General features: G+C 40.6%; 1 protein-coding gene and 1 non-coding gene across 2 annotated transcripts; both read right to left on the bottom strand.

Annotated features, from left to right (window-relative positions):
* Positions 1-28,229: 28,229 nt before the first annotated feature.
* LOC148775444 (U6 spliceosomal RNA) lies at positions 28,230-28,334 on the bottom strand. The gene has a single exon (XR_016039256.1). It is a non-coding gene; the product is annotated as a U6 spliceosomal RNA (small nuclear RNA).
* A 52,902-nt stretch (positions 28,335-81,236) lies between these two features.
* Positions 81,237-284,694, bottom strand: ITGA8 (integrin subunit alpha 8). Its single transcript, XM_055429258.2, has 30 exons — positions 284,355-284,694; positions 283,612-283,745; positions 258,451-258,551; positions 253,484-253,607; positions 247,111-247,172; positions 245,842-245,887; positions 242,044-242,169; positions 240,593-240,637; positions 238,183-238,226; positions 236,562-236,618; positions 233,564-233,616; positions 228,306-228,511; positions 225,850-226,041; positions 192,536-192,581; positions 188,440-188,547; positions 181,990-182,045; positions 181,211-181,365; positions 178,612-178,749; positions 178,054-178,121; positions 174,281-174,428; positions 165,512-165,604; positions 159,996-160,075; positions 155,992-156,072; positions 142,508-142,613; positions 139,470-139,628; positions 116,666-116,794; positions 111,613-111,726; positions 100,455-100,556; positions 86,286-86,408; positions 81,237-84,058 (listed from the first exon to the last, which is right to left on the bottom strand). The coding sequence occupies exons 1-30, from the start codon at positions 284,558-284,560 to the stop codon at positions 83,972-83,974; spliced, it is 3,189 nt and encodes a 1,062-aa protein (XP_055285233.2). The 5' UTR covers positions 284,561-284,694; the 3' UTR covers positions 81,237-83,971.
* Positions 284,695-288,358: the final 3,664 nt, after the last annotated feature.

Below are 288,358 nucleotides of genomic sequence, written 5' to 3'. Positions count from 1 at the left end.
CTCTGAGTACTGCAGTTGTCGATTAGACAATTGAATAGGCTCAATTATCATTACTTAACTGAGACACACATTACATATTTGAAGCAGTTACTGCTTCTTATTTTTCAATGAGGATGAATATTTTATTTCCCCAAAACATTTCTTTTGGAACACAACTGACAAGTCAATAAGAAGTGGAGAGATTGTTTGGAGAACTGGGCTTCCAGACTGGGCTGGAAGTATGAGTAGGTACACCTTTAAATGTGTACTTGTTTTTTAACAATCCCTCTTTCAAAGGGTGTATGTTGTGGCTTCCTAAATGTGGATCCATTCTTGGTGGACACGCATTATCTTTGTTAATTTTTTGGTATATTAATTAAGTCATATCTTTTTTTGTCTCTGTCTCATCATTTCTCTGTCTCTTTCTCAAGATTTGTACAAACTAAAGAAGCCTGGAGAGAAATAAGTGCTGTGCCTTAGATGTGTGTGTGTGTGTATGGGTGTGTGCTCAGTCGTATCCAACTCTTTGCGACCCCATGGTCTGTAGTCCTCCAGGCTCCTCTGTCCATGAAATTTTCCAGGCAAGAATACTGGAGTGGGTAGCCATTTCTTACTCCAAGGGATATTCCCACCCCAGGGACTGAATCTGTATCACTTGTATCTCCTGCATTGGCAGACAGATTCTTTACCACTGAGCCACCTGGGAAGCCCCGCCTTAGATGTAGGACAGAGAAAACTGTTTAAGGAAAATTTGCCTGTAATGGGTGTGCTCTCTTAGCTCTTAAAAGGAAGACACCTTTAATTAGAATTGATCTTGGGATGAGGTCCTTTTATAGAGCGTGAACTCCTGTAGGTCAGAGGGTAGTTAAACATAAGATTGGAGATTTCAGTGGCTTTGGGAAAGACTTTAGTGGAGTGGCTTTATTCCTTCTTCCTTTGCTACACTGTATGCTGAAGGGATCCTGTGAGATTGGATTTCTGATTTTTTTTTTTTGGTTTATCAAAAGGGAACAGAGAAATTTCGAAGTGGGAGATTCACACCAGTCTTTTAGTAATTTTCCAGCAGGCTACACTGAGCTCTGGTCATAAATCTCAATAGAAGATGGTTTCCTTCCCTCTGCTGGCAACCAGCCTTGTTTCCTCAGACCATTAATCAGTGGAGAGCACCCCCAAACCTTCGCTTCCCCCTCTCCTCTGAATCTCAAGGTCTCTCAGAGTGGGAGAAAGTACAGCTGACAATCGCTGTTTTCTCTTGCGTAGGATGAACCTCCCTTTGATCTCGACTCTTGACTTTATGGCAGCCAACCACATCCCGGAAGGAAGAAGCAGGACAAGAGTTGGGGCAAGTCATATTTATTTTAGAGGACCCCAAACAGGCAGGGAGAACATTAAAATATGAACAGCTATACATACCATGGAGCAGAGCAGTGCAGAAACCTGCAAAATGTGATTCAAAAAAAGACATTCTTGAAAGGTTTGAAAATCCTAGAATGTCATCTTTCAAGGGACCAGAAACATCAGGAAGAATGCACGACCCAAGATCAGTTGCTTTTATGAGATCATGTGATGGCTAGGGGAAGGGTGGACGGAAATCAAAGGATTTGCCTTTCCTATTGGCATGGTTTCCAGTCCCCGATTTCCCTGCTTGTTGTGATAACTGGACTGGACTCATGTCTTACTCCTTGCAGAGCCAACACCAACACTGGGATTAGGAATGCATGTTAGACAGTGCCTTCTCCCAAGCAGCTGCCTCATGTCTTGTTTAGAGAGCATCACCTTATATAAATCAACAGGAAAATATCTCTGCCTGTCTCCTGGAGCAAAGGGTAGCCCAGTAACCTCCTTCCCATGAAGTGGAACTGAAATTCTGCACACGTGCACCAAAGGGCCTGGCTCCTGGCCCGCAGCTGGCTGTCTGTTTGCTGGAAAACAGGACCACCTTCTCTCGGGGCGGGGTGGGGGGGCACAGATGGGTAGGCATTTTGCTTTTAGATCAGGCCAGGGCTGTATGTTTGTTTTCTGTGGGACAGTACTTAAATTGCAAACACCCTATTCTAGTTAAGGAAGTCTATCCTTGGAAAATATTTGCTATCCTGGGAAGGTGATGTGCAGGTTCTATGGCTCCCATCATTCGCCTTTGAGTTAAAATTTGGAGTTGTTGTTCAGTCATTCAGTTGTGTCCAACTCTTTGCAACCCCATGGACTGCAGCATGCCAGGCTTCCCTGTCCTTCACCATCTCCCGGAGCTTGCTCAAACTCATGTCCATTGAGTTGGTGATGCCATTCAACCATCTCTTCCTCTGTCATCCCCTTCTCCTCCTGCCTTCAATCTTTCCCAGCAGGGTCTTTTCTAATGAGTCAGCTCTTTGCATCAGGTGGCCAAAGTATTGGAACTTCAGCTTCAGCATCAGTCCTTCCCATAAATATTCAGGACTGATCTCCTTTAGGATTGACTGGTTTGATCTCCTTGCAGTGCAAGGGACTCTCAAGAATCTTCTCCAACACCACAGTTCAAAAGCATCAATTCTTCAGCACTCAGTGTTTTTTATGGTCCAACTCTCACATCCATATGACTACTGGGTTTGGAGAACCTTCAAAAATCTTGGAAAGTATAAGCTCTCTTTTATCTAGTTTGGTTGAGTGATCCTTTTTCTGTATCTGGACCAGCTAACACTGTGAACAGAGCTAAAGGATTTTCCTTCTGTGGCTCTCTGATGAGCAAATTGATGAATCTGGAGTAAGGTGGCTTGAGTTGGAATTGAAGGTAAGTAATTCACCTTCATCACTGACTCTGTGGACATGAGTTTGAGTGAACTCTGGGAGTTGGTGATGGGCAGGGAGGCCTGGCGTTCTGTGATTCATGGGGTCGTGGAGAGTCGGACACGACTGAGCGACTGAACTGAACTGAACTGAATTCACCTTCAATGACTTATGGAAGTGAATGATTTCTAAAGGGAAGCTCCTTTAAGTGATACCAAAGAATTATTGATAAATAGGATTATTGTTGTATAGTTTTAAATAATCTCTATGATGTAAATTACCCTAACATTTCATTTTTCTTTGAGTACTATACAGAAATGTATCTCTATAAGTACATCTAATATCTAACTTAATAAATAATATTTAGGTGAAGCATCAAGGTGTCCCTTTTCCTTAATCCTTGGTAAACAGAAAGAAAAAGTCTTATGAACCTGATATTCATTGCATCTTCACTGCAAGCAATTTCTTTGCTTTCAATAAAACTATCTGAATATGAAGAAATCACTGTACACAAACACTGGAAAGTTAGATAGATTGCAGGATAAAAGATCATTAGCTTTATAAATTTATTGAATGTGAGGTTAAATATAGTAGCAAGAACCACAAGTTTATTTTCTTTTTTATACTGCTATTATACTTATATGTATTTATTCTATCAGTATGTATTCTCTAGATCATTTTAAAAATTCAGAAAATAACAAGAAAAGAATAAATATCCTGGGACTCGCCTGGTGGTTCAGTGGCTGAGACTTTGTACTCCCTGTTTAGGGGACCCAAGTTTGACCCCTGGTTTCATGAAACTAGATCCCACATGCCACAGCTAAGAGTCCACCTTCTACAATGAAAGATCTCACGTGCTGCAATGAAGATTATCATGTGTGCTGCAACTAACATCTGTCTCAACCAAATAAATAAATATTTTTAAAGTGAATTTATGAAGAAAAGAATAAATATCCCTAACAATCAAAATTTCCAGAGATAAAACACTACTAAAATGTTGGTATACTCCCTTCCAGTCTTACTATATAGTTTATATGTGTATCATAAATATTATATATTCTATGATATGCATATATGTATTGTACATATATAATACATATGTGTTGTTGCTGTTCAGTCTCTAAGTCATGTCTGACTCTTTGCGACTCCATGGTCTGTAACTTGCCAGGTTCCTCTGTCTTCCACTGTCTCCTGGAGTTTGCTCAAACTCATGTCCATTGAGTCAGTAATGCTATCTAACCATCTCATCCTCTGCTGCCCCCTTCTTTTGCCTTCAGCCTTTCCTCAAATCAGGGTGTTGTCCAGTGAGTCAACTCTTCGGATCAGGTGGCCAAACTATTGCAGTTCTAGCAGCAGTCTTTCCAATGAATATTCAGGTTTAATTTTCGTTAGGATTAACTGATTTGATCTCCCTGCTGTCCAAGGGACTGTCAATAATCTTGTCCAGCACCACAATTAGAAAGCATTAATTCTTTGGCTCAGCTTTCTTTACGGTCCAAGTCTCACTTCCATACATGACTACTGGAAAAATCATAGCTTTGACAATATGGACTTTTGTTGGCAAAGAGTTTGTTTTGCTTTTTAATATGCTGTCTAGGTTTGCTATAGCTTTCCTTCCAAGGAGCAAGTGTCTTTTAATTTCAAGGCTGCAGTCACAATCCGCAGTGGAGCCCAAGAAAAGAAAATTTGTCACTGTTTCCACTTTTTCCCCTTCTATTTGCCATGAAGTGATGGGACTTAGTTTTTTTTTTTTTTTAATGCTACGTTTCAAGCCAGTTTTTTCACTCTCCTCTTTCACCCTCATCAAGAGGCTCTTTAGTTCCTGTTCACTTTCTGCCATTAGAGTGGTATCATCTGCATATCTGAGATTATTGATATTTCTCCTGGCAATCTTGATTCCAAATTGTGATTCATTCAGCTGGCATTTCACACGATGTACTGGGCTGGAAGAAGCAGAAGCTGGAATCAAGATTGCCGGGAGAAATATCAATAACCTCAGATATGCAGATGACACCACCCTTATGGCAGAAAGTGAAGAGGAACTCAAAAGCCTCTTGATGAAAGTAAAAGAGGACAGTGAAAAGGTTGGCTTGAAGCTCAACATTCAGAAAACAAAGATCATGGCATCTGGTCCCATCACTTCATGGGAAATAGATGGGAAAACAGTGGAAACAGTGTCAGGCTTTATTTTTTTGGGCTCCAAAATCACTGCAGATGCTGATTGCAGCCAGGAAATTAAAAGACGCTTACTCCTTGGAAGGAAAGTTATGATCAACCTTGATAATATATTAAAAAGCAGAGACATTACTTTGACAACCAAGGTCCGTCTAGTCAAGGCTATGGTTTTTCCTGTGGTCATGTATGGATGTGAAAGTTGGACTGTGAAGAAAGCTGATCACCAAAGAATTGATGCTTTTGAACTGTGGTGCTGGAGAAGACTCTTGAGAGTCCCTTGGACTGCAAGGAGATCCAACCAGTCCATTCTAAAGGAGATCAATCCTGGGTGTTCATTGGAAGGACTGATGCTAAAGCTGAAGCTGCAATACTTTGGCCACCTCATGTGACGAGTTGACTCACTGGAAAAGAGTCTGATGCTGGGAAGGGTTGGGGGCGGGAGGAGAAGGGGACGACCGAGAGTGAGATGGCTGGATGGCATCACCGACTCTGTGGACATGAGTTTGAGTGAACTTCGGAAGTTGGTGATGGACAGGGAGGCCTGGCGTGCTGTGATTCATGGGGTCGCGGAGAGTCGGACACGACTGAGCGACTGAACTGAACTGAACTGAACTCTGCCTATGAATTAAATCAGTAGAGTGACAATATACAGCCTTGTTGTACTCCTTTCCCAATTTCGAACCAGTCTGTTGTTCCATGTCTGGTTCTAACTTTTGCTTTGACTTGCATATAGGTTTCTCAGGAGACGGGAAAGATGGTCTGGTACTCCCATCTCTCTAAGAATTTTCCTCAGTTTGTTGTAATCCACATAGTCAAAGGCTTTAGTGTAGTTAATGAAGCAGAAGTAGATGTTTTTTCTGGAATCTTCTTGCTTTCTCTATGATCTAATGAATTTTGGCAATTTGGTCTCTGGTTCCTCTGCCTTTTTTGTACCCAGATTGTACATCTGAAAGTTTTCAGTTTGCGTACTGCTGAAGCCTAACTTTTGAAGGCTTTTGTGCATAATCTAGCTATCATGTGAAATGAGTACAATTGTATAGTAGTTTGAACATTCTTTGGCATTGTGTTTCTTTGGGATTGAAATTAAAACTGACTTTTTCCAGTGGCCACTGTGGCTACTTCTGAATTTTCCAAATTTGCTGGCATATTGAGTGCAGCACTTTAACAGCATCACTTTTAAGGATTTTAAATAGCTCAGCTGGAATTCCATCACCTCCACTAGCTTTGTTCATAATAATGCTTACTAAGACCCACTTGACTTCAGACTCCAGGATGTCCAGCTCTAGATGAATGACCACACCATTGTGGTTATTTGGGTTATTAGATCTTTTTTGTATAGTTCTTCCATGTTTATACATATAATTACAAAATTTAGCCTATACCTTATATATAATTTTGTGTCCTATTATTTTCATAACCTTGTAGTGCTTTTCAATTATTATTTAATTTTCAAGAACATTTTGGTAATTATGAGTTGCATAAAGTCATGTGATGGAATACCTATGTTCTAGTTCAGTTCAGTTCAGTCGCTCAGTCGTGTCTGACTCTCTGCAACCCCATGAATCACAGCACGCCAGGCCTCCCTGTCCATCACCAACTTCCGAAGTTCACTCAAACTCATATCCACAGAGTCGGTGATGCCATCCAGCCATCTCACTCTCGGTCGTCCCCTTCTCCTCCCGCCCCCAACCTTTCCCAGCATCAGAGTCTTTTCCAGTGAGTCAACTCGTCACATGAGGTGGCCAAAGTATTGCAGTTTCAGCTTCAGCATCAGTCCCTCCAATGAACACCCAGGATCAATCTCCCTTAGAATGGACTGGTTGGATCTCCTTGCAGTACAAGGGACTCTCAAGAGTCTTCTCCAACACCACAGTTCAAAAGCATCAATTCTTTGGTGATCAGCTTTCTTCACAGTCCAACTTTCACATCCATACATGACCACAGGAAAAACCATAGCCTTGACTAGACAGACCTTTGTTGTCAAAGTAATGTCTCTGCTTTTTAATATATTATCAAGGTTGATCATAACTTTCCTTCCAAGGAGTAAGCGTCTTTTAATTTCATGGCTGCAATCAGCATCTGCAGTGTTCTAGTAGATTGGTCTATATTCCCTTCTATTGCTTTATTGTGTATTATTTAAAGTTAAACTGTGTTTTCCCATCAACTAATCATGCATGTGTGTCAAGATTTCTTCCACCAATGCTATTATTTACTAATCTTTATTCTCCTGGTTCTTGACTCTATAAACTATGGGCTGTATCAACCGCTTTCCAATCCTTAGTAATCTCCAGAAAATCTAGTAAGTGTTTCGAGAGTTCAGTCATTAGTTACTTTATCTTACTCATATGAACAACGTGGTATTTAGCCTCTGGGTGGTTTGTTTCAGTGCAGTGGAATAGTTTGTAGCTTATTCTGTTATCAGAGCTGTCACCTCTCTAAAATGTTCCCCAGCTGGGAAAAATCTTCTTTGTCTTTTTTCCTCTAAAAAGACAGCAGAAAATGAAACATTTTATCAAGCTGTATTATACATTAAACAATTTTTTATATATACATCTCCCTTTTTAGATTGCTTTATTTTAAACAAAGTTAAATTATCTGGATGAAAAATAGAAATTCACTCTATAGATTTGGCGCTTTAAAAAGAAATTTTCCAGAAATTTCAAGGTATTTGTGAAATTTGTCTGAATAATTTAAAGAAATAAAAGAGCTGAAGTTTCCATACTTTCTCCCAGTGCACTATCATTGTATTGATGTAATTGTTTTCCTTTGTTTTCTTTGTCTTTCATTTTTTAAAAGATATTTTATTGCCATGGAACTTTTGTGGTTACAAAACAGGGATGCTCAAAGAGCATCATTTTCCAGGGTCCAAAGTAATCTATGCTCCCCTCTCTCACCACTGAGCTCCTGTCTGCTGGCTGGAGCTCTTCAGGGCCTTTTGATTTCAGGTTGAATTGTATATTGGATGTTTTAAGGGAATTTGACTATAGATAGAATGAAGCAGTTATTCTGCCATCTGTGGTGTATGAGTCTAACCATGGCCACTTTCTTGACCAGCCAATCTGGGAATGGCCAGATTGAATGCTTCATGGAGACAGCTCATCGAAATGAGGTCTGGCTGGAGCCTTGCCAAACGACTGTCTAAAGGTTAGGAAACTAAACTTACAGTCATGGGTCTGCCATTTGGCAGTGTGACCTTGGGCAAAACACTGTAACTTCCCTGAGATTTACTTTTTTCCTCTGTAAAATGGGAAGATTGATACTGTTGTGCCTGCTTTCTAGAGTTATGATGAGAATTCAGTGGGAAGATGAGTGGAAAGGCACTTTGTAAAGCACACAGTCCTAGACAATTCTGGGGTTAAAGTTATTGTTGTATGAAGTGTGATAAGGTGAAAGTGGCTGTAAGGACATGTTCACAATCAACTAGATCCAATTATGATTCAACTAGACTTCTATTGTACAAGTTACAATTTACATTCAGTAAGTTATATTTATGTCATGCGAGTACATGCTTTTGAATTGCCTGAATGGTAGTTGTTCATCCAGGTAGACTAAGATATATTGAGATCTGCCTGGGTTTGTAAAGACTTATTTCATTTGCAATGAATGCTTTCAGAAGAAAAACATCTAGAATCCTACTATTGTTCTGAGTATGAACACTTTATTGGTGATGAATCTCGGTTGGAAGATAGACTCAGAAGTCAGGTGGATGTATAGGAAATAATTCCCCTTTGCTGTGGGGGGAGAATTATTGGGAGAAGGTAGCTTGGGGTCTGTAGCCTAATGGGATTGCTAAATTTTCTTCTGAAATTTGGGGTACTTTCCGGGGTACTGGCACAACTCCAAAACCATAGACCTCCCTCACAAGGTAGACTGCTTCCTCTTAGCAGAGAGCAGGTCAGAACATAAGTCTTTAGGAAGAAAATGAAGGACCTGTGGTGGAATGTCGAGCTCCTTCTTCGAAACACACTGGTAAGATATGTCATGCAGGTGAGAAGAGTGAGGGGTGAGAGAAGAAAAGAGATAGGATCCTACGTGTTTATGTTCTCTGCCTAGTTGGGAAATGTGGACCAATATTTGTCACACATAACTATGCACCCTTGTCCTCTGGAAAAGAATGAACATAATATGCAGCGAGACCAGGAGTGTTCCCCTGATGGAGGAAACGTGTAGAGTAGGAAAGAAGAGTTCCATTTAACATAGGGCTCAGCTGGTGCCTCATATCAAAACAAGGGTTTGGAATACTCCTTAGGTTATAATCACAGGCTCGAGGGCAAGCCCCAGAGAACCACACACTATTAGGGATGGAAGAACATTTTGAGATTAACTGAATTTTTCCTTAGTTCCTTTCCACTCCAGTTATAAAGTTTGTGATTGACCTCATTAAGGGTGACATTTCCTTATGTTCATTTAACTAAAAATAATTTTCTTTATCATTTCATAACATACTTTTTATGTCACTTTCCATGTTAGCACTGAACAATCCTTCATTTTGTGAGAGATCCTAATGTCAACAGAAGTAAGTCGTGTGAGATAAGATGATAGATTATGTCTGGAGTCCACAAGGCCACTTAGTTTATATTTGTTAAAATTAAGGAAGTTCATAATTCTGTATTTTATAAAGGAAGCCTCCCTAACTGTAATTTCCTTCATCAAGCAATGGTTATATGAAAAGCCAATGCCTTTTCTGTGATTTTATTTTATTTTATTTTCCCTAAAAGTCACCTAACCTTGAAGTTCTTAAGAGACTCACTTGAATCTGATGAACTCCTTGCTCCTCTTCTGAAAGATGTACTATTGGGTTAGCCAAAAATTTGTGCAGGTTTTTATATAAGATGGGAAAACCCAAACGAGATTTTTGGCCAACCCAATATTTAAAATGGTGTCTATGAAATCATGAACTGATGTCTGAAGTTTCCACACAGTGGTCTGGCCAAAGCTCTGCAATCCTGGTTACCCCTGATTGAAGGAAGACCTCTCCAAGGGCTTCAGGAGCTCATGAAAACTATTTGAGGGAAAGGCCGTGTCTCATAAGACTTCCCCGATGGCTCAGCAGCAAAGATGATGGGTTTGATCCCTGGGTTGGGAAGATCCCCTGGAGGAGGAAATGGCAACCCACTCCACTATTCTTGCCTAGAGCATCCCATGGACAGAGGAGCCTGGTAGGCCACAGTCCAAAGGGTCACAAAAAGTCAGACGTGACTGAGCATGCAGGAATGTGCATAGAATGATTGAATAGTTTGTTTGGCTAATGGAAGTTAAGGGAATCCTCTGGAGGAAAGGAAGGAGAGGGGGAAATGAACAGAGAAATCAAAGAGAGGAAGATGTAGAAAAGAGAAATGAAACAAAAAGAAGTTGGGGTGGTTTTGAAACATATCCGTGTTCTGTGACACTCTTCCCATTGAGGAGCTAAGACACTGCCTCTCCCCAGGTTCAGCCTTTTCTGTTTCAGGCTGATCATTTGCAGTTAATGTCTGATGTCTCCTCTTTATGTCTCCTGTAGAGGGGACCAGACTTAGTTTTCCTAAAGCACAACTCTAATTATTCCCTGACCCAAACATTCACCCTCTCTCATTATTTCCTGGACCCAGCGAGGGTGGTGCCTTGTAAGCCCAATTCTTTTGGCATCCATTGCTCTCACAGCAGCAATCATGCTACAGCTAAAGGCATGGCTGGGTGAGATATGAATTTAGTTCCCAGATTATAATTGGTGCCACATAACCCAGACAAGTTCTCATGGGCAAATCATCCTGGGCATTAGAAGAGGGTGACAGTGGATATGGGTGAAGCAGTCTCAGCCCCAGTAAATGTCTGATGAAACCCATGTCCTCCTAAGAGTGAATTGGCATTTCATTGTACTGAGGTCAGGACAGTTTGTGTGTGTCAAAGCCATTTTCCCCAGTGAGTCACCTGGATGGTCAGCCAGGGGCAATGCAGCTTAATTGAGACAGGGCATTGCATTATGCTAACATCATAGGTTGGTCAAGGTGGCCTTACCTGAGGCTTAAAGGATGGACTCAGAGACTATAAGCTAGTGATTCTAAGACAGCGACTCTGTGACCTTGAAGAAAGGAAGATTTCCTGTTAAGCCAGGACTCTGGGCCAAAGCTGACCACCCACTGTCATCAAACTTCCCCGGGGAGAAAAGCAACGTCACCGCCTCCCAGCCCTCTGAGCAGCAGCCTGGCCTCCTTGGCCTCTGAGCTTTTCTGCCTCCTGCTCTCAGAATGCTTGCGGAGGAAACAGTTGCCCTGAACTTTGAATGTAGGCTAATAGCATTCTCATGACTTGCTCACCAGAGGCCGGCCCATCACCCACCCTGATTAGTGCTGGAAGTTGGGAGTCTGGATGCTGGCTTCCTGCAGGCGAGGCTGGGAGGCTGAGTTACAGCCAGCAATTCATGGAGGTCACTAGGTTGGCGTCCTCCTCTGTGTTTTCCTGTCCCCTGAAGCAGCACTTTGAATAAACAGCTCTTTCTTCTCACAAAACAAGACATGAAAAACTCTTCTGGGGTCCTACTCACTGCTTGCCAGATTCTGTTTTCTGCACCCCTTTCTTGCATTCTCTCAGATTTCTGCCTTTTGGAGGAGCGTATCATTGAGACTAACAGGAGTTGGGCAAATAGGCCACAAACTTCGTTTGATTCCATTTGAGAATGGTCTTACTTACAGGGATCTCATCTGTGTTTGGAAAAATTGTTTTCTTAAAGGACTTTCCCTTGCAGCAATCAAGATTTAAAAAATTCCACAGAGAAATATTTCCATTCCTGGTCATGCTTGATACCATGCATCACTTAGAACTGAATGAACATAATTAAAACAAGCAGGAGATTCAAATACACGTGGAAATATCAAGACTTTTGAGCGCCAGCACAGGGATATAAAATTGGCATCTCTCATTTGCCTCTGTTCTTTTTTCCCAGTTTTACTGACTCCATCAAGGATTCTACACGTCCATGCGAGCAACAGGCATACGTGTATTCCTCAAACATGCAATTCCCTAACTATAGACAAACCCCCCAGATTTTTGATGATGGTGATTTCTTTAGGACAAACAAACATAAAACACTTGGAGGAAAAAAATTCCTGAAACATAAATAACGTTTTGAATACCAGTCTGGCTGCTGCATGATTAGAAATCATTCTGTTTTCTTGTTTACTCCATGTTCATCACTTAGAAACCACTGAGTAAGTCATACACTCACCCAGCTTTCTCTTTGAAGGTGATTTAGGTGAACTTTGCTTTTTCACTGTATGTGTGCGTCTGGAGGTAAGGGAAATCTGGTATTTTTTCATCCTCTGGTCTCCTGGTTCATGCTTTCTGAACTAAACAGCAATAATTCCATTTTCTTGAGTGTAAAATTTATTCGGATATCCCCACTGCTGTCATCCTCATCTAAACAAGCATTGTTTCTTGCCTGAATGAGTAGGAGTCCATACAACTGGTCTCATTCTGATTCTCCTATTGTCCATTGTTCACATAGTAGCAAGAGAAATAAACCAAAACAAATATAAAAACTAACTCACAAAAACCCCAAGAAATTAAATTATGGAGTTCTTTCTTGAAACTGCCCCATGGCTCCCCACCAAACTCCAATTCAAATTCCTTACCGTGGCTAACAAGGTTTTACCTGAGTTGACCCCTGCTTTTCCCTCTGATTTACCTGTAAAGAGTTTTTTTAAAAATATTTTGAATTTTAATAAATATTATATTTGTGGGCCTCACAGGTGGTGCTGGTGGTAAAGAACCTGCATGCCAATGCAGGAGATGTAAGAGACCTGGGTTCCATCCCTGGGTCGGGAAGATTCCCCTGGAGGAGGGCATGACAACTCACTCCAGTATTCTTGCCTGAAGAATCTCATGGACAGAGGAGCCTGGTGGGCTACAGTTTACAGGGTTCTAAAGAGTCGGACATGACTGAAGTGACTCAGCACGCACACATTATATTTGCAACTCTCATCATAATCCATTTTTAGAACATTTTTGTCATGTCAAAAAATTATCATGAGACCATGTACTTTCCTCCAGTAAAGCACAGAGTCTACTTTCTAGCTCTATAAATTTAACTATTCTGGATAGTTTGTATAAATGGAATCATTAACTATGTAATCTTTTGCATCTGGCTTCTTTAATTTAGCATCATGTTTCTGAGCTTCATCCATGTTATGACATACATTACTATTTCGTTTGTTTTATTGCTGAATAATATCCCTTTGTATGGATGTACCACTTTTTGTTTATCCATTCACCTCTTGTTGGGTACAAAGATTGCTTCCAGTTTCTATTATGAATAATGCTGGTATGAACAGTTACATACAAGTCTTTCTGTGGATGCATGTTTTCATTTTTCTTGGTTACATCCCTAAGAGTGTTTCTATGGGAAGCTATTAACTTTTAAAGAAACTCCCAAGCTGATTTCCTAAGTGGATGTACCATTTTACATTCCTGTCAGCAATGCTCCTTTTGCTCCATGTCCTTGTCAGTATTTTGTCTATGATTATATCCTGGGTGTTCATTGGAAGGACTGATGCTAAAGCTGAAACTGCAATACTTTGGCCACCTCATGTGACAAGTTGACTCACTGGAAAAGACTCTGATGCTGGAAAAGGTTGGGGGCGGGAGGAGAAGGGGACAACAGAGAATGAGATGGCTGGATGGCATCACCGACTCTGTGGACATGAGTTTGAGTGAACTCCGGGAGTTGGTGATGGACAGGGAGGCCTGGTGTGCTGTGATTCATGGGGTCGCAGAGAGTCGGACACGACTGAGCGACTGAACTGAACTGATAGTCATTTTAGTGCTTTTTCTGCACCTCTTAAGAGGATCATGTGAATTTTCTCTTTTGTTAATAATATTATATATTTTGTTATTTTTGTGTTAAACAAACTTTGCATTCCTGGGGTAAATCTCATTTGGTCATGGTGTATAATTCTTCGTATATATAGCTGGGTTCACTTTGCTAATATTTTGTTAAGGATTTTAGTGTCTCTATTCTTTAAGGATTTTTTTCCTTGTGGTATATTTTTTGTGACTTTGGTATCAGGGTAATGCTGACCTTGGGGCTTCCTAAGTGGTTAAGCAGTAAAGAATCTACCTGCCAACGCAGGAGGCACAGGAGTCGAATATTCGATCCCTGGGTCAGGACAATTCCCTAGAGAAGGGAATAGCAACCCACTCCTGTATTCTTACCTGAGAAATCCAATGGACAGAGGAGGCTGGCGGGCTACAGTCCATGGTGTTGCAGAGTCAGACACGTCTGAGTGACTTAGCACACACATTGTAGCAACTATCAAGTCTGACTTTCTTTCCTTCTAAAAGTTTTGTTTTTTCCTTCCTTTAGTAACTCACCTGGATTGAATCTGTGAATTCTATCTTTCTTGTTCTGTGTGGACACTAATTTTTTTCTTGCTTTTATCTTTAAGTCTCATTTCTGTGGAATTGCTGCCGTGTGTTTGCGTTCATCTGAAGATACATCAGGGGTTGTGCTCTAATCCCACCAGGTCGTAAGGCTTCTACTCTCTGCTGATATCTATAGAGGAAGGGGGCTGTGGACAAAATTCAAACTTCAGGCCACTTTCAAGTTGGTATGGGTTGTTTTTTTTTTTTTTTTCCCTTTCAGGCTCCTTATGTCTTCTTTGTGCTTAGACACAGGATCTGTTGGCCAGGAGTGTGTGGATGAGTTGGTCTTGTTCTGGACTCTGCTGTGTATACAAACAGATTCCAGTCAACCTGGGATGCTGGAAAATTTACCAAGCCCCCAGAGCTGTGTTTCCTCTTGGAACTGCCTTTTAAATTCCTAGCTCATCTGCCAGTCTTTGCTTCATCCAAACAGGACAACAGTCTTAGTCTACTGGAATGGCTTTCTCTTCCTTTCTCTTGCTGTTGCAATGACCACTTTAGCTGGTAATGTTCCAGGTCAAGTAAGCCCCCTATGTTGGCAAGAATAAAGCTGTTGGTTTCCATGGTCTACTCTGCCCTGATTGTATCTGAGGAGTTTAGGGATTGGGAAATGAGGAGAGATAGAAACAGCCTCAGTGAAGAACTGTTTGCTTTGAGCACATAGTGACCAAGCATGAGGGAAGGAGGCCTCCAGATAGGCTACATGGTGAGTTAAGTCAGTTTATGTTAAAAAAATGTTCATAGATAATATTCTAAAGGAGCAATTCCTAGGGATAGCTGAATGATGCTTGCACTGACATTTTCTTATGAGATTTCTATGAAGCATACCTTTGCAGAGATGACTTCTCTAAAATTTCCTACACAAATACTGTATATTTTGCTTTTGTTTTGCTTGTCCTAACAAATTGTTATATGTTTAGTCTATTCATTTAGATGAGATTTTACTCACACAGTTAACTTTTAAGATAAGTAATAAAAATAAGGAGTTTAGGGAAGTGTGTTCAGAATAGTTTGGTGAGCTCTGATTAAATGAAAAATTATACTCCAAGAGAGCTTGGAAGCATTGCAAAATAGCCTTAAGCAGGGACTAAGAGTTAGGGGAAATCTGCACTGCCACTGTCTTCCAGTAATTGCTTCTTCTCCATCTCTGTTAGTCATCTGACTGCAGTTAGAATAACATTTATTGCTTTCTGGTTAATGTTCTAGAACAAATGATCAGGAAGTCATGAAAACAGAGACAAAGGGTAATCTTGAAATCAGTGAGGTGTCCTAACCAGCCTTCCCCTCGACTTACTGTAATTGGTTACAGGCAGAGAAGATAGAGCATTAACTACTTCACCCTTACCCAGAATGTGTGAGTGAAGTGGAAGCATAAGATAGAAAGTTAGGACTCTGAAAGTGTCTCCTGCATAGAAAGGTATGGGCATGGTATGAGTGCGTGTGTGCTAAGTCACTTCAGTTGTGTCTGACTCTTTGTGACCCTATAAACTGTAACCCATCAGGCTCCTCTGTCCCTGGGATTTTCTAGGCATGAATACTGGAGAGGGTTGGCATGCCCTCCTCCAGGGGATTTTCCCAACGCAGAGATCAAACCCACATCTCCTGTGGCTCCTGTATTGCAGGTGGATTCTTTACTGCTGAGCCAGTGGGCAAGCTACATGAGTGGTATGGATTGAGACTATTAGGGGAGAGGGTGTCATTGTAAATACCAGAGCCTGAGATTCCAGTGAATTTGGGTATAAGAGCTGAATTGGGGAAGGGTAGGAGTATGATAGGACCAGCCATCCTTCTTACCTATGTAACCATTTTTTCCCCTTGATAAAGGGGCTCTATCACCAATTTGTCTCATTGCCTTCTCCTTAGGAACCAGTGGTGTTGCTGATGGGGGAAACCTCAGTTTAGACATTTCGAGGCTTCTGGCTCATATAACAAGCTATGCTGTGCCTCATTCCATCTTCTTTTTAATATGTGGTCTTAAGGTTTAAGTGGTCTTCTTTTTAGCAACATGTACTGTTGTCTTTATTGGCTCAGACAGTAAAGCATCTGCCTATAATGCGGGAGACCCGGGTTCGATCCCTGAGTTGGGAAGATCCCCTGGAGAAGGAAACGGCAACCCACTCCAGAACTCTTGCCTAGAAAATTCCATGGATGGAGGAGCCTGGTGGGCTACAGTCCATGGGGTTGCAAAGAGTCAGGCACAACTGAGTGGCTTCACTTTCACTTTCACTGTGGTCTTTATTCCAAATACTCAGACATTGCCTTTTGAGTTGACAGAGTCCAGGTTCTTCTCTGCATCTACCATCTTCAAGGAACATTTTGGGAAAATGAGTTACACTTGGTGTCCTCTGATGACTCAGTAGACCCTTGGTGGCAGGCACTCCAGGGGTTGCCTCCCTGGGGATCTGGGTTAGATAGTTAGACACAATGTCCTCAGGAATGGGCCTTTGAACTGTCTCTCTCATTTTTCCCCCTTTGGAATATTTTTCTTCTCTGGACCCCTATGTTGCCATAAACACCATGTTTTTATCTAGACTGTAATTACCCAAGCTTGGACTTTGGCCTGAGTCTTATTAGCAAGTCAGCCTCAATCCCTGTTTGGAAACTAAGAGGCTCTCTATTTTCTTATTATGAAGTGCACATACCCCTGCCTTGGTCTAAGCTCCCTCCTCATCTGAGCTCACACAAGCCCTTCAAAGATGTGTCATATTTTGTCTGCACTCCATCACAGACTCCTTGTTCTTTGCTGTCCCCAAAGCATTTTCTCTGAAACTTGCTTGCTGTTGTATTTTATTTTACTTTTATATTTTATTTAAATTTCATTATTTTATTTTATGGAGTGTACTTTTTCTTTAAAGTCATGCTTAAAATTCTCCAAGCCAGGCTTCGGCAGTATGTAAACCGTGAACTCCCAGATGTTCAAGCAGGTTTTAGAAAAGGCAGAGACACCAGAGATCAAATTGCCAACATCCGCTGGATCATGGAGAAAGCAAGAGAGTTCCAGAAAAACATCTATTTCTGCTTCATTGACTATGCCAAAGCCTTTGACTGTGTGGATCACAATAAACTGTGGAACATTCTGAAAGAGATGGGAATCCCAGACCACCTGACCTGCCTCTTGAGAAACCTGTATGCAGGTCAGGAAGCTACAGTTAGAACTGGACATGGAACAACAGACTGGTTCCAAATAGGAAAAGGTGTACGTCAAGGTTGTATATTGTCACCTTGCTTATTTAACTTCTATGCAGAGTACATCATGAGGAACGCTGGGCTGGAAGAAGCACAAGCTGGAATCAAGATTGCTGGGAGAAATATCAATAACCTCAGATATGCAGATGACACTACCCTTATGGCAGAAAGTGAAGAGGAACTCAAAAGCCTCTTGATGAAAGTGAAAGAAGAGAGTGAAAAGGTTGGCTTGAAGCGCAACATTCAGAAAACAAAGATCATGGCATCTGGTCCCATCACTTCATGGGAAATAGATGGAAAAACAGTGGAAACAGTGTCAGACTTTATTTTTTTGAGCTCCAAAATCACTGCAGATGCTGATTGCAGCCAGGAAATTAAAAGACGCTTGCTCCTTGGAAGGAAAGTTATGACCAACCTTGATAGTATATTAAAAAGCAGAGACATTACTTTGCCAACCAAGGTCCGTCTAGTCGAGGCTATGGTTTTTCCCGTGGTCATGTATGGATGTGAGAGTTGGACTGTGAAGAAAGCTGATCGCTGAAGAATCGATGCTTTTGAACTGTGGTGTTGGAGAAGACTCTTGAGAGTCCCTTGGACTGCAAGGAGATCCAACCAGTCCATTCTAAACAAGATCAATCCTGGATGTTCATTGGAAGGACTGATGCTAAAGCTGAAACTGCAATACTTTGGCCACCTCATGCGACGAGTTGACTCACTGGAGAAGACTCTGATGCTGGGAAAGGTTGGGGGCAGGAGGAGAAGGGGACGACGGAGAATGAGATGGCTGGATGGCATCACCGACTCTGTGGACATGAGTTTGAGTGAACTCCGGGAGTTGGTGATGGACAGGGAGGCCTGGCGTGCTGTGGTTCATGGGGTTGCGGAGAGTCGGACACGACTGAGCGACTGAACTGAACTGAACTGACTTTTTCTTTGGGCTTCTCTGCTGGCTCAGATGGTAAAGAATCTGCCTGCATTGAAGGAGATGTGGATTTGATCCCTGGGTTGGGAAGATCCTCTGGAGAATAGAATGGGTACCCAGTCCAGTATTCTTACCTGGAAAATTCTGTGGACAGAGAAGCCTGGAGAGCTACAGTCCATGGGGTCACAAAGAGTCAGACACAACTCAGTGACTAACACTTTATCTTCTCTTCTGCCTGTGCTGTGCTTAGTTGTGTGCAACTCTGTGCAGCCCCATGGACTATAGTCCACCAGGCTCCTCTATCCATGGGGATTCTCCAGGTAAGAATACTGGACTGAGTTACAATGCTCTCCTACCAACCCAGGGATCGAACCCAGGTCTCCTGCATTTCAGGCAGGTTCTTTACCATCTGAGCCACCAGGGAAGCCCAAGAATATTGGAGTGAGTAACCTATCCCTTCTCCAGGGGATCTTCCTGCCCCAGGAATCAAACAAGGGTCTCCTGCTTTGCAGGCAGATTCTTTACCAGCTGAACTACCAGGGAATCTTCAGGACCATATCCTCCAGGAAGCCTTCATGGATGTTTCTGTGTTTACTCTCCTATGAATTTCTCTTGAGCTTCATGACTAACTCTCTAATAACTCAGAGAGTTTTGTATTGACTTCTGTTACCCACTAATTGTTTCCCAATCTTGATTAAAAAAAATTGTGTTTAAATGATAATTCTATTACATATTTCTCCAGTGTGTTTAACATGTTCCCAGCAGTCCTAGGACTATAATAATTCCAAATAAGTAATCTTTGCTTGATTGATTCTGCACTGTCACTAATGTAGATGATGGTCAGTTCCACAAACATAGCACTTGTTCTTTTCTTCACAGTTACTCCAAGATAATTTTAACATCCTTAGGAGACTGTCTGTTTTGGCATTAAAGGTGCAGCATAAAATGGGTTAAGGTACTCCCCTGGAAACCTTTTTTCATAACACAGTCACTCATGTGAGCAGGGTTCTTATGTTTCCTTTAAATGGCACTAAAATATCTCTCTTACCTATTCCCTGACTGTTAGGAGTGCTAAGACCTCTCATGTAACAATTTCCACTTTCACTCCATTCTTCCCCACTGCTGTTTCAGGCAAAGCATGTTCATTGAGTTTTTAAAAAAAATTTCCCTTAGATCATTGTCATTATGTGTGGATTCAAGCTAACCATATAAATGTAATACAAACATTGTGGACTTTGAACCATAAGCACAGCATTCTGGTATCATAGGGGTTATCATCCCTAAGGCTAGTGAGAATCTTGGTCCCAACACCCATCATAGTAAATACAGCCCAAACTTCTATTGTCCTCAGGTCACTGGAATTTAGTTATTCTGTTCTATAGAATTGGAAGTGAAAATTAATCAACTTTTAGGGAGTAGGTTAGTCATCTTTTCTTGTAGGGAATGGTGTCATTGATCCCTAAAGAACACTGGCCTTTGGTTTCCCTATTACACAGCAGGAATTCAGTGATGGGTTTCCAACAGCCTCCTCAGATTTCTTTACTCTGCTCCATTCTCACCCTTGTTTTCAGGGGTCTGCATTTTGAGTGATTTTCTGCTGGAAGTAGAATTTGTCTTGAGTTAAACCTCACATCTGAAGCTCCATTTTGTTTCTCTCCAGGTTTCCTTTACATTTTGTTTATTTTCTCCACTCTTCAACATCCAGGTTATTAACAAAGATGCCCAATGATCAAAAACGTCCTCAGATGAGTTTACTATTTATGTGTTACCTACCCAATGTCTCGAGAAAATTGTATGATGTATTTTCTGACCCATTTTTTAATTTATCTTCAGTTAAGATTTTTTTTTTAAGTTTGAGCTGTTGACACAATAATTTCATACTAACTTATAGCACAGGATCATCCCATTTTATTGTATTATCCAGGTTAAAAATTTAGCTTCACATTAATTTCTCAGGGATGAGTATTGTTTTTTTGTTCACCTGTAAAACAACAAATCATTTCTGAAATATTCTCCAGAGATGTACATGATTGAGGTAAGTGTAGTTAAAGATAGTTCCTTTGGAGACAGCATCCATAATATAGAATGTATTCTAAATCCCCAGACTTGGCTAGGAGTGTCTTCTCTTTCTTTCATCATTCTTTTGCTGAATCCAGGACATTTTCATAGTCCCCAAAGCCTGGACTGTTTCATTATGTTTTTAGCTGCTAACTCTAGAATTTCCCTCCACTGACACCCACTGCTTGATTTCTTCCATGTTAGGAGATTTGCAGTAGAGTTTAGATTTAGAAAGAATACTTTTGGAAGAAGGAGAATTGCACCCATACCAATGGGGATAGAATTCCTTCCTTTTTAGTGAGATTATTTGTAACATGGGATTAAACTTGATCAACAATAAGTATTAAAGTTTCAGTCTAAGTTCGTTAAGAAAATCCCAGATCTTGTCTGAATGGTGTGTAGGGAATGTCAGTATTAGCAGGAGATTTATGTCCAGAAATCAGAGTTTCTCTGTTGCAAAGTGGTCTTTTACAAGGGGGAAGAGAGGGAGCTGGTCTGTGTTGTTGAAATCCTCACGGGTGACTGGAGAAACTGAACAGGGTTCAAGAGGTTGACGAGATGGCCTCCAGGGTTCCGCAGGCAGGCATCCTCCCTGCTACCTATGACCACTAATCTCATATCCCAGAGCCTCTCTATCCAAGACTGGGTTTCAGTTGTCCAGTTGTTTGTTTTGGAAATGTCACAATAAATAACCGAAGAGAGGATGTTAGGAAAAGTCTCCTCGGGAAAGGCTATGAATTCTTTGGGGACATAAAGCCTCATGCATGTGGCCTTTAAGAAGAGGAAATTGCTTTAGATAATATTTGCTTTTTCTACATTCCCTGAGGACGATAAAACAGAAACAGGAACACAAAGGAGGAAAAAATCTTTTATTGGTTCGCTGAGTCAGCCTTCTCCTTGGGTCATTTTGGTCAAACAAGAGAATAGGGACATTTGGTGCTGAGCTGATTGAGTGCTCTGGGACCCTGGAGTTAGATACGCGGTTTGTGAGACCCACGCCCACCTCCAAGACTGGACCAGCTCTTTCTCTGTGTTACTGGTGGGGCTGTCCCGTATTGACTATGTGTCTGTTCCATTTCATCTGCTGCAATGCAAGGTTTCTGGTGCAGTATGAGTTTGGAGACAGCTTTGTCATCCTGCCTAAGGGAGAGAAAGGGTCAAAACCAAATCACCTTTTGTGACAAAGGTACAATCTTGTCTGTGCACATGCACGGCACTTTCTCCTCCCTACTCTCTTTGAGTACCAGTTCTGTAAGGGTTTTGGCACAGGGACAACAGCTACAAGAATCCATGAATCAGAGCCAAAGCTTACATCACCCAGAAGAGGAAATGCTCCTTATGCAAGGTCCACAGACGCGGGACCCTTGCTCAGGGAACAGAAGAGGGCACTGGTTGCATCCTAGATGGTGGCACTCCCTTCGCCCTCAGTCAGAGGAGGAAATGTCTCCCAAGGAGTCCCTGAATTACTCAGAGCTCATCAAAGAAAGGACAGTACTCTCCTGCAGAGTTGCTTATTTTTCCTCCTAATTACCAAAGCATGAGGGTGTCTTTTCTGCAATGTTGGTTTGGAGATTCTGAATTTAAAGCTGTGCCTCATTTAGCTTGTGAAAGAGATTCTAAACAGCTCGGCAGGAATTCAAAGGATTCCTTGACCTGGGAGAGGTGAGCAGAAGGATGGGGATACTGACTTGCTGACATTTTCAAAGGAGTGGTTTAGCGGGATAAAGACTGACAAACAACCATGGGAGGCGGAAGCCACTGTATTGAAAATAAAGGACTTTAGGGAGAAAAGTTCCCTTAGCCATCTGAAGGGGGTCACAGTGTATGAAAGTGATTAATTATGCTCTAAATCTCAGAGGAAGATTCCTCTAATGTTGTGGATGACAGAAATGAAGAATGAACCTTATTATCTGATCTGAAATAGGGAGTTAGAAGTTGCTGAAGAGATACATATGGCTGATAGGGCTGAAGAAACAAGAGTGACTTTAAAATAAACCCAGGAAAGGCTTATTGAAATAGAATTTTTTCTTTTTTTTTTTGCTCTACAAGCAATAGAATAATGCTCTTTTGGGACTATAGTTGACATTTGTTTTAAAAAGGGAGAAAATGACAATGACAACAAGAAACGAAAGCACAAATCCAGGTGTGCAGTCTGATGAGGAATTGTGCCATTCTGGCAGTCTCCTGTTCAGTCTTTCTATGCACGAGTGTAGTTTGTGGGTCTACCAGTAGGCTGGACTAGTCTGGGTCCTCTGAGTGGTAAATGCCAAGATTAGATTAAAGTGCAAAGATGTCTATAGAGGAAATACCTGTGTGAGAAAAAAATTAGAAAGCCAGGAAGGAATGGAGAACCATCAGACCACAACGCAAGCCTGACCCTGAGCGAAGGAGACAAGGAAGAAACTTTGGATGGAAATGTGCAAAATAGCTATGCCATTTGAGGAAGTTTCAACAAGGCTGTTGGGGAATCCTTGAGCCAAAGACAAGCCCCATGTCTGAAAGGAGTCCCATGTCTCCCAGGTGTGCCCAGCTGTGCTCAGTCATTGGTTGGGAGCAACCGATGGGAAGCATGACCTTGATGCGAACATGAAGATTTCAGAGCATGCAGCTGGACGGTTAGGTCAATTACACTTCCTGTAGTTGGAAGTTTTCACCATGAATTCCCATGGCCATCACTCTTACTCAATGGAGTATTCGTAATAGCAGTATGATCTTATGTGGAAATAAAGGGAACCTTGAAGGTCATTGTTCAACCCTCTTGTTTTGCCCAGGACTTGGGTACATGGAGCTGGATGACTTTCAGTATGGGGCACCTAGGAAAGTGGAGCTGATTTTCTTAGAATGTTCTAGATTTTTTTACTCTCATATTCTCATTCTCATGTTCTTTCCACTGAGTTAGTGTCACTTAAACGTTGTGGGCTGGATCACAGTTCTTTTTTAAATAATTTAATTTATTTATTTTTGGCTGTGCTGGGTCTTCATTACTGTGTGGGCTTTTCTCTTGTTGCAGTGAGAGGGGGCTACTCTCTAGTTGTGGTACATGGGCTTCTGATTGCAGTGGCTTCTCTTGTTGCAGAGCACGGACTCTAGGACATGCAGGCTTCAGTAGTTTCCGCTCCCAGGCCCTAGAGCACAGGCTCAGTAGTTGTGGTGCTTGGGCTTAGTTGCGCCACTGCACGTGGGATCTTCCCAGATCAAGGATTGAACCTATGTCTCCTGCATTGGCAGGCGGATTCTTTACCACTGAGCCACCAGGGAAGAGCCTCTAGATCACAGTTCTTAATAATGTATTTCTGATGATAAAATTGTATATATTCTAGAAAATTTGGAAAATAAACAGAAATAACAAGAACCATATTACTCATAACTTGCCTAACCAAGCCCCCAAATTCTTAACCTTTTTGTGTATTACTTCCTTATAGTTTTCCTATGAATGTTTTAATATATTGAAGGTCAGACGGTAGAAAATTTGTATCTTGGTTTTTCCATATGGCATCATGATGCAGGCATTTCCTATGCTATAAAAACTTCTTTAACTTAAGTAACTCATCTTTGATTCAATTATGAACTATGTGAGAAAACAAAGGAAAATTTAAGAACATTTAGGTTGAATATTAACCTTTCAAAGAAACATTTCTGAATCATATTATTTCAATGTGGGATTTTTATCAAACGGGCAAAATTTACAGTAGTCCTAGTTCACTTCTTAGAATATCCTTTCTCTGATGTTTAAAGAAAACATTCCGTCTGACTTTCTAAACTTCAGAATACTACATTATGATAAGAAGGACATTTTTCCTGTTCTCTGCTATTTTGAGGTATTTGCTACCTATTCATGCTTTGGAATTTTTGCTTTATTTTGTTTCATTAGCATTTTGAAAGTTGAAAATTGGTTTGCAAATTTTCAGACAAATTGACCTGGGATAAGAGCACAGAAGAATTGATGCTTTTGAACTGTAGTGTTGGAGAAGACTCTTGAGAGTCCCTTGGACTGCAAGGAGATCCAACCAGTCCATCGTAAAGGAGATTAGTCCTGGGTGTTCATTGGAAGGACTGATGTTGAAGCTGAAACTCCAATACTTTGGCCACCTAATGTGAAGAGCTGACTCATTTTAAAAAGACCCTGATGCTGGGAAAGATTGAGGGCAGGAGAAGGGGACGACAGAGGACAACAGTTGGATGGCATCACCAACTCAATGGACATGGGTTTGGGTGGACTCTGGGAGTTGGTTGTGGACAGGGAGGCCTGGCGTGCTGTGGTTCCTGGGGTCGCAAAGAGTCAGACTTGACTGAGCAACTGAACTGAACTGAACTGATGCTGGGAAAGACTGAGGGCGGGAGGAGACTGAGTGACTGAACTGAACTGAACTGAAGAGAATCTTCCTAGCCAGCCTTTCCTGGTGATTGTAAATATCAGAAGAGGATGAGCAAAATGTGGTTAAAAACACAAACTTTGGAATGAGACAGATCGGGGTGTGAACCTCAGCTTGGTCCTGGTTGTACAACTGTGTAGACATTCTCTAATTTCTGTGAGCTTCTGTTCAACGATCCATGCACTGGAAAAAACAACATATATCTCACTTAGTTTATGTGACGATCACAAGGATTAATGCAAAGAAAATCCTTCACAGAGATCTTGTATGTGGATGAAGACTAAAAATCACCACTATCATTGTCTTAGGCTTCATTTGTTAGTGTTTTATTTATTATTAATTTTTAATCTATTGATGATTTAACCAGAATATTGTATCTCATTCAGCCAATAAAGCCAGACATTTCTTTTCCCTGTCAATGACATTGACAAAGTAGTTTTGCCAGGACCCATCTCCACTTGAAAGGTTCATTATCAATCAACTGGATATGGTTTATTACTGTAAATACACAGAAATCTTACAGTAAAGCACCAAGCATCCAGTCTATGGCTTATCAATACTTGAATTATTAACTGTGACCAGGAGAATCCCAGGGATGGTGGAGCCTGGTCGGCTGCTGTCTATGGGGTCGCACAGAGTCGGACACGACTGAAGCGGCTTAGCAGCAGCAGCAGCAGCAGCAGTGTCTCCTGTAACCAGGGAGCAGTTGTTTCTAGCTTTATGTATAAAATAGTATGCCTCAATCTCAAAGTTGGATTATCAAGCTCCCAGTACAGGTAACAGCAGAAGCCCTGCTGGTGCTGCTGCTAAGTCGCTTCAGTCGTGTCCAACTCTGTGCAACCCCATAGACGGCAGACACCAGGCTCCACCGTCCCTGGGATTCTCCAGGCAGGCACGCTGGAGTGGGCTGCCATTTCCTTCTCCAATGCATGAAAGTGAAAAGTGAAAGCGAAGTTGCTCAGTCGTGTCCGACTCTTGGCGACCCCATGGACTGCAGCCTACCAGGCTGCTCCGTCCATGGGATTTTCCAGGCAAGAGTACTGGAGTGGGGTGCCACTGCCTTCTCCTTTATGGGATCTAACTCACTTCTTTTCACATGTGTAGAAATGCTGGTGTGTTCACTGGACTCTAGTGACACACTGAAAAGTACTGTCCCGTCCAATTCTATCTCAGTGTTAGGAAGTCACCACTGGGCAGAGGCTGGCCTTAGCCTATGCTATTAAATCATAGTAGCTTTGGTGCATTGCTCCAGCAGCTAGCATGGCTGTGAGTGGGGCATCCTGTCCCAGCTGTAGTGAGGTAAGGGGCATGCCTCAGTGACATATTCAGTGAAAAGTACTTCCATTCAAAGTGGCAGGGCTCCATGGCTATACTCTTCTGTTGGTTCATTCATAACTTCCATGTGGCATGAGGTTGGTGCCACAGCTCAAGCACTTTTTCTGTTTTGTTTTTTTACATTTATTTGTCAGTGTCAGATCTTAGTGGTGTTATTGGATTATGTGGGGTCTTCTGTTGTGGAGCATGGCCTCTAGAGCTTGTGGACTCAGTTATTGCATCACATGGGCTTAGTTGCTCTGAGGCATGTAGGATCCTAGTTTCCTGACCAGAGATCGAACCTGCATCCCCTGCATTGCAAGAAAGATTCATAACCACTGGACCACCAGGGAAGTCCCTCTAGCATTGTTGGTAGGGCCTGCCTCTCCTTTTGTTTAGCTGGACCATGTCTTACAGATGTTTTTTTTTTTTTTTAAATCACACAGACTGAAGAATGTCTTTCAGGTGTAAGAATATATTTATATTGATTGGATATAAAATTCTTGGGTCACAACTTTCTCCCACTCAAAACTCAATGGACTGTGGGTTTTTTTTTTGTTATCTGGTATTTAATGTTGCAGAGTCATTGAAGGCCACACTAGTTTTAATTCCATTTTTGATAAAACTTTTCCTGCCTGTGTGCTAATAGAATTTTTTCTTAATCCACCTGATTAAGAAAATTTCCTCCAATCCCTTAACCCCTTCACAAAGAATTTACTCTACCCTTAGTCCAGGTGGAGCAGCTCTGATTAGTCTATGACCCTGCCCTTAGAGGCACAGATAATTGGCTCATGGGTGACAACTATCCAAAGCTGGGTTGGTTATAGCTTGACTCTCATTGGTATTGTTGTTAGGTTCATTGACTGTCAATAATCTTATCCAGAAACTTGTAAGTGGAGAGCAGAGACTGAGTTTGTTACCTGTAGGCAGTTAAAGAAAATGCTGACTCCAGTTCTGAGGTTTCATTTGGAGGCAGCCATTATGAGCCATGTATAAACGAAGATATGAGCAAAGAAGCCAGTTTGTTGAAAAATTTGGATGAAAAAGTTATGGAATAAGAGCGAGATGGGGAGAGCAGAAGAAGAGGGGGAACAAATACCTGATGGTTACGTTTTCCCACTAAGCCCAGCTATTCCACCATCAGTTGATTTCTACAGATCCTCCTGCATCCTCCCCATAGCTACGCAGTTAACCTACTTGTAGAGATTGTTCAATGACTCTGCAACATTAAATACCAGATAATAAAAAAAAACACAGTCCATTGAGTTTTGAGTGGGAGAAAGTTGTGACCCAAGAATTTTATATCCATAGCTACGCAGTTAACCTACAATGACTGAGACATTATTATAATCCACTTCCTCCAAAGGATATCTAATTGTGGATTTGTTTTAAGTGATTTTGTTTGGAATGTTCTTTTGATCTACAGGCTTGGTTCCCTAGCTCCTGGAAATTTGCTTACATTATTGCTTCTATCTCAAACATTCTGGTCTCTTTTTGAAAAATCTACTCTCATTCTTAGGCTGGAACACTGTCACATCTGTCATTATCTCTCCTTTTCAACTTGACTCTGCATTCTGTGATATTATTTTAATTTTCTTAGTTTACTATATTATTTTTTGAGATGTTATTTCTGAAACAATTTCCTTCCCATAGTTCCACTGATTTTCAGGGCTTCTTTTGCCTTTTCTTTGTTTTCTATTCTAGAATGATAGCTGTAGAGAATGAAGATTGCTCTTGGCTACATTTACTGTCCACTTGAATGCTGGTTATGGTATATCCTGAGATTTATAGCTGAAGGACTGCTTAATATGTATAACTCTCAGCTCTGTTTCCAGGGTTAGGGAGGTACCTATTCATTTATTAGTGTGTGTGTGTGTGTGTGTGTGTGTGTGTGTGTATGTATATATATTTGGCTGTACTGGTCTTAGTTGCAGCATGTGGAATCTAGTTCCCCGACCAGGGATTAAGCCCTGCTTTGGGAGCATGGTGTCTTAGCCACTGGACCACCAGAGAAGTCCCTATATATAGTACATTTTTGTGGTTGAAATAAAATTCACCTAGCATAAAAATTTTAATTATGCTTCAGGAATTCATGTGTCCTCCTTGTCCAGGTACTATGCTAATTGTTTCTGTACTGTCAGTTTTGAAGTGAGCACAGTACATACTTGTGATTCTGATGAGCTGAGGTGAAGTTATCTCTTGCTTTACTGCCCCATCTTCTGAAAACTAACACAGGGAAGACTGTGCACTGTGGCACCTCCCTTGCCTTCACCCTGATCTGCAGGAGAACCACATCCGCTCCCCACTTCCTGCCCCACTGTTTCTGGGAATTATGTTTGGTATCTGAATGGGCAGAAAGATGGGAAGGCTAAAAGTTAGGGAGAGAATGGGAGGGAATGAAGAGGGAAGGGAGAATTTATGATGACCCACCCCACCCCCCAAAGCAGAATCTACATGTGTAAGAAATGATTGTTCCAGATGCTACGCACCCTGAGTCTCTGAGCCCAGAGGCAGACAGAATGAGTTCCAGCTCTTCTCTCCTGGGAGGTCTAGGTGTCTCTCTTTCCGTAGCACACATGAGCAGCTGACTGTTTTTCTGCATTTGGTTCTGTACGACTTACAGTTAAATTCCTCTAGGTTCCGGCATTTGACTGTTGTCTGTCTTCGTTTTACTTTCCCTTTCCTTTCTTTTCTCTTCTTGTCTCTCTTTTTCTTTCTTTTTATCTTTCAGTTTTCTTTCTTTTAAAGGCAGTTTGGGGGGGGATATAGCTTGACTTTCTTTGGTATTGTTATTTGACTCATTCACTAAAAATTATTTAATCAACACTAGATATGCCAGATACTTGCTGAACTGTGGAGCTACCAGTTCAGTTCAGTTCAGTTGCTCAGTCGTGTCCGACTTTTTGCGGCCCCATGGACTACAGCATGCCAGGCTTACCTGTCCATCACAACTCCCAAAGCCTGCTCAAACTCATGTCCTTAAAATTGGTGATGCCATCCAACCATCTCATCCTCTGTCTTCCCCTTCTCCTCTTGCCTTCAGTCTTGCCCAGCATTGGGGTCTTTTCCAATGAATCAGTTCTTTGCATCAGGTGGCCAAAGTATTGGAGTTTCAGCTTCAGCATCAGTCCTTCCAATGAACATTCAGGACTGGGATTTCCTTTAGGATTGACTGGTTTGATATAAAGATAAGTAATTTTTGCCTGCAAGATCAGAGTCTGATGGGGAAATTTATATAAAAACAGATGATTATAAAAACAAATAGAAATTAGCATTAAGTATGTAAGCAAGATGGGCTTCCCTGGTGGCTTAGATGTTAAAGAATCCACTTGCAATGTAGATCTGAGTTTGATCTGAGTTTGATCCCTGGGTCTGGACGATCCCCTGGAGAAGGGAATGACTACCCACTCCAGTATTCTTGCCTAGAGAATTCTATGGACAGAGGAGCCTGGCAGGCTACAGTCCATGAGGTTGTGAAGAGTCAGATACAACTGAGCAACTAACACTTTCACTTTCTCATATAAGCAAGATATACAAGATACAGAGTCTATGGGGCCTGCATAGCCTAAAGTATTTGCTCTTTGGACCTTTACAGATAAAATTTCTAGACTCCTGGCCTAGTGTACAGGAACTACAAAGAGTTCAGAATTTCCAGGACAAGCATGTGAGCTTGGGCTTGAGAGTGAGGCAGGGGCCAGATGACTGAGGCCATGCTTGTCAGGTAAGGAACCACTGAGTGACTCTTCAGGTGGTTCACTCCTCAGTGACTCTTCAAGCAGCCTCTTCAGGTAAGGAACCAGAGCATGAGACTAGTTCCTTGGTGTCTACTCATCATTCTGAGGAATTTTCCAGCATTAAGTACAAGCCAGATAATTCAGTCATGTGACTGTAATCCACGAGGAGCACTGCTGTCTGAGACACAGAAAGGGATTTTGGGGTTAGTAAGTGTCTTCTCTGTAGCTCCCTTACTTACTACCCTTGCAACTCCTGCCAGGCCAGGCCAGGCCAGGTGCCCTGTTCCATCGTGCATAGTTCCCACGGGTGCAAGCCTGCTGCTTCCTCTTGGAACTCAAGGCTATCAGCCTCTTTCAGCAGAGGGAGCTTTAGAGGGTAAGAAAGTGCCCTTGTCATTCTTCCCCAGCCAGAGGGGAGAGGCCCAGCCTTCGCAGTCTCTGCCGAAGACAGAAGGGCTGGTGATCAGAATTTGGATAAAAATGCCTCTTAGACCAGGAGGGCCTGAGAGTATTGGGTGAAGTTCAAGGTGAGCTGGGGCTGATGGGCAAAGGATGGAAAGCGAGGCTCTCCTACACCTTTCAGGCAGTGTCTTTCCCCACAACCTGCCCCCTAACTTTGCTCCTTCTTAGAAACCTCTGACCCTGAGAGGTGACTGATCTGTAGGACTTGGACGCTGGGACAGCAGAGCCCATGGCTGACATTGGCGGATCAGGAGCATAGTTGGAAGGAGAACCAGGGCTCAGAGGGTCCATGCTCTCACCAACCCCTTCCAGTCCATTCACCCTCCTTCCACATTAAGCAGAAAATATGATGCGTGATGGCATGTGTTAAAAGGCTTGAGGAAAGGATGAGGCTCAGTGAAATCGGAGCCAAGGGATCATTCCCTTCCCACTGCGGCTGACGAGCAGATGAGGAGGAACAAAGTCTCCTTGTGGAATGAATCGTCTCCTGGGTTGAGTTAATAAAATGGCACCATGGGAGGCAGGCCCACTGACTCCCCGCCAGGACCAGAAGCTCAGCTGGAGTTTCTGAGTCTGAGAAACCCCAGGGATAAGCCTTTGGTTACTGTGGGTGGATATCCCACCTCCACAGAGAGATGCCCTAACCTCTCCAGAGAGTGTTTGAACAATTGCAAACAGAATAGGAAAAGTAAATGGTGGGGCTTGGTGAATGCTCCACTTACTGTGAAACACTGAGCGTGCTGATGGGAGCTATCTGCCTGGTTATTCAGTTTATTATAAAAACGATCTCATAACTGAGGACTCTCAAAGTCATGATAATTATTAACTCTTTATCCCAAGTGACTGGCATATTTGTTTTTTAAACTTTTTATTTTAAATTGGAGTATAGTCAATTAATAATGTTGTGATAGTTTCAGGGGACAGCAGAGTGACTCAGCCACTCATATACATGTGTCCATTCACCCCCAAACTCCCCTCTCCTCCAGGCTGCCACATAACATTGAGCAGAGTTCCCTGTACAATACAGGTCCTTGTTATCCATTTTAAATTTGGCAGGTCTTACATGTCCATCCCAAACTCCATAACTATCCTTTCTCCCCATCCTTCCGCCACCCTGGCAACCATAAGTTCATTCTCTAAGTCTGTGAGTCTCAAGTGACTGAGAGGAGACTGAAAAGGCATTCACTGTCTTGGGAAATTCAATCAGAGTTAAAAATTAAGCCCAGAATAGGCTTTCAGCAACAAGGTAATGATGTCTGTAAATTGTATTTACTATTGAGAATACTACTTTGGGTTAAATGCCAGTTAGGCTACTGTCCAAGTGATACATGAACTATTCAGCTGATCTAGTGTTCTTGCCTGGAGAATCCCAGGGACGGGGGAGCCTGGTGGGCTTCCGTCTGTGGGGTCACACAGAGTCGGACACGACTGAAGTGACTTAGCAGCAGCAGCAGCAGCAGACATAGCTTTGGTTTCTTGTCAAGTCACAGAAAATCTATGATGTAGTTCCTCTTGCTTTAATAAAATGGGAGAGGATCAATGGGTTAGTGTTGAAACTACAACAATAACTTGCATTAATGTTGTTGCGGTGTTGATTTTTTTTCCCCCAAAGAGTTGGATCAAATGGTTTCTGCCTGTATGGTTTTCATTATTTAAGGTTAAATTGAGAATAATTTGAACAGTAAGACCAGATCTGAGAAAAACAAAATATCCTTAGCTATTTAAATCACCCTACGAAGGTGGCCATGTCCCCACAGACCCAGTCTCCTGCCTGCCCTGCAGATAATGAGATGTGGTGCATAGTGTCTTCAGGGGCTCCCCTGGTGGTACAGAGGTAAAGAATCCACCCTGCAATGAAGGAGACGCAGGTTTGATCCCTGGGTCAGGAACATCCTCTGAAGAAGGGAATGATAACCCATTCCAGTATTCTTGCCTGGGAAATCCCATGGACAGAGGAGCTTGGTGGGCTATAGTCCATGGGTCACAAGAATGGGATAGGACTAAGTGATTAAACAAAAACAACAACATCACCCTTTCACCTCTGTGTAAAGGGTGGTAAAGAAAGTAAATTAAATACAAATTAAAAGTGTTTAGGGATTTCTCTGGTGGCTCAGATAGTAAAGACTCTGCCTGCAATGTGGGAGACCTGGGTTCAATCATTGGGTTGGGAAGAACCTTTGGAGGAGGGCATGGCCACCCACTTTAGTAATTCTTGCCTGGAGAATCCCCATGGATAGAGGAGCCTAGTGGGCTACAGTCTATGGGGTTGCAAAGAGTCAGACATGACTGAGTGACTAAGCTCAAACTAGAGCCCAGGGGCTAAGACTTTGTGTGCCCAATGCAGGGGGCCCAGCCAGGGGCCCCTGGTTGCGAAACTAGATCCCACATGCCACAACTGAAAGTCCTACATGCTGCAATTAAAAAAGATTCCACATGTTACAGCTAAAAGATCCTGCAAAGACCCAGTTCAGTTCAGTTCAGTCGCTCAGTTATGTTCGACTCTCTGCGACCCCATGAATCACAGCACGCCAGGCCTCCCTGTCCATCACCAACTCCCGGAGTCACTCAAACTCATCTCCATCAAGTCGGTGATGCCATCCAGCCATCTCATTCTCTGTCGTCCCCTTCTCCTCCCGCCCCCAACCTTTCCCAGCATCAGACTCTTTTCCAGTGAGAAAACTCGTCGCATGAGGTGGCCAAAGTATTGCAGTTTCAGCTTTAGCATCAGTGCTTCCAATGAACACCCAGGATTGATCTCCTTTAGAATGGACTGGTTGGATCTCCTTGCAGTCCAAGGGACTCTCAAGAGTCTTCTCCAGCACCACAGTTCAAAAGCATCAATTCTTCGGTGATCAGCTTTCTTCACAGTCCAACTCTCACATCCATACATGACCACGGGAAAAACCATAGCCTTGACTAGATGGACCTTGGTAGGCAAAGTAATGTCTCTGCTTTTTAATATGCTATCTAGGTTGGTCATAACTCTCCTTCCAAGGAGTAAGCGTCTTTTAATTTCATGACTGCAATCAGCATCTGCAGTGATTTTGGAGCTCAAAAAAATAAAGTCTGACACGGTTTCCACTGTTTTTCCATTTCCCACGAAGTAATGGGACCAGATGCCATGATCTTTGTTTTCTGAATGTTGAGCTTCAAGCCAACCTTTTCACTCTCCTCTTTCACTTTCATCAAGAGGATTTTGAGTTCCTCTTCACTTTCTGCCATAAGGGTGGTGTCATCTGCATATCTGAGGTTATTGATATTTCTCCCAGCAATCTTGATTCCAGCTTGTGCTTCTTCCAGCCCAGCATTCCTCATGATGTACTCTGCATATAAGTTAAATAAGCAAGGTGACAATATACAGCTTTGATGTACTCCTTTTCCTATTTGGAACCAGTCTGTTGTCCCATGTCTAGTTCTGACTGTTGCTTCCTGACCTGAATACAGATTTCTCAAGAGGTAGGTCAGGTGGTCTGGTATTCCCATCTCTTTCAGTATTTTCCACAGTTTATTGTGATCCACACAGTCAAAGGCTTTGGCATAGTCAATAAAGCAGAAATAGATGTCCTTCTGGAGCGCTCTTGCTTTTTCCATGATCCAGCAGATGTTGGCTATTTGATCTCTGGTGCTTCTGCCTTTTCTAAAACCTGCTTGAACATCTGGGAGTTCTCAGGTCACATATTGCTGAAGCCTGGCTTGGAGAATTTTGAGCATGACTTTACTAGCGTGTGAGATGAGTGCAATTGTGCAGTAGTTTGAGCATTCTTTGGCATTGCCTTTCTTTGGGATTGGAATGAAGACTGACCTTTTCCAGTCCTGTGGCCACTGCTGAGTTTTCCAAATTTGCTGGCATATTGAGTGCAGCACTTTCACAGCATCATCTTTCAAGATTTGAAGTAGCTCAACTGGAATTCCATCACCTCCACTAGCTTTGTTCATAGTGATGCTTTCTAAGGCCCACTTGACTTCACATTCCAAGATGTCTGGCTTTAGGTCAGTGATCATGTTATCATGACTATCTTGGTCATGAAGATCTTTTTTGTACAGTTCTGTGTATTCTTGCCACCTCTTCTTAATATCTTCTGCTTCTGTTAGGTCCATACCATTTCTGTCCTTTAGCGAGCCCATCTTTGCATGAAATGTTCCCTTGGAATCTCTAATTTTCTTGAAGAGATCTCTTGTTTTTCTTATTCTGTTGTTTTCCTCTATTTCTTTGCATTGATCACTGAGGAAGGCTTTCTTATCTCTCCTTGCTGTTCTTTGGAACTCTGCATTCAGATGCTTATATCTTTCCTTTTCTCCTTTGCTTTTTGCTTCTCTTCTTTTCACAGCTATTTGTAAGGCCTCCTCAGACAGCCATTTTGCTTTTTTGCATTTCTTTTCCATGGGGATGGTCTTGGTCCCTGTCTCCTGTACAATGTCACGAACCTCCGTTCAGAGTTCATCAGGCACTCTATCTATCAGATCTAGTCCTTTAAATTTATTTCTCACTTCCACTGTATAATCATAAGGGATTTGATTTAGGTCATATCTGAATGGTCTAGTGGTTTTTCCTACTTTCTTCAATTTCAGTCTGAATTTGGCAATAAGGAATTCATGATCTGACCCACAGTCAGCTCCCGGTCTTGTTTTTGCTAACTGTATAGAGCTTCTCCATCTTTGGCTGCAAAGAATATAATCAATCTGATCTTGGTGTTGACCATCTGGTGATGTCCATGTGTAGAGTATTCTCTTGTGTTGTTGGAAGAGGGTGTTTGCTATGACCAGTGCATTCTCTTGGCAAAATTCTATTAGCCTTTGCCCTGCTTCATTTCGTGCTCCAAGGCCAAATTTGCCTGTTACTCCAGGTGTTTCTTGACTTCCTACTTTTGCATTCCAGTCCCCTATGATGAAAAGGACATCCTTTTTGGGTGTTAGTTCTAAAAGGTCTTGTAGGTCTTCATAGAACCGTTCAACTTCAGCTTCTTCAGTGTTACTGGTTGGGGCATAGGCTTGGATTACTGTAATATTGAATGATTTGCCTTGGAAACAAACAGAAATCATTCTGTCATTTTTAAGATTGCATCCAAGAACTGCATTTCGGACTCTTTCGTTGACCATGATGGCCACTCCATTTCTTCTAAGGGATTCCTGCCCACAGTAGTAAATATAATGGTCATCTGAGTTAAATTCACCCATTCCAGTCCATTTCTCAGTGCTGTCAAAAAAAGAAAAGTGCTTAGTACAACACATGAGGAGATGTAATACATGCATGACCTCATGTGTGCATGTTCTTTTAGTTTAAAAGTGAATCATTCACCTATTATGCTCCAGACATACAGTGTGTTCACCACTGGGTAGGGGTTGAAATAGGGAACAAATCTAAGTTTCTGTCCTCCTGAAACTTACATGGAAGGACACGAACAAAGAGTTCATTTAAGGTGAACTCTCATCAAGGCCAGCGTGGCCTCATGGAGATGGCCTTGGTGGGAAATTAAGAAACATGATTTACATTTCCCCTAAAGTCAGGAACAAGACAAGGATGCCCACTCTCACCACTATTCAACATAGTTTTGGAGGTTTTAGCCACAGCAATCAGAGAAGAAAAAGAAATAAAAGGAATCCAGATTGGAAAAGAAGAAGTAAAACTCTCACTGTTTGCAGATGACATGATCCTCTACATAGAAAAGCCTAAAGACTCCACCAGAAAATTGCTAGGGCTAATCAATGAATATAGTAAAGTTGCAGGATATAAAATTAACACACAGAAATCCCTTGCATTCCTATACAAACAATGAGAAAATGGAAAGAGAAATTAAGGTAACTATTCCATTCACCATTGCAATGAAACAAATAAAATACTTAGGAATAAATTTACCTAAAGAAACAAAAGACCTATATATAGGAAACTCTAAAACACTGATGAAAGAAATCAAAGAGGACACAAATAGATGGAGAAATATACCATGTTCATGGATTGGAAGAATCAATATAGTGAAAATGAGTACACTACCCAAAGCAATCTATAGATTCAATGCAACCCCTGTCAAGCTACCATCAGTATTTTTCAGAGAACTAGAACAAATAATTTCACAATTTGTATAGAAATACAAGAAACCTCAAATAGTCAAAGCAATCTTGAGAAAGAAAAATGGAACAGGAAGAATCAACCTACCTGACTTCAGGCTACCTACAAAGCCACAGTCATCAAGACATTATGGTACTGGCACAAAGACAGAAATATAGATCAATGGAACAAAATAGAAAGCCCAGAGATAAGTTCACACACCTATGGACACCTTATCTTCAACAAAGGAGGCGAGAATATACAATGGAGAAAAGATAATCACTTTAACAACTACTACTGGGAAAACTGGTCAACCACTTCTAAAAGAATGAAACTAGAACACTTTCTAACACCATACACAAAAATAAACTCAAAATGGATTAAAGATCTAAATGTAAGACCAGAAACTATAAAACTCCTAGAGGAAAACATAGGCAAAACACTCTCTGATGTAAATCATAGCAGGATCCTCTATGACCCACCTCCCAGAGTAATGGAAATAAAAGCAACAATAAACAAATGAGACCTAATTAAACTTAAAAGCTTTTGCACAATGAAGGAAACTGAAGCAAGGTGAAAAGACAACCTTCAGAATGGGAGAAAATAATAGCAAATGAAGCAACTGACAAAGAATTAATCTCAAAAATATACAAGCAACTCCTGCAGCTCAATTCCAGAAAAATAAACGACCCAATCAAAAAATGGGCCAAAGAATTAACAGACATTTCTCCAAAGAAGACATACAGATGGCTAACAAACACATGAGAAGATGCTCAACATCACTCATAATCAGAGAAATGCAAATCAAAACCACAATGAGGTACCATTTCACACTGGTCAGAATGGCTGCTATAAAAAAGTCTACAAACAATAAATGCTGGAGAGGGTGTGGAGAAAAAAAACCCTCTTACACTGTTGGTGGGAACGCAAACTAGTACAGCCACTATGGAGAACAGTGTGGAGATTTCTTAAAAAACTGGAAATAGAACTGCCATACGACCCAGCAATCCCACTTCTGGGCATACACACCGAGGAAACTAGAATTGAAAGAGACACGTGTACCCCAATGTTCATTGCAGCACCGTTTACAATAGCTAGGACATGGAAGCAACCTAGATGTCCATCGGCAGATGACTGGATAAGAAAGCTGTGGTTCATATACACAATGGAGTATTTTTCAGCCACTAAAAAGAATGCATTTGAATCAGTTCTAATGAGGTGGATGAAACTGGAGTCTATTATACAGAGTGAAGTAAGTCAGAAAGAAAAACACCAATATAGTATACTAATGCATATATGTGGAATTAAGAAAGATGGTAACAATGACCCTATATGCGAGACAGCAAAAGAGACACAGATGTATAGAACAGTCTTTTGGACTCTGTGGGAGAAGGCGAGGGTGGGATGATTTGAGAGACTAGCATTGAAACATATATATTTTCATATATGAAATAGATCAACAGTCCAGGTCCAATGCATAAGACAGAGTGCTCAGGGCTGGTTTACTGGGATGACCCAGAGGGGTGGGATGGGGATGGAGGTGGGAGGGAGGGTCAGGATGGGGAACACATGTACACCCATGGCTAATTCATGTGAATGTATGGCACCTTTATTTGTTGGTCCACTGACCGAGGTCATCCAGCACTCCTCTGCTTGGCACTCTGACCCCAGTAGTCCAGGTTATCTCCCTGACACAAAGAGCCCTTGTAGACAGTGAGTGCTGTGCTTAGTCACTCAGTCGTGTCTGACTCTTTGCAACCCCATGGACTATAGCCTGCCAGGTTCCTCTCTCCATGGAATTCTCCAGGCCAGAATACTAGAGTGGGTAGCTATTCCTTTCTCCAGGGGATCTTCCCAACCCAGGGATTGAACCCAGGTCTCGGGCATTGCAGGCAGATTCTTTACTGTCTGAGCCACGAGGGAAGCCCAGACAGTAAGTAAGTCCACTGCAAATTTAAAATCCCACATGATAAGTAAAAAGATTTTTCCTGGATGGCAGTAAGATGAAAGAGGTGTGTGACCAGTAGGTCTTAAGCCAATGAAGGTATCCAAATTACATGGCAATGTTTCTCCTCTCTCCTGACTGCTTCTTTACTGGCCCAACTGACCTCAGAACACAGGGTAGTATTTTTAGCACATTGCCTGCAGGTCCAAGGGCAAACCCATTGGCTGAACAGATGAATGAATGCATTCAGCCACTGTCTTAGCTTGGGCTGCTAAAACAAATGATCACAAACTGAGTGGATTAAACAGTAAATTTGGATCTTGCCTGGTGATCCAGTGGTAAAGACTTTGCCTTCTAATGCAGGGGGTGTGGATTCAATTCCTAGTTGGGAAGCTAAGATTCCCACATGCCTCAAGGCCAAAAAACCCAAACACAAAACAGAAGCAATATTGGAACAAATTCACTAGAGACTTTAAAAATGGTCCATAACAAAAAGTACACCCCTCCCCGCCCCCACCAGCAAACTTATTTCTCACAGTTATGGAGGCTGAAGTTCAAGGTGCTGGCAGGTCTGCTGTCTGGTGAGGTCCTGATACATGGTTTCTAGTTGGTTGATTTCTTGCTGTATCCTGACATGGTTAGGGGTGGGGAGAGAGAGAGAGAAAGCTTTTTCCTTTTTTTGGAAGAGAAGCTATGATAAATCTAGACAGCATATTGAAAAGTAGAGATATTACTTTGCCAACAAAGGTCTGTATAGTCAAACTATGGTTTTTCCAGTAGTCATGTATAGATGTGAGAGTTGGACCATAAGGAAGGCTGAGCGCTGAAGAATTGATGCTTTTGAACTGTGGTGTTGGAAAAGACTCTTGAGAGTCCTTTGGGCTGCAAGGAGATTAAACCAGTCAATCCTAAAGGAAATCAGTCCTGAATATTCACTGGAAGGACTGATGCTGAAGCTGAAGTTCTGATACTTTGGCCCCCTGATGCAAACAGCTAACTCATTAGAAAAGACCCTGATACTGGGAAAGATTGAAGGCAGGAAGAGAAGGGGACAACAGAGGATAAGATGGTTGGACGGCATCACTGACTCAATGGACATGAGTTTGAGCAAGCTCTGGGAGATGATGAAGGACAGGGAAACCTGGTGTGCTGCTGTCCATGGGGTCACAAAGAGTCGGACACGACTGAGTGCCTGAACAACAACAACAATCATATCTCGAGGGCTCCATTTCCATATCCTATTTATCTTCCAGAAACCCCATTCCCTAACACGTTCGCGTTGAGGGGTTAGGATTTCAGCATTATGAGTTTTTGGAGACACAAACATTCAGTTCATAACAGGCTCAGTCTCTTTCTGGGATTCCTCTTTCCTCTTCTCACATTTCTCCATGAACTGTTCATTAGTCATAACTCTTGGGTTTGTAATTATCACCTTGTGAAACTTTGAGGTAATTTCATGTTAAATTTTGGTATAATTTAAATATCAGTATCTACATGTATATTTAAAACTAAATGGAGTTCAAATCTCTACCCAAACAAGGCAAGCATATTGCAATTATCTCTAAAGAAATAATTAAAAGACACCTTTGGATTCCTCATATATGAATCCAAAGTGAAAATGAAAGTTGCTCAGTCGTGTTTGACTCTTTGAGACCCCATCGACTATACAGTCCATGGAATTCTCCAGTCCAGAATACTGGAATGCGTAGCCTATCCCTTCTCCAGTGGATCTTCCCGACCCAGGAATTGAACCATGGTCTCCTACATTGCAGGTGGATTCTTTACCAACTGAGCTACCAGGGAAGCCCTTATGGATCCAAAGGTGTCTTTTAAATATGAATCCAAAGGTGTCTTTTAATTAATTCTTTAGGGGATGATTTCAACCTATTTGCAGGGCAGGAATAGAGATGCAGACAGAATGGATGTGTGGACACAGTGGAAAAGAGGGATGAGGATGAATTGGGAGAGTTGGATTGACATATGTACCTATGTATATGAACATGTGTAAAATAGGTAGCTAGTATAGGGAAGCTGCTGGATAGCACAGGGAGCTTAACCCAGTGCTCTGGGATGACCTAGAGAGGTAGGAAGGAGATCCAAGAGGGAGGGGATATGTGTGTACATATAGCTGACTCACATTGTTGTACAACAGAAACTAACACAATATTTTAAAGCAACTATATGCTTAGTTGCTCAGTCATGTCCAACTCTTTGTGACCTTTTAGACTATAGCCCGCCAGGCTCCTCTGTCCATGGGGATTCTCCAGGCAAGAATGCTGGAGTGGGTTGCCATGTCCTCCTCCAGGGACTCTTCCCAACCCAGGAATTGAACCCAGGTCACCAGTATTGCAAGTGGATTCTTTACCATCTCAGCCACTAGGGAAGCCCCTATACCCTAATTTGAAAAAAGACACAATTGGAACATTTGTGGAAACTTGAATATGTAGATATGATTAGATAATAAAAAATTATCAATAATTTTCTTAGGAGTAATAATATTGTGATTATGTAAAAACTGTCTTTATTTTTAGGAGTTCCATGATAATATATTTAGTGGTAAAATGTCATGATATCTGTAACTTACTTTCAAATGACTTGCAGTATTATCTAGTAGATAAAACAAATATGGCAAAATGTTAAAATTTTTGGATTCTAGATGACAGTTCTATGTATGATTGTCCTTCTATTCTCCTCTATGTTGGAGGATTTTCATAAAAAGCATTGGAAAAAGTGACAGAGTAGATGTGTATGATCTTGGGGATAATTGTGACCTCAAAGTGTTGTCTGTTTCAGGCTTGCCTCCCACTAAAACTGCACTTGAACCATAAGTGTTGGAGACTAATCTTCCCTCCAAGAAAGCGTTCCTCCACTTTCTTTGGCAGCCTACCCCGTGTTTTCAAAATCTTTGCTGTCGAGAAGTTCTTCCTTATGTCTGTCTCAAATGGTCTTCATGAAATCAATGACACTCTTGGTTATTTTGGTCTTTTCCGATTTCAAAACTTAGCTGGAGGTTTGGAGCAGGTACTGGATTTCTACTTTTCTTTAGGATTCAGATTCCCAGAGACATTTTGGAATGGCTGGTGAGACAAGTGTCTTCCCAGTGTGTTCTGATATCTACCTGGAAACTCTGAAGGGAAATGGGATGCAGGGTCCGGATGTGGAGTCAGCCATGCCATCCTGTCCTCTCGCTTCATTCACGGCTCAGAACGGATGTCTTCCTTTCCTGATTGCCTGAGTGAAACAGTACCCCACCACTCTATCCTTGTTCCCTTGATTTTCTTTTTTAAGGAGCGTTGATCACTGCCTGACATTATATCACACATTGTTATTTATTTATGGCTCTTCTCCAGGAGAAGGCATGCTCTGAGAGAGTGGGGTCTGGTCCACACCAGCAGTCCTCCAACTTGATGTGCATCGGAACCTCCTGGAGGGCTTGTTAAAACATAGAGTCCTGGGGCCGCCCCCAGAGCTTGTAGTTGAGTAGATCTGAGATGGAGCCTCAGTAAATTTGAATTTCTAACAAGATCCCATGTGATCCTGATGCTCCTGGCTCTGGTACCCCATCTTGGGAACCAAGGGTCTGTTTTTCGCTAACGTGTCCCAGCATATGGAATAGTGAGTACTCCGTGAGTACTTGTTGGATGGATGGATGAATGAATGAGTGAATGGGAGAGTGAGAGCTAGTTGGCAGATAGGATCACTGGGCTGTGGAAATGGGAGAACTTTGAAAACCAAGCAGCTAGCCACCGAGGAAACCAAAATGGTTCCCACACTGAAGGCCTTTGACTTGTGGCCCGTGTCCAGATGTGGTTTGCTAAGAAGAGAACTTGTGCACACAAAGTCATTGCTTTAAATCACTCTTCGAACACTTACCAGGGAATTCAGGGATGTTTGCTGCTGCTGCTGCTGCTAGGGACATTTTAAACATTTGAGGATGATGTCATAGAGGGTAAATTCTGTCTAATTCCCTTTAGTACCTTTATCAGAGATAACAGTAGGAGACAACCCAGTGGTTTTTATTGGAACAATCCAGTGGTCTGCATTTGCACGACCTTTCTTCTGTTTTGGCTCTAGTGTCTTCCTAGCCTGCTTTTCCTTTGTTAGGGATGTTTCCTCCTAGTCAGTTGCATTCTACATGAAAGACCATTATAAGAGATACTTCATTGAATTTGCACGCTTTGGGCTACCTGGGTGGCCACAAACAGAACATTTGAATTTGATCTCTACAATCTCACAGAACCATTCAGCGCCCCAAAGACTTTTCCACAAGCTCTATTTGATTGTTATTTTTCTGCTGTTAGAAACGAAACACGCTCTCAGCCAAGTGGAGAACTGGGTTAGTGAACAAAGTGCTGGAGAATAAGAAGAGAACAGTCTTGGACTTCCTTGGTGGTCCAGGGATTGGGAGTCTGCCTGTCAGTGCAGGAGACATGGGTTCAATCCCTGGTCCAGGAGAATCCCATATGCTGTGGAGCAGCTAGGCCTATGTGCCACAACTACTGAAGCCTGTGGGCCTTGAGCCTGTGCTCACAACAACAGATGCCACCGTAATGAGAAGGCCTTGCACTGAAACCAGAGAGTGGTCCCCACTCGCCACAACAGAGAAAGTCTGTGCTCAGCAACAAGGACCCAGCACAGCACTCTCCCACCAAAAAAAAAAAACAAAACAGAACAGTCTTGAAAGTGAAAGTCACTCAGTCATGTCCGACTCTTTGTGACCCCACGGACTATACAATCCATGGAATTCTCTGGGCCAGAATACTGGAATGGGTAGCCTTTCCCTTCTCCAGGGGATCTTCCCAAGCCAAGGATCGAGCCCAGATCTCCCACACTGAGGGAGGATTCTTTACCAGCTGAGCCACAAGAGAAAGCCTGTGCGCAGTAACAAAGACCCAGCACAGCACCCCTCTCCCCCTCAAAACGAACAGAACAGTCTTAGGTATTAGTATTAGCAGTATTTTCTATTTGCCTAAAACAATTGTTTCTAAACAACACAGATGATCTCATCTCCTTGAAGCTATTCTGTGGCAGACAAGTTGGTGTTTAAGGAAATTTGGTCCAGTGGAGTTCTTGAAGATATACATTCGTTGCCAAGCTTGTGTACCCATGCCCTACAGTGAAGATGAGTTCTAGCCTGAAAATGCATGTGTGTGTATACACACACACACACAAACACACACACACTAACTAAATGCATGAATCTGCACACTGGAATCCAAACTGAAGAAGTAGAACTGCCCCCCTGTGCTCCAACGGTTGGGGGAGTAGGGGTCTGGTACATTTTCAAGGCTCTGTTTTGGTGTCAGATTGAGTGGAGATAGAGCACCCATTAATTTTGCAGAGCATCTAGGATCTTTAAAGCCAGAAAGAGCCACACAATTTATCAATCTTAATTTGCTCACACTGCAGTTGGACGGAGGAGATCTCTGGGAAACGCTGACAGGACCCAGATGTTCCTTGTCTGGTTGTCACATTCACCCGCAGAGCCCCACACCCCCGACTTCCTCAGCCTGAAAGCCTAGTCTCACTCACTTGGCCCACTGACCTAATGCCTGCATGGTGTTAAGTCCCCAAAACACACCAAGTTGGTTAGGTATCCTGTGGGCAACTCTTCTTGTAATTAGGAAATTCCAAATTGTCAGCTGTCAACCCTGGGACTGGGGTAAAACTTTCTATCTGATAAACATTTGAGTTCTTATTAGTGGATTGAGAGGGAATTGGCGAACCCACATATACAGGATATTCTCAAATCTCAGAAATTCTCTCCCATGTCAGCTGTGTTTGAAGTCCAATGAAAGAGTACGATGATCATGTCATTATTTTAGGTTCCTTGAAGATAGGAATCAAATCTTCTATGTCTTTTATTTTCCTACAGTTTCTCCTATAATGCCATGCTCAATTAATATATAATATATATAATGCAATACATATGTAATAATTATATATAATATATAATGCAGTGCTCAATTAATATTGTATTTGCCTGAATGGGACCATTCACAAAGAGTCAGACATGACTGAGCGACTGAACTGAACTGAACTGAATGGGACCATTGGATTTCCACTAACTAACCCATTTTCATATACTCATCTTCTCCTTTAAATTTCTTCTTTAAAATGTAGGTTTTTGTTCCACTGAGTTAAAAACAATCATATTTCTCTACATTTGAGTTTCTGATTTCCTATAGACCCTATCTTGGACCAGACTCTGGGCAAACAGAAGGAATAAGACAGATAACATTTTTGCCTCCACATGCATTAAAATCTGGTTTGAGGCAGAGAAATAAACAACTCTTTCAGAGTGATAAATCCTATAGGGTCAAGGGTAGGGGAGGTACTGGGTTTTAAATAGATGGGGAAAAAGTGGAAACAGTGACAGGTTTTATTTTCTTGGGCTCCAAAATCACTGTGGACAGTGACTGCAGCCGTGAAATTAAAAGACACTTGCTCCTTGGAATGAAAGATATGACAAACCTAGATAGCATATTAAAAAGCAGAGACATCACTTTGCTGACAAAGATCCATACAGTGAAAGCTATGGCTTTTCCAGTAGTCATGTATAGATGTGAGAGTTGGACCATAAAGAAGGTTGAGCACCAAAGAATTGATGCTTTTGAATTATGGTGCTGGAGAGGACTCTTGAGAGTCCCTTGGACAGCAAGAAGATCAAACCAGTCAATCCTGAAGAAAATCAGTCCTGAATATTCATTGGAAGGGCTGCTGCTGAAGCTGAAATTTCAGTACTCTGGACACCTGATGTGAAGAGTCAACTCACTGGAAAAAACCGTGACACTGGGAAAGATTCAGGGCTGGAGGAGAAGGGGACAACAGAGGATGAGATGGTTGGATGGCATCACCGACTCAATGGACATAAGTTTGAGCAAACTCTGGAAGATGGTGAAGGACAGAGAAGTTTGGTGTGCTGCAGTCCATGGAGCTGCAAAGAGTCAGACATGACCTACTGACTGAACAATAACAACAGTAGCCCATTTTGTATCCTAGCTCAGGGGTCAGGAAGGAGGAAGTAATTCTGATTTGATTCCTAAACCAGAAGAAGGAGTTAGCCAGGTAAAGATGAGGGGTGAAGGACTTCCCTGGTGGTCCATTGACTGGGACTCCCCACTCCCAATTCAGAGGGACTGAGTCTGATTCCTGGTCAGGGAACTAGATCCTGCATGCCTCAACTAAGACCCAGCACAGTCAAATAAATTAATTTTAAAAAATATTAAAAAATAGATGAGAAGTGAATCTTAGCACATGATTCACAAAGGAGTGGTGCCTGATATTTGTCATTGCCACAGTTGATTTGATGACTGGGAGAGAAGGAGTCATTTCCTTGCACTTTCCCAGTGGCACCTTTGCTCATGGAAAGAACAGGCAACTTTTCTTCTATGACATACAGGCGTGAGAGTTTTGGCATTTGCACTGTTCCTTTGAATTTAGCCATTATTTCAGAAGGCCTCAGTAAAAATGTAAATGCTCCCTGGGTGTGTGCTTTGTGGCTCCATGGACTGTAACCCTCCAGTCTCCTTTTTCCATGGGATTATTCCAAAGAGAATAGTGGAGTGCGTTGCCATTTCCTATTCCAGGGTATCTTCCTGACCCAGGAATCAAACCCAAGTCTCTGGCATCTTCTGCACTGGCAGGCAGATTCTTTACTACTAGTACCACCTGGGAAGCCAGGGAGACATGATTAAAAAATCATTACCCATTAGCAACTTTAGGTGAAATAAATCCTCTCTTCATGTTTTCTCGTCAGCACTCTGGGTTCTGTGGAAATGAGCAAGAAAATTGTTGAAATTTGAAGGGAGGAGGTGAGGTTCAGAAGAAGGAAAACCAGAGATGGGAAGGTCTTGAGGTTCCCAACTGGTTTGGGGGACATTATTTCCACCTGGGGTTAATAGTCCTAATTTTACTTCACTCAGAAGGTCCCAGGATCAAGTCAGTTGGGAAAACGCATATATAAAGTGAAAGTTTCTTTATAATAGGACTGTTTAGAGTCTCTGTGATGCCAAGATGCACTGTGATTCTCTGAGACATGTTGTAACGTTAAACATTTCACAACTATATTTGACCATGGAACCCCCTTGGTGGAAGATTTTCTGGGATTAGTGTTTCAGACAACACACTTTGGGAAATTCTGGTTTTGAGGATGGAGTGAGCAGTGAAAGGAAATGCAACTCCAGGAGGGACCCCATTATATCACTGTGACGATGAAAGCATGACATTGTAGAGCATATTGGATTGATTCCTTTTTAACCAAGGATCAGGTTTCTTTCTTGCATGAATATCTGTTTAAGCCTCACCTATGGACTATTTTAGTTCTGTAAAGAATCATCCATTCCTTCACTCATTCATTCATCTGTACTTTTTTTATGAGATTAAAGTTTTGCGCTGTACTCTCCAAAATGAGGCAGGCCCATATAGAGTGTCTTTGCTTGCTCACTTGCTTCCCAGCAAAATGAGCAAATTTCGTCTATAAATGTCTCTTGCAATCCATCTTGTCCACTTGACCTCTTTTATCTCATGTCACTTATCAGTTCGTCTTGGAAACACACACTTTCACCAAGCTGACCATGACTATTTATATACATTTGGAAGACATTCCACTGAAAATTACTCTCCAAACGTCCTGTTCAGTAAAGTAAGGAAGTGGTAATAGGACCCTCCTGTTTCATCACTGTGTTTTCCTTATGATAATTTCCTGCAGTGTTATCAGCCAGTTTAGGATTAGGAAAATCTCCTGCAGGCATTCCAAAACTTCCTTCCAACTCTTTCGGTTTCTTCTGGAGCAAGAAACATTTAAGCTCTTTCTTTGCTAAAAGCTGAGAAGGCAAAAACTAGGAGAGGAAAGTGGGAGAGCTGTTTGTTTTCTTGATTTCAACTATTTAAATGTCTACCACACACAAGTCTGCTGTTCTCTGCAAAAAGAATGTGGAAGGGGGTATGTGATGTGGCCATGTGGCCCTTGCCGTCAGGAGGCTGATAAGTGAGGAAAACAAGAAACATGCATAAATTATTAACTATCAGGCAGGCAAATAAAGGCAGATAACAAGATGCCCCAGACTCACACTCCAAGTGGGGTGAAGGGAGTTTTCTGCGATGATTTCATGAGAAAGGAGGTAGCCTTGGATACAGGCTTTGAGGGATGGTTGAGATTTCACCCTGAAGACCTTCTGGGAATACTGTTTTGTGGGAAGGGAAGAATGAGAGCACAGGAGTGAAAATGAGGTATGTTCAAGATGCAGTAGGCAATGGTGCTTGGTGATGACCTAGAGTGGTGGGGTGGGGGAGGGTAAGAGGGAAGCACAAGAGGGAGGGGGTATATATATATATATATACACACACACACACATATATATAGCTGATTCACTTCATTGTACAGCAGAAACTAACACAACATTATAAGGCAACTATACCTCAATTAAAAAATTAAAAAAAAATGCAGTAAGCAATTGTCTGGATGTTAGCACTTACCTGTATTGTCAGGTAGAAGTCAGGAGTCATTCTTGACTCTTGCTCTGCCTCCCATCACCTTTTACTTGATTGGTCCCAGTTGTGGATTTTTTCTCCTGAATATCTTCCAATGCCCTCACCTCCATTCCTAGCTCATCCTTTACAGCAGCTGAGCCCTGTTTGGTTTCCCTTTTTCCTTCTGGGCTGCCTCCCATCTCTCTTCACATTGCCTCCAGAACAGAATTCCTGAAAAGCAGACCTAACTCTCCTGCTGAGCTATTTCGAATCCTAAAAGATGATGCTGTTAAAGTGTTGCAGTCAATAGGCCAGCAAATTTGGAAAACTCAGCAAGCAGCAGCCACAGAACTGGAAAAGGTCAGTTTTCATTCCAATTCCAAAGAAACACAATTCCAAAGAATGTTCAAACTACCATACAATTGCACTCATTTCACATGCTAGTGAGGTAATGCTCAAAATCTTTCAAGCTAGACTTTAGCAGAATCTGAACTGAGAACTTCTAGATATACAAGCTGGATTCAGAAAATGTAGAGGAGCCAGAGAGCAAATTGCCAATGTATGTTGGATCACAGAAAAAGCAAGGAAACTCCAAAAAAACATCTACTTCTGCATCGATGACTATGCTAAAGCCTTTGACTGTGTGAATCACAACAAACTGTGGAAAATTCTTAGAGATAGGAATACCAGACCATCTTATCTGTCTCCTAGGAAACATGTATGTAGAATAAGAGGCAACAGTTAGAACCAGACATGGAACAACAGACTGGAACAGCAACAACAAAACTAGGAGAGGAGCACATCAAGGTTGTATATTGTCACCCTGCTTATGTAACTTCTATGCAGAGTACATCATGTGAAATGCTGGGCTGCATGACCCACGCACTGGAATCAAGATTGCAGTGAGAAATATCAATAACCTCAGATGTGCAGATGATACCACTCTAACAGCGGTAAGTGAAGAGGAACTAAAGAGTCTCTTGATGAAGGTGAAAGAGGAGAATGAAAACTCAGCATTCAAATAACTAAGATCATGGCGTCTGGTCCCATCACTTTATGGCAAATAGTTGGGGGAAGGTAGACAAATGAGAGATTTTATTTTCTTGGTTTCCAAAATCACTGCAGACGGTGACTGCAGCCACAAAATTAAAAGATGCTTATTCCTTGGAAGAAAAGCTATAACAAACCTAGACAGGGTATTAAAAAGCAGAGACATCATTTTGCTGACAAACGTCCATATAGTGGAAGCTATGGTTTTTCCAGTAGTCATGCACAGATGTGAGTAAGTGAAGTTCCTCTTCACTTACCGCTGTTAGAGTGATATCATCTGCACATCTGAGGTTATTGATATTTCTCACTGCAATCTTGATTCCAGTGCATGGGTCATCCAGCCCAGCATTTCACATGATGTACCACAACCCACTCCAGTGTTCTTGCCTGGAGAATCCCAGGGACGGGGGACCCTGGTGGGCTTCTGTCTATGGGGTCACACAGAGTCGGACACGACTGAAGTGACGCAGCAGCAGCAGCAGCACTCTGCATAGAAGTTACATAAGCAGGGTGACAATATACAACCTTGTGCTCCTCTCCCAATTTTGTTGTTGTTCCATGTCTGGTTCTAACTGTTGCCTTTTGTTCTACATACATGTTTCCTAGGAGACAGATAAGATGGTCTGGTATTCCTATCTCTTTAAGAATTTGCCACAGTTTGTTGGACCATAAAGAAGACTAAGTGCCAAAGAATTGATTCTTTCGAACTGTGGTGTTAGAGAGGACTCTTGAGAGTCCCTTGGATAGCAAGGAGATCAAACCAGTCAATCCTAAAGGAAATCAACTCCGAATATTCACTGAAAGGACTGATGCTGCAGCTGAAGCTCCAATACTTTGGTCACCCGATACAAAGAGCCAACTCATTGGAAAAGACCCTGGTGCTGGGAAAGATTGAGAGCAGGAGGAAAAGGGGGCAACAGAGGATGAGATGGTTGGATTGCATCACTAACTCAATGGACATGAATTTGAGCAACTTTTGGATGATAATAGAGGACAGAGGAGCCTGGCGTGCTGCAGTCCACAGGGTGGCAAAGAGTCGGACATGACTTAGTGAATGAACAACAAAAACTCTCCCACATGCATTCCTCAAAGGCCCATGGCCATGGAGATAGAGTCCAAATTCCTGACCATGACCTACGCTCCATGGTCACATAAACGTGGGCTCCAATTCTTGCTCTGTCTTTACAAGTTTTGGACCAGCTGTGTTCACCTGAGATGTTGCAACCAAACCTTAGTGTTCTCATTTGCAAAGCAACACCATTAGCAAACCGTCATTGCATTCTTGTTAGGGTTGTCCCTCTTGCCAACCTGCATCCTGAGCCCAGCTTCCAGGCACTGCTGTTGTTCCCAACCGCAAGATGTTCTCTCTCAACCTCAGCTCTGTCTTCTCTTCCTCTTTTGTGCCTCCTTCCACCTTGTCCTTCAAGAGTCACCTCCAGCATCCCCTTCTCTTGGAAACCTGCCCCAATCCTCCCCGGTCCTGAGGGCTTACTGTGCATCCCTTTTCTGTGTTCTCATCTCTCCCAGCACTAACCTTCCAGGCTGTGTCCCTATCTCTTCCCATACCTAGCTAACTGTTTCTCAGGATAGATTTTCCAAAGTGGGATCACAGGTCAAATGATACTTGTATTTTGAATTTAGATACCAAGGGCCAGATTGTGCTGATGAAAGGAGTATCAATTTCCACTCCCGTAAGGACTGGATAAAATGACCTTATTTCCCTCAGCCTCACTAACCCTGGGTAGGACCACTCTTTTTAGTCTTTGCTAGTCTGATAGGTGAAATTTGATATACCATTGTTGTTTAATTAGACTTTCTTTGATTGCTAACACTTCCTGGTGTCGCGAACACTTCGTGGTATCTGTAGTTCTACCTTTGTGAATTGTTTCTTTGTTTTTTGCTCATTTTTCAAGTGGAAAATTCCTCTTTCCCTTGTTGATTTGTAAAATGAGTTTCTACATTTACCTTTATACAGATGTATTGCAACTATTTCCCCTCATTTATTATTTACCTATAAACTTACATTGTATGTCTTTTTTTTTCCTTACCATGAGAAAGTTTAAGACCTATCAATCTTTTCCTTTGCATTTCTGAGGTTTATTTGTTTTATACTTAGAAAGACATCCCTCACTGTAGGACTTTAAAAAATATTGTATCCAATTTTCTTAGAATATTTTTATGGAATTTTTTTACAGTCAATCCTTGGCCTATTCACAATTGATTTGGATAGAGGATATAAGATAGGGATCAATCTTTATTTTTCTGAAAAACACATAGTATGTTATTTCAACAGTGTTGGGTCTTTTCTCTATGAATTACCAACTTAAGATATTTATATCATGTAACAAATTCATGTGTGTGTGTGTGTTCACATCTAGTTCCTGAACTTTTCATTCTTACCTGTTGGTCTTTCTGTTTCTTTATGAGATTTATACTCTTTCAGTTAATGTGGCCTGATAATATATTTTGACATCTGACAAGTCGACCCTAAACCAGCTTATTTTCTGTAATTTTCCTATGACCTTATCATCCTAGAGCGAGGAAAGGACTCCTAACCCTTTTCAGTCCCAGAAGTTGATTGGGACACTGGCAACCTCCATAGATCCATGTCCTGGATCAGTGAGTTCTTTTATAAATCCTCATCACTGGGAGATGGCCTCAGACTTGAGGCCCGAACCTCCAGGAGGGCCTGTGCATGTTTAGGCTATTTCTGTAACAGTGGAGGTTCTAGAAACTAGGTGTGTATCTTCTGGAGATTGATGACTATAGAAGGTAAGGATAGAGGTAAAGGAGGGCCAGAAAAAGAATGATCTGATTTTGAACTGTGTTATCATTCTGATTTATACTTAGTAACAATGTGATCTCTAGAAAAGATTATTTTCTATATTCAGATATTTGGGACACTGAAGTGGATCTATTACTCTTCAAATAAGAATGTGGGAGAGGATGGATTGCAAACGTGAACACTGGGGACTAGAACATTGTGTGAAATGTTCATTCATGGAAGGAATGAAGTGTTGTTTATTCATACCATGAAGTTCTTTTAATATTTTTAGAGCCAAGAGTGAGGAGAGTTTAACCCGCTGCCTTAAATGGGTTCTGTTCTAACCTTTCCTGAAAGAGGAATTCACTTGAATTTAACATGCCTTCATTCACATAATCACGCTTCTGGCCACTGAAACTGTCTTGCTATCTTAACTCAGTCCAGTCCTGCAAAATGCCATCTGCCAGAAACAGCAGGGAAAGCAGCAGGCCAGGTTTGTATTAAGCCTGCCAAGAAGCTCTGCTGTAGAGCAGTTACGTGAGGAAGGGAAAGGGTTACACAGGTCAAATTCCACTGAAGCAAGGCTTGGGTTCAATCTTCCGTGGTCTGTGCTCTCCCAGTGATCAATAATTTTCCTTTAAGTAGATTATCCCCTTGGGGTATAACAATCTTTTGTTACCACGCATTTTTGTGGTGACTAGATTTAACGTACAAATAGAAATTGCATGGATATGTTCTTCTGAGAATGAGGAGCAAATCAGCCTTAAGCTCCACCTTCAGAGGTGACTTGTAAGATTGTGGATGGAGTGTGGTTTCTCTTTCGTTAGAAAACGACACATTTCGTTGACGTGGTGTCATCAGGAAATGTACGATACATGGGATTTCTCCAAAATGTTGCTAGAATGTCAGGATATCTTCAGGCATCTTATTTCTGCTCTGAGTTTGCAAAATGAAACCCAGACTTTCCTTTTAGAGATACAGACAGAATTATTCCCATGTACAAGCCTGGCCAGGATGGATAAAAATGACTACTTCCTTAACTCTCAATTGTGTTATATGATTTTCCTTTGTCTGCATTCTTGAATCCAATCAGCCCTCAGAGAGAAAAGAAAAGAAAAAGAAGATACTTTCAGTTTAATGTTTCTAGTAAAGGAAAATATTTTGCTTGACAATTAATAGTCCAAAAAAAACCATTCTTCCCAAATTGAAATGCAACTGAATATGCAATGGAGCCATCAATGTACAACTGGGGTTTGCTGATTTGGTTTCAGTTTTTGACTGGCAGCTTGTTCTTATTAACTATCTCTGGAAGAAAGGGTACCTCCTTCATGGTGGTACCAGTAACAAGAGGTTACTGAGGGTTTAGGCCTGCCAGACACAAAGATGGGCTCTGGTGGTCCACAGGCAAAGGCAGAATTCCTGAGTAAGTGGGTAGGTAGAGAGATGAAGACAGAATGACCTTCTGGGATGCTGTGAGAAAACACAGGATTACGGATGAGGATGCAGTTATGTCTGCACTGACTCAACAGAGAAGTGGGTTTGGGCCAAGGGAAGGAGGGGGTCAAGAAAGGTGCTCCAGGCAGGAGGAAGCACCTCACAAAGTCATGGAGACACGATCAGGAACCCAGCGTGGGGAGAAAGTTGGTGCTTGTGTGAAGTAGGCATGCTGGTGTCATGAAGGACCTCATGTCCCATTTTCTTGAGGAGTAAGCAGAGCCTTTAAGAAGCAGGCAATGAAGTTGGGGTGACAGGCAGGAGACTCATGATCAGACTGATACTTTGGAATGAACAGTTTGGCCAAAGGGTGGAAGAAGGACAGAAAGGGATTGAAGGTGGTGAAGGTGATTAGCAGGCTATTGTAGTGATGAATGTGAAAACTAAAGCAGGCCTCGACCAGATACTGACAGACGGTGTAGAGGATGCTTTTGACTCGGCAGGCTTCACTGATGGTGAGGATGGAGAGAGAGAAGGGTCTAGACTGACTTCTTGGGTGTTTGGGCGGTTCGCGTGAAAGCAGAATTGTTGGTTGAGACAGAGAAGAGGGAGTAGGGTAGAGTGGGTCTACCTTGGGTGCACGGGGTCTAAGTATAAACAACTTCTTTTGTATTTGTGTCTGTAGCTTAGGAATGAGCTCTGAGCTAGAGAACTCCTCCCTCCCTCCTGCCCCCAGGAACCACTGTTCCACTTTCTGTCTCTATGGATTTGACTACTTTAGATATTTCATATTAGTGGAAGCACACAATATTTGTCCTTTTGTCATGTGGCACATATCAGAATTTCCTTCCTTTTTAAGGCAGGCTATTTCATTGTATGGATGTATCATTATGTTTCTCCATCCCGTAGTTGATGGACATGAAGGTTTTCTCCTTTTGATTCTTGTGAACACTGCTGCTATGAACCTTCATGTGCAAGTGTCTGTTTGATCTCCTGCTTTCAATTCTTCTGGGTCTATGTTTAACTGTTTGTGGAACTGCCATACTGTTTTCCAGAGTGACCACACTATTTTAGAGTCCCATCAACTGTGCACAAAGGTTCTAATTTCTCCACATCCTCACCAATACTTATTTTTTGGTTTTTGATTTGATAATAGTTTGGCAACTCTTGGGGTTCCCTAGTGACTCAGATGGTAAAGAATCTGCCTACAATGCAGGAGACCCTAGTTTGATCCCGGGTTGGGGAGATCCCTTGGAGAATGGAATGGCTATCCACTCCAGTGTTCTTGCCTGGAGAATTTCCATGGACAGAGGAGCCTGTGGGGCTACAGTTCCCATCCCATAGACTCACAAAGAGTTGGACACAACTGAATGATTTTTTTGGCAACTGTTATTTTATAAATAACATAAAGAAGAATGAGCACTGAAGAACTGATGATTTTGAATTGTGGTGCTGGAGAAGACTCTTGACAGAAAGCAGATCAAAGAAGTCAATCCTAAAGGAAATCAATGCTGTAGCTGAAGCTCCAATACTTTGGCCACCTGATGTGAAGAACCAACTCATTGGAAAAGACCCTGATGATGGGAAAGATTGAAGGCAAAAGGAGAAGAGGGCGGCAGAGGATGAGATGGTTAGATGGTATCACTGACTCCATGGACATGAATTTGGGCAAATTCTGGCAGATAGTGGAGGACAGAGGAGCCAGGCATGCTGCAGTCCATGGGATCACAGAGTTGGAAGCAACTGAGCGACTGAATAACAACGAATTTTAACTTTTCTCTCTTTGGAGCTTGTGGCAGAGATTGTTGGATTTCACCAAACTATTTCCACCTTCCCTTTTTCTTTGGGTACACAGCTAGATGACATTTCCAAGCAACACTTGTTGTAAGCAGGACCTTGTGGTTGACTTCTGGCCAACAGAGTATATCTGCTGCTCCTAGGCCTGGCTCATAAAAATTTCTTACTTTTCGTATACCATCCATTAGCTAAATGGAAAAGACTCCAAGGACCCATGGGAGGGCAGAGCCACAAAAGAAAAGGAATCTGGTACAGACCAAGAAATCCCATGGCAGACTTTGTATCAGCAGGAAAGAAAATTCTATCAAGTCACTAAAATGTGGGGATATTTGTTATAGTTGTTACCAGACTCTAATGCAGGGCTACACGATCTCTCAATTTTGTTTTTCTCGGCTCGGCTGCTTCATTTCCTTGGAGGATTAGCTTTCTTAGCTTCTGCATACCTGAGGCAGAAGACAGCCATCTCTTGGATTTCCCTGGTTGTCCAGTAGCTAAGAATTCACCTGCCAATGCAGGGAACACGGGTTCAGTCCCTGCTATGGAAAGATTCCACATGCCTCGGGGCAACTAAGCCCCTTCGCCACAACTGCTGCTGCAACTACTGAGCCCAAATTCTAGGGCCCAGGAATTGCAACTACATGCCACAAATACCAAAGCCCTCACACCCAGAGCCTGTGCTCCACAACAAGAGAAACTTCCACAGTGAGAAATCCATACACAGCAACGAAGAGTAGCCCCCACTCGCTGCAACTAGAGAAAGCCCACATGCAACAACAAAGACCCAGAGAAGCCAAAAACAAACAAATAAATAATTTTATAAAAAGAGAGAAGACAGCAACCTCTAAGTTTGCATGTCCCTTCATTGCTTCCAGTTTTGTAATTAGTGGAGATTATCAGTATGGCTGAATTCCACGACCAAGCTCTGGAGACAGAGAATCTGAGAAGTCCCACTTGAGGCAGATACCCTCCCCTATGCCAGTCTGCTAGGACCACTCATCAGGACCACTGTCTACAAGCTGGGGGCTGCTGTGGGTCCCCCAGCAGAAAAGGGAGTTGTGGGCCTCACATGCACGTCTAACAGTATCTACCACAACTCTGTTTCTTAAATTTGGTCAAATGATTCCCTGATTTAGTGTCACCTAAGGAATCAGACCAGAGAAGGCAATGGCAAGCCACTCCAGTGTTCTTGCCTGGAGAATCCCAGGGACAGGGGAGCCTGGTGGGCTTCCATCTATGGGGTCACACAGAGTCAGACACGACTGAAGTGACTTAGCAGTAGCAGCGGCAAGGAATCAGACTCTCAAGGCTGGAGGGGGTGAGGTGACTCCAGAAATCTGCATGTTTAACAACATGCCAGGTGATGCTGATGCTCTCTGAATTTGGAGAACCACTGTATTCTAACACTCTCAATGGTGTTTTAATGCCTGATCTTGATGAACATTTATACAAAGATCTTTGTCTCAAGTTAGAAATCCTCCTGTGAAAGGTCACCAGAAATGGGGCCTGCAAAAGCTCTCTTTAATTTAAAACTGTATACTGTTTCTTCATATTTAACCAAAATTTCTTGAAGTGCTTTCAGTTCCTTTGTGGTTATGTTCTAAGGATTTAGTTGGGCATTGCAAGCTCCAGTGGTTTGAGGGACTGGGCAGATATCATAAGCAAAAGCCGCAGACAGATTTAATCAATTAGAAATGATGGGATCCATGAGAAAATGGGGCATGTGTGCTCAGGTAAAGGCTTCCATACTTATAGCTGTGGTCACTGCTGTGGCCAGACAAAAGAACGTGTCTCAAGGCCATATTTAACAATAGAGGCTGTGAGTTTGGAACCTTTGATAAGTAATCTCTTCTTCCATCCAGATAAAATGATTCCAGTTCTTTTCCTCTTTATTCACATGACCTCTTCACTAGGAGTTGTTTTGCTACTTGTTTTCAGATCCTTTTGTTTCTTAAAGAAGGTAGAGAAGGAAGTTCTCCCGAAGTTCATCTTATAACATGAAAACCATTAGTGCTGTGAAAAGGTCTTTCTTTTTTCTTTTTAAAGATTTTTTTTTATGTTGACCATTTTAAAAATCTCTACTGAATGTGTTACAATATTGTTTCTACTTCATGTTTTGTTTTTTTGACCATGAGGCATGTCCGGGTGGTTCAGTGGAAAGAATCTGCCTGCAATGCAGTAGACATGGGTTCGATCCCTGGGTCAGAAAGATCCTCTGGAGAAGGGAATGTCAACCCACTCCAGTATTCTTGTCTAGAAAATCCCATGGACAGAGGAGCCTGGCCGATTGCAGTCTATGCGGTCACAGTCAGACATGACTGAGTGACTGAGCATGCATGCACAAGTCATGTGAGATCCAAGCCACCTGACCAGGGATCGAACCCACATCACCTTCACTGGAAGAAGAAGTCCTAATCACTGGACCACCAGGAAAGCCCCTCTTTCTTTTTTTCTTTTCAATTGAAGTATAATTGATTGACTCTTTGTTTTTAAATATCATCATTTCCATTAATATAGATTATCAATGTGTTTGTTTAGAACCACGAATACTTAAGTATTTTTATTAAGGTAATATATAAGCCTGAAGGAAAATTTGGGAAGAGAAAGAAAAAATAGGCAAAATTAATAAATCATTTCTCCATCCAAAAGTTATCACTGTGAACATTTTGATGTATTTTCTTCCAGTTTTTTTTTTTTCCCATAGAGAGTTTGAAAAATAATTTACTTTTTAAACTCCATCTTTTTCCAAAAAGGATTAAAGAAGACTAAAAAAATCATTTATAAGTGATTGTTTCATTCATCTGTATTTATGCAGATATATATATTTATATAATTGCAATCATACTGTATATATACATGAGCACATGTATATGTGCTTTTTTAAAGCCACATGTCTAAGATATCTTTCGATGTTGTTACTTGTAACAGCAACAGGAACATGGACAGATCCCTTGCTATGTATCAGATGCTGCTGTTCTGAGAACTTTACATGGACCATGGTATTCAGTTCTCATGATGAAGTGAGTGCTGTTATGAAGTCCCATTTTCAAAGACTTTGGGGCACAGAGAAGTTCAGGGCTTGCTGTTCACACAAAGAGGTGTGATTGGAACCAGGTATTTGCCAATCTGAATCCAGACTCTGCAAGCTTCACACCATGTGGTTCTGCTTTCCAGGCTTCTAAACTTGGGTAGTGTTACATAGTCTGTAATACATTTTTTTTTCTTTTCTTTTAAGCTAACAATACTAATTGATATTTAGGTACTTTCCAACATTTTACTATTACAGATAATATTACAGAGATATCTCAGTAGACACACAAATATTTCTCTAAAAATGATATCAAACCATGTACATTGCTGAATCATCAATTAATGCACCTTTAGTGTACTGCCACAAAAGCTCTGCCAATTTGTATTCCAACCTGTCCTCTTGAGAATACCTGTTTTCTTGCCAAGGTATATCAACAACCTTTCAACTTTTACTTAACATAATGGGTGAAAAAAAGCTCATTAAAAGTTTGCATTTGCTTTATTATTAGTACAGGTATGTTTGTTGGTCACTTTAATTTTCTCTTCTGTGAATCGCCTATTAATAGTCTTTTCACAGTTTTCTATGCAGTTTTTTATTTTTTCTCTAATTGATCTCAGGATTCCTTTATGTATTTTGGGTAGAAATTTATCATTCATTTCAGGGAGCATTAAAAAGAATGAGCTAGGGTACAAGTTAAGAACTTGGGCTCTGAAGCTAGGCCGGCTGCGTTCACAATTTAGATCTGAAACCAGGCTGGCTGCATTCATAATTTGGATCTACCACTTACTAGCTGTGTGATCGCGGCCAAGTTACCTGACCTCTTTGAGCTGTTTCTTTGTTTGAAAAATGGGAAAGATAATAGTGCCTATCTCATATTGCCATAGGATTCAACAAATTAGGACATAGTAGAATAGTTATATCTGGCACCTAACAAAAAGCTCCATATGAAGCAGCTGTTATGCTTATTTGCTGCAAATATTCTCCTACCTGCTGCTCTTCTTTAACTTTGTGCTGTCTTTCGTGACGAGCAAATTAAACATTTTTGAATAAAACTCTTCCATCTCTGCAGAGCTTGCATTTCATGTCTTTTCTGAAGGAAGTTTCTCTAGCCTAAGGTTATGAACAAATTCTGTTTATTTTAACATTGATAGGGCATATATTTTCTCACGAATCCATCTGGAGTTTATGTTTGTGTCTAGTACAAGATAGAAATCTACCCATTGTGTGGAAGAGGCAGTTCACGTGGATTGTCTGCCCTCAGGATGGCCAGTCCCCTTTTTGGGGACTGACCTGGGTCTCTGCTGTGGGCTGGGGGGGCACCCTGAGTGGTAGATGAGGGAAAATCAATCTTGGGCCACAGATCATCTCAGGGCCAACAGTCAATGGCACATGTCCTGTCTGTGTTCCAGGATGCTGCTGTCTAAGATTTTCATGGCCCCAGGCTGCTTGCCCTTTTGGCTTCCGTCTGGGGCTGGCCAATGAGAAATATTGTTGAGAGATCAAAAGATAGATTAAAGAGAGATTGGATTATTTATTTATTCCTCTTCTTCTTCCCCTGTCAAGTCACAGATCTGCCTTCTGTAAGTAATTCTTCATCGACTGTTCCTCAGTTCAATCCTTTGAAAGTTCTGTACGTGTCCTGCTGGAACTTTGATTAATATAGCGATAGAAATGAAATGAGTGAAAATGTGAAACCACAAAAGAGGAAGGCTTTAAGGCTGACACAGGCAATAGAACTGGTTAGCAAGCCCCTCAAAAATCTGAGCACCATCATTGAGCCCAAAGCCATCCAGCTAGTTAATTGCCAAGCCTGGACTTAAACTGTGTCCTTCCAGCTTCCAAATGATGTTCTTTCTCCTCTACGTGGTTGCCTCATTTCTGCACCCGACTCCACTTATTCCCTTGAAAATGGGCCTTGTCTTTGTGGGAAAAGAGCTTACAGAATAGAAGCTATCATATGATGATTTTCATATATAAATTATATATAATTTTGTATAATGTGTGTCTGTGTGTACTGGTATGAATGCACAGATACTCATTCACATCTGAAGTTATTTTTCTAAATATTAAAGATGATTATTTTTGGCTGATGGAATTTTTACTCCCTTATAATTCTGTGTATTACATTTGAAATATTTTAGCAAAAATGCACTGTCTTATAATATTAAAAATAAAAGCAAGATGTGAATCCTCATGCTGGGAGGGGGAATCTGAGCACTGTAAGGAAATACACTGAATAAACTCTACAGCTTATGGCCACTCTTATGATGATGGTCATTCTGGGCAAAGGTTAACTAACTGTTTCAACAATATGAGGTGCTCAGTTGAAATTTAAAATTTGTGGTCTTGTGTCCTAGCATAAAACTATCTTTCAGGGTGAATATTTGTGTTATTTTTGTTGGGGAAGGAAAGTGAACTAAAAAGGGAGGGAGTAGATAGTGCAGTTGTCAACACATAATTAAAAGGATTTTTTCAAGGTCATGTTTTTTAGGGACCTATGATTCTCATGAGATAACAAGGATGAAATGCAGCTTGAGCTATGGAGGCATAGAAAGAATTTTTAGTGATTGTATACAAAATCCTCTGACTTGTGCACTGAGACTTTCTCTGAGCTTTAAAATTCCTTTAAAAATAACCTCATTATAACTGTGTGAAGACACGACTGAGCGACTGAACTGAACTGAACTGAACTGTGTGAAGGATTGCCCCAACTTTACCCACTTCTTATAAATAAGGACAGTATGGCAGGGACTTGGTCACAACGATACAGCAAAAAGATTAAGCTAAAAACTTAAAGCTCCCTTAAATAAGGAAGTTTAATTTAAAATACTTTCCTCAATACATTCATTATATTCTAATGGAATTAAACGCATCAGAATATAGCAAGGAGCAAAGGAGACAGCAAGGAGATCCAACCAGTCTATCCTAAAGGAAATCAGTCCTGAATATTCATTGGAAGGACTGATGCTGAAGCTGAAACTCCAATACTTTGGCCACCTGATGCAAAGAACTGAGTCACTGGAAAAGATGCTGATGTTGAGAAAGATTGAAGGCAGGAGGAGAAGAGGATAACAAAGGATGAGATAGTTGGATGGCATCACTGACTCAATAGAGTTGGTTTGAATAAGCTCTGGGAGTTGATGATGGACAGGGAAGCCTGGAGTCCTGCAGTCCATGGAGTGGCAAAGAGTCGGACACAACTGAGCGACTGAACTATTAAACCCCAAATACTATGTTAAAATATCCTACAGTTTTCACATGTAATTTACTATGTATACTTATTCATATATATATTCAAGTACACACTGGTATATTTAAAATGGATAACCAACAAGGACCTACTGTATAGCACAGGGAAATCTGTTCAATATTATGTGGCAGCCTGGATGAGAGGGGAGTTTGGGGGAGAATGGATACATGTACAGAGATGGCTGAGTCCCTTCAATGTTCACTTGAAACTGTCACAACATTGGTTAATCAGCCATATCTCATTACAAAATAAAAAGTTAAAATAATAAAATCAAAACCAACAAAAAATGATAAAGATATTTATTTTGTATAATTACTAAATAATCTCACATGCAGGTCTAAAATGTATCAAAGCATGTATGTCTTGGTTTATTTTGAGATGACAATAAAGCTTAGCTTTATCTATTAATAAAAAAACTTGAAAGTTCCTGATGTGATGGTATATTAAGTATTGGCAGACAATATTTAAAGAGTGGGAATCCATCCTGCCTAATTCTGATTATCTCCTTATTGCTCATTAACTTGATTTATGAAAACTGTCCTCTTTCTTCCCTTTAATTTGTTCTACGTACTTCCTACTTACTTAACTAACATGATGTCAGACGTCAAGTGACTGAAATGTAACTAACCCTTGAATTGCTAGTCTGGCAGAGATGGGAAGCATGGGTTGGGGAAGTGTTGTCATTTAAAGATGTTATATGGAAACCCATGCATATGGCCAATTAATCTATGATAAAGGAGACAAGAATATACAATGGAGAAAAGACAGTCTCTTCAATAAGTAGTGCTGGGAAAACTGGACGGCTCCATGGAAAAGAATAAAATTAGAACATTTCCTCACACCTCATACAAAAATAAACTAAAAATGGATTAAAGACCTAAGTATAAGACCTGAAACCATAAAATTCCTAAAAGAGAACATAGGCAGAACAGTCTTTGACATAAATCATAGCAATAATTTTGGGGATCTGTCTCTTAAGGCAAAAGAAATAAAAGCATAAATAAACAAATGGGATCTAATAAAACTTAAAAGCTTTCACACAGCAAAGGAAACCATTGACAAAACAAAAAGACAGCCTACTGAATGGGAGAAAATATTTGCCAATGATATAATGACTAAGGGGCTAATAAGAGTCTAGTTAGAAAAACAGAGCAGTAGAATCTCTGACATAGCCAATATTTTCCAAACCACTTTGGAGATTTAAAAAGCCCCCATAGAAATAGATGTATAATAACTATTTAAATATTATTTGTTGGTGTATTTGTGGTCTGTTCATCTGTGAGACTCATACTCCATGAAGGGAGGAAATATTTTGTTTATTATTGTATGGTGGTGGTGGTTTTGTCGCTAATTCATGACCCACTCTTGTGACCCCATGGACTGTAGCCTACCAGCCTCCTCTGTACATGGAGTTCTCCAGGCAAAAATATTGCATTGGGTTGCCATTTCCTTCTCCAGGGCATCTTCCCTACCCAAGGATCAGATTTGTATCTTATCACTATATATTCAGTGCCTAAACAATGCTTTGCTTATGGTAGCTACTCAATGCCTGTTTGTTAATTGAATGAGTGAATGAATTCACCAACAGTGTCTTAGCAAAAAGGACTCTGAAGAATGAAGAAATCCTGAGCAGATAGTGTGGAGTTAGATCACCTTGAGATCGCCACAGATAATTCAGTTTGAACTTCAGGATAGATAAAATATCCCCCTCCCCGCAAAGATGGCCATGTTCAAATCTGTGGAAGCTATGAATATACCATGTTACATGCCAATGGATAATAAGGTTGCAGATGGGACTAAGGATGCTAATTAAGTGATTTTTTTTAAAACAGTAATTACATTTTAACTTTAGTCTTCATTTCCTTGTTCAATTGGCCGTGGGATAATGAAATCACTATTTTAAACAGTCAGATACAAAGTAAAGAGATAATATTTGCTGTGGGTTTGTCATATATAGCTTTTATTATGTTGAGATATGTCCCTTCTATTCCCACTTTCTGGAGGGTTTTTATCATAAATGGATGTTGAATTTTGTTGAAGGCATTCTCTGCATCTATTGAGATAATCATATGATTTTTATTTTTCAGTTTGTTAAAGCTGAAACTCCAATACTTTGGCCACCTCATGCAACGAGTTGACTCCCTGGAAAAGAGTCTGATGCTAGGAGGGATTGTGGGTAGGAGGAGACAGGGACGGCAGAGAATGAGATGGCTGGATGGCATCACCGACTTGATGGACATGAGTTTGAGTGAACTCCGGGAGTTGGTGATGGACAGGGAGGCCTGGCGTGGTGTGGTTCATGGGGTCGCAAAGAGTCGGACACAACTAAGTGACTGAACTGAACTGAACTGAACTGAACGTGGTGTATTACGTTGATTGATTTGCAGATATTGAAGAATCCTTGCATTCCTGGGATAAAGCCCACTTGGTCATGATGTATGATCTTCTTAATGTGTTGTTGGATTTTGATTGCTAGAATTTTGTTAAGGATTTTTGCATCTATGTTCATCAGTGATATTGGCCTGTAGTTTTCTTTTTTTGTGGGGTCTTTACCAGGTTTTGGGATTAGGGTAATGGTGGCCTCATAGAATGAGTTTGGAAGTTTCCCTTCCTCAGCAATATCCTCAATGGTGAAAAACTGAAAGCATTTCCCCTAAGGTCAGGAACAAGACAAGGGTGCTCACTCTCACCACTACTACTCAACATAGTTCTGGAAGTTTTGGCTACAGCAATCAGAGCAGAAAAAGACATAAAAGGAATACAAATTGGAAAAGAAGTAAAACTTTCACTGTTCGCTGATGACATGATCCTCTACACAGAAAACCCTAAAGACTCTACCAGAAAACTACTAGAGCTAATCAATGAATACAGTAAAGTTGCAGGATATAAAATCAACACACAGAAATCCCTTGCATTCCTATACACTAATAATGAGAAAATAGAAAGAGAAATTAAGGAAACTATTCCATTCACTGTTGCAACGAAAAGAATTAAATACTTAGGAATATATCTACCTAAGGAAACAAAAGACTTGTACATAGAAAACTATAAAACACTAGTGAAAGTAATCAAAGAGGACACTAATAGATGGAGAAATATACCGTGTTCGTGGATTGGAAGAATAAATATGGTAAAAATGAGTATACTACCCAAAGTAATTTATACATTCAATGCAATCCCTATCAAGCTACCAACGATATTTTTCACAGAACTAGAACAAATAATCTCACAATTTGTATGGAAATACAAAAAGTTTCAAATAGCCAAAGCAATTTTGAGGAAGAAGAATGGAACTGGGGGAATTAACCTGCCGGACTTCAGGCTCTACTACAAAGCCACAGTCATCAAGACAGTATGGTACTGGCATAAAGACAGAAATATAGATCAATGGAACAAAATAGAAAGCCTGGAGATAAACCCACACACCTATGGACACCTCATCTTTGACAAAGGAGGCAAGAATATAAAATGGAGAAAAGACAGTCTCTTTAACAAGTGGTGCTGGGAAAACTGGTCAGCCACTTGTAAAAGAATGAAACTAGATCACTTCCTAACACCATACACAAAAATAAACCCAAAATGGATTAAAGATCTAAATGTAAGACCAGAAACTATAAAACTTCTAGAGGAGAACATAGGCAAAACACTCTCCGACATAAATCACAGCAGGATCCTCCATGATCCACCTCCCAGAATATTGGAAATAAAAGCAAAAATAAACAAATGGGACCTAATTAAAATCAAAAGCTTCTGCACAGCAAAGGAAACTATAAGCAAGGTGAAAAGGCAGCCTTCAGAATGGGAGAAATTAATAGCAAATGAAACAACTGACAAAGAATTAATCTCCAAAATATACAAGCAGCTCCTGCAGCTCAATTCCAGAAAAATAAATGACCCAATCAAAAAATGGGCCAAAGAACTAAACAGACATTTCTCCAAAGAAGACATAAAGATGGCTAACAAACACATGAAAAAATGCTCAACATCCCTCATAATCAGAGAAATGCAAATCAAAACCACAATGAGATACCATTTCACACCAGTCAGAATGGCTGCTATCCAAAAGTCTACATGCAATAAATGCTGGAGAGGGTGTGGAGAAAAGGGAACCGTCTTACACTGTTGGTGGGAATGCAAACTAGTACAGCCACTATGGAGAACAGTGTGGAGATTCCTCAAAAAACTGGAAATAGAACTGCCATATGATCCAGCAATCGCACTCCTGGGCGTACACACCGAGGAAACCAGAATTGAAAGAAACATATGTACTCCAATGTTCATTGCAGCACTGTTTATAATAGCCAGGACATGGAAGCAACCTAGATATCCATCTGCAGATGAATGGATAAGAAAGCTTTGGTACATATACACAATGGGGTATTTTTCAGCCATCAAAAAGAATGCATTTGAGTCAGTTCTAATGAGGTGGATGAAATTGGAGCCTATTATACAGCGTGAAGTCAGCCTGAAAGAAAAACATCAATGCAGCATACTAACTCATATATATGGAATTTAGAAAGATGGTAACCTTAACCCTGTATACGAGACAGCAAAAGAGACATAGGTGTATATAACAGTCCTTGGGACTCTGTGGGAGAGGGTGAAGGTGGGATGATTTGAGAGAATGGCACTGTAGCATGTATATTATCATATGTGAAATGAATCACCAGTCCAGGTTCGACGCATGATACAGGATGCTTGGGGCTGGTGCATGGGGATGACCTGGAGGGAGGATATGGGGAAGAGGGAGGTGGGAGGGGGGTTCAAGAAGGGGAACACATGTACACCTGGGGTGGATTCGTGTCAATGCATGGCAAAACCAACCAATATATTAATGTAATTTGCCTCCAATAAAACAAAAAAACAAAGTAAAGAGATAATCCTGTGTTTTCTGAATGGACCCAGTGTAATCACAAGTGTCCTTTAAAGTGACAAAGGGAGGCAGAAGAGGAGGTCATAGTCAGAGAGATTTGAATATGCTGTGTTGCTGACTTTAAAGATGAAGAAAGGGGCCATGGTTCAAGGAGCACAGGCCACCTCCAGCAGCTGGAAAGTACAGGGTAACAGGTTTTCCTGTGGAGCTTCCAGAGAAACACAACCCTTCTAACACTGATTTTAACCCAGTGAGACCCCTTTCAGACTTCTGACCTGCAGAACTTGGAGATTTTTTCCTTTATATCAGATATGAGCATGTGATTCAGACCTGGCCAACTAGACCATTGCATTTGTCTGGTCATCATTGTTAGTGAAGGGTGGGACTTATCTGAGTCAATTAAAAGGAAAAGACTTTTTCTGGAACCTTTGGGAGAGAGGCTTATGGGCTTGAACCCTAGAGATGTGGGGAGCCATCTTATCACCATGGAGAGCCCGAAACTGAAGGCAACATGAGGAGCTCAGAGCCAAGAAAGGGAGACAGATTGAATATCCAGGTCAAGCTGCTCCTGACTTTTTCCATGACAAGAGCTAAGAAATATTTTTTGCATAAGCCAGAATTGGGTTCCGGCTTTAAACTGGGTTTTCCAATTCTGTTAGTGAGTTTTTAGTGAAGAGGCATAGCAAAGTGAGAGAAACAAATTCTAAGTCTTTTATAGTTTTTATATATACATGCATATATTCTCATCATAGAGTGTATGTTCAGTCTGTCCCAACCAGTCACTTTTTCATTTTTATAAAGATCTGAGCTTTTTTGTTGTTGTTTTTGTTCAGTTGCTAAGTCATATCTGACTCTTTGTGACCCCGTGGACTACAGTGTGCCAAGCTCCCCTGTCCTTCACAATCTCCCAGAGTTTGCTCAGATGCATGTCCACTGAATTGGCGATGCTATCTAACCATCTCATCCTCTGCTGTCCCCTTATCCTTTTGCCTTAAATCTTTCCTAGCATCAGGGCCTTTTCCAATGGATCAGCTCTTTGCATCAGATGGCCAAAGTATTGGAGTTTCAGCTTCATCATCGGTCCTTCCAATGAATATTCAAGGTTGACTTCCTTTAGAATTGACTGGTTTGACTTAAAGCACCCCTTTTCCAAATACCACTGGTTGTAGCTCTTTGTAGATAGGTAGTCAACCTGAATCTGTGTGACCCTTAGTGTCAAGATTGTATCAGGAAGGCAGGACTCTATCATGGAATTTTGCTGTAACAAATCTTCCATCTTTGTGTGTTCCTCATGATGCTATTGATTAGCATAATTAAACTCTTCATTTTTTGAAAACATTAGCTAATAAACATTTTAAATATTACCAGGAGGTCATTTTTAAAGTGCAATACTTTTTAAAAAATTACTTGTCTTCACTAAGTAATTTGGCTTGGTTTTCTTATGGTTCATCCATATTTAACTAACATATTTTCTTAAAAACTCATGAACATGATCTTATACATTGTTGTTAAGTCACTAAGTCGTGTCCAACTCTGCGAGCCCTTGGTGTCTGAAGGGGCCCTGCTGCTAAAGACCAGCTGCTTGTTACTGCAGGATGTAGACCCAGTTGCTGATCTTCTAGCTTTTCAAGAGGCCATAAATCTGGATATTTTTGTGCAGCTCCAAAGCTTTGCATATAGGAATCAAGTAAAATGTAAAAAAAATACTTTGTGGGCTGAATCAATCCCCAACAAGAGAAGTCAAGTCCATAGGCTACACTGTGTCTCCCAGACCACAAACTCGTCCTTCCAGAATACACTGATTAGTCTCCTGCATCAAGAGATGGCATCGGCTTCAGTTTGATCATCAATCCAATTGTGTTCACTTTGCTGGTGTTTCATTTTCACACGCTTTGGGACATTACTAACCCTGACATGGCCATTAAGTACAAAGGTTGTGACACTTTTAAAAACACTAGTATTTGCTGAAACCCTGGGTAATCATTGTTGTTGTTGTTCAGTCCCTAAGCTGTGTCCAACTCTTTGCAACTCCACGGACTATAGTATGCCAGGCTTCCCTGTCCCTCACCATCTCTCAGAATTCTCCCAAGTTCATGTCCATTAAATCAGTGATGCCATCCAACCATCTCATCCTCTGCCACCTTCTTCTGCTTTTGCCTTCAAACTTTCCCAGCACCAGTCTTTTCCAATGAGTCAGCTCTTTGCATCTGGTGGCCAAGCATAGGAGTTTCAGCTTCAGCTTTAGTACTTTCAGTGAATATTCAGTTTATTTTCCTTAGGATTGATTGATCTCCTTGCTGTCCAAGGGACTCTCAAGAATCTTCTCCAGCACCACAATTCAAAAGCATCAGCTATTCAGCATTCAGCCTTCTTTATGGTCCAACTCTCACATCTGTACATGACTACTGGAAAAACCATAGATTTGACTATACGGACCTTTGTCAGTAAAGTGATGTCTTTGATTTTTAATACACTGTCTAGGTTTGTCATATCTTTCCTTCCAAGAAACAAGCATCTTCTAAATTCACAGCTGCAGTCACCATCTACAGTGATTTTGGAGCCCAAGAAGAGAAAAATCTGTAACTGCTTCCACTTTTTCCCTATTTATTTGCCAGGAAGTGATGAGACCAGATGCCATGGTCTTGGTTTTTTGAATGTGGAGTTTTAAGCCAGCTTTTTCACTCTCCTCCTTCACCTTCATCAAGAGGCTCTTTAGTTCCTCTTCACTTTCTGTCAGTGTAGTGGTGTCATCTGCATATCGGAGATTGTTGATATTTCCCAGGCAGCCTTGATTTCAGCTTGTATCTTATCCAGCCTGGTATTTCACACTATGTACTCTGGATATAAGTTAAATAATCTGGGTGACAATATACAACCTTGTCATACTTTCCTGATTTTGAACCAGTCAGTTGTTCAATGTAAGGTTCTAACTGTTGCTTCTTGACCTGCACATACATTTCTCAGGAGATGGGTAAGATGGTCTGGTATTCCCATGTCTTTAAGAATTTCCCACAATTTGTTGTGATCCACACAGTCAAACGCTTTTGAGTAGTCAATGAAACAGAAGTAGATGTTTTCCTGGAATTCCCATGCTTTCGCTATGATTCAATGAATGTTGGCAGTTTGATCTCTGGTTCCTCTGCCTTTTCTAAACCTAGGTTGTACATCTGGAAGTTCTTGATTCAAGTACTCCTGAAGCCTAACTTGAAGGATTTTGAGCATAACCTTCCTAACAAGGGAAGTGAGTGCAATTGTCCGGTATTTTGAACATTCTTTAGCACAGATAATTGTTAGTCAAATCCATTTCACCTACCTCCAATAATCAAGGTCGTTTAAGATTCCCATGTCCTCCAAGCAGCATGTAGCCTATACAATAGGTGTTTGCCTGAGGTGTTGTCTAGAAACTTGGAGTCAGCTGCATATCGTTGGAGCTGAGCTGGTTAATACTGATTGGGACCACTAACCCTCCACCTGGGCCTGTGTGAGCATCCTTTTGTCCTCAGAGGGCTGAAAACTCCACCCTCAGATCATGGTAAGCACCTCCATTTTTAAAATTCCAAGTATAGTTGATTTACAGTGTTGTGTTGATTTCTGCCGTACAACAAAGTGATTCAGTTATATGCATATACACATTCTTTTTCATATTCTTTTCCATTATGGTTTGTCACAGCATATAAAATATAGTTCCCTGTGCTATTTAGTAGGATTTTGTTGTTTATCCATTCTGTATATAATAGTTCGCATTTCAGTTCAGTTCATTTCAGTTCAGTCACTCAGTCATGTCCGACTCTCCGCGACCCCATGAATCACAGCACGCCAGGCCTCCCTGTCCATCACCAACTCCCGGAGTTCACTCAAACTCATGTCCACAGAGTCGGTGATGCCCCAGCCATCTCATTCTCTGTCGTCCCCTTCTCCTCCCGCCCCCAATCTTTCCCAGCATCAGAGTCTTTTCCAGTGAGTCAACTCGTTGCATGAGGTGGCCAAAGTATTGCAGTTTCAGCTTTAGCATCAGTCCTTCCAATGAACACCCAGGATTGATCTCCTTTAGAATGGACTGGTTGGATCTCCTTGCAGTAAAAGGGACTCTCAAGAGTCTCTCCAACACCACAGTTCAAAAGCATCAATTCTTCGGCGATCAGCTTTCTTCACAGTCCAACTCTCACATCCATACGTGACCATGGGAAAAACCATAGCCTTGACTAGACGGACCTTTGTTGTTCCAGTTTTGAACGTGCAGAGCCCTGTAGCTTCGTTACACCTGCACAGAACCACGATGGGGACAACACCTTCTCCCAGTCACCTTTCCCCACATTTCCCACACCTCAGACTTCTCTGCTGCCTTATCTGAAGATACCCTGAGCCTCTGGTCTTCGGGGAGGTAGATCTGAGACCTGTTGTTTCTTGACTCCCTTATGAACAAACCCTCAGTGCAAACCTTAGCATCTCAGCATTTTGCTCACTGCACACCTAGCTGAATGAACCTGGTCTGGTAGTGTTTTTTTTTTTTAATTAATTTATTTATTTTAATTGGAGGATAATTATTTTACAGAGTGAAGTAAGTCAGAAAGACAAATACTGTGTATGAACGCGTATAAATGGCATTTAGAAAGATGGTACCAACAATCCTACGTGCAGGGCAGCAAAGGAGACACAGATGTAAAGAACAGACTTTTACTCAGGGAGAAGGTGAGGGTGGAATGATTTGAGAGAATAGCATTGAAACATATACATTACTACATGTAAAATAGATGACCAGTGTGAGTTCAATGCATGAAGCAGAACACCCAAAGCTGGTAATGTTGTGATGGGAGGATACTGAGAAAAGACAACACAAGGAAATGGGAAGAAAAGAACAAAAATCGCACCTATGTTGTGGATGAATTATTTGGGAGTAAATATGATTCTGAAGGAGAAAGACTCCTAAAACATGTGAAAAGTCTATGATATACAACCTTCAACATTAGCAAAATTAAAAAAAAATAGATAAAATAGGAAAAGTTTTGAGTGTTGGCTGTAGGATTCAACCTACAAAATAGATGTCTATTAACCTAAAACTTTCCAGGAGAAGGCTAGCAATTTGTTGAACTTAAAGATTATACATAGTAAAAGTCCATTTGTTTTCCTCTAAGCAACCTGGGCAGTAAATTGGATAGTAGATCATGTTTTAGCCCAGTTAAGATACTGTTTTATACTCAAGTTGAAACTTTCCCATTTCAAAATGACTTTACGTGCCAGAATAATTCTTCATCATTAATCAAACAGTGCAGGTAGACAGACAAGAGAGAAAGAGAAGGGATGACAAATCCTCTGATGATTTCAGCAAAGGTACGGCTATTTGAGGAGCATTAATGCTGGCCACACTCACAGCCATGAGCCACCATCCCTGGATGACCTCAGCTTGGATTATCAGGCTGCTGGTCCCTGAAGTTATTAAAGCGAGAGCAGCACAGGCATCAAAGAGGAGCAGACAAAAAGACCTGATGTTTTTGAACCATTTAAAAAAGGCACTCCACAAAATCTTATCAGAAGCTCTAATAGTGTCCAATAGTTAACTGCTGTGCAAGATTTAGTGTCCCCAAGATCTTCCAATTTTAGTTAACAGCATCTTCCTGGTCAATAAATTTAGGGCAAAAAGTTTTAAGAGCATGAATCAGCCGTTGAATTTCCTCTCTGAAAACACCCGGGATTCTTTCTTTCCAAATAAAACCCACACCATCCGAAAACCCACGCATTTTCAAACAGCACAATGGCTGCACGATGGAAGCGGCTATGTTACATAGTCCCAGCTGCTTCTCCAGCCATGGAACTTAACTCTCTCCAGATGTAACCCTTCACTCCTTCTCCCTCCTCATAATTTTTGTCTCGACTAGAACACAACTAAAGAGAATTTTTTTTTCCCTCATATGACCTCAGAAGCAGGAGACACTGAATTACAGCTGCAGGGATAGCACACTTGTTGAGTGTAGTTTCTTTTCTGCTCCTTGGATAGATACATAAGGGGGCAAAAGAAGTATTATGAGGGAAAAAGAAGACTTGAAGTCCTCAAAAACACTAGATCCAAAAAACTTGTAATAACTCTTATCACGGGAAAATCTTGGTCAAAACAAAACACAAGATGGCATTGTGTCTCTTTGTGGAATGTATCTTATAAATAGATATGTTTATTTGACTGGAGGAGGGTCTGAAGTCCAAAGGAGGAGTTTCTTTTACAATTAACAGAGCAACTTCAGTCTTGTAATACTGTGGTTATAGTAACAGTTACAGCAACAGTTCTGAAAGAAAGGTCCTCTGAAGATAACGTTTTAAAGAATGTGAAAGGTTACTTTTATGGTGAAGGTGAAAATGAAAGTTGCTTAGTCATGTCCGACTTTTTGTGACCCTATTGTCTATACAGTCTTTGGAATTATCTAGGCCAGAATACTGGAATGGGTAGCTTTTCCCTTCTCCAGGGGATCTTCCCAAGACAGGGATCAAACCCAGTCTCCCGCATTGCAGGTGGATTCTTTACCAACTGAGCTATCAAGGAACCCCACTTTTATGCTAGCTTCCTTGTTTATAGTCCTATTCATATATATTCCTGATACTTGCCCATATAAATTTCAAAAAAATGCTTAATACATTTATGTGCGTATGTGTATATTCGTGCATGCTCAGTTGCTTCAGTTGTGTCCGACTCTTTGTGACCTTATGGACTGTAGCCTGCCAGTCTCCTCTGTCCATTGGATTTTCTGGGCAAGAATACTGGGAAGGGTTGCCATACCCTTCTCCAGGGAATCTTCCCCACCCAGGGATTGAACCTGCACTTCCTGCAGCTCCTGCATTGAGGAAGGATTCTTTTACCACTGAGCTGCAGGGGAAGCCTGCGTGTGTGGGTGTGTGTGCGCTTGTATATGTATATATTATACGTAATACTTCATTATACTTAAGTCATATTGTGTAGCCCGACAGGTATTTTTCCCTCTTCTGCCTGGAACCCTTCTCTAGTATATATGTATATTATGGAGAATTATCCTAGGATTTTCTCCAGACCTGGCACATAACCGGCAGTGGGGGGCGGGGGGCGGGCAGGGAATGAAGAGAATCTCTTCCCTGCTCTGCCTCCAGGTGACTGCGGCCCCTCCTACCCCAGGGGATTCCTGGCCAGGCCCCCTCCGTGGAACACTGCTCCTTTCTCACAAGCTGTAGTGGGGCTGGGTGTCAGGGCATGTCCCGCCTCTCTTTTTTGGCCCTACACCTTCATCCTCCACGGGAACTGCATAGAATCGAGGTTGAGAGTGGACTTTGGTTTCCTGCAAGCTTGTCCTGCTCTCAGATGAGCTACTTACATTATTATATATATTACTGGCTTGGCCAAAAATTTCATTTGAGTCTTTCCATAAGATGTTATGGGAAACATCTTATGGAAAAATACTGGTCAACCCAGTATTTCTCATGAATCTACAGGTTGGCAGGAGATAAGTTGATTCACATTGGACTTGGGTGGGGGTGGTCCACTCATCTCTCCCCTCCTCCTGGGATGGGGAGGTTAACCCTGGCATGTCCTTCTCATGGGAATGGCTGAGTTAATGGAGAGCAAGTCTTATTATGCATGGGGTATTTTTCAGGCTTCTGCTACCTGCCCATCTGGTAACATCCCAGGGACCAAGGCATGTCACATGGTGAATTCAGAATCACACATAGAGAAGGATAGGAGGCCTTAAAGCTACATGTCAAAGAGCACAGGTAGAGGGCAGAGTGAAGAACTGGGACCATTCGTGCAGTCTGTCATTGAAGGGCAGGTTAAGTGGATTAAGACAAGTTTCTTATAGGGATTCCTGTTTCCTTCCTCACTCCCTTGTCCTCAGTTCTATCCCAACACAAAGCTTCCCTGTTCTAATCTTCATGTTGCCAGTCTCAGCTATGTCACTGGAACCTTTCTCAGTCACTGGATCTCCCCACAGTGCCCATCCTGCTCCAGAGCACATTTCTCAAGTCTGAGCATCCACACTGGAAGAATGCACCTCAGGATGCTGTGCAGTACCTTCTGGGTCTCCACGTGCGGTTCCCTTCCATGTTGTCTACCAGCATTCGTTGTAGACTCTCCTCTGTACACACACACACACACACACACACACATCCCTTCCTACTCCTAAGGATAGATATGAATTCTTAAGACAGTGTGATCCAAACACTCAAGGAGGAAGTAAAATACCTTCTGTATCTATTTCTTCTGCAAGAGACGTGGATTTGATCCTTGAATCGGGAAGATCCCCTGGAAGAGGGCATGGCAACCCACTCCAGTATTCTTGCCTGGATAATCCCATGGATAGAGGAGCCTGGTGGGCTACAGTCCATGGAGCCGCAAGAATTGGTCATGACAGCACCTAAACCTTCACCACCACCAGTCCTTCATTAGCTCTGGTTTCCAAAAGATGAAGAAAAAATATCAGATTAGTCTCCCAAGTAGTGAGATTGGTAGACAGCTATCGTTTGAAGCCTTGGGAGAATATTATATGAGGTCACAGTTTTCTGAAATAAAACCAAAAAATCTATTTTTTTGATCTGGAAAATTAAGTGTCATTTAGGTTTCTAACCAATAGCTTTTTGGTGTGAAGAGAACTATTTAAGATACACTGTTTTCAAACTCTGAAATCCCTTAGACTTTGCAAGTTAGCTTCAATCTTGGAAAATGACCTAAAGAATGAGTTTCTCTATCAACTTATTCTAATAATTAAAATCAGTTAGTCACTCATTAAAACTAGTCACTAGTCATTAAAACTAGTCATTCAGTTTTGTCCGACTCTTTGTGACCCCATGGGCTGCAGCACACCAGGCCTCCCTGACCATCACCAACTCCTGGAACTTGCTCAAATTCATGTCCATCAAGTCAGTGGTGCCGTCCAGCCATCTCATCCTCTGTTGTCAAATAGCCTGTATATAACTGTAGGGGTTGAAAAATGTTGAGACTATTTTATCACGTTCATGAATCTAAATAGAATTCAGGAAGTAAAGGGGGACAAAAGTTCTGTGGTTCTTATTCCTGTCTCTCTGTAAACTAGATGAATGATTCCGCTTTGTACTTTTATACTAGAAGCCCTCATATTTTAAATTTTCTGGCTCTGGGAGAATCTGAAAGGGATCATCAAGCTTATGGAAAACTATTTTAACCCCATTTTCTTAAATGGTTCCTTCTCTACATTCAACATGGAATGGCATGTTACTTTCAACTTTCAACTTCTTGAAAATGGCAGGTTGTACAGTCCTGGCCTCTAGAATCAGGCAGACCTTGGTTTGAATGTCAGTTCTGCCATCAGCTATGGTGTAAACAATCAAACCATTTACTCTGTTGACCTCAATTCATCTATAAAACAGGGATAATCCTAGAATCTGCTCTCATACAGTGGTTGTGAGGATTAAATGAAAACTGCATGTAAAGCACTTAGCTGAGGACTAACACAGTGAATGCTTTAATACATTTCATTTTTATTATGATTATTTATATTATTCCATCCTCAACTCCTTCTACTTCGTCTTCCTCATAATAATCCTTCAGATAGTTACAGTCGGGTAATATGCACCCCCCAGACATTGTGTTCTCTTCCTCACACAGAAAGCTGGAGGCACCTATTCTTGTGGGTTTTCTTTCAGTAATGAGATACAGACAGTGCAGCTGATGCCTGGAGGTTGTCAGCTTGGATAAACTCCTGAAGCTGAGTGGAGTGAAAGGCCACCGACCAAAAGGAAATATTCAATGTCCTCCATCCGGATCAGAAGTCATCCCACTTGTCAACGGGGGGGATTCCCGGATAAGGAGTGGGAAAGATGATGGTGGGAAGAGCAGATATGGTGGAGAGGAAGAAAGAAGGCTGGCTTCCTGGGCTGACTCTGCCATTGGCCAAGCCTGTGAGACCAATGTCCACTGTGAACACATCATCCACCTGTGCACTGAGGGGCCTTCTTTTGGGGGGTAAACTCCTTCCAACCAGCAAGTGTGTGGTCCAGGGTAGGCTAGTCACCCTTGTTTTATTTTCTTGGTTATGTCTTCCATTACGGTAGCTGTTTTTCTCAGCACTGGGTCACTGCAGATCTAAGCCACACTTTCCCTGTGCTGAGCAGTAGGGATGGGGAGCAAACCTTACAGCCCCAAGATAAGGACTTCCTTCAGCTCCCCAGTTACTCAGTGACCAGTGGCCCTTAATTTCCAACTGGTGAGGAATCTCCTCTCTCATATCACAGAATGCACATTTATCCATAGAATCCATGAGAATAAGATGGTTATTTCAAGGAAGAAGAAAAGAGAATGAGAATGTGGGTGCTGGCGGAAAGAAAGGGAAGAGTAGAGCAGATAAGTGAATTATGTAAAAATGCAGTTGTCAGACTTCCCTGAAGGTCCAATAGTTAAGAGTCTGCCTGCCAATCCAGGGACATGGGTTCAATCTCTGGTCTGAGATTGAACCCACAGCAACGAAGCCCATGGGTCACAACTACGGAGCCTGTGCTCTAAAGCCCATGCTCCGCAACAAGAGCCATCATAGTTAGAAGTTAGAAACCATCGTAGTTAGAAGCCCATGCACTGCAACTAGAGAGTAGCCCCCACTTGCTGCAACTAGAGAAAGCCCATGCATAACAATGAACACTCAGTGCAGCCAAAAATAAATAAATAAAAATTTTTTAAATGCAGTTGTCTTCATCTTCTAATACGTGTGTGAAGGCAGTAAGTGAGGGAAAGACATCCAAATATTTATGATTTTATTATATACTCAGCAATACTAGTACATTACCTGAGTGAGGAGAAATCAAAAGACTGATAGAAAGATACTCTCTGTAAACTCCTCAGTCTTTCCCTTAATTCAGATGTGCTTCGTCATCTTGGGTTCACTTGTCAAAGTGTTCTACGCAAGAGAAACTTTTGAAGGAGGATGTGATTGTATCCTCCTTTGAAGACATGATGAGGTTCTAACTTGACTCAGAATCTGACTGGATTGGAGATAGGGTCTTTACAGAGCTGAGCAAGTCAAATGAGGTCATTAGGTTGGACCCTAACCCGATATGCCTGATGTCCTTATAAGAAGGGGATACATGCACAGCAGGGAAAGGAGAGGGTGGGACGAACTGAGAGAGTTGCACTGACATATATACACTACCATGTGTAAAACAGATAGCTAGTGGGAAGCTGCTGTACAGCATAGGGAGCTCAGCTCGGTGCTCTGTGATGACCTAGAGGAGTGAGATGTGGGGGCAGGGGGGTGTGGTGACAGGGAGGGAGGTTCAACAGGGAGGGATATATATCTATATATGTATATAGATAGATATGTACATAGAGATATCCATCTATCTATATGTATATATACACTTGAGGCTGATTCACGTTGTTGTACAGAAGAAACTAACACAACATCGTTAAGCAATTATCCTCCAATTTAAAATAAAATAAAAACATATGCATAAAAAAGAATGCTAGGAAAAATAAAACTAATTTTTATAAAGAAAAAAAAGCATATCAAACTGGTACGGAATACTTGCCCTTATGATGTCTGCATTCTAGTTTGGGGAACATAAAATGTCATAGTGTTCACTATTCTCAAGAAGCATAAAAATCAGTTTTTTCATAAGAACAAAACATGAAAACAAGAAAAAAGTGGAGGGACACATGGACACAGATGCAGAGGGAAGATAACGTGAGACCGGCAGGGAGGGAGAAGGAATACCGGGTGAGGAGGGAGGAGTGGAGTGATGCCTTCACAAACCAAGGAGTGCTTGAAATTAGCAGAAGCTTCAGGAGAGGCATGAAAACAATCCCTTCCCTGTCTCCTTAGGAGGGAGCATGGCCCTGCTGACTGCCTGGCTTGGACTTCTGACCTGGAGAACTCTGTGACAACAAATTTCTATTGCTTTTAATCCACCCAATGTATGGTACTTTATAATGGCAGCCCTAGGAAACTAAGAATAGACATATATATCTTCAAAAATTAAAATTTCTTATAGAATAAAAGGGCTTCCCAGTGGCTCAGTGGGGAAGATACCCTAGAGGAGGGTATAGCAATCCACTCCAGTATTCTTGCTGGGAAAATCCCAGAGGAGCTTGGTGGGACAGAGGAGCTTGGTGGGCTGAGCCAAAAGTCAGACATGACTGACTGAAGTGACTATGCACATAGAAATAAAAATTGTTAAATCTGCTCATATCCTAAAGTTGACTCAGTGAATGAAAGTTGTAATCTAGAAACTGAAAACCAGGAAGGTTCATTGTCACTGCTTAAGAAAACTTCCGGCCTAAAAGTTGGACAGCAGGACAACCTGCTGAAGACTTGGTTGTTCCTGCAAAATAGTACACGGTCGAAATGAGCAGCAGCATGGCGATATTAAGAACATTCCTACTGTGTCATGTTGTGGCACATGTAGGAGTTAAGGTCAAGCCTTTTCAGTGTCAAGAGGCACTAGTATCAGGTTACATTTCCATGTGGATTTTGGCCAACAACCCTAAATAACAGAGAACTTATAAACAATTCTGAAAGGCAGAGTGTCAGGCAGATGGTATCTGTGGGGTGCACTGAAGGGGAGAGCTTAACGTGACAGTCAGAATCGTGCCTTATGTACTCTGGCCATTCTCATCTTGCCATTGACTTAAGCATCACTAGCAGGGAAGCCTTTGGATTTTACTTAGCTCCAAAATGAGTTTAGGGACTTCTCTGGTGGTTCAGAGATTAAGTTGCCTTCCAATGCAGGGGGTGCAGGTTCAATCCCTGGTCAGAGAACTAAGATCCCACGTGTCTTGGGGCAAATAAGCCCACACATCACAACTACTGAGTCAGCATACCACAGCAAAGACCCAGAACAGCCAAAAAAAAAAATGTCCAGAATTCTTAAAAAAATGTTTAAAAGCAATCAACCTTTTAGTGTCAACAGAGTTCTAAAGGAGAAAACCTGCTATACATGGGGAAAAGAACATTCAGTTCTAGAGAGGTGCTATCTTGGCATTCATGGGTAGCAGCAAAAGGTTTTCATGTTTGGGCTCTTCCTGAGGTCACCAAGATGCTGTGTCTAATAGAAGTAATCTAGGAATAGGGTGCAACTTTCACAGAGGAAGTATGCAACTCCAGAGGGACTTCTACTTTGTCTCAGAATTCTGTAAGGAGTGATCCTGATCTTATTTTGCCCACTCTAGGCACCCAAATGTCAACTCAACCTTTATAAAGTATTGATGCAGCTCAGTGTCTACATATAAAATGCTATCAACAGAATTTAGTGCAAAGACTGAGCTCTGGCTGCATACATCCAATTACAAAGCACTTTACTACTCTATAATACATGGTAAGTGTTCTTTTATTTACCCACTATGAGCATGCACAGGCTGTAACAGGTGGGCTTGCCCATTATAGGCCATTCTGAGTGTGTGCCAGGAGGTCTTGCCCCTCTCAGATAGCTTCTACTGGGAAGATGCATTGATCTTCAGCACCAATGTTCCTAAATCTTAGATTTGGTTTTGTATTTTCTTACCATGGACACATAAGTGCCTCTGGACCATCCTGAGCTTTTCGATATGTATCGGCTTTAAAGTGTGAGTAATATATAGTGTGAAGTGAGGGTTCATCTTACTTCTTGTTTTTGGCAATAAGAAAAGCATCCAGGCACTGGGATTTTTTTCACTGGAATTCATGAATACCAACCAGAGAAGTGGTAAGTATTTAAATATACAACCAATAAATTGGTCTATATTGAATATTCAATAGTATTAGAAATCAAAATTAAGTGTATACATTAAATGTACTGAATCTGACAGAGGACAAGATGGTTGGATGGCATCATTGACTCAATGTACATAAGTTTGAGCAAACTTCAAGAGATGGTGAAGGACAGGGAAGCCTGATGTGCTGCAGTCCATGGAGTTGCAAAGAGTTGGACTGAGTGACTGTGATCAACAATAACCAGTGAAACACAAATTAAAGTAATATTTGAAAATCATTACCAAAGTATTTTAGGATACTGACAGAGTTATGAAGGAAGTGGTGTATTTAATGCAAATTGACCTAGTCCTCTTAAGAAATAATATATTATCAAGAAGTACAAAAATATTCATCTACTTTAACCAAACTACCTCACTCTTGTGAAGTTCATTTATTGAAATAACCAAAAAGAAACCTCATGTATGAAAGTATTCAATTTCATGCTATTCTTAATAAATGAATTTATGAAGAAATATTTCCAATAAGAAGTAGTGTTAAATAAATGATGATCTGCTAATTGGATAAAAACATTGGGTAACTATTATAACAACATTATATGAACATTATACATAGGATATAAAAAGGCATGTACCTCCAGGCTTTGTAATAGGCGCAGAGATTACAAAAGTACTATCACATAATTATTACTGTGCACGTATGTTCATTCATTCACTTTAGAATGGTTTTCGAGCACAGACTATGTAACAAATGGTGGTGCTTAATGTAGGGAACACAAAGGTGAAAAGATATTCCTGCTTGCACAGAGGATTGGCACAGCTGGAAAACAGTCATGAGAACAACTGGAAAAGTGTAGTAATTCACAAAATGCCATTGGAGACTAGGAGCAACTTTTGAATTGGTCAAAGACCCAAAGGAAGGCTTCATTAAAACATGAAGTTTTCATATGGACACAATTTGGAAGACAATGTAGGGACTTTCCTGGTGGTCCAGTGGTTAAGATTTTGCCTTGCAATGCAGGGGACTTGGGTTTGATCCCTGGTTGGGGAACAAAGATCCCACATGCCACAGAACAACTAAGTCCATGTGTTGCAACTATTGAGCCTACATGCTCTAGATTACATGCCACACCTAGAGGGTCCTGACTGATGTGACAAAGATCCTGCATGCTGCAGCTAAGACTCGACATAGCCAAACAAGTAAATAAATATTTTAAAAAAGAAAGGAAAAGTAAAGAAAAAGATACCAGTTTTATGAAAGTGTATGTATCAGAAATGACTCACATTTTTAAACATATGTATTGAGATTTAATTCCCATAAAACTCATCCATTTAATGCATACAGTCCAGTCCTTCTTAGTGTATTCATGCAAACATCACAACAATCTAAATTTAGAACAGGTTCATTATTCCAAAGAAGTGTCATATCCTTGCTCTTTCAAATTTCTTTCAGTGTTAAATGTTTTTGTGGTAAAGAATCAAAGTGTGAAGACGCAAACCTTTGATGTCTGCCATCATAGGAAAGTTTTACATTGTTTGCGAAAAAACCCACAAATATGTCATCAGGTCTTTAGTTTTTAATTTTATTAGTGACAAGGTAAATAGATACATGAAAATTTTCACAGATTCTACACATATATTTAAATAAAACAAGAAAAGGGTTGAGTTCAAAGAAGTGGGGTTTCAGTGGGAAATTGGTCCATGTTGTTTATTTAGTGTATAAAAATCTCCAAGTTCATAAAACTTGATTTGTCCATTTTTTCCCATGTCTTGAAAATCAGCTGCAAGTATTTCAAAAGATATATCTGAAATATATAGATGGATTCTAAGAGAAGCAACAGCATATTATAAATGATGAAAGTGACTGGCTTTATATGATGAGAAGCAGATTTGCTCAGTGCATTTTTAGAATATTTTCCACATGGAGGGATACTCAAGAACTGAGGCATGGAGGGTTCACCTGACCTCAGTGTGCATTGATGGCCCTCTGCAAATTGTCTGTAGATAGCAGTGCCTGTCCTTCTAGATGGGGATCACTTTGGGCTGAGACTGTGAGGATGCTGTAGTTTGCCTTTGAAGTCCTCACACCTTGCTCTGTTCTGGATCCCAGCCTTGCTCCTGGCATCATGAGCTTCCTCCAGGTGTCTGTATGACCTGGCTTTGATGGTCCCAGCCCTAAGAGTTCCGAGTTCCTTTATGAAGGTTAGCTTAAAAGACAACAGGTGTGTTTTCTCAGGGCTCTTTTGTGACCCCAAATCTTGAGGAGCTATTCTCTCTTGGCCAAAAGTCAGGTATGATGACAAGAGTTGGGATGTCACTTTGGAGGCAGAGAGCCCTCCTTCCACTCATCTCAGAGACAGCCACTGCCTGTAGAACCACTTCCACCCAGTCAACAACCACCTAAGACCCCCCGAGGCTGACATGAGACCCTCAAACTCTTTGAAACATGTGCAGTTCTCACCCCCAAATCAGCCACACACGCTGGGAGCCAGACTTCAGTTCCTGACAGCCTTGAAACTGCTACCATGACAGGATTGAAGTCACGAGCAGACAGAGTATGAACTGTTCAGTGTATTCACCATGTGCCTTTGATTTGGTTTCCAAAGAAATTCTGCAGCTGGAGCCAGATGGCTTGTCTCCAGGTTAAGGCATGACCAAAAATTTAGTGTCTGTGAGTTTGGCTCATCTTTTGAATCAAGTGTGATTGTTGAAATTGGGACATAAATTTTCCAACTGCTTTGTAAACTGAAGGATTGGGGTCTGCTGGTTTTATCATACTTAATATTCAGGATATTAATTTTAAAAATAACTAGTGCCAGTGTAAACATGCTTTTTGATACATAGGTCTATAAAATATTGCACATAAATATAAAATTTGTTCAGCACTTCTTCATAATAATTTTTCATTATCATAAAAAGGATACAAAGTTGTGCAGACTATATGAATTTGTCTGGTCGATTTTACTTAAAACGATACTATTACATATGATTATGGATTATTTACAAGAGTTTTAAACATCAAGTTTCTGTGATGGTTAAATTCAAGATGCTGGGAAAATAGCTTTAGTAAAAATTATTTTCCAAAGTCACATACTATAACAATTAGCAGGAAAAATGAAAAGTAAAGTTGGAACAGGCAGTTCTAAATAAAATCCATAGGAATCTGTTTTCTAGGTTCATCACACATATGCCTAACTTTACGCTTCGTCCTATTTATGTTTAACGTGTCTTTTCTGTGAATGTAAGTTTGACGTATAGTAAAAAAAAAAGAAAAAAATAGGTATTTAATCCCAAATTAAAATACTGCTATTGCCTCTTATAGATATTAAAAATAATATGCCTGCCCAAATTATTGAATTGCTTTTTTGTGAATGGACTCTAGAAATTTTACCATTATTTTTAAGTACCACTCAGTGTTAAGAGTCCCTTGAAATTTGTATATTGCTAATTCAGTTAATGGAAAGATGATTTTTTTAAAGTAGATATCAATGCAACTTTCTGCAAGGCTAAATTAAGCAGATATGAGTCCCTGAAAGCGTGAATAAAAGAAATTTCATGTAGAAGTCATGAAAGTGAAACAGCCTTCTAATACCAATTCACTTTTCCTTAACCCTATCTAAATCCTAAGTCCTGTTAATTTACGTATTCTGCACAAAACAGACATCTTGGAGGGAAATTTGGTGAGTGATTTCAAAATCCAGCGAACCAAATCTTTAATTTCCAGATCCTCTAGAGTGATATCCTAGAGTCATGGAAAATAAATAAATAAATCATTATCCTCACTCACAAAGATGATCTCTGCCATTTCCAAGGTCCTTTTACAGTCCCAACAGCATAGGCTGGTCTCCCTGAGCTGTAACGTCACTAGAAATGTTTCTTTTCCAGAGGGAGGTGTCAAATATTCCATTGTATACAGTAGTGTTGGAAGGTTTGGTCCAAGTTCACCTTCTAAAGTCCATCCTAACTCAGACACTGCATTTTCGAGACATCAGATGGATTTACCTGGAAAGCAATCTCACATTCCCACACCCATTTCAAAGTATCTGCCAAATACAGAAGGACTCAAGCCAAAGACATCTTCCACGGCTGCCCAGCATTTCTGCAGTGTTGAGGAGGCTTCCTTTCCCCACAGGATCACCAGGATCCATGGAAACTTCCCCAGAGTACAGTGTAGATGAGGTGATGACATGGCCCTCCCATGTCTGAGGACACTGGCAGGTGCAGGACAACCCTCATGATCCTTCTTTGCTTTGAACTGGACTAGTATTGGAGTTGTTTTTGTCTTTGGCTTTCCTTTTCATGCCTCAGGGGTTTTCTCATTGGTCAGGTGTTCCCGGTCATTCATATCATCCTGGGGTGGTCTTGCTCGGTCAAAGAATCCGCACTAGGGAAGACAAAAATGGGCCAGCCAGTCAGGTCATCCTGAGAATTCATGAAACCCCTCATTCTAAGAGTTTTCTCTTTGTCAGGACTTCCCTAGTGGTCCAGTGGTAAGATTTCACCTTCCAATACAGGAGGTATGGGTTTGATCCCTGGTTGGGGAGCTGAGATTCCACATGCCTCATGGCCAGAAAAACAAAACATAAAACAGAGGCAACATTGTAACAAATTCAATAAAGATTTTTAAAATGGTCCACATTAAATATCTTAAAAAAATAAATTTCCCCCCCTTTATGTGTTGTCTAAGGAATCTGGTGCTCTGAGACTATAATCTGCCCAATTCTCCAAATTAGGAGGTGAGAGCAGTGTGTTGTTTACCTGCAGAGAGGAATTATTGCCTATGCAGTGTCCACGTCCTTCCTTCCCTGCCTGTGGTGGTGGGAGAATGTTCTTTCTCTTTGAAAGATTTTTTTTTTTTTAATGTAGACCATTATTTAAAGTCTTTTTGAAATTTATTACAATATTGTTTCTGTCTTATATTTTGCTTTTCTGGCTTCAAGGCATGTGAGATCTTAGCTCCCCGATCAGTGTTCCAGACTGCACCCGCTGCATTGAAAGAGGAAGTCTTAACCACTAGACCACCAGGGAAGTCCCGAGAACGTTCATTGAGTATAAACCACTTATGGACCTTGTATATTTTTCTGGGCTTATAGCAACCTGGCCCAAGGATTTTTTCTCTGCTTTTCTGCATGTTTCTGGAGCCTGCAGCAATATGAATTCCTGACCAGGGGAAGCAGATCCCTGAAGTGTACTATGGGCTACCTAAAGATGGACTAAAGGAGGAGGTGGAGAGATGCTTATCTCTCTCTCTGCACTTGGTGGAATATCTAGTACACGGAAGATAATTAGATGGGTCCTTTATTTCCATCTCAACAGCTTCGTGACTTTCCAGAGATCAATCAGCAACTCGGGGAAGAGGTGATTCTTGAATCTTCACTCTCCTGAGTTTCAAATGAGGATTTGGTCTTGGAGAGAACACTTCCCCTAGAAACCTAAAATGTTAATTCTTATTGTTTCTTAGGTTGGAAGCCCAATTCATTAGCTTTCACTTACAGCCATTGAGTCATCTTTTTCTCATAGGACTAGTGCATTACTCTATCAATTGCTACATACCATTGCATCATTTGTGGATATAAAGTTACTATGAATAACACAGAAGTCTATTTTTAAAGATAGACCATGCCTTAGACCTGTGTGGGCTCAGGATGGCACAAAACTGCTGATGAAGATCAGAAAAGCCATTACTTAACTCAAAAGGCAAGGTTTTCTCAGTTTGTTAAGCATGTCTCATGTTGTTTCAAAATAAAAATACATTATGATTTTGGAGAATGACAACAATAGTACTAAACTAAGATGTAAACTCCGGGAGTTGGTGATGGACAGGGAGGCCTGGTGTGCTGCAGTCCATGGGGTCGCAAAGAGTCGGACACGACTGAGCGGCTGAGCTGAACTGAACTGAAGATGTGACTGGATTAATTACTCTTATGGTCATGTCACTGTGACATTGTTTCTATTTTGGAATGGAAAGCCCTGTGAAACTTGGCAGTCCTGTTGGTTTGGGGACCAGAAATTAATTCCCATTGCAGCCTTTCAGCAGAAACTTCAGCAAAACACATGAAAGAGGAAGTTAAGGCTTCTTAATGGAGATGGACTAGTTGGCAAGATAAAAAAAAAAAAAGTCCAAGAATATTGGAACATGCATAATATATGTGGTGTCATTGAAAGCCCATGTATCAACTAATTACTATATTAATTGCATCTGTGTAGTGCTTACAAAACTCTCAAGTATTGCTGATAGGATTGTGTCAACAGAAAGCTTAAGATCCTGATTAATTAAACAAAAAAGAGAAGTCTTCATCATAACATGATCACTCTAAGCATATTGGAAAGAAGATCATAGGTCTTTGTTAATAAATTCTAACTCTATATTTATTTATAAGAAATTGCAAGATAAAAGCAGCATTAAACACCCTCAATCTTCTTTAATGTCAGTTACACAAGCATATTAAGTTTGCCAAAGCAAACAAGACCCAGCTTTCCCTTCAGGTCCCTGTGTTGGAAATTCCGAGATCATGCCTCTAGCTTTGGCTCTTTGAAATCCTCGGTATATCCTTTTAAATCCTCCCAGTAGCCTCTCTACTCAAAAAGGAAAAGAAAGCAAATACACTTACCTTCCATAAAGCCAAGGTTAAAATGGCCAGAACCAATAATCCAAGAAGTATTGCTAGTATTATTACCCATAATGGAATTGAGAAGGAAACATTTGGGGTGGCCCAAATAACTGATGTTTTAATCTGGAATGGAAAATAAAGGAAATGAGCTCAAATTTAAAAACTATTCAGTGAAATAAAGCAGTTCAGTTCAGTTCAGTTGCTCAGTCATGTCCGACTCTTTGCAACCCCATGAACCGCAGCACGCCAGGCCTCCCTGTCCATCACCAACTCCTGGAGTTCACTCAAACCCATGTCCATCGAGTCAGTGATGCCATCCAACCATCTCATCCTTTGTCGTCCCCTTCTCTTCCTGCCCTCAATCTTTCCCAGCATCCGGGTCTTTTCCAATGAGTCAGCTCTTCACATCAGGTGGCCAAAGTATTGGAGTTTCAGCTAGTATAATAAGTACTAGTATATATATAATATAGTATAATAAATAAAGCAGTAACTACCAATATAATATTGGAGGCAGTGGGTACTTCTGAAAGGATCCATACACTAGCTGAAGTCACCCTGGGGGAAGACTTGAGAGTTTACAGCACTTGAACTTGGAATCTTAACCATTAACACATTCTCAGGCTTCTCAAGTTGGATGCAAGTCCAACCACAGACACTTGGTGGGTGTTTGGTTTACACCATCCCAGAAAGCCTAGAATAGAATTGAGGTGGACCACGAAGCAACAAGGTGGAAAGGAATGACCTTGAATTGGGATGGACCTTTTATGGCAAAGTAAACCCAACAAAAAACCAAGTCCACTCACACATGTTTCTACACAGAACTGAGCTCACCTCACTGAGAAGTGAACTTGCAAACAACCTGCTGGACATGCAAGGGGGTAGACATCACCTAAGTCCCCATTTTACAGATGAGAAAATTGAGTCCCAGGGGGCTAAATGATCCACAGATCTAATCAGTGTAACCACCTCTTTAGCCCTAGGCTCTGTCTCTGTGCTCTATCAACAAAGAGCCCATTGTTGCTCTACTAATCCAGTCACGTAAGACCAACCATCTCCCATTTCATGAAAGTAACTGTAGTCATTGATGTGAGCATTAATTGTCTCAATGTGCTGGGGCTGCTTTTGGTCTTAAATCCCATTTTCAGTTGCTGTTGGACCTTACTGAATGCCCCACTGTTGCAAGGAAACTTGGAGGGGAAAAGAGACCTTTCCAGCAGGACTGCACACTCCTTTTGCGTGAACCACCCCTGCCTCCCATGTAGGCAGGAGAAGCTCTCCTATCACATGCAGGCACAGCCTCTGGAGACACCCAAACAAACAAACAAACAAACAAAAAACAAGCAGAGTCCCAGCCCTGCTACTCACACCCTCTGTCAAAGAAAAGAAAAAGAAAAATATTCTTGGATCTAAAATGTTATTCACCAAAGCAGGCTTATCTGGTTTTAGAAAGAAGTAACAACTGCAAGGAGATCCAACCAGTCCATTCTAAAGGAGATCAATCCTGGGTGTTCATTGGAAGGATTGATGCTAAAGCTGAAACTCCAATACTTTGGCCACCTCATGCGACAAGTTGACTCACTGGAAAAGACTCTGATGCTGGGAAAGGTTGGGGACGGGAGGAGAAGGGGACGACAGAGAATGAGATGGCTGGACGGCATCACTGACTCTGTGGACATGAGTTTGAGTGAACTCTGGGAGTTGGTGATGGACAGGGAGGCCTGGCGTGCTGTGATTCATGGGGTCACGGAGAGTTGGACACGGCTGAGCGACTGAACTGAACTGAACTGAAGCATGCGGTACAGACGCGAGAGATGCCGACTCCGGCGCAACCGACCAGGCAAACAGCCGCGGCCGAGAGGAGCTACCCCACGTCCAATAGGCGGTGGCTGCGCGGGTGCAGGAGGGCCGAGAGGAGCTACTCCACGTTCAAGGTCAGGAGGGGCGGCCTTGAGGAGATACCCCTCGTCCAAGGTAAGGTGCAGCGGCTGCGCTTTCTTGGAGCAGCTGTGAAGAGATATCCCACGCCCAAGGTAAGAGAAACCGAAATAAGAAGGTAGGTATTGCGAGGGGGCATCAGAGGGCAGACACACTGAAATCATAATCACAGAAAACTAGTCGATCTGATCACATGGACCACAGCCGAATGTGGTCCACTGGAGAAGGGAATGGCAAACCACTTCAGTATACTTGCCTTGAGAACCTCATGAACAGTATCAAAGGGAAAAATGATAGGATACTGAATGAGGAATTCCCCAGGTCGGTAGGTGCCCAGTATGCTACTGGAGATCAGTGGAGAAATAACTCTAGAAGGAATGAAGGGACAGAGCAAAAGCAAAACCAATACCCAGTTGTGGATGTGACCAGTGATAGAAGCAAGGTCTGGTGCTGTAAAGAGCAATAATGCATAGGAACCTGGAATGTTAGGTCCATGAATCAAGGCAAATTGGAAGTAGTCAAACAGGAGATGGAAAGAGTAAACATAGACATTCTAGGAATCAGTGAACTAAAATGGACTGGAATGGGTGAATTTAACTCAGATGACCATTATATCTACTACTGTGGGCAGGAATCCTTTAGAAGAAATGGAGTAGCCATCATGGTCAACAAAAGAGTCCGAAATGCAGTACTTGGATGCAATCTTAAAAATGACAGAATGATTTCTGTTCATTTCCAAGGCAAACCATTCAATATTACAGTAATCCAGGCCTATGCCCCAACCAGTAACGCTGAAGAAGCCGAAGTTGAACGGTTCTTTGAAGACCTACAAGACCTTTTAGAACTAACACCCAAAAAAGATGTCCTTTTCATTATAGGGGACTGGAATGCAAAAGTAGGAAGTCAAGAAACACCCAGAGTAACAGGCAGATTTGGCCTTGGAGCATGGAATGAAGCAGGGCAAAGGCTAATAGAGTTTCGCCAAGAGAACGCACTGGTCATAGCAAACACCCTCTTCCAACAAACACAAGAGAAGACTCTACACATGGACATCACCAGATGGTCAACACCGAAATCAGATTGATTATATTCTTTGCAGCCAAAGATGGAGAAGCTCTATACAGTTAGCAAAAACAAGACCAGGAGCTGACTGTGGCTCAGATCATGAACTCCTTATTGCCAAATTCAGACTTCAATTGAAGAAAGTAGGGAAAACCACTAGACCATTCAGATATGACCTAAATCAAACCCCTATGATTATACAGTGGAAGTGAGAAATAGATTTAAGGGACTAGATCTGATAGAGTGCCTGATGAACTCTGGTCGGAAGTTCGTGACATTGTACAGGAGACAGGGACCAAGACCATCCCCATGGAAAAGAAATGCAAAAAAGCAAAATGGCTGTCTGAGGAGGCCTTACAAATAGCTGTGAAAAGAAGAGAAGTGAAAAGGAAAGATATAAGCATCTGAATGCAGAGTTCCAAAGAATAGCAAGGAGAGATAAGAACGCCTTCCTCAGTGATCAATGCAAAGAAACAGGAAAACAACAGAATAGGAAAAACAAGAGATCTCTTCAAGAAAATTAGAGATTCCAAGGGAACATTTCATGCAGAGATGGGCTTGATAAAGGAGAGAAATTGTATGTACCTAACAGAAGCAGAGATATTAAGAAGAGGTGGCAAGAATACACAGAAGAACTGTACATAAAAGATCTTCACAACCAAGATAGTCACGATAACGTGATCAGTGACCTAGAGCTAGACATCTTGGAACGTGAAGTCAAGTGGGCCTTAGAAAGCATCACTACGAACAAAGCTAGTGGAGGTGATGGAATTCCAGTTGAGCTATTTCAAGTCTTGAAAGATGATGCTGTGAAAGTGTTGCACTCAATATGCCAGCAAATTTGGAAACTCAGCAGTGGCCACAGGACTGGAAAAGGTCAGTCTTCATTCCAATCCCAAAGAAAGGCAATGCTAAAGAATGCTCAAACTACCACACAATTGCACTCATCTCACATGCTAGTAAAGTCATGCTCAAAATTCTCCAAGCCAGGCTTCAGCAATATGTGAACCGTGAACTCCCATATGTTCAAGCAGGTTTTAGAAAAGGCACCAGAGATCAAATAGCCAACATCCGCTGGATCATGGAGAAAGCAAGAGAGTTCTAGAAAAACATCTATTTCTGCTTTATTGACTATGCCAAAGCCTTTGACTGTGTGGATCACAATAAACTGTGGAACATTCTGAAAGAGATGGGAATACCAGACCACCTGATCTGCCTCTTGAGAAACCTGTATGCAGGTCAGGAAGCAACAATCAGAATTGTACATGGAACAACAGACTGGTTCCAAATAGGAAAAGGAGTATGTCAAGGCTGTATATTGTCACCCTGCTTATTTAACTTATATGCAGAGTACATCATGAGGAACGCTGGGCTGGAAGAAGCACAAGCTGGAATCAAGATTGCTGGGAGAAATATCAATAACCTCAGATATGCAGATGACACCACCCTTATGGCAGAATGTGAAGAGGAACTCAAAAGCCTCTTGATGAAAGTGAAAGAGGAGAGTGAAAAGGTTGGCTTGAAGCTCAACATTCAGAAAACAAAGATCATGGCATCTGGTCCCATCACTTCATGGGAAATAGGTGGGGAAACAGTGGAGACAGTGTCAGACTTTATTTTTTTGGGCTCCAAAATCACTGCAGATGCTGATTGCAGCCATGAAATTAAAAGACGCTTACTCCTTGGAAGGAAAGTTATGACCAACCTAGATAGTATATTAAAAAGCAGAGACATTAGTTTGCCAACCAAGGTCCGTCTAGTCAAGGCTATGGTTTTTCCCGTGGTCATGTATGGATGTGAGAGTTGGACTGTGAAGAAAGCTGATCGCCGAAGAATTGATGCTTTTGAACTGTGGTGCTGGAGAAGACTCTTGAGAGTCCCTTGGACTGCAAGGAGATCCAACCAGTCCATTCTAGAGGAGATCAATCCTGGATGTTCATTGGAAGGACTGATGCTAAAGCTGAAACTGCAATACTTTGGCCACCTCATGCGATGAGTTGACTCACTGGAAAAGAGTCTGATGCTGGGAAGGATTGGGGGTGGTAGGAGAAGGGGACGACAGAGAATGAGATGGCTGGATGGCATCGCCAACTCTATGGACATGAGTTTGAGTGAACTCCGGGAGTTGGTGATGGACAGGGAGGCCTGGCGTGCTGTGATTCATGGGGTTGCAGAGAGTTGGACACGACTGAGCGACTGAACTGAACTGAACTAACTGAAGCATCACCCTTGGGCTTCCCTGGTGGCTCTGAGGTTAAAGCGTCTGCCCTCAATGCGGGAGACCTGGGTTTCATCCCTGGGTCGGGAAGATCCCCTGGAGAAGGAAATGGCAACCCACTCCACTACTCTTCCCTGGAAAATCCCATGGATGGAGAAGCCTGTAGGCTGCAGTCTATGGTAGGCTACAGTCTATGGGGTCGCATTGGACATGACTGAGTGGCTTCACTTTCCCTAACCATCACCCTTACTTCTGGGGGTTTCCCAGTGGCTCAGTGGGTAAAGAACCTGCCTTTAATGTATTAGATGCAGGAGATGCTGGTTTAATCCTGGGTTGGGAAGATCTCTGGAGGAGGGCACGGCAACTCACTCCAGTATTCTTGCTTGGGAAATCCCATGGACAGAGAAGCCTGACAGGATATAGTCCATAGGGCTGCAAAGAGTTGGACCCGACTGAAGAGATTGAGCATGTACACACGCAAGTATCACCTCAGTTAATCTGGTCCACGTGTTCCTTGTTTTAACTGTGCTGGTTGAAAGAATCCTGAGCCCATCCTGACTCCCATACAGAAACTCTGGGCCATGCTTCTCTAACCCACCAGGAGTTGAGGGTGAACTCAGGGTGGGTTGGTGGCTCTGGTGTTCCCCTGGCTGGAAACCTTGATGTTTTCACAGCCTGTGCCCTAGTGCTGGGTCCTGCCTCTGCTCACATTTTTCCTTCTGCCTTCTTAACTAGATCTGAGCATTCTGCCTGTACTGTTCTTAACCTGCCAAGGTTTTTATAACTCCTTCATTTTGGTCCACGTCCCCTGTGCAGCAGACATCCTGATGACTTAATTCACTTGATCCTCCAGCCCCAAATATCACTTATATCCAGGCTACACAATGACGTTGATGATAGTGAAGCTGTTAGTGGTTCCACGTGGTCAGGAATGCCAGGGACCTGACCGATGCTTTCAGTGAGAGAAAGGCTGGTGTAACCTATTTGCACTTTTACCTTCCTCCTTGCTTCCCTTGCCGGCACTGCCTGTATTCGTCCAACATATCGAAAAGAAGTGCAACGTTCCATGACCACGATGGGGTCACACTCTCTGTACTCGCCACAGTTTAAAAACAGAACACATGGAACATACACTGATGAAATGCATTGGGAAGACTCGAGGCATTATCATGCCAGTTGGATTCTGCCACCTAAGTAATTCCCTCTGAAGTGATCCTCTGCACAATATGGCTACATGAGTCAGTGGAGGACGAGATCACTTCTGGATCATTTCTCTTCACATCTCTCTTCCTTGGTGAATTAATTGGATAACGTGTGAAATCGGTGCTCAATCCTGCATCTTACAGTGCTCAGAGAAACAGCCTGAAGTGATCATTTAAAATTACCCAAGGGACTTCCCTGGTGGTCCAGTGACTAGGACTTTGTGCTACCAATGTAGGGGGCCTGGGTTTGATCCCTGGTCAGGGAACTAGCTCCCACATGCTGCAACTAAGAGCTCTCTTGCTGTAACAAAGGCTCGGCACAGCCAAATAAATGAAAATAAAATGATCCTAATATTATTGGAAGCAGACCAGTACAGTTTTAATAATGAGAATTTCAGAATTTTGGAACTACTAAGGGTAGTAGTGGTGGTGCACTCATGAGCCAGATAAAATGACCTAGAAAAGAGAAAATCTCAAGCCAGGGGCAATTCTGAGGTTTCTTGTAACTGTTTCTTCCCCTTCAGCTCTAAGTTCACTGAAGAAACAATATAGTTTTGGTCTGAATTTTGTGCATGTGTTCAGTTGAGTTCAGTTGCTCAGTCGTGTCCGACTCTTTGAGACCCCATGAATCGCAGCACGCCAGGCCTCCCTGTCCATCACCAACTCCTGAGTTCACTCAAACTCATATCCATCGAGTCGGTGATGCCATCCAGCCATCTCATTCTCTGTCGTCCCCTTCTCCTCCCGCCCCCAATCCCTCCCAGCATCAGAGTCTTTTCCAGTGAGTCAACTCGTCGCATGTGTTAGAGACCACCAAAACTGACTAATAGGTAATTTAGGAAGACAGACAATACTTTTCCACGTTCCCTCTTCTAGTTGGCCTAATTAATATCTGAAGTTACCTCCCTATGTTTTATTATAACATAGGAAACAGTTCTAGTTTTGTAAGTTAAAAATAGCTAAACTAAAGGAGTTGAAATAAGGGCCACAGACCATAGACTGTTCAAATTGTTGGTTTAATAAAAAGAAATGGAAGAACAGCTTCTGAGTTTTTCCTGGGTTTCTTTGCCACTTGGTTATTACAGGTTTAGTTTTTTTTTCCAAACAGGGACAGTTTTATATCTCCATTTCCAATGTGTGTGCCTTTTAAATCTTTTTTAAAAATGCCCGCTTCTTAATAAATGGATTGTAGGGGACAACTGATTTTTGGATATAGGAAGTGGGTGGAGAGTGGTATTGCAGGTTTTGATGTATCATCTATGAAACCAGTCCATCTGTAGAAACAAGCAGTGGAAGTCACTCACAAAGATCTAATAATGATATCTGAAGGATTTTTCACAGCAGTGATGGAAAAGTACCAATAAAACATGAAACTGGACAGGATATGCTTATTAGCGTCTCTAGAAGCAGAAAAGAGGTTTATCAGGTATAATTACAAAACCTACTGGCTTTTTGTCTGCAGTCACTTCCAAAGATTCTGACAAAAGTCTTTAAACAGTCTCAGAGTAGATAGATGACCACTGCTATCCTTATCCATTCCAAAATCTGAAATTCTCATCACCAAAACTATTGTCAGTTTGCTCCTGGCAACATTATTTTTGTTTGAAAAATACCATTTCGCATCCTTTCTGTGAGCACTTTCAGTGGAAGGATTAAGTATGTCATATACATTCACCGCCTGTAACTAAGAGGAAGGGACTTCAGTTTTAGAGGAAGACAAGCTCAGTGACTTTGCTCCCTCACCTGCATTCCACTCTCCTAACCTGCTGCCTTTAAGGCATCTACATGCCACGGAGGCGGCCCGTCTTCTTGATCTCAACCGGGGCTCCTCCGTTCATGGAGTTCTCCAGGCAAGAATACTGGAGTGGGTTGCCATTTCCTTCGCCAGGGGAATCTTCCCCACCAAGGGATCAAACTTGGGTCTCCTGCATTGCAGGCAGATTCTTTACCATGTGAACCACCAGGGAAGCCCCTAAACCAGGGAAGCTGCAGAGAACTTCCGTTGCCCCTGGTGGCTTCCAGGTTTTTCACTGCACAGTTGAGAAGCCGCTAGATTAGGGACAGTAAAAATACAAACAACAATGGTGCCCTGAAGCATTTCTTCAGATTTCCAGGCCTAAGGAGCTAGATGGCTGTTGCTAGAAAAGGGTAGATTTATCATATCATTGGAAGAGTCACCCAGGTCTTGAAAAGAGAGGTCTTTCTGAGAACACATTGGTTAGGAAGTCAGGAGACATGTTCAGGTCTGTAAATGGAAACAGAGCATTTCCTCTGCAAGTGGAAACAGATAAAGCCAAGCTTTTCCTGAAACTCAGTACTCTGTATGGGCAAGAAACTTGAACCCTACAGGCAAGTTTAGGAGAAAAGACTTAACTTTTATAGGACCAATGTTTATTTAAATTTGTTTTAGTCCTATAGAAACTCTAGGATGGTTTAGGGAAAGCTTGGCCAAGAGATAACATGTTGAAAAATACCAAAACTTAGTTATTTCTAATGTTTATACTTGTCTGGCAGCTCATTTTGACAAACCCACGAGAAGCTTATCTATTGAATAATAAATATGAGAAAAACAGGTCTTAATTTATACAATTTCTAATGACTAAACATTGATTTATAGTAAGAAATTTTCATTCATTTCAAATAAGATTTATTAAATACCCATATTCTCTGAAGTTCTATAGGTATTACCAACAGCTCCAAAACGGAACCTTCTATGACTCTGCTATAGATCAGTGCTGTCCAACAGAAATATAAGGCAGGTGATCATGTCATTTAAAGTTTTATCGTAGTCAAATTAAAAAGAGTAAAAAGAAACATGGGGCATAAATTTTAACAATATATTTTATTTAACACTAAACATCAAAATTATTATTCAAAGTATAACTGATATAAAAATATTATTCCTCTTTTCTTCGTACCAAGTCTCCAAAGTCCAGTGTTTCTTTTACACTTGTAGCAAGTGATAACCACGAGATTTTCATTGATTAAAGTGAAATGTTGTCTTACCCAAAAAATAAAGCTGCATTAAAGAAAAAAAAATACTTTTACTGCTATAGTTTTAAGTTTACATTTAAGTAAGTTAAATGGAGTAAAACAACTTCAGTTCTTCAGTCATGCCACCCACAGCTCAGGTCCTCACCATCCATGGTAATGTGGTGAGTGGGTACCATATTGAACTGCACAGCTTGACAACTTTTGTATAATTTCACACGGTAGTGTGATAAGCCAAATTACCCAAGACCCTCTTTATTAAATTCATTCATCAAGAAGGTGGTTCCAAGGCCAATGATGGGGTGTATTTAGGACTAAAGCTTTACTTTAAGAACTTGGGTTTTGACTACATATTTCAACTGCTTTGAGAAAGGTTCATATTGAGCAACTTAAGTACTTAAAACATTGGAAGAAAAATTAAATTACATGCAAACTAATCAACAAACTGTTTTTCATTTTTTAATGTACCAAGAACCTGCAGCTATTTTAAAAAATAATATAAAATTTTAACACTCCACTTACATAACTATCTGTAATTTTAGGAAGTAGGGTCCATGAATCGTAAGCAGTTCAGATGCTCTTAAAGTGATGCTAAGTAGGGAACATTTAATCTTACCTTCATCATGTCGTAAATCTCGTTGTTCTTTATTATGGTGGAAAGACCATAAATAAATCTTTAATATGCCTACATTTTATCGATGAAATTTATGATATGTTTTTGTATATTTTGACAAAATACCAAGGTAGAAGAAAAAACTCCCTTGGATTTGCAACGGTAATTAATGTTGACATCTGTATTTATGCATCTCAAAATCTTGTGTAAACATACTTCAATGGGGTCATGAGAATGTTTTATATAAATGTACCAAGACACTCTACCAACAGTGCCATTTAGAACAAAAGAATAACATGAAGTGGACCAGCTGAACACACATTTTAACAAAATTCAAATGAGCCCTTATGAGATAAGAAGTTCCTGTGATAGGTTTGAACTCCAGATAATTGTTTAATCTCACAGTTCCATTTTAAGATCCTGAAGTTTTGCTAACAATTCAAAAAAGTCAAACGGACTCCCAGTTTGCATGTGAGTTCTTAATTAAGGATTTCACTGAAATACTTTATAATAACTGTCTTTGTTGAACTGTGGTGTTAGAGAAGACTCTTGAGAGTCCCTTGGACTGGAAAGAGATCAAACCAGTCAATGAGTCGTGAATATTCATTGGAAGGACTGATGCTGAAGCTCCAATACTTTGGCCACCTGCTGAGAAGAACTGACTCAGTGGAAAAGATCCTGATGTTGGGAAAGATTGAAGGCAGGAGGAGAAGGAGACGATAGAGGATGAGATGGTTGGATGGTTGGATGGCATCACTAACTTGATGGACATGAGTTTGAGCAAGCTCTGGGAGTTGGTGATGGACAGGGAAGACTGGCGTGCTGCAGTCCACGGGGTCGCAAAGAGTCAGACACGATTGAACGACTGAACTGAACTGAACTTTGAGTTACATGAGACAATAATAAGCTCTTCTAGATGTAAATTATGGAATTTTGCTTTAGTCACACAATACAAACACCAAAGTTTATGAATAGGAAAAATAAGTGTTCCAGTAACTGAGTAATTTTTTCTGCTGTAATGATACTGCATTTAGTCATAGCCCCTCTCATCATGCAACCTTTCCCTTGCTTCTGAACATGGGCAAGTGTCACATGGCGCGGAGAGTTCATTTTTTGCAAACCCAGACACTATTCAAGTACCAGCTGGGGATTACTGTTTTTTTCAATATGGAAAACTTATCTAGGGCTCAAGAAATGGCTGCCTTATGATCATGCTGAAAAGGAAGCACAAGCAAACTGCTCATCACCTACAAGGAACTAGGAAAACAAGCAAATATTCTTGTCTTATTACCAAGGAAGGAACCGAGACCCTTTCCCCAATGGCAGACTGTGGACTGGAGCTCTGAAGATCTTCCAACCACCTAGTCCAACTGATTCTGCTATCTGAAAGTACTTCTCTCTTGCTGGTTCCTTTTCAAGATAAGGATGAGAACTCACTCTAAAACACATCTGCCAGTTCCAAGCACAATCCTCTCAAACCAAGCCTGTACGGCACAGCTGACTTCCTACTGGCCACATCTCCTTCAGGCAATCAGAGACTGGGAGACCTAAAAGGTTTTCCCATAACCTCTCCATAAATGATGCAGTAAATCATCTACATCAGATAACAAGACTTTTTCAAAGATGCAGGAACAAGAGTTGTGGGGAGGAGGGAAGCCTGTATCTCATCATCCGATGAATCTTTTGAGATGAGTTGAGAACAGCAGGCTGGCACCTGTGGCCAGGACAGAAAGACGCAATCCTGTGGATGCAACCAACTGTCACATATGTTTCTGTTATGGAGCATGTCCTCAGAGAAAACAAAGGACCCAAATTTATTTCCCTTGGAGTTACAAGCCTTTGAACCTCCTTGGATGAATATTCTATATTAAAAACCCAAAGCCTCTGTCTGCTAGGTTGAACATAAATTCAAACTCTGGCAGACATCTCGTGAGAGATAGAGAGGCATGCTAAGTGGAGAAATATGTGCAGTGCTTGCTTTAAACACCACCAAAGTCTACTGAAATATTTTGAATCTATGGATGCTTCTAATTGGGCTTACTGAACTTTGCCGGAGAAGGGAGGACATCTTGGGAAGGTTACTGTTATCGACACCTGAGACTTATCTCATTTTAGGTAAAATGCTGAAGCTTTTTGTATATAACGTAAATACTCTTTTTAACAATGCTTTCAGGTAAATGTGGTTAAGGGCATCAGCAAGGTACACAGAGTGATCTCCTGAAGGTTTCCACTTAGAGCCAAGTGGAGCCAGGGTGAAGCCCTCAATGAACCTGTTCTGGAATCTGCTGATTTTCTTTTACACTGCCTGCCTGTGTCAGAGATGCCCAATGCCAATTTCACTGTAGAGGCATCACTTGTAGAGCCTTTAAAGCACAGTGCAAGGGGCCTGTGCCAGACTCACTCAATCCTGATATTTTGGATAGGGTGTTAAACATGTACGGGGCTTGTTAGGTGGCTCAGTTGTAAAGAATACACTTGTCAATGCAGGAGACGCAGGAGATCCTCTGGAGGAGGAAATAGCAATCCACCTCCATATTCTTGCCTGGGAAATCCCATGGACAGAGGAGCCTGGTGGGCTAGTGTCCATGGGGTTGCAAAGAGTTGGACACAATTTAGCAACTGATCACATATCATGTATAAACCTTTAAAGTCATATGAATGGTGTTTCTTTGCATGCTCAGGGTTGGAAATCACTAATCAATGGATGAATTTCAATTACTAAAAGTAGATTAGGCTGGAAAGAGTAATAACTCCATTTTAAGACCTAGGCTGATGAGAAATTATGAGAATGGTGACCTCTACACAATCCAAAGCAATCCTCCTCAAAGATGACAGTGTACCTGCTGCCCTGATGATACTGACTCAGCAGGTCTGGGGTGAGGTCTGTTTCTGAATTTTGAAAAATTTCTTAGGTGATACTGATGCTGCTGGTCTGCAAAAACATATTTTGAGTAATAAGGACTTGGGGACCAGAATCCAAGTTGAGGTTGTAAATATCTATGAAGTGACCAAGAGATGAAGGTTGAAATCTCAGTATTTGAATCCTGACCCAGAGTTCTGGCTGTGGTCATATTCACTGTAAAAGCAGCATTTTGGTAATGGGGGCTGTTCGTCCCCTGTTACTCACCCTCCTCTCTGTTCTCCATGGCCTTGCCAGGTTCCTGAGGATGCCAGCAGTTGTGCTGTGACAGATATCTGGGTATCAGTAATGTTCCTTAGTGACTCAGTGGTACAGAATCTGCCTGCCAATGCAGGAGACATGGGTTTGATTCCTGGGTCTGGAAGATCTCCTGGAGAAGGAAATGGCAACCACTCCAGTACTCTTACCTGGGAAATCCCATGGATAGAGGAGCCTGGCAGGCTACAGTCCATGGGGTCTCAAGAGTCAGACACGACCTAGTGATTGATTTAATGTTTAACAGCTTCAATTCAGATGATGCTCCTAGTGTACTGTTCCTCCAGGTAATACTGGTCTTTGCTTGTGTGGGTACGGTTGTGTATGTGTGCATGTGTTAGTCGCTCAGTCATGTCCGACTCTGGCGACCCCTTGGACTGTGGGCCCACCAGACTGCTCTGTCCCCATGGATTTTTCCAGGCAAGAATACTGGAACAGATAGCCATTCCCTCTTCCAGGGGATCTTCCCAACCCAGGGAATGAACCCAGGTGTCCCGCATTGTAGGTAAATTCTTTACAGTCTGAGCCACCAGGGAAGCCTGGTCTTTGCTTAGAAAGGAAAAATGACTGTCCATACAGCTGGTCTGTGGCAACTGTCCCTAAGGAAGACAGTCTTCCCTTCTCACCTCACTCACCAGGTTGTCTTTAAAATTAACAATAAGTATGATTTCATTATGATCATAATTAGTATCTGAACTTCTTTAAAACAAAAGAGCCTAATTAAAAAATGGTATTAGTCCTGCCCTGTGATTTTTTTTTTAGTGGGGTGGAGTAGAAATTTACAATGAAGGCTTAAAAATCTGATCAAATGACACCAAAGAATTTCCAGACTGAGATAAGAAAACAGTAATCTTAAGAGGGAAACTTTTCTCAAGTCAGTGTAATAGGCACTTAAACCTAACACAAGCAAAACAGGGTTTTAAAAAATAATTTCAGTGAAATTATTTGTACCTATATATTTTAAGATACTTACTGCTATGTTGCCTTCTGGGAGTTTTGCTGGCTGATCTTTATAAGGCATCTTCTTAACTTCAAAGGACACCAGGGATGCAAGAGAATAGGGATCATTTTTCCTCTGAAATTAAAAATATTTATTTAAAATATATTCCATGTAAAACTTTTAAGTTATATTGACAGTCATCCAGTTGTTTTCAATGTTTTAAATTTCCAAAGAAAAATTCCCTCCTTCTTTCTTCCTTTTCTCTCTCTTTTACTTTTTTTGCTGTCCATTTATCCATTCACGATCCATTCACTTATTCATCCATCCATCCATCTGTTCATCATCCATTCATCATTCATCCATCCATCCAGTTATCTATCCATTATCCACTATCTATCCATCATTCATCCATCCATCCATAAATCATCCATCCATCCATCATCATCCATCTATCATCCATCATCCATTCATCCATCACCCATCCATTATCTGTCTAGACACCCATCCAACCATCCATCCAATCATTCATCTTCTTATTTCTAAACATAATATATTTTATTACCAAAAGACTTGGCACAATAAGGTTAAAATAAAAACAGAAAATCAGACATCCTTAAAGGAGTAAGCACAAATGCTCTTACTGAAGAACATAGTGGGGAGACATCGTGAGTACAAATTCTTGTTGTCTGATAGAACGAAATATTTCAGGAGAGAGACTGCTGCTAAGTTACAAGAAATTAATCATATTTCCTCTTATAGACAACAAAGGTCCATCTAGTCAAAGCTATGGTTTTTCCAGTAGTCATGTATGGATGTGAGAGTTGGTCTATAAAGAAAGCTGAGCACCGAAGAACTGAAGCTTTTGAACTGTGGTGCTGGAGAAGACTCTTAAGAGTCCCTTGGACTGCAAAGGGATCCAACCAGTCCATACTAAAGGAAATCAGTCCTGAGTATTCATTGGAAGGACTGATGCTGAAACTCCAATACTTTGGCCACCTGATGTGATGAAGAACTGAATCACTGGAAAAGATGGGAAATGGGAAATGCTGGGAAAGATTGAAGGCAGGAGGAGAAGGAGACGACAGAAGATGAGATGGTTGGATGGCATCACCAACTCGATGGACAAGAGTTTGAGTAAGCTCCAGGAATTGGCGATGAACAGGGAAGCCTGGCGTGCTGCAGTCCGTGGGGTTGCAAAGAGTCAGACATGACTGAGCAACTGAACTGAACTGAACTGAACTTCCTCTTGTACAGAAGACCCAGAGTAGGAGTAGGGTTGGTAAAGGAACTGTCCTGTGCATTGTAGGATGTTTAGCAGCATCCGTGGCATCTACCCACTATCTGCCGTAGCATCCCTCACACAGTTGTAACAATCAAAAATGTCTCCAATTAACTGCCAAGGTCTTCTGGGGAGCAAAATTCTCCTAGTTAAGAACCACTGACCTAGAGGTGTATGGTGTTTTTGATAGAACATTTCAGCAAGTTCTTTTGTTTAATTGAATTTTCTCATGTTAACTGTTGATTAAGGTCAATGCCGAAGAATGTTCAAACTACTGCACAATTGCACTCATCTCACACCCTAGCAAAGTAATGCTCAAAATTCTCCAAGCCAGGCTTCAACAGTATGTGAACCGTGAACTTCCAGATGTTCAAGCTGGATTTAGAAAAGGCAGAGGAACCAGAGATCAAATTACCAACATCCGTTGGACCATCGAAAAAACAAGAGACTTCCAGAAAAACATCTACTTCTGTTTTATTGACAATGCCAAAGCCTTTTACTGTGTGGATCACCACAAACTGTGGAAAATTCTGAAAGAGATGGGAATACCAGACCACCTGACTTGCCTCCTGAGAAATCTGTATGCAGTTCAAGAAGCAACAGTTAGAACCAGACATGGAACAAGAGACTACTTCCAAATTGGGAAAGGAGTATGTCAAGGCTGTATATTGTCATTCTGATTATTTAACTTATAGGCAGAGTACATCATGAGAAATGCTGGACTGGATGAAGCACAAGCTGGAATCAAGATGCTGGGAGAAATATAAATAACCTCAGACATGCAGATGACACCACCCTTATGGCAAAAAGCAAAGAACTAAAGAGCCTCTTGATGAAAGTGAAAGAGGAGTGTGAAAAAGTTGGCTTAAAACTCAACATTCAGAAAACTAAGATCACGGCATCTGGTCCCATCACTTCATGGCAAATAGAGAAACAGTGAAAACAGTGACAGATTTTATTTTGGGGGGCTCCAAAATCACTGCAGATGGTGACTGCAGCCATGAAATTAAAAGATGTTTGCTCCTTGGAAGAAAAGATATGATCAAATAGACAGCATATTAAAAAGCAGAGACATTACTTTGATAACAAACGTCTGTCTAGTCACAGCTATGGTTTTTCCAGTAGTCAGGTATGGATGTGAGAGTTGGACTATAAAGAAAGCTGAGCGCCAAAGAATTGATGCTTTTGAACTGTGGTGTTGGAGAAGACTCTTGAGAGTCCCTTGGACTGCAAGGAGATCCAACCAGTCCATCCTAAAGGAAATCAGTCCTGAATATTCACTGGAAGGACTGATGCTGAAGCTGAAACTCCAGTCCTTTGGCCACCTGTTGTGAAGAACTGACTCATCTGAAAAGACCCTGATGCTGGGAAAGATTGAAGACGGGAGGAGAAGGGGACAACAGAGGCTGAGATGGTTGGATGGCATCACCAACTCAATAGACATGAGTTTGAGTAAACTCTGGGAGTTGGTGATGGACAGGGAGGCCTGTCATGCTACAGTCCGTGGGGTCACAAAGAGTCAGACACGACTGAGTGGCTGAAGGTCAAAGGTTAGTATGTAAGAGTAAATCAAGGAAAACTACTCTGAGAACTTAAGCTTCTGTGATTTTCCTCCATTTAGCTTGAGACAGGGATGCGATCTAACCAGTGGTGGGATGTAGCTGGCTCACAGGGGCTCTTGTGAACACAACACTAAAATTTGAAGACCTTTGAGTACCCATTGTTAAACAGAGCCATTATTAAAACAAATTATATATACATGTAAACTTAAGTAAGTTGTATTTCTAAAAAGATAATAAACACTCAAACCTCAGTACTGAGTAATAATTTTATTGCATTTTATGCTCTTGATGGTCTTCCCAGGTGGCGCTAGTGCAGGAGACATATGAGATGCAGGTTCAGTCCCTGAGCCAGGAAGATCCCCTGGAAAAGGCCATGACAACCCACTCCAATATTCTTGCCTGGAAAATTCCATGGACAGAGGAGCCTGGAGGACTACAGTCATGGGGTCGCAAAGAGTTGGACACCACTGAAGCAACCTAGCACACACACACACACATGCTCCTGATATTATTCAGCTCTACTGTATCTGTAGGGGAAGCCATCTCTGGCCAACTCCGGACTCTGTGACATCATGTTGCAGCTTGAAGTTGACCATAATGGGGATAGTTACATTACAGGAAGCAGCAAGTGCTACATATCAAAGTTTTTTTCCTCCTAGAAAGTGGTTTATTAAACATTTACTAACATTTTCACCATCTAGAACCCAATGTTGGGTTTCTTGAGGCCAATTTGGCAGGTTGTATTGTAATAATTGACATATTTTTACAAGGTATTTTTGCCCCTGTGGTTGAATTTTTCCTCCCTTCAATAAACCTCATTTCTTTTATGTGATAAGAACATTTAACGTATGCAAAACTTTTATATATACTTAAAGTCACTACATCTTTGGCCTTTTTGTTTTCTTTTCCTATCCTGACATTCTAGGGTAAGGAACTTTGTTCATTTGGAAAAATTATTTTTCGGTTGTTATTTTTTCTATGTTCTCTTATCTCCTGGTGTTTCCATTTTAATTGAAAGCTGGATTTTTGTTTGCATGAGAAGTTTTAAAATTTAAAAATTCTTGCTCATAAAATCTTGTGTATACTTGGTGTTTTAAATCTACTTTTGTTACTACTCTGGCTGGTAGACACAAAAGAAACATGACAAACGACAGTAATGAGATTCTGTGCATAAGAGTTATCATCACATACTCCAATGTGAATCCAGGCTCCCAAATCTTCAAAGAGTAAATTTTCTTTTGTCTCCAAATTCAATATTAAAAAACAGTGATAGAAAATAATTCCCTTGCTCTTAAAGTAATATCTTTGGGAAACAAATCATGGGAGAACTTATCTCTGAATCAACTCTAGATGGAAAGTTTTTCTCCAACATGATTCTGTATTTATGAACATGGAAATTTCTTAATGAATAACAAATGTACTTATTAACAAAACAGAAATAGAGTCAAACATGTAGAAAACAAACATAGTTGTCAGGAAGTAAAGGGGTATTGTTGCCGTTGCTGTTTAGTTGTTAACTTTTAACAACAAATGTAAAGGGGTGGGCAAGGGATAAACTGGAATATTTGGACTGACATACACACATTCCGTTCTGTCACTCAGTCGTGTCCGACTCTTTGCGACCCCATGGACTGTAGCCTACCAGGCTTCTCCGTCCATGGGATTCTCCAGGCAAGAATACTGGAGTGGGTTACCGTTAACTAATAAGGACAAGGAACACTCCTCAATACTCTGTAATGACCGATATGGGAAAATAATCTGAAAAAGAGTAAATATATGTATTTGTATAACTGATTCACTTTGCTGTGCAGTAGAAACCAGCACATCATTACACATTGGCTATCCTCCAATAGAAATTTAAAAAGAGAGGTGGGACTTGAAGTCTAGAATGCGGGGAAACATGTTTCTCTGTGGCGGTCTTCTCTCCTCCCTAACTCTCTGCTCTTGACCAGCTTGACTCCTCCTCACATTTCCACTCATCACCACCATTTCTGATGGCTCACAAGCCACTGTGCTTTGTGCTTTGTTGAACCTCAGAAACATCTGGGATCAGGCCTAGAGATTGTGATTCAGTATGTCTGGAATGAGACTATAGATGCCCTACATTGTTTGGAATTTCCACACTGTTGTTTAACTTTTTATCTTTCTTGGTTACTTTCTCCCCACCAGGCTTATAGAAAACTAGAAGGCACAGAGCATGGAATATGAAGCTTAAACCTTCCATAGCACCTAGAACAGCAAGCCCGGCAGGGTTTCATCAATCCTCCTTGACTGACAGTGAATGGATAGTGAATGAACACATCCGATAGTTGGGTTATTCAGTGGTTATCCCATTTCCACCCATTTGATTACTGTCGTTGTTGTTCAGTCATAAGCCATGTCTGACTCCATGTGATCCACGGACTGCAGCACACCAGGCTTCCCTGTCCTTCACTATCTCTTGGAGTTTGCTCAGACTTATGTCCTTTGAGTTGACGAAGCTATTGAACTATCCCATCCTCCGTCACCAGCTTCTCCTCTTGCCTGCAATCTTCCCCAGAATCAGGGTCTTTTCCAATGAGTCGGCTTTTCACATCAGTGGCCAAACTATTGAAGCATCTGTATCAGTTCTTCCAATGAATATTCAGGGTTAATTTCCTTTAAGATTGATTGGTTTGATCTCCTTGCTGTCCAAGGGACTCTTGAGAGTCTTCTCCAGCATTACAATTTGAAAGCATTAATTCTTCAGCACTCAGCTTTTTTTATGGCCCAACTCTCACATCCATACACGACTACTGGAAAAACCATAGCTTTGACTATAAGGACCTTTGTCAGCAAAGTGATGTCTCTGCTTTTAATATGCTGTCTAGGTTTGTCATAACTTTTCTTTCAAGGAGCAAGCATCTTTTAATTTTCTGGCTGCAGTCACCATCCACAGTGATTCTGAAGCCCAAGAAAATAAAATCTGTCACCCATTTGATAGCACTTTATAAAAAGTTTAATTCTTTCAATGACTGAAATGGACCTCCGCTCCTATCGACAAGATTAGGAAGTTCAGGAAGTTGTAAGAGAAGGCTGTAACATAAGATGAAGGCTGTTGTTCATGACAAGGGGCTGTGGACATGCTTTCACCTCTGCTACCTAATTCATTGATGCAAAAGGGCACTGTCTGGGACCTGAACAGGCCTGGTGGTAGGCAACAACCTGTAAACAATGCAATTCTTTATTCATCTGTTCTTTATTTTAAATGATTCTCCAAAAGCAGCATTTCTTCCAGTTTCAGTAGAAAACTTTTTTCTCATTTTTCCAAGATGCTCTGGAGCCCTTGGAAAATGTGAAACATGAGTTATTATGCTGTGATTGGCGGGATTGGCACCAAAGGTACCGGAGTCCTCTGTCTGCAAGTCAAAAACCTGGCACAGGTAAGTATTTAATTTATGAAAAACAATCATGAGCAGAGTCCTTTTAATGATTTCATGTTCAAAGTTGAATGCTTTCAGCCATGTTCTTTACATAACAATGATATTATTCTTACGTTAAAAACTTGTCTCTTCTTTTTTTGTGGCAATCTACTCCTGTAAGAGCCATCATTGCCATAGTGTAGCCAAGTTAGGATTGAAAAAGCAGCTGGAATTAATATCCAGTGACGATATGTTGAACTTTTAACCTGCCCCAGGTAGCTACTAAACCTTAGAGAATGCCCTATCCTTCTGTCATAGCCATGTCATTAATTTTTTATATTTATTTTTATCTATATATTTATTTGTCTGCACTGGGTCTTAGTTGTGGCATGTGGGATTATCATTATTTTTTTTTTGGCTTAGGCATGAGAACTCTTAGTTGCATCATGTGTGATCTAACTCCTCGGCCAGGGATCGAATCCAGGCCTCCTGCATTAGGAGTGAGGAGTCTTAGCCACTGGGCCATCAGAGAATTGCTTGCCACATCATTAAAACTGTGGTTTGCAGCCTATCAGTTGCCTCAGTTATGTACTAGTGCACAATGATTGGCTTATGGTCACGGTACTAGCGAAAAATACAGAGTTGGGAACAAAGAGAGTGGGGAGTGAGGCTTTTGAGTTGAGTTGAGTGAGAGTGAGGGTGGCTAGGACCATCAAGAATTTCACCCACTCCCACCTTCCCTGATGCTTAATTCCTTCTGAAGAATTATTTTTAACCACACATCCATTTTATAAAGCCTTTGTTTAAATACTCAACATCTCCCAGAAACAAAGCCATGTGGGACAACAAAACCTAAATAATTATTGGTCAAACTTTAAGCTCTTAAAGAGGTTGCTCCTTCAAGTAACAATCACAGTATAGGGCATCATTTAGAAATGAAGAAAATATTTTTCTGACCAGTATGCAGTATTCTTGGGCTTCCCTAGTGGCTTAGTTGGTAAAGAATTTGTCTGTAATGCAGGAGACCTGGGTTCAGTCCCTGGGTTTGGAAAATCACCTGAAGAAGGGAATGGCAACCCACTCCAGTATTTTTGCCTGAAGAATCCCCATGGACAGAGGAGCCTGGTGGTCTAGAGTCCGTGGGGTCACAAAGAGTTGGACATGACTAAGTGACTAAGCACATGCATGTTTACCAGTGGGCAAAACCAAAATTAATGCAGCATGCGACGAGTTGACTCACTGGAAAAGACTCTGATGCTGGGAAAGGTTGGGGGCGGGAGGAGAAGGGGACGACCGAGAATGAGATGGCTGGATGGCATCACTGACTCTGTGCACATGAGTTTGAGTGAACTCCGGGAGGCCTGGCGTGCTGTGATTCACGGGGTCGCAGAGAGTCGGACACGACTGAGCGACTGAACTGAACTGAACTGAAATCATATCAGCTGAGAATTGTCAACTTTCTCCCCTGGGTTAGGAGGGCAGAAAATGTTTGCCTCCTTCTGAGTGGTGGGACAAAACTGTTAGACTTCCAGGATCTAGTATGTTCTTTGACCAGCAGGTGGGGGGCAGTTTGCAGTAATGCTCTCTTCTCTGGCCATCAGCCTCTGAGACTGGAATAAGCAGGAACTGTGGAAGTACAGAAGTGTGGGCTCCAGCTGTGAGTAGACATGAAGTGACTTGTGTCAGGCTCTCCAGGATCTTTGGAAGTGTTAACTTTGATCTGGCAAAACCTCAGAATGTCCCTGAAGGTTGTTCTGGTCTGACTCTACTCGTGCTAATAGTTATTGTTTAGAAAATCCCTCAGTTGCTATTGATTTCTTCCACATCCACTGGCTCTTGAACAGATAGATAAAGATGAAATTTTCTTTTATTTTTTAACTTCTGTGTATGGTGGGAGTACTTTGTATACAACTTTTTTATTATTTATTTTTGGCTGTGCTGGTTCTTCTTTGCTGTATGTGGGCTTTCTCCAGTTGCGGTGAGCGAGGTTTCCTCTTTATTTGCGGTATTAGGCTTCTCATTGCAGTGGCTTCAGTGGCTTCCCTTGCTGTCTAACACAGACTCTAGGGCATTCAGGCTTCAGTAGTTGAGGTGCATAGGCTTAGTGGCTCTACAGTATGTGGGATCTTCCTAGACCAGGGATCAAACCCATGTCCTGCATGGGCAGGTAGATTCATAACCACTGAACCATCGGGAAAGACCTTAAATTTTTTTCAAAGATTTATTTTATTGAAGTATAGTTGACTTACAATGTTGTGTTAATTTCTGCTGTACAGCAAAGTGATTCAGTTATGTGTATATATATGTGTGTGTGTTCTATTTTCATACTTTTTTTATTATCGTTTATCACAGGATATTGAATATAGTTCCCTGTGCTACACAGTAAGTGAAAGTGAAGTTGTTCAGTTGTGTCCAACTCTTTGTCACGCCATGGACTGTAGCCTACCAGGCTTCTCAGTCCATGGGATTTTTCAGGCAAGAGTACTGGAATGGGCTGCCATTTCCTTCTCCACCTTGTTGTTTATCCATCCTATATATACTAGTTTGCATCTGCTAAGCCCAAACTCCCAGTCTATCCCTCCCCCACCTCCTACTCCCCACTGGCAACCACCAGGATGTTCTCTATTTCTGTGAGTCTGTTTCTGTTTCGTAGATAAGTTCATTTGTGTCATATTTTAGATTCCACATGTACAGAACATATGGTATTTGTCTTCCTCAGAGAGGCAATTTTCACTCCGTAGGTCTTCTACTGGAATAGCATGTCATGCCCAGAACTGATGGATGTCATCTAGGATAGTCATTCCCCCCTTGACCATAGGGTCATAATGATTTTAGTCCTGCTTTATTAAAGAGTTATGCTTCTTCATTTCAGTAGGATGTGATGCCCAAAGTAATATGAGGGGTAGATGGTTATCATTCACATCATGTGGGCTTGGGAATTCAGTAACAGCCGTGTTTCCCAACTCTTAGATAAAAAGTAATGGCCAAAAAAGCAGAAAGGCAATGAGCAAATTGTTCACATCCAAGTGTACCTGAAGCAGTGCTTGGCACATAGTTGGCAGTCGACACTTCATAAATATTTGTTGAGTAAATGAATAAATAATGGTTTAACAACAACAGCAGAAAGACATTGTACACTGGTCTTTTCTTTAGGTCAGTTGTTCAAAGCTGGAGATGATTTTGCCCCCAGGGGACACTGGCAATGTCTGGAGACATTGTTTGTTGTCACAACTGAGCTGAAGGTTTTTACTGGCACGTAGAGGGCAGGGGCCTGGGATGCTGATAAACATCCTGCATTGCCCAGGACTACTCCTCACAACAAAGAATTATCTGAATCAGAATATTAATAGTGCCGAGTTTGAGTTTGAATAATCCTGCCTTAGGTCTTTTTTTTTTTTTTTAAAGAAAAAAGGTTTCATAAAAACATTTTAAAAAATACCTTTAATTTTCCTCCTGTTTATTATAGAAACAAAATATATAAGATTTGTAAGATTGTAGAAACATTCTGAATCATAGAAAACAAGAATCTGGAGCTACAAAATTCTGTATTTTTAACTAGATTCAAAAGGATTTACCATTGGATTTTTCTATGGCACAATGAGCCAAATGAATTTTTGAGTAGTTAAAATAGGGGCAAGAATGCATAGATTTGGTAGGGTTTTTAATTTAGCTTCCCCCCACCCCGCCGCCAGATCCTCCCCAAACAACAAGGTCACAACACAGTATCATTTAAATAAATAGCTCCTTCCACATGGGAAAAATTAATCTGCTTAGTGTAAAAGAGATTTTAAACCTTTAAAATGCACATAATCAATTAGTCGTCTCTAGAAGTGCAGGAAGCTATAGTCCAGAAAAGCCAAAACAGTGAGGAGTCTACAAACCAATGTACCTGACACTTTACTGAGAAGCTTGTCTAGCTGAAGCTCAGGATGTGGTATCACCAGACAAGAAAGACTTAGGACAGTATCTCTTTCCCCTTCTAAGTTGATTATATCTTAATTTTTCTGGGCATATGGTTTGAATTATATTCTTGTACTCACCATCATTTCATTAACTACTATCTATCAGGGAACTACTAGACAGTGGTGAGTTTAATCTGTTTAAATCTAAGTCACTATCTGAAGGACTCAGGGACTCAGGATATGTAAACTATCTTCACCCAACATACCACACATGCACACACACACACAATGGAGTATCATTTAGTCATAAAAATGAAAGAAATCTTGCCTTTTGCAACACCAAGGATGGACCCTGAGAACATTATGCTAAGTGAGAGAAGTCAGACAAAAAAAAATAGGGTATGATCCCACTTACGTGTGGAATCTAAAAAAAGCCAAACTTATAGAAATAGAGAACAATGGTTATCAGGGTCTGTGGCTCAGGGAAATGGAGAAATGATGTTTAAGGTACAAACTTGCAATTAGTGCATGGATTAGTCCTGGAGATCTAATGTGTAACATAGAAATTCTAGTCAACAACACTGTAATATAGACCAAAGCTGTTGAGAGATTAGATCATAAAAGTTCTCAACATACACACACACAAGGTAATAATGTGAGGGGACAGAGGTATTAGCTAACCTTACTGTGATAAACATTTCACAATATATAGGATCAACTCATCATGTTGTATACCTTAAGCTGACATAGTTCACATGTCAATAAGATCTCAATAAATCTGGGAAAATATCAGCTTCATGTAGTGGGAAAGATGACCAGCTTGTCCTTGGCTCAATTCCTGCACAGAAATTTCTTTAAAATTTTTTAAACATTAAAGAAGTAAATTTTTTAAAAAATTTAAAAATTAATCTAAAAATTAAAAAATAAAAAGTTTAATGGAAAAAAATTGAAAATTAAAACATTTTTAAAGTTAAAACATTTAAAAATCCTTTTAAAAAACACTTCCCTCTGGGCTTTTGAGAAAAGGTTTCCTGTGAGTGGCACATCAGTGCTTCAGGGTCTTCTTACCTGGAGAAATGTCTTGGCCCACAGCCGTGACCTGACTTTCAGGACGGCGCTTTCTCCTCCTCCGAGTCGTCCCACTGCACAGGAGATTTGTAAGCACTCAATGTTTGTACAATTCTGCAAAAAACAACAGCAGTGGAGGTGAACCAGTATCTTTAAATCTCGGTAGAGAATCAACACTAGACTCAGTTTATTTACATTCTGTTTCCTCAGAAGTCGTTGCTTAATCCATAAACTTTAAATAAAGAACAAATGCACTGAAACGATCAAGAAAAAACACGGTTTGGTAGGAAAGGTGCATCCACATTGGTGGTACTGTCGAGCTAAAACAGATCATAAAATACAATGTGAAATTTAAGCTCTGTTCGAAGGACTTCAAAACAATCTTTCCACAACAGCAACTGAACTGCTCCATTTCATTTTCTCAGAACTCAGGAAGATATTACTTATAGACAGTCACAGCACCTGACCCTGAACTAAGCAAATCCTGAAACAGCTTCAGAGGAAGGTCCATGAGTCCGTATTATCTCAGAGACCCAGTGATATTAACCCATTGACAAGTATTTGTTCCATAACATTCTTCTGGCTAAATTACTTTCTAGTTATAAAGCAGAATCTTCTGCAAGTTCCAGCCATTAAGCTGGTATTTATTTTTAATCATTTTTATTGGAGTATAGTTGACTTACAATGTTGTGTTAGTTTCTGCTGTACATTAAAGTGAATGGGGAATCGGTTCTTCTGTATAAGTTGTGTGCATGTTCAGAAGAGTGGAGAGAAGGCTGTTTGGGAGTGGGGTGAGCAGATGGAAAGGAGGTAAAGAATCGTCCTATTTGTGCTAAGAAGCTTCCATTTGATTCAGAAGGTCCTGAGGAAGCCTGTGAAGCATTTTAAGCAAGGGGTCTGATCGTGTGTGTATTTCAGGAAAGAGGTGGTAGGTGAGGAAGAATAGAAAGAGGAGGGTGGGATGCAGGGAGGTTGACAAAGGCCAAGTAAGAGATGATGGGACCCAGATACAATGGGAATGGAGAGAAGAAGATGAATTTTAGAGAAGTTTAGGAAGTAGATCCATGGGAGCCAACTTAAGTAAGACTGGGACAAGGGAGAGAGAGAAATAGGAGAGCTCTTTTGGCTTGGTGATAGAGTGGATAGGTACTGGCTTTACTAAGACTGGGAATTCTAATGGTGGGGGTTGGGGGTGGTTCATGGAGACAGAGAGTTGTGCGCACGTTGGGTCTGGTGTGTTGATCAGACATCCAGAAAGATGACACAGTTTAGAGCAGCAGTCCCCAAACTTTTTGGCATCTGGGACTGGTTTCATGGAAGACAGCTTTTCCATGGATGAGGGGTGTGTGTGTGTGTGTGTGTGTGTGTGTAGTGACGGTTTCCGGATGATTCAAGCACATCGCATTTATTGTGCACTTTATTTCTATTATTATTACATCAGCTCCACCTCAGATCATCAGGCATTAGATCCTGGAGTTGGGGACCCCTGGTCTAGAGTATAGCCAGGCTGGGGGCTGAGAGGGCAGGAGGCACTTAGGCATGACTGGAGTTAGGGTCAGGCAAGAATTTCTCTGACAGAGAAGACTCAATGTGAGAGAAGAGCAGGGGCTGAGGGTGGAATCCTGAGGTAAAGGAACATTTGGGGATGGGAAGAAAAGTCTGTGCAAAAGGCTAAGAAGGGGGAGTCCAAAAAGTAGGAAGAGAATCAGGAGAGAATGTTTTGGGGATGGCAAGGGATGTGATGATTTCAAGAAGTGATCAAGAGTATCACATGCCGAGGAGGGTTAGAAAGATAAGGTTTCTGTAAGCTGAGTAACAAAAGGGAGACAAGAGCTTAGGGAGATGGGATGATAACTATTATACAAAACCAGCAAGATGAGAAAGGCTAGGATGTTCTCAGGCAGAGGAGAAATTATAGCTCCGTGTTAACAGATATAAATTTTTTCCTATGCAAACTGGAAAGTATGATCCCAATACAGGATGCTGGCACTCTGCACTTTCAAATTCCTAATCAGAAACGGGATTCAGTAAGTTGTTTTTAACTAAACAAAAACTGTAGGAGGTCTTATTTAGCTTTTGATTTCAGAATAAACTTTGCATAATCACTCCCTATCCAGAACTGCTTTGACTCGAGGACATGGGGAGGTGGATGATTTGCAATTGTTGAACCAATAAGAGAGAAAGGGAATAAAATATGAGTTTCAGATATGGAAATCAAAGATCACCTTGCTCTCTTCTATAAGTAATAATTTTCTATGATGTTCAGAAGTTAAAAATCATCTTGAAATAAAAATCTTTAATGAGAAAAAATAGGAGGGAAAAATCTGACCCTACAGATTTTGACTTTACTGAGATTGGGTAAAGTCTCTTTACTGAGATTGGTCAAAATCTGGCCCAACAGAAATGCATAGAATTTTCAAATGAATTTTAGTTTTTGATCTCTGTTGCCTTGGTGTACTTGTGAGAAATATGATAAAGTGGAAAATGTAAAATATATTCAAATCTCAATTTTCTAAACTGTTGATCCTCATAGTTTGGGACATTGGTTTGGCAGAGGGCTTTCTTATTGCTACTGAATATGAGAATTCTATAGCTGTCAATCCTTGTTTTCTTTCTTTAAAGATGAATTATTTATTAAATTTTAAATTGAGTTATAATTAATATATATAATTGGGCTTCCCTGGTGGCTCAGAGAGTAAAGAAACTGCCTGCAATGCAGGAGACCTGGGCTTGATCCCTGGGTCAGGAAGATACCTTGGAGAAAGGAATGGCTACCCACTGTAATATTCTTGCCTGGAGAATTCCATGGACAGAGGGATCTGGTGGGCTACAGTCCATGGGGTCACAAAGAATGGGACATGACTGAGCAACTAACACAATTGATATATACCATTATTACTTTCAGGTATACAGTGTATTGATTTGATATTTGTATATGTTGTGATATGAGCACCACAATCAGTCTAGTTAACATCCATCACCACGCATAGTTACAAATTTTTTTCTTGTGATGACAGCTTTTAAGATCTACACTCTTAGCAACTTTCAAATATGCAATGTGGTATTGTTAATTGTAGTCACCACACTGTACGTTACACCTTCATAACTTAAATCACTGTTTTCTGTCCTTTCATTCTTCCTGGAAGCTTTTTGAAAATAATCATACTAATAATTATAATCATACTAATAAAATAATCCATTATTTTATCCTAAACTGAATAGCATATATATTCCCTACTCTTATATTTTGAAAAACATTACACTGCCATAAAAATTTATAGAAAGTTGAGTCATATCTGCCAACTGCTATAGCTTTTTGCCATGTAATTGAAGATACTTCTTTTATAATAAATGTTCCTCTCTTCATTTAACTGATTACATCAGACTCACACCTTGCACTTTTGTGTCAATGGACATGAAACAAAAAAGTTTCATGTTGGAAACCTTTTATGTGGTTGGGATAAAATAAATGAATATCAGAGTATGTCCAAGACAAATGTTTATTGTCTTTTCAGTGGGATCTGGGGGAGAAAATTAGGCAAATACAAGTGTTCAGTCTGTTACCCTGACTTGAAAAATTCTGTTTTATACTATTCTTTTTCTCTATATTTGGTTACTTTTTGCCCTACCCATCCCTATGTGTCTCAGCTTCTGAAGTGTTAGATTATGTAGGTTTTATCATCATTTGTTGCAGTGATCAAAGATTCTTGGGGCAGCGCCCTCATTATCTGTCAGGCTTGGCATATATTTTTAAAAAACACGTACATTTAGGTCCCTGGTGGTCCAGTAGTTAAGATTCTACTTCTATTGCAGGGGTCGTGGGTTCAATCTCTCATTTGTGAACTAAGATCCCACATGCTGTATGGCAGAGCCAAAAAAATTTTAAAAAATAAAAATAAAAATTTTAAAACACCTGTATCAAACAAAACAATATTTTAACCCTTTTAAAGCATACAGCTGGGTTTCTCAGGTGGCACTAGTCTTAAAGAACTTGCCTGCCAATAAGGAAGTTAAGTCTCTTAAGGAGACATAAGAAACATAGGTTCAGTCCCTGCGTCGGGAAGATCCCCTGAAGGAGGGCACGACAACCCACTTCAGCATTCTTGCCTGGAGAATCCCATAGACAGAGCAGCTTAGTGGGCTACAGTCCATGCGGTCAAAAAGATTCAGACACAACTGAAGAATGCACGCACGCAAGCATACAGCTAATGGCGTTAATATTCACAGTACGATGAGTGGGAAAACTGAATTGAAAATGCTGAGTCATGGAATTCCCTGGTAGTACAGTGGATAAGAATCTGCTTGCTAGTGTAGGGGACACTGGTTTGATCCCTGGTCCAGGAAGATTCCATATGCGGCAAAGCACCTAGGCCCCTGTGCTACAACCAGAGAAGTCACAGCTATGAGAAGCTCATGTGCCACAACCATGAGTGGCCCCTGCCTGCCGCAACTAGAGAATGCCCAAGCAGCAACAAAGACTCGGTGCAGCCAAAAAGAAATAATTTTTTTTTTTAAAGAAAGTGCTGTGTCACGAATGCCATCTGCAGTTTTACAAAGAGCTGACTAAGCTCAGGCTAGATCCACCACAGACCCCAATGCTTTGGGCCCAGAACATCTGCAAACACTATTCTTGACTCCTCCAGTGGAGCAGAGGACTGTGAGATCCAGGGATGGGGTGAGACACCTTAAGACCCACTGCATGGGCAGTATTTCTCCAGGCTCACTCCAACTCTCACCAGCTCAGTATCTGGGGACCAGCTGACGACTGCATCTTTGTCTTCTTGAAATGTACGAAAGGTCACGTTTTATGTTTCCATTATTACTTCTCCCATGTAGCCTCCAGGGCAGGTTCAGAAGAGTGAAAAAGTTATATTGAAAAAAAAAAAAGTCTCTTTTGAGTCTGAAATACCTATTGCCAAAAAGTTGGTCATATCTGAGTTTGGGAAATGACTGAAAAATGGTACTTAAAGTTGAAAATTGAAACCTCCTACCTTTGGGAATTCTGTCTGGTTCAACCTCCCCTCTCAGATCTCCATGCTCTGAGACAACTCACCAGGATCTTTGCAGGGCTCTGTCTGTGAGGCTCCAATTGAGGCACGTCTCTCCTCCTGACTAGATGAGGGATGGTAGAGTTTCGCAAAAATGCACTCAGCTCAGGGGTGTCCTCTGGGGGGGCAGCCGGCTGCAAAGAGAGCCAGAGACATTATACCAGGTACAAGAACACTTGTTACCTTTTTCATTAGCCTTGAGCACCAGGCAATTTCTTTTATTGACTATGATTCACCTAAGAATTTAGATACATTCTCATTAAAAAGCAGTATCCCCATCAGCAAGATGGGGCTACACTGGGCTTCCCTGGTGGACCAGGAAATGGCAACTCACTCCAGTAATCTTGCCTGGAAAATCCCATGGATGGAGGGGCCTGGCAGGCTACAGTCCATGTGGTTGCGAAGAGTCGGACATGACTTAGCAACTTCTCTTTCTTTCCCTGGTGGTCCACTGGTTAAGACTCTGTGCTTCCACTGCAGGGAGTGAAGGTTTGATCCCTGGTCAGGGATTGAACATGCCATGTGGCAGCCAAAACAAAACAAACAAAAGATGAACTACACTGGCGAGAAACAAGCCTCAACATTGTCCAGTAATAGGAATTCCTAAAGCCTGGGGAATGCACTGCTGGAACATTTATCTTGCAAGGATAAAATTTTAAGTGGGAGTTATTTCCCTGTAAGGACAGAGAGAATGTGGAAGTGATCTTCTAAGTGTGAACCATCAGTTTCTCGTTACTTTCCTCTTGCTGTCTGTCAGGGAACTGAGGAGCATTCTGAACGGTAAGATGGATTCTGAGGTGGCAGAAAAGAGAAGTGCTGATGGTGGGAAAACAGCCGGATGTGGTCTGAGCCCCACACCCTGTAACTGTAAGAAGTGCTCCCTCAGGAGAGAACCATATTCTGTTTTTTTGAAATTAATTTTTCTTGGAAAGGATCAATCCAAGAAGAAGATATAACAATTATAAATATTTATGCACCCAACATAGGAGCACCGCAATATGTAAGACAATTACTAACAAGTATGAAAGGGGAAATTAACAATAACACAATAATAGTGGGAGACTTTAATACCCCACTTACATCTATGGATAGATCAACTAAACAGAAAATTAACAAGGAAACACAAACTTTAAATGATACAATAGACCAGTTAGACCTAATAGATATCTATAGGACATTTCACCCCAAAACAATGAATTTCACCTTTTTCTCAAGCGCACACGGAACCTTTTCCAGGATAGATCACATCCTGGGACATAAATCTAGCCTTGGTAAATTCAAAAAAATTGAAATCATTCCAAGCATCTTTTCTGACCACAATGCAGTAAGATTAGATCTCAATTACAGGAGAAAAACTATTAAAAATGCCAACATATGGAGGCTGAACAACACGCTGCTGAATAATGAACAAATCATAGAAGAAATCAAAAGAGAAATCAAAATATGCATAGAAATGAATGAAAATGAAAACACAACAACCCAAAACCTCTGGGACACTGTAAAAGCAGTGCTAAGGGGGAAGTTCATAGCAATACAGGCACACCTCAAGAAACAAGAAAAAAGTCAACTAAATAACCTAACTCTACATCTAAAGCAACTAGAAAAGGAAGAAATGAAGAACCCCAGGGTCAGTAGAAGGAAAGAAATCGTAAAAATTAGGGCAGAGATAAATGCAAAAGAAACAAAAGAGACCATAGCAAAAATCAACAAAGCCAAAAGCTGGTTCTTTGAGAAGGTAAATAAAATTGACAAACCACTAGCCAGACTCATCAAGAAACAAAGGGAGAAGAACCAAATCAATAAAATTAGAAATGAAAATGGAGAGATCACAACTGACAACACAGAAATACAAAGGATTATTAGAGAATACTATCAGCAATTATATGGCAATAAATTGAGTAACTTGGAAGAAATGGAAAAATTCCTAGAAAAGTACAACTTTCCAAAACTGAACCAGGAAGAAATAGAAAATCTGAACAGACCCATCACAAGCACGGAAATAGAGGAAGTAATCGGAAATCTTCCAGCAAACAAAAGCCCAGGTCCAGACAGCTTCACAGCTGAATTCTACCAAAAATTTAGTGAAGAGCTAACACCTATTCTACTCAAACTCTTCCAGAAAATTGCTGAGGAAGGAAAACTTCCAAACTCATTCTATGAGGCCACCATCACCCTAATCACAAAACCTGGTAAAAATCCCACAAAAAAAGAAAACTACAGGCCAATATCACTGATGAACATAGATGCAAAAATCCTTAACAAAATTCTAGCAATCAGAATCCAGCAACACATTAAGAAGATCATACATCATGACTAAGTGGGCTTTATCCCAGGAATGCAAGGATTCTTCAATATCCGCAAATCAATCAACGTAATACACCACATTAACAAACTGAAAAATAAAAATCATATGATTATCTCAATAGATGCAGAGAAAGCCTTTGACAAAATACATCCATTTATGATAAAACTCTCCAGAAAGTGGGAATAGAAGGGACATACCTCAACATAATAAAAGCTATATATGACAAACCCACAGCAAACATTATCCTCAATGGTGAAAAACTGAAAGCATTTCCCCTAAAGTCAGGAACAAGACAAGGGTGCCCACTCTCACCACTACTGTTCAACATAGTTCTGGAAGTTTTGGCTACAGCAATCAGAGCAGAAAAAGACATAAAAGGAATACAAATTGGAAAAGAAGAAGTAAAACTTTCACTGTTCGCTGATGACATGATCCTCTACACAGAAAACCCTAGACTCTACCAGAAAACTACTAGAGCTAATCAATGAATACAGTAAAGTTTCAGGATATAAAATCAACACACAGAAATCCCTTGCATTCCTATACACTAATAATGAGAAAATAGAGAAATTAAGGAAACTATTCCATTCACTGTTGCAACGAAAAGAATTAAATACTTCGGAATATATCTACCTAAGGAAACAAAAGACTTGTACATAGAAAACTATAAAACACTAGTGAAAGTAATCAAAGAGGACACTAATAGATGGAGAAATATACCGTGTTTGTGGATTGGAAGAATAAATATGGTGAAAATGAGTATACTACCCAAAGTAATTTATACATTCAATGCAATCCCTATCAAGCTACCAACAATATTTTTCACAGAACTAGAACAATATACTCACAATTTATATGGAAATACAAAAAACCTCTAATAGCCAAAGCAATCTTGAAGAAGAAGAATGGAACTGGGGGAATTAACCTGCCGGACTTCAGGCTCTACTACAAAGCCACAGTCATCAAGACAGTATGGTACTGGTGTAAAGACAGAAATATAGATCAATGGAACAAAATAGAAAGCCCAGAGATAAATCCATGCACCTATGGACACCTTATCTTCGACAAAGGAGGCAAGAATATAAAATGGAGAAAAGACAGTCTCTTTAACAAGTGGTGCTGGGAAAACTGGTCAGCCACTTGTAAAAGAATGAAACTAGAACACTTCCTAACACCATACACCAAATGAACTCAAAATGGATGAGAGAGCTAAATGTAAGACCAGAAACTATAAAACTCCTAGAGCAGAACGTAGGCAAAACACTCTCCGACATAAATCACAGCAGGATCCTCCAAGACCCACCTCCCAGAATATTGGAAATAAAAGCAAAAATAAACAAATGGGACCTAATTAAAATCAAAAGCTTCTGCACAGCAAAGGAAACTCTAAGCAAGACAGCCTTCAGAATGGGAGAAAATAATAGCAAATGAAGCAACTGATAAAGGATTAATCTCCAAAATATACAAGCAGCTCCTGCAGCTCAATTCCAGAAAAATAAGTGACCCAATCAAAAAATGGGCCAAAGAACTAAACAGACATTTCTCCAAAGAAGACATAAAGATGGCTAACAAACACATGAAAAAATGCTCAACATCCCTCATAATCAGAGAAATGCAAATCAAAACCACAATGAGATACCATTTCACACCAGTCAGAATGGCTGCTATCCAAAAGTCTACATGCAATAAATGCTGGAGAGGGTGTGGAGAAAAGGGAACCGTCTTACACTGTTGGTGGGAATGCAAACTAGTACAGCCACTATGGAGAACAGTGTGGAGATTCCTCAAAAAACTGGAAATAGAACTGCCATATGATCCAGCAATCGCACTCCTGGGCATACACACCGAGGAAACCAGAATTGAAAGAGACACATGTACTCCAGTGTTCATTGCAGCACTGTTTATAATAGCCAGGACATGGAAGCAACCTAGATGTCCATATGCAGATGAATGGATAAGAAAGCTTTGGTACATATACACAATGAAGTATTTTTCAGCCATCAAAAAGAATGCATTTGAGTCAGTTTTAATGAGGTGGATGAAATTGGAGCCTATTATACAGAGTGAAGTAAGCCAGAAAGAAAAACATCAATACAGTATACTAACGCATATATATGGAATTTAGAAAGATGGTAACCTTAACCCTGTATACAAGACAGAAAAAGAGACATAGGTGTATAGAACAGTCTTTGGGACTCTGTGGGAGAGGGTGAAGGTGGGATGATTGGGGAGAATGGCATTGTAGCATGTATATTATCATAAGTGACCAGTCCAGGTTTGACGCATGATACAGGATGATTGGGGCTGGTGCACGGGGATGACCTGGAGGGAGGATATGGGGAAGAGGGAGGTGGGAGGGGGGTTCAAGAAAGGGAACACATGTACACCCGGGGAGGATTCATGTCAATGTATGGCAAAACCAACCAATATATTAATGTAAGGTAATTTGGCTCCAATAAAATAAATTAAAAAAAATTTTTTTTTCTTGGAGTATAGTTGCTTTACAATGTTGTGTTACTTTCTACTGCACAGCAAAGTGAATCAACTATAGGTATGTATGTGTTTGTGTGTATATATATATACACATACACCCCTTTTTAAGATTTCTTTCCCATTTAGGTCACCACAGACCACTGAGTAGAGTTCCCTATGCTCTACAGTAGGTTCTCATTAGTTATCTCTTTTATGTGTTAATTGCTCAGTCATGTCCAACTCTGTGCAAGCCCATGGCTGAAGCCCAGCAGGCTCTTCTGTCCATGGGATTCTCCAGGCAAGAATGCTGGAGTGGGTTGCCATTCCCTTCTCACATACTATCAATAGCGTATGGGCTTCCCAGGTGACTCAGTGGTAAAGAATCCACCTACCAGGAAGGAGATGCAGGTTCAGTCCCTGGGTTGGGAAGATCCCCTGGAGAAGGAAATGGAAAACCACTCCAGTGTTCTTGTCTGGGAAATTCCATAGACAGAGGAGCCTGTCTGAGATACAGTTCATTTGGGTCACAAAGAGTTGGACAGGACTTAGCAACTGAGCTTGAGCACAATCAATAGTGTTTATATGTCAACCCCAATCTCCCAGTTCTTCATACCCTTCTTCCCCCTCTGATGAACCATATTCTAATGAAAATGACTCTTCCCTAGCACCCCATGTATACACTGTGTTGTAATGGAGCTTGTTTTCAGCCCTGAGTTTGTTTGGCAAGTGTTCTAGAACTTATGATGTTATCTCAGGCTCCATGCCAGCCATATCTGCTCACCAAATAAACATTTTGAGAATCCCAATAAATCACAAATACTATCCCATTAAAATATTTTATTTTAGACTGACTGAGTATAAGTCCTGAATTTTTGGCTTCCTGCTACCCCTCCCCACCAGCACATCTGTTTCTACCTGGTCTCTTTCTGTAGTCACAGAAGTAATCCTAGTATGCTCATCCCTGTGGGAAGAAAACAAGATATTCCTAAACTGCAGCTGAAATGATAGTGCTCAGTACATCCTAAGAACCTAGAAAAATCTCCTGGATAAACAGAAAGATAGAGTCCAGGTTTCTTAGTAAGACTGCTCAGCCATGTGTGTGCTGACCTCCACCTGTGCTCCAGTGTCCTTTTTCACCAAGAGCCCAGAGCATCCTGCTCCCCAGCAAGTAGAACCATGTCCCACTCTTGCCCTGCAGCAGGCTGATTCCCTGAGGCTGTTTGATGTTCCAGGTGATGGCTCTGTTCTCCATCAGCACCTGTCAAGCTGCATAGTCATTGCCTGCCAACTGGTCTGAGTTGCCCCATGAAAAGCATAGAATAATATATCTCAGCAAACATAAAAAAAGAAACCAGAATTCCAAATCAACCAACCAACCAAACAACAACAAAAAACCAGAGAGGAAAGAGCCTGGCAGGGAAAAGTCAGAGGCGGGGATATCAGATGTGGGAGACAACCCAGGAGAAGTGTGATTCTATAGAAACCTAAGTAAAAGAAAGTTGCAAAAATAAGTGACGATTCCTTGTTTGCTATTCCTCCCAAGGAGAGGTGGACTCTAATCACCCACCTCAATTCTCGGTTGGTCTCAAGGACTTGATTGACCGAAAGAGTGTAGCAGGAAAGAAAAATAACTAAAAAATATATGATTAAGAATGTAAATCCTGCAGAGGAATAAAGAAAGGTTACGACTAAAAGGATTCATTGAATCTGTCACCTAAGAAATTATGGAATATGATCCAGCAACTCCACTTCTGGATAGTTACCTGAAGAGAACAAAAACACTAACTAGAAAAGCTATCTGCATTCAGGTTCACTGAAGCATTATATCCAATAGACAAACCTGGAAGTAACCTCTGTGTCCACAGATGAATGGACAAAGGCAGTGTGGTATACATATACAACAATATACAGTGCAGTATTATTCAGCCATAAAAAAGGAGGAAATGCTGCCATTTGTGACAAAATGGGTGGACCCTGAGGGCATTATGCTAACTGAAATAAATCAGACAGAGAAAGACCTTGTGATCTTACATACATGTGAAATCTTTAACAAACAACCCCTCCCCCCAAAATCTATGAAACAAACTTATCTATACAGAGAATAGATTGGTGGTTGCAAATTGGTGGGTACCAATTTCAGTTATCAAATAAGTAAGTTCTGGGGATGTAATGTATAGATGGTGGCTATAGGTAAAAATACTGTATTGGATATTTGAAACTTGCTAAGAGAGTGGGTCTAAAAGTTCTCATTCCAAGGAAAAAGAAATTTGTAATGAGGTAATGTGACAAGTTGACTCACTGGTAAAGACTCTGATGCTGGGAAGGATTGGGGGCGGGAGGAGAAGGGGACGACAGAGAATGAGATGGCTGGATGGCATCACCGACTCCATGGACATGAGTTTGAGTGAACTCCGGGACTTGGTGATGGACAGGGAGGTCTGGTGTGCTATGATTCATGGGGTCGCGGAGAGTCAGACACGACTGAGCAACTGAACTGAACTGAAAGTGACGGATGTTAACCAGACATTGTGATCAGATATTGAATATGTTGTACATCTGAATCCAATAAAATGTTGCATGTCAATTAAATCTCAACTAAAGAACAATAACAACAACAACAAGAAGTTATGGAGGCCCTTTCCTGAGCAGAAGATTGGGAGAGATGGAAACTGAACCACAAAACTAAAGAATGAATTGATTTAGAGAAATGAATAATTATTTCAAGAAGTATGAAATTAAATCTCAATCCTATCATATGAACTAATGCCTAATGGCTAAGAGATGAAATACAGCTTCATCCCCCAAATATGAAAGCTGCTGCTGCTGCTGCTGCTGCTGCTAAGTCACTTCAGTCGTGTCCGACTCTGTGTGACCCCATAGACGGCAGCCCATCAGGCTCCCCCGTCCCTGGGATTCTCCAGGCAAGAACACTGGAGTGGGTTGCCATTTCCTTCTCCAATGTGTGAAAGTGAAAAGGGAAAGTGAAGTCGCTCAGTCATGTCTGACTCGTAGCGACCGCATGGACTGCAGCCTACCAGGCTCCTCCGTCCATGGGATTTTCTAGGCAAGAGTACTGGAGTGGCTTGCCGTTGCCTTCTCCGGAATATGAAAGCAACAAAACAAAAAAACCACAAAGATTCTTAGTAGCTGTTTGTAAGGAGACAAAAGATAGTAATAAAACTTTATGGGCATATACAGGAGGCAATGGTTTTTCCCGTGGTCATGTATGGATGTGAGAGTTGGACTGTGAAGAAAGCTGATTGCCGAAGAATCTATGCTTTTGAACTGTGGTGCTGGAGAAGACTCTTGAGAGTCCCTTATACTGCAAGGAGATCCAACCAGTCCATTCTAAAGGAGATCAATCCTGGATGTTCATTGGAGGGACTGATGCTGAAGCTGAAACTGCAATACTTTGGCCACCTAATGTGGCGAGTTGACTCACTGGAAAAGACTCTGATGCTGGGAAAGGTTGGGGGTGGGAGGAGAAGGGGACGACAGAGAATGAGATGGCTGGATGGCATCACCGACTCTGTGGACATGAGTTTGAGTGTACTCCGGGAGTTGGTGAGGGACAGGGAGGCCTGGCGTGCTGTGATTCATGGGGTCGCGGAGAGTCGGACACGACTGAGCAACTGAACTGAACTGAACAGGATACTGTTGAAAAAGTTATGACCATTATAGAAAAGATTATTGACAGTTTTTTAAAATGAGGGAGCGCTACACAGTAATTTAGAAAAATACAAGATCGTAGAGGAAAAGGCAGATTACCAAATCGCATATAAGATTTTAAAAAATGAATGTTTACTTACATTGTGTATCAAAAATAGGACTATTCAGAGTAGCTCTCTAATTGTTACCAGTGGTGGAGGTTTAATGATATTAAAGAAGTTTTGCTAATTACTTTTTAGGTATGACAATGGTATTATGGATTTCTAAAGAGTGTCCTTAATTATTGACAACATACAACAAAATGTTTATGAGTGAAACAAAAACAAACTAATACATAAATAAATAGAAAACAGAACAGTAAATGGGCAATGACATTACTAGAAATCAAATATTTTCTTCTTTATGTTTTTACATCTTGCCTGATTCATTCCTTTGATGGACATTTAGTATCTCTTAATATGAAAACCAAGAAAATGATAATAAGAGTAAAAGAGAAATAAGGAAGTAGGGATAGCAATACAGCTTGGCTAACAAATGGAGGGTAAAACAATCCATTCTTGGAAGAGGATACAGAGGCAAGTTATTTGCTTCTAGTTTGTTTTCAAAACAGAGGATATATAAGTAACTTTAATTTGCTCCAAGGAAGGAACGGGTAGAGAGGAAGAGGTTGCAGATACTGGAAACGGGGAATACTTGAGACAGCAAAGTTAAACTCGGAATTGGGAGAAGGACTCTCCTCTGGAAGTGCTGGAGAGGAGCTAAGGGTGAGGGAGAGATGATTAGGAGTTGGCGGGGATGGGAAATGGGTCATTTGAAGACTGTCTTGCTTTATGGTCACTGGCTAATGGTAGTGATGCTTGAGAGATGGGAGAGGAGGTACAGGGCATGTCGTGAACCTTTGGAGAAGCCGATGAGGAGAATGAGAGGGAGTGGCCATCAGCCGAGGAGACTCTGCAGATGCCGCTGCCCAGTGAGCACCAGGCACCATCCATCTGTAACATGCCCACAGGCCAAGAAGTCGAGAAGCCAGAATCTGGGATCCAGCAGAGGGAGATGGTCAGGCCAGGGACTCGGAAAGCACTGAGGACAAGGGAGGTGACGCAAGGGAGCTCATAAAAGGATGTTGTAACCAACTCATCATAGATTCCAGGCTTGTCAGGAAAGAAAGTATAGCCAAAGGCAGTCTTCAGAGTGGCGTGGGTTAACTGACTCAGAGAAAGTTTTTGTATCAAGGAAGAAAAGGGCTAGTGGAGGAAGGAAGTGAGAAAAATAGAAAAACAGGAGACTGATTTATTAGAGTCTTGGGTGCTGAACTGAATATTTCAGAGGTAAGGACTTAGAGGGGATGTTCAAAGCACTGGGCTAATGGGATGCATGGGAGTGAGCATGATGGTCAGCCATATGGACTTTGCAATATTCCAGGACAATGGCAGGTGGGTGATGCACTAGCTCAGGGAGACTCAGTGATGGAGAATCTGGTAGAGAAGTCTTTGCAGGGGTCTCCAACTTTTAGGATCTAATGCCTGATAGTCTGAGGTGGAACTGATGTGATAATAATAGAAATAAAGTCCATAATAAATGTAATATGCTTGAATTATCCCCAAATCATCCCCATACCCTAGTCTGTGGAAAAATTATCTTTCACTAAACCGGTCCCTGTTGCCAAAAAGGTTGGGGACCACTGCTTTATAGTGTAAGATTAAAATTTGAGCTTAGAAAATTCAGAATTGTGGAAATCTTTAAGATTCCCTTTTATGTTTTCCATCATATGCTCAGGTGTTTGTGTGTGTATGTGTGGTGTGTGCTATATGTGCAGTTTTTGAGATTTAGCATGTGCAATTTCTTCTTTTTATAGGTCACTGGAAGGTATGTTAACTCAGTAGGTAACCAAACTACAGAGCAGAGATGCTGGAAAGAACCAGTTATTCTCAAGGTATCGCCTACTATTGGGCTTCCCTGGTGGTTCAGACAGTAAAGAATCTGTCTGCAATGCAGGAGACCTGGGTTTGATCCCTGGGTCGGGAAAGATACCCTAGAGAAGGGAATGGCAACCCACTTCAGTATCCTTGCCTGGAGAATTCCAGGGCTACAGTCCATGGGATCGCAGAGTTGGATACAACTGAGCAACTGACACTTTCAGTCTATTATTATTGTTAGTAGTAGTAGCAGCAGCAGCAGTAGTTGTAGTATAATAGCCGTAGTAAAACAACAGCCCAAAGAGAAGAAAACCCTTCAACTTCCTACGTGTTTATACTGGATGCAGCTTGTGTATAGAAAAAGTTAGGACACATCCTATTGTGGTGCTCCCTGGTGTACCATTACTCACAAATATTTCTAAGTGGTTTCTCTATAAAACCCAGGACTTGTTCTGAGACACAGAATGAATGGATCACACAACAGGGGTTGATAAAATGTTTTTCTTCCTTTCAGTAACAGTGTTTTACAAATAGAGGAACACTGCTCTCAAGTACCATCATCAAAGTCCAATGGCTCGCAACCCAGTTTTCTCAAATGGCATTCCAGAAATTATTTCAAAAGATAAAACAAAACAAAAAGACAACCCCCCAAACAAGGTAGAAGTTATCCAAGAAATGTAAACAACAGTTAAAGGCTATTTTCCAGATAAACTTTTTTAGCCTGTTTCACCATGGATCACAAACCCACAGGTCAAGTTTTTCCTTAAGCTGAAATTCTTTGGGCTGAGAGAGGCTGGCCTCTTAGCACCCAGTTTAGGCAGACTTTCAAGTTCAGGGTAATGTTTGCTATGTGCTATGGGAAGCTAGTGGCAAACACTAACGTATTTCTTCAGAACAAACATGAAAATCGCTTCTTTCTGCAATAAGGAAACAATTGTTAGTAAATAGGGTTCTCTCCCCAGCTGTTAGTCAGATTCTGACCCCAACAGGAGTTTTCTATTTTCATAAATCTTCACAAACTCTTCACTCTGGTATAGGTTTAAATTTATGGATTAAAGAGATGCTGTGTGGCTGGAACGTGCAATATAGTTGGAAATGCAGCTCTGGAAGAAAAGAGTTGGGTGACATTAGATAAAAGCTCCATGAATCCAAATAAATGCAGCACATAGTATTTTTTCAGCCTGTTTGTCATTTGTCTTTGGATTTCAGGTATTTCTCATCCAAAAAAGGCAGTTGCCTTTTTCTCATGTGACTCTGTGTCTATAATTAAATCGAAACAGAGCTGCGTCCAGGGGGTCGGTCCACCAGGTCATTTTCTTTAAGATGTAAATGTTCAGGATTTGCTGGGAGAGAATAAAAGCCACAGTTGTCTTAACCTCCTGAACAGTACAGCAAAGCGGAACTGAAAGAAGCAATTCACTCTCTTGGTGATTTTGAAGCTTAGCTGCTGGACATGTATTTTTAAAATTTTGAAATATAGATGAGAATTTGGAAACCATCTTAAAGAGAAGATAAGGCAAAGAGAAACAGACCCCAGAAAGGATATTGACTTTGGTGGCTGAAAAATGGTGATGTTGTAAGTAAGACTACTATGGGTAGTGTTTTAGGTAAGAGGTGGATGAAATTCCTGTATCAGAGGGAACAGGAGAGTGAGAGAAAGAGAGAGCAAAAAAGAAAGGAGGGAGGAGGAGAGAAAGAAAAAAAGGAGGGAGGAGAAAGGGAGAGAGAGTTTGGTCTGAGAGCTGCTGACCTAGGAAGTAACAAGTATCTTGCATTCGGAATCAGAAAGCAGCAGTAAGTACTATAAATGGAGGCAGTCATGAAGGAAGAAAATTCTCTTAAGGATAAGACAAAACTATGCAAGTTTGCCAAGCCACTGTCTGCGGCGGCCCACTGATTAAAAAAAAGAAAAACAATTTGCCGGGCTATAATCCCTGATGAACAGTTTCTGTGTTTCTGCTTTCCATGTCTGCGCTATCTGGTTGTAATTTGGACTTCCTGTGGGAACAGTCTTGTTCAAGAGATCAATTCTCGGTTGTAACTATCTGCTTTCCACGGCTCCGAGGACAGTTCTTTACACTCTGGCTTTTTCTCCTGCTATCGGTCATCCTAGTCTAGTCCCTGCCAGATTATTTTCACCTCAGGATTTCCCTCTCTTGAAGTTAGCCCCAGAAGATTCAATCGTGATCTTAACACAGGTTGGATCTGACCACCTTGTCTGTCTCCCCCTCGAGCTACACTCTTACAATCGGTAGCCCTGTCTCCCAGCATCTCATAATTGGCTGTTACTGATGAAATCTTGCCAATTAAAAAAAAAAATAGGCCTTGTCTCTTTGTGCAGCTTTGGTTCCTTAATCATGTTTGCTTACTTAGCTTCATCGTATCAAGAGATTGTAGCCTATCTGAAGGACCTTACTGACCCCAGGAGAGAGTCCACCAAAATAAGAAATTTTGTAGTTTGAAATCATTATTTTACTGCCTTTAGAATATTTTTAAAATACTTTATCCAACTCTAAAACTCTATTCCAAGAAGGATCTGGAACAAATTAGATTTAATGGATTTGTCTGAGTGTTGCAGACAGTTTGTTTCAAAATGTTTTAAATGGTAGAATATGGGGAAATCACCACATTCAAATCCTGTGTCCCTGCCCTGGACCGTGAAGTCTGGAGGCAGAAACTTTACGGTTGCTTTTGCCCCTGGGATTATAGAAGACCGATAAATAAAGTGGAGCCATCATGGGAAGAACAGAAAACCAAAGACTGCAACCTTTTCATTGGGAGGCAGGAGTAAAAGCAGGGGTGACAGTGACACCCCCAAGTGCCACACCTCATGCTTGTTTGAGCTGTGCACCACAAGGGGTTGTGCACCTCACTCAAGCTTTTCCTGAACTCCATCATCTCCCCGGGGCATCCATCTACCCCTGTACTCAGATGTTTGAACAGGGTCACAGAGAAAACTGAGTGAATCCCCGTGAAGCCTAATATAAAGAAAGTACTGATACTTAAAAATAAAAATTTCACTGACTTCTGCTTGCATCTTCCATCTCCCCCAACCCTAACTTAGTTGTTGATGGTCTGTATTTGCACAGCAAATGAGGTGTATGTGGGTGAGGTCTTGTGCCCAGTGTCTCCTGAGACAGTCACAGGTCTTAGAACATGAATAGGGTGGTGGCTTTTCAACATGGTCAGTGTCTGTTCATCAAACCTTGTGGACATTCAGGTCACTGATGGGATAACCAGACAGTAATACCTCCTGTTAGAACTGAATCCCGTCAGGCCTATTCAGACTTGAAGGCTTATATGAGCACAGTGGCATTTGGAATGCATATTCAATTTATAGACAGGTTGTATTTCAGAAGATTTTCTGCTAGAAGTTTGGCACTCCAAATACCTTTCTCTTTGGAAATCGGGAGAGCCCACAGGAAAATCTACTTCATCCACAATATGACTTTGATGCATACAACTAAGTATTTGCAGTAAAAATTAAAGCTGGGGAGGTTACTCCAGGAGTAATTTTTAAAAATAGAAAAATAACGATTGTGTTAAGTACATTATAATAAATACTGATAGATTTAATGAGAGTAAACAAAGGTCATGGCATCTGGTCCCATCACTTCATGGGAAATAGATGGGGAAACAGTGGAAACAGTGTCAGACTTTATTTTTGAGGGCTCCAAAATCACTGCAGATGCTGATTGCAGCCAGGAAATTAAAAGATGCTTACCCCTTGGAAGGAAAGTTATGACCAACCTAGATAGCATATTAAAAAGCAGAGACATTACTTTGCCAACCAAGGTCCGTCTAGTCAAGGCTATGGTTTTTCCCATGGTCATGTATGGATGTGAGAGTTGGACTGTGAAGAAAGCTGATCGCCGAAGAATTGATGCTTTTGAACTGTGGTGCTGGAGAAGACTCTTGAGAGTCCCTTGGACTGCAAGGAGATCCAACCAGTCCATTCTAAAGGAGATCAATCCTGGGTGTTCATTGGAAGGACTGATGCTAAAGCTGAAACTCCAATACTTTGGCCACCTCATGCGACGAGTTGACTCCCTGGAAAAGAGTCTGATGCTGGGAGGGATTGGGGGCGGGAGGAGACAGGGACGACAGAGAATGAGATGGCTGGATGGCATCACCGACTCGATGGACATGAGTTTGAGTGAACTCCGGGAGTTGGTGATGGACAGGGAGGCCTGGTGTGCTGTGATTCATGGGGTCACAGAGTTGGACACGACTGAGCGACTGAACTGAACTGAACTGAAGCCTTATGGAGATTCTGCAGAGGACATCTGGGGAATTTCAAAAGTTTCAGAGTTGGTGGCACTGATTCCTTAAAGTGAGTGGCCTAGAAAATGTTTCAAAGGAAATCTGATGGTTTCTAATTTATAAGCCAATTTCCTTAGAACATGTGAGAGTTGGAGTCAGTGAAGGAGGGAAATGAATAAAAATGAGATATTTATATATTATACAGGAGGAGAAACTGACTAAAGAAATGTATGTGAATACAAGAGAAAGAGATTTTTCTGAAGGGAAACCAACTGACGGCCTGGAGAGGAAAATATGATGGGCAACTTTGGAAATCCTCTGGAGGAAACTTCAAAAAGTAGACAGTTCTTCCTCTGACAGATCCATGGTTGGGACATTTTGGTGGCTCATCCAGTGGAGACTGGAGCATTCTCAGAAAAGACTTGCAGATGCAGAGGTTTCAAGGGGCACTCACTTCCTATGGCTCTACTTATAAAGGAATCGTAGAACCATATAGTAAGGAAATTTGCCTTAGTCCACCCAGTAGGTTAGATTTAATGTGCATGTGCGTGCTCAGTTGCTCAGTTATATCCTACTCTTTTCAACCCCATGGACTACAGCCCATCAGGCTCCTCTGTCCATGGGATTTCCCAGGCAAGAATACTGGAGGTCATTGCCTTTTCCTCCTCCAGAGGATCTTCCAGACCCAGGGATCGAACCTGCGTCTCCTGTATTGCAGACAGATGCTTTACCACTGAGCCACCTGGGAAGCCACAAGATATAATACTGTGATTTAATTTTGCCTATACAAATATTTTCTGCCTCCCTTTTCATTATTGCAGATCTACCTTCTCTCTGCTTCTCAGTTAAAGAGCTAAGTTAAAAAAAATTAGCTAGTTTAAGATAAAACTATCAGTACTCCAATTAAAAATACCCTTCAAATTAGCTTTGTTGCAAGAATCTGAAATTGATATTAGACTTAAAAATTTACCTAGCCTATTCTTTTGATGGTAACAAGATATAATAAATAATTTGCTAATTTCCAATTTATATTTAAGTCAGTGAGTAGACTGTTTAGCTTTGCATTACACAGAAAGAAATTGTCAAGTAAATTAATAGTGACTTCACCGAGAAATTATTTACTATCTTAAAAAGAAAGTAATTTTCAAATATTCTCAATTCTTTATAGGTATTCATGTAAAAAAATATGCTGATTATCAAGTTTTAAAATCTATTTATTGATAAAAGGTCATTTAGACTCTTTGGGTCATACTTGTTAAATATAGGTAAAAGTACTCTGACAACCTGCAAGTAATATTTCAAGTTTCCATGAATTCAGAATTTCAAGAATTTATGACTTGTTATAATTAGTTATTTTACCATGGTCTTACTTTCTATTGTAATCAAATCTTATTTTTTAATGATATGTTTTTTTAAAATATATATATATTTATTTATTTATTTGGCTGAGCTGGATCTTAGTTACTGCACATGGGATCTTTAATTGTGGCATTAGAATTTTTAGTTGCCCATGCAGGATCTAGTTCCTTGGTCAGGGATCGAACCTGGGCCCCCTGCTTTGGGAGGACAGAGTCTTAGCCACTGGACCACCAGAGAAGTATCTGTAAACAAATTTTGTATTATGTTTCTATAGAAAAATTTTATAAAATGATCACAACTAAGCTGCATTTTGCACTAGCCTTGGATCAAAATCTACACTTTAAGGAATAACTGGGTAGCCGGGAATGTAGGTAATGGGGATATACTCCCACCCAGCTTGCACCAACCTGTCAAAGTTTAAGGCTAGTTACTATTAGTACATTTCCAGCCAGTGTAAATGATCATTAAATTGCAACAACAACAAAAATAACTCACAACCAACAAAATTCAGTTCAGTTCAGTTGTTCAGTCATGTCTGACTCTTTGCGACCCCCATGGACTGCAGCACTCCAGGCTTCCCTGTCCATCACCAACTCCCAAAGCCTGCTCAGACTCATATCCATTGCGTTGGTGATGCCATCCAACCATCTCATTCTCTGTCGTCTTCTTCTCCTCCTGCCTTCAATCCTTCCCAGCATCAGGGTCTTTTCCAATAAGTCAGTTCTTCGCATCAGGTGGCCAAAGGATTGGAGTTTCAGTTTCAGCATCAGTCCTTCCAATGAATATTCAGGACTGATCTCCTGTAGGATGGACTGGTTGGATCTCCTTGCAGTCCCAGGGACTCTCAAGAGTCTTCTCCAACAGCACAGTTGAAAAGTATCAATTCTTTGGTGCTCAGCTTTGTTTATAGTCCAGCTCTCACATCCATACATGACTACTGGAAAAACCATAGCTTTGATTAGACGGACCTTTGTTGGTAAAGCAATGTCTCTGCTTTTTAATATACTGTCTGTTTGATCATAGCTTTTCTCCAAGGAGCAAGCGTCTTTTTATTTCATGGCTGCAGTCACCATCTGCAGTGATTTTGAAGTCCCCCAAAATAAAGTCTCTCACTGTTTCCATTGTTTCCCCATCCATCTGCCATCAAGTGATGGGACCAGACGCCATGATCTTAGTTTTCTGAATGTTGAGTTTTAAGCCAACTTTTTCACTCCCCTTTCACTTTCATGAAGCAGCTCTTTAGTTCTTCTTTGCTTTCTTCCATAAAGGTGGTGTCATCTGTGTATCTGAGGTAACTGATATTTCTCCCAGCAATCTTGATTCCAGCTTATGCCTCATCCAGCCTGGCATTTCTCAAGATATACTCTGTATAAGTTAAATAAGCAGAATGGAAAAAAAAAAAATAAGCAGAGTGACAATATACAGCCTTGACGTACTCCTTTCTGGATTTGGAACCAGTCTGTTGTTCCATGTCCAGTTCTAACTGTTGCTTCTTGAACTGCATACAGACTTCTTAGGAGGCAGGTCAAGTGGTCTGGTATTCTCAGCTCTTTCAGAATTTTCCACAGTTGTAATCCACACAGTCAAAGACTTTGGCATAGTCAATAAAGCAGAAGTAGATGTCTTTCTGGAACTCTCTTGCTTTTTCGATAATCCAACGGATGTTGGCAATTTGATCTCTGGTTCCTCTGCCTTTTCTAAATCCAGCTTGAACATCTGGAAGTTCATGGTTCACATACTGTTGAAGCCTGGCTTGGAGAATTTTGAGCATGACTTTGCTAGCGTGTGAGATGAGTGCAATTGTGCGGTGGTTTGAGCATTCTGTGGCATTGCTTTCTTTGGGATTGGAATGAAAACTGACCTTTTCCAGTCCTGTGGCCACTGCTAAGTTTTCCAGATTTGCTGGCATATTGAATGCAGCACTTTCACAGCATCATCTTTCAGGATTTGAAATAGCTCAACTGGAATTTCATCACCTCTACTAGCTTTGTTCGTAGTGATGCTTCCTAAGGCCCACTTAACTTCACATTCCAGTATGTCTGGCTCTAGGTGAGTGATCACACCATCGTGGTTATCTGGGTCATGAAGATCTTTTATGGATAGTTCTTCTGTGTATTCTTGCCACCTCTTCTTAGTATCTTCTGCTTCTGTTAGGTCCCGACCATTTCTGTCCTTTATTGTGCCCATCTTTGCATGAAATGTTCCCGTGGCATCTCTAATTTTCTTGAAGAGATCTCTAGGCTTTCCTTTGTTTTCTTTCTGTTGTTTTCCTTTGTTTCTTTGCATTATCACTGAGGAAGGCTTTCTTATCTCTCCTTGCTATTCTTTGGAACTCTTCATTCAAATGGGCGTATCTGTCCTTTTCTCCTTGCCTTTAGCTTCTCTTCTTTTCTCAGCTGATGTAAGGCCTCCTCAGACAACCACTTTGCCTTTTTGCATTTCTTCTCCTTGGGGATGGTCTTGATCCCTGTCTCCTATACAATGTCACAAACCTCCGTCCATAGTTCTTCAGGCATTCTATCAGATCTAATCTCTTGAATCCATTTGTCACTTCCACTGTATAATTGTAAGAGATTTGATTTAGGTCATACCTGAATGGTCTAGTGGTTTTCCCTACTTTCTTCAATTTAAGTCTGTATTTGGCAATAAGGAGTTCATGATGTGAGCCACAGTCAGCTTCCGATCTTGTTTTTGCTGACTGTGTAGAGCTTCTCCATCTTTGGCTGCAAAGAATATAATCAATCTGATTTTGGTATTGACCATCTGGTGATGTCCACGTGTAGACATCTTCTCTTGTGTTGTTGGAAAAGGGTGTTTGCTATGACCAGTGCGTTCTCTTGGCAAAACTCTGTTAGCCTTTACCTGCTTTGTTTTGTACTTCAAGGTCAAATTTGCCTGTTATTCCAGGTAGCTCTTGACTTTCTACTTTTGCATTCCAGTCCCTTATAATGAAGAGGACATCTTTTTTTGGTATTAGTTCTAGAAGGTCTTATAGGTCTTCATAGAACCATTCAACTTCAACTTCTTCAGCATTACTGGTCAGGGCATAGACTTGGATTACTCTCAATTTGAATGGTTTTTCTTGGAAATGAACTGTGATTATTCTGTCATTTTTGAGACTGCATCCAAGTACTGCATTTTGGACTCTTTTGTTGACAATGATGGCTACTCCATTTCTTCTAAGGGATTCTTCCCCACAGTAGTAGATACAATCATCATCTGAGTTAAATTCACCCATTCCAGTCCATTTTAGTTCACTGATTACTAAAATGTTCACTCTTGCCATCTCCTGTTTGACCACTTCCAATTTGCCTTGATTCATGGACCTAACATTCCAGGTTCCTATGCAATATTATCGCTCTTTACAGTATCAGACTTTACTTCCAGTTCAGTTCACTTGCCCAGTCATGTCTGACTCTGCGACCCCATGAATCACAGCACGCCAGGCCTCCCTGTCCATTACCAACTCCCGGAATTCACTCAAACTCATGTCCATCGAGTCGGTGATGCCATCCAGCCATCTCATTCTCTGTCGTCCCCGTCTCCTCCCACCTCCAATCCCTCCCAGCATCAGACTCTTTTCCAGTGAGTCAACTCGTCGCATGAGGTGGCCAAAGTATTGCAGTTTCAGTTTTAGCATCAGTCCTTCCAATGAACACCCAGGATTGATCTCCTTTAGAATGGACTGGTTGGATCTCCTTGCAGTCCAAGGGACTCTCAAGAGTCTTCTCCAGCACCACAGTTCAAAAGCATCAATTCTTCAGCGATCAGCTTTCTTCACAGTCCAACTCTCACATCCATACATGACCACGGGAAAAACCATAGCCTTGACTAGACGGACCTTTGTTGGCAAAGTAATGTCTCTGCTTTTTAATATGCTGTCTAGGTTGGTCATAACTTTCCTTCCAAGGAGTAAGCATCTTTTAATTTCCTGGCTGCAATCAGCATCTGCAGTGATTTTGGAGCCCAAAACAATAAAGTCTGACACTGTTTCCACTGTTTCCCCATCTATTTCCCATGAAGTGATGGGACCAGATGCCATGATCTTCAAATGTTGAGCTTCAAGCCAAACTTTTCACTCTCCTCTTTCACTTTCATCAAGAGGCTTTTGAGTTCCTCTTCACTTTCTGCCATAAGGGTAGTGTCATCTGCATATCTGAGGTTATTGATATTTCTCCCGGCAATCTTGATTCCAGCCTGTGCTTCTTCCAGCCCAGCGTTCCTCATGATGTACTCTGCATAGAAGTTAAATAAGCAGGGTGACAATATACAACCTTGACGTACTCCTTTTCCTATTTGGAACCAGTCTGTTGTTCCATGTCCAGTTCTAACTGTTGCTTCCTGACCTGCATACAGGTTTCTCAAGAGGCAGGTCAGGTGGTCTGGTATTCCCATCTCTTTCAGAATGTTCCACAGTTTATTGTGATCCACACAGTCAAAGGCTTTGGCATAGTCAATGAAGCAGAAATAGATGTTTTTCTGGAACTCTCTTGCTTTCTCCATGATCCAGCGGATGTTGGCAATTTGACCTCTGGTGCCTCTGCCTTTTCTAAAACCTGCTTGAACATCTAAATTGTTTTTGCTTTGGCTCCATCTCTTCATTCTTTCTGGAGTTATTTCTCCACTGATCTCCAGTAGCATATTCGGCACCTACCAACCTGAGGAGTTCATCATTCAATGTTCTATCTTTTTGCCTTTTCATACTGTTCATGGGGTTCTCAAGGCAAGAATACTGAAGTTGTTTGCCATTCCTTTCTCCAGTGGACCACGTTTTGTCAGAACTCTCCACCATGACCCATCTATCTTGGGTGGCCCTACATGGCATGGCTCATAGTTTCATTGAGCTAGACAAGGCTGTGGTCCATGTGATCAGTTTGGTAAGTTGTCTGTGACTGTGGTTTTCATTCTGTCTTCCCTCTGATGGATAAGGATAAGAGGCTTATGGAAGCTTCCTGATGGGAGAGACTGACTGAGGGGAAAACTGGGTCTTGTTTGTATGGGCAGGGCCATGCTCAGTAAATCTTTAATCCAGTTTTCTCAGGGCTTTGTTTCTTTCCTGTTGCTTGACGTGAGGCCAAACCATGGTGGAGATAATGAAGATAATGGCGACCTCCTTCAAAAGGTCCCATGTAGGCACTGCTGCAGCCAGTGCCTCAGACCCTGAAGCAGGCCGCTGCCGCCCCATGCCTCTGCCAGGGACTCCTGGACACTCATGGGCATGTCTGGGTCAGTTTCTTGTGGGGTATTAAACAAGTTACATAATATATACAAACATATATAAATAGTGTCAGACACAAGCAAAGCAGGACAGTCAAAGAGAGTTAGAAACCATCTGCATAACCACTTGCTCCAAGAAGCTAAGGCCTGAAACGGGGTCTAAGGTAGCTGAGAAGAGGAGATATGAATGTCTTAATTACTTAGATGTTATCCATTAACATCTGAAGATACTATTTTATAATAAGCTACTGTCCTTGAAGATGTTAAAATTATCTCAGTGAAGAGAGAGGAAGTGGGGCAGGGGTGAAGGATGCCAAGGAGGATGCATTTTAAATCATTTTGTGGAAGACAAGTGGCCTTATTATTTCCCCCAAAAGAAGGAAGAAGTCTTGACGCCCATAAATCCATGAATACTGGACCTCCTTTTACTCTTCCTCTGTCTGAATAGAAGGCATGTTGGGTTGAAGAAAAAATCCTTTCATAACGTCAGTGCCTCAGTGCCACTGGCTGAGAATAGAGGCAGACCTGCACCCAGGATTGTTGAATTAGTATTTCCCGAAGTCTGACTCTGCCTGGTTGATTATGGAGATACTCTGTCCCTGCCAGTCCTGGAGGATGTTCGCTCTTCAATGAACTCTTCTTTTGAGGACAACATCACATTAATAAGAATTTTTTTTTTTTTCATTCAAATGTGACATTTTCAAGGGCTTACACTCATTAATTTCTTTCCTTTCCAAAAGGACCCCAAAGCCAGATTTGGGTCTTGGGTCTTAATCTGGACCGAATCAGCTCTGTGGAAGCTTGAGTTTCTGATTAAAGAGTGACTCACTAGGTGATTGAGTGGGGGTCTTCAGGGAGGCAGAATCTCAGACCCCACCCTAGATGGACCCCGTGCTTTATTTATTGAGATCTCCGGGTGATTCCAATACGCTCAGAGTTTGAGAAGCACTGCCCTAGGCACCTCTGAAAGCTGGGGTCCTGAAAACTCCAGGCTGGGAGTTCTCAAGGGCATTGAGATGGCCTTTGGCAAATAATCGCATTTTACCACTTGCTATTGGCAACATCTGGAAAACCCCGTTTTGGCAAAGACCCTTATGCCTTTTGGCAATATACCAAAAAAGACTTTAAAACAGCATTTTAGACACATTCTCCAAAACATGACAAGGAGTCGGTTTCTGATTTGGGTTGGGTTCTACTGCTGGTCAGACCGTGTGTAAAAGTTAATGCACTGGAAGAGGCTAAATGAATGACAGGCTGCCATGAGCCATAAACCAGGAGAAACTGATGCTTTCTAGAAGAGATATTTTAAGTTAGGTCTGGCTTTTCTTATTTCATTTTTAATATTTTCTTGGCCACATAGCTTGTGGGATCTTAGTTCCCCAACTAGCGACTGAACCCACATCTCCTGTATTGGAAGCATGGAGTCTAACCACTGGACCACCAGGGAAGTCCCAGGTCTGGCATTTTAACTATAAAACTAAAAGCAAAGATCTGATAAATTTTCACTGAAGTCATATAATTATTTCACTTTTTTTTTTAATTAGCCACTGTTATTTTCTCCTTACTATGGAAAATAAACAAAGTTGCTGATTAGAGCAGACTCCTTACCTTTATATCTTGTGGGTTGATATCAGGATTTGTTTGACATCGCAGAGGTCCCAGAGTTTGAATATGAAAAATGTAGAGGAGAAATTCGTCCCGGGCAGAAAAGGGCCAGCCCACCTCCAGTAGGGTGTCACTGATGGTGCTTGGTCCAATATTGTGCAGCTGCAAGCAGGGAACATGTTATGGAGTGGTCAGCACAAGGCAGCAAGTTGAAATCAACCTCCATAGACTCAGAACCCATTCTAAAAAAGCAGGGATTTGGCTTTAAGTCATCTGCACTAGGACTGTGACAAGAGGAAGAGTCTCTTAAGAGGAATCCTGAAAGCAAGATGGGCTGATGCTTAGAGAAGACAATTCAATCTGTGAAGCTCTCAGTGTAGAATTTTGTAAAGGCCATCTTCACCATGTCTGATAACTGTGCCATTTACCTTGTTTATGTTAATCTAATCACAGCGAGAGAAACTTCACTTTAATTATCTGCTTTCTAAACTTGGTTATTCTTTTTTACATTGAAATTGGCCTCTTTCCTGACTACTGACTTGTCGATTGTAACCATATGCGATGCACTTTCTCTCACCCCCTGGAAAAATGGCTATCCATCAAATACCAGAGATGGCCCAGGCTCACCACAGTTCACTTCAAGTGCGCATTTCAAAGCTGAGCTCCTTCTGTTTTAATCAGTGAATCTCAAGGAAAGAAAGGCCACGTTGCACAAAGAGATGAACTCTTTGAACACAAGAATCCTGTACTTGCAGGACACAAAACATCCTGGGAACACCACTAAGTGGATTTAAATTTATTGTGGTTTTGAAAATTCACTTCAAAGTTAGCTGGGACCTTTTGTCCTTTTCTTTTTTCACAGTTCTGACAATTATAATGATCCATAAAACAATTTATAATTGGTTTTGCTTATAAGGTGGCTCATTTCATTCACATTATCAAAGCAACATGCCATCCATTGATAAAAGTATATTTTGAGACATGAAACTAGCCTGTAAGCAATGGTCAGTGATTGCTTTTGGCATTACTGGGTATTACCCTTAAATTTTATGATCCATTGTTGCTCAGATTAGAAGCAGGGTTACCCTGAGAATGATTGAGTTTGAATGTTTTCAAACTTTAAAGTTTCACCATTCTAAGGAGAGACTAGTGCACACAAGGTTTAATAAATTACTTGACAGCATTTTTTCCCCAGTGAGGTTCTTGATCAGAATGGCCTTGGGAGTGCATTATCCTTTTGTTATCAAGAGAGCATAAGCCAAAGCCTTGATCCAGCTTTACACAGGGTGTCTGATTCTGGACCACAGGCTGGGGGGATGGGAGGCTTTAATGTTGACACTACACAGGAGTTGATGCTTCTTTCTCATATATGTAAACATCTCGTCAGCTCTGAATTGGCTTTAACTGTTATTCTCAGAGAATGATACTCAAGTCCCTTGTAACTTAAGATGAAAGATACAGTCAGAATTATTAGGTCAGCGACATGCATGACACAACAAGGGGAGGCGGCATTAACCAAGAGGGAACCTCAAATAGAAAATGGCTCGGAACATAGTTTTGCTGGCCCCGAGAAGATGAACAGGAATAACGTGTCCCCTGACAGCACGTACTGGGTTGGCCAAAATGTTCGTTTGGGTTTTTCACACAAACGTTTTGGCCAGCCCAATACTTTATTAAGAAAAAAAAGAACTACTAAACTAACCATTTACTATATCTTGGTTTCTAACAGTAAAAAAATTTTTTAATGTTTCAGATAATGTGTCAACAAAGTTCCTCTCTATGAACAATTTAACACTTGAAGTAGAAACAGATCAACAGGTCTTTATCACAAGCTGCTGGTTTGCTTCTAAAAGATAAATGGACGATTTCAAATCTCAGAATAACATACATATCTGATTGAGGTTAGTCGAATGAACAGTAAAATTATTCTTATCTGTCAAACATCCACCCATGCGATACACCCATTTGGGGAATATAAAATAGCAGATAATCCATACAGTTTTGTCTAGTACCTCCTGGTTGGTGACTTTTAATTTAAAAGGTAGGTGGGTTTTAAAAATAGCTGAAAATGTAGGAAGAAGTGAAATAAAATCTAGGGAGTTTGTCATTTCTAGACTTCAGTCAGTTCAGTTCAGTTCAGTCGCTCAGTCGTGTCCGACTCTCCGCGACCCCATGAATCACAGCACGCCAGGCCTCCCTGTCCATCACCAACTCCCAGAGTACACTCAAACTCATGTCCACAGAGTCGGTGATGCCATCCAGCCATCTCATTCTCCGTCGTCCCCTTCTCCTCCCGCCCCCAACCTTTCCCAGCATCTGAGTCTTTTCCAGTGAGTCAACTCGTCTCATGAGGTGGCCAAAGTATTGGAGTTTCAGCTTTAGCATCAGTCCCTCCAGTGAACATCCAGGATTAATCTCCTTTAGAATGGACTGGTTGGATCTCCTTGCAGTATAAGGGACTCTCAAGAGTCTTCTCCAACACCACAGTTCAAAAGCATCGATTCTTCGGCGATCAGCTTTCTTCACAGTCCAACTCTCACATCCAAATATTAAAAGAGAGGAAATAAAGAACTTAAGCCACCTGAGCAAAGAGCTGACTCACTGGAAAAGACTGGAATGCTGGAAAGACTGAGGGCAGGAGGAGAAGGGGGCGACAGAGGATGAGATGACTGGATGGCATCAGTGACTCAAGGGACATGGGTTTGAGCAAATTCCAAGAGATAGTAAAGGACAGGGAAGCCTGGCGTGCTGCAGTCCATGGGGTCTCAAAGAGTTGAACACGACTGAGCAACTGAACAGCAACAAAAAGAACATGAATAGGAACAAGATAAGGTGTTTCTCACCATTTAATGGCTCTTGCCAGTAAAAAGCCAGTGGTTATTTAATAGAACACCCTCCCACCACCCACTGCAATATGAGAGCAAACAGCACAAATCTAGGCTGGATCTTGGATTGGGATCTTTTAAAATGCTGTGAAAAGCTTATTAGCAAAGAGCATAAGAATGAACCCTGAACGCAGCTTCAACAGCGACAAGGACTACCTCATAAATATGCTCCACCGATGGTCCAACTCCCTCCTCCTTGCGAGGCTCCTCTTCTGGTGCCCAGTTCTGAATGGGCAGGACGATCTGCGGAGGGTGGGACACTCTGAAACATGGAACTTGGCGTCAGTCGCAGGTGCTGGCATGTGTAAAGAATATTTCACTTGTATGGAGAACATTAACAGCAGCGGCAAAGAGTGACTGTCAATTTATTTGAATAGACATCATCCGCAAGGAAAAAGTATTGAAAGTTTTTGTTCAGCAGAATCACCAACGTAATAGGTAAGGGTCTGAGTGACAGTGTTAGTCCCTCAGTCGTGTCCGACTCTGTGTGACCCCATGGACTGTAGCCCACCAAGCCCTCTGTCCATGGGCTTCTCCAGGCAAGAATACTGGAGTGGGTTGCCATTTTCTTCTCCAGGGGATCTTCCCAACCCAGGGATCAAACCCCAGTCTCCTGCACTGCTGGCAGATTCTTAACCATCTGAGCCACCAGGGAAGCCTTCAAGGGTCTGAAACATCTCTTAATTAACTGGTCTGGAACTCAGATCGACTTATTTTATAGCATCTCCTCTCTTAGGCACTAGGGGGCAGAGCAGAGCGCATTCCTGAACTGAGATGGATAATGTCACATATACATAAATACACATCTATCCATAGATCCTGTGTAAGTATAAGTGTGTATATACATGATCTATAATCCATGCTTTAAGTCATATCAAGAAATGGGACATTTTTGTTGATAAAATCTAGAATTCTGTGGGCTATGTGAAATGTCCGGTTGTAACAAAATACTATTTCTAGTTAAATACTTCAGAGTAGAAAAGTGACCACTTGTATATCTCTCCTTCTTAGATTTCTTTAACTTTCCATGAATGCAGCCATACCTCTTATAAGGCCAGGCCCAGAGCCAACTTAAAGCCTGATCAAGTTCTAGAGTTATTTTATATGTTACTGAAGCATGAGACAGAGGAGAGTTAAGTGGTGGAATCGTGTAAGTAGGATATTAGCTGGCTATTCTGTCCATGGGATTCTCCAGGCAAGAATACTAGAGAGGGTTGCCATGCCCTCCTCCAGGGGATTTTCCTGACCCAGGGATTGAACCCATGACTCTTATGTCTGCTACATCTGCAGGTGGGTTCTTTACCACAAGTGCCATCTGGGAAGCCCTATTAATTGGATATACAGGTAGTTTTGCCTGCAATTTATACCTAGAAAGTGAGCACTGGATGAATGAAATACAGCACGTGGCGTTATTCCATAGCAAAACCTGATTGCAAACCAAACTGTTATTGTTTTATAATCTTAAAAATGATAAGTCCCCCCAAACAATGCTTTCTAGCAGTTTTGAGGTAAAACGTATTTTTCAAAGAATTCTTAGACTTTCAGCTAACTTCAATAGAAAACATCTCTTTTGGCAATTGAAGTCTTAAATGCCCTTCTAAGAATACCCAGTAATTAGCACAGCCTTTAGTAACTTCAAATGTTATCTTTTCTCTTCTTTGGGTAATATCTTTCTAAAGCAGAAAGCAAAATATATTGGGTTAAATTCTGACTTCAGGGCAAATAATTTCTATTTGTCTCCATTTCTTTATCTGGAAAATTATGATAAAACTCTGGGCTGTATACCACAAATGACTGGAAAATATGTCAGCTGCTTTTTGGTCAAAGTCAATTATGCTGCATTGTCTTCTAGGGGTTGGTGGGACAAGTATATTTTTCAGTCTGATTACCCACAAAAATGTTTCTAAATTGTAAAGCCCTTTGCATTCACTATTAAATAAAAAGTGCAGAGCACAGCCTCCTGGGCTGATGCCTTAATATTTTATACTTGTAGATCAGTTTGTGTTATGCCACACTCCCCTTTCTGACTGGATTTGATTAAACCAAGTGTCGATTGCATAGGAGACTCAGTGAGGAGAAGAGGAGAGAAGATGGCAGGATGCTTTTATCAGAGGACTGCCCAGAGAGCTTGGGCTCCCATTCCCAAGGGATCTTGACAACCTCACCACCCACATTTTCACTCAGTTCTCAGTTTAGCAACAGGTGATACTAAACGATCTACATCCATTGTGAAGCTCTAGGGAAAGTTTTTATTTATTTTGATATCAAGAAAAAAATATGGAATAGAAGCTGAGCCCATTTTCTCTGAAAAATTTTGTTCCTGTGTTCATCAATCCTATAGGACTGGTCATAAATTTCCTTGGACCACAGAGTCATAAATATAGACCTTGGCAGGTACTGCGAAGACAACGTGCTCAAATCCCCTCAGTGAAAGAAAAACTGATGTCCAGAAAAGTAGGGAGTTGGTTGCAGGTGAAGACGAGAGCTCAGATTCACTAAGCACTATTCACTGTATTTCCAATATACTGTACACTACAGGGGCCATTAAATGGCAGTGGTTTTAGTAAACACAACTTAAAGAAACTTCCTGGCCCATTTGTGTAGCAAAATCGAATAGAAATCTATAACGAAATATACAATCTATCACAGGGCATGGGAAAAATTTAAAAAACTATGTGTCACAAAGATCAAGTTATCTACATTCTAATACCCTTTCAAATCTAGGGAAACCAAGGACAAAGAATAGCTCCCTAAAGATTCCCAACTAAATACGTGAAACATTGTTTCCTGTTTTCAAAGTTGTTAAGAAGGTAGCAAGTGAGGAAGAAAAAAGGAGGATTTGAGCAATGACCTAGCCTAGGAGTTACAGCCAGTGCAGTGATCGAACAACCTGTCCTGAATGGTCCTCACGTTCTGAGAGTGTTATTCCAAGGACACCCGGCAGTAATAAGACTGTGGTACTCAGCGGTAACACTGGACATGAGGAGGGGATGTGAGAGGAGGTAAGGAATTCTAGCTTTGATAAGTTAAAGTCTGCATGTTATCAGGGAGTTCAGATTTGATGATTTGGTAGTGAGTCCCATTTCATAATCCCATTTCCAACCCCCATTAGTCCCAAATAACAAAGATTATCCTTTATTGTATGGAACAGCCCTATGTAGACCATGGTTATCTGTGATTGCAGTCTCTCTTAACATAAACCCACTCAATCCTGATTAATATGTCAACGATACAATTTTGCTTTTAAGAATTTTTAAAAATGTAAGTATAGTTGATTCACAATGTTCTGTCAGTGTCTGGTGTACAGCATAGTGATTCAGTTATACATATATGTGTGTATGTATATATATTGCCCCTTTCATGGATATCACAGCCTTGTCATGGCAAACGGGCTTGTGTAACTCAAAGAAGCTATGAGGCATGCTGTGCAGGGCCACCCAGGATGGATGAAGAGTTCTGATGAAACGTGGTTCACTGGAGGAGGGAATGGCAAATCACTCCAGTATTCTTGTTGGAGAACCCTATGGACAGGATGAAATGACAAAAAGATATGACTCTGAAAGATGAGTCCCCTAGATCAGAAGGTGTCCGATATGCTACTAGGGAAGAGTGGAGGGCAATTACTAACAACTCCAGAAAGAACGAAGAGACTGGGGCTAAAGCAGAAATGCCTCACAGTTGTGGATGTGTCTGGTGGTGAAAGTAAAGTGCAATGTTGTAAAGAACAATATTGCATAGGAACCTGGAATATTAGGTCCATGAATCAAAGTAAATTGGACATAGTCAAGAAGAAGATTGAACACTGACATCTTAACGAATCAGTGAACTAAAATGGACAGGAATGGGTGAATTTAATATGGACAGGAATGGGTAAATTTAATTCAGATGACCACTATATCTACTATCTACAAAGAGAAGGGGAAAAAGTGGAATCAGTGACAGATTTTATTTTCTTGTGCTCCAAAATCACTGTGGATGGTGACTGCAGCCATGAAATTAAAAGATGTTTGCATTTTAATGTGGTGCTACAGAAGACTCTTGAGAATCCCTTGGACTATAAGGAGATCAAACCAGTCAATCCTAAAGGAAATCAACCCTGAATGTTCATTGGGAGGACTGATGCTAAAGCTGAAGCTCCAGTACTTTGGCCACATGATGTGAAGAGCTGACTCACTGGAAAAGACCCTGATGCTGGGAAAGTTTGAAAGCAAAAGAAGAAGGGAGAGGCAGAAGATGAGATGTTTAGATAGCATCACCGACTCAATGGACATGAATCTGAGCAAACTTCGGTAGATATTGTAGGATAGAGGAGCCTGGCGAGCTACAGTTCATAGGGTCACAAAGAGTCAGACATGACTTAGCAACTGAACAACAGCAACATATATATTGCAATATATGTGTTTTTCATATTTTTCCATCATAGCTTATTGCAGGATATTGAACATAATTTCCTGTGCTATACACTAGGACCTTGTTGTTTATCAAGGACATGATTTAATTACTCTTTGAGAGTTTAATACTGTGCGTGTTGCTCTTATAGCCAAATTTACTTCTCTATAGTTGTATGCTGAATTAATCCTTTGTACCAACAAGTGACATGTAAATCTGCTTAAATAGAGTGTTGACATTATCTGGCTTTGAAACAAATGGGACAATTCTCAATACATTTTTTTTTCCATTTGAAGAAATAAATCCATTTGAGTTTATTCTTCACATTATAAAAATGACAGTAATATTTAAAAAAGAATTAGGGAATAAACACCACTGGTCAAAAAGAAAATTAGATTTTCCTAAAGACTGAACATGGAAGATCTTCAACACATTAGCTGTTTGCTCCTTAAAAAATTAAACACTGGAACAAATATTTTTGCCAACTATTTGGAGGAAAGAGCTTTACTTAGAAAAATGGTTTAAAAAAACTTTAACACTATCTTAGAGAATAAACTGTGGTCAATTGTTGGATATTAATCTGGCAATGAAAATAACTGCATACACATGGGAAACTGAATTTTAATTACCTGTTTTGATCATTGCTAAAACAAATAGAAAGTGTACTTCCTTTTTTAATTAGAAACACCAGTGTCATAAATGATGGCAGAAATATAATTAAAAATATTAATCTCTTTAAATGGATATGTGAGATTAAAAAAGTGAAGTCAGTCGTGTCTGATTCTTTGCAACTCCTTGGACAGTAGCCTACCAGGCTCCTCCGCTCATAGGATTTTCCAGGCAAGTGGACTGGAGTGGGTTGCCATTTCCTTCTCCAGGGGGTCTTCCTGACCCGGGGATTGAACCTGGGTCTTCTATGTTGCAGGCAGACACTTTACCATCTGAGCCACCAGGGATATCCAGTTAAATTAAGCAGTTAGCTTACTTGGACTAAAATGAATTTTGGAATTAAGAAACAGTCAACTTATTTTTGGTTAGCAAAACAAAGATAAGCTAAGCTTAAAGAGATAAAATTTCATATACACTAGCTGTAAATTTTAAAAAGATATAAAAATAAGATGGTAAAAATAATGCTTGTGCTTTTTGTCTCTGATTTTTTATATAGTGTTTATCGCATCAAGAGAGGGACAACAGAATTAAATTAGAAATGCACAAAAATGAAACATCTAGATTAGTTCAAAATATCTCTAAATCAAACAAGTCACTTCCCATGAGTCACCTCATGAGTTTAAAAAGAAATTACAAAGAAAACTGAGAAACATTTTGAGCTGAGTTATAATGAACACTCAACATATCAAAATTTTGGTATGCTGCTAAAATAGCTTTAGAGGAAATTTTATAGCACTAAATGCTTGTGTAAGAAAAACCTGAAGAAAGTGTTTAATTTTACATAGAGGAACTAGAAAAAGAAGAGAAAATCCAACTTAAAATGAACAGAAGGAAAAAAATAATGACAAAAGTAGAAACCAATGGAATAGAAAACAAAAAAAAGCAAAATAAATGAATAAAAAGGAAAGAAAGAAAAATCAATGAAACAAAAAAAAAAACTAGTTATTTGAAAAGATCGCCAAACACTAGTGAGACTGAACAGAGAAAAATATAGGGAATAGAAGTTACAAATTGCCAATATTAGAAATAATGAAGGGGCACTATTAGAGGTCCTACAGACACTCAAAGGCCAATGAGAGAAAATTATGTCAAAATGTGTAACAACTTAGATGAATGAAAGACAAATTCCTTTTGAAATAGTACCAAAATGCACTAATAGAAATAGATAATATGAATAGCTTTATATCTAAGGATGAAATGGAACTGTTAAAAAATCTTCCTACAAAAACAAACCCCCTCCTCAAAAAAAAAAAAAGAAACCAAGCCCCAAACTCCAGTCTCAGATGATTTCATTGGTGAATCTTACTATATATTTACATTAGAAATAATACCAAGTCTACAGTCTTTCAGAAAAAAGAAAAGATGGGTCAGTACTTCCATCTCATTTTAAGGAGCTAGCATCCTCCTAACACCAAAATCAGAACAAAAAATGGATGAAAAGAAAACAACAGATCAATATTTCCCATGAACATATATGCAAAAGTCACTGTCAAAATTTTAGCAAGTTAAATCCCACAATATGTAAAAAAAGATAATCATCATGCCTAAGTGTGCTTCTTGCTCAGAGTACAGTTTTGGTTTAAAATTCAGAAACAAAAATTAACCAAGTCACCACTTTAGTGGGCAAAAAAGGAGAAATCGTTTAACTTATCCTGCTTCTGCAGACAAGAATAATAGAAGCCCTATGTCTGGTACTTCCCCAGACTTCCTCTTCATAGACACAGAAAACACATTTGACAAAACTGAATACACATTCATGTCAGAAACTGTTAAAACAACTAGGAACAAGGAAACATTCTCAACCTAATAAAGGCATCTATAAAACCTCTGCAGCTAACATCAGACCTAATGGTAAAAGACTGAATATTTTCTCCTTAAGATCAAATCAGGGTCTCTCAACAAGGCACAGTTTTACATTTTACTTTTACCTCTTCTACTCAGTTTTGCACTGGCAGTCTCTACTGGCAGTAAGTGAAGAAAAAGAAATAAAAGGCATAACTACATAACAAACTAAAGAACCTCTTGAAGGTGAAAGAGGAGAGTGAAAAGGCTGGCTTAAAACTCAACATTCAAAACATGAAGATCATGGCACCTGGTCCTATCACTTCATGGCAAATAGATGGGGAAACAATGGAAAAACAATGGAAACAGTGACAGACTTTATTTTCTCGGGCTCCAAAATCACTGCGGATGGTGACTGCAGCCAGGAAATTAAAAGATGCTTACTCCTTGGAGAAAAGCTATGACAAACATAGACAGTGTCTTAAAAAGCAGAGACAAGAGACATCAGCTTGCTGACAAAGATCCGTATAGTCAAAGCTGTGATTTTTCCAGTAGTCATGTATGGTTGTGAGAGTTGGACCATAAAGAAGGATGAGCGCTGAAGAATTGATGCTTTTGAACCATGGTGTTGAAGAAGACTCTTGAGAGTCCCTTGGACTGCAAGGAGATCCGACCAGTCCATTCTAAAGGAGATCAGTCCTGAATATTCATTGGAAGGACTGATCCTGAAGCTGAAACTCCAATCCTTTGGCCACCTGATGCAAAGAACTGACTTATTGGAAAAGACCCTGATGCTGGGAAAGATTGAAGGCAGGAGGAGAAGTAGATGACAGAGGATGAGATGGTTGGATGGCATCACCAACTCGATGGACATGACTTTGAGCAAGCTCTGGGAGATGGTGAAGGACAGGGAAGCCTGGCATGCTGCTGTCAGTCAGTCATGACTGAAAGACTGCACTGAACAGAACATAGCAAATGGTTTAACCTTGCCACAAAGAGGTCTGGTCTTTGCCCTCAACTTCTGAGAGACAAGCTCTCAAAATTTTATCCCTGAGAGAAGGAATATCTTTGCTTTTGGCGGGAGCATGGAGGGGTGGGGTAGTGGGTGGGGAGGTCACACACAAAGACACAATTTTTGGAGTTGCTCACATTAGGAAGACCAACAGAGTGATCCATGATGGGAGGCTCAATCACATCATCTCAGTCATCCTGGAGACTGAGATCAATTAAGTGTGCATAACCATAGTGTATAATCCACACTACTGTGTATAAAATAGAAAACTAAGGAGAATCTACTGTGTAGCACAGGGAACTCGATATACTCAGTGCTCCGTGATGACCAAAATGGGAAGGAAATAAACGTATATGAATGGCTGATTCACTTTGCTTCACAGCAGAAACTGACACAACAGTGCAAAGCAATTATACTATAAATAAATATAAATATTTACCAAAAAATTTAAGTGGTCAGTCAGTCAATCATGCCTATCTTATAGAGTACCGTCCTCCAAAAAACCCACAACTGAACACTGAGGCCTGAGTGAGTTTCTCTGGTTACAGCATACTGTTACACATCAATGCCAGCAAAGTAACCCATCCTGCCTCTGCACATGAGAATAATAGAAGCCCTGTGTTTGGTACTTCCCCAGACTTCAACTATGCACTTTTGGCCCCTGGCTGATTGTAATCTGCATCTTCTCCCTGTGATAAACTGTTCCCATGAGTATAATAGCTGTCAGAGTTTGGTGCGTCCTTCTAAATGAATTATTGAACCTGTGGGTGGATGGGAACCACCCAAATCTGCAGTTCATGTCAGAGGTGAGAGTGATCTCTGCTCTCTAATTTTGTATCTGGTTAAACTTTTGAACATACAGATTAGAAAGAAAGAAAATTGTCTTATTTTAGGTCACATGATAATTCTGTTGAAAATCCTAGGAAATCATCAAAGAAAACGCTTCTAAATTGTTTAGTGAGTTCACCAAGATCTCAGAATACACCACTGCATTTCAAGACATGTTGTCTATGTATACAAATAGCTCCATGAGACAGAATAGGAGGTACAGACAAAGACTCTCAGATGGACAACAGATTGTTTAACAAAGAAAGTGAAAGTCACTGAGTAATGTCTGACTCTGCTATTCTATGGACTGTAGCCAGCCAGACTCCTCTGCCATGAGATTCTCCAGGCCAGAATATTGGAGTGGGTAGCCGTTCCCTTCTCCAGGAGATCTTCCCAACCCAGGGATCAAACCCAGATCTTCCGCATTGCAGGCAGATTCTTTACCGTCTGAGTCACCAGGGAAGCCCAAGAATACAGGAGTGGGTAGCCTAGCCCTTCTCCAGTGGATCTTCCTGACCCAGGAATTGAAACAGGGTCTCCTGTAATGCAGGCAGATTCTTTACCAGCTGAGCTACCAGGGAAGTTTTTGCTCAACAAAGGTGCCAAGTAATTCAATGGAGGAAAGGATAGTCTTTTGAACAAATGGCACAACAAGTGGATATTTGCATGCAAAAGTGAACCTTAGCCCTAACCTCACTCCAGATATAAAAATTAGCTTAGAAGGAATCATCGACCAAAATGTAAAACTATGAAACTTGTAGAAGAAAACACTGGAGAAAATCTTGTGACTTTGGCTAAAGCAAAGATTTACATAGGACACAAAGACCACAAACTGTAAAATATCTGAAAGTTGGATTTCATCAAAATTTAAAATGATTGCTCTTTGAACATCACTGTTAAGAAAGTGACAAGCCAGACCATGAACTGGGAGAGAATATATGTAGGACACTGGTCTGATAAGTGATTTTGTATCCATAATGTGTAAGGAACTTTTACAACTTGACAGTATGACAGAAAGCTCAGTAATAAATCGGTAAATGGGTAAAAATTTTAAGACACTTTACCAAAAAAGGGGGATATGGATGGCAAATAACCAGTGAAAAGATGCTCAATATCATTAGTCATAAGAAAATATTAATTAAAGCCTCAGTGAGATATTTCTCACTGACACACCAAAATGGCTAAAAACAAATAAACGAATCTTAAGCACACTCTGGCAACCATACAGACCAGCTGGAACTTCTGTGCTTTGCTGGTGGGAATGCAAAATAGAAATGGTACAGCCAGTGTGAAAAACAGTTCAGTGGTTTCTATAAAATTAAACACACACTTGCCATGAGTCAGTACCACCATTTGTGAAAACAAATGTCCCAAGACCCGTATGTGAATGTCTATAGCAGACTTAGTATTAACAGCCCCAAACAGGAAACAACCCAAACGTTCACCAACTGGTGAATGGATGAACAATGCATGGGAAGTCCAGATAGTGGAATACCTCTCAGAAAAGAACTGCAGAACATTGTTTTTCTTAAAAAAAAAAAAAAAACCTCAAAATATTGATACGTGTAAGAACATGAAATTTTTTTTCAAATGCATTATGCTAAGTGAAAGAAGTCAGTCTCAAAAGGTTACATTCTATATGAGTACATTTATATGACTTTCTAGAAACAGAGTCACAGAAAATAGACCAAGGTTGCCAGAGCCTGGGAGTGGGGGAAGGATTGCCTAAAAAGTACATGAAGAAACTATTTGGAGTTTTGGAACTGTTTTATAGTGAATGCTCTTGTGGTGTCATAACTCTTCAAACTAGATACCTAAAAAAGGGTGAGTTTTACTTTATATTATGTACATTTCAATAAACTCGACTTCAAAAATATATCGCAAACCCCACAGACTGTAAAAAGACATTTGCAGTATGTGTAACTAATAAATACTGTCTCAACTCTAGAGTATGAAAGAACACCTATGAACTAATAAAAAGTCAAGTCTCTTAATAGAAATAGGTGTAAAAGAATGAACAGAAATTGCCTGATAGGAAGAATAAAATTAATAAACATTCAAAAGCAAGCAAACAGAAAAAAGCTGCTTAATCTCTTTTAGAAATCAAGGAATAGACAATTAAACCTTCAGTTGAATACTATTTCCTATCCATCACATTGGCTCAAAATGTAAGACTAGGTCATTTTGAAAGCTAGCTAATGAGGAGCAATGGATATGTCAATCCACTTCTTTCAGGGTTGTAATCTGGTAGAACTATTTTGGAAAAAAAATTTGGTATTCTCAGTCGAGTTAAATAGTATATACTTTCTGATCCTGAAATTCCACTTCTAAGCATTTACCTTTCTGATATTCTGCCATGAGTGTACTTGAAGACACTCATTAGTAGATAACTAATGGAAACCTACTATACAGCACGGGGGAAAAAATGAAGGTTCAAGCTGTTTGTAGGGAATATTAAGTTAACCTTAAAATGCATTCCAGCATACAGTAGGTGCAGACAAGTACTTTTTGATTCTACTTATACAAGGTACCTGGAGAAGTCAAATTCATAGAGTTGCAGGGTGCACTGATGGATGCCAGGGGCCAGGATTGGGAGGGATGAGGTGTGGGGATGAGGAATGGGGATTCACTGTTTAGTGGGGACAGAGTTTCAGCTTAGGAAAGTGAAAATTTTAGGAGATGGATGATGGTGAGAGTTGTACCACAATATGAATGTACTTAGTGTCACTGAGCTGTACAGTTAAATATGGTTAAAATAGTATGTTTTATATTATGTGATTTTTTCCACAAAAAAAATTTGTAAAAAAGCAAAAATACAACCCCAAAAGTAGATACATAAGTTAAATTACAGCTTAAAAATAGCTTTATAATGCTATATTCTTCTGCAGTTAAAATGAATGAACTAGAGGCACATGCATTAAAGTGAGCAAATGTCAAAAACATTCACTTTCATGAAAAGAGATCACAGAAGCACATACAAAATTTGTGCAGACAAGGTTCAAAAACTTCTCTCTCATAGGCTGTAGATCACCATTATTTTAAAAACATGTAGCTGGATATAAGCTGCCTGTGTCTACACTCCAGCTGCTCACTTCCTAGCTGTGTAACCTTCAACTCCTTACACCAAAATTTCCTCACTTGCACAGTGAGAGTACTAGTATATATTAAGAGATGCTAACATGCTAGGGTAGCATGTGAAAGGATCCGCAAATGAAGGCATTTTTATCATTCCCTAACCCACTAGGCCGGAGAAGGCAATGGCAAGCCACTCCAGTACTCTTGCCTGGAAAATCCCATGGATGGAGGAGCCTGATAGGCTGCAGTCCATGGGGTCGCTAATGGTCGGACACGACTGAGCGACTTCACTTTCACTTTTCACTTTCACACATTGGGGAAGGAAATGGCAACCCACTCCAGTGTTCTTGCCTGGAGAATCCTGGGGATGGGGGAGCCTGGTGGGCTTCCGTCTATGGGGTCACACAGAGTCGGACACGACTGAAGTGACTTAGCAGCAGCAACCCACTAGGCAGAACCTCAGTGGTGCCAGGATGGCATACAGGAACCCCCACCCCTACCCTGCTGCCACTGAGTGCCTGGGGCAGCAGGAAAAGAAGGCACAATGACAGTGGCTTTGACTGCAGAAATCTACAGTTGGTGTCATGGAGGAGTGTGAACTCCTAGGTCTCAGGACCTATGAACAAGGAAGGGAACTGAGATTTCTGGAGCCCCGGGGACAGTTCAACCTCAAATACCAGTTGACATTTGTAGCCAAGTCCTTGATGGTTCTGATAAAACAAGAATTAGAATAAAATCAATCAAGTCCACACTTGGTACAAGATAAGAACTACATGTAGTCCATTTCCGATTTCTTTCCCCCCAGGCACAGATTTCCCAGATGGTATTTATTCCAAGCCTTTTGCTTGACCACTTTCTTCCTGCCTCTCAACTGATTGCTTATTGGCAACTTCTTCAAAGAGGGGGGCAGGAGGAAAAAGACACAAAGTGTGGAGCCCATCAACTCTCACATCTAAGACTTAGCCATTTCTTAAACTCAAGATGTGGTATGGTGAGGCTGAATTTTCATTATGCCAAAATAACTACTGCAGAAGTGAGACTTTCAGGCAATCACATTGCCTATTTTATTTGGCTTCTTATCACTAACTTTTATAGTTTGAATTCTGAACTATCAGTTTGTGGGGTACGGGGGTAAAGCAATCTCAGGGTTGACTCCACTTTCCAATGGAAAGCTAATGATGGGTTGAAAAGAATGAAACTTCATAACCAAAGTGAATTGTCAACTCTAATGGTGATTGCAGCCATGAAATTTAAAAGATGCTTACTCCTTGGAAGGAAAGCTATGATAGCACATTAAGAAGCAGAGATGTTACTTTGCCAACAAAGGTCTGTCTTGTCAAGGCTATGGTTTTTCCCATGGTCATGTATGGATGTGAGAATTGGACTGTGAAGAAAGCTGATCGCCGAAGAATCGATGCTTTTGAACTGTGGTGCTGGAGAAGACTCTTGAGAGTCCCTTGGACTGCAAGGAGATCCAACCAGTCCATTCTAAAGGAGATCAGTCCTGGGTGTTCATTGGAAGGACTGACGCTAAAACTGAAACTCCAATACTTTGGCCACCTCATGTGAAGAGTTGACTCATTGGAAAAGACTCTGATGCTGGGAGGGATTGGGGGCAGGAGAAGGGGAAAACAGAGAATGAGATGGCTGGATGGCATCACCGACTCAATGGACATGAGTTTGAGTGAATTCCAGGAGTTGCTGATGGACAGGGAGGCCTGGCGTGCTGCGACTCATGGGGTTGCAAAGAGTCAGATACGACTGAGCGACTGAACTGAATACATTAGGAAAATTCCATGTTGTTTTTACTAGTATTTTATCATAACTCATATACAGAAAGCTATTATTAAAATATAATTACTATAATATCTTGTTTATTACTTACCCTCTTATTTCTACTTGAGCTACAGCAGTGATGTTGATTTGCAGGTTCACAAAATTGCTGTCTGGGTTGTCCTTGTTGGAACTAAAACACAGTGACAAATCATTTAGATATATTTTCTCAGACGTGTTAACTACACAATCATAAAAAACCTTTTATATATCAAAGGAGCACAATGTTTTACCAATACGATCATTCGGAAAACAAAGGCATGTCCATTCTACAAAATCATAACCATTTGTAAATGGAAACACTAAGATCCTCTATGATCAAAAGTAATAACTTTTGAAAGTCATAACTTTCCAAGATGAGACACCTTATCCGAAAACATAACAGATTTCTAGAGAAGCCAACACTTCTTCCTTTCAACGACTAAGCCCAAAAGGCAGTGAGCTGAGTTCATTGTCCAGCTTCTACGAGGAACACATTCCTTAACTTCTCTGTGTACCAAGTTCACTGCCCATCAAATGCGAAAGGACAGCACAGTCAACTCCTGATTTTCCATGCTATTGAAAGGAGAACTGGCATGAATAATCCAAGAGCAGCACATAATGGGAAAAGCATTTTTATTTGGCTCAGGAATGCATCATACCATACATTGTTTTGGCAGCAAATTTATCTTCCTTATGGTTTATTTTTTGTGTAATATTAAAATAAGTGAACTTTACTGCACACTCACTGAGAGGTGAAGAGTGAATTAGAAGCATGGCCAATGGTGTGAAGAAGCAAGACCCAAGGAAGCTGGGCCGTTAGGAGACAAAACCGATGTTCACCAAGTACATCAAGACACTTAAGATAGAAGGATCCATGTTTAATAGTAGTTCTTTGAACAGTGGCAAAATTATTTTTAAGTTTTCTGTTTCTTTCTCTCAAGCAAATATAAATAGATATAAAATTTAACTTAAAAATGCATGTATTAAACAACCATTGCTGTAAAGAAAATACGTGGTCTCTTAAAAGGCTGTACCAGTAGGTGGGCTTTTGATGCAGCTGCCATTTGTGTTCATTGTCTTACTGGGCTGTCACTGAAGTCACCCTATTACCCCAAAAGCTCATGCAGCTCTTAGCAAACAGCAAACCGGGATGTGACACCATTGCTAACAGGTCATGTTTATATTCAGGTCTCATTAAGAAGAGAAAGCCTCCCCTTTTTTCATCATCAAATCTCACGCAGATGCAATGAACAAGCTCTCATACTGACGATGGTAATGGGGCATGTCCTGACTAGCTTTTGAAGCTTTCCAAATGTGGGAGCTGGAAAAGATATGATAAAGTCTGCTTTCAAAGCAGGAGAAGACAGGATTGTTCCCACAACGCTTTTGAAAAGTCCTGCTTGATTGTATACACTGATAAGGCAACTTAAATGGCAAACACACATAAAAGATATAAACAGGCAAATGTCAGGCTCATTTCCTGCAAACGGGTATCACTGCTAAGCTTGTGACGAGGCTAGAGGGACTTGTTCACCAAAGTCTGAACCCCAATTTCCAGGCTACTTTATTATTATCACATCTGGGGAGGATCAGCCAACTAAAAAGGTTTTCTGGTTTTTTTTAAAGGCAGGATTCTGACTTACCACTAAGAAGTCATTAAGTAATTCCACTTGTCACAGACTTTGCAGTTCCAAGTGCATTACAGGGAACGCTGCTGTTTGGAAACTTATATCTGATTGTTCCACATTTTAACCCAGACCTTGTTTCTAGGCCACTACTGCTTTACAACAGTAGAAATTAGAATTATGAAAAAAAAAGTTTCATTTAAGTTATCCTATAATTCTATTGCATTTTGCTTCCAAGTAGTTTAATGAAAACAATTTGCATGGCCACATCCTAAAAATATAAATAGATGTCAAGTATTAAATTGTCTTGGGACAGGAGTCTAATACAAGGCTTACAGAGGCTGTTTTGAAAAGTTGCAATAGCAGTGGTGGAATCAGAGGCTTGACCTGGGTGGCTAATTTAAATAATCCTCCACACACATGCCTGCTGGCACCAGTGGTGGTGTCAGCAACAAGCGGGGCCAGCAAATCTCCTGGTAAGAAAGACGCCAGGCTGGATACATAACTTAGAGGCATCTTTCACCTCTTTCCTGGAAGGAATGAACCCTCCCTTCACTAACACCACTGCTCCATTCAAACAAGCAATTCATCATTGGCCTGGATGTTCAACTATTTATACCTTCGGTGCTAGTTCTTTTCAAGGAATGATGAATTTCCTCTCCATGACTATAGCCTATGTCAGGAACCAAGGATAAACATGTCTTTCACTAATTACTCTGATGCTATTTTCTTCTTCCTTATGGTTTCCTATTTCTATTTTCTAACATTCCCTCTATGTGTTCTGTGATCTCTTAGAATGTTGGCAAAACAATAGAATGTTCATTTCACCGTTACCAGGATCAGCTTCAAGGATGGTCAGAAAGATGTGTTTGCCTGCAGGAATCGCAAACTGAGACCTGCTCTAAACAGGGAGGAAGGTGTTTACATGTCACACAGAGACGGGGCATGGAGAGACCAGTTAATGCAAACATTTAGTGACACAAAATATTTAAAGTTTATTAATTTACACAGCCCTCTTCTCTTTGAGGTCTATTTGTGGAAAGAGGTATTAAATGTGGGTACCCGTGGTCAGTATGGTCAAAAGCTTGAGTTCAGACTTCAGAGCACTTGGTTTAATTTATTTTTGGTTTAAGCTGAATACAAACCATCCATTAAACATTTATTTATGTTGTTGGAGTCCGCCAGCAAAGCATGCAGATAAATGCTCACCACTCACATACTAGCGTATTTAAGTATTAAAAGTATTCTCAAATACTTTTATTTCTATAACATATGTTTTTGGAATTTGATGGCTACTAAAAGCTCTTGCCTCTCTAGTTATTTCTGCATTTTCAGAATAATGTTAAAATAATCATGAGTTTCTGTAGCATATAAGGATGGAATATAATCATGGACTGTTCTTTTAGATGAAGAAAGTGAAAAAAAGTGAAGTCGCTCAGTCGTGTCCAGCTCTTTGTGACCCTGTGGACTGTAGCCTACCAGGCTCCTCTCTCCATGGGATTCTCCAGGCAAGAATACTGGAGTGGGTTGCCATTAGATGAAGAGGGAAATTTAAAATGTGACCATTTCTATTTTCCATCAAATTCAGCACTTCCTCACTGAATCCATCATTAAAAATATATTTATTTATTTGGCTGCAATGGGTCTTAGTTGCAGCACTCAGAATCTTCAATCTTAGTTGCATCATGTGGGATCTAGCTCCCTGACCAGGGACTGAACCTGGGTCCCCCTGCACTGGGAGCAAGGAATTTTAGCCACTGGACCACCAGGGAAGTCCCTGAATTCGTTATTTGAATGGTTATCTATAGGACGGTTTGGGGGAAGACATTAACAGTATTATTCCGTGTTCTTTGTTCGTTGACTGAACTACTAGTTACATCCAATCTATTATTCAAAACTGCAATCAACATTGAGAAGCAAACATCAGGAATTTGCTTTGCATCTTTGTAAAAGATTTTAAATGCTGCGACTTTTATAAGTTAGGAATCTTTTTCTGGAGTGATACAAAGCTTCGTGCTACTGTAGGATCAGTGTCACAGACAATGATGGTGAGGAACATGTTATTGTCTGGAGTGATGGTGGTCCTTCCTTATGCAGTTCTTTACCTTTTCCTTTTTTTCCCCCCTGATAACAGAAATATAAACAGGAGAGTTCCCAAATGAGAATATTTAGAACCACCTGAACCTTTTGTAAACTATACATCTATGTTGATACAAAGAAGTGATTTTACTCTCAATCCACAGCCTACAGAATGGATCTCTTCTTCAAAAGCAAGAAAAAAAAAAAAAAAAGGAAAGAAAGAATTGTGATAATAGAAACAAAGGAAAATGGCCTGTGAACATCTGGGTTCTAATTTTAGAAGACCTGTTAAGGTGAAGGAGCATTCATCTCACCATGGATCTCATTAATACTGAACACTGACAATAATTTATGCATATAAAGGTCTCACCTTCTGATTTGAAGATCGAAGTTAATGCTCATGTTTGTTTTCTCAAGACGTGGAACTGTAAATCGGAGGCCCAGAGAAGACTAAAATAAAATCACAAGACATTAAGTTTATTACATGAAAGGAACCTTATATACGCTTAAAAATCTTTTTATGTCATCCCTGTGAATCCCCATCCTAGACTGCTGTTGCTTCTACCCTGGGGTAGCTGAGACTTCAGGGCCCAGGCCATGAAGGGCTGTGCTGTGCTTAGTCGCTCTGTCATGTCCGACTCATTGTGACCCCCTGGACTGTAGTCTGCCAGGCTCCTGTGTCTATGGGATTCTCCAGGCAAGAATACTGAAGTGGGTTGCCATGCTCTCCTCCAGGGGATCTTCCCAACCCAGGGATCAAACCAAGATCTCTCAGATTGCAGGCAGATTCTTTACCATCTGAGCCAGCAGGGAAGTCCAAGAACACTAGAGCAGGTAGCCTATCCCTTCTCCAGGGGATCTTCCCCACCCAGGAATTGAACTGGGATCTCCTCCATTGCAGGTGGATTCTTTACCAGCTGAGCTACAAGGGAAGTCCCTGCAAGGCATGGAAGTGCCTATACATTGTCCCTTTTTTCATTTAGCCTCTTATCTCTCTTTTCCTGCCACCTTCTTTATGTGCTAAATTAAAACAACCTAAATATAAGAATCAGACATGACTGAGCGACTGAACTGAACTGAACTGAAATATATGAGAGGAGATTGATTTAGAATACTGTGGTGATTCTGTTTGATGGGAATTCATGTCATCGTTGAACTTATATCTGTGAAGCCTATGCAATGTAGAAAGCACTTCTAATGTAATGATGATCAATAAAGAAAAAAAGTTACAAACTTGTATGTACCATGTAATCCAGCTACAGTTTTAAAAGGCTGCCAGTGAAAAAATTAATGTACCAGAGTGAGGGTGTCTTGTTAGAAAATACCAGGATAATATGTTACAGTTAAGGTTGTAACTGTAAGGTTTTACAGTTAAGGTTGTAACTTTTCCACCTTTCTTTTCCAAAGTTTTAAAACTGTCCATATTATTTTTATAGTTTGAAAACAGATTTTTAAAAACATGAAGAAAAATGAATCCAATGATAACATAAAAAGGAAGTAAAAAATAAAAGCTAAGACATATATTACTTACTCTTTCATGGACTTCTAAGTGCAAAGTCTAAGTCTGTAAGCCTTACATGCAAAGTCTCACATAGTCACAGCAACCACACTACAAAATAGGTACCTTGACTGTTGACATTTTACTGTCCATAGCCATCCGAGAATTCAGGAGAATTAAGTGTCTTGTTCCAGGTGTAGAGCAAATGAACTCTAGAGTTGGAAATGAAATTGCTACAAGCCAACTCAAGAACCTGAAACTCACCATCACTACACTGTGAGAATCAAACCAGCAATAAAAACTCATGTTGTTATGAACCAGTAATAATATGAGCTAATAAGTCATCATTTTTATCATAAATCATCATGATTTCATTAGCCTGTACTGAATGAGCTGCCAGTCAGGTATGCCCTGGTGTGTTAGTCACTCAGTCATGTCCAACTCTTTGCAACCCCATGGACCATAGCCCACCAGGCTCCTCTGTCCATGGGATTCTGAAGGTAAAAATACTGGAGTGGGTTGCCATTCCCTTCTCCAGGGGATCTTCCTGACCCAGGAATCAAACCTGGGTCTCCTGCCTTGCAGGCAGATTCTTTACCTTCAGAGCCACCAGGGAAGCCCTAACTGCCCTGGTGGTTTTCCATCCCATCATTGATTGCTCCAAATATTCCTCCAATAGGTATTCACCCACTTCAATTTGACTTGCCCAAGGGACCACTGCTTGTCACTGAAGAAACTGGGACTTAAACCCAGGTGTGCCTAATTATTAAACCTATGGATCCTTATGCCCCAACCACGATGAATTCCTTTAAAATTCCAGATGTGCAATTTTCTATCAGACCTCTAGGACTTTGCACACGTTCTTCCCTCTTCTTTAGAAACTTTTAAAGTCTTTGCCTGGGCTTCCTACTTGGAGAACTCCTACTAATGCTTCAAAGTTCAGGGCATGAGATCCCCCTGCAGCACATCCTCCGATCTTCCAGGCCAAGTCAGGCAGAAACATTCTCTTTATTCTTTGTCTCCTTCTTTGGTACTTTCCCAGCACTCAACCTATGGTATTGAAAAATTTTAAGTTTCTTTTTAAAAATCATTTATTTGGTTGCACTGGATCTTCACTGCGGCATGAGGGATCATTTGCTGCAACATGCGGACTCTTAGTTGTGGCATGTAGAATCTAGCTCCCTGACCAGGGGTCAAACCCAGGTCCCCTGAATTGGGAGCGTGGAAGCTTAGCCACTGGACCACCAGGGAAGTCCTCAAATTTTAAGTTTCTTATCAAGTGGGGATCATACATTTTTTCTTGATATTATCAGACTCTAGTTTAATACCAGACATATAGAACGGGTATAATTAAAAATGGTTGACAGAATGGTGAAAAGTGTGCTTTTGTTTGCACACTTCCAGTGGTGGGTGCTTACAATATTGTGGAGAGGCCTGTTCGATGTTGGTCTTTTATTATACAACACAAGATGAAGATACAGTGAAGATGTGACAATTTCATACTGATAAGAGACACATATCATCTGAACTAGAACCAAAAGTCGTATCTCTGGGCATTGATTCTAAAGAGTCTTTGCTGAGCTACTATTTTTTTTTTTTATTCTACTTGAGAGGTTTTGAGAATTTTTACAAATCTTATTGGTATATAAATATTTTTATATTATTAAAGCTAATATATGAAAATGATCAGCTTCCAAATCAGTGGTGAAACTTCTAAATTCAACCTTGAATGTTCTGTTAAAAAGTCACTTGAAAACTATTTTCTAAAAAATCCTGGGATTGGAATAATTAATCCTAGCGGTTTGTGATGCTTTTTAATATTTAGGACTGCTTTTACATTTGGAATTTTGTTAAAAACCCATTGAGAGTATTCTTTTAGAAGTACAAGATGAAGAACTAAATAAATCAAAGTGTTTTATAACAAAAGAGAACGCAGTAAAATTTGATGTGTTTAAGGGCATTCAAGGGTGAGATAAGAAAGCTATTAGGTTTCCTCTACTATAGACCTCAGAGATAAACGAATACAAACAATTTACTTCCTTGACTTCTAAAGATTATTTGCTGGTAAAATGGATTGACGTCTTTTCACAAAAACACATTTGTGGCTAAGACCACACTGCCATTTTTACCCTCCACTTTGAACAGCACTGATGTCCAGTTTTTGTTCCAAGACTATCCTTAGTTATTGATGAACTTATATGATCTCTGGTCTGGATTTAACACTTTTAATACTAAAAAAGGAATGAGTGCTCAGTCACCTATAGAAGCTAATACCATTAATACCATGTCAATTCATTTCTCTCTGACCTTAGGTAGACCTTTTCCTATCAAATTGGGTGGTTAGATTTTTCTTGAAAACTAGCCAAAGGATTTATAAGCTTCTAGATAAAAGGATTCTAATGAAAACTGTTCTACTATCTCAACTTAGACATCCCATTCTATCTTTCATGGCTTACTTGAAACATCTCATCTGTTATTCATTAATTTTTATCCAATTTTTGTAGACCCATTAGAATGCAGGCTTTCTGTTGTGATCTGGTTCGAATCTGGGTTCTGTTCTTCATTACATGCAACTTTGGGTAATTCATTTGATTTCTCTAAGTCTCCGTTTCCTCATCTGTAATATGGGAGAAATACCTGACTCATAGGATTGCTGGTTGTTGTAAAAATTAAATGAGATGACATACACAAATCACCCAGTGAAGGGTTTATAACACGGAGGGCAATCAATACATATTAGTTAATAAAAATCTATTATAAATGTTTATCTTACATTTAAATATTTACTTTTATTGACTCAAGAAGTGAATTTAGTAGACTACAGCTTGGCATATCTTTTAAATACCCAAGATCAATGGGAGGATAATCAATTTAGAATATGAGAAAGTAAACATATTATTCTAGCACTGTATCCTAGAGTATAAACTGGGAATCAGTATTACTTGACAGAAAGTTTCAAATGCTCAAATAAATGTGAGAAACACTGGGCTAGAAGGTTTCCTTACTGCAGAACTTCACAGCACTTTACAATGCAGGCACCTGAAGGTCCCAGTGGAGAAGGCAATGGCACCCCACTCCAGTATCCTTGCCTGGAAAATCCCATGGATGGAGGAGCCTGGTAGGCTGCAGTCCATGGGGTCGTGAAGAGTTGGATACAACTGAGCGACTTCACTTTCACTTTTCACTTTAATGCATTGGAGAAGGAAATGGCAACCCACTCCAGTGTTCTTGCTTGGAGAATCCCAGGCACAGGGAACCTGGTGGGCTGCCATCTATGGGGTTGCACAGAGTCGGACATGACTGAAGCGACTTAGCAGCAGCAGCAGCAGAAGTCCCAGACAGGATATGATTCTTAGCAGTGACTACAGGACTCCCTTTAAAAGGCTCGTCTCAAAGGAATAACTCTCTGGAAGACACTTTGGGAAGCTGTTTTAATACAAACTTACACACTTACACATTTCTAAGAAGGGTTTTTTCCAAACAAGTCATTTCATTATCAATGAATCATAAACATCTATTTTAAAACAGCTAAATACATACGTTTAACTTGTAACACTTAATTACGTAGCATTTGTAGATTTCAGTTTTTTCCCCCTTGATTTATGACTCCATAAAATAATGACTTTCGCTATGATATTTATTACAAGAAGTTACTCTGTATGCACTTAAACTGCAACGGCATAAAATGAATTTATTGCCCACAAGGAATCCTGAATGGGAAGTTCCTAAATCTGGAAACAAAGGGGAAAAAAAGGACTCCTTATTTTTTTTATAAGCCTGTTACAGATCATGATTAACCCTTTCTTTTTTTTTTTTTTGCTACAATTTTCTGCATTATTCTTCATCAAGTAAGGAGTATGGAAAATATGGACCTGGGAAAGTCGCTTTAAAACCTGGATTATAGTCATATTTTAATGTGAAAATACTGTGAATATATTCACATGGGAGGTATATCTAAAATAAAAGTTTAATCATCATTGCTAAAATTCTTAATTCTGTTATTTCTTAAACCTTTGCATCATAGTTCTTGGACTCAAAGGAAAAAAATTGCAGTGAAATTCAAAGAAAGAATATTCAAAAAAATCTGTAGTAAAAAAAAATAGCCTTTAGAAATTTGTTGAGACTGAAGCTATGTAAGAGTGACGTCAAAAGAGAAGGCATGTGAAAGCATTCATCATTTTGTGTATTTAAGTTCAGTTTATCCAGTCGGCATGGGTTATGATGGAAAATCCCACCACCCTGGGAATTTCCTGACAAATTGGTTTTAGTTGCCAGGTGCTAAGTTGCTGAGTGCTAATTGGTGGTGGGGGAGGGAGGCGGCTTTCCACTAGTTCTCTTTACAATTCAATTAGACAGAAATTAGTTAAGGGCATCTGTTTTTTTCTTACATTTGTTCCAGCCACCATAGGGTTCCCAAGGTCACACACCACCATTCGGGTGACATTGTCCATCTTGTACTCACAACTCAGTGGGCGCAATGCCTGCAACAAGGAAGAACACCAGTGCGGAGTCAGGGGGCAGAATAAATGACATCCTGTCACAAAAGTAATGGGGCAGCCGGGAAGCTTCTCTTGATTTCAAACACCTGTGTGAATGCCTGAGCCCAGAGATTCATGTGTGACCATCAACTCGGAAGAGCAGTGTGTGAGAAAAGACCAAAGTTTAATTTTAAGAAGAAATGTGCTGGATGGGTAAACACATCTTTTGTGTTTCATTGAGGAAGAAAATGCTGTACAGAATATTTATATGCACACTTTGGAAATGATTTGCACAACTGTTTAATACAGGACATGGATATTACACATAATTAAACATGACTAAGCCAGTTCTTGCAAAAATGAAATGACAGTATGATATATAGGTTATCATATGACCCAATGACCATTTGCAAGAGAATTGCTTTGAACACACATTTCTCCCTACATTGGTTCCATGTTGAGATTACACACCCAATCTTAGTTCAATCTTATAAATACTTAAGATGACAAGAGAGCACATTTATGTTTACCCCCTGCTTTTCATCTTCCTTTGTGCCCCACATCCTATTCTGATTAGAATATATATAAAGTCAAGTTCAAAGAGATGCTTAGAATTATGTGCTGGAAAAGGTCTCAAGGTTACACTCAATGGAGGGGAAAGTAAAGGAGGTTTATCATTGGACTCCTATCCTCTGCTCACAGCTCTTCTTGTGTCTTCAGGCTACTCCCATTTGTCTGGAAGTTCACAGCTGGATCTACACCCGGAGCTGCTTTCCGTCTTTCAAAACCTAATGTCTCTATGGCCCTGCTCTTGCCGTGAGCAGCTAGACATGTTCATCCATTATTTCACTCTAACTTGTTAAGTGCCACTGATATATTACCTATCAGCCTCATTGCCAAAGATAAGCTTGCAAAATGAGGACTTTGACAAAGGACCCCGTGAGAGGACCATGGAAAAGGGATCCAAACATGAGGACCACTTATCCATCTGTCAGCCCTACTGAAATTTCATTTAAGAAAGTCATGTTAATTTTCAAGTAGAAGTTTCAGAAACCATCCCCTTTCCATTCTTCCCACTTCATTGAGAAAAACCAAGAATCAAAACAAAGAAAAGGCAAACAAATCTCAGACATCTAAGTCGAGATTTCCGTGGGTAAATCATATATTTTAAGAAAATAAGTTTAAGAGGGCAGGGGTTTTTGTATTTGTTCTATTCCCAGAGGCTAGAACAATGTCCAGCACAAAGCAGTAGATGGTATCTGGAGATACAGAGCATAAGTAGCTCATAATCTCTCCTACGAGGAGCCTGAGATAAAATGGACAAACACATGTTGTTGTTCAGTTGCTAAGGGTCCTACTCTGTGACCCTATGGACTGTAGCCTGCCAGGATCCTCTGTCCATGGGATTCTCCAGAAAAGCATAATAGAGTGGGTTGTCATTTACTTTTTCAGGGGATCTTCCCAACCAGGAATCAAACTTGTGTCTCCTACATTGGCAGGTGGATTCTTTACCTCTGTGTGCCAGGAAAGCCCCATGGACAAGCACATACTTAAGCATAAAACCCTTTTCCTGCCACCAGCCATTGAAAGGTCTGGTCCAATTCATGAGAAAGAAGCAAAATTTCTGATGTCCAGAGGAAGCATTTAATATCTGCTCTTTCCAAATAACCTGAGTGACATGTTAGTATCCTAAGGAAGTAAGAAACATATTTTTTAAAAGTTGGTAACATGATGCTGATTGCAGCCATGAAATTAAAAGACGCTTGCTCCTTGGAAGGAAAGTTATGACCAACCTTGATAGTATATTAAAAAGCAGAGACATTACTTTGCCAACCAAGGTCCGTCTAGTCAAGGCAATGGTTTTTCCTGTGGTCATGTATGGATGTGAGAGTTGGACTGTGAAGAAAGCTGATCGCCGAAGAATCGATGCTTTTGAACTGTGGTGTTGGAGAAGACTCTTGAGAGTCCCTTATACTGCAAGGAGATCCAACCAGTCCATTCTAAAGGAGATCAATCCTGGATGTTCACTGGAGGGACTGATGCTAAAGCTGAAACTGCAATACTTTGGCCACCTCATGCGACGAGTTGACTCACTGGAAAAGACTCTGATGCTGGGAAAGGTTGGGGGTGGGAGGAGAAGGGGACGACGGAGAATGAGATGGCTGGATGGCATCACTGACTCTGTGGACATGAGTTTGAGTGACCTCCGGGAGTTGGTGATGGACAGGGAGGACTGGCGTGCTGTGGTTCATGGGGTCGTGGAGAGTCGGACACGACTGAGCAACTGAACTGAACTGAACTGAACTGAACATTTTTACTTCTCAAGTTTAGCTTTTGCATCTATTCAAGTTCTGAAGGATCCAAACTAACCCTAATTGTAAGAGATTTTTTTTTGTTGGAATTGCTAACTCAATCCTGAAAACAGGAGGGAAGAAAAAAAAAGAACCCAGCAAAAGCTTTCCAAAAATACCCACGTGTCCCTTGAACATAATTCAAGGATTTGGTTTCTATAGTAAATATTTTTATCTTATCTGAAGGTTGAAAGTCATATGTACATTTTCCCCCAACTTTCTAGAAATAGCTTTTTCACATCAATCAAAGATCTTTCTTCCTCCCCAGAGTCCCACCCTTTTTCTTTTTTTAACCTTTATTTCCTCTCTCTGAGTGGGAGAAACAATGATTGTTTTTCTAGATATTTCTAGACTATTTTCCTCAGCTGTTCCTGAGACTATCTTGTTCTCATCCATTTATAGCTCTTAGATCATTATTCATTCACGGAAAATATTCACTGTGTACCTGCCACTTACCAGGCACTGATAGAAAACAACAACAACAAAACAAAATCTTGTCCTCCTTAAACTTCCTATTACGGAAAAGAATTGTAATAAGGAATCACAAGCAATCGTAGCAAGCAATGGAGACATACAGTTTGTTAAGTTTCATGACAGGAGAAATCCACAGTGATGGAGGAGCGCATGCAGATAGAAATAAGCCATCAGAACTTACTTACAAGACAGAAAGAGACTCACAGACTTGGAGAACAAGCTTATGGTTGCCGGAGGAAAGAAGCGGGGAAAGATAGTTGGGGGGTTGGGAATAGACATGTACACACTGCTATGTTTAAAATGGATCACCAACAAGGACCTACTGTATAGCACGCAGAACTCTGCTCAGTGTCGTGTGGCGACCTGGATGGGAAGGGAGTTTGGGGGAGAATAGGTACATGGGCTTCCCCGGTGACTCAGCTGGTAAAGAATCCAGCTGCAATGAGGGAGACCTGGGTTCAATCCCTGGGTTGGGAAGATCCCCTGGAGAAGGGAAAGGCTACCCACTCCAGTATTCTGGTCTGGAGAATTCCGTGGACTGTATAGTCCACGGGGTCACAAAGAGTCAGACATGACTGAGTGACTTTCACTTTCAGATACATGTATATGTATGGCTGGGTCCCTTCATGTTCACCTGAAACTATCACAATATTGTTTGTTAATCAGCTATACTCCAATGCAAAATAAAAAGATATATTTTTAAAAAAGAAAAAGAAGTGAGAAGTCAAAGAAGTGACATCTAAGCTCACGGTGGGGGTGTGAGGGGGTGGCGCGGGCAGGGCAGCTCAGAGGTTAAGAGGATGGGCCTGACTTGACAGCTCAGGTGTCAATCTTGGTTCTGCTACATAATAGCTGCGTGACTTTGGGCATGTTTCTGTTTCTTCTTATCTATGATAGCCTTGCTGTGTCTCTATCAGGCTGCTAGGAGGATTAAGTAAGTTGAATACTTGCAAGAGCTCAGAGCAGAGCACAGCTCACAGCAATTGCTCCATGAATGTCAGCAGCCTCCATCACTATTAGACTGAGGCCTGAACGGTGAGCAGTAAGAAGTAAGCTGGACAAAGGGGACAGAGAGTGGAGTTACTGAGGGAGCAGGACATGTGGGCCCTCTGTGGTGGGAGGGTTCATGGGTAATACAGAAACTGAAAAGAAATTCCATCCCTCTAGGATTAGGCTGGAGAAGGCAATGGCACCCCACTCCAGTCCTCTTGCCTGGAAAATCCCATGGATGGAGGAGGACTGTAGGCTGCAGTCCATGGGGTCGCTAAGAGTCAGACACGACTGAGCGACTTCACTTTCACTTTTCACTTTCATGCATTGGAGAAGACAATGGCAACCCACTCCAATGTTCTTGCCTGGAGAATCCCGGGGACGGGGGAGCCTGGTAGGCTGCCGTCTACGGGGTCACACAGAGTCGGACACGGCTGAAGTGATTTAGCAGCAGCAGCAGCAGGATTAAGGTGGGATAAAGGAAAGACTGAAAAACCTGTGATGCGGCTGAGATTAGCGTGCATGTGTGCTCAGTCACTCAATTGTATCTGACTCTTTGCAACCCCATGGACTATAGCTCTCCAGGCTCTTCTGTCCACGGGATTTTACAGGCAAGAATACTGGAGTGGGTTGCCTTTACCTCCTCCAGAGGATCTTCCTGACCCAGGGATCAAACCCGCATCTCCTGTGTCTTCTGCATTGGCAGGCAGGTTCTTTACCACTGAACAACCTGGGAAGCCCAAGAGGAGATCGGCAGGGGTATAATTAAGGGCCTCATAAGTCATTTTAGGGATTTTCCACTTTATCTTACAAGCAATGAGGAGCTAGAAAGGGTTTTGTTTTTTTTTTTAATTGGGGTATAGTTGCTTTGCAATGTTGTGTTAGTTTCTCCTGCACACCGTGTGAGTCAGCTATATGTATACATATATCCCCTCCCTAGTGGACCTCCCTCCCACACCCCTCCGCCCACCCCTCTAGGTCACCGCAGAGCACCGAGCTGAGCTCCCACCAGCTGTTCTGTCTCACACTTGGTGGTGTATGTATGTCAGTGCTGCTCTCCCAATTTGTCCCGCACTCTCCTTTCCCCTGTGTCTACACATCCAGTCTCCACGTCTGTGTCTCTATTCCTGCCCTGCAAATAGCTTCATCTGTACCATTTTTCTAGACTCCACATATATGCTTTGAGCAAGAGAGTGACAGGGTCAGATTTGCATTTTAGAAAGAAGGCTTCCAGTGTAGGGAAGAGACAGGGGGATGCGGAGATGACTTAGGAGACTGTTGTAGTCATCTCAGGAGAAGACTGAGTCCGTCTGGAGAAAAGCAGTGAGATGGACAGAGGATACGGTTGGACAGGCATACGCTGACTTAAGTTTTAGAAACTGGGTGGAGACTAGTGAGGTTCCCTGAGATAGGCTATGGAGAGGAGTGTGGAAAGAAGAAGTCTAGTTCTTTGTGTGTGTGTGTGTATAAACAAAACATGATTTGTTCTCACAATGGAATATTACTCAGCAATATACAGGAATATCTACTGATGACTAATACACACTATGTCATAGATGAACCTCAAAAACACTGTACTAAGCGAAAGCTAGACACAAATGGGAGAAGGCAATGGCACCCCACTCCAGTACTCTTGCCTGGAAAATCCCATGGACGGAGGAGCCCGGTAGGCTGCAGTCCATGGGGTTGCACGGAGTCGGACACGACTGAGGTGGCTTAGCAGCAGACACAAATGACTGTTTATGGTATGGCCCCATTAATATGAAGTGTACAGGAAAAGTAAATTTACACAGATGGAAGTAGATCAGTGGCTGCCTTAGCTGGATTTAGGGGTGGTGATTGACTGCAAATAAGCACAAGGCAACTTTTTGAGGTGATGGAAATGTTCTAAATCTGGATTGCTATGATAGTTGGATTCCTCTATAAATCTACTAAAATAACTGAATTGTGTGTGTATTGAACTTATGTAATTACAATGGGTGGATTTTACAGGATACACATTGAACCTCAATGAAGCTGTTAAAGAAAAAGATCATAGGTTTAGGGACCAGAGTACTGGGATGATTTAGAAACATTTTATTATTGGAATGGGGGAAATTGAGGTAGGTTAAAATCTGACGGCTATATTCAACTACATACCTGTGACGAACTGAATAATGGCCCCATGAAATCCAATTCTGGACACACTATGAAGTGGGTAGAGACAGAAGAGTGGAGTGTATATGAGGTCCCTTGACTAGACAGAGTCATAGAGGCAGAATGTGGAGTGCTGAGTCCCAGAGGCCAGGGAAAGGGGTAAGAGGGAGCCCAGGTTTCCTGGGTACAGAGTTTCTGTCTGGGATGACGAAAACGTTCTGGAGACGGTCAGTGGTTACACAGCAATGTCATTATGCTTCATGTCACTGAACTGTACACTTCAAAAGGGTTAAAATGCTAACTTTTATGTTACATATATTTTACCACATTAATAAAAAGATAAAGCACATAGGCTTTTATTTCTGGAAACATTTAGAAGAAAGGTCACTGGAAAAAAGTATAAAGGCTGACTCCATTAAGGTCTCTAGAGCAGGAGATGAGCAGCATCTACATTTTCGAAAAGATGTATGCTTTTCATTGTATATATGTACCACATCTTCTTTATCCACTCCTCTGTTATGGACATCGAGGTTGCTTCCATGTCCTCGCTGTTGTAAATAGTGCCACAATGAACATTAGGGTGCTATATCTTTTATAATTATGGTTTTCTCAGGATATATGCCCAGTGGTGGGATTGCTGGGTCATATGGTAGCTCCATTTTTAACTTTTTAGTTTTTTATCCCTATTTTTAGTCTTTTTAATTAGGATTGATATACATACACTACCATGTGTAAAACAGGTAGCCATTGGGAATCTGCTGTATAGCACATGGAGCTCAGCTCAGTATTCTATGAAGACCTAGAGGGGTGGGATGGGGTGGTGGGAGGGAGGTCCAAGAGGAAGGGGATATATATACACATATAGCTGATTCACTTTATTGTATAGCAGAAACTAACACAACATTGTAAAGCAATTATGCTCAAATAAAAAAATGATTTTAATCAAAGAACAACAAAACCAACAATCAGATAATCCCTCATATTTTTCCTCTTGAGAGAAAATTGCTTTAAAAAAGCCCCAAACTTGAACTGAGTATAAAGAAAAAGGGACACAAACCTCAAACTGCTTAAAAACAAAGAAGGAATTAGAATGTGGCTTAGTCATGTCAAATTCTGCCCAAGGGAAATGGATGGAGGAAAACAGTTAAGGACTCATCGGAGATTATGGATAATGTCTGTTGTAATGTCTAAAGCCCCAAAGATAGAAACGATAAATGTTTCCTATGTTTTCCATGCAGCAAAATGGATAGTAAACTGAATGTTTTGCTACAAGAAGAATATTTTGAATAGATGCTTTGTGTAAGTAAGTCAGGGGTGGAGTGACAGAAAGGGCATTGAAATAAAAACATAAGAAGAGCCCTGGAACAGCTTTTAAAATAACACACTTGAGCTTCTTTGTTTGTTGGTTTACGTATTATTTGCTTGTAAGTGTTCCTAGATGATATGCTCCCTAGAAACAACAGAAATTCGTGATGACTTTAGGACTGTCAAATATACTTGATTATTGCTCCTCTGGGTTCATTTTTTTTATTGAAAGGATAATTTAACCAAAACATCAATCATGAGACTAGAGGTGTGTATCATTGGAGAAGGAAATGGCAACCCACTCCAGTGTTCTTGCCTGGAGAATCCCAGGGACGGGGGAGCCTAGTGGGCTTCCGTCTATGGGGTCACACAGAGTCGGACACGACTGACGTGACTTAGCAGCAGCAGCAGAGGTGTGTATAGAGAATTTTGTATTCCTCACATTTGTAAATGTCTTTCAAATACCCACATCACAACCATTGTTAGTATTTCTTTAAAGGAATTATATTTCATTAGATGATATAATCATTAGAATGTGCATGTTCCCAAGATGGTGCAGTTTTTGGAAAGTAGCAGAATTTTAATAAACTTCAGTTAAATGAACCACACCCATCATCAAGAAGTTAAATAATACTCATTGTGCAGACTTCCATGAGAACTGCAGGCAAGACTATACAAGTGTGAAACCTGGTCTCTGCCGTTAAATGTGAGTCTGTATATCTCTGAAACCAAGGGACTCTCTCTGTTATCCTTTGAGGTATTTATAATGATTTTCTACCAGAACCCAAAGATATTGTGCATGGGAAGATTCATATTCTGATCAGGAAAGGAAATCTATAAAGAGCATCAGGGTCAGTTCAACAAATAGTGGCACTGAAGGGTTGACAAATGACAAAAGCTTGGCTTTTTCTTGGTCGCAGTCCTGAAAAGGTAGACTAAGAAGAAAGAAAGAAAAAAAAATGAATGCATTTCATTTCCAGTGCCTGTCTAGGCTCTTTTCAGTGCCCAGCTGGGACTGGTAGGACCTTCCTCCAAAAGCAGTAATGAAAACCAGACCTCCTGGGGTCTGCTTGAAGCATAAAGGAACTCAAAGTCAAGGCCAGAAAACAGTTGGGGTGGGTGGAAGTCAGCTTGGTCAATGGGTGATGGATCACATTGATGAGCTGCTTCTTTCAGACAGTGGTCTTCCTCGTTTCAGCTCCCAATCTTTGGTCACTTTATCTTTGCACAGTGGCCAAGAAAGATATGAATACTGCTTAAGACCATCACTTTTCCTGGGCCATTGCTATTGTGCTTAACAAAATGAGGCGCCATCTTGTTTCCTTTTACTAATGAAGAAACTCTCAGCTAAGATGATTTAACATGGATTTGATTTAAAAATACACCTAGCTCTTTCCTCCTCCAGATCACCTCCTGGCATTACCTTGTTGCTGCGTTCAATCCCAACGTAATCGGCCTCTTCTGGAATGATCACAAAGAGCTCGGCTTCATAGGCACCTTCCCCTTCATTTCTTGCATTGATTATGAGCATAAGGTGGTTTTCATCTCCAATGATGACCTGGTGCTTATCTCTAAAAATGCAGTTTAAAAAGAATCATTAGGTATGATATAATCTCTGGACGCATGGATATTGTATTTAAGGACTTAGAGGAAGATGTGAACATGCAAGACTGAGAAAAAAACAAGATTCATTGTCATGAGGGGGTGACCAGAAGAATTAAAACTGTCTGGATGGGAAGGGTAGGGAAACACCCCAGGATAAATGTTTAACCACCAGTTCTCCAAACTAATGGTTACTGGTGGAGGGGGGAGGGGCAATATTGAGATGGGGAGTGGGAGGCACAAACTATTGGCTGTTAAGTTAGGCTCAAGGAGAAGGCAATGGCACCCCACTCCAGTACTCTTGCCTGGAAAATCCCATGGACGGAAGAGCCTGGTAGGCTGCAGTCCATGGGGTTGTGAAGAGTCGGACATGACTGAGCGACTTCACTTTCACTTTTCACTTTCATGCATTGGAGAAGGAAATGGCAACCCACTCCAGTGTTCTTGCCTGGAGAATCCCAGGGACGGGGGAGCCTGGTGGGCTGCCATCTATGGGGTCACACTGAGTCAGACACGACTGAAGTGACTTAGCAGCAGCGGCATCAAGGATTGTATTGTACAATGTGGGGTATATAGTCTGTAGTTTCTAATAACTATAAATGGAAAGTAACCTTTAAAACCTGTATAATAAATAAATAAACAACCAGTTCTCAAAAAAAAAAAATTAAAACTATGATCTACAGCATTTGCTGATTCCAGGGGTATAAATCCTCCCATTGTGAGCAGTTTTCAGCTACCCACATACTTAACAGTCTGCCAGCAAAAACTGAAACTTTTAAGATTCGGCTCACAAGTCAGAAGGAGGGCGCTTCAGCCCATCCATGAAAACATCCCATAGGAGGAAGACAGACAGCAGGAAGAGAAGGAGAGAGATGATTTAGAAAGTAGGAGGAGGAGGCGTGGGTAACACAAAGTGGAAACTAAGAGGGAAGAAAGAGGCAGACAAAAGAAGATAACTATCGGAAGATTTGGGGGTATTTTGAATTAATTTAATTCCCTCCAAACTTCTAATCGAACCAGCATTTGGAAAAGCCTACTTTTGACCCTTAATCAAAGATATTACTTTGGACACTCGCTAAATTATGAAATTTGGAAAAGGTCCCCATGAGCAGTTACTGGGAAGATTCCACACCGGCAGTGAGATGGTTCCTGGGGTGGGTCTGGGCTGGAGGAGGTGGGGAGGAGCGCATTTTTACTGCGTGCTCTTTGATTCCTATTTGATTTGGTGACATCTTCAGCTTTACTTCATCGAGTGCCATTAACATTTTCTTCTCCAGCAAATCAAAACTGCTTTTGTTTTGACTGTCTTAAAGATGCCTCTGAGTCACAGGGTGCTGCAGAAATGGGTTCAGCAAAGATGTGCATGGAAGCGGCTTGTCTGAATCCTTCGTCCACAAGACAGAGGCAAATAAAGTTTCCTCCTATGCTTTTTCTGCCATAGGATATTTAACCCCTTAGACCTATTTCTTTCCCTAATACAATGCAGTCAGAACCAGTGCTGGACTGCTGTGTCTCTACCATAAGCCACCGAGAAGTCCTTTCATTCTTTTTTTTTTTTTAATGAAACAGCTTGTAATTTATTCTTTAGACTCTTCCAATAGTACATTTATTGGATAAGAATGTTTTATTTAAACTTTCTGATATAGAGATTTTTCATGGGATCATAACATAAAAAAAGATAAGATTCCATCTGATGACAAGCTGATATCTGTGACAAGCTAGTTTGCATACATACCCTGGGCATGGCTAAATAAGGTGAAAATTAAACAAGACTTTACAAAGGGTATAGTATTATAATGCCAGAATTCATAAAGTACTACCTTGTGTATTCAAATTGCCATTCCTTTTTAATTATTAGAAAGCATAACATTTAAATTTAATAAATTAAGATATTTTTACTGCAAGAAATAATCACATTATCTGTAATGTCCCCCTTGAATGCTTCTGTATGCCCCCTGAATGCTTCTAAGTGAAAATGTAGTTTCTATTTCTTTGCTGTTTAGTCCCTAAGTTGTATCCAACTCTTTGTGATCCTGTGGACTGTGGCCCACCCGGTTCCTCTGTTTGTGGGATTTCCCAGGCAAGAATGCTAGAGTGGGTTTCCATTTCCTTCTCCAGGGGCTCTTTCTAACCCAGGGATCTAACCCACATCTCCTGCATTGGCAGGCAAATTCTTTATCACTGAGCCACCAGGGAAGCCATAAACTTTTAATTAAATACTTTAAGAAGTCTTAAATGATGAGTTATGTGAATCAACTGGGGAAAATGCTAGAATTTTTGATAGTAAAGGTTTACTCAGAATTGAAACAATTTCACTTCCTTATTAAAAAACATACTTCTGTGTGTGTGACATAAAAAACACTTTTTATTTTGAGATAATTATTGACTCACATGCACTTATAAGAAATAACACCAAGATCCCATGTGCCCTTTCCTCAGTTGCCCCCAAAGGTGATATCTTGAAAACTATAATGAATCCTATTAACAGCATATGGCCATTAAAAAATGTATTTATTTATTATTTACTTGGCTGTATTGGATTGAGTGTTAGAGAACAGGATTTTTTGTTGCCACACAGGGACTTTCTCATTGTGGCGCCTGGGTTTAGTTGCTCCACAGCATATGGGATCTTGGTTTCCCCACCAGGGATTGAACCCATGTTCCCTGCACTGCAAGGTGGATTCTTAACTACTGGACCACCAGGGAAGTTCCAGGACACTGCCCTTTGATTCCTATTTGATTTTGTGATATCTTCAGCTTTACTTCATTAAGTGTCATTAACATTTTTACCCAGTAAATCAAAATTGCTTTTGTTTTGGCCTGCCAATGTAGGGAGGGCTTCCCTGGTGGCTCAGATGGTAAAGACTCTGCCTATAATGCAGGAGATCCAGGTTCAATCCCTGGGTCGGGAAGATCCCCTGGAGAAGGAAATGTCAACCTACTCGTATTCTTGCCTGGAGAATTCCATGGACAGAGGAGCCTGGCAGGCTACAGCCCACAGGGTCACAGAGTTTGACATGACTGAGTGACTAACAACGTGTTCCCTGCATTTCAAGGTGGATTCTTTACCACTGGACCACCAGGGAAGTCCCAGGATACTGCCCTTTGATTCCTATTTGATTTGTGATATCTTCAGCTTTACTTCATGAGTGACGTTAACATTTTTTTTCCAGTAAATCAAAATTAATTTTGTTTGACCATTTTAAAGATGCCTCTGAGTCATGGGGAGCTGCAAAAACAGGTTCAGCAAAGGTATTGATGGAACCAGCCTGTCTGAATCCTTTGCTCACAAGACAGAGACAAATAAATACAACCGGAACCACCCAGAGATGAGTTAACTTTGAACAAAAACATTTCCCCCTACTTTTACTGAAAGATGAAACAGCCTAGGCCATGTCTTAGGGTGTATCACTTGACACCAATGACAAAGAACTGACCCAAACCACAGGCTAGCCTAAAGGGTAGCTAAGCTCAAGAATCTCAGGCAGCACATTTTGGGGAGTAGTTGGAAGTGTATACTTTCTCCAGGGAAGCTTTAAATCAACACCTGTATTCCATTAGATAAAATGGACAAGTTTATTTATTTAAACTTACGGTCTAGCTGACAGCTTCAAGTCAGGAATGCACATGTTATCTTCTCCACAGTCGACCAGGATGTGAGCCTGAGTTGTGCAAACATGTATCAGAAAGAATCTGAGAAAACCCACATCCCATCCTTTTTCTTGAAAATTATGAATGATCCCACAAGTTAAACCAAAGCTTTCCTTGCACTCTGCTTGAGTCCACCCAGCTAGAAACTCTGTGTTTGGCAGTGACCTTCCCATATAGGTTAGTTTACTTAAGAGCCCGATTCCAATTCAATCTGAAATGTCTGTAAAGAATGCTACTCTGGCAGTGTTTTGAGGATTACAGGCTGTATTGCTTCTATTACAGTCACATTTTGAACAAATTAAATCTTGGTTGCACGAAGGGAAAGGCTTCCGAAAACACAGGGATGCAGTGTTTCAAGAAACGTGTTCGGAAAATCTCCCAAATGTTACTAGCGTGTGTGCAGGAATGAAAATAAAATGTGGTGGATTTTGTCTTACGGTCATGGGAGCAGTGACCAGGGCCTGACTGAGATTATACTATCCAAGATGGTCCAGGACCTACCTGTTCAGTAACAACGTTGTCCCTGTAGTAGTTCAATATTGGTTTCACCTCCAGACCTTCTTGAAAAGTGGATTCGTCCAAACTGTAATTCAAACTAATGTTGATTGGAGATAATTTGTCTCGGAATTCAGTCTCATCCTAGAGAAAATAATCACAAACTCAAGAAAGGCTCTGTAAAATGGCTGCAAGATGTTAGCTGGTGAAAGGCAGGCAACATTTGATTTCACTCAATGAAAGTGAATGATGAAGTAATTACCACCCCAGCAGGCTTAGGCACATGCTGATGGATGTAGCACAGAAGAGCCAGCTTCATGAATCTATGTTCAGAAATGGAATCATTTAGAGCTGTGCCTTTGACGAAATACATACTTCTAGTGGCAATCTTTAGGTTCTCCAGATCTTCAACAACTCACATGAATGGGTCAAATCACATAGTTAAAAGCTTATGTCCGTGCTCAGACATGTCTGACTCTTTGTGACCCCATGGACTGTAGCCCACCAAGCTGCTCTGCCCATGGGATTTCCCAGGCAAGAATACTGGAGTGGGTTGCCATTTCCTTCTCCAGGGCATCTTCCCAACCCAGGGATGGAACCTGGGTCTCCTGCATTGTAGGCGGACTCTTTACCACTGAGCCACCACAGAAGCTCTAAACGTAAAAAACAGATGCACAGTAAAAGTCACTGAGAGTTTCATGAACTGGGATTTTTATTTTGATGAGGTCGGCAGCATTTATAAGCCCTCTTGTGCTCAGGGGAAGAAAACCTCTCGATTCTCTTCCTTTCTCATTTCTTTAAAGTCCTCATTTGTATGAATTTCAAAACGCCTTCAGCACATCTGAAGTTCCCTTAGAAAAGAACCAGAACGTTCCTGGGAATGAGGGGGTAGCTCCAGCAATAAGGTCTGGGCACACAGAATCTCCCAAACTGTGGAGTGGGCATGCCAGCCTTCAGATGCATGCCAGCATCAGTCATAATGAGACACAAGGGCCGTGCTGGCTTTTCATTCCAGAGTGTGTTTTTTAAAATTAACTTTTATTGGAGTATAGTTGTTTTACAATGTTGTGTTAGTTTCTGCCTTACAGCAAAGTAAATCAGCCACGCATATACATAGACCCCTTCTTTTTGGATATCCTTCTCATTTAGGTCACTACAGAGCACTGAGTAGGGTTCCCTGAGCTATACGGTAGATTCTCATTAATCACCTACTTTATTTGTAAACTCTGCTTTCTGTGGGTTTTCCATTATTATGTCCCGTCAAAGAGAAGACCAACTGAAAAGAGTCTCTACCACCTTACCATTGGTAAGAAGATGAAATAACTGTATCATACACATTTTAGCTCTTTAATTTAATCGAGGTTTAGGGGTTATTGTAAAAATACATTGCCTTACAATCTAAATGTCCATCGACAGAGGAATGGATAAAGAAGTGGATAAATGTGGTACATTTATACAATGGAATATTACTCAGACATTAAAAAGAATGAAATCATGCCATCTGCAGCAACATAGATGGACCTAGAGGTTGTCAAACTGAAGTCAGAGGAGAAACATCGTATGACATCTCTTATAGGTGGAATCTAAAAAGAAGTGATACCAATGAACTTACTTATAAAACAGAAAGAGACTTGCAGATTTAGAGAAGGAACTAATAGTTGCCTGTACACACTGCTATATTTAAAAATGGATAACCAACAAGGACCTACTGTATAGCACAAGGAACTCTGCTCAATGTTATGTGGAAGCCTGGATGGGAGGGGGTTTGGGGGAGAATGGATACATGTATAGGTATGCCTGAGTCCCTTTGCTGTTCACCTGAAACTATCACAACATTGTTATACTCCAATACAAAATAAAAAGTCTTTTAAAAAGGAATACATTGCTTTAAAAATATAATTATAACTTACTTTCAATAAAGCCTTTGACTGCCTCACCCTTTTCCTGAATTGGCTCAGAGATGCACCTTGATAAAATCTGGCCAAACATCCTCATGCAGGATAAAAGTTCAAATAAATTGTGTCTGACTTTCGTATTTTAGGGAGGGGGAGGAAGAAATGAAAACCACCTGAGTTAGTATTAAGACTAAGAGTATATTCAAAACAAGAAGCAGCTTAGCAGAAATTAATGCAACATTATAAATCAACTATAATAAAAATTAAAAGGAAAAAGAAAAAGCAGCAGCTTAGGAAGTAATGGCAATACATTATTAGGTTGACTGAAGTCAGGCTCAACATAGTGTGTGGCCCTCAAGTCTCCTCCGATCAAGTGAAAATGGGTATGGGTCTATGAGAACCGCTGCTGCTGCTGCTTAGTCATTTCAGTAGTGTCCGACTCTGTGTGACCCTATGGACTGTGGCCTGCCAGGTTCCTCTGTCCGTGGGATTCTGTAGGCAAGAGTACTAGAGTGCGTTGCCATGGCCTCCTCCAGGGGATCTTCTCTACCCAGGGATCGAACCCAGGTCTCCCATTGTAGGTAGATTCTTTACCATTGAGCCACCAGAGAAGCCCATGAGAACCATTGTGATGGTTTAAATGGAGAAAAATGATTGGAGTTTTGATTTGAATGTGAGAGGCCAAAAAGGTTTGATTCTGGAACACTTACTCGAAGGTAAACAATAAAATCCTGGCACTGGAGGTATTTCTGCCCTTTTATCACGAGAGGGAAGACGAGATGTGATTGATGGTTATCAAGGAAGAGCGTACGTTTAATGGCTCCTTTTTGTTTCAGGGTGTCTAACTGCACCTCAGCAGTCAGGCCTAAAGGACAGAAAGACGTAAAGCAAATATAATTCAGAAAGGAAAAGTATTCAGTGAATGCAGTGCTTTATCAGAGAGAATTCCTATTTCAACTTGCTTATTCAGGAAACATTTTTGCCATAGTTGGGATCAAAAACAATACGTGAGCTGTGTAGATTTGATAAAATACTCCCCAAACTTAAAAACTTGTTTTATGATGGTTTTACAGAAAGTCATTTTCCCCCATAATTGTATCTGTTTTTACAGACAATACCAATTATTCAAGGAATATTTAGGTAGAAGTTCCCATATATATAATAGAAATTTTTGTGTGAATAAAGAGCTCTTTGAGAGTTTCCTATGGTCTATGCAGTGAAGTGCTTGTGCTTAGTTGCTTGTCATATCCGACTCTTTGCGACCCCATGGACTGTAGCTCGCCAGGCTCCTTTGTCCATGGGATTTTCCAGGCAAGAATACTGGAGTGGGTTGCAATTTCCTCCTCCAGGAGATCTTTCCGACCCAGGAATCAAACCTGTACCTCCTGCATTGCAGGTGAATTCTTTACCCACTGAGCCATCGGGGAAGTCCACTTACTAGTGAATTTTCTTAATATGGTAGAGGAGTAGAAAATGAAAATATGCTCACCTATTGTGTTTGCAATGTTCTGGCCTGCCACAGATGCACACACTTTTAAAGAAAAGCTAGAGAAAATAATAGTCAACAATTTTCTGGTTAATAAACTTATCAGTCTGAAGCAGCAATCTTTCTTTTCCTCACCCCAGATAAACAAATATGTTATTTTTCCTCTCTACTTCTCTTAGTACATACACATTAAACAAATAAATATGCACATATTTATTATTTATTGGTGTATATATATATATACATATATATATATCACAAGTCTAATACAGTTAAGAAAGGTGATATTACATAGGAAGGTAATACTTGGAAATATTACTAGAGGTCAACTAATTTAATCAGTGGATTCATTAATCAATTGCTTGCTATTTTTATTCAAGAAATACATATAAATATCTTCCATGTGCCAGGAAGTAAAGAATTGGGCAGAATAGTAAGGGGGCAGCTTAGCGATACAGCCTGGAGGTGACCCCAATTTGAGGAATCTGAAGGAATCTGGAATGTTTGGTGCATTAGAGCAGGACCAGGAAGCTGAAGAAAGTGAGGCTTGGTCGATCAGTAGGGAACAGGACTTTGAAAATCACATTAAAGAATTTGGATTAAGAGGTGCAAACTTGGAGGTAAAAAATAAGCTACAAGGACATACTGTACAACATGGGAAACATAGCCACTGTTTTATAATAACTATAAATGGAGTATAACCTTTAAAAATTGTGAATCACTATACTGTATACCTGTAATTTATATAACATTACACATCCACTACACTTCAATTAAAAAAAAAAAAAGAATTTGGCCTTAATTCTGAGAGGCATGGAGCATCACAGTACAATGAACCAGAATCCAGCTTCCCTGGAAGCAGATGGGGACTGGGCAGTTACTTGCCAGGGTTGGGATATAATTTGAGACAGAGATACCAGAAGAGGAAGGAAAAAGAAAGAAAATGGGGCAAGGAGAACGGCTGTCTCAGGCTCTGTAGGCACAATGGTACTGTGTGAAAGGACAATAAAGGGAGGATGGAGGGGACTTCCCTGGGGATCCAGTGGTTAAGACTGTGCTCCCAGCGCAGGGGGCCTCAGTTCAGTCCCTGGTCGGGGAACTAAGATCCCACGTGCTGCCTGGCATGGCCAAAAAAAGAGAGAAGATAGATATGCAAGAGAGATCTTTATAGTTTTTCCTTGAACATGTCTTAAACCCAATCCAGGGAGGGGCCTGCTGTGGCTTGTAGGACAGCCTGCACTTGGATCTGGCCATGGAGGGAATGAGGACTGGCCAGTGGTCTCTGCCTGCCTGTTGCTTGTGCTAAACCCCCTATGGAAAAATGTCAAGCTCTAAAAGCCAGCATTCACGAGGGGGCTTTTTCACATTTCTAAGGAAGTGAAAATACAAGAAAACACTTAAGTATGATTTAATGACAGCCTTAACATTTTTTATTAGTAAACACTATAGTATGATTTGAACATTTCTACAGAATCCAAAAGGAGTAAATAATCCCTTGTCGTGCTTTAATTATGTGTCAGCTTCCTGTGTCAAATATAATGAAGATGTGTCACATCTGGGATTCATCGAGCTCCCGTGACCTCAGTCAATGTCTCCCTTCAGGGTAAATAATTTGCCACATACCATTAAGCCAAACGTTTCCCGAGACGTCTCTGCTATTTCAAGTGTTTGTACCACTTCCCCAGAGAAATCACAAGTTCCAGCCCACTTCTACTTCAGTTGGAATTACTCAAGAAAGACGAATAGTGAATCACATCTTTAAATTTTGTAGCAGGTCTGGCTTTCAAAGTTGGACTGTTTTACTGTGTCCGACTTTTTTTGGAAGTACTTGGTTACGTGTTAAAATTGTCCATTGGCTTTTTTTTTCTGTTCATCCTTACACCAAACAGACAGAACTCATTAGCTTGTATAAGATAAATTCCTATTTGTAATAAAACAATCTATATGTAGATTGAAATAATTTTACAAACAGTATTTTGTTTAACACAATTAAGAAACAGAAAAATTTTTGCAAAATAAAGTTATGAATGTGAACATCATCTCCTCTTTGGGAGAAGAATTTGATTGAGAAATGATGTTATCAGCTGAAGAGTTACTTTTGATTTACGAATTGTGTGTGTGTGTTTGTGTGTGCTCAGTTGCATCCAACTCTTTTGCAAGCCCATGGACCAGAGCCTACCAAGTTTCTCTGTCCATGGGATTTACCAGGCAACAGTACTGGAGCAGGTTGCCATTTCCTTCTCCAGGGAATCTTCCCAACCCAGGGACTGAGCCTGCATCTCTGTGTCTCCTATATTATACTAGTGCCACTTGGGAAGCTCCATCAGTGTTACTCTAAACTTCTTAGTTCCCCCTCTCTGTTACCTTTATATCATTAAGTGGAAGATTTTAGCTTTTTCATACTGAATTATTGATAACAGCAGTACAACCTAAATATTTTGTTTACAGATGTTTTTAAGACAAAAAAAAGAGTTGCCAAGTTATAACTTTCACAGCACTCTGTTCTGATGGAAAAAGAAAACCTCACTGAAATATTCATTCTGAGTTTAGAAAAATATTTCTCTTCTATATAAACACACACATATACATCATGTGTTTATTGTTTTTTGGCCATGCAGCATGTGGAATCTTAGTTCCCCGAACAGGGATCGAACTTACATCCCCTGTAGTGGAAATGTGTATAGTCTTAACCACTGGACTTCCAGGAAGTCCCCACTATATGTTTTATGAAACAGATTATTAAGTACACATACAGGTCTTCATCTAATTACAATAAACATGAGTTGTCGGGGAAAGCTGTGAATTATTATTAAATTAGAATTAAAATTTTAAACTGTTGAGCTATACTTCTGGTGTGTCAGAAACCAGGACAGTATATCACAAATCCTCTAAAACTAGTCCTAACCTGATATAATAATGGTTGGAATAATGATTCTGTGACGTAATGGTGTTCATAGCCACGTATGGAGGAGGAAGAATGAAATAAATGTGAAATGGGACTTAAAAATACAAAGCACTTCAGTTTTCAATCAAGCTAATTCAATATTCTTTCAGTGATAGCTAATAATAGATTTTACATAAAGTTAGGTGTAACTAAAAAGTTTTTTAGTTTATGAACTTCTACATTTGTAAAATATTTTTTATTAATTTTAATTTTTCTCATTCAATAACAATTATATGAATATTTATAGGCTGGCTTTATTTTGTTTTCTAGTTTAGAAATGTAAGTAGCAGAAACTTTATAAACCTACATTGCTGTTTGAAAGGTACAGAAATTCACATTGAGGGAAATGGAGAACTATTTCCCAGTTAGAAGTTGACTTAATAGCTTTCATAGATACAATATAAAATTATATCAAATACAGACAAAAATTATAGAAAAGAAAATCAACAAATACCTTTCAATCATTTTGGAAATACTGAACTAAATTCCTATAATAAATCTTAAAAAGTATTCGAAAAACACATTTGAGACTGAACCCGCTGTTAATTTAGCATCTTCTAACACTCTGAGTCACCCATTCAAAATTTTTTCATGTGAAAATGAAACATCTTTCAGAAAATGGATGCAACAGAATCAAATAAAAAACTGTTATTTGCCCACATAACAAATTGTATTTTATCTAAGTCATCTGATTTAATGCAACAAGAGTTCATGAAAAAGAAATTCTTGTTAAAAAGTAATATTCTTTCCACAAGACCAAACAGATCCTATGATCCGTTGAAAACACCAAAACTTAAAAAAAAATTCAAAAACCAAAAAGTCCTTAGAAAAGATAATCTAATTCATAGGAAGATTTTACACCAGAGTGTGCCCTACACATATGCTTTAAAGAACTCAGTCTAGAAGTCCATTCAGTCATGAACGTGCAGAGAGAGGGCGTGGGGGCACAGGCTCAAGCAGCACTCATTCTTCCTTTCATGTTCATTTCATCCAGGGTTCGGAGAGATGCTGGCTTTTTCACATATTTTCTCAGATCAGGCTTTCATTATAATATTTTATGGTTTCATACCCTTTTAAAATGTGCCCAGGGCATTTCCCAGTTACTTTCAGAAGCTGGTTAAGGGGAAGACAGTCTCCCCACATTGAGAGGTCCCAGCAAAGGACGTTCTTCAAGGAATTCTTCAAGGTCCTCCACACCCCTTATCCTCCACCCTTAAAGCCTCTGATTCCAGTATGAACCCCTGTCCAGAGGCCATGAGCAACATGCTGAAACTGGCTGGGAATACATTCTATAACCGCGGTCCCCAACCTTTTTGACACAAGGGACTGATTTCATGGAAGACAATTTTTCCACGGACCAGGGGTTGGGGGAGATGGTTTCGGGATGATTCAAGTGCTTTACATTTACTGTGAACTTTACTTCTAATCTAATGCTGACGCTAGTTTGACAAGTGGTACCGATCCACAGTCTGGAGGTCAGGGACCCCTGTTCTAAGGGTCTAGACTGATGTGTTCTGCATTCTGACTTTCTCACGAACTGACTGAATCATCTGAGTTATGCCCTATCTTCTAGAAAATGGGGGCAAATCTCAAACACTCCAAATATTTGTTGATTTTTCAGAGTGTCTGTGTGTGCTCAGTCGTGTCTGACTCTTTGTGACCCTGTACACAATAAACCGCCAGGCTCCTCTGTCCATGGGATTCTCCATGCAAGAATACTGGAAAGGGTTGCCATTTCCTCCTAAAGGGGATCTTCCCAACCTGAGGATTGAACTCTCCAACCCAGAGATTGGGGCTTCCCTTGTAGCTCAATCAGTAAAGAATCTGTCTACAATGCAGGAGACCCAGGTTTGACTCCTGAGTCAGGAAGATCCCCTGGAGAAGGAAACAGCAACCCACTCCAGTATTCTTGCCTGGAGAATCCCACAGACAGAGGAGCCTGGTGGGCTACAGTCCATGGGGTCATAAGAGTCGGACACAACTTTGTGACTAAACCACCACCATCCAGGGATTGAGATGTCTCTGGCATCTCCTCCATTGCAAGTGGATTCTTTACCACTAGCGCCACCTGGGAAGCCCTGGATGTTGCACAGAACTTTAAAAAGTGGGTTTGCTGCCCCAGACTAGTGACTGTGTGAGAAGTGTGGAGCAATCCGAGATGCTTACTGTGTCCTACCCTGTGTAGATGGTAGGGGGTGAGGAACTATTGGAATCTATAATAAAGAGGGTCTTACGTGGTACCTGTATTTCAGAGACCAAAAGTCATGATCCTTGGGAGGGGGAGTAGTTTTTGTTTTTTTTTTTATTTCTTGATCTCAGTTTGGACAGTGGTTTTGGCTGTGTTCCGATTTTGTTCTAATGTCAGAGGATGAGTTAGGGTTATGGTATGGTTGAATTGTGTGGAGATGTTACCAATGGGATACCCCTGTGGGTGTCTGCCTTCAAAGCAGAGGGGTATGTTATAGCCTCTGTTAAATTGGTTATAACATGCCCAGGTTGTGGGTTTGATAAGTTGCCAGGAATGAGTTCTATACATCCTTTTAAAATCTGGAGAAAGAAGGATCCTATATAGTTAGGCCCAAAAGTTGTGGTTCTGGGGTCAAGCTGGGCAACTGCATAGGCTGAGATACTGGGCCAAGCTTGTGTCTATATCAGAGAATATTACCCTAAAGCATTACCCAATAGGACAGACTTCTGACCCTGGAGGACCTACATACTGAGAAACAAAGTGGCAGTTCCTTGAGCTGGCCAGATTCAGAAAGAAAATTCTCAGAAAATGTCTAAGCTGTGTTCTCCTACAGTACAGGCTAAGGAACCATAATTTAACTGCTGCTTCTGATGTTGAGATCATGGCCCCCAAAATATAGGTGAGGACACAAAAATCTCTATAACATTTACCTTCCATCTCATTGTACTCGTAAGGTTATAAAATTCATATCTGTCTTCAGCACAGAAAGTGAGTAATCTGACCCAAGTTTGACTATTTAAAAAAAAAAGTACAGCACATGTCTGGAAAGTGTCTATCAGTTCAGTTCAGTTCAGTCGCTCAGTCATGTCTGACTCTTTGCAACCCCATGAATACCAGGCCTCCCTGTCCTAAGCATATGCAAATACAAACATAAAGATTTTTTTTTATTATATTTTCAGTTTGTTTAATGTTGATTTTGGTATCCAAGATTCTAAAAGAACTCCAGGATTCGCTTGGCTGGGAATTTTCTCAGGATAGTTTTGTTTCTCATCTCATGTGGCGCCTGTAGATGGAGACATACCCTTCACATAAGTCGACAGTGAACGATCAGCACTGTGTCAGTTACTTTTTTTAAAACAGACTAACTCCTGGCTACTCGGATGTGGTACTCAGACCAGCAGCATCAGCACCACCTTGGAGCATCTTCAGAAACGTAGTCTCAGGTCCCGCCCCAGATTTATGGCCCCCAAAGTACAAGTTCACGAGATTCCCAGGTGATCTGAGTTCATACAAGAGGGCAAGAAGCACTGTAGAAACTCACCAGGCCACAGGTGCCATTGATTCTGGAATCAGGCAGGTTTTGTTTTCCAGATTGATGATCACCGGCTGCAAGAGAAGTTGGGCCCCCACCGTCACAACTGGCCTCGCTCTGCAGGGAGAAGATGTACGGCTTTAACCAGTCCTGAGAGCTGCAGGCAGAAGCCACTGCCAACATTCCCAGCCCCAGTGCCAAGAGTTCCCCTCACTGCGTGAACAGGTGGGCTCCGGACTCAACTAGCTACGTTCAGACACCTCTGGTTGCTCATGAATATTATGGAGCTGTGAGACCGTGGAGCAAAGCCGCGTTCACAGACCTGCTCTGTCTGTGGAGTGCTCACAGTATTTTGGTGACATGGCTATGAAATACTTCCCTGGGATCTGCTAGTCTATCCACATTCACATCTGAATATGAAGAAATACATCATCCTACAGTCACTTGCGTCACATCTGTAAGTCCTTGAATTTTTATTTTATTTTATTTATTTGGAGGTGCCAGGTCTTAGTTGTGCCATGTGGGATCTAGTTCCCTGACCAGGGATTGAGCCTGGGTTCCCTGCGTTGGTAGCGTGGAGTCTTAGCCACTGGACTACGCGGGAAGTCCCTGGATAGGGACTTTTAAATGTTTTTTGCTTTGTTATTCTCTTACTTTAAAAAAAAAATTTACTTACTTTTAATTGAGGGATAATGGCTTTACAATATTGTGTTGGTTTCTGTCATGGAATCAAGCCATAGGTATATTCATGTCCCCTCCCTCTTGAACCTCCCTCCCACCTCCCACCCCATCCCACCCCTCTAGGTTGTCAAAGAGCACCAGTTTGAGCTCCCTGACTCATATAGCAAATTCCCTACAGCCTATTATACAGAGTGAAGTCAGTCAGATAAAAACAAGTATCATATATAAATGCATGTATATGGACTCTAGAAAGATGGTACTGATGAACCTGTTTGCAGGGTAGCAGTGGAGACGCAGACATAGAGAATACACTTGTGGACACAGCGGGAAGGAGAAGGGACCAATGGAAAGAGTAATATGCAGACACACACACTACCATATATAAAATAGATAGCCAGTGGGGATTTTTAAGTGTTGATTGGCAATTTTCTAGCCAAGCTTTGCAGATTGACCTAAACCCATGAGGGTGGGTGGACTCATTCTGTGCTTTACACAGAGCAATGGTTCTCAATCCTGATTGCACAACAGAAGCAGCCAACAGCTTTCAAACAGAAACCAGGCCCACGCCCACCACAGATCAATTGAATCAGAACCCCTGGGGTCAAGGCCAGGCACTGGAATGTCAAACACACCCTCCAGGTGATTCTGTTGTGCAGCCAAGCTGGAGGAGAGGGACTAATACTCAATTCCAACCACCCAGGTGAGGATAAACCAGACAAAGTAAATCACTGGGAAAGGGAACGGGGCAAATTTTTAAAGGTTGGTGCCAAGACAGGAGAGCTGGGAGCCAGATCTCCAGATGACAATGTGAGATGATGCCATGCTGCTTAAGCTTTCCTCTGACAGGTGGGAGGGCTGGGCCATGGGGCAACGTGTTGTTTAGGACACTGCTTTAAAGGATTTCATGATTACCATAATGGCGCCTAGTGGGAATTTTCTTAAATTCCTTTACACTATTTATCTGTACGCTGTTAGGTGATTTTTATTTTCAATATTTTGTGAGTTCCAATCCTTGGAAAAGCAGGTTAGACAGGATTAGACACACAAGACAATTATTAAGGTAAATACCTATAAAGGAAAAAGGGGAGGGAGGAGGCTAGGAGCCAGAGTGTGATGTAGGTCTGATCCCTGGGAATGAACAGGGAGAGAAAAGGCAGCTTGGGAAAGAAGCTCCAGCTAGGGCACTCGGGAGGAGGGTCTTAAGCCAAAGCTGGTGTTTGTGGAGCTCCAGTTGGACCTATGTTTGTATCCCTGTTGTGTCCAGTAATCAACTCGGAGCCTTTTATGGGAAACAGCCTTGTTGCAAATGTAGATTCAGAGCATAGTGGCTGGATCACGAGTCAATTGCACTCCAGATCCAAATGCCTCTTGCCTGGAAAATCCCATGGACAGAGGAGCCTTGTAGGCTGCAGCCCATGGGGTCGCTAAGAGTCGGGCACAACTGAGCAACTTCACTTTCACTTTTCAGTTTCATGCAATGGAGAAGGAAATGGCAACCCACTCCAGTGTTCTTGCCTGGAGAATCCCAGGGATGGGGGAGCCTGGTGGGCTGCCATCTATGGGGTCGCACAGAGTCAGACACGACTGAAGCGACTTAGCAGCATTAGCAGCAGCTCCAAGTGCTGCTGCTTCATGGCCACAAACACAGCCCCAATCCTTCCTGTGCTTTGAGCATTTCAATCACCTGATTCTCTGCACCCTGAAATGGAGAGTAGCTGGCATACGTCAGCCCTCTGAGGATGTCTTAGTACTGATGAAGACAATCTTACCTCCTTGAGGAAACCAACTTTAGAATCCCTCGGGGAGTTGACCTAGGTTTGTGCTAGGTCATGTGCCCAGAACACCTGGGTCAGCTCTCTGCCTTTCGATATTCTAACCTGGTGTCTTACATTCCTGTAACACTTTTTTAAACCAGAAAACAGAATCTCAGTTTTCAATCACTGCCTACTTATTCTGTGTACTTTACATGCAGAGTCTCAATCCTTTTAACAAAATAACTTTATAATGTAAGTATTATGCCTATTTGACATATGAAAAAAAAAAATCTGAGGCTCAGAAAGTTATAGAAACTTGCCCAAGATTACAAATGGGTTAGTGTCTGGAATGGCCAGGTTTTTCTTTTTTTTTTTTTAGCAACACAAATTTATTGACAGCAAGGGATCAGGAGGAGCACATTTTATCTGAAGGCTCTGAGGAAGGGTTGATACAGGGGTCTCTCCTAGCTTCTCTAAGTTCTTCACTTGTGGCAGCCTAACTCCAGTCTTCACATGGTCTCCTTGTATGCATGTCTGTCTCTTCACAGTGCATTCTTTTTATAAGAACAACAGTCAAATTGGATTAGAGGTGCAATGACTAGGTATTTTAAAATCCAGATCTGTCATATTTTGAATTGTTCAATGCTTGCTTTTGAAGACTACTGATTCTTGGATAGTATTTCTATTCCCTAATTTAGTGTCCACACTTGATTACAGAGGCCAGGGTACATAATACCATTCCCCCACCCCACCTTCCTTATCTATAAGCACATTTTAATGCATTTCCAAAACAAAGAGAAGTATTTAAATGGAGGGCCATCTAAAAAGTGTGTCATTTTGTAAGTTCCACTAAGATTCATATCTTATTTAACATTATGTTAGTAGATGCTGGAGGTTTGGTCATGAGATATGAGAACAAAAACAGAAAGGTTGAAAGAAAGGGAAAATACTGAGGGGAAAATATTCCTCCAAACTTTAAAAAGAGCATCTAAATGTTCTCCAAAATAAATAACTGGAATATACTCTTTAAGGCAAAACTAAAAACAAAGAGGAAATGCATTTGAAACAACTAGAAGAACGTGTCCATCAATGAAGAAATAAAGAAAATGTGGTATACATATTCAAAAGAATAAAAGGGGTATTCAGCCACTAAAAGGGGTATCTTGCCTTTTGTGACAACACAGAAGGACCTTGAGAGTATTATGCTAAGTGAAAAATTCAGAAAAAGACAAATATCATATGATCTCACTTACATGTACAATCTAAAAACAAAAATCAAAACCACAATATGAACATATAGATACAGCGAACAGATTGGTGGTTGCCAGAGATGGCAGAGCGAGGGGGTGATGGAAATGGGTGAAAGTGGTCAAAAGTACAAACGTCTAGTCGTAAGTAAGTCATGGGGATTTATTATTTATTTATAAGATACATCATACAGCATGGTGCTTATAGTTAATAATACTGTGCTACTGTTATATATACAGTATATTGAAAAGTTGCTAAGAAGGTAGATCTTACCAGTTCTTATCACAGGCCAAAAAAAGTTGTAATTAACGAGACTTATCATGGTAATCATTTTGTAATATATAAAAATATTGAATGTCATACACCTGAAGTTAATATGTTATAATAAAAAAAAGAACATTTAGAGACCATCAACCACATACCTGTAAACTGCTACTTTTCCTGTTCCAAATGCACCCACAATTAAATCTAAAAAAGAAAAAACACAAAACAAAAGCACAAATTTTATAGAATTGATCAAAACTCATAGTTAATTATAAATAGCACAGAGAGCAACCTGACATGCCGATTGCAGAATGAGAGTCATACAAACAAGAACAGCAAATCACGGCTTTCTTAAGGCATTTTGGAAAGGATATAGTAAGGTCACTGTAACTCAATATGACACATAAATCAATAGATCTCCAACCCTGCTGGACTCAGGAAGGCCAGCCTTCTAGAAACGCTTCAGATACTCGTCATAATGCCATATCCTCCAGACCCAAGGCACACACCTTAAATCATAAGAGAAGAAGTACCTGTGTCTCTATTTCTGATTTGTAAATAAAATCATAGTGGTGACCTGAATGGGAAGTCCAAAAGGGAAGGGATATATAAAAACATCTATTTCTGCTTCATTGACTATGCCAAGGCCTTTGACTGTGTGGATCACAATAAACTGTGGAAAATTCTGAAAGAGATGGGAATCCCAGACCACCTGACCTGCCTCTTGAGAAACCTGTATGCAGGTCAGGAAGCAACAGTTAGAACTGGACATGGAACAACAGACTGGTTCCAAATAGGAAAAGGAGTACGTCAAGGTTGTATATTGTCACCCTGCTTATTTAACTTATATGCAGAGTACATCATGAGGAACGCTGGGCTGGAAGAAGCACAAGCTGGAATCAAGATTGCTGGGAGAAATATCAATAACCTCAGATATGCAGATGACACCACCCTTATGGCAGAAAGTGAAGAGGAACTCAAAGGCCTATTGATGAAAGTGAAAAAGGAGAGTGAAAAGGTTGGCTTGAAGTTTAACATTCAGAAAATGAAGATCATGGAATCTGGTCCCTTCACTTCTTGGGAAATAGATGGGGAAACAGTCGAAACAGTGTCAGACTTTATTTTTTTGGGCTCCAAAATCACTGCAGATGCTGACTGCAGCCATGAAATTAAAAGACGCTTACTCCTTGGAAGGAAAGTTATGACCAGCCTAGATAGCATATTAAAAAGCAGAGACATTACTTTGCCAACCACGGTCCGTCTAGTCAAGGCAATGGTTTTTCCCGTGGTCATGTATGGATGTGAGAGTTGGACTGTGAAGAAAGCTGATCGCCGAAGAATTGATGCTTTTGAACTGTGGTGCTGGAGAAGACTCTTGAGAGTCCCTTGGACTGCAAGGAGATCCAACCAGTCCATTCTAGAGGAGATCAATCCTGGGTGTTCATTGGAAGGACTTATGCTAAGGCTGAAACTGCAATACTTTGGCCACCTCATGTGACGAGTTGACTCACTGGAAAAGACTCTGATGCTGGGAGCGATTGGGGGTAGGAGGAGACGGGAACGACAGAGAATGAGATGGCTGGATGGCATCACCGACTCGATGGACATGAGTTTGAGTGAACTCCGGGAGTTGGTGATGGACAGGGAGGCCTGGCGTGCTGTGGTTCATGGGGTCGCTAAGAGTCGGACACGACTGAGCGACTGAACTTAACTTAACTTATATGTATATGTATGTCTGATTCATTTTGCTATACAGTTCAGTTCAGTTCAGTCGCTCAGTCGTGTCCGACTCTCCGCGACCCCATGAATCACAGCACGCCAGGCCTCCCTGTCCATCACCAACTCCCGGAGTCCACTCAAACTCATGTCCACAGAGTCGGTGATGCCATCCAGCCATCTCATTCTTGGTCGTCCCCTTCTCCTCCCGCCCCCAACTTTTCCCAGCATCAGAGTCTTTTCCAGTGAGTCGACTCGTCGCATGAGTGGCCAAAGTATTGCAGCTTCACCTTTAGCATCAGTCCTTCCAGTGAACACCCAGGATTGATCTCCTTTAGAATGGACTGGTTGGATCTCCTTGCAGTACAAGGGACTCTCAAGAGTCTTCTCCAACACCACAGTTCAAAAGCATCAATTCTTCGGCGATCAGCTTTCCTCACAGTCCAACTCTCACATCCATACATGACCACGGGAAAAACCATAGCCTTGACTAGACGGACCTTTGTTGGCAAAGTAATGTCTCTGCTTTTCAATATATTATCAAGGTTGGTCATAACCTTCCTTCCAAGGAGTAAGCGTCTTTTAATTTCCTGGCTGCAATCAGCATCTGCAGTGATTTTGGAGCCCCAAAAAATAAAGTCTGACACTGTTGCCACTGTTTTTCCATCTATTTCCCATGAAGTGATGGGACCAGATGCTATACAGTAGAAACTAACATAAGATTGTAAAGCAATTATACTCCAATGAAAAACTAATTTAAAAAGAAAAAAGGACTTCCCTGGTGGTCCAGTGGCTAAGACTCTGCACTCCCAATGCAGGTGGCCTGGGTTCAATCTCTGGTCTGGGAACTAGATCCCACATGCTGTAACTAAATAAATAAATGGAAAAAAAGGGGGAGGGAAGCATATGCTAAGTGCCTACTATGTACCAGGCTCATCACAAATACTGTTTTATCATCCCCCTATCAGCAACAATCCTATAAGGCAAGTGTTTTACCAGTAAGGTAGAGCATTTTGGCTGCCATCTTACCTCAGCCTTTTGCTCTTACAAATATGTGGGTGGCGAGCATGGTTTTGGCAGAGTGACTGGTAGTATATGAAATAACTGACATATCATATAGCAGTCTCTCCCTATTAATGGTTTCGCTTCTTTGGTTTCAGTTACCTGTGGTCAACCACAGTCTGAAAATATTAAGTGGAAAATTCCAGAAATAAACAACCCATCATCAAACTTTTAAATTGCACACTGTTCTGAGCAGCGTGATGAAATCTCACGCCATCCTGCCTGGGATGTGAATGACCTCTTGGTCCAGCATGTCCTATCTGTAGTCGCTTAGTAGCAAATTTGGTGTCTCAGTGCTTCTTCAAGTGACACTTACTTTACTTAATAATGGCTCAAACTGCGAGAGGAGTGATGCTAGGGACTTCCTTGGTGTTCCAGTGGTTAATACTCCATGCTTCCAATGCAGGGGGTGTGGGTTCGATCCCTGGTCAGGGGAACTAAGATCCTGCATGCTACAGAGCATGACCAAAAAAAAAACTCTTTAGCAATTAAAATGTGCTAAAGAGAAGCCCTAAGTGATTCCTTTAAGTGAAAAGGTGAACATTCTCCACTTAGTCAGAAACAAAAGCCTACGCTAAAGTTGCTAAGATCTACAGTAAGAACAAATCTTGTATATGTGAAGAAGGGAAAAAAACTCATGCTAGTTTTGTGGTCACACCACAAGCTGCAAAAGTTAAAAGTAATTAGCTAAGATTGAAAGACACTGAACTTGTACAATAAGATGTTTTGAGTAAGAGAGAGACCAGATTCACATAACTTTCATTAAAGTATATAGTTATAATTGTTCTACTTTATTCTTAGTTATTGTTGTTAACCTCTGTACCTAATAAATAAATTCATCTTTATGTATAGGGAAAAAACATAGTATCTAGAGGGTTCAGTACTCTCTGAGGTTTCAGGCATCCACTGAGGGTCCTGGAACATACGCTCCCATGGATAAGCAGGGAAACTATAATAATATTAAATAACAACAACAATGCTAATAATCAGTAACACATATTGAACACTTATTCTAAGCCAGGAATCCTTTTAACAAATTTACTTTAACTGATTCCTAGCAAGTTAAGAAGTCTTTATTATTAGCACAATTTTGCAGAAGAGGAATTTGCTTTTTGTTTTTATTTATTTTGTTGGAGTGGAGTTGCTTTACCATGTTGTGTCACTTTCTGCTGTACAACAAAGTGAATCAGCTGTATGTGTACATATATCCCCTCTTTTTGGATTCCCTTCCCATTTAAGTCAGCTCAGAGTATTGAGTAGAATGCCATGTGCTATACCATAGGCTCTTATTAGTTTTCTATTTTATACATAGAGTATATATATATCAATCCCAATCTTCCAATACACTCCTCCCCGCTACATCCCCCCCTTGGTATTCATATGTTTGTTCTCTACATCTATGTTTTGGCAGAAGAGGAATTTGAGGCTTAGGGAGGAGGCTCACGTATAAATTCACTGATGAGTCGCCAAGAGTCAGACATGACTGAGATAATTTCACTTTCACACATGTACATAAGATATGAAGCTGGGTTACAGCAGGACTGGGCAACAGAGAAGTCTTAGACTCTTTGAGGAGTAATGTTCACAATAATCTCAGTGACTGGCTAACACATAGGCAGAACTCTATATTTTTCTTAATCTCATGTATGATGCTTATTTTTTCTCAGGAGGTGCAACCAGGCACAAATTAAAATGATCATGACTATATCTGCAAAGTAAAATTTAGATGCAGAGATGGGAAAATTGGACTTGGCAGAATTAACAGCCACAGAAGAAAACATATAATAGCTGAAACCATAATTGGTTAATTCCAGTAGAACTGAGGTGAAAATGAAAAGAAAAAAAGATAGGGAAACTTCTTTGGCCATGCCATATGGAAAACCAATCAAGGAATTAAATTGGTTTAATGGAGTTTGTACAGGAAAATGATTTGTAGCCACATGCCCTTGGCATTCACCTTTCCAGACAAAGGAACTGGTCAGACTGAAAGCAGCTATGATTCTTCTCTAGGGGCTTCTCTTGGCTGGGCCAGGGCATTACCCTCAGCCCATGATGGATGGGGACTGGATGGATAGCTAGGTCCACAAGCTAGCAAGGCTTTTTTCTTATGGTGACTCTAAGGCATGTGCTTCCTGTCTCTAGACTTCCCCAGTGAGACAAAGCCCTAGTTGCCCACCCAGTCAGCCTCGTGATAATAATCTTCCCTTTTCACATCTCTATTCCCTACTTCCTTAGCAATGATTTCTGGGGGTTACTCCTCAAAAAACTACTTGTTTTCTAATATTTAATGTGTGCTCTTAAAGAACCCAACAAAACACAATAATTCTTGTGAAAAAAAAAAATTTTTTTTTTTTTTAGTGGACTCATATCTTCAGGATTAAAGTCAATCAAAATATCTCTGGTTACATGGAAGAAATGTAAGTGTCCACCAACAGATGAATGGCTAAAGAAAGAAGATGGGTACACACAACACACCCCCCCAGACACACACACAGAGAACTATTACTTGGTCATTAAAAAAGAATGAAATATTGCCATTTGCAGCAACATGGATGGACCTAGAGATGATTATACTGAAGTCAGAAAGATAAATATTATATGATCTTACTGATATGTGGAATCTAAAAAACTATACAAATGAATTTATATACAAAAAAGAAATAGGCTTACAGACATAGAAAAGAAACATCTTATTATCAAAGGGGAAAGGAAAGGGGGAAGAATAAATTAGTAGTGTGGGATTAACAGATACACATCATTATACATAAAATAAATAAACAAGAAAATACTACATAGCACGGGGAACCATATTAAACATTTTTTAATAAACTATAAGGGAAAATAATCAGACCATATATATGTGCATCTATATCCATATAACTGAGTCACTTGGCTGTATAGCTAAAACTAACACAATATTATAAATCAACTATACTTCAATTTAAAAAGTTAAAAGTTTCTTGTTATATAGGCACAGCATCAGATTCAGATGATAGACTCAGGACTGGACTCCAAAGATCCATGTTTTAAAAGATGTGCATGCTAATGTTTAATTGGAGAAGGAAATAGCAACCCACTCCAGTATTCTAGCCTAGAGAATTCTATGGATAGAGGAACCTGGCAGGCTATTGTCCATGGGATTTCAAATGGAGAGACAAGATTGAGTGACTAAACAACAACAACGTTCAACAAGTCAATTGAAGGTCATCTAGTAGGGGTCCCCAACCTCCAGGACCTAACGCTTGATGATCTGAGGTGGAGCTGATGTAATAATAATAGAAATAAAGTATACAATAAATATAAGGCCCCTGAACCATCCCCAAATCATCCCTGCCCTCATTCCTGGTATGTGGAAAAAGTTTCTTCCACGAAACCACTCCCTGGTGCCAGAAAGGTTGGGGACTACTGAAGGGAGCTCTGTTTGTGAGATTAAGGAAGACAGTAAGTCAAGGACTACAACTTGAGTATCTATGACTCATGGAATAAAGCACTCTTTCCCAAGGGTTCAAACCTATAAAGTCAGAAAGCAAAGTTTCTAAGTCTACGTTTTGAAAACATATCAGAATTTCACCATTTTCAATGATTTTCACATTTTTTTCTGTTGACGTGTCTCTCCCTGCACAACAGTGCATTTTTGCTATGTCAGAGGAAAAAGAGCTACTGATTTGAAGAAACACGGACTCTGTTCTTCCTGTGTAATCTGAACTCCAATATTTAGACAAGTGTAGTACAGGTGGCACTCGGTCTGATCTGTGTCTATTGACACAACACCAGACAGGAAAGTTCCATTACGAAAACAGATTCCAAGGGATCATGTGCTTTGTTTTTGTCTCCAAATAAGGTGAAATGTTTATATCTTGAGATTGGACACTTGATGAATAATAGACAAATTGTAAGTATTGACTCTTTGGAAATGACCAAGAAAAAAAGACTATAAGCTCTTCCAGGGCAGGAATCTTTCTTCGGGTTTGCATATCACAAAGATTTTATGGAATGGTAGGGGCCGAAATGAAGAAAGAAAGAATCTTTGCATCCACAGCACCAGGCATAGTGTCAGATACAGGGCAGGGACTTTATCCTCCTATGAAATGGGAGGAAAAGTAATCATGAGATAATACACTAAAAGAGAGATGAAGGAAATGGAACAATTATTAAGACAGGCTAATGTCGACTATAATTCTGCTGAATTCTTGCATGTGCACTTGAAAGTGTTGGGACACACACACACTCACTCACTCACTCACTCTTCAGAGTTTGCATCATGATCAGATTGTCACTGTTAAGGAGAAGCTGAAAGTCACACTCCTGACCATCATGGGCAGGAGCGCTTTTTCTTCGGGAGCTTTCATTCCTAGGCCTCAGGGTGGGAATTTTCCTACTCGGGAAAACTCAAGTAACTGGCAAAACAGGCCATGATTTTATTTTATTTTTCATGAGAATGTGGCCACAGTTATTCAAGGCTGAGAAAACAGTTATCTACCACTAAAGTATGCTTGTCTTCTGAGACACCACCTTGGTATTGTGCCTGCTGGAAAAGGCCAGAAGCATCTATGCTCAGGGTCTTAAAATTATCAGATTTCTCTAGGGAAGGAGAATGGATCTGCTCTTTTGTGTTTCTAACTAAGCTGTCTTTCCAAAATATGTGACTTGTTTTGATAAGTATTATGTGATTTCCAAATATACATATGCTATTATAGATATGTTCGAAATATATATACACACCTATATTTATGTTTGTATATATGGATGTATCGATATATGTATATACACACATTTTTAAAAAATTTTTATTTATTGGTGTATAGTTGATTTAGTGTTGTGTTAGTTTCAGATGTACAGCAGTGATTCAATTATACATATACCTATTCATTCTTTTTTTAGATTTTTTTCTCATCTAAGTTATCACAAAATATTGAGTATAGTTCCCCGTGCTATATAGTAAGCCCTTGATGGTTATCTACCTTATATATAGTGGTGTGTATATGTTAATCCCAAGGAATTTCAGTGATAATCTGATGACAAATTTTGGTGCTAGTATTTGCATAAGTCAGTAACTGATTATGCAATTAATAACTGGGTCATAACTCAGCAGACTTTTTCCCCTCACTTTGAGACAACAGATCTTATACCTTTATCTAGTGTTTATTTTCCTTTCTTATTGAAACTTCTTAAAAGCACATTCTGAAAACAAACAAAAAACTTCACCTTTCTTTATGCAAACACTTTTAGCCTTTTATTCCCCCTTGAAGAAACACTTGGCAACTAAAATTGGTTCTTTCTCCTTAATCAAAAACGGTTCTAAAAAAGCTAGAGTTCTTTTTCATCACCTCACACTGCCGGAGAAACATAGTTTATTTTCCTTTTGGTTTTTGATGGAACCAAGTACTTTTAAGGATAAAAAAGGAGACATTTGCATGAATGCAGGATCAGTTGGCAAGAAAAAATAACCCTAAAAAATGTGAGGTCATAGGAGACATATTACACCTCTATTTTGTATTTTATTTCTCCAAAATTGTTGTTTTTAACAAGAAAGCAGTAAAGAGCCAAGTCTTTAAAGTGGTGCTGGGACTATAGGGTCTGATTTCATTAATCTCCGAAGGAAATTTTAGAATTAGAAGAAGTTCAATAGGAAAACATCAGTGTTGTTTTGAGTGTGGGTCTGAAGTCTGGGCCTAGGTGGGCAGGGGGCAGAAAGAGACAATGGAAATGTCTGAGATGGGGGACAGAGGGAAGGGGAAGACAACAGGAAGAGTGCGGACAGGATTAGATGAGGAAATCTCCCAGAAGCGTTTCATGAAGGGACAACTCCCCGGTCCCCAGAGCATCATGAGCTGCGAGCCACCTTCGCTGCTACTTTCTTTCTTCCTACTTCTAACTCTTCCATCTTCCTAAGAAATATACACATTCTGAAATCTCTTGCTCAAAATGCCACCAAACACCTCCTTTTAAATTTTGGAGTTAAAAGACATTTATTATTTCAGAATAATTCTGGACAGAGAGAACTGCCATAAAGAGCTTCCAAATGAATGAGAAACATGGGGACCACAAACTAAGAGTTGTATGAAAAGTTCCCCTCCAAAGGGAAGCCCTCATGCCTAAACACAGCCCCCCAAGTGTAGAAATCACCAAGGAATTTTAAAATGGAAACTTTAAAGAATTCAATATCTAAAGGTAAGCGAAAGAAATAGTGGCAGATGTTTATAATGCAGCCCCTGATCAGATGGGGATATTTGTCAATGCTCTCAAGAATGTCGGGCACCTATGAAAATATAAATGTTAATTATTATTAATAATCCTATTTTATGCAGACTCATACACATTAACAATAAAACTGAGTGTATGTGTTAGTAGCTCAGTCGTGTCCTACTCTTTGCAACCCCACAGACTACAGCCTACAAGGTGCCTCTGTCCACGGAATTCTCCAGGCAAGAATACTGGAGTGGGTTGCCATTCCCTTCTCTAGGGGATCTTCCCAACCCAGGGGTTGAACCTGGGTCTCCTGTATGGCAGGCAGATTCCTTACCATCTGAGCTGCCAGGGAAGCCAATAAAACTATAAATAGTCCAATCAGTTCAGTTCAGTCGCTCAGTCGTGTCCGACTCTCCGCGACCCCATGAATCACAGCACGCCAGGCCTCCCTGTCCATCACCAACTCCCGGAGTACACTCAAACTCATGTCCACAATAAAAGGTAATAAATAGGCAATTCACATAAAAATAAATGGCCGTGACCAATAAATACAGGAAAAGATGTTCAACCTCATTTGTCATCAAAGAATTATAAATGGAAGAAACAATGAGATATCGTTTTTGACTTCTGAAGTTTGAAAAGTTTAGTATTAGGCCCAATAGAAGAGGATCAAAAACTCATGTATCCTCCGTTGGCAAGAATATAAATTGGCACAATTTTCTTAGAAGGTGCTATGTCAGTTGTGGCTCAGATGGCAAAGAATCTGCCTGCAATGCAAGAGACCTGGGTTCAATCCGTGGGTCAGGAAGATCCCCGGAGGAGGGAATGGCTACCCACTCCAGTATTCTTACCTGGATAATCCCATGGACATTGGAGCCTGGTGGGCTACAGTCCATGGGGTCACAAAGAATCAGACACAACTGAGTGATTAACACTATCTATCTATAACAATGCAAATGTTTGACCCAGAATTTACACTTCTATGAATGTATCCTGAGGATAAACTGGACAATGTGCAGAGACATATCAAATAAAAGCTAACTTTCTAAACATCTTAATTATATGCATTTCTTTGTTATAACAATCCTGTCAGGTAGATACCATAATTATCCTCATTTTAAAATAGAGAAAATAAGGTTCAGAAAAGTTAAATAAAGTAAGTGGCCAGGCCAAGTTTTAAAGAGGCAGTCTGGCTATTACCTATTTTCATCCCAGTGCTTCCCAGGAATATAGCTACAGGCTACTTTTCTCTCTTAAAAAAAAAATCTTAAAACTCAGATGTTTTTACATAAAGTAAATGTCAGCCTTAAAAAGTATCCTAATATGTGGAATCTTAAAAAAAAAAAAAGGGTACAAATGAAACATCTACAAAACAGAAATAAGAGTTAAGATGTAGAAAGCAAACTTGTTTTTTGTTTGTTACCAGGGTAAGGGAGGAGTGGGCATAAATTGGGAGATTGGGATTGACATATACACACCACTTTATATAGATAATTACTAAGAAACTACTATATAGCACAGGGAACTCTACTCAGTACTCTGCAATGGCCTATGCGTGTCTCCGACTCTTTGCAACCCATGAACTGTAACCCAACAGGCTCCTCTGTCCATGGAATTCTTTAGGCAAGAATATTGGAGTGGGTAGCCGTTCCCTTCTTCAGGGAATCTTTCTGATCCAGGGATCGAACCTGGGTCTCCCCTATGAGAGGGAGGCATGAGAAAAGAAACTGAAAAAAGGGCAGATACACACACACACACACACCCATATATGTATAACTGAATCATTTTGCTGGACACCTGAAACTAATACAACATTGTAAATCAACTATACTCCATAAATTAAAAAAATAAATAAGTGTACTACTCTTAGAGCTTTGATAAACTCATCTGGTCATGAACTACCAACACAACCAAGATATAGAACAACTCTATTATCCCCAAATGTTCCCCTGCACATTGCTGTCAAGCCTGCCCGACTCCCTTCTTAGCCTCTTGTATCCTCTATTCTGTTTTCCAGAATGTTGCATAGATGGAAGTATACAGCAAGTAGCCTTTTTTTCACCTTATCTGGCCTTTTAATTTTTTAAAATTTATTTTATGGAAGTATAAATGTTATATTAATTTCTACTGTACAGCAAAGTGATTATTATATGTATGTATATATATATATGTATACACACACACACTTTTCTTCATATTATTTTTCACTATGGTTTATTACAGGTTATTGAATATAATTCCTGTGCTATATAGTAGGACCTTGTTATTTATTCATTATCTATAGAATAGTTTACATCTGTTAATCCGAAACTCCCAATTCATCCCTCCCCAACCTTCCCCCTGACCTTGACAACTAGAAGTCTGTCTGTGTGTCTGTGAGTCTATTTCTGTTTTATAGATAAGTCCATTTGTGTCATATTTTAGATTCTACATATAAGTGATATCATATGGTATTTGTCTTTCTGACTTTCACTAAGTATCATAATCTCTAGGTCCATTCATGTTGCTGCAAATAGCATTATTTCATTCTTTTCATGGCTGAATAATATTCCAGTGTGTGTGCATACACACAGACACACAAATACCACCTTTTCATTACCCATTCATATGTCGATGGACATTCAGGTTGCTTTCATGTCTTGGCTACTGTAAAAAGTGCTGCAATGAACACAGGGGAGAATGTATCTTTTTGAATTATAGTTTTGTCTAGGTATATGCCCAGGAGTGGGACTGCTGGATCATATGGCAACTCTAGTTTTTTGAGGCACCTCCATAGTTTTCCATAGTGGCTGTACCAATAGTTTGTAGCCTTTTGAAATTGGCTTCTTTCACTGAACTTAGTGCATTTGAGATTCATCCACGATCTTGCATGTGTCAGTAATTCATTCATGTTTATTGCTGAGCTGTATTTCACTCGCTCATGGTTTGTTTATCCATCCCTGGCTAAGGAAAACTTGGATTGCTTCCAATTTTTTGAAAGTCACTATAAACATTTGTGTACAGGTTTTTGTACCTATAGGCTGATTTTGATTTGTATATTGTCTCTCGTTGAATCTCTATGTCTTTAAAGTCCTCTTTTAAAAGCCGTGTTCAATCTCAAGTGGAAATTTTCTGAATAGAGGGTAAAAATTTAGGAATTGTAAATTCTAGTTCACTTTGCCAGTGGCTTCCTATAGACTTTAGACAAGTTGCTCTTGATTGCTAAAAGTCTGGTGAAGTCTTCAAGGTTCTCCAGACAAGAGAGCCAAGAGCTCAGTAGAATTTGTTGGGGGGCCACATGACCACTTTCTCGGCTCTGATATACAATCCAGGACTGTCTTTTGTCTCTTGAGTCAGCTGGGCTTCTGCATGGTTTGTGTCTCATCTCACTTCCTTTATGGAACAGTGTTTGGCTTTCTCCCTGGTTCAACCAGACTTGGACATCCCACTGGCCCACCTCTAAGACTCAGCTCCCTGAGCTCATCATCCATAGACTTCTGGCTTCTGTCTTGGCATTGCCGATGCTCACAGCCCACAGCATCTCCTCCAGACACTCCTCATCACCATCTTGGCTCCATCTCTGTTAAGCCCCTTCCCACAGCATTTTAAAGATGAATGAGGGTTGTCAAGTATAGATGTTTTGACAACCCACCTGGACCCACCTGGGATCTGCTCACTTTCATACAAGGATGATTTTAAGAGAAATGATGGGATTAAAGATAATGTGTAAAATGATGGGCTTAATGTGTAAAATGATGGGTGGAAACATGGCCATGTTGACTCTTAAGCGGGTTAAAAATTGGCTTATGAGTTTGGCACTGGAAAAACAGCCCATGTCTGTGGGAAGCAGGCATTTAGATAAGCCTCCTTGAGTTTGGCAAATGTGTTCATCTAAAAATAGACAGATTTTTTTTCTTGCTTTTTTATTGCAACATGCAAAATATTACTGAGAGGAGGGTTACGAGTAGAGGAAGAAATGTTTAAAAAAAAATGCGTGATTTTATCCCAGAAAGTAATAATCCTAACAATCTGTCTGAAATGCTTCCAAATGAACTCTGAAGGAAAGCATTTATGAGCTGGACTGTGGTATTAGGTTGCAACATTCTAATTTACTGAGGGTTTATTTTCTTTTTTAAAAAATCCCACAAAAATAAAAGTGAACTATCAAATGATGAGTCTGCCTTAGGAAAATCGTTTTCTACATGTTATTAGCATCCTGTGGCTGTAAGCATTGCCCATTCCCCACCACTGATTGATGCTTTGCTAGTTGTGGTCCATGTCACTGGATCAAAGGCATTTCACTTTATCCTTATTGTGGTCACACTTATAATATGTGTACTGTCCAGTCAGTTGCTAAAACCGTTTTGGAGGAAAGTTTATGTCTTTAGGACCATTCTCATTCATAAGCGGCTGCCTATTGGGAATGATTTCACAGTCTCAAAAAGAGTCTGGTATTGATGTTGAAAACTCAGCCTCTGAACATCGGTGCCGCTTTGAATCTTGAAGACAGAGCTTTGGGTGAAGTAGCAAAGAATAACTTTATTGCTCTCCCAGGCAAAGGGGGACACAGGGACTCATGCCATTCAAAACTGTGTCCCAACCGGGGCGGGGAAGGAGGGGACAGGGAGGTGGGATGGTTCAAGGGTTGGGTTGTTGATAAGGATGCAGGTGTGTGCATTCCTTTAATCCGGCCTCAGGTGGTCTCCTGAGGAGCTTCTCTGGTTCTAGATATTATCAAACTGTGACCTTCTCTAAAATTAAGAATGCTCTGAATTAACACTTTATAAATGTTGGGGGTTTTAGTTCTGTTGAAGACCTCAAAGATATTGCTGTGTATATCCCTTGAGGACCCTGCCCCAAGGCTGTGCTATTGTTTCTTGGCTGCTCCTCCCTTGTCTCTGGATCCCCTCCCTTCCCTAATCAACAACTATTTGAACTTGCCCTTTGGGACTCAGGATAGGTGGTGGAGGGCGAAGTCTATTCCCTACAAATGAGAAACAGGGGGGCAAATAAACGCTTTCATTTCCAGGAGGCCCAGGAAGTCCTGCTGGTTTCACTGTCCCATTAAGACACTACTCTCATATCCATCCTGACAGAGAAAATACTATGATTAAAAACCACGTGGGACTTTAAAATCTGCTAGGTGTTATGAACTGAATTGCATCTCCCCACCCTCCAAAGTTTGACGTTGAAGTCTTAATCTCTGGTACCTTAGAATGTGACTCTATTTAGAGAAATTGTCTTTAAAGAGGGAAGTTAAAGTGAGGTCATTAGAGTGGACCCTCATTTCATCTGGCTGCTGTCCTGTAAGAAGAAGAAATCTGGACACAAACACACACAGAGAAATGACAACATGCAGACACAAAAATAAAATGCTGCCTACAAACCAAAGAAAGAGGCCTCAGAAGCAACCAATCCTGCCCACATCTCAAACTTGGACTGGTAGCCTCCAGAAACGCAAGGAAATACATTTTTGTTGTTTGAGCCATCCGTTGTATGGCACTTTGTTATGGCAGCCCAAGAAAACGGATACACTAAGATGCAAATTTACAGAGTTGCCAGAGAGGGAGGAGAGGAAGAAAAGATATGTGCAGAGGTTCCCGATACTGAACACCCTCATTCAGCAACTTGTGATTGAACTCCCAGCATGAGCCAAGTCCTGTCCCAGCTGTCAAGGATTCAGCAGTGAGCAAACGGACACATTTTCTGCCCTTCAAGCACTGATAGTCTATCAGTCAGCTCTCCACGGGGGCTTGTTAAAGATGCCGGCCAGCACTCACTGGATCAGAGTCCCTGGGTGCAACCTACTCTCCCCACCCCCAGTCCCATCATTTATATTTGGATGGGAAAAGGATGTTAGATCCTTCTCCACTGGACATTTGAGAAGAGGAAATGGTGTCAGCTTCTGCAGCTGATGTAGAGGAGCTGTTAAGGATAGAAAGAAAAGAAAACTGGAGATGAGAGGGGCTGAGCACCCCTCAAATGAGCTTCACCTAATCACAATTTAGCCAGAATGCCGGCCAGACTCCACGCATTCTGTAGTACACTCAAGCTCTCATGAATCTCTATTAGGGTAGGTAATTTTTAGGAAAGTGGCTATTACTAATGTCACCCTAGGAAAATGTGAGCAAAAAATAAAAGATGATGGCCATATACAGAAAGAAGAGTGTCACATGAACAGGGCTTGCAGACTGGAAATACTAAAGAGGATTTTGCTGCTGTGTTAGTTATCTTGGAAATCACTCGCCCTCTTCTCATAGGAAGGAAGATCTGGGAATGTTACCTGAGTCATTGCCTTAAGGCACAGGGCTAGGTCTGGTGCAAAGCATTAGAGCTTCTTTCAGGTCCCTCTTACCTCCCTTTAGGGGGTGAGGTTAAGAAAAACATAAATTGATGGTCTAGAGTTCTTTATGGTTTGTAAGTTGTCTTCACAACAATCTTGAGCCATAGGGCATTGCTCTGATGACCCTCCTTTTTTGGCTAGAGAAGCTAAGTTCAGAGATACAAATGTTACGTGCAGGGTTACAGAGCTGAAAATGATGGGTGAAGAAATGAGAATATGGGCCCCCCCTGACTCCCATATGCTATTGGTGCTATTTCTATCAAGCTGGATACTGGTTCTCTTGGTGTAGAAAGCTGGCATTTAAATGCCCAGTGCTTATAGAATTAAGGTCAAGGGTTCCACTTGCCAAGAATAAGTGAGTGGCACCTCCCATAATCCTAGGAGAAGCAGCCCAAGTTTATTTAAAGGATCATCACCATCTTTACTTTCATGTCTATGTTTTTAAACTTATTTTATTGAAGTATAGCTGATTAACAATGTTGCATTAATTTCTGTTGTTTGGTTGCTAAGTCATGTCAGACTCCTTTGCAACCCCATGGATTGTAGCCTGCCAGGCTCCTCTGTTCATGGGATTTGCCAGGCAAGAATACTGGAGAGGGTTGCCATTTCCTTCTCTAGGGGATCTTCCCAACTAAGGGACTGAACCCATGTCTCTTGCATTGGCAGGTGGATTCTTTATCACTGAGCCACCTGGGAAGCCCAAGAAAGTGATTTAGCTAAACAGATATAAACATTCTTTTTTCGTATTCTTTCTGTTATGGTTTAATCAAAGGATACTGAATGTAGTTCCTTCTGTTGTACACTAAACCGCTTGTTGTTTACCCATCCTAGATGTAATAGTTTGCATCTGTTAATCCCAAACTCCCAATCCATACCTTCCCCATCCCTCTCCCCCTTGGCAGCCACAAGTCCGTTCCCTATCTCTGTGAGTCTGTTTCTGTGTGTCATATTTTGTGTCATATTTTAGATTTCACATGTAAGTGATATCATATGGTAATTGTCTTTCTGTTCACATCCATTCTTATTTTACACAAGAATAAGATAGCTCACTGGACTTAGAGTTGTAAAATAGTTGCCAGGTAAAGAGATAAGGGAAGAGTTTATATGCCAGCATGTGTGGCTATGAGGAAACAGGTTTATTCATTCATTCAACAAACATTTACTAGCTGCCTCCACTGCCAGCCACTGCTTGGGGCACTAGGCTTCCATAACGAGAAAAATTAAATCCACTGCTTGCCCTCAACTAATAAAGTGTCCAGTCTCAAGGGGCAAAAGAGGCATTTATCAAAAGACCACAAAAAAATGTGTCATTTCAATCTGCGAGAAGTGTTTTAGAGGAAGGACAAGAGTCACGAGAGGGTTTCCGAGGAAGTGACATTTGAACTGGGTTCCTAAGTGGGAAGTGAACTCCTGGGAAGATGTCCAGGGTGTGCAAAGATAGAAGGGATGCTTCAGTGAATGACACTCAACTACAGTTTTTAAATCGTATATCAATAAATTTTAAAATGACTTATATGAAGAACACACACTGGGAGGTCAGAAATAAGGAGAGATTCTAAGTACAGAAGAACTTACTCCCACTCACCCCACCCCTCTAAAAAAAAAAAAGGAGCCGTGGCTGGCCACAGAGTTTTTATTAACCAAACACTTACAACAAAGATCAAGGATACATGATATCCTGCTTATTAATGGTGCCTTGGGTTTCAGAAAGAAGCCAGCTCCTACAACTGGAAGCTTGGAAAGTAGTTAGCTGGGATTTACGCTGTCCAACTTCTGGTTTCTGGTCTAGCATGTAAAAAGTTTGGAAGTTGCCGCTCCATCCGAGCAAGTAAAATGCTGAACAAACTGAAAAATCAACAACTCTTCTCAGATCCATAAGAGCAGTGAGGTCACAGGGCACAGTGTTGCCCCCACGTTGGAGAGACTCTCAGGCAAATGCAGAGAAATACGACTTCTCAGAGCAGCAGCCTCCAATGGAACCAGAGCAGGGGGCACGGAAACCCAGACTGTATTGGTGAAGTGCAGGCAGCTCAGTGTGGACAACACTGAGAATTAAACCCTCCGAAGATCCAGTCACTAGAGGGTAGGGGCAGGGCCATGTTTGTGAGGTTTTTTCTCTGGGATCTCCACAGTGAACATCAGAAAACAGTTTTCTCCTGCCTCTGGCAGCTCAGAGGAGACAAACCAATCAGAAATATACCAGAGCACTCTGTTGTCCCAAACAAGGTCTGCCCTCAGGAGAAGCTAGTCAACCAGAGATAACTGGGTTATTCCCTCGTGGCTCAGAGGTTAAAGCGTCTGCCTCCAATGCAGGAGACCCGGGTTCGATCCCTGGGTTGGGAAGATCCCCTGGAGAAGGAAACGGTAACCCACTCCAGTATTCTTGCCTGGAGAATCCCATGGACGGAGAAGCCTGGTTAGGCTACAGTCCACGGGGTAGCAAAGAGTCGGACACGACTGAGCGACAGAACGGAACGGAACCTGGAGGAAGGAAAAAATACCCAACCTCAGCCCACTCTAGCCATCCTATCCCAACTCAGAAGCATGTGTGAAGCTCATAGTCCAGAAGAACAGGCTCACTAAAAGACTGAGAGCTCAGACAGCTCGTGGGAATCTGCTGTATAGTGCAGGGAGCTCAGCTCAGCACTCTGTGCTGACCTAGAGGGGCCAGATAAGGGGTGGGTGGGAGGGAAGTCCAAGAGGGATGAGATGTATGTATATATACATATAGCTGATTCACTTCATTGTGCAGCAGAAACTAGGACAGCATTTTAAAACAATTATACCCCAATAAAAAATAATAATAAAGTGTTATAACATCTACAAATTATTTTGAAAACCTTTAGTAAAAAATGATACAAGAAAAAAGACTGAGATCTAATCACACACCATAAAACATCCACCTGCCTCAACTCCCAGCCAACACCTACCGCCAAATTCAGTTCAGTTCAGTTCAGTCGCTTAGTTGTGTCCGACTCTCCGCCACCCCATGAATCACAGCACGCCAGGCCTCCCTGTCCATCACCAACTCCCAGAGTACACTCAAACTCATGTCCACAGAGTCGGTGATACCATCCAGCCATCTCATTCTCTGTTGTCCCCTTCTCCTCCCGCCCCCAACCTTTCCCAGCATCAGAGTCTTTTCCAGTGAGTCAACTCGTCACATCAGGTGGCCAAAGTATTGCAGTTTCAGCTTTAGCATCAGTCCTTCCAATGAACACCCAGGATTGATCTCCTTTAGAATGGACTGGTTGGATCTCCTTGCAGTCCAAGGAACTCTCAAGAGTCTTCTCCAACACCACAGTTCAAAAGCATCAATTCTTCGGCAATCAGCTTTCTTCACCGCCAGATTACTATAGGCCTATTTACAGCAATTCCTTTTACCCAGTACCTCATGCCTGGCTATCAAAGGAATTACAGAACATACTAAAAAGTAATAAGAAAAAACCCGTGGCTTTTGCGTCTCTGTATTAGCAGATGGATTCTTTACCTCTGAGCCACCATATGATCAGAAAATATTCTATTATCATATTTAAAATGAAGAAAACTAGTAGCTGTTCTCAACATTAGCTGAATAATAACATTGCCAAAATACCTGTTGTTGACAAATGCAAAAATGCTAATTTACAAGATACAGGTTGAAAAATAAAAATGTAAGTTGTTGATTTCAAGTTAATATTCATGGTTTGAAATTTAGTATAATGTGTGGGAATACGGCAATCTATAGAATTCAGTGCATTACAAGTCTTATCTTGACAACCTAAGCCATAAGAACACCTAGTATCCAGACCTTGGTTTCTAGATACCATTCTTCAATAAAAAGAACTAGAGCTCTTTGAAGAATGGTTGATCCCAGGGCAAATGAAAAATGAGCTTGCAGTATCTTATGTTGTCAGAAGTAAGGAAGATGCTCATAAAAGAATGGGGAATGGTGAAGAACACAGGAACCAACTGGATGGAATTACCAATGGTCAAATATAGACAATAGAAGAACTGTACAAAAAAGATCTTCACGACCAAGATAGTCACGATAATGTGATCACTGACCTAGAGCCAGACATCTTGGAATGTGAAGTCAAGTGGGCCTTAGAAAGCATCACTACTAACAAAGCTAGTGGAGGTGATGGAATTCCAGTTGAGCTATTTTAAGTCTTGAAAGATGATGCTGTGAAAGTGCTGCACTCAATATGCCAGCAGATTTGGAAAACTCAGCAGTGGCCACAGGACTGGAAAAGGTCAGTCTTCATTCCAATCCCAAAGAAAGGCAATGCCAAAGAATGCTCAAACTACCGCACAATTGCACTCATCTCACACGCTAGTAAAGTCATGCTCAAAATTCTCCAAGCCAGGCTTCAGCAGTATGTAAACCGTGAACTCCCAGATGTTCAAGCAGGTTTTAGAAAAGGCAGAGGCACCAGAAATCAAATTGCCAACATCCGCTGGATCATGGAGAAAGCAAGAGAGTTCCAGAAAAACATCTATTTCTGCTTCATTGACTATGCCAAAGCCTTTGACTGTGTCGATCACAATAAACTGTGGAAAATTCTGAAAGAGATGGGAATCCCAGACCACCTGACCTGCCTCTTGAGAAACCTGTATGCAGGTCAGGAAGCAACAGTTAGAACTAGACATGGAACAACAGACTGGTTCCAAATAGGAAAAGGTGTATGTCAAGGTTGTATATTGTCACCTTGCTTATTTAACTTCTATGCAGAGTACATCATGAGGAACGCTGGGCTGGAATAAGCACAAGCTGGAATCAAGATTGCCAGGAGAAATATCAATAACCTCAGATATGCAGATGACACTACCCTTATGGCAGAAAGTGAAGAGGAACTCAAAAGCCTCTTGATGAAAGTGAAAGAGGATCAAGATCCTTCACTTAATTACATCTGTGAAGACCCTTTTCCCAAATAAGTTAACATCAAAGGTTTTAAGAATTGGGATGTGGACGTATCTTTGGGGAGGCACCATTCAGCTCACGACACTAGTTATTGCATATAAATGTACTTTTAAGTTTTTAAAATGCATCCTTGGTGCTCAAGTCAAATTCAGTGTTGTCTCTAAAAGTCATTGTATGCACAGGCTACTGCATGCTTTGATGTTAAATGGCTGAACAGTCTCCTAAAATTCAGTTGATGCTTTTCTTACTACAGCAAATTAGCTTGAAAAAATAATTGGTTCCAACTATGAGCTCTGGTGTATCTTTTCTGCCCCTTTTATGGAGTCTTTGACCAAATATTTTCTATGATTAATAATGTAGGTATAAAGCTACCTCTGATACAGAAGTGTTCTTTACAAGTTTATTTTAGATATTGTGAATCCCTTAACTGAAAGGAGAGGTGACAGCAAAGCCTATTTAAATGGATATTGAGGGAGATTGTGCCCATACCAAAACACTCAGAAGAAGTATTTCAGTAGCAGAACTATGGATTCATGTTCTCGTTTTGCCTCACAATAAATGCCTGTCTCTTTGCAGGACCAAGAATGACTTGCAATCTATCTGTAATGCATACTTACTTATTCAATAAAGCTAAGATTACATTAAAAAAATAAATTAAAAAAAAAAAAAAGAAAGAAAGTGAAAGAGGAGAGTGAAAAGGTTGGCTTGAAGCTCAACATTCAGAAAACAAAGATCATGGCATCTGGTCCCATCACTTCATGGGAAATAGATGGAAAAACAGTGGAAACAGTGTCAGACTTTATTTTTTTGGGCTCCAAAATCACTGCAGGTGCTGATTGCAGCCATGAAATTAAAAGACACTTGCTCCTTGGAAGGAAAGTTATGACCAGCCTAGATAGTATATTAAAAAGCAGAGACATTACTTTGCCAACCAAGGTCCGTCTAGTCAAGGCAATGGTTTTTCCCGTGGTCATGTATGGATGTGAGAGTTGGACTGTGAAGAAGGCTGATCGCCGAAGAATCGATGCTTTTGAACTGTGGTGTTGGAGAAGACTCTTGAGAGTCCCTTATACTGCAAGGAGATCCAACCAGTCCATTCTAAAGGAGATCAATCCTGGGTGTTCACTGGAGGGACTGATGCTAAAGCTGAAACTGCAATACTTTGGCCACCTGATGCGACGAGTTGACTCACTGGAAAAGACTCTGATGCTGGGAAAGGTTGGGGGCGGGAGGAGAAGGGGACGACGGAGAATGAGATGGCTGGATGGCATCACCGACTCTGTGGACATGAGTTTGAGTGTACTCCGGGAGTTGGTGATGGACAGGGAGGCCTGGCGTGCTGTGATTCATGTGGTCGCGGAGAGTCAGACACGACTGAGTGACTGATCTGATCTGATCTGATCTGAAGCAATAAAAATAAATACAGTAATGGATTATAGCCCATGAAATAAAATATATACAAGTTAACACAGATTTTTTAAAAATTGAATAAATAAAATATAGAAGAGATGTCTTTTTATTATATTAGAATTTCAATTAATAAGTGTAGAAAGTATGATGGAAACAGAAAATCACAATGCAATAATAGTAATGGTTGTAGGCGAGCATCAACAATGGCTGCTAAGATTAGTGGGCAAATGTATGAGGAGAAATAGGATATTTGCATAGTCTCATGGTATTTCTCCAAAAGTAATTATTATGCAAAGGGAAAAATAGTAACTTTACAGTGGGAAACCTGGTTTATATACATCACTGCAGACAAGTGATCAGAGTGCAAAAGGACAACAGACATCATGTGCCTTCTGCTGGGATACACTGGGAAGGGCATCACATTTTTGTGGTATTCTTGCCAAAAATGGGCTTTCCAGGTGGTTCAGTCTGGTATTCCCATCTCTTTCAGCATTGGGAGTTGGTGATGGACAGGGAGGCCTGGAGTGCTGTGATTCATGGGGTCGCGGAGAATCGGACACGACTGAGCGACTGAACTGAACTGAACTGAACTGAAGGTGGTTCAGTGGTGAAGAATCCACCTGCCAATGCAGGAAATGCAAGAGACATGGGTTCTATTTCTAGGTCAGGAAGATCCCCTGGAGGAGGAAATGGCAGCCCACTCCAGTATTCTTACAGAAAATTCCATGGACAGAGGCATCTGGCAGGCTACAGTTCACGGGGTTGCAAAGAGTCGGACATGACTGAGCATGCACACACACAGACACACACACACACAGACACACACACACACAGACACACACACACACATGCGCATGCACATTTGCTAAAAATACAGAACCTCAATCTAATCATGAGCAAACATCAAGCAAACTTAAATTCAAGGACACTCTTCAAAATGTCTAGTCATACTTTTCAAAAGTGTCAACTATAGTTACTTGTGTCCTAAGTCACTTCAGTTGTGTCCAATTCTTTGTGACCCCGTGGACTGTAACTCAAAAGTCTCCTCAATGTCTGGCTCTAGTTGATCACATCTTGATAGTTATATAAGATGCTAATATTAAGGGAGGCTGAGTGAAGGACTCTCTGTACTATTTTTTCAACTTGTCTGCCAGTCAAAAATTATTTTCAAGAAAAAGTTCAGGAAAAATCTTGTACAATTTTATTAAATGATTTTTTTTTTCAAAGATGGGTCCTTAATAATCTACTCAATATTACAGAGAAATCTGGAAGTCAGTAAGTCTAGCCCTTGGATTACAGAATCAGATTTTAGAGTTTAAAAAGACCCTTGGATAAGCATTTACAGTTCCACATCACTTTCAGGTATGGAGAGTAAGACCCAGAGGCACTGAATTACTAAAGTCTTTGTTCTAGAACTCAAGTCTTTTATCTGTCTATTCATTTTTACGTCTACTTTATGACACTGCTGGATTGAAATCCAAGAACTTTCACTCAATTTAATTAATTCAATTTAATCTAAATTCATAAGATATTTTACAAGAAACATAATATTCTAATGTCTAATATATTTATAATGAAATTATGAAAATCTTGCTCAAGAAGAACACAATGTTTTACTTTTCATAAAACCTTGAGTAGCACTTTGAGAAGTAAAAATAAACTTTGTAAGATTTGAATTTAGTTCAAACTACAAATCAATTTCAAGGAGCTCAGGGTTTGATTAAAATTCATTATTCCCTTTGGTTAGTCACCCTTTCATTTCTTCTTGCATGTAAGTTCTCCCTTGGGTGTTTGCTCACATACACGCACACACACACACAGAGCATTTGTTAAAATATGAAATATGATAGGTCATTTTATGTCATTTGGTATAACTGTCTGAGATGGCTCCATGATATAATCATGTGTATTAGGGGCCAGAGCAAGACAATGATAGTCTTGGCGCTCAGCCCATGTTTACTTTCAGTTTTTATTGCCGTTAAGATTTCTATTTCTCAACAAAACCTTTTCCACCTTACAATGTCTGGACTATGCATCTACCAGATGGCCTTGTTATACAATCAAGTTTAGTGGGATTAGACCAGATCACTGAATTTTAGAGATTCTTCACTACCACAGCTATTTCTTCGCTGAAATGCTATCACTCAAATAATGTATACAAGATACTCCTCAGGTCAACTCAAGTTTTCCAAAAAGCACCAACATAGATACCTGAACATATCTGCATTTTCTTTTTCCAAAAAAAGAATTCGGGTGCCAGAAGTGAAAGTACTTAGGACCACTATTTATGTATGTATGTGATGACAATATTTATTGGAAGACGTTGAAAAAAAATACTGTGTGGTTAAGCAAGATGTTAGGAAGATTATTCCAAATATTTCTAGAGTAGAACTTCTATGTCTTTATAGCTGAATCTCTCCAGGCTGGTCCATTACACTCTACTTTTCTCAGATACACTGGATCAAAATTCCAGAGTCATCTTTTTAAAACTATCTTTATTTATTTGGCTGTGCTGGGTCTTCCTTGTGTCATGTGGGATCTTTAGTTGCAGCACGTGAACTCAGCTGCTGCATGTGGGATCTAGTTCCCTGACCAGGGATTGAAACCAGGACGCCTGCTTTGGGAGCACATTCTTAGCCACTGGACCAGCAGGGAAGTCCCCAGAGTCATCTTTAACATCACCGCTTATTCACCCTCACCTCCTCTGTGTTCCATCAGAGCCAGTCTTTACCAAGTCTTGCCCATTTTCTGTTTACACGATTTCCTCAGTTGCTTCCTTTTAGTTGCCATTATCATCACCCCAGTTCAACCCCAATTGCTATTGCCAATGCTGGATATGTATGGTGGTGGGTTTGATCCCTGTGCTGGGAAGATCCCCTGGAGGAGGGCATGGCAACCGACTCCAGTATTTTTGTCTGGAGAATCCCATGGACAGAGGAGCCTGGCAGGCTACACTCCACAGGGTCTCACAGAGTTAGACACAACAGCAGCAACTTAGCACGCATGCACACAGCCAATTAACAATGTTGTAATAGTTTGGGTGGACAGCAGAGTGACTCGGCCATACATATATATGTATCCATTCTCCCACAAACTCCCCTCCCATCCAGTCTGCCACATAACACTGGCATAACAGGAATTTGATATATGGTTTTCAACTTGGCAGAGTCCCAATAACTATGTTCTTGTTCTCATATTCCTGTTTATCAGGGGCAGGGGAAGCAAATGAAGCAGTGCAAATTAAGATTGGGGACCACGCACATTGAATAAGCAAAAGAAAATAATATCAGCTAATGTGTGTAAGAAAAAGACTACCTCCAGGGAAGTGGGATGAATTGGGAGATTGGGACTGACATTTATCCACTACTGATACTATTAACCACCCTTACGGCAGAAAGTGAAGAGGAACTAAAGAGCCTCTTGATGAAAGTGAAAGAGGAGAGTGAAAAGGTTGGCTTGAAGCTCAACATTCAGAAAACAAAGATCATGGCATCTGGTCCCATCACTTCATGGGAAATAGATGGGGAAACAGTGGAAGCAGTGTCAGACTTTATTTTGGGGGGCTCCAAAATCACTGCTGATGCTGATTGCAGCCAGGAAATTAAAAGACACTTACTCCTTGGAAGGAAAGTTATGACCAACCTAGACAGCATATTAAAAAGCAGAGACATTACTTTGACAACCAAGGTCCGTCTAGTCAAGGCTATGGTTTTTCCCGTGGTCATGTATGGATGTGAGAGTTGGACTGTGAAGAAAGCTGATCGCCGAATAATTGATGCTTTTGAACTGTGGTGCTGGAGAAGACTCTTGAGAGTCCCTTGGACTGCAAGGAGATCCAACCAGTTCATTCTAGTGGAGATCAATCCTGGGTGTTCATTGGAAGGATTGATGCTAAAGCTGAAACTCCAATACATTGGCCACTCATGCGATGAGTTGACTCACTGGAAAAGACTCTGATGCTGAGAGGGATTGGGGGTAGGAGGAGAAGGGGACAACAGAGAATGAGATGGATGGATGGCATCACCAACTTGATGGACATGAGTTTGAGTGTACTCCGGGAGTTGGTGATGGACAGGGAGGCCTGGCGTGCTGTGATTCATGGGGTCGCAAAGAGTCGGACACGACTGAGGAACTGAACTGAATGAGAAGCGGTATGGCACAGGGAACCCTACTCAGTGCTCTGTGGTGACCTAAATGGGAAGGAAACCCAAAAAAAGGGGGGATGTATGTACACGTATGACGGATTCACTTTGCTGTACAGCAGAAACTAACACAACATTGTAAAGCAACTATATTCCAGTAAAAATTAATTAAAAAAGAGAATATATCCAAAATATTGTCTTGTATTAAAGACATGACTGAAAGCTACTGTTTATTCAACTGTGCTCTATATAATCTCACAGTAATTTGAACTTCATTTAATATTACATCAGTTCAGTTCAGTCCCTCAGTCATGTCTGACTCTTTGTGACCCCATGGACTGCAACGTGTCAGCCCTCCCTGTCCATCACCAACTGCCAAGTTTACCCAAACTCATGTCCATTGAGTCCGTGATGCCATCCAACCATCTCATCCTCTGTCATCCCCTTCTCCTCCTGCCCTCAATCTTTCCCAGCATCAGGGTCTTTTCCAATGAGTCAGCTCTTCGCATCAGGTGGCCAAAGTATTAGAGCTTCAGCATCAGTCCCTCCAATGAACACCAAGGACTGATCTCCTTTAGGATGGACTGGTTGGATCTCCTTGCAGTCCAAGGGACTCTCAAGAGTCTTCTCCAACACCACAGTTCAAAAGCATCAATTCTTCTGCACTCAGCTTTCTTTGTAGTCCAACTCTCACATCCATACATGACTCCTGGAGAAACCATAGCCTTGACTAGACAGACCTTTGTTGGCAAAGTAATGTCTCTGCTTTTTAATACGCTGTCTAGGTTGGTCATAATTTTCCTTCCAAGGAGTAAGCATCTTTTAATTTCATGGCTGCAATTACCATCTGTAGTGATTTTGGAGCCCCAAAAAATAAAGTCAGCCACTGTTTCCCCATATATTTGCCATAGATGATCCCATGTCATCCTTATACCAACATAGTACTATTTGAGTTTCAGTTCAGTTCAGTTCAGTCGCTCAGTTGTGTTCGACTCTCCGCGACCCCATGAATCACAGCATGCCAGGCCTCCCTATCCATCACCAACTCCCGGAGTTCACTCAAACTCATGTCCACAGAGTCGGTGATGCCATCCAGCCATCTCATTCTCGGTCGTCCCCTTCTCCTCCCGCCCCCAACCTTTCCCAGTATCCAGTCTTTTCCAGTCAACTCGTCGCATGAGGTGGCCAAAGTATTGCAGTTTCAGCTTTAGCATCAGTCCTTCCAGTGAACACCCAGGATCGATCTCCCTTAGAATGGACTGGTTGGATCTCCTTGCGGTACAAGGGACTCTCAAGAATCTTCTCCAACACTACAGTTCAAAAGCATCAATTCTTCAGCGATCAGCTTTCTTCACAGTCCAACTCTCATGTCCATACATGACCACGGGAAAGACCATAGCCTTGACTAGACGGACCTTTGTTGGCAAAGTAATGTCTCTGCTTTTTAATATATTATCAAGGTTGGTCATAACTTTCCTTCCAAGGAGTAAGTGTCTTTTAATTTCCTGGCTGCAGTCAGCATCTGCAGTGATTTTGGAGCCCAAAAAAATAAAGTCTGACACTGTTTCCACTGTTTTTCCATCTATTTCCCATGAAGTGATGGGACCAGATGCCATGATCTTACTATTTGAGTTTACAGACAAGGAAATTCAAGTTCAGAGAGGTTAAGGAACTGTCTTATTCTTATATAGCTAGAAGATAGCAGAATCAAGTTTTAAACCTATACTGTCCATCTCTAGAATCCTAGAATGCAGTTTTTCAGCGTCTTATGTGGTCCAACATGTCTGGAAGTACAGTAGCTTTGATTCTGTTTCTGTTAGTCAGATGAGTCATCATTCCTACTCTAAGCCATTTTACAACATGTTGTAAAATTCCTCTCCCAACCTAGAAAGTGATGGCACACACAGCCCAGTGAAGTCGGTATTATTAGCCCCATAATACCAGATCAGGAGGCTTCCCAGGTGGCACAGTGGTAAAGAATCTGCCTGCAATGCAGGAGAAGTGGGTTCTATCCCTTGGTCAGGAAGATCCCCTGGAGAAGGAAATGGCAACCCACTCTGGTATTCTTGCCTGGGAAATCCCAGGGACAGAGGAGCCTGGTGGGCTACTATAGTCCATGAGGTCACAAAGAGTCAGACTCAACTGACTGACTGAGCACTTCCAGGATGGAAGCTCAGAAATCAATTAATTTGTCCATTATCACACAGTTTATCAGTGACACATGGGAATCTGAACCCAGACAGTCCGATTTCCCTTCCCCTTCATAGCCATTTTGCCAATTTTAACATGGTTGTATTGATATTGGTTTGATGTTTCCCCAAAAGTAGTGTCATCCAGCTTTACCCCATGTACTCTGCTGCTCTATGTGTGTACACACATACACACACACACGTACATACACATGTAAGTGGGAAAGTGAAAGTCACTCAGTCATGTCTGACTCTTTGCAACCCCATGGACTGTAGCCTGCCAGGCTCCTCTGTCCATGGGATTTTCCAGACAAGAATACTGGAGTGGGTAACTGTTCTCTTCTCCAGGGGATCTTCCCAACCCAGAGACTGAACCCAGGTAAACAAAGGAGAGAGATTCAGAAATAATATTCCAAGGAATATGAACTATATTTATCTTAATATACAAACTATCTATGCAGTGGCTGGCATGGTTTGGGCTCTTAATTATCAGGAGTAACACTGGCTATAATTGTAATAATGTTAGCAACATAACTGGCCCATGCCTGATTTTTGCCAGCACTTTTTTTTCCCCAAGACAAGAAGACTAAGTGTCTGGTCCTGTCCAAACACAGAATATCTATAACTTGCAGACAGATATCAATGAAACCACCTTTGCATGTCTATGCTTTTGATTATGTCAAGGCACTAAGTGATCTGATTTTTAATCAGTCTGGGAGATGAAATAGCCACGTGAGTGAGTGAGTGAGTGAAAGTCGCTCAGTCATGTCTGAGTCTTTTGTGTCCCACGGATTATACAGTCCATGGAATTCTCCAGTCCAGAATACGGAGTGGGTAGCCTTTTCCTTGGAGAAGGCAATGGCAAGCCACTCCAGTACTCTTGCCTAGAAAATCCCATGGATGGAGGAGCCTGGTAGGCTGCAGTCCGTGGGGTCGCTAAGGGTCGGACACGACTGAGCGACTTCACTTTCACTTTTCACTTTCACACATTGGGGAAGGAAATGGCAACCCACTCCAGTGTTCTTGCCTGGAGAATCCCAGGGACGGGGGAGCCTGGTGGGCTTCCGTCTATGGGGTCGCACAGAGTCGGACACAACTGAAGTGACTTAGCAGCAGCAGCAGCAGCAGCCTTTTCCTTCTCCAGGGGGTCTTCCCAACCCAGGGATTGAACCCAGGTCTCCCACATTGAAGGCAGATTCTTTACCAGCTGAGCCACAAGGGAAGCCCAAGAATACCGGAGTGGGTAACCTATCCCTTCTCCAGAGGATCTTCCTGACCCAGGAATCAAACTGGGGTCTCCTGCACTGCACATGGATTTGTTACCAGCTGAGCTGCCACTTAGTTATGATTAACTGTCTGTCTTTCCTTGCACAGTACCCCTCCCCCAAATCCGCAGAGCACAGTGTCTAGCTGACAGTAAATACTACTAAATATTTTCTAAATGAATGACAGAATTTCTCACTTATTTTCCTTTTAGACCTTGAACTAAAGGGACAAATACAAAAATTTTGGTGAGCAGTTTAAAAATAATTCTTATTCCTTCATTTAAAAATAAATTTTTTTCTTTTAAAGTACTTTCATCGTTTCTTGACACAACACTGATATCTTGGGGGTATTCTGTTTTACTTTATAGGAGAGTCATAATGGTTATCTATTTTGATGCTTGCACAATCCCCAAGTCAACTCTGACTTCCTTTGGAAAACGTCACCGTTTGCCTCAGAGCCTATGAGATTTCTTTCCCCAGGACTTGGGACTGAGGTAAATTACAGACAGTCTCTCTGGGTGAGCACAACTGCTACATGCAAATTCTTGCACCAAAACAGCACTTGGTGCTTACAGAAATACAGTATGCTGGAAAGCAGAACAGATGCACAGAGAGAGAGACCACAGAAAGTCCTGACAGGCTTGGATCCCAGTCAGTCCCTTCCAAGGTCTGGGCAGAATCGTTGTCCTTAGGTTCCCTTGAGTTATTTCTGTAGCCTTAATATAAACAGCTCCTTTTATGGCTTAAGCCAGGTTAAGCGGGTCAGTTCCTAACAAATGTGACAATATATTTTAAATGAAAAGTAGTCAGGCATTGTTTTAAAAGGACAGATAACTTCCAGGAAATGTTGAGCAGTGCAAGAAATAGTTTCAGTGGGATTTCCTTAACATCCTCAGATGAGGCGACTGCATAGGTGTGCCCTGGCATTACCACGCAGAGGCAAACCACAGAAAAGCCTCAGATTGGTTTGATGGCTGAGCAAAGAGTAAATAAAATGCTGGGGCTCAATTAACAGGTTAGGGTTAGAGTTCACATCTCTCTGTTGTGAGCACGGGAAACAGGCACTCCTGAGCAGCACTTCTCAAAGTACAGTCCTGGGTAATAGCACAAGTCTCTGAACCCCATTCCAGACCCAGGAAATCAAAACATCTGAATGGGTACAATGCATTCAGCTGCAGAATCCCATGGATAGAGGAACCCGTCAAGCTGTGGCCCAGGGGGTCACAAAGAGTTGGGCACGATGAAGGCAACAGCACACACACATGTAACAGGCACAGCAGGTAACTGGCATCACGCTGTTTCAGAATCTGCTACTCAGGAAGTGGTGTGAAGACCAGCAATGATGGTGTCACCAGGGAATGTGCTGAAAATGAGGAGTCTCTCCCACCCACTTGACCTACTGAATCAGGATCTGCATTTGAACAAGATGCCCAGGTGATCCAGATGTTCATTAAAGTGGGGAAAATCTTGCTTAAGATCATTAGTTCCCTGCCTGGTTGTACACTAGAAAGACCCAGGTCACTTAAACACATGACCGTGGTCTGAGTTCCACTCCCTGGAGACTCTAAATTAACTGCTCTTCAGGGTGATCTAAGTATAAGCGTTTTTAAAATTTCCCCAGAGGATTCTAATGTGTAGCCAAGATTGAGAACCACATGTTAGCAGGTATGAGTAGATACGCCCTAGGAGAAGAAATTCAATTTGTCGAATGGATTTTGAAGCTCATAGAAGGGACAATGATCTGAAGACAGATTTCTTTTGATTTGAAGGAGCAAGACCCCAGAGGGGAAGAAAACTGCATTTCTTTATAATTTCCCAAAAAGACTGACTGGTTTCGAAAATCACAAGACAGATCATGGAGAAGAAGAACACAGAGTTTGCAAAGTGAACTATAGAGTCTAGAAAGCATGCCACCCAATAACCTTTTTGGGGAAAAGAGGGTTTTTGCTACAATACTTCTCAAGCAAAACCCAAGAAGATTGCATCCCTCCTAGCTGCTGGAGTAACAGATGCTTGGGTGGAAAATTAGCAATGGCCAAAGGAAGAGTAAGCTTAAAGGCAATCTCTGAAACCTGAAGACCCTGACCTATGAGTCCCAGTGGTAGCACAGAAGCACCTGCTGAGGGGGAGCCAGAAGAGGCCAAAATAGGAAAAGGAGGAACCAGGACACATGGAACTTTTGAGCAGTGGCCACTGGATTAATGACCGAAGCTTGAGCAACATGTCAAACACTGAGAGACTGAGCCATCCCTCAGCCAGAGGCCAACAACTACAGGTTATGTCCTTGGTCCAGGTACCCCTTTCTCCATCCCTGGACAAAAGGCTCCCCACCTTTGCTGTTCCATTCCTTGGCAGAGTTGCTGCAGAGGAAAGAGAGAGTCTTGAATCCAAACACATATTTACCCAAGTGATATTAAGTCTGAATCTAGACGTGACTGCAAGATTGAGGTTTTCCAATACCATAGTGGGAATGGAGGCTTGAGGGTTAAAGGGTATTTGCTTATAGAAAAATGAGGAAAGTTCCATGTCTGATTCCTGAATTATGCCTGCAAATTTCAAATCTGCTGCACTAGCTAATAGGATCTAGTCACCTGCCCATAAGGCAGTTTTCCTCTCATTAGGTCCCTGGGGACTTGGTGTCAAGACAAAAAGGCTTCTTTGAATGGCATTCATTTTGTGAGAGGATGTTTGCAAGAGGATGAGGATGGAGGAAAATGTTACAAGATCACGAGGCATAAGCAAGCCATCTATAGCTGAGAGAGAACTGGGACCAGAACTCGGGTCTACTAACTGAGATGTACCGATGAACTCTGAAACCCTCAAGACTATCTTGAGGTTAAGAATTCACCTAAGCAGCATCAATGGTCCTGTCTTAGCACAGGATATTTACTTATAGACAGATGAATATACTGCATTAATAGTATTAGTCACTGTAAAGTGAATCAGCCTCAGTGGACAAAGTTACTGACCAGTGAATGGCCTCAAATGACCATTTGCTGATTGTTAAGAAGGAATGAAAAAAGATGCAATTAAGAGATGACATCGCTTGGGAAGAAATCACATAGGGAATCTAATTTGGAGATTATTTAAAATAAAATATATATGAGACTCCCCTCCCCCAAAGAAAACCTAACCATCATTGATTAGACTAGTATAATAAAACCTGAGAAAATAAATTTCACTAGATGTTCTTGAAATTGCCTCAGCTAGAACACATTCATATACAATATAATTCTATATCTACTATGAACCCACTACAATGTTTATGTTAGTACCATGAAACATTTCTGGCAAATTTATAAGAATTCATTGAAGTATCCTTTCTGCCTAATCCAGAGGGGAGAAGAAAGTTGAAGGATTAAAATTAGTGATGTACATTTCAGCAACCAGTTTCTTGGAATGCTGCCCCAAACCAGAAAAAAGCTCTACATATGGAAAATACTCAATGAGGATAGAATTGATGGAAAGAGACAAAGTCTCAATAAATGGTCAAAACTGTCAGTGAACTGTTAATGATCTCTAAGTATTTGTTGAAACCATCTTAAAATAACCAAATAAAAGGGAAAACTGAACCACGTAACCAAGAAGTCTAATGTTCTCTGCTAATAACCCTGATTACCGAAACAATCCTTTAAGACAAATCCAGACTTTCTGACAGCATGCATAAAACATGATTATCTCGCTGTGCTATATGGATTTCTGATGAATCCTCACAATGAATTAGGCAATCAAGAATTGTTTACGATCTGTATCAAGAACCAGTTCCTTTTGCTTTGCTTTGAAACAATCTATCTTTGGACAACCCCCAAATATAGGTGGAAAATATTTATGCTCCCTAACCATGAGTTTTAGGACAGAAATGATGAGGTTCATAAGTCAATTCATAGTAGCTATGAGCTCAACAGGGAATTATAGGATTAAAATAAATCACTCTAAAAAGGTCTCTGACATAAGCTGTCTTGGTCCGTGGAGACCAGATTACTGCGGGGTTTCAAATAAAAATTTTTGCTACAAAGTTGATAAGTTTTATGTCCAATGCAGTTTTTTTTTAAAGCCATCTTGCTTTTTTAACATCATCTCTTGACAGAAAAAGGAGTGTTTGTTTTGTCTGTCTTCAGACTCCCTTGAAAGTTGCTCAAGAATGGCACCCAAAGAACCTGTGCCATGGGCAAGCTCAGCCTGCACAAGAGAGCTGCTTAAACACGCTGCATGGTCCAGAGAATGGTCCTTTCTAGGAAGCAGACTTTCTCATGTGAAAAGGAAGAAAAACTTACCAGGGTAATCATTCTTGTCTATGTCTGAATCTCCTCTTAAAGTAAAGCCGAATCCAGAAGGGACAGCCTGGGAGGCCCACACTCCTTGCAGAATCTGGGATGGCTTGGTGTTTAAGCCATTCTTGTTCCCGTTGTAAATGAGTACTTTGCCTCTTTGATCCTTGCCTGCAAAGGGCGCACCAATGGCAACGTCTGCAGACAGAGACACATCATTTCTCATTGAAGAATGTTAGAGAATTAAGTACAAAGAGCAACAATCCAAAGGGCTTCTTCACTTTTGCAGAAAAATGTGTAGGACTACAGCAAGAGGAAATTATCTGTTGCCTTTCATCCATCCAGAAAATATTTACCAAGGGCCTACTATGTGTCGGGTACAGTGGATTCAATGGTAAACCAGACACTGATTTTCAAAAGTTTATATTCTAGCGTGGGGAATAGAAAATTTGAACAAAGAAATAATCAGGGGGGACTTCCCTGGCCTTCCAGTGGTTAAGATTCCATGCTTCCAATGTACCGGGCACGGGTTCAATCCCTGTTTGGGAAACTAAGATCCCATTTGCTGTGCAGCATGGTTGAAAACACACACACACACACAGAATCAAGGAAAGATTGAAAAGTGACAAATGCTATGTCGAGGATCTTAAAAATATTGATATGATGGAGAGTGATTGGATTCTTATTTTAGATGAAGTGTTCAGACAAGGTGTCTGTAAGATTGACCTAGAAACTGAAGTCTGGGGACAAGATGAAACTGACCATGTGGAATCAGAAGGAAAAGCAGTCCAAGAAGAAGGGAAGACTGTGCAAAGGCCCAGGGATGCAAGAAGCTTGGCCCACCTGAAGAGCAGCCAGAGGCTGGGCTATGTGGAAACTCAGTAAGGGATGGGGAAGAGCTAGGTCAGAGCACTGGGCTGGATAGACCAGTTGAGGCACATTTGCAGGGTACTTAGAGTTTCTTGTTAAAAGAAATAAACATCTTCTTTCACAAAGATTATATTCTTGAATGATGACATCATTCCATGATGTAGGCAAGATTTATTTCATAGTCAAGTTCTCTGAGAAACTGGGAAAGAGCCCTATCGACTATCTCCCACTTAAACTTAGCACTAAATGAAAATGACCTTCTGTGTTCAACAGGATTTTCTAAACAATGCGCCTAACTAACTGAAAATCCTATTGTGTTCAACAGGATTGTTCTAAACAATGCACCTAACTACTTAGGTTTACATGAAAAAGAGCACCAATAACACAATAACATAACAATTCTATGCCACGACATCACCATGTGTCCTTATTTTGTCATTTGTCTATTCATCTTTGTTCCTAAGTAAGTCTGATAAGACTAAATAAATTGTAAATTGATTTTTACTATATAACAAAGATCATAAATCCACTTTCACTTAACAGGTAAGGATAAACTCTCAAAAAACTGAGCCTGTTGCAGAAAATAAATACATTCTCACATAGTAGATGAAAAGGGGTACTTTTCTCATATCCTCTGAGTCCATGAGTTGACATATGTCCCCTGGTTTCATCCCATTTTGGCATCATTTTAAAAATACCAACGCTCAGAGAGGCAGAACCCCTTTTAGGTCATTAGAAATGTCTCTCTTAGCTCTTAAAAGTATCATTAAAGGTTTCAGAGAAAAGACAAAAAGAAGAGAAGATAATGAAAAAGATGATTCCACCAATAATTTAGCATTATTTATTTCATGTGGTGTTCAGGAATAGGGCAGTTTTTTTAAAGCAACATATCAGTTGATGAACTTGTCTTTTTAAAAAAAATTTCCCTGGAACCATGAGCTTTTAATATGACTTTATGCTTTATAGTACTTTAAATGTTACCATACATTGCTGAGACATGTTTTTTCAAAGAAATCATAAAAGTACATGACCACGTGCCAAAGGTATTAATGAATACTTTGATTTGATGAGAATACTCCCTAAGCTCTTTTGTTGGAGCAAACTCCTGTTACTCCCTTGAATGTCAAGAAACCCATTATACCTTGGTTCTTAATTTAAAGGCCCTGAAAATGTATGCAAAATTTTATGTGAGCTGTCACGTTTTACTGAGGAGAGGGTACTTAGAAGCCATTCTAAGTTTGATCCCTGGTGCAGGCTCCTCTGTCCATGGAATTTTCCAGGCAAGAATACTGGATTGGGTTGCCATTTCCCCCTCCAGAGGATCTTCCTGACACAGGGATCAAACCCACATCTCTTGCGTCTCCTGCACTGGCAGCTGGATTCTTTACCACTGCACCATCTGGGAAGCCCCAACATCTATATTAGTCCAAACTAAATAAAGTTTAAATTACCTTGAAATTTTAGATAATTTATTAAAGATCAATCATAAGAATTGTTTCACATACAGCACTGTGAAGTCTGTTGCTTACTTCATGTAACAGTAACATGATATTATGGCACATAAGTAATTTTCATGCAGTGGTGTAAATTACCATTGTATCCGTCTTGGTTAAGGTCTCCTAAATGTGCCACAGCACTGCCGAATCTCCCGAAAACCTCAGTGCCTGCAAGCACCTGTGGGTCTCTGAAGATGAGCGCGCTCTCTTGCAGATACAGATAAACTTGCCCTACTTCTCTGGGGCTGCTCTCAAATTCACGTTCCATAAAGAGAGGTGCCCCAATCAGTATGTCATCCATCCTGCAGGGAACACAGAGAGAGAACAGCACAGATGTGAGCTGCTTTTGGGTAGACTTCTAATCAACGAAACGAGTACATTTCCACTGGTTTATTTCCTTTTCCAGGAGACATTTTACAGTCATCATATTTCTTTCATTGCTTTGTTATGTCTTCAGAATAGAATGCCGTAAGAAAATAAGAGTTGCTGAATTATCACATTGAACCTTTCAAACTATGTTAAAAATGACTACTTTCAGAAAACCACAGATATTTCACTCTTTTCAGCTTTTTAGCCTATTTCCAGGAAACGTACTTACACAAGTAAAACATATCAGAAAGACCTGACTAGGTTTTTTAAAACATGGATGAGAATTTGTCCACAATTTATTTTATTGTACATTTATATTATGAAGTTTTCTTGTGGTGATAAGGTTTAAAATAAAGCCTGTCCTCCTCTTTTCTTTTGGCACCTCCATTTAAATAAAACAGAGGCCAGAGAAGGTTCTCATACTGGCTAGAAAGGCAGAAAACAAAATTTTCCTCCCAAATGCAAATTTAGGTTTTTTCTTTGTGAAAGTAGATATTATCACAGAAAACTAGTAGATAATTTTTCAGATTGATAACATTTCAAGAAAGAAATAGCAATTGATTGCTGGTGGCGGTGGTGGTTTAGTCGTTCAGTCACGTCTGACTCTTGTGACCCCATGGAGTATAGCCTGGCAGGCTTCTCTGTCCATGGGATTTCCCAGGCAAGAACAGTGGAGTGGGTTGCCATTTTTCTTTTCCAGGGGATCTGCCCAGTGGGCTGCCATTTTCCTGCATCTCCTGCACTGCAGGTAGATTCTTTACCAACTGAGCCACTAGGTAAAATATTTTCTTAAAAATATTCCAAATGCATTTTATCACTCTGCTTCCATAGTCTGGGCCAAGAAGGAGGTAGGGATTGGGGCTGTTCCAAAACCTCGGGATTTTTCTTGGAGGAAAATCTTTATTTTCTTTTTTATGTTTTAAATTTCTGTTATTATTATTGCCAGGATGAAGAGGTATTTTTTTTTTTTTTTGTATTTCTGTTACTATTATTGCCAGGATAAAGAGGTATTTGTTAAACACCTAATTGTATGTGCTGCTGCCTTGTAGTTCAAAGACATCTAAATCCACTGGTTCTCTAGTGCAGAGATTGATGGACCATTTTTCCATTCTCCAAAGAAGGAACAAAGCCATACAATTGGTCCCTGAGGATATAAACATGACAGGGGACTGACACATCACCTCACTGTTTCCCACTGCCAACACTGGGGAGTTCTAGAAATGCAAAATTGTTCGACCTATCATTGTGAAAGATTAGCACATCCATGCAATCTTTGGATTCTTGGAGGATTATGACAACACTGATTTATTTTCATAGAGATAAAGTTCCCTAGATATTTAAGTGTAAGTCTTCTAAAATGTTCTAAACACCAAAAAGGAGAAAGACATTTGTTCTCAATTTATAATTGTTTCTCATAAAGCTGAGAGACAATAACTGTCTTGTATTCAATTGGTTCAATGTGCCTTGTAGAATATTTTGCACTTAGTGTCAATATTATTTTATGTTAGCAATAATACTACTTAACCATTACAATATATATTATTGTTCAGGCTGGAGTTTTAAAATCTTGATTTATAACTCATTAGTGAATTGTGAAATCAATGTAATGGGTCTTGACAAGCAATTTTAAAAAATGAAATAGAACAGAAAATATGAGTGAATGCATTGCACATAATAAGAGTAAATACTCTTCCATGAAACCTTTTCTTTCAGTTGTGTGTGTATACTGGGTTGCAATGTCAAATGTATTTCTAATTATGAGCCCACAGGCCAAAAAGCCACTGAAAAACTATTGCAGTAGGCTATGCATGCTACTAAGCTATTTCAAAATTTATTTTTCAAATTTTTTTTTTGAATATACTCAAGTTTAAAGTTTAACAATATTTATTAGTAAGAATGCTTTTCACTGAACTTCTGAAAAAGCAGTTGTATAACAGCTGGATACTATTCTAAAAATATATATAATATTATATAATCTCAAAGAAGAACAATGATGAAGAAATAATATTTATGATGAGGTTTTCACTAAAAGCCACCTTCTCTGCTTGGGTATTGTTGGTGGCTTGGATGAGATCTAAGGTATAAAAGTAGGATATATACACTAAACTTCATCTTATCTGAATTGTCAAATATTTGAGCATAGTTTTCTTTCAGTTTCTATGTATTTATTTGTGTCTCTTTTTTACGTCTAAAGAAGTATTATGTCCACTCTAATAATATAAGGTGCGGGTTCTTATCCTTTCACATGTTCTTAGAGATAAAACATTATAAATATTTTCCTGAAGAGCAAAGCATAAACATAGTGAGAGAGGGGGATGAGGGAGCCCATCGACGGGAATATTCATTATGAAGAATCCGAATTTAAGTTTCCTACAGCCAAATAGTATTTAATATATTGATTTAACTTTAACCCATAAAATTTTCCGTTTCTTCTTTCTCAACAGTTCTTAGTGTATGCTAATACCCAAGACTGATTTTCAGACTGATTTTCAGAATGTAGTTATTTATCAAAAGAAGGCAGGTTAAGAGGCTTTATATTAGAATTGATATCTAATCAATATAATTATTTTATGACAGGCAAAAACTAGTATGGCTTATCAATTACATTACAGAAATCAATTCAATCTGCAGCTTCTTTATGCTTTAATTTTCTAGGTTTTCTACTTAATCACTTCATAATGATTTCTCCTCTATGAGAGAATCCACTTGGACTAAATCTGGCACCAAAAGTTACTCAAAGCTGCTTCCTTTCAACTAAATTTTCTCTAAAATGCTCTCAAGTTAACCAACTGCTAAGAATCTCTGAATCTAATTCCTTTGAGATCTGCCGAGGCTAGAACAATCCAGTGGATTAAATTGTATTTCTGTGAATTTCTGAAATAGTATAAATACTAAAAGGGTCAAAAAGCCATAAGAAAATAAAAAACAGATCTGCTTAAGTTCAAGAGGAAAATACTATCTCCCTTTGTTGTTAAGTTTGTCCAGAAATTCCTAACAGAGTTTACACAGAAAGACTTCATTGCTCTGGCTGTCTTAAGATAACTAAACTGAAGTTAATTTCAGCAGCTTGTGAATATTTTCAAAACAGTCTCAGGCTTGACCCTATCAATGACCAATCAGCATGCATGCAACTGTTTAGTCTAAATTTTTGAAGTCCACTTCTGATACCTGGGTGTTTCTTTAAATAAAAAAGATACTGGGGAAATCCTCACCAGTTTTTTAATTTGGTCACATTAGTTAATAACACCGTCTTTTTTCCCCAGTGGTGGGTTTTGGAGCATTTGTAGGGACTTTGCTTTTGTTGCATAGTGGATAGATAGGATGACGTGTTTACTAGGTGATCTCACATACACTAGTACTTAATTATCCCTCAAATGGAGAAAGGAAAGTCTGCTTCAATCCTACAGAACCTGGGTCCTAACTTCTGAACCGTGAATGATCAGTTAGCTCGGTGATGTTCTTAATCACTGCACAACAATCTTAGTCACTGCACAACATTCACTCGGGTTCAGGACTTGAAAGATTTGGGTTATTGAAAAAAAGACTTTTGGAAAATTAGAAATTGGGTAAATAAGAATTAAATTTCAGTTCTAGTATAGAACTCTGCTAAATAATGTTCACTTATCATTCCTTAATCTCTGATAAATGCTGGGAAAGCTAGAAAGGGCTTTGTGAATTTAAAAAATTGTAGGACTCATAGACTCTCTAAAATTATTTATGAGTTAAACTAATAACAGTGAAATACAGCAGCCCAGTATGCCTAGTTTTAATATAATCCAACAAACTGATTTTTCTCATAGGCCATGACATTAAAAACCATTGATAATCGATTTTTTTTTAGCATTATTAAGGGCAATATTAAAGTTCTTTGGACGAAAATAACTGAAATTATGATTTTATATTTTTGTAAAGTAGAAGTCTGAATTTCTTTATAAAAATAATAGAAACTAATAAAATGCACATTTAATAAACAGATTCTCATCAAAGCCAAAACAGAGTAAAGACTTAAACACAGGTTTAAGTGCTAGAACAAAACTGGTGTTTCAAGGATGCTCAACAGATATATGTTGAATGAAAGAATAATAAAAAGATATTTTCCAAGAGATACAAAAGTTACCAAACTTATCTCCAATCATAGGCCATCACATAATAAATAAAGTTCATTTCTAGCTATACCGAGGTCATAGCTAATGTCTATCAATGATGTATCTAAAGTGCTTAGCCCAGATCTGGAACACAGTTAAGATTTTTCAGAGCTATGCTTCTTATGAAAATGTAAGCTCCATGAAAGCAGAGCCCTATTCCGTCTTATTCATTGCTACATTCTGAGCACCCAAGAACTATGTCTGGCATATACTAGGTGCTCCAACAATACTTGCTGGATGGATCAGTTCATCTCAATTTGTTGGTTTTCTTATTTAATCATTTGTTTAATCTTTCAGGTGCTTTTAGTGGGCCAGAGAGATGCTTAATAATAAGTTTCTATGAAGTAATGACTTAAACACAACCATAATTTATCATGCTGTTTGATCCAAGTTCAATTGTAATTTACTGCCATAATCTGAAACAATAACATTATTACTTTATCTTCTGCATGGGTGTCACTAGTATGCAAAAACAGGAGAAATAATATTTATGTGCAAATGTTTTATGAATGAATCAAGTGCTGAAGAGAGGTAAGCAAATTCCTCAATGGCTATGGATTTCAAATGGCCAAGGACTATTCAATTCATGAAATTAAAGATAAAACTAAGTAAAATGGTGTTTTCTCAGAAGTGCAGATGTGGTAAAGACATTAAAAAGGATGATAGAGAGTTCATCAGTAGTTATATCCTCTTGCCCTGAACTAAAAAAAACAACAAAAAACAAGAGAGCCTCTATCTTGTTGAGGAAATATAGAAGGATGTATTTCATGAAGGAAAAAATATAACATCTTTAAGGATGAATATAATATGCAGTGAGTGAGGAAGTTCTTATAAACTTACCCATCACTGTTAACATCTGATACTGCAACTGTATATCCAAAATAAGATGCCATCTGCAAAGGAAAACCATAAATAACATATTTTGTGTTCAAAAAGTCATCTCTCAATTTTCCCTGAAAGATTAACTACACTGCAGCACATTTTTTGCATTTAAATTCATAGACCCTTAGACGTGGACAGAGTATTAGAGTCATTTAGTTTAACCCCTGACCTAAGGCATAATGTTCCTCACAACAGCCCAGACATCTGCTCCGACAACCTCTGGAGATGTTCAACAATCAATCCATTCAGTTTGCCGATACAACTTTTAGAATACTTTTTGCTAAAACTGGTCCTTCTATAATATCTAGTTCTCAATCCTCCTACCTAGTTCTGCAACCTTGAACATCACAGAATAAATCGAATTTCATTTCCATATGAAATCTCACATGGAAATGACAGAAGCTCACCATCTTGCTTACAGATGTGTGATACCCAAGAAAAGATGACACCCCATGAGCACACTGACAGAAGTTAAGTAGGACGGACACTCTCTACTTGGTCTCTTTGTACCACTGAAGCATAAAAAGGTTTTCATTTGGGGCTAAACCATGTCTCAGTATCAATTCAAACTGAGTTTATCATCTGTTAAGGTTTCTAAGTCTTTTGTGAGTGTGACCAGTATACCTAATCTCTCCATATTCTAGCTCTTATATTTTTGTTTTTCAACCTGTGCTTTCAAGATTTATAACCTTTTCAGATTTGGCCCATAGTTTTTGCCTGCCAGGGTTTTTCATTTCCACATCTGCCATCCAACGCCTTAGCTTATTTAGCCTCCGATCACCTCCAAATTTTATCAGCCTATAGTCTACTGTAAAGTGTGCTCCATGGAAGGCAGAGATCTTGGTCTGTGTTGCTCATTCTTGTATCTGCATTGTTTGATCAGGTGTAACTCAGGGTAGGTGCCAGGTGCCAGATACTCTTTGCAAAAGAAATAAATAGATGAGTTAACAAGTATAAGACAATAATTTAATTCTGCCACCTCTTTTCTCTATTCCAAACATATACAGTTGTTATAGGAGGTGGGGCCTTCGGGAGGTAATTAGGTCATGAGGGTGGAGCCCTCATGAATGGGATGAGTGTCCATAGAAAAGGAACCCCACAGAGCTGCCTTGTCCCTTTCTCCATGTGAGGACATAGTGAGAAGATGGCTGTGAACCAGGAAGCAGGCTCTCACCAGACACAAATTCTGACTACCCTTTGATCTTAGACTTCTCAGACTCCAGAACCATGAGAAATAAATGTTTGTTGCTTTAGCCGTCCAGTCTACAGGATTTTTATGGACTAAGCCCCGGGTACCAGGTGCAAAATTCTCTTTGTTGAGGAAATGAATGCCTCATTTGACTGTGTCATGCAATAATTCAGTTCTCCCACGTCTTTTCTTTACTCTGCACAGATGTAGTGAAATTCTTATTCCTGTGTAGCACTGTGTGACCTCACTCAGAGGAATTTCATCATTTACATATTAAGTTCTGAGGCTCAAGATTGAAGAACTAGGTGGTATTGAGGATGAAAAGTTACAGAAAGGCCAAATTTAACAATGTTTAAGGAGTTTTTAATGGTAAAAATGTAAAACAAAAAGACAAGAGAGAAGTCTTGCCATATTTTCATAAACCATTAATTATCGCCACTCGAGAACAGTTGTTCAAAATGTATAAATTCACCCAACTGCACAATCATCGCAGCCTTATATCCCTGTATTTACCACAAGAGCCTCATGAGAGACATTGTTAAATGCTTTGTTGAAAACTGCACAGTCATGGATAGACTAAAGCCCCAATAGAGGCAGAAATGTCAAAAATGCTCTGTATTCTTAAAAAAAAACTATCAAAATTACTTGACAAATATATGATTCCAAATTTCTGTGTCAAGCTAAGAGCTGAGCATTTCAGGATCTTAAACCTGGATCTTCCTGGGATCCAGCAGGTCAAGACGGTCACTTGGCCAGATTCAAATGTGAGGTTTCTAGAAGCTCCAGAACCTGGGTTGGTGGTTAGGAGAGAAAGTTGGTGGCCTAGAGAGACTAACTCAGTTCAGAATTGCCTTCCTTACACAACAGGGCCACATTCATCCTTTAAAAAAATGTGACAAATTTCAGCATGTCATAAGACCCAGGAAAACCCAGAGTAGGAAATGAAGTGTGACCCCAGGTCATCAGGATATCAGCAGCCTTCTTCCAGAGAATTGACCCATTGATAATAAAACCATAGCCAGTGACAGTGGGTAAGGGGCAAACATCTAGTCCCTGGGAGGAAGGGACCAGAACCAGAGACTTTGTCATCTTCCATATATTTTGGGTTTGGGGAGGGTTCCATTTACTATGAGGGCAGGAGGAGAGTCCAGACCCGTTGACTCTGACCAATATGTGGAACCTCGAAGAAGTCTGTGTCTTCTCAGAGGGAAGGTGGGTACCCAGAACTAATCACCAGGCAGACTACATACAGGACTGTACCATAATAGGACTGTTCTCAGATTTCAGAAATTAGTGACTTTTTAGAAAATTAATTTGGGTATAGCTGTTTTACAATATTGTGTTAGTCTCTGTTGTATGATGAAGTAAATCAGCTGCATGTTCACATATATCCCCTCCCTCTTGGACCATCCTCCCATTCCACACCCCATCTCATCCATTTAGGTCACCACAAAGCTTGGTGTGCTATATAGCAGCTTCCCACTAGCTTTTAGGGAGCATATTCTGCCTTTACATCACCTAGCAGTATCTGAAATCATCACGGGCACATACTCATTTATTAATTAACTGTCATCTCCTCAACTGCCTCCCCTGTACCTCTGCATTAGAGTTGTGGGACCTTGTCTGATACAAGGTTATACTCCTAGTGCTTAGAAGAGTTTCTAGAACATAGTAAGTACTAGGCAAATATTTATTTTACAAATGAATAATATGAATATTATAATAGTGCAGAGTGACATTCACTATTTGATATTAAAATGTATTTACCTGTTCACCAGTGAAATTCTGAATAAAGGTCATATCTGTAGAGTTAATGATTGAAACCTGAAATCAGAGAAATTAGATAGGTTATTTCATTTGGCATAGAACTGGAGAACTTTTTTAAAAGTATAACTTAAATCATTTATAAATGTTTGTGAAAAGTCATAAATGGTTAGCTCTATATGTAAAAAAAAAATAGTAATCCCAAAGAATGATCTTAAAAAACTTCAATTGAACTTTTTATTTATGGTTTCTGAAATCCTTTCAGACAGAATGCACAGCCACTAACTGGATGTAAAGAAATGATATTTGAATTCAAGAATGCTGAGAGCAACTAATCTGATGGTCAGTTAATGTAATCAAAAATTTAGTCTAAATTTCATTTCTGTACATATGCTATTATGGGACATTGATGATTATGGCTTCTTGCAAAAAGAAAAAAGAAATTTGAAAGTGTTATACATAGCAAAATTATTCCTTTTCAGTTCTATCCAGCCAGCCTAAAATCTATAGTTATTACAAGCTGACCAGACTTTTAAAAAGTATTTTAAATGCTTTTCTTTTCATAAGATCTACTTATGTCCTTTTCCTATTTTTATGGCAACTAGTATAATGGGTTTGAATAGTAGCCCTCCAAAATTTATATTTTTCCAGAACTTCAGAAGATGAGCTTATGGGTCTCTAGATGAAATAAGTAAAGTTAAGGATCTTGAAATGAAATCATAGTGGATTTAGGGTGGCCCCTGTGTCTAATGATGCTGCTGCTGCTAAGCCGCTTCAGTCGTGTCCGACTCTGTGCGACCCCATAGACGGCAGCCCGCCAGGCTCCCCTGTCCCTGGGATTCTTCAGGCAAGAACACTGGAGTGGGTTGCCATTCCAATGATAGGTGTCCTTATTAAAGGAGGAGAGGACACACAGACATAGACGGAGGAAGACCACACGGAGGCCAGGGCAGAGATGGCGGTGAAGCTGCCACACGCCAAGGGAAGGCAGAGCCACCTGAAGCTGGAAGAGGCAGGAAGAGTCCTCCCCCATGTGTGTGGGAGGGAGCGTGACCTTGCCATCACACCTTGATTTCAGATTTCCAGCCTCCTGAACTGGGAGAGAACAAACTTATGTTGTTATCAATCACCCAATTTGGGGTCATTTCTTATGACAGCCCTTGAGCACTAACACACTAGTGACATAACAATCGACCTTATTGTGTTTACTGTGTGAGGCATATTAAAATGTTGATCATGTCAACAATGGGATCCTCTGCAATTACTCCCAAATTATGCACAAGGCAGGGCTAACTTCATGGGTATGTGACCTGTGCGGTCAGGCAGGGCCCTACATTCAGATGTGCCCTATCCTTTGGATAGCCCAGCTGTCACTGTCCTGAAATCCTTACGAATTTCAAACAAGGGGCCAGGCATTTTCACTTCACACTGGGTCCCACAAATGATGGAGTTGATCCTATATATGGATCAGAAAAGAATCTAGCCTCCCTTTTCATAAGCAAACAAGTATGGATCTTTAAGGGCACTTTAAAAGATTTCAAAGATTTAAATCATTAAAATGATTTTTAAACAATGATTCTTTGCACACATGCAAAATATCCTATAACACATTTTTAGTACTCACATATCCAAAATTCTGTGCGCCTCTTGGAACTCCAGCAACCAATTCTGTGATGAAAAGTCATTTAGAAGGTAAATTACAGAGTCTACTATAAAGCTATTCAACAAATCAGCTAAAGATGGTACTTTTTGAATAAGTAACAATCATGAATCACGTAGACAGCTGGAAGTTTGAAGTTACAGTTTTACATTGGCTTTTGCCTCTGCTACAGAAAAAGAAAACAGGGGATTCGAAGTTGTACTTTGAGAATCACCTGTCTCCACCAGAGCTTCCATGTGTTTCAGCCTCTAGAACATAAGCCTGCCTTCTCAGATCTGTGTTTTTTGTCAGTGAAACCTCTTACTCTGGTTTCTCCAGCTTTCATTGTATTCTGAACTAGTCTCCTGTGCTAGCGTACAAAATAACATCTCCTGTCCCGCTAAGGGACAGTGTTCAAGCAATTTCATTTACCTAAGGAAAAACCACATATCATAAATGATTGAGCCTGGCCGCCCTGGAACAGAATTCTAGGGCATCCTCTAGCCAAGAGTATGCAAAGAAGCAACTCCGGTGAAACGGGGGTCGCATGTTCCAGTGCACAATGATATGGCTCTAGATTCTGAAAGCAATGGTTTTAGTCCTTGGGTCTTCCATAAATCCAGGATCAATCCTGGAACCTAACTTTTTCCAGTCACCTATAAAAGACAGGATTTGGAACTAATTGATTATCAAAGATCTTTCCAGTTCTCAGTTCTGTAAATCTAAACTATCCTTTGATTCATCTGGGGTTAAAATGTTAGTTTAATTTAAAGGAAGGGAGCCTGGAAGAAAAGTCCCCTTCCATTCAAATTTCCCTTTCCTCAAACCTGCTCCTAAATGTATAGCACAAATTCTAACATTAATTCTACCCCACATACTAAACTCTAGGAGAGTTGGGCATTCATGCTCTTGGAGTGTTAATAATCAGAGAAGATTCATTTGGGTTTAGATGTTGGACTTTTAAGTAGTATCAATAAATTCACACATTCAATCAACATTGACAGGCAACCATAGGCTACAGCAGGGAATGAAGACTAAATACTCTCATAAAGTTTATATTTGAGCTGGAAGAGGCAGTTAATTTGAAAAGTAGAGTCCATTAAATGTCATGTTAGAAGAGGATGAGTGTAGAGTGGAAGAACTAAGCAGGTAAAACGGTACTGGGAGTGCTCAAATTGGGAGGAGGAAGGAATTATGATTTACCTGGTGGTTGGGGAGGTCTTGGCAAGAAGATGACAGGTTAGTGAAAACTGAAGAAAGTGAGGGAGCAAATATTATGGAGATCTGGGAGACATATGTTCTAATCAGAAGGAAGAGCACGTGCAAAGGACCTGAGGTAGACGTGTGTCTGGAGAATTCAAAGAACAGCAAGGAGGGCAGGATGGCTGGGGTAAGGAGTAAAGGATAAGGAGATGAGGTTAAAGTAAATGGGATCTCAGGAACAGATCTTTTAGGTCATTGTGAAGACTCAGGATTTACACTGAATGAATTGGTGAGTCATTCAGCAAGAAGCAACACAATGTGACTTCTGTTTCTAAAGGACCAGTTGCCTACTGGATCTAGACTACAGGAGGACAAAGATGAGAGCAGGGAGACCAGTTAGGAAGCTACTGCAAAAGTGTTGATGGAGACCTGAGAGTGGTAGCTGTGGAGGAAGTGAGAGTCAGATTCTGGCTGGCTTTTGAGTTTAGTTAGCAGAATTGGCTCATGGATTGGATAAGGGTGGGGAGTGGAGGAAAGAGCACAATCCAAAGCTGACTTGCAAGGAATTTTGCTTGAGCAGCTTGGAGGATGGTACTGTCACTTACTGAGATGGAGCTGATGGAAGGGAGAGCACGTGGAATGATCAGGAGTTCAGGTATAAGCACATTAAGTTTGCAAAAGCCATTCAAATAGCGATGTTGAGTGTTGAGTAGAGACTCTAGGTCTTACACTACATTCCAGATTCATGGGTACAAGTATAGATACATGTATGGATGTTTACTACGGGCACCTAAAGAAACCATGGTCAGAGAAAATGGAGTTGACTTATTTCAGGATTGGACTTGTCAAATAATAAAGATGAAGGGGTATTATGCCAGCTGAGATGCATGGCAGCCACTGCTTCTCACATCCCATAAACATTCAGAATTTTGTTAAAAAACAGAAATGTATTGTGAAGTAATTTTCCTTCAATAAAAAATAAATTTGGGGAAAAAAATAGAAATCAACCATCATACTAGGAACTTTGGAGCCTGCAGCCTCATATGGCTACAATGCTATAAAGTTATTTAAAAGTAATATTGATTAAAAGTTTCAGAATCATTTAAAAATCACATTCCTAAAAGAGCTTTTTCAGGTCACTCTACTTTTCCCCATGTTTTATAGATGGCTTGATTTCAACCATGTCTCTCACCTTGCTGAGAGTCCCCAGTAAATTCCCCAGCAGCAACTGAATATCCTGTTTTAAAGAAAAGAGGTAAGAGAATCAGACGTTTGATGCCTTTACAAATGATCTATAATCTAGAAACATGAAGGAACTATCATAGCATTACGCTGTGCAGAAATCCTGACAAATACTGTAATATAAAAGTCTGGAATTCTATAAAGAGAAAAACTAATCAAACCAAGATGTACACTAAATCTTAGAAGTATAATAAATCTGCACCTTCTGGGTGTGGCTACATGATTGGATTTTGAGGTCCCTTTTAGAAGTAGGAATGCTCCATTGCCCATCTTTAAGTGTGAATGATGGTCTTTGCATTTCAAGAGCTGCTGATTCATCATAATCAGATATCATTACTCTAAAAGGTTAACTCTTACGCTCAGGTTTTGCTATTTCTGATCACCAATAAGGCCTACTTCTTAATACCTTTGCTGAACTAAGAAAAATGCACAATGTGAGAGATGCAAATTAAGTTTTATTTGGGGCAAAAGGACTATAGCTCAGGAGACAGCATTTCAGATAGCTCTAAGCAACTGCTCCAAAGAGCTAGGAAGGAAAGTCAGTACATATGTGATTTTGGTGAAGGGGGAGTATATGCAATCAAGCACATAATTTTTCACTGAAGGTTTCTGCTAGTCAAAAGGAGCAGTCGTCACCATGAAGGAATTTCATGCTTTTCTAGATATAAGGAGATACAGGAACTGGGGCTCATAAAATCATCTCCTGAGAATATCTAACTATCTGAAGACTTGTTCTGCCAGTTTTCCCAGAGTATAGAGTGCCTCATTTCTGCTCTCCACCCTGAACTTCTTTCCAGGGGGTGTTGAAGGTCAGCAACTGCAACAGCACATGATTTAAGCTTTGCATAGGTAGATGACAAGTGCCCATAGCAAGTGTCAATTTGTATTTGAACCTTTGATGATAATTCCCCACGAATTTTACTTGGCTCTAAAATGAGGTAAGGTGATAAAAGAGAACTACACTGTTTTAAAGTTCATTAAGGAATCACAATGCCAATACAATACCAAAGAAACAATAGTGATGAAATGGCATTGTGTGGCTGCACATTTTAAGAACATTTCAGCAACTGGAAAGTTTTTTGTTCTTTCTAGAAACTGGAAAAGACTACCATCATTTTGCCCAGGTAGCACAGGGCATCCTCACTGATACACAGTATCTACAACTGGCAAAATATTTTATATGCAATAGACTGTCAGGGAGCCTATAAAATAGCTATCAAACTATGTCGATTATACGTAACAGCTGAATCAAAAGACAAGAAAGTTAAGACACTTCAAGCTAGTAAGAAAATTTCCGTAAGGTGCCATATATTATCAAATAAGTGAGGGATAAAATTTGCCTCAACATTTCATATGCTTGTCTTTTGAGAAATCACAAATATCTCAAGCAATGCATCTCACCAAGGTAACTGTCATCGTAGGAAGCTGGAGCCACTTCTGTCTGCTTTTCTCCAGCCAATTTCCTTAGGATATCCTTGAATGAGTAGTTTGCAATGATATCTGCAATACTGGCCGTGATCACCTGACCTGTGCTCGAACAGATTAATAGGTTACCTGAATGAATGTGCGAGTCAGGCCCTCCCCACGCAGACACAAGGCATTTGAACAACATTCATGCTTTTGAAAATGATCATGAGATTGCTTTGCATTTTTGGCAGTGAATTTCCCTGCCTTGCTCTAGAATTGCAAGGTAAAGTCGCTAACAGTTGCTTAGAGCTTTCCATGCTGACAGAAGAACCAAAGATGAACTATGTAATCTTTTTATATAACATTTTTTTCTGTTTTCTTCTTGGAATATAATTGCTTTCAATGTTGTGCTAGTTCCTGCTGTACAATGAAGTGAACCAGCTATATGTATACAAACATCCCAACCCACCCCAGCCATCCCACCGCGCCGCCCCCCCTGCCGCCCCGCCCAGGTCATCACAGCACTGAGCTGAGCTTCCTGTGCTACCCAGCAGCTTTCCACTAGCTTTCTGTTTTATACACGGTAGTGTATGTATGTCAATCATATTCTCCCGATTTGTCTCACCTTCCCCTTCTTTCTATCAAAATATAGTTGATTTACAATGCTATGTTAGTTACAGGCATGCAGCATAGTGATTCGATATTTCAGAGATCAGTACAAGATAATGGGTATAATTCCCTGTGCTATCCAGTATATCCTTGTGACTTATTTTTTTCACATATGGAGAAGGCAGTGGCAACCCACTCCAGTACTCTCACCTGAAAAATCCCATGGACAGAGGAGCCTGGTAGGCTGCAGTCCGTGGGGTCGCTACTAGTCGGACACGACTGAGCGACTTCACTTTCACACATTGGAGAAGGAAATGGCAACCCACTCCAGTGTTCCTGCCTGGAGAATCCCAGGGGTAGCGGAGCCTGGTGGGCTGCCGTCTATGAGGCCGCACAGAGTCGGACACGACTGAAATGACTTGGCAGCAGCAGTCTGCATCTGTTAATCCTGTACCCTTTAATTGTATCTGTTGTCTCCTGCCTTCCACACTTCTTCCACATCCAAATGATAAACATATCTAAGAGTGAAGACACCTGTAGGCAAAATTTACGTGGCTAAATTTTTATTCTCGACTATTCTGGCTATAGGAAACACCCTCTAGCTTTGAGATCATCTAGCCAAAATATATCCTGTTACAGATGGGGAAACTGTGACCTAAAGTAGGGGTCTCTGAGCCCATGTAGCAGTCTGTGGCCTGTTAGGAACCAGGCCAAACAGCATGAGGTAAGAGGCAGGATAGCACATGAAGCTTCATCTGTATTCATAGCTGCTCTCCATAGCTCACATTACCAACTGAGCTCTGCCTCCTGTCAGACCAGTGGCGGCATTAGATTCTCATAAAAGTGTGAACTCTATTGTGCTTGAATCATCCTGAAACCATCCCCCAACCCCCAGTCTGTGGAAAAATTGTCTTCCATGAAACCGGTCCTTGGCATAAAAAATGTTGGGGACCTCTGGAAAGAACTTGAATACACTCACTAAGGTCACATGGTTTTGCTGTTGGAATATTCTGCATTACAAACAAGGTCCTTTTTGGCCTTCAACCCACTCCAGTGTTCTTGCCTGGAGAGTCCCAGGGACGGGGGAGCCTGGTGGGCTTCCGTCTATGGGGTCACACAGAGTCGGACACGACTGAAGTAACTTAGCAGCAGCAGCAGCAGTAATACTTTTTGTGTTCTCTCAGAGTACTGATGTATTAGCTCTAAATCACTTACTAAGTTAATAGATTGTAAAACATATCAGCTGAAACTAAAGGAAGAAATTACATAATCTCTAAGTCATTCACACTTTATGCTAAAATATATGCACAAAACATAAAAGTAAGACAATGGAAAGCAGTGAGACCCAGTAAGACACCAGAGTTTTAGCAAAAAGAGAATCCATGGCCACCAACATTGATATGATAAGAACACTGGCTAATCTCCCCAAATAAAGTCACTATCAGAAGTCTCGAAACATGATTGTATTGAGATAGACATGAATCAAAAAGACGGCCAGCAATGTTCCACTACAACTATTATGCATTCCCATATTTATTGTGGACATCTAAGGAAAAAGTGTGATCTCATGTTCTTTGGGAGAAAACTGGAGGACTGCTTTCAAGAGACTAACATTAAATATTAAATTTAAAGCCAGATTATTCCTTGGGAATTTACCCATTCCCACAGTCATTCTGTTTGAAGTTCCAAAAGAATAAAACTGTTAAACCAGGCTATAACTATCTCCAAGTGGCCGTGACTGAAATGACTGCTCTTGTATTAAAATGATTTTATTTACACATGCGTTTCTGAACAATGTCTGCAGAATGTGCCAATTTTCTGTGGGTAAAAGTTGAATACCCCCTCCCTCCTTCTATGAACACACTGTCTTTGCGTGTTTCCTTTAGTTGCTTCTATAATCTTAAGACTGAGTAAAAATTTAAAGTATCTGTCTCAGACAAATCCCTGTGCCCTTGATATGGCTGATTTTCAGTCTATCATACCCTTTTTTCATGCCCTTTTTTGGTATCATACCCTTTTTTCAACATAAAGAATTATGTGAAATTAATCAAATCATTTAGAACAAAATCTTTTCAAATACACACGTTTTATTCAACCACTGCATAAAATATATTACTTTCCAGTTTACAAAATAATGTTTAAAGCCTTCAGAGGTTAATTCTTTGATGTTCATAGCTGTATACTTACAAATTAAGCTAAACAGTACAGTAATTTCATGTAAAATTTTACCATAAATTGATCTCACCTGTATCTTTCACACTAGCTTTTTAAACATGATCAGGTGTCTTCCATTAAAAAACAAAAAAACACTTCATTCAACTATTCATCTCTCTCATATTCTACTCTGTTCTAAACTTGACGGCCAAAATTGTCTGTATTCTCTGTAATCTCTCTTTAGGTATCCCATTCACATTTCTGGCTTCAGTTATCACCAGTATGCTAGTTCTTATTTTAGCCCAGATATCTTCTCTGAGTTTAAGCTCACACATCTAAATACTTACATGAAAAGTCTTAGACATCTCAAACATGTTCATATTCAACATAACCAAAAGCAAACTCATCATCTGCCTTCCCCAGCCCCCTCCCAACCCATCGTCTTCTGTCTTCCCGTGTTCTCCACCTGAGGGACTAGGATCCACCTACACCTATTCAGTTACAAAAGACAGAAGCATATTCGTGGGACTTCTCTGGTGGTCCAGTGGTTAGGACTTGGTGCTTTCACTGCAGAGCACAGGTTATATTTCATCTGTCAGCCAGCATTCAGAGTACACGACACCCCTGCATGGGACCACCCCAGAGAAGACTCCTATGCTCTCACAGCCCGGTCTTGACATACCTTTCCTTGCTAGTATCATGCCTGGAGTTTCTCAGCTGGCCAAAAATTTCCAGATGGTAACCTCTGCAAGTTCCTACTCATTACTGTATCCTCAGCATCCAGCACAAAGTCTGGCATGGCCTCAATATGCATTTGATGGATAAAGGAATGTAGTTGTCACAGTATTGTAAAGTATCATTTATATCATAAAGTATCAATGCAAACCGAAATGATGCTTCCTTCACTGGAGAAACTAACAATTTGGAGAAAAAATTAGCAAAATAAAAAGTCAGCACTTGATGTTACTTCTGTTTCATCTCCTTGTTGGAAACAACCAAGGGGATTTCTTCTCTGCTAACAGGACATACCTTGCCAATAAAAACTTCCAGGGCCTCCAACTATAAGGTCTCCATTCTACAAAACAGAAACAGCAACAACAATTGAAAAACTGAGATTTTTTTTTTAAAGGATGAGAAATCACTGTTCATAAGCATTGCCCAAACAATTTGCATACATAAAGTAATTTTTAAAAGAGACCCTTATATCTGAGTCATGCAAGTCATTTTCTTTCCTTCTATAGCTTTGTTATTTATATGTTATCACATTAAATAATTTTAATTAGATTCAATTAGGTAAGAAAAATTTTCTCCCCTGAGAATACATATATTCAGGCTTTTGGCACTGCCTCAGGTAAGCAAAGGGCTTTCCTGGTGCCTCAGATGGTAAAAAATCTCCCTGCAATGTGGGAGACCTGGGTACGATTCCTGGGTTGGAAAGATCCCCTGGAGAAGGAAATGACAACCCACTCCAGTATTCTTGCCCGGAAAATTCCATGGACAGAGGAGTCTGGTTGGCTCCAGTCCATGGGGTTACAAAAGAGTTGGACACGACTGAAGCAACTAACACTTTCAGGTAAGCAAAAGATCTACATGTTTCATGATGTACAGTTCTGCAGACATGGTCTTTCCAGACTATCGCAATGAAAAAAAATTTGGTTCCTGTTTATTTCAAGGTCACAGTAATGCCTATCTTTTCCTACACATCTGCAAACCCATCCTTTCCCAAGAGAGAGTGTGAAAACTCCAGATAAAAATTTTCCATTTTACTTATCACCCCACCTTCCATATCTTGCATCCTTAGCTTTCAGTGTGGAAGAACACACAGTACAAAGAAAGTAAGATTTTAGACGTTGAGATTTATATTTTTTCCAAAATCATGGCATCTTTGCCTCCTATATTCTTACTAGATACCTCTGTGTTTAATTTTGTGAAAGGATATGTGAATTTTAACAGTAATGTAAAATCTAATCATTCAATTACAGCTGAGATAAAAATTATAGATTCTTGTGATCTTTTTAGAAACATATTTCTTCACTAAGTTTTTGCAATTTTCATTTACAAACAGACTGTTGTTTTTCAACCCATGTATTTCTTTTCTATGAACAGATTATCACATGCATAGATTATTACAAACAAATTTAAAGAAATTGACAAAACAGGTTAGGTATATACCTAAATGTTCTTCTGATGGTGGCAGTTACTAGAGGTAGATAGAAGTGGGAATGAGAGGCAGGGGGTAAAAAAAAAAATCAAACAGATAAAATAAATTTTAGAAGTTATAAGACCAAAAGAATTTACCTTATAAAAATCCAGACTAAATCCTGCTTGGCAGTAACCCTGACCTTCAGGATCAGCATTGCCTGGAATGATTAAAAGATACAAATATATAATGCTATCATTCCCAAGATATATTTTTAATAACAAGGATACTCTCTTATTTTCCCTATAGACTTCTAAACTTAAAATGATCAGTATGTGTTCTTTTACTTATTTCAAAAATTTATTCTAAGTAACTTCTTAAAGAGTTCAATCTGTTTTCTTATCCCAAATGGCACTGTCATTTTATACTAAGATCAATAGGAATAATGTTCCTTGAAGTTATGATACTAGGTTTTACAACTCATGTTTACTTGAAGAAATAATATGTCCATCTCTCAATTATGTTCCAAGTTTCCCAAATGGCAGTAATGTGTTTCCAGAGCACCCATGTGTTCTGACTGAAGCAATGCTACACGAACGAGAGAGCGAAACTGGCTCACGTGGGTGGATACTTCCTGCTGGGAGCACCAACGAGAGTTTTAATTTTCATGATCTCTCATACAAAATTAACTTCAAATTATTCTATTATCATTAGGTAAATTTGGACATTGCATTTCTGATCACAAGGCATCTCACAGGGACACTAGTGTTCACAAAAGAGAACACTCTCTAGCCATGGCTTATTTTACACTCTCTGCAATGCAATTCACTAAGTGAATGTCCAATTGGATTTTATTACACAGCTTTTTAAACCATAAGCAGGTCAACATGTGGATTCTCAGCATATTAGAATCCTGGGACATCAGAATGAAGAATGTACTACTTGTCAATTGCACTTTAAAAGACCATCTACAATTTCTTAAGCACTTAAATTAAAACCAAATACAGTTCAGTGGAAGGAATCTCAGTTATTATACTGTTAGATTCAAACATGAAAATAATTACCCCTTTCTTATCAAGGATACTCCTGAATGGAAACTAAAATAAGAGGGCAGGAAAGGAAATGCATATCATCACAGGAAGAATTTATAAGCTGGACATGTGCTTGTTGCAGACAATTTCTGAAATGGGTCTGGCCTTTGCAGCTTTTCCTAGAATGTCTTCTGTTTTTTCTTTTCTTTGGTTACTTCTTAGCTAATTTTAGCACTGTCATCAGCCATTCTTTCCAGATGCTCCCTTTATATTTTAAAATACTTTTTTACCTCATATACTCTATTGTGACTTTTTTTTTTTTTTGGCGATCTGTTTTTAATTCAAATGTCAATTGATGTTTTGTGGGCTATTTTAGGCTAAGTTCTACTTTTCCAGCTTTGCTGAGGTATATTTAATATACAAAAATGCACATCTTAATGTGTACATTTTGATGAGTTTAGACATATGCCTGATAGCACGATACCACTACCACAATCAAGGGAATAAACATATTCATTACCTCTAAAAGTTTCCTGTGCACCCCCTGCCAAACAACTTTGCTTTTTTGTTTGTTTTTTTGTGGTGAAAACAGTTAACAGATCTATCCTCATAACAGATGCTTACTGCACAGTACCTTACAATATATTTTATAACTATATTTCTGGTTCATAATTATGAATGTTGCAGAGTTCCTTAAAGTCTCATCTGTATAATCTCAAATGTCCAGGTACCATTCTTCTAGAAGTCCATGTGTGTAAATATTTGTATGTACTCAGAAATATAGATGAATACATGATATATGATTATGTGATACACATGTGTAATCTTGACTATAAAGAAATAGATTTTAATGCATAAACCTTTTTAGAAATCCTTTTGAAAATCAACTCTGACTTTTTCAATATTGTAAATTATTCAGAAAGGAAGAAACAGGACCATTCTTTGAAATCACTTTGCTTCAAAACAGGAAACTAAAAAAAAATGGAAAAAAATAATTTTTCACAAAATTCATTAAGAAAATAACTTCAAATGCTGACGTGGTGATTATGATAGAAATGGGATGTTATTTCCTTTGTAAAGTAAGTTTTTCTCTTAGAATTATAGCTTATGAGAGCTGAAGGAATTTTTCTTCCCAGAACTTCAGAGCATCTATGAACTTTACAGTTATGTCCCAGAGTAAACTCAGGAATTCAGGGAATGATGCTCTCATGTGTTGGCTTTCCAAGGAGATTGGAAGGCTGAATGTAAACCATCGCCACCTAAATTATGAATGACCATAAAGGGACAGGCATGTCATTAATATGAATGAGCAGACTACCACCTAAATTGCTCAAAGTGTCAGTAGCGGGGCTTTGTGGTATGAAATGAACATGAGTGGCTTCTTGGAATCCTCTTTTGAAAGTAATATTTCTGTTCTGTGATACTGACCACACACTCATGAACAAGCTGCTTTGTGTTAATGAACTGTGAACTCCTCAGAGAACACAGGAAGTGGGCTCCTTGGGTGCCTTTGAAGAGGAAGTACTCCCAGTAAGAGAGATCAGGAGGATGTGAACACTGGAGTTGTGTGCTAGAGAGGAAAGAATTCCTGGCCATTTGGTTATTCTTCAGTTCAACAAAAACTTCACTACTACTTTTGTCAAGCTATTCTTTTATTTAGGAAAGTAAGTGCTAAATAAATTGGCAACATAATGTACCCATGTAATTCAAAATGCAAGCATACTATACTTTAAATTTTTAGATAATAATTCAAACTCTCCCTGAAACTCTTATCCCACAAGTTTAGATGCTTTGTGCAGTATTTTAATCTGAGCTCTCCCATCACATGGGCAGTCAGATAAAAGGCAGAACAAGAAACAGTAACAAGTTTTCTAAACAGTCATCCTTGATGGTGGTTGGAATAAGATGTATCCTCGAGGCAGGAGGCATAAAAAGGATGGACATGTCATTTCAGCCATAATAGTTCACTGCTTTGGGGAGGTATTTTTAGTAAATCATGAGAAATATGATATGGGATAGGTATAAAAATCGATTAAACAAGTTCAGGTTTGAATCTAAGCTCTATCATTAATTTTATGAATAAATGCAGAATTTATTTATTGCTCTACCTGACTTTCATCTTAAGCATAATAATACAGTAAGTCCCCTACATCCAACAAGTTCAGTTCTCAGTGTTGGTAAGCCCAATTTGTTTGTAAGATGTAAGTCAAAGACAGCCTAGATACTGAACTAAGACAATCGGCTATATAATACTGCACTGTCATAGGTTTATAAAACTTTTCACACAAATAACACGTAAAAAACAAACACAAAAAATAAAACATTTTTAATCTAACAATACAGTAGTACCAGCTACATCATCACTGCTTTTACACTTGCTTCCAGACATCCTGGGCTTGAAATAAAGATACTGTACAGTAAAGTACACAAAAGCACAGTCACCTGTAGAGCATGCATGCATGTGGCAATGTATGCCAGACATGTGAACTAATGTGTGTGACTGGACATGCGAACCCACATTCACATTTTAGAAAGTTTGCAACTTGAAGGTTCATATATAGGGGACTTACTACAATGACCTCTTATTGAACCCCAAAACACCTTGAGCAGAGCATGACACGAAATATCCCTCTTAATGACTGTTGCCTGTGCTTGGAAAGCCCCTGCTTTCCTGCTGTAATAACTGCTAAGAGAAGCCCTTCCCACTGTCCTGTACAAACAGACTCCTCTCCCCACCCAGGCATGTCACTCCCTACTCTCTTGTTTTGCTATGTTTTTCTTTGTAGCAGTTTTCACTACCTGACGTTTTATTAGAAACATTTATTTTTAAAATTTTTTGTTGAGATATAATTGATTTAACATTATATTAGTCCAAAGTGTATAACAATAATATGGATTGATTGCAGCCATGAAATTAAAAGACGCTTACTCCTTGGAAGGAAAGTTATGACCAACCTAGATAGTATATTAAAAAGCAGAGACATTACTTTGCCAACAAAGGTCCGTCTAGTCAAGGCTATGGTTTTTCCAGCGGTCATGTATGGATGTGAGAGTTGGACTGTGAAGAAGGCTGATCGCCGAAGAATTGATGCTTTTGATCTGTGGTGCTGGAGAAGACTCTTGAGAGTCCCTTGGACTGCAAGGAGATCCAACCAGTCCATTCTAAAGGAGATCAATCCTGGGTGTTCAATGGAAGGACTGATGCTAAAGCTGAAACTCCAATACTTTGGCCACCTCATGTGACAAGTTGACTCACTGGAAAAGACCCTGATGCTGGGAGGGATTGGGGGTGGGAGGAGAAGGGGATGACAGAGAATGAGATGGCTGGATGGCATCACCGACTCAATGGATATGAGTTTGAGTGAACTCCGGGAGTTGGTGATGGACAGGGAGGCCTGGTGTGCTGTGATTCATGGGGTGGCAAAGAATCGGACACGACTGAACTGAACTGAACTGAACTGATACCGTGAAATGATTACTATGGTAAATGCAGTTAACGTCCACCACCACATAGTTACAGTTTTACAAAGCTCTTGAGATCTGCTCTCATAGCAACTTTCAACTGTCCAATATGATATCATTAATGGACAGGGAGGCCTGTCGTGCTGTGATTCATGGGGTCGCGGAGAGTCGGATACGACTGAGCGACTGAACTGAACTGAACTATAGTTACCATGCTGTACATTACATCCCCAGGATATATCTTGTAACTGGAAATCTGTGCTTTTTGACCACCTTCACCCATTTAGCCCACACCCCTACCTTGTCAACCACCAGTCTGTACTTTTTGTGAGTTTGCCTATTTTTTAAAGATTCAGTATATGATATCATACAGAATGTTTTTCTTTCCCTATCTGACTTATTTCACTTAGTGTAATGTCCATGCATGTTGTTGTCAATGGCAAGATTTTATTATTTTTTATAGCTGAATAATATTCCATTGTGTATATATCTATATCCAATTTCTATTCCACATTTCCACTGATGGACACTTTGGGGTTTCCATGTCTTGGCTATCGGAAATAATGCTGCAATGGACATGTGGGTACAGATACCCTTTCATGACAGTGATTTCATTTCTTTTGGATAAATACCTAGAAGCTGAATTGCTGAATCTGAACTTGCTTATTTACACACATGCTCTCTCTCTTCTGAACTAGAATATGTTTTTTGAAGGCAGAGATTTGCTTTCTCTTGTTCTCTGCTCTATTTCCTTAACAATACTTAGTGCTCATCATTGAGACCACAGACATCATTGAATTTATTACCTATGGATATCATTGAGTCTATTACCTATGAGCAACACCTCTTTTAAAGCCATTCAAAGTAAAATTCTGAGTTGACTGATTATTCAGTTCAGCTGACATTTGCCAAGATGTGAGAAAGTGCCTGGTTTATTTCAATATTTTAAAACAGGAAGTTGTAATCTTCTTCTTACCAAAATCCTCACTGCAAGCCCCAAGAATTAACTATTTCATTCCCAGCCCTTTTGATTTCTACATTTTAGAGGCCTCTTTAAGAACCTTCTAATATCCCTGATCCATTCTTTATGTCACTGTTTGATGTCTGATATCAATTTGCTCATTTTCTGGCCTAAATTAATCTTGAAATTTAAAAATATTCACATGAAATAGGTAAACTTTACTTATAGTTTTGGGAATCTAATTTGGGTTGAGTTTTTTAAAATCAATATCCTGAAATCAGTCATCAGAATGTTCTTTTCAATGCCATTTCTTTCTCTAACATGGTCTTGTAAATTATCAGTAATAAGAATAAAAATCCATTGGTTTCTTGCTGATAAACCCCAATGCTCTACATGACAGAAAAGTGGAAGAATTCACAAAAGGACTCTGAGTAGATCCATGAATCCAGAGTGTGGTCCCAAGGTCCTTGTGTAATATTCCCAAAGGGAGTGGTTGAACAGGAGTGCTCCAAAGATGGTGCTTTCAGGCTTGCTTTAAAGGATACTTCACCAGAAGATTCCCAGAACTTCCAGATAAGACACAGACTCCAAATGTAAAGAATATTTTGAAAAATGGGATTAAACACATAAAGAAGGAAGGTATATCATGCTGACAACCTGAGTACACAGATGCCAGAGAACACAACAGCCAGGGAGAACACAGGCCGGATGGTGACCTGTTCATGTGTCTCTAGTCCAACCATGCTAACCAACACCATTCCTGCAATTCACAAGTGGACAGTTAGCATTTTTCAAATGCAGAGTGAGTTCTGAATAAAGATGGTGAGCTTAAGGTCTAAAATAAGGAGCCAATCAATTTGACTGCAGAACACTTAGAAACAAATTTTCTAAAATATAGAAGAGGATCAGCAGAATTCCATGTCCTGGTTCTCATGTCACAGCAAGGCCTCCTGTAAGACTGTCAATCTTTTACGCCATTGCTTTTTTCCTCAGCAATGGTGTTTTGGGATCAGCTGCACTGGCTACTGCAGAAAAACTAGTGAGCAAAGTTCAGTTTCAAGAATAAAAATAACTTACTGTTCCGACAAGGAGAGTACTCAGCATACGCACTGAAATTCTGAATTGCTACATAGCAAGTGCCAACTGGGTCCTTTTCTGGTGTTGGTTTAAGAGTTCTCCAGTGATATAATGGAGCACAAGCCTGTGAAACATCAAAGACAATAAATATATTTTTAATGTAGATTCCACATACTATGCTTTGACTTGGCTTGTTGAATGGACCTAAATTTGTAATAAACAATGCTAAATTATTAGATGACTTAACTGGCCTCCAGTATGCTAATGAGTACCTTGGTAGTCAGAAGTAATTAAACTTCCTAAGTCAATTTCTCAACATTAATACACCATAGAATTGGAACAAATTAAAAATATACAAAAGAATGAGATTTTGTCCCACAGGATTTTAAATCAAATAAAAGTAGCCTGACAAAAGTAAATATTTATGAAAGGTAAAGAACTCATATTTTCTATTTTTTTTTTAAATTGAACCTGCATAAAAGCAAATGACCATTTAAACAGCATATGAATTAGTACAATGTCTTAAAATGAGAACTAGTTCCTTTCTTTGTCTAATTTTTACTTGAAGAAAACTCTTTTCAAGTCAAAAGATGATGATGAGTTTATAAACCTCTGTTTTGTGGATTCCCCTGGCTTATCAGTAAGGGCGTATCTGAAGATTTTTTTTAAACAATGACTTACATTTGGACTGATACCCCCTATCACAGTGGGCTTATTTTTCATTTAATTATTTTTATTCATGACAAAACAAAAATTAAATAATGGTAAGAAAAATATGATTCGTGAGTGAAATCCTCTGGTTGCTTCTTCAGAAGCTTGGATTATAACAACAGCATGATATTTGGAAAGATTATCAGATATAAAAGATGATACATGAAATCCTCTTTAAGCAAAGAACACTGTGCTAGGAACAAGAGAAGCAATAAAAACACATGCACCTTTTTGACTTCTGTTTTGCTAGCTTGAATCCTACAGAAGTGTGTTCTGAATATTCAAGTACTCACTTCTAAGGATACAGAAATACATATTTTTCTAGAATATGGAACCACTGGCTTCTCTCCAGATTTGATGACATCACACTTGAAACAAAGCCAGAAAATGGAAGGCAGATCCCAATTTTAAAGTCTTTTCACGATTGCAAACACATCCTTGGTAATCAGTCTAATGTGTAATGACTTTGAGTAAAGATTACAAAGTAGCACCCTTCTTACTTGAGAATATAAATTATCTTTGCTCAAAAATTTAAGTTTGGGTTTTTTGTTTTTGTTTTTTGTCTCCTTCTAGATTGTAATGTCTTGGCCAATACTGAAAAACTCTCTGACTCATCTAAGTTTCTTAATTTAGGGCCCTATTAGTGATCTGAGAAGGTATATGGTTAAGACATTTAACATAATGTGGAATGCTAGAAAGGAGTTTGAACAGGGAAAGCCCTACCTATGTGACTAAGTATAAGCCAATTCACCTCACTTTCCACATCACCATAGAATATTTCAATGCCGTGAAAATTCTTTCCAGTGCTTGCCTGCTTTCTGTCCTAAAAGTTATCTTTTTTATACCAGCTCAGTTTCACACAGATGTGAAGCACAGTGATATGACAATATTCGGGCTTTGACCCAGACTTAATGTGTACACATATGATTCCTGAATATTCAAAACTAGAATTCTGTTCATAGCAATTTGTTGTTCTAGTAATTGTCACATAAGGTAGAATTTAATTCTTTATTAAAATTGAAAAGGAACTTTATAGTATTCTATTTCCTATTGTATAACTTTGAAATTGCAAGCATGCCCTCAAATTAAACATTTTTATTATGAACATGGTGTGTCATTTATATTTTCAATGATTCAGAAGACTTCTACAAATATTGAATAGATGCACAATAATGTTACAGATAAATTTTGAAAACTTAAAATCAATATGGTATCCAAAGACTTTTTTTTTTAACCCCAAGTAGTTATAGATGGAATTAGCTTCTCAATAGTTATTCACATACATTGTAAGTCACTAAAGGATTAAAGAGTTTGCTTTTTTTTTTTTTTTAACCAATTCTGGAATTTGAGAACTATATTAAAGAAAATAACAATTCTACAGAGAACCTACTGTAAATGCTTCATTTGTAACTAAAGAGGGTTATCTATATTTGATACTTGTTTTATGTCAAATAAAGCAAAGCATTTCCTTTAGAAACTTATTCTTATTAAATCATAATTCAAAGAGCTTTAAACAAATCCTAAAAGCCAAAGTTTTTGCTTTATTTTGTAAGTAAATTAGAGCCAACAGTAAAAAAAATTCCCCAACAAAATATATTTTCAGATCAGCTTAATATCATTTTTTCTCAATAAATTAGACATGCATTATCACTTGGAACTACAGAGAAGAGAATCATAAAGTCACTGCATTTTAAAGCCAAAAGATCTCTATCTGGGAGTGAGAAATCTTTAAAAAGTATCCGTGAACTCAGAGAACCATGAAATTGTTAGTTATATATTTTTATATATTTATTTGTCCATGGGGTTGCAAAGAGTCGGACATGACTGAGTGACTTCACTTTCCCTTTTCACTTTCATGCATTGGAGAAGGAAATGGCAACCCACTCCAGTGTTCTTGCCTGGAGAATCCCAGGGATGGGGGAGCCTGGTGGGCTGCCGTCTATGGGGTCACACAGAGTTGGACCCGACTGAGGTGACTTAGCAGCAGCATATTTATTTTAATAGGAGGATAATTACAATATTGTGATGGTTTTTGCCATACATGAGTATGGCACTGGCACAAAAACAGAAATGTAGATCAATGGAACAAAATAGAAAGCCTGGAGATAAATCTACGCACCTATAAGATGTTCACCTTATCTTTGACAAAGGAGGCAAAAATATACAATGGAGAAAGGACAGTCTCTTCAATAAGTGGTGCTGGGAAAGCTGGTCAGCCACTTGTAAAAGAATGAAACTAGATCACTTCCTAACACCATACACAAAAATAAACTCAAAATGGATTAAAGATCTAAATGTAAGACCAGAAACTATAAAACTCCTAGAGGAGAACATAGGCAAAACACTCTCCGACATAAATCACAGCAGGATCCTCCATGACCCACCTCCCAGAATATTGGAAATAAAAGCAAAAATAAACAAATGGGACCCAATTAAAATCAAAATCTTCTGCATAGCAAAGGAAACTATAAGCAAGGTGAAAAGGCAGCCTTCAGAATGGGAGAAATTAATAGCAAATGAAACAACTGACAAAGAATTAATCTCCAAAATATACAAGCAGCTCCTGCAGCTCAATTCCAGAAAAATAAGTGACCAAATCAAAAAATGGGCCAAAGAACTAAACAGACATTTCTCCAAAGAAGACCTAAAGATGGCTAAAAAACACATGAAAAAATGCTCAACGTCCCTCATAATCAGAGAAATGCAAATCAAAACCACAATGAGATACCATTTCACACCAGTCAGAATGGCTGCTATCCAAAAGTCTACATGCAATAAATGCTGGAGGGGGTGTGGAGAAAAGGGAACCCTCTTACACTGTTGGTGGGAATGTAAACTAGTACAGCCACTATGGAGAACAGTGTGGAGATTCCTCAAAAAACTGGAAATAGAACCGCCATATGATCCAGCAATCACACTCCTGGGCGTACAAACCGAGGAAACCAGAATTGAAAGAAACACATGTACTCCAATGTTCATCGCAGCACTGTTCATAATAGCCAGGACATGGAAGCAACCTAGATGTCCATCTGCAGATGAATGGATAAGAAAGCTTTGGTACATATACACAATGGGGTATTTTTCAGCCATCAAAAAGAATGCATTTGAGTCAGTTCTAATGAGGTGGATGAAATTGGAGCCTATTATACAGAGTGAAGTCAGCCTGAAAGAAAAACATCAATGCAGCATACTAACTCATATATATGGAATTTAGAAAGATGGTAACCTTAACCCTGTATTCGAGACTGCAAAAGAAACATAGGTGTATAGAACAGTCTTTGGGACTCTGTGGGAGAGGGTGAAGGTGAGATGATTTGGGAGAATGGCATTGTAGCATGTATATTATCATATGTGAAATGAATCACCAGTCCAGGTTTGACGCATGATACAGGATGCTTGGGGCTGGTGCACGGGGATGACCTGGAGGGAGGATATGGGGAGGAGGGAGGTGGGAAGGGGGGTCAAGAGGGGAACACATGTACACCCGGGGCGGATTCGTGTCAATGTATGGCAAAACCAACCAATACATTAATGTAAAGTAATTTGCCTCAATTTAAAAAAAAAATAATGTCACATAAATGGTAAAAAAAAAAAAAGAAGAGAGAGAAAGGACAGTCTCTTCAATAAGTGGTGCTGGGAAAACTGGTCAACTATGTGTAACAGAATGAAATTAGAACACTTTCTAACAGCATATACAAAATAAGCTCAAAATGAATTTAAAGACCTAAACATAAGACCAGAAACTATAAAACTCTTAGAGGAAAACATAGGCAGAACACTGTGACATAAATCACAGTAGGATCCTCTAGGGTAGCTGTATTTTTAAAGAAAACTTTCTGATAGTTCTAAAGAGGATCAATGGTATCACAGGAGATTAACTTGAAAACAATCCTAATAGTAGTAATACTATTTTTCAGGTCAAATTTCTATCAGATTTCCTTTTAAATCGATCTTAAGCAATAAAATATTTACCATTTTAGGATTTAGCTTTTACTTTTCTATCTTCCTTATTAGTTTTTGAAATACTTGAAAAGATCTACCCAATTTTCTGGAAAACCAGCCTTATTTCCTATTGCTTTAAAGACTAAAATAGATTCTTTAATTTTAAGCACTAATATTTTTGGTAATGCTGATAAGCTTATCTTTGAAAATCTGATACGTTATTACATGAATGGATTTTTGTACATATGAATTTTAAAACATTTCAGTGTACGTATTACTCCATAGCAGCCCCAACAGCACAAGCTGATACTTACCACCACTTTTCCTTTGTGAGCTCTCACTGTTGCTCCAAACCATTGATTCGATTTAAACTCTATAGGTTCCTTGGTTCCATTTACTCTTATCTTTCTGTTGTCTGGCAAGGAGGACACATAGATCGTTAATCATTTGTAAAACTTGGCAGCCAATTAAAATACGTGATAATGAATCTGCCCATTAAACAACAATTTTCATACACATAGTCGGGGGGGGTGTTCTATTTGATCAAGTCTGAGCTAGATCTTTCACTTAGGAAAATACCAGTCAAATGGAAATACATATTTGAACATGACAGTTCACAACTTAAAGCATTTTTTTAAATGACTTACATTTTCAAGGATAAGGGTACTGCAAACTTGATGTAGACTCTGACAGTCTGGAATCTACACTTTGGTCGTTGATTTGTATCAGACGGAAGACCAAACATTCATAACTACTCTAAGGAATTCCAAACTTTTCTGAAAGTAAAACTATCTGGAATCCCCTGGGTCCAGGAAGCACAGCTTTCTAGGCATGGTTTAGCTGGAAACTTGAAGGACTCTAGGTTCCCGGGTTTTAACTGAGTAACATATGTCTATGCAGCCACAGAAAATAACACCTCAACACAGCTTTATCCACACTTGGCAGATGTCAGCACGAGGGGACCATCTGAGTAAAAACTCAACCCAATTATGACACACTTCAGGTCTTAATAAAAAGAAAATATCGTTTCTTTCACTCCTGTTGCCAATCGACATATTTCCCACATGGTTCTAACTGAACTTCCTCAGTAATGGTTAATGAATTTCAAAAGACATTTATACTAGACCATCTTATTAGTATGTGTTCTCTTTGGTATGCATTTTGCTTTTCCCTCCTTGACTCTATAATGAATGAACTTTTCTACAAATGAACTTTTAACTTCTATTAAGTGAGGCCAAAGTATAAATGTAATTAACATTCCATTGAGTTTACATAGGATTACAGACTTTTCAAAGAAAGAAACTATATATATATTTAGATCTTAACCAAAAATTGACATTTTGATATGTCAGAAGAAAATTGTGAATTTCCTTCTTTAAAATATTATGCTTTAGACATTTCTGAACTTTTAAAAAATAAAAAGCAAGTTCTGGAAATCCTCACCTAAAAGGCACACAACAGGCAAAGAACTGGAGCATCTTACAGATTAGAGCATAACGTTGAAAACATAAACATTTCTGGGACTTCCCTGGTGGTCCAGTGGTTAAGAATCCTCCTTGCAATGTAGGAGATTCAGGTTTGATCTCTGGTCAGGGAACTAAGATCCCATATGCCATGGAGAAAACAAGCCTGTGTGCTGCAACTAGGGAACCTACGTATCTGAACACTGAACAACTAGAGAATCTGTGCACCTCAACAAAAGATCCCGCATGCCACAATGAAGATCCAATGCAACCAAATAAATGTTATAAAAAGAAAATATAAACATTTCTATTTGTGTCTAGGCAAGAAAGATCATCCTTGGAGAAGGGAACAGCTAACCACGCCAGTGTTCTTGCCTGGAGAATTCCATGGACAGAGGAAGCCTGTCCATGGGCTAATAGTCCATGGGGTTGCAAAGTCGGACACAACTGAGTGACTTTCACTGTCAGATCATTTTTCTAGATTCCACATATATGTATTAGTATAGGATACTTGTTCTTCTCTTTCTGATGCCTTGATCTGCAGGCAGTGACCTTCCCAGCCCAGTCTTTCCAATGAGCCAAGATATACTTCTCAGTCTGCATGAACTTCTTTCCTGGCTATAATACTCTGTGCTTAGTCGCTCAGTCGTGTCCGACTCTTTGTGACCCCATGGACTGTAGCCCACTAGGCTCCTCTGTCCACAGAATTCTCCAGGCAAGTATACTAGAGAGGGTTGCCATGTCCTCCTCCAGGGGATCTTCCCAACCCAGGGATTGAACCCAGGTCTCCTGAATTGCGGGCAGATTCTTTACCACTTTAACTACCAGGGAAGCCCAGAGTGGTTTCTATTTGCTGACCAAACTCCTGTGACATAAGGCAATGCATTTCAGATAGGACCACACATCCCTCTGGAGCAGAAGGATGGCACAGGTTATCCAAAGTGCATTGTCAACTCCAGAGAACTCTTGGAAGGACCAATGGGAGATGGTGGAGCCATTAGTTATCAAAGCAATTCTCTCCTTGGTATATCCCAAACTAAGCCAAAAGCTAGAGGAAAGTTCTATAGTGACTGCATGTGATTTACAGCTTCTTAAGTGCCAGGAGGGGCGAATTCACATTTAGAATCAAACCCCATTCCCGCCAGAGATACTCAGAGTACTCAAACAAACCTTGTGCACACCAGAACCCAGGGACCCCACAGAGACTGAGACAGAACTGTCTTTGAGGGTCTCCTGTGGAGGTACGGGTCGGCAGTGGTCTGCCGCAGGGACGGGGCTCTGGGTGTGGGTATGGCATAAGTCCTCTTAGAGGAGGTCGCCATTAACCTCACCACAGAGGTGCCAGAACTTACACAGGATGGGAAATTGAGTCTTGGAGGGCACAACACAACCTTGTGCACCAGGACCCAGGAGAAAACAATGGTGACCCCATAAGAGAGCTGCCTGTGGGTGTTGGGGAGTCTCCAGAAAAGGCCTGGGTTGGTGGTGGCCTGCTGCAGGGTTGGGGGTACAGACTGTAGCAGTACGTGTATGGAATCTTTTGAGGGCGGTATCATTATCTTCATTACCTCCACCATAGTTTGGCCCCAGGTAAATAGCAGGGATGGAACACAGCTCCACCCATCAACAGAAAATTGGATTAAAGATTTACTGAGCATGGCCCTGCCCATCAGAACAAGACCCAGTATCCCCCTCAGTCAGTCTATCCCATCAGGAAGCTTCCATAAGCCTCTTATCCTTCTCCATCAGAGGGCAGACAAAATGAAAACCACAATCACAGAAAACTAACCAATCTAATCACATGGACCACAGTCTTGTCTAACTCAATGAAACTAAGAGCCATGCTGTGTGGGACCACCCAAGACGGACAGGTCATGGTGGAGAGTTCTGACAAAATATGGTCCACTAGAGAAGGGAATTGGAGAAGGAAATGGCAACCCACTCCAGTGTTCTTGCCTGGAGAATCCCAGGGACGGGGGAGCCTGGTGGGCTGCCATCTATGGGGTCACACAGAGTCGGACACGACTGAAGTGACTTAGCAGCAGCAGCAGAGAAGGGAATGGCAAACCACTTCAGTATTCCTGCCTTGAGAACCCCATGAACAGTATGAAAAGGCAAAAAGATCACTGAAAGATGAACTCCCCAGGTCAATATGTGCCCAATATGCTACTGGAGATCAGTGGAGAAATAACTCCAGAAAGAATGAAGAGATGGAGCCAAAGCAAAAACAACACCCAGTTGTGGATGTGACTGGTGACAGAAGCAAGGTCCGATGCTATAAAGAGCAATATTACATAGGAACCTGGAATGTTAGGTCCATGAATCAAGGTAAATTGGAAGTTATCAAACAGATGGTAAGAGTGAACGTTGACATTTTAGGAATCAGCGAACTAAAATGGACTGGAATGGGTGAATTTAACTCAGATGACCATTATATCTACTACTGTGGGCAGCAATACCTTAGAAGAAATGGAGTAGCCATCATAGTCAACAAAACAGTCTGAAATGCAGTACTTGGATGCAGTCTCAAAACTGACAAAATGATTTCTGTTCGTTTCCAAGGCAAACTATTCAATATCACGGTAATCCAAGTCTATGACCAGTAATGCTGAAAAAGCTGAAGTTGAATGGTTCTATGAAGACCTACAAGACCTTCTAGAATTAACACCCCAAAAAGATGTCCTTTTCAATATAGGGGACAGGAATGCAAAAGTAGGAAGTCAAGAAACACCTGGAGTAACAGGCAAATTTGGCCATGGAGTACAGAATGAAGCAGGGCAAAGGCTAAAAAAGCTCTGCCAAGAGAATGCACTGGTTAGAGCAAACACCCTTTTCCAACAGCACAAGAGAAAACTCTACACGTGGACATCACCAGATGGTCAACACCGAAATCAGATTGATTATATTCTTTGCAGTCAAAGATGGAGAAGCTCTACACAGTCAGCAAAAACAAGAATGGGAGCTGACTGTGGCTCAGATCATGAACTCATTGAAAAATTCAGACTTAAATTGAAGAAAGTAGGGAAAACCACTAGACCATTCAGGTATGACCTAAATCAAACCCCTAAGGGTGGAAGTGAAAAATAGATTTAAGGGACTAGATCTGATAGACAGGGTGCCTGATGAACAGTGGTTTGTGACATTTTACAGGAGACAGGGATCAAGACCATCCCCAAGAAAAAGAAATGCAAAAGGAAAATGCCTGTCTGAGGAGGCCTTACAAATAGCTGTGAAAAGAAGAGAAGCCAAAAGCAAAGGAGAAAAGGAAAGATATAAGAATCTGAATGCAGAGTTGCAAAGAATAGCAAGGAGAGATAAGAAAGCCTTCCTCAGTGATCAGTGCAAAGAAATAGAGGAAAACAACAGTATGGGAAAGACTAGAGATCTCTTCAAGAAAATTAGAAATAACAAGGGAATATTTCATGCAAAGATGGGCTTAATAAAGGACAGAAATGATATGGACCTAACAGAAGCAGAAGATATTAAGAAGAGGTGGCAGGAATACACAGAAGAACTGTACAAAAAAGATCTTCACAACTCAGATAATCACCATGGTGTGATCACTCACCTAGAGCCAGACATCCTGGAATGTGAAGTCAAGTGGGCCTTAGGAAGCATCACTACGAAAAAGCTAGTAGAGGTGATGGAATTCCAGTTGAGCTATTTCAAATCCTACAAGATGATGCTGTGAAAGTGCTGCACTCAATATGCCAGTAAATTTGGAAAACTCAGCAATGGCCACAGGACTGGCAAAGTTCAGTTTTCATTCCAATCCCTAAGAAAGGCAATGCCAAAGAATGCTCAAACTACCACACAATTGCACTCATCTCACACACTAGCTAAGTAATGCTCAAAATTCTCCAAGCCAGGCTTCAACAATACGTGAACCGTGAACTTCCAAATGTTCAAGCTGGTTTTAGAAAAGGCAGAGGAACCAGAGATCAAATTGCCAACATCCGTTGGATCATTGAAAAAGCAAGAGAGTTCCAGAAAAACATCTGCTTCATTGATTATGCCAAAGCCTTTGACTGTGTGGATTACTATAAACTGGAAAATTCTGAAAAAGATGGGAAGACCAGACCACCTGACCTGGCTCCTGAGAAATCTGTATGCAGGTTAGGAAGCAACAGTTAGAACTGGACATGGAACAAGCAACCTATTTGGTTCCAAATAGGAAAAGGAGTACGTCAAGGCTGTTATTGTCACGGTGCTTATTTAACTTATATGCAGAGTACATCATGTTTGAAATGCCAGGCTGGATGAAGCACAAGCTGGAATCAAGATTGCTGGGAGAAATATCAATAACCTCAGATATGCCGATGACACCACCCTTATGGCAGAAAGTGAACAAGAACTAAAGAGCCTCTTGATGAAAGTGAAAGAGAAGAGTGAAAAAGTTGGCTTAAAGCTTGACATTCAGAAAACAAAGATCATGGCATCCGGTCACATCACTTCATGGCAAACAGATGGAAAAACAGTGGAAACAGTGCAGACTTTATTTTTTGGGGCTCCAAAATCACTGCAGATGGTGACTGCAGCTATGAAATAAAAAGACGCTTACTCCTTGGAAGAAAAGTTATGACCAACCTAGACAGCATATTAAAAAGCAGAGACATTACTTTGTCAACAAAGGTCCGTCTAGTCAAGGGTATGGTTTTTCCAGTAGTCATGTATGGATGTGAGAGTTGGACCATAAAGAAAGCTGAGTGCCAAAGAATTGATGCTTTTGAACTGTGGTGCTGGAGAAGACTCTTGAGAGTCCCTTGGACTGCAAGGAGATCCAACCAGTCCATCCTAAAGGAAATTAGTCCTGAATGTTTGTTGGAAGGACTGATGTTGAAGCTGAAACTCCAATACTTTGGCCACCTGATGCGAAGAGCTGACTCATTTGAAAAGACCCTGAATCTGGGAAAGATTGAAGGTGAGAGGAGTAGGGGACAACAGAGGATGAAATGATTGGATGGCATCACCGACTCAATGGACATGAGTTTACTCAAACTCCAGGAGTTGGTGATGGACAGGGAGGCCTAGCATGCTGCAGTCCATGGGGTCGCAAAGAGTTGAACACGACTGAGCAACCGAACTGAACGGAAGTGACAGGAGACTATTAACAAAGTAAATAAATGAAAATCCAGATGATTTTTTTTCAAAGGAAGAATCAATAGATTTCATATGTAAAAGAGTCCCCAAATCAATAAGAGAAAAAGACTAAATTTCATTAGAAAATAGGTCTTAGGACCTAAACAGGCATTGTAGGGAAGAAGAAATCAGATACCGCATAAATTCATGGAAAGATCCTGAATCTCAAAATAAAACCATCACAAAAAAAATTTCTATTATCTATAAAATATGACTACTGTTCAACTAGTAAAACATATATTGGGAATTTGGGATTGACATGAACACACTTCTATATTTAAAACAGATAACCAACAAGGACCTACTTTGCTAATATTTTGTAAAAGAATTTGAAAAAGAATAGATACAGGTATATGTACAACTGAATCATTGTTGAATAATTAGCAACATTGATAACTGAAACTAACACAACATTGTAAAATTAACTCTACTTCAATCTAAAATTAAAAGTATATATATATATATATATATATAACAGATTTAGATGCATTAATATAAAATATTGTCTATAGAATGTATTTCCTTGTTTAGCTTTTCTGAGCCTTTAAAGAGAAAGTACAGGAAGATACCAGGTCTTCGTGTAACAAACATTTGTATTCCCACTGGGTAGAATTGAAAACTAAAGTTTTTTCACATTTACAGACATCACAATACCCTTCGACATCTATCTCCAGTTCTACTCCCCTCCCCCTCCTTCTCCAGAGGTGGCCACCATCATGAATGTGATGTGTATACTCCCAAACACTTAAAAAATAATGTCCAAGTAAAACACAGAACAGAGGCCTGCAGATATCTCCCATAAAGGACTGAGAATCAACACTTCAGGCTTTGTACTCCCTATGGTCTGTCAGAACTACTCACCTCTGCCTTTGTAGCAAAAGCAGCCACAGACAGTATTTTTTAAATTTATTTATTTTTAATTGAAGGATAATTGCTTTATAGTACTGCACTGGTTTCTATCAAACATCAACATGAATCAGCCATAGGTATACCCATGTCCCCTCCCACTTGAACATCCCTCTCAACTCCCTCCCCATCCCACCCATATAGGTGATGATTTGTTTTTTAAAAAATGGATATGTTTTTTAAAAAATGGATATGTTTTTTAAAAGATGAGCTTGGCTGTGTTACAGTAAAAGTTGACTTAGGCACAAAGAAAGGTGAATTCCATGTAATTTTCATGTGCCATTTACATATTAATCTCTAAAAAAATTTTCCCCCAATCATTACAAAATGTAGAAACTATCCTTCACTTACAGACAGACACAAGCAGGTGGTAGATCAGATTTTGTTGTAGTGTGTCAACAATTTACTACTGACAAACTATTCTTTTGTGTGTTCTTTTTAACAGAAAAAGGTGGTATTATACGATCTGTATAGAAGAGTGTGTAGTTGTGTTTAACATTCAATTTTATGTTTTGGGGAGATAATCCATGTATTGATAATTAGATAGATAACAGGTCCAACTCATTCTTTGAAATTCCTGGGCAGTATTGTATTCCATTGAATAGCCTTCTACATTTTATTTATCCATTCCATTTACGTACGAACATTAGGTTTTTCAGTTCTTCTACTATAACAAACATGTGCCCTGCAAGTCCTTACACCCATCTTCTGCATATGGAGAAGAGTTTCTCTCACACCAGACTAGAAATAACGTTCCCAGGTCATAGGAAATCATCATATCTGTTTATCAGCTATGGCAATCGACCTCCAAAGTAGCCCAATTTCCATGCCCACTAGCAAGGTATGAGAGAGGGGCTGACAACTCTTGCCACTGCGGGACTTTAAGTTTTTGTCAGTCTGGAGGACTATGAAATGGTCTTTCATTTTTTCTGTTTTCATTTGCATTTCCCTGATTATCAGTAGAGTTGATCATCTTTTTCTGCTTATGGACCATACACTTTTTTCTCCTGCGAACTGCTAGTTCATATCCTTTCCTCATTTCCTGGTTTAATTTTAGTCTCATTGATTGGAAGAATTCAACATATATTTCTGAGTACTGATTTTTTTCCCCACATATATGTTGCCAGTATCTTTTCAATCTTTGCTAGTGTTTCAACTTTGTTTATGTGGATTGTTGTCCACCCAGAATTTGTTTTTATATAGGATGTGGCATGGGTGTCTTGTTTTCAGTTTGAAAGGCCTGTTGTCTTAGCACCACTAACTGAAAAATCCATCTTTTTTTCCCCTGAATTGTTGTCATAGCACCTCTGCAGTGGTACCTCTTGACATGGCTGGAGGGGTCCAGCATGACCTGGCCCCCCACCTGCCTCTCCAACCTCATCTCCTCTCATTTTCCTAGCTCATTAAGCTTTAGACACACCTTTCCTAAACATGCCCAGCCTTTTCGGTCTCATTGCATATGACTGTCTCCTCACTCCCACTGCCTGAAATATTCTTCCCACTGTTTTCTGCAAGGCTGCTTCCCTCCTGTCACTCAGGTTTTAGCTCAAATGCCACTTCCTTTGAGACTCCCTCCCTAAGCAGCTAGTTCATCCTATCCTAAGTCATTCTCTCCTGTTACCCTATAGACTTTTCTTCACAACCCTTACCATTCATTGAAATGGTTTTATTTATTAGTTTGCCTGTTTATTGGCTATCCATTCCCTTCCAGATATACAAGAATCCCATGAACAGAAGTGTCTTCTGCTTCACCTCTGTACTCTCCAGTTCTAAAACAGTGCCTAAAACATAGTGGTACCTCTATGCTTACTGAATGAATTACCAAACTCCCATCTATTCATTCAGAAGCTTGCATAGTATATTGTTCAGTATAACCCTTTAAATTCAAAATGTTCTGTGTGAGTGTGTAAATGTATAGACACGGAACTGTTCCTGATGGTTTTCTGGAAGGCAGGGAGTGTCCATGTTTTATTGACTTTTTATATTTCACTTGTGTATATTTCTGTACTATTTGAGCTGTTACAGTGAACATTGTTATGTCTTTGATCTAAAAAAAGAAAACCTAAAGATAAAAACCTAGAGATTTGGGGACTTTCCGGGTGGTCAAGCTTCCAATGCAGGGGGGTGTGTGCAGGTTTGATCCCTGGTCTAGGAACTAAGATTCTGCATGCTGTGCCACGTGGCAAAAAAAGAAGAAAAAACAATCAGATCTGTAGGCTAATCTGAGTGATGGGTGGTGGCAATAAAGTAGATTTGGTTTGACATTTCTAGGCTTTGAAGCTATCTCTCTAAATTGATAGCTTTGGTCTCTGGGCAATCAAGGTACAACCCAGTGGGTGGCAAGCCTACTAACGTTAGGCTCTTTTTTCATAGGAATATTATTTCTGAGCAGGAGGGAGGGAGTGTAGATACAGTGCACACACGGGCCAGAAGCAGATTTTTCTAATCTTCTCCTTTAGTAGAATGGCGGTGTGTGTGTTGGGTGGGGGGATTACACAAAGTGAGGATAGATCACCGCCGGAGAGAGAACTGAAACTGACACAGGTGCAGCCAAACCCCGCGGCAGATGGAGGACTTTTGAAAACTATTATAAAGTCCTCAGCCTTGTCCCAGAAACACAGTAAGTTTCCCTGAAACTTCCAATCATCACCTTCTGTGTTTCACACTAGGGATTTTCTTCAAGCTGTTGCAGGAGCTGTCCAGGCATTATTAATCAGGAAAAGGGGAAAGGAAGTCTTTAACTGTTTGTTTGTAATCTTTCCCTTGATCAGCATATGCTATAAATGTTTCATTTAAATTGTACTATCTATTGGAGAACAAGGAATAGATCTATGTAGAATTCAAAACAAAATATTGGTAGCCAGAGAACTCTGTGTCTGAAAAAAACAAATCCAAGAAAAGAATCTGGATCAATTTTTATGTCCGGGAAAATGAAACTTCCAAATGAATGCTTCCTTATATCCCAAAACCACAATGAAAAACCATGAAAGAATACCTCTGTAGCCTTTATACTCTTGATCATCTTATTGTGAATTTTTAAGTCTTTAAGGAAATACCACACTGATTCATTTTATCATTTAATAGTAAAAAATGTGTTATTCTTTTCCCCACCAGTTGTATTGAGATATAATTGACATGCAGTATTGTGTACGGCTTCATTGTATTAGGGCTTGCCTGGTAGCTCAGATGGTAAAAGAATCTGCCTGCAATGCAGGAGACAAGGTTTAATCCCTGGGTTGTGAAGATCCCCTGAAGAAGGAAATGTCTACCCACTCCAGTATTCTTGCCTGAAGAATCCCATGGACAGAGGAGCCTGGTGGACTACAGTCCATGGGGTTGCAAAGAGTCGGACACAACTGAGCGACTCATACACACACACTGTTTAAGGTGTATGGCATAATGTTTTGACTTACATGCAACATGGCATGATCACCACAATCCATTATCTCATATAGACATACACACACACACAAATTATTTTCCTGATGAGAGCTCTTGGGAATGACTCTCTTAACAACTTTCATCCATGCCATAAAAAAGTGTTAACTATATTCTCAACATGGTACACATCACAACCCTAGTACTTTCTTATTTAATAACTGGAAATCTGTACCTTATGACCCATTTCTCCCATTCATCCTGCCCCCATCCCCCACCTCTGGTAACAACAAGTTTGATCTCTTTGTCTGTGAGATATTTTTCTTAAGATTCCACACATAAGAGAGATCATATAGTATTTATCTTTCTCTATTCGACTTATTTCATTTCATTTAGCATAATGCCCTCAAGATTCATCCATGTTGACACAAATGGCAGGGGAATCTCTCCTTTGAGAGATATTGACTGAGTAATATTCCATTGTGAAAATATATATATATATATATATATATATATATATATATATATAGTGCTTCTCTGGTGGCTCAGTGGTAAAGAATCTGCCTGCTGATGCAGAATATGTGGGTTCAAACCCTGAGTCAGGAAGTAACCCTCGAGAAGGAAATGGCAACCCACTCTAGTATTCTTGCCTGGAAAATCCCATGGACAGAGGAGCCTGGCGGGCTACAGTCCACAGGGTTGCAAAATAGTTGGACACGACTTAGCAACTATACAAGAACAGCAAAAACAATGTGTGTGTGTTACACATTCATCTACTGATGGACAGAAATATGCTACCCCAATGAAATATTCTATATAACTGAGTTTTATTATTTGTATCATACATGTATACTATATACAAATGTATGCATGTACACACATGTGCAAACACACACACATTTTCCTGCCTTTACCTCTTAGATCAGATCTAAATATCCTACCTTCCACAATGTAGATCCCAGACCCTGCCTCTGATCTTCAGATAGCCCATCATTCAGAGAGCTCCTTCCCTGTCCCTACTGAGTCTCACTCCCAGACTTTGTTCATGAAGCTGCTCTTGCAAAATTCTATTCCTCCTTATTTGCCAAATAATCCAAATTGCTTCCTTAAAAACCTGCTTTAAAATGTGGGGCCATGCATGACAAATAGTCACTCACACAGGGGTAAGAAAGTGGAGAATATATGGGACAAAATGTAGTAAAGAAATGCTTGTGACTTAAAAAAAAAAAAAGTGGAACAGAATAGAATACAATAGAACGTAGGGCCAAAAAGTCTTTTCAAATTGAAATTCTTTAGATTACTGTTTTTTTAAAAAAATTTAAAGATTATAAAGTAAGAAAACTTCCAAAAAGAAATGTATAAAGTAGTAACTGAAAGGTCACTGGCATTCCTCCTCCATGGATACACTTGCTGTTGTTTTCTAAACCCACCCAGCCATTTAGAATTTAAGAGACTTCTAGCTCATTCCTCTAGTCTAATACATTTTTGGAAATCATGAAGCTTTTATTTTTTCATATCACCCGGGGCGGATTCATGTCAATGTATGGCAAAACCAACCAATATAATATTGTAAAATAATTAGCCTCCAATAAAAAATAAATTAATTAATAAAAAAAGCAAAAAAAATAAATAAATAAATAAAAATAAATAAATGTTTGGTTCCTTACATAACTAAGTAACGAATAAAGTTAAATGAGTTGAAAGTATGCTTTTAGAATTCTAATAATAACATTCATAAATATGGGTTTAGGATAGCAATAGTAAATATATTATAATCTTGCTGTTATACAGTTTACCTGATCAAGATGAGAATATAAATTTTTTGCTACAATTATTTCCACATCTATATTGTCTTCCAGAGAATAAAGATCACATTTCCAACTTCCTGTTTTTAATAACCAGTAGGGCCTAGCCAGTGTTCTTCAGACATTTGTTTCTACATCATATAGAAACATTTGAGATGTTTTTCATATGTAATTCGACTCGGGCCATATGTAAGGTTTGTTCTGGAAATACATTCGGACTTCTGTTGGTATGACAAAAGCAATTTCTTGGATGGGTGTTCTGCTCATTTACATAATACAGTTAAAGAAGGTATGAAGAAATGAAAGAATCACCTCCTTCCCCAAATAAATTCAGATTTTAAATAAGACTGCCAGGCAGTCCCTGGTTGCTCAATTCATTCAGCCATTCGGCTATTACTATTTAACTTTTCTCCTTATCCCCACCCTTCTCTGTCTACCTGCTCACTCTCAGTTGATAATTTTGCTTCTTACGTCACTGAGAAAATAGAAGAAATGAAAAAAGGATCTCTTTCTGCTTTCTATTACCAAACCCACCAACCTAATCTCACGCTGCCTTCTCTGCTCACTGAGGATGGACCACCTTTATGCTCCTCCGAAGCCAGTGCCTCCGTCCGTGTAAAGTCCCACTCGTCCCTTTTCATCTCCTTTGGAATCTGTTTAACACATCCCTCTCCTCCTTTAATCAGCATCACTGTTTCCCGCTGTATGGAAGAACTCCCATGAGATTACAAACACGCTGTCATGTCTCCTTGATGATTACATTTCCCGAGTCCCATTTAGGGCCGAACCCCTTGGGAAAAAATGACTGTCTAGACTGGCTGTCTCCTGCCAGTCTTCTCTCATCCTCTCCCAACACACACCACTGCAACTGCTTTTGTCAGCTGTCAGTTACTTTCTACTATCAAATCAGATGTTCAAAGTTTACTCCAGCTGACACGAATTTTTTGTGTGTGGCTGTGCTGGGTCTTCATTGCTGCACAGGCTTTTCTCTAGTTGCGGTGAACAGGGGCTACTCTCTAAATGCAGTGCACAGACTTCTCATTGTGGTGGTGGCTTCTCTTGTTGCAGCTCCTGGGCTCTAGAGCACAGGCTCAGTAGTTGTGACACATAGGCTTAGCTGCTCTGAGTCAGGCGGGACCTAGTTCCTGGACCAGGGATCAAACTCCTGTCTCCTGAATTGGCAGGCGGATTCTTAACCACTGGTCCACAGGGAAGTCCTCAGATGAATTTCTTCACTGGCTTCTTGACTTCTTTTGCCTAACCAGCAGCCTCTTCTTAGCATTGTTTATACATCCTCCTCAACATGATTGTTCTTTGAATGCCAGGGACTCTAGGACTTCCCTGGTAGTCCTGTGAAGTGGGGTCCAGTCTCCCCACAAGCCACAGCTACGGAGCCCACATGCTGCAACTGCTGAAGTCTACATGCCTAAAGGTTATGCTCTGCAACGAAAGAAGTCACTGCAACGAGAAGCCCGCACATCACAACGAAGAGGAGCCCCCACTCGCTGCGACTGGAGAAAGCCTGTGCACAGCAACGAAGACCCGGTGCAACCAGAAACAATAAATTCATTTAGAGAAAAATTAAGATGAAAAAGTGACCTTTCCCACCCCCTCCCTTTCTCTCCTCTCTTGGCCTCACTTTATTTCTCCTCACTTCTCTTCATTCACATCAACTCCATCAGTCATGGCCTTAAATATCACCCATGACTTCCAAAGTTAAATTTCCAAGCCTGTTGCCTGAACTTTAGGTTTATTTATGCAGCCTCCTATGTGATATCACTCTGATGTCTAGTAAATAGCTCCAACATCTCCTATCTGGACTCAACTGGATACTTTCTCTGAGGTTTGCTCCTTCCCCTGTTTCCTGTCTCAGTCCCATTCCTCCAGTTACTCAGTTCAAATTTTTCTGTTTCTTCTGCACCGTTCATCTGATCCATAAAGAAAATTCTACCAACTGCACTTTCAAATAAATCCCAAACCCAACCGTTTCTCAACCCTAACTGCCATCACTCAACCCAAACCACACTTTTCTATCACCAGACAATGGGAACGTCTCCTAAGTCATCCCCTTGCTTCTGCTGTGGTTGCCTACCCTCTACTAAACTGATCCTTTTTTAAACATAATCAAATTCTGTTACTTGCCTACTCAAAACCACCATTGACTGCCCATCACTCTTAGAATAAAACCCAAAGTCCCACTGACTTTTAAGGTGCTAGATAGTCTTGCTTCATCTTCTTTCTTTTCCTGACTTACTTCTCTTTAACCCAGTGGGTCTTCTCCATTTCCCAAGAACACTCTTCTCTCCAGATTTAACACTGACTGTCCAACAATTTCGGAGAAGCAATGGCAAGCCACTCCAGTACTATTGCCTAGAAAATCCCATGGATGGAGGAGCCTGGTTGGCTGTAGTCTGTGGGGTCGCTAAGGGTCGGACACGACTGAGCGACTTCACTTTCACTTTTCACTTTCACACATTGGAGAAGGAAATGGCAACCCACTCCAGTGTTCTTGCCTGGAGAATCCCAGGGACGGGGGGGCCTGGTGGGCTTCTGTCTATGGGGTCACACAGAGTTGGACACAACTGAAGTGACTTAGCAGCAGCAGCAGCAGTCCAACAATTTAGAACTTCCCCCTTCCACTACATGGTTTCTTCCTTCACTTAATTTAGGCCTCCATTCAAATATCACCTTTTCAGTGAAACTTTCTCTGACCACCTTTAGTAAGAAAAATAACAGTCCTCAAGATGTCTACATGTTTTTGCTTTTTTTTAAAATTTGGCTGCTCTGAGTCCTAGCTGTGACATGCAGGATCTTTTAGTTGAAGCATGTGAACTCTTAGTTACAACATATGGGATCCAACTCTCCTGAGGGATAGAACCCAGGGTCCTACCCAGGGAAGTTCAGATGTCTGTATCTTAATACGCCAAACCTGAGACTATGTTAGCCTACACGACAAAAGACAATTCAGTTTGTGGATGGAATTAAGGTTGCTAACCAGTTGACTTAAAATAGGGAGATGATCCTGGATTACTTGCAGGGTCCAAAGTAATAACAAAGATATTTTAAGGCGAAAGAAGGAGGTAGAAAAGAAGAACCACAGGCAGAGCAGTGTAAGAAGGACTCAAGCTGACAGTGCTGGCTTTGAAAATGGAAGAGGGCCAGGAACCAAGATATGTGAGCAGCTTCTGGAAGCTGAAGAAAGCAAGAAAACATATCCTCCCCCAGAGCTTCCAGAAGGAGCACAGCTCTGCCAGCACCTTGATTTTAGCCCAGTGAGACCTAATATTATAGACTTGGCCTCCAGAACTGTGTGATAATCAACTTGTGTTGTTCAAAGCCACAAAGTACGTGGTAAGTTGTTACAGCAGCAACAGGAAAATAATACTCCAGTGAATCAGAAAAAAGTGCATGTGTGTACACACACACACACACACACACACACACGCCACTCCCTGTTCCCTTTGACCTTACAATACTTTTTGTCAACTTGTCACTGGCTATTCATTGTAAATTCCATAAGGGTAAATTCATGGCCATGCAAGTAGGGTCAAGGACCACAATTGCTTATAGAGAGTTCTTAACATTTCTCTTGTTACTGAAATTTGGTTTTACTGCTAAATCTAAGTTTACTGGCTTCCCTGGTGGTTAGGCCTGCCAATACAGGAGACTTAGGTTTGATCCCTAGGTTGGGAAGTTTCCCTGCAGAAGAAAATGGCAACCCACTCCAATATTCTTGCCTTGGAAATCCCATGGACAGAGGAGCCTGACAGGCTACAGTCCATGTGAAAGTGAAGTGAGTGAAGTCACTCAGTCATGTCCGACTCTTTGCAACCCCATGGACTGTAGCCCACCAGGCTCCTCCATCCATGGGATTTTCCAGGCAAGATACTGGAATGAATTGCCATTTCCTTCTCCAGGAGATCTTCCCGACCCAGGGATTGAACCCGGGTCTCCCGCATTGTAGGCAGATGCTTTACTGTCTGAGCCACCACAGTCCATGTAGTCAGTCACAAAATAGTTGGACACAACTTAGCAACTAAAATGACAACAAATCTAAGCTTTAATTTCAACTCTACTGTTTCTTAAGAGAATATAGTTGACCCTTGGGCAACTCTGGGGATTGGTTCTGGGAACCACCATGGATACCAAAACCTCAGCTATTCTCCTTCCCAGATGCCCAGATGCCCTTATGGAGGCAAATAGTCTGCTTGCCATAATGAGGTTCTGTATCTGCGGACTCAACCATCTGAGGATCCTGAAATAATATGTGTTAGGTGCTCAGTCATGTTTGACTCTTTGTTACACCATGGATTATAGCTCACCAGGCTCCTCTGTCCAGGGAATTCTCCAGGCCAGAATACTGGAGTGAGTAGCCATTCCCTTTTCCAGGGGATCTTCCTGACTCAGGGATCAAACACAGGTCTCCCACATTGCAGGTAGATTCTTTACCATCTGAGCCACCCGGGAAGCTCTGTAATAATGTGGTATTTACTTTAAAAAGAAAGTCCTCCTAAGTGGATTTGTTGTTCAGTCACTAAGTCGTGTCCTAAGTGGATTGGCATAGACCAAATCCCTGTTGTTCAAGAGTCAACTGCATTGTCTAAGTAAAAATGAATTAAAATAAACCAAAGGGCGCTTTGAGGGAAAAAGACATTCTGATTTAATATGTCACCCAAAGAGCCTGACTTAAAAGATGAAGGGTATTCAGTCTCCCTAGTCAGTATCTGTGCCAGAGACTGGACACCAGGTGGAACAAGTTGAGAATTTATTGTCAGTATGCATTTCACCCATTATCTTTGCATCTATTGATAGGAACACCTTTGTTTCTTTGCCATGTGTCTTGTCTACTCCTTACCACAAATGTAAGGATTAGAACTGTAGCCCCAAAGAACTATTTTATTTCAGAACCTCCAAAAAATATGTCCTGCAGAGTATGTCCATTAGAAATAGAAGAATACTAGGATTTCCCTGGTGGTTCAGTGCTTAAGACTGTATGTTTCCACTGCAGGGGGCATGGGTTTGATCCCTGGTTGGGGAAGTTCTGCAGGCTGCAAGGTGCAGCCAACAAAAAAAGAGGAAAAAATCAACTTTAGGGAGTTCTCTGTCAGTCCAGTGGTGAGGACCTGGTGCTTTCACTTCCAGGTCCTAGGTTCAATCCCTGGTCCGGGAACTAAGATACTGCCAGCAGCATGCCAGAAAAAAAAAAAGAAAAAACGTAGAAGAAAACTGTTTTAATAACATTTGCAAAGATTAAATTCTATAGCATTTCATTTCTAGTACTCTTTTAAAAATTGTGTATAAACAACTTTGACAGGTGTGCGTAAACCAATCTAACACAGAGATAATCAAATATTCAAATAAGATGGCATGGCCAACTTCCTAGGAGTAGTCTGGCCACCAAACACGAGGAGAAGCAGTAAATGTCAATTCCATGTGGAAGCGTTAATAGATGAGGTGCAATTTGCCATAAGTCTTCCCAGTTAGAGTGACCTTGAAAGCACGTGTCAATCAGGAATCTCCAGCAGCCCAGGTCTTTGGGTCACTTGTATAAGCAGAGGCTCCTCTCCAGCTCATATTAACCAGACAGTATGAACAAGCAATAAACCTTGGCTGGTTTACGCCAAGAGATCTGGGGTTATTTGATACTAGAGTAATCCCTGGGCATTCTTTGGCTTAAGAGATATGAGGAGAAATGATGACTGTCAAAAAAATATTCTACCCTATGAATCCAATGGGTTTCTTTAGTCCACAAATTCTCAGTGCCTTTTCTAGGAGAATACATATTGTGGGTCACAAAGATTTGCTGGTTAAGTTTATGTGTCAACCTCACTGGATCATGAGATCCCTGGGTACTTGAATAACATTATTTCTGCATGTGTCTGTGAGGGTGTTTCCAGAAGACTCGGAAAGACAGTTTGCCCCCTGCTAACAGCTCTCTTTATTCTAAAAGTCTCGGGACTTCTCTGGTGGTCCAGAAGTTAAGACTTCATGTTCCCAATGCAGGGAGCCCAGGTTCAATCCCTGGCCAGGGAACTAGACCCCACATACTGCAGCTAAAAGTTTGCATGCCTCAACTAAGAACCCACATGCCACAACTAAGACTCAGTATGGCCAAATAAATAAATAAATAATAATAATAAATAAATAAAAGTCTCTAGAAACTGTCAGACCACCAAGCTTGTTTCTATTGATGTAGAATCTAGAATAGAAACAGGTGATAAATAGCATCTTCTTATTTTTACACACACAATTGTCACTGAAAATATCCTTGATCATCAGTATTTTGAAACATAAGCAGCTATACGTAAATAAATACATTTATAAATTACTCTACCATGTATCAGTTCAGTTCAGTTCAGTCGCTCAGTCATGTCCGACTCTCTGTGACCCCATGAATCACAGCACGCCAGGCATCCCTGTCTATAACCAACTCCCGGAGTTCACTCAAACTCATGTCCACAGAGTCGGTGATGCCATCCAGCACAGGCTATAGAAGCAATTTTGAAATTATTTTCACTTAACGTTAAAACAAAAGCATTTCCCCATTTTAATCTTGATTCTTGGTGGGCTTCATTTTTAAGGTTCTATAATATGCAATTGTGTGATTAATAGCATCATTTATGGGATATACATCCACATTTAGGATGTTTGAAAATGTTATTTTTTAGTGTTATGCCCCTTCTTTTTTTTTTTTAGGATTTTAGGATTTTTTAGGATTTGCAGCAACTTTACAATTAATTTTAAAATTCAGTTTAAATACATCTTCAGAAAACATATTAGTGTATTAATCAAGGTGTACCTGTATAATAAAACACTAAAATAGATTAAAAGTAGTTTTGATTCTGGGCTAAGTTATATGAGGATTTGAGATAGATAAGCAAATTGTGATGTATTTAAACTGAATTTTGAAAATGAAATATTTCTAAAAGGAGCACTTTTAATAAGATCTATAATTAGTCTTTTATTTCTCTTCCTTAAAAATCCATGCCTGTGTCTCTGGATGGTGTCCTTCGGAGCACTGCTGAGCTCAGCTTGTTAGGAATGTTGGCAACTCTTTCCATCAACACAGCTCACAGATACAATACTCTACACACAACAGGTAAAGTTTGAATGCTCACATCTCAACCAGCTGGCTTCAATGTGCCAGTTTGTTTTTCTTGCTTTCAGAACAATTTCAAGACAATTTCCTACATTTCTCCCAGAATGCTACAGCTGCTGCACGGATTCTTCCTGCCAAGAGCCTGGAAGCCTCTTCCATCACACACACTTCCAGCTTCTTGAAAGAATTTTGCAGATTAAGCAACAGGCGCCTAATGCTCATTCTACTCAACTAGCCATAGAGCAGATCTGTTTCCCATTTCTGGTTGGAGTTTCAAGGACTTCCTTTTTTCTAATTGCTTCCTCCGGGGCTATGTACTGTAGGGACCACTGCCTCCTCCCGGCTCATATCAGGACTCGACAGCCATTGCATTTTGTCACATGAAAGTCTGAGTCAACTGGGAGAAACTGAGGGATGCTAGTTGCATCTGTCAGGCCAGCCCATCAGTTTGAGAGCCATCATGAATTGCTTCTAGAGTAAGTAAGCCGTCCAGCTTAATTATCCCTGATGAATCAGTAACGGAAGTACTTGGCAGAGTAAGCTTTCTGCCCTAAAGAGTGTGCGTGTGTGTGTGTGCGCGCGTGTGTGTGTATGTATGTATGTGTGTGTGCATGTATGTATGTGTGTGCATGTATGTGTATATATATATAAGTGCACAAGTAGTAAAACACTAACTCTGGCAATTCTCAAAGGTGCAGGTTATCATTGAGCTTTCACCTTTTTTTTCCACTTTCAATTGAATTCACCAGAGTCCAGATTTCTGCTGTCTGAGTTCTATCACATTTCTGTTATTTCCTCTGTCATTTACCGGAGGTAGCTGTGCCCTCCATTTGCCTCTGCTTTGATATTGAACAAAAACTGATTTCTTTCTGAGGAAGTTAGAAAAGCAAGGCTTATGTGACCAATATGTTTCCCAAACCTCACATGAGAGAAAGGGCACACCCAATACTATCAAAATACAACCCTGTACCCATCACAGCACCAGATGCTTTAAGCTGCTGCTTATTGTGGGCTCCCTCGACACAAAATAAAACAGACTCCTGCCTGCCCCCTCCAACAAAGGCTTCCGGTCTCCAAGCTACAACACAATTCTGACAAAAATCTTAGCTTCCTAGAGCTTTGAAATATCCTAACCAAATTGTCTTCCATTTTAAGCTTTAAATATATATATAAGATGCTAAATTAAGGTCAGGCAAATTCTGGTAGTCTTTCTCAGATGACTCCAAAATCTCAATGGTACCTCCCACTTCCTCTTGTTTCTTCTTTAAGTGGGTCTCTAATTGGGAGGGTTCCCAACTGTATTACTAATGCTGTGATGATGATTTTTATTAGCTCATGCTATTATCTTTCTCCTCAAAATGTTTCATTTGAGTATTTAAAACAATCAAATATTCGTGTTCTATGCTTTTGTTACCATTGTTGCAATTTTCCTTCTTATCACTGCAAAGATGGAGTGTCTGTTTCATTCACCCCTCTTCTAGCTGGGGAGCTGTGATTCAGGGCTTTTTCTGTAATCCACACATGGCTTTGGAAAATGTAGGAAGTAGAAAAACAATGAACCTTGGAGTAGATTTAGAAAGGAAAGGCATGAATTTGGCAGATGCAATGTTTTACATTTAAGACGTGGGGCACAGTTTAGGACCAAAAAGGAAAGAAATCAATTTGGGGGTGGGGGAATTTTATTCTAGTGAAGTAAGGGGGAAAGACAGAAGGGAGAAGAGAGAAGGGGATTTTTGGAGCCACTTGATTTTGCACAGAGCAGGAAAATTATCTACTCTTTGCACTTTGCACCTCCCCCACCACCATATGCTTCCCGAAAGTTTCCTTTTTCCATACTTGAAAGGACCACAGATTTTAATAGTATTCATGCATTTGAAGTGTTAGGCAATTCCCAGCTTCCTCTGTTTTTGCATTTATGATGAGAAGTAATTTTTTTTAAAATCCCAGTTACAGGATAAAGTACAAATAAAATCAATGACTATTTAATGAAAAAAATTTCAAACTCAAAGGCAGACTTTACAAAAAAACAGGCAGTTGACCTTAAATAAACTGAAGTTCAAGATCACAACCAGATTCAAGGGCTAAATTATAGGCCAGTCTCCTCCAGTGTCTAGGCTGAGAGAGTTTAGTAGGTTACCACAGCGAATATTAATTTGTATACACCCCAGGGGCCTGAACAAGTTGAAACTACATCATTAAAAGGTCAAATTTACGCAGAATGTCTTGAATTCAGATGTAATAGTAAAAGCAGACAGGGTGGAAGACAGAGACAGTCAGGATTCTCTGTACAAAGGAATATTTGCAACGTGATATTTATTGATGCCTGACATCATACGCTATTACGTGCAAGTCAATTTGTGGGTGTCCGGCACTTGGAGCTACTACTTTGTCAAGCAGAGGAATTTTCTTCCTCTGGGGGGGAGGGGGTTGGTGCACGCTGGACGTGCACGCTGCTGTTCACTGCCAGAGAGTAAGACAGAAGACAGTGGATGGGGACTCTGAGGGGACATATATTGCACAAGCCATCATTCCCACCCTGACAACGGCTGCCTCTATGACCTCTGGCTTCCATAACCCTGTACCCAAACCATTTCACCTTTCAGATCTTCTCTGGAGGATCACTTTAACTGGAACGTGTGAAGGTAACTTCGGGTGGGAAAGTGGGGGAAGGGGGAAGAAGATGAGCAGTGCCTCAGCTACACAGATTCTGCAGTCTGTTAGGACCAGTCCTGCATCTACTGTTTACCATTGTGTGACCTTGGATGTATCTTTTAACACCTTTGATGTCTGCCTCCTTACTCATGAAACAGGATTTACATGGTTGCTTCATTGTATGGATTAGAAATAATGTGGATAAGTGACGGGTACATAGTAGGTGATGAATAAACACAATGCATCTGGTAATGCTGACTGCAACACCCAGAGTCAGAATGCCTATTTTTGCCTTCTATCTTTGGTTCCAAGATCATATTCTGCCCACAAAACTGACACTTGGACTAGAAATAGCTCTATGGGCTCCGGCTGTCCCTCACTTTCACAGTTTTGCAGCAAATGGCATTCACTGGCAGTTCCACCGTCTTAGGGTTCATGGATAAAGTCACTGCTAGAAATGATGTGTAGTGTACTGGCTCCCACTCAGTAGCAAACCCCTGAGCCACAATCCTCTGATTCCTCTTCCCCCACCCATTCTCAGGCCATTCCCAGGAGCAGCCAAGGTTCCTGGGCCCACAGTACCCTCTGATGGCTAACACAAGGAACTTCCTTTTCTCAATCATTCTTAATCTTCGCTCTTGGAAATTCCCATAGGCTTTCACAGGTCACTGCTTTGTGCATTCCATCAGAGACCATTTATTTCTTACTAATGTTGTTTGGCCTCCTCTGCCTTGCTTTTTTTAAATTTCTTACTCAAATATTTCTGAGACACTTACCTACCTCCCTGTTTCTCTCCCTCACTTTGTTCCATTAACAAATTCTCAAATTGCAGTGATTATGGTTGCGAATATAAGAGAGTAGAATGCACGCATCTCTCAGGAAAAAAAAAAAAAACTCCGTCCATTTAGAAGTAAAATAAGACATAATGTATAACCAACAACATTAATCTCAAAAGTCCTTTGAGATGTTCAGATGTCTTCCTGAGACCCTCCCCAGAAGGTGCCATCTACCCCGTCTTTCTCCAAGGAACACTGATCTTTTCTCAACATTCTTACTGTTTTCCTATTGATTTAATTGCCAGAATCATACTAGATTGTCCGCTATTCTTTCATTGCAAATACAATTCAGCTAGAGTAAGGGTTAAGTGCATTCCTGTGGGTTATTCTGGAAAACAAAGCACAAGCTTTCAACATTCGTTTTCTATGGGAAACTGAATTCAAAGATCCAAACAGTTACTTTAGAATGAACTTTTGGAAAACGTTACCTACTGTTGTGTAACATCAGAACTTTTGGGATGGGAGTGGTCAGTTTTTAAAAATTCATACTCATGTCTGTATACTCTGGTTTTCATCTGTTCATCTGTGACATCTGGGATTAATATTTAGGTCTTAAGGTGTGACTTACCTGAACAGACATTGATTCTTCCTTTATCAAAGGAAAAATGTACTAACCAGATCCTGATTTGATATATTGACATGTTATGGGAATATTCTAGAAGGTTATTAAATTCATGTCCATGACTATAGGTTGATTCTTGGTAAAAACACATCACATGTCTCCAAATGCTAACACTAAGTTTAAATTCAAATAATGCCCAAAATTTACGTTTTTATCTATCAAGGCTTACACTTAAAATACTTTAAAAATAAAATTATTTTGATATGGATTAGTAAAATACCATTAATTTTATGCTTAATTTTTCTGATTCAGGAAATTTATTTTAAAATTAAGCTAGAAGTCAGTATTTAGAAGCATCTAAAGTCCTGATTCAACCACTAACTGAAAGATTTCTTTCACAAATTAATATCAAGTGGTTTAATTTTTCCAGTTTCTAACAGTTAAACTTTAAAAGCTTATGAAAATTGGTATGAAATAACTGAATTATTTAATTAAATGGTGAAAGAGCTACTGTGACCATATATAGACACATATGAAAAACATTATTTTAAAGTGCATTTATAAAATATCTCCTAATTTGGTCATATTTAAAGGTAATGCTTGCATAGGACTTTTCTGTGACATTATTCCCACATTCTTAGAATGGAAATTATTTTCTCCTTTAAAATAAAAAATGCAAATCAGTTAAAGTAACAGGTAAATATCCATCCAATTTCATCAAAATTCTGTGAAAACTGACATTCTACATAAATTCTAAATATATACTAATATAACAATAATGAAGAATGATGTCATAAAATAGTTCCACAGTGCAAAAGGTGTTTTAATTGATTGTTCATCAAAGAACATTGAGTTGACACGTTCACATTTTTCTGAAAAGAGATATTTGCTTTCCAATAACATATACCTTTTGAATTCATAAAGATTTGGAGGTACAAATTAAAACATTCAGCGTTAATGTTTTTGAAAGCATTAAGTTTAGATTATTTTCTCAAGACCCAAGAAGAAAACACCAGAGGAAACATAACCAGCCTGAATTGTTTAAAATGTATTTTCCCTTTAATTAAATAAGAAACATCTGTCTAGTGATTTTGGAAATGAATGTAATCCATCCACACTCTGCCTGTACTAGTTTGCATCCAGTGTCCAATATTTTGAAAGAAAATGCTTTCTTTCTGTAAAGAATTAAATAGCAACATGTCTGGGTCTGCAGCAGCTGACTCTTGCCTCCGGAGTTTGGGCACTGGAAATTCTAAGGCTATGTCTTTTTCCAGATTTGTTCTTGGGAAACAACCAAATTCTCTCCAGAATCAAGATTAGGGAGTAACATCTGTGTTCTCCAAACCATCCACTCACCCAGAACACCCTTATCTCAGAATAGTAAGGAAACTGAAGTGACCAGGATGCATTCAAATACCCAAGCTCAAAATACTGTTCCCTCTTTGGGGTGCACTTAACATCTTCCTCCCCTTCACTCGGGCTTTAAAAAGCTGATTTCTCTCCGAACCTGCACTGCCCACAATACCGACCCATCAAACAGGCCAAGTTCTACAAAGAAAGTGGGGACCTGACCCCCGGAGGGCTCTGGCACTTTGAAACCAGAACCAACAGTTGAGAATGACAAATATCACTTACTGGTGCTGTCAAACGGTATCTGCCTGCACTGCGCAGACCCCTCGGCGGGCCAAGGACAGTAGTAGACTGCTCCCCCTTCCACGATGTCTGGCTGGCTGGTGTTGGCTTTGGGCGCCCCCACCAAGACACTCGCCCTGAGAAGAAGTTGGACAAAATCACTCCTTGGAATCGGAAACGTACTTATGATGGAGACAGACTGTCAAACTAGATTTCCTCTTGGAAACCTAGGGGCGTCTGAAACCTGGTTTGGAAGAGGGTGCAAATATTCCTAATTCTTCTCTAGGTGGAGCTATGTATACAGTGAGTTGAGAGATTGCGGGGGGCCGGGGGTGGGGGGGGGCGTAGTGAGAATTAGCAAAGGACAGAGCCCAGCTGCTTATAGCAGACAGCACTTGAGCCCAGACGCTTAATTGTTACAGGCTATGTATAAACAGACCGTGTTGTGGTCCTTGTTTTAACTGGCCCGAGTCTGTTCGGTCCTGTGTTTCCCCTTTGTACGATGCTCTAGTTTTTGTCCCTGGAGCTCCCCAGGAATTTCGGATCCGAGGCAAGTGACATGTCCTGGCTCAAAGTTCACAAGGACATCCAGCGTGGAAGGGGAGGGTAGAAGGTGGTGGCGGGGAACCGGACGGGACCCCAAGTGGGCAGCGGGATGGACGCTCGGGATCGCCTGCCAGCAGGCTGCGGGGACAGGCCTGGGTCCCCCGGCAGAGGGGCAGGGACCCGCACCTGGGGCGACTTACGTGCGAGCGGCAGGTATGTGGAAGTCCACCGCGTAGCCGAAGTAGCTGCCCTCGGGTCCGCTGTACACCGTGAGCTTGTCCACGTCCAAGTTGAACGCCTGCGAGGCGGGGGGCCACAGCATCCCCAGAGCAGCCGAGAAGCAGCAGAGGGGCGCGAGCGGCGGTGCCCGGCTGCCCCGGGGACCGCGGCGGGGCCGGGCAGACATCGCTCTCCGGCCGGGTGGTGCTCACCGGGCAGTGCGAGCCGAGGACCCCGGCTGGGAAACGGCGGGCGTGGCGGCGGGCGGTCCCGGGAGCCCCGGTCCCGGGTCGATGCGCGCGACGCGTCCGCGGTGACAGCCCCGGGCGCTCCTCCGCGCGTCCCCTGCGGTCTGCTGGCCGCCGGATCCCGCGGCTGGGGGCTGGCGGAGGGGATGCGAGCCCTCCTCTGGCGGCGGGAGGGGGCCCCGGTGCGCTCGGGGCGCCTCCTAGTGGCCGGCCCGCACTGCCGGTAACTCACCGACAGTCCTCGCCCCCGCGGGCGGCCGGCGCCAGGCGCCTGTTTCAGTGGGTTGGCTTTCTACTGCAGTTGCATCTTAAAAACTATCTGAGCCTCCCGCTCGCCAATTCAAGCCACTGGCTTTGGAAGCAATCTCCCCCCCGCGCCCCAAAAGCCGCTCTGCCCGCCTCTGCTAAGCGTCGGGCGAGGGTTTGCTCTGGTTTCTCCCAAATGGAAGGATGTGAAAGCGTACCCCACCACGAGGGAAGAGGCCAGACAAAGCCGAGATAGTGGCATTACCTCTGCAGCCTAAAGATCCGAATAAAAGTTTAAATCCAATAATCCTGTCCCCCACCTCCACTTTCCTGCAGAGGTATCTAATAAAGCAATCCTGGAGATTTTATTTAGGTCTTTTCAGAGACACGTGGAGCAGGTTACATGTCTTGGTCCTAAATTTCTGTGGCCTTGTGTAATTGTGGTGAGGACTAGCAAAACTGGGGATGTCGGAATTTACAGTTTACCCACAGCAGGCGTAGGGGGTGTAGGTTGGAATCTGGGAATCTGCAGGAGTTCAAACGTCAGTTCCAATCCATGGGTTTTATTGATCTCTTTCTGTGTCTTCTGCTTGGGAGAGGGAGTGAAAGATGAGTGGGGGAAAAGGCAAAGGAGAAGTGTGGTACCAGAAGCCTTTTCATAACTTGCAGTCTTCCAGGGAAACAGAAGTAACCGGGAAAGACAGCAATTAAGCGTTAAACAGGATGGCGCTGGGTTTAAATGAAAATGAAGACTAGAGAGGAGAGAGGGGAGTAGGGTCCACAGTATTTTAATGAGATTCGTTGGTAATTTAAGCAGAAATTTGAATAGGAGGCTTGGCTTTGGACACTGTGGGCGGAGCGATTGAGGCAAAGTGTTAAAGACACAGAGGCTGCGATGATAGGGTTGTGCGAGGGATTTGAATAACAGTGTGGGTTGGGGAGGAATGGAAGGAAGGGATGGACCTCCTAAGAAAGGATCTTAATAACAAGAACAGTTACTGAGGCAAAGGTGGTGGGTTCTACAGGGATTCTGGAAGTTTAGTGGAGGATGTGGGGGGGGGGGGGGCAGGAGGTCAATTGTCAGAAGAAGAGAAAGCCAAGTGGCTGTTGCCCAAACACACAGAGTGATGAGGGCTCCGACATGATAAACAGATGGAAGGGAAATGAAGCCCACAATGTTAATGAACAGGAAAAGGGCCAGCAGACTGATGGCAGAATGAAAGTGAAGGATAAACCCAAGGTGAGTCTACAGGTATCAATTTAGAAGAGGAAAATCACAGGCAGTGCAATGGGGCAAGAACAGAATGGGAGGAATATAATGAGTTAGGTTCTGGACCTGTTGAATGTGTTACTAGTGTGAGATCCCCAAGAAGCTGGAATCATAAACTGTAATTCAGAGCAGTGATCTAGTCTAATGGAGCAGATGTGGGAGTCCACCCACAGAAAATCTGTGCTCCCATTGAAAAGCTAGACTTTGTCTTACATCAGAACACACTTGGTAGATTGATTTAAATTTTATGTTTTCCTCTTTGCCTGTCTCATCCCTGTAAAAATGCTAAAAATTAATAAGCTATCAGAAGATTACCTAGCAAATCATCACATCTGGATTATTTCCTAACTGAATAGTCCTTTCCCAGACAAGGACTTAAGAGTAGAGGGTAGAAAACTTTTTTCTCAGTCCAAAAGTCCATTTGTGTTGAATATGAAGTCTGCTACTCTGGGTCAGGTTACTATTGGTAATAGAAGTGATATTCCCTGGAGTAAATTTCAATGAGTAATTCACATGCAATATACACATGGGCAGAAAAAGAGCTGTGGGAGACAGTGAGGCTGGGAAATAGCCCCAACTCTATCATTTCCTGTGACTGCATGCTGAAATTTACAAATTCATCATATTGCAGGCAAGATTTAGGTTGGAGTGGAACACCTGAATAAGTAGAAAGTAACAGCATAATCTTAGACATGCACTTGGTCCACATACCAGCTTACTGGACAGAAGTTCAGTTCATTTCAATTGCTCAGTTGTGTCCGACTCTGTGACCCCATGTACTATAGCACACCAGGCTTCCCTCTCTATCACCAACTCCCGGAGCTTACTCAAGCTCATGTCCATTGAGTTGGTGATGCCATCCAACCATCTCATCCTCTGTCATCCCCTTCTCCTCCTGCCTTCAATCTTTCCAAGTATCAGGGTCTTTTCCAATGGGTCACTTTTTCGCATCAGGTGGCCAAAGTATTGGAGCTTCAGCATCAGTCCTTCCAATGAATATTCAGGACTGATTTCCTTTAGGATTGACTGGTTGGATCTCCTTGTAGCCCAAGGGACTCTCAAGAGTCTTCTCCAATATCACCATTAAAAAGTTTCAATTCTTCGGACAGAAGTAGCTCAATGTTATAAAATGATCTGTATAAATTAGCATATGACCAGGGTATTCCCTTTTGTTACTCTCTTGATTTTTGATATTTCCAGCATGTTCCTGCTCTTTTAATTCAAGATATGGGTAGGCCAGGGAAGAAAATTCTACTTATTGCCACATCAATTCAGTCACTCAGTCGTGTCCGACTCTTTGTGACCCCATGGACTGCAGCACGCCAGCTTCCCTGTCAATCACCAATTCCCAGAGCTTACTCAAACTCATATCCATCTAGTTGGTGATGCCATCCAACCATCTCATCCTCTGTCACCCCCATCTCCTCCCACCTTCAATCTTTCCCAGCATCAGGGTCTTTTCCAATGAGTCAGTTCTTTGCATCAGGTGGCCAAAGTATTGGAGTTTTAGCTTCAGCATCAGTCCTTCCAGTGAATATTCAGGACTGATTTCCTATAGGATTGACTGGTTGGATTTCCTTGCAATCCGAGAGATTCTCAAGAGTCTTCTCCAACACCACTGTTCAAAAGCATCAATTCTTCAGCACTCAGCTTTCTTTATGGTTCAACACTCACATCCATACATGACTACTGGAAAAACCATAGCTTTGACTAGATGGATCTTTGTTGGCAAAGGAATGTTTCTGCTTTTTAATATGCTGTCTAGGTTGGTCATAGCTTTCCTTCCAAGGAGCAAGCATCTTTTAATTTCATGGCTGCAATCACCATCTGCAGTGATTTTGGAGCTCAATAAAATAAAGTCTGTTACTGTTTCCATTGTTTCCCCATCTATTTGACATGAAATGATGGGACCAGATGCTATGATCTTAGTTTTCTGAATGTTGAGTTTTAAGCCAACTTTTTCACTTTCCTCTTTCACTTTCATCAAGAGGCTCTTTAGTTCTTCTTCTCTTTCTGCCATAAGGGTGTTGTCATCTGCATACCTGAGGTTATTGACATTTCTCCCGGCAATCTTGATTCCAGCTTGTGCTTCATCCAGCCTGGCATTTCATATGATGTACTCTGCATATAAGTTAAATAAGCAGGGTGACAATACACAGACTCATTATATTGCCAATACAGCCAATTATATTATATTATATATATCATATTGGCACATATT

This window comes from Moschus berezovskii, chromosome 15, assembly GCF_049115385.1.
Source record: "Moschus berezovskii isolate FMDL1 chromosome 15, NW_MosBer_1.0, whole genome shotgun sequence".
Taxonomy (NCBI): domain Eukaryota; kingdom Metazoa; phylum Chordata; class Mammalia; order Artiodactyla; family Moschidae; genus Moschus; species Moschus berezovskii.
The sequence above is the reverse complement of the archived record's forward strand: the minus strand, read 5'-3'. Positions and strand labels throughout refer to the sequence as shown.

Bases quoted from the DNA above. Each gene is read 5' to 3' on its own strand.
- ITGA8 (XM_055429258.2), bottom strand. From the start codon at position 284,560: ATGTCTGCCCGGCCCCGCCGCGGTCCCCGGGGCAGCCGGGCACCGCCG. The intron at 181,366-181,989 runs GTGAGCATATTT...TCTGTCCTTTAG, and splicing joins GAACATTGCAAACACAATAG to GCCTGACTGCTGAGGTGCAG. The intron at 178,750-181,210 runs GTAAGTGTTCCA...TATTTTCTCTAG, and splicing joins ATTTTATTGTTTACCTTCGA to GATGAGACTGAATTCCGAGA.